The 268,349-nt window shown below is 50.5% G+C and overlaps 5 protein-coding genes and 1 long non-coding RNA gene across 54 annotated transcripts; 4 read left to right on the top strand and 2 right to left on the bottom strand.

Annotated features, from left to right (window-relative positions):
- Positions 1-4,214: 4,214 nt before the first annotated feature.
- Positions 4,215-11,681, bottom strand: LOC110261434 (proproteinase E). The gene is made up of 8 exons (XM_021097838.2): positions 11,615-11,681; positions 10,343-10,428; positions 8,079-8,176; positions 7,820-7,954; positions 6,207-6,343; positions 5,700-5,842; positions 4,930-5,082; positions 4,215-4,232 (listed from the first exon to the last, which is right to left on the bottom strand). The coding sequence occupies exons 1-8, from the start codon at positions 11,652-11,654 to the stop codon at positions 4,215-4,217; spliced, it is 810 nt and encodes a 269-aa protein (XP_020953497.2). The 5' UTR covers positions 11,655-11,681.
- Positions 11,682-34,419: 22,738 nt separating this feature from the next.
- On the top strand, positions 34,420-36,940 carry LOC100517477 (uncharacterized). Of its 4 annotated transcripts, none has more exons than XR_014808642.1 (3): positions 34,420-34,509; positions 34,788-34,852; positions 36,016-36,940. XR_014808642.1 is itself a non-coding variant. In XM_084965746.1 (2 exons), the coding sequence occupies exon 2, from the start codon at positions 36,020-36,022 to the stop codon at positions 36,863-36,865; it is 846 nt and encodes a 281-aa protein (XP_084821872.1). In that variant the 5' UTR covers positions 34,796-34,852; positions 36,016-36,019; the 3' UTR covers positions 36,866-36,940. The 4 variants fall into 4 exon arrangements, 1 of the variants encoding a protein (XP_084821872.1); XR_014808644.1 differs by having other exon boundaries at positions 34,440-34,509; positions 35,947-36,940; XR_014808643.1 differs by having other exon boundaries at positions 34,450-34,509; positions 36,098-36,940.
- An 11,583-nt stretch (positions 36,941-48,523) lies between these two features.
- On the top strand, positions 48,524-157,187 carry HSPG2 (heparan sulfate proteoglycan 2). Of its 23 annotated transcripts, none has more exons than XM_084963230.1 (102): positions 48,524-48,661; positions 82,611-82,746; positions 85,701-85,745; positions 91,754-91,863; positions 91,966-92,024; positions 92,330-92,490; positions 93,616-93,666; positions 94,079-94,207; positions 94,451-94,714; positions 94,792-94,911; positions 96,923-97,054; positions 97,195-97,339; positions 97,436-97,587; positions 97,686-97,832; positions 99,725-99,888; positions 100,405-100,584; positions 100,677-100,873; positions 100,976-101,123; positions 101,991-102,118; positions 102,410-102,496; positions 102,585-102,643; positions 102,808-102,875; positions 103,895-104,035; positions 104,153-104,329; positions 104,466-104,645; positions 104,752-104,870; positions 105,503-105,614; positions 105,790-105,903; positions 105,986-106,113; positions 106,454-106,540; positions 107,250-107,299; positions 107,615-107,712; positions 108,027-108,167; positions 108,525-108,716; positions 110,103-110,141; positions 110,685-110,786; positions 111,325-111,519; positions 112,496-112,579; positions 114,829-114,921; positions 115,240-115,320; positions 115,529-115,759; positions 118,609-118,722; positions 119,775-119,902; positions 120,042-120,128; positions 121,002-121,060; positions 121,228-121,395; positions 121,544-121,654; positions 123,833-123,933; positions 124,029-124,209; positions 124,973-125,098; positions 125,245-125,397; positions 125,476-125,618; positions 125,936-126,071; positions 126,152-126,309; positions 126,483-126,627; positions 127,345-127,514; positions 127,600-127,747; positions 128,167-128,312; positions 128,496-128,631; positions 128,723-128,871; positions 129,843-129,978; positions 130,115-130,266; positions 130,650-130,788; positions 130,880-131,031; positions 131,790-131,925; positions 132,052-132,203; positions 132,413-132,551; positions 133,428-133,579; positions 133,737-133,884; positions 135,095-135,246; positions 135,666-135,807; positions 136,130-136,281; positions 136,670-136,811; positions 136,919-137,059; positions 137,368-137,502; positions 137,732-137,913; positions 138,910-139,105; positions 139,355-139,534; positions 139,835-140,095; positions 141,880-142,084; positions 142,882-142,979; positions 143,407-143,673; positions 145,055-145,164; positions 145,361-145,508; positions 145,591-145,707; positions 146,346-146,457; positions 147,196-147,340; positions 147,434-147,533; positions 147,659-147,768; positions 147,915-148,023; positions 148,902-149,000; positions 149,383-149,604; positions 149,874-150,118; positions 150,481-150,652; positions 150,747-150,869; positions 150,956-151,012; positions 154,648-154,723; positions 154,814-154,892; positions 154,983-155,053; positions 155,248-155,331; positions 155,732-155,835; positions 155,948-157,187. In XM_084963230.1, exons 1-102 carry the CDS (start codon positions 48,599-48,601, stop codon positions 156,118-156,120), a joined length of 13,683 nt encoding a protein of 4,560 aa, XP_084819356.1. In that variant the 5' UTR covers positions 48,524-48,598; the 3' UTR covers positions 156,121-157,187. The 23 variants fall into 23 exon arrangements, with proteins under 23 accessions (XP_084819356.1, XP_020951141.2, XP_084819355.1 ...); XM_021095482.2 differs by having other exon boundaries at positions 103,874-104,035; XM_084963229.1 differs by having other exon boundaries at positions 102,784-102,875.
- LOC146402594 (uncharacterized) lies at positions 54,131-60,724 on the top strand. 2 transcript variants are annotated; one of them, XR_014807235.1, is made up of 2 exons: positions 54,131-54,214; positions 55,272-60,724. It is a non-coding gene; the product is annotated as an uncharacterized LOC146402594 (long non-coding RNA). The 2 variants fall into 2 exon arrangements; XR_014807233.1 differs by having other exon boundaries at positions 54,131-54,267.
- Positions 157,188-157,240: 53 nt separating the features above from the next.
- LDLRAD2 (low density lipoprotein receptor class A domain containing 2) lies at positions 157,241-169,151 on the bottom strand. Its single transcript, NM_001435393.1, is given in 4 exon segments — positions 157,241-158,056; positions 163,040-163,171; positions 166,143-166,571; positions 168,177-169,151. Coding segments are annotated over 4 exon segments (1,128 nt in total). The 5' UTR covers positions 168,259-169,151; the 3' UTR covers positions 157,241-157,571.
- A 26,570-nt stretch (positions 169,152-195,721) lies between these two features.
- USP48 (ubiquitin specific peptidase 48) lies at positions 195,722-261,282 on the top strand. Of its 23 annotated transcripts, none has more exons than XR_014807206.1 (28): positions 195,722-195,864; positions 196,154-196,363; positions 208,388-208,508; positions 209,439-209,595; positions 214,913-215,040; positions 215,482-215,606; positions 216,105-216,213; positions 217,504-217,637; positions 218,795-218,877; positions 223,604-223,783; positions 226,448-226,573; positions 227,279-227,428; positions 231,467-231,664; positions 232,298-232,412; positions 233,545-233,675; positions 234,338-234,409; positions 241,590-241,714; positions 241,865-241,987; positions 242,257-242,318; positions 242,569-242,679; positions 243,205-243,330; positions 243,669-243,775; positions 245,580-245,684; positions 252,482-252,637; positions 254,807-254,932; positions 256,789-256,837; positions 259,706-259,732; positions 260,737-261,282. XR_014807206.1 is itself a non-coding variant. In XM_084963250.1 (28 exons), exons 2-28 carry the CDS (start codon positions 196,230-196,232, stop codon positions 260,757-260,759), a joined length of 3,108 nt encoding a protein of 1,035 aa, XP_084819376.1. In that variant the 5' UTR covers positions 195,722-195,786; positions 196,154-196,229; the 3' UTR covers positions 260,760-261,282. The 23 variants fall into 23 exon arrangements, 19 of the variants coding, with proteins under 19 accessions (XP_084819376.1, XP_020953361.1, XP_084819374.1 ...); XM_084963250.1 differs by having other exon boundaries at positions 195,722-195,786; positions 243,200-243,330; XM_021097702.2 differs by having other exon boundaries at positions 195,722-195,786; positions 226,445-226,573; positions 233,548-233,675; positions 243,200-243,330.
- Positions 261,283-268,349: the final 7,067 nt, after the last annotated feature.

Raw genomic sequence — 268,349 nt, 5'->3', positions numbered from 1 at the left:
ACACCAAGGTCTTACTGTCTAGCATGGGGAACTGTATCTAACTGCCTGGGATAGACCATGTTAGAAAAGGATATATAAAAAAGTATGTATATGTGTATAACTGAGTCACTTTGCTGTACCGCAGAAATTGGCACAATGTTGGAAATCAACTACACTTTAATAAACACACAATTTTTTAAAAAGTGGGTTGTTCTTCACGATTTAGAAAAAAACCCCGGAGTTCCCATCATGGCTCAGTGGTTAACAAATCTGACTAGGAACCATGAGGTTGCAGGTTCGATCCCTGGCTTTGCTCAGTGGGTTAAGGATCCGGCATTGCCATGAGCTGTGGTGTAGGTCGCAGATGCGGCTCAGATCCCCCAGTTGCTGTGGCTGTGGTGTAGGCCGGCAGCGACAGCTCTGATTCGACCCCTAGCCTGGGAACTTCCATATGCCGCAGGAGCGGCCCAAGAAATGGCAAAAAGACAAAAAAAAAAAAAAAAAAAAAAAAAAAAAAGGGCAAAAAGACAAAAAACAAACAAACAAACAAAAACACCCCAAAATTGTTGGAGTTGGGATTCTAATCATTATTCAAAAATTAAATGACTATATGATTTTTAGATGATTTAAACTGTTGAGACTTGGAAAGTAAATTTAAAAATGAGAAGAAAAAAGAAAAGAAAATGGAATTATTCATCGAATTGTTGGCACATCGAGGCAAGATTTCCTAACTCTGTTGGCCATGGGTGAGAAGGGAGTCATAGCATTTCTCAGCCTCCCCCTGAAGCTGGGTGAAATTTTACACATTTGACTGTCCTTTATCTAAAACTACTTTGGGAAATTGTCCAAAGGCTCTTTTCTGACCCACTGGGAAGAAGTAGATACTTAGCTTTTATAACCTTGTAATGTCTTGGGAACACCTGACAGTTGCTTATATCATCTGGCCCTATCCGTCTGACTCAGTACAAATGATTAACACATCCTGGCTCCAGAATTTCCCCCATCCTCCCCCACTCCTTTCCCTCTCCCCTGCTTTGCACCTTCCTTGCCCTCATTCTGGCCTTGCCAGACCAGTTCTTGGGCTTTTCTAGGAGCTGGAGTGGAGGGTAAGAGCTGGAGGAGAGGGTTTAGGAGGAAAGGGTTTAGGGGGAAAGAGTTGAGATTCCAGAACTTGCTTTAGGAGAAAAATGTAGGACAGTTGTAATGTGTGGAGCCTCAGATGGGAAAAGAAAGAAAGGGGAATTTTAAGAGCTATTGTTGATACAGTCACTTTGGCGATTGGTAAAGTTGAAGCTGAGTGCTCTCACCCACTCAGCCATCCCATTTCTTGGAATATACCCTAGAGCCGCTCCCACATGTGCACCTGGAGATAAGTCCAGCAATGTTCATGGAAGCACTATTTGTAATCACAAAAATTGGCCCTGCTCTAAATGTTCCTTGTAGGAGGAAAGGCAAAATATCTGGCATTGTGGGGCAAATGGAAAGCTCTACCAAACCAGCAGCGATGAATTGGGAGATGGATGAATTAGCAGAGATAGACTGCAAAAACATAAGGCTGGGTGAAAGATGCAAGCTGCAGAATAATCCACATGGCAAGAAGCCATGCATGTATTTTTAAAAACCAAAACAATGCAACATATTGTTTATGGATATTTATATGTGCAATAAAAAAACAACATCATGGAGTGGCACGGTGGGTTAAGGATCCAGTGTCGTTTCTGCAGAACTTGGAGAGCTGCGGAGGCTTGGGTTCAATCCCTGGCTCAGTGCAGTGAGTTAAGGATCTGGTGTTGTTGCCACAACTGTGACATAGGTTGCAGCTGAGGCTTGGATTTGCTCCCTGGCCCAGGGACTTCCATATGCCACAGAAGCAGCAAAAAAACCCACAGATATATATACATACACGCACACACACACATACACACATATATAATACACATTTTATAATATATATACAATAAATATATAATATAATATATATAAAACAGCATGGAATGGAAGGATAAACACCAAACTCCTTTTATCAGAAAGGATAAGTTAGGTCTGTGCCACTGTACAAACAAACATTCAAATCTCAGCAGCTTTATACCAAGAATGTATTTCTTACTTGTGCTGCATGTCCATCAGGGGGCAGCAGAGAGGCTCTGCTGACCGGCAGCCACCGGTTACTATGGCAAAGGGAACGAGAATTTGGCAGATTGTCCTCTCTCCAATCTTCACCTTGGCCAAAGCAATCCACACGGGCAAACCCAGCTTCAAGAGGGCAAGCAACAGCTCTCCCAGTATGGGCCCCAAAGGAAAAGCAGTGATGTTGCGTGGACGATGCCACACTTGGCCTGATGAAGAACACTGGGAAGCAGGGGCCTCCACCTAAACTAGTTCTTTTTTTAGAAATGTGAGGCAAAAATGTGAAATTTGTTCGTTGTGGATGGAGGCTACATGGGTGTTTCCTCTTTTATTCTCCACGTGCTATTTTTTATACTTTTCAAAAGTAGAAGTGTAATTTTTATTTTACTTTGTGTCTTTTTGGGGCCGCAACCACTGTACATGGAGGTTCCCAGGCTAGGGGTCAAATCGGAGCTGCAGCCGGCCAGCCTATACCACAGCCACAGTAATGCCAGATCCAGATCTGCGACCTATACCACGGCTCACAGCAACGCCTGATCCTTAACCCACTGAGTGAGGCCAGGGATCGAACCTGCATCCTCATGGACGCTAGTCAGATTCGTTTCCACTGAGCTACGACAGGAACTCCATAGGAGTGTAATTTTTTTTTTTTTTTTTTTTTTTTGTCTTTTAGGGCCGCACTGGCAGCATGTGGAGGTTCCCAGGCTAGGGGTCTAATCGGAGCTATAGCCGCTGGCCTACACCACAGCCACAGCAACCCGGGATCCGAGCCACATCTGCCACCTACACCACAGCTCACGGCAACACTGGATCTTTAACCTACTGAGTGAGGCCGGGGATCCAACTCAAGTCCTCACAGATGCTAGTTGGGTTTGTTCACCACTGAGCCATGACAGGAACTCCATAGAAGTGTAATTTTTGAAGGAAGGGGGCCATGGAACAGTGTTCGTATTAAAAAGTGTGTCCTTGTGGGGACATGTCTACTGTCATGGTACTCAGGAGAAACGTGAGGAAAAGAACTCTGTTGTTTTTGTGTTGCCTTTGGTGGCACGGCAGCAGGTTTGGGACCTCAGCAATGGCCCACGGGGCTCCGACTTGGTCTCAGCATTATGTGTGCATCTGCTCTCCACTGCCCCCCCCCCCATATTGAGGACTCTCCCTGAGGTTTGTCCTACTTCCTCTGTCCTCCTGGCCCTAAACTTTCAACAAAGAAAGTGTCTAGTAATCGTTTAATGAATGACTCCCAGATACTCATTTCTATCTGAAGAATGAGCCATTTCAGGGCAGGAACCACATTGTCTTCCCCCTGTGAGAGCCGTCCTTGGGAAGAAGGAATGAATGCTTGTTGAATGAATGAATGACCACAGTCTTCCCTCCCCAGCCCATCAATGGAAGCAGAAAGGCACAGCCCTTCCCACTCCACCAGGAACCTCCCAAGGGATTGGCAAGCACAGTGTTTCTTTGGACTCTACCACTTTTTTGGCGGGGGTGGGGGGCGCTGCATTGTAAAGGCAGTGCTTGTGCGTGTGGCTATACAGGGTGACCAACTTCCACAGTTTCAACCACCCAAAATCCTGTGTCCTGTCCCCTCGGTCCCAGGTAAACTGGGTCAGCTGGTCATTTGACATCAACTCCCTTCTCTCTGGGCCTCAATTTTTTCTCTTATTTTCTTCTCTCATTTTCTTTTTTTTTTTTCTTTTTTTGTCTTTTTTTTTTTTTTTTGTCTTTTTGCCATTTCTTGGGCCACTGCCAGGGCATATGGAGGTTCCCAGGCTAGGGGTCGAATCGAAGCTGTAGCCGCCGGCCTATGCCACAGCTATAGCAATGTGGGATCTGAGCTGCGCCTGCGACCTACACCACAGCTCACGGCAACACCGGATCCTTAACCCATTGAGCAAGGCCCAGGATCGAACCCACAACCTCATGGTTCCTAGTCAGTGTCGTTAACCACTGAGCCACGATGGGAAATCCAACATCTAAGATTTTAGAAACAGACCGGAGAGGAAGAGGTAAATCAAAGAAGGAAGAAAGACTCAAGTTGGAATTTTCTGAGAGGGTTTTATTTTTTACAAAGAGCGTAGATGGGCACTGCCACCTCAGCCATGGTTCTAGTGGCTTGCAATGATCTGAAAAAAGAGAGGGGAAAACCAGAAGAGTCTAATCAGGAGCACAGCTTCTGAAACCATGTGGAACTGAGTACAACTCCCAGCCATGTCACTCATTGGCTGTGTGACCCTGGGAGAGTGACTTGCCCTCTCTGATTCTCAGTTTCCCCATCTGTATGCTGGGGTAATCACACTTATTAACTCACGGGACTTTTTTTGGGGGGGGCACACCCATGGCATATAGAAGTTCCCAGGCTTGGGGTCAAATTGGAGCTACCGCTGCATGGCCTATGCCACAGACACAGCAACACGGGATCTGAGCCAAGTCTGTGACCTACACCACAGCTCAGGGTAATGCTGGATCCTTAACCCACTGAGCGAGGCCAGGGATCAAACCCGCAACCTCATGGTTCCTAGTCCTGGATTCGTTAACCACTGAGTCATGACAGGAACTCCACTCTATCCTTCATGACAAGAAAAGACCTGGACCAGAGGAGGCACTTCATAAACACTTGTTGAAATAAGGAAACTCAGCAGCGGTTCAGAGCTCCCCCCAGAAGCCCTTAAGCTTCTCAGGACCATCCTGTAGTAGAAAACATCCTCAAGCCCCTCTGGGATGTCTCCAAGGGCCCCTCCCAGGACTGACGTCCTAGGATCAGCACCTGCTTTCCCCGCCCCAACCCCGGGGAACATGGAGCCCTGGCCCCGCCCTGCTCACCTCTTCAATCCAATCAATGAAGGCTGAGGTGCGCGTGAACACTGTGGGCTTCTTGAGGGTGTTACAGCCATAGGCAGAAACGAAGCTGGTCACGCCGTGGACCTGCCAGGAGCCATCTGCTGCCGGGCAGTTGAGGGGTCCTCCAGAGTCACCCTGGAAGGGTCAGAGGGCACCGAGGGGCTGAGCTTTAAGGACTTGGTTCTGACTTTGTGGATTTTGAGGAACCCCCACGTGACTCGACCTCTCTGAGCCTCAGTTTGCTCCTTTGTGAAGGGGAATGCTGTCCATATGATAGGATCTTTTGAGAATAAAATGAGAAGGTAAATATACGACCATAGCGCAATGCCTGGTAAAGAAGAAGCCATCCGTGAACGGCAGTTCCCATTATTAGTACCCCAGTTAGTTATTAATATTATTACTCCTATTCATTTATGCTGCGATGATAGTATTGCTTAATTATAAATTCAGAATCCCAGAGTTGAAGGTGACTGTAGAGGGCACAGTGTCAACATCCCTTGCTGTACTGATGGGGTGAGGAGCAGGGAGGGACGGTGACCTGCCCCAGATCAAGTTAGTGTGTGAGCTGGGACTCGAGCCCAGAGACCAGGGCTGTGTGTCTGGGTGGCACAGACTCCCTCCATGTCCTGCCTGGCCTGGAGGTGGAACGGATCCCTCCTCTGCCTTTCAGGCAGCTGGCAGCCTTACCCCGGGCCCTGCACACCCCGCAGAGTGGCTATAGCCCTGCCCTAGCTCAGCAAGAGCTGACTCACATTGCATCCAGAGCGGATGTCCCCGCCGGCACACACCATGGTCTGCTTCACGGTGCTGCCCCACCAGTCCCACTTGGAGCAGTGCTGGTAGTCCACCACGGGCAGCAGAGCCTGCTGCAGCTTGTCCGGGAGTGGCCCATTGGCTGCGGGAATAGAGAGCGCTGAGTCAGGGCTCGATCTGGGAGTCAGGGCTGGGAGCCCCAGAGTGGGGCGGGGGACTTCTAGTCTGATGGGAACTCTTCTCCCACCAGGGTATGTGGTCCTGCCTGCTTTGTCCATTAGAATGCTCCCAGAACCTGGCACACTGACGACACTAAAAAAACAGTCCATGGAACACATGTGTGTTTGGGAGGATGGGGGGGCGCGGGGCGGGTGGAGAAGGCTGGCGCTGGAGGAGGAATGAGAGAAAAATGCAAGGATGCTCCTGGTGTTGTCCTCAGCCCCTGAGCCCCAGGCTCTGTCTTCCCGCCCACTGTCCCTGCGGCTGCTGAAGGGGTCAGCACTTACTGTAGAGACGGCCCCAGCCGCTGATGTAGCAGGGGGTATCATTGGGCAGGATGTCACCGGCGGGAGGGAGACAGGCCAGCTGGACCTTGTCTCCCAGCTGGGCGCTGCGCGAGAGCTTGACGAGGGCAATGTCATTGCTGGGGAGGAGGGAAGAAGAATCACAGGTAGCCTGGTCCTCCAGCGAGGCCAAGCCCTACCCCCCAGCTTTGGTGGGGATATTTCACCTCCAGGGTGGGCTCACTGCCCCCCTCCCTCCAGATCCCATGCGTTTTTACTGCTGAGAAACTTTAGGAAGACCTCCTGGCCCCTTCCACCCATGCTGACCCTTAGTCTTCGTAACTGTCCTCAGCTTTTATACCTGTGGTTCTCACACGTCAGCTGAGTCCAAATCACTGGTGGGCTTGTTAAAACCCAGGTTGCTAGAGCCCATGCCAGAGTTTTCTGAGGCAGTGGGTCCAGAGGGACCCAGGGACTCATCTATCTTTCTTTCTTTCCTTCTTTCTTTTTTTCTTCCTTCTTTCCTTTCTTTCTTTTTTTTTTTTTTTTGCTTTTTTAGGGCTGCACCTGCGGCCTATGGAGGTTCCCAGGCTAGGGGTCTAATCGGAGCTGCAGCTGCCGGCCTACGCCTCAACCACAGCAATGTGGGATCCGAGCCGCATCTTCGACTTACACCACAGCTCATGGCAACACTGGATCCTCAACCCAGTGAGCAAGGCCAGGGATTGAACATGCAATCTCATGGTTACTAGTCTGACTCGTTTCAGCTGCTCCGCGACAGGAACTCTGGGACTCATATTTCTAATGAGTTCCCAGGCAATGCTGCTGCCGTGGAACCACATTTCGAGAACAACTGCTCTTTCTTCAGCTGCCTGTTTGTCATTGAAGTCATTGCATCAGGGCCAATTTTCTCTACACTGATCCCATGAGCCTCGTGAGGATGGGTCAAGGTCTTGGTCATGATGGTCCCTCACTCCTGCACTGCACTTTCAGGGATTCTGCCTCCTTTTCTGACCCCTCTCATCAAAAAAATGCCCAGCTACCCAGACACAATTTTGCATATGCTTGAGAGACTTAAGGAGCTCTATTTTGTGTTCTCAACCAACAAATGCCTCCTTGAGCTTCATTGCAACCCAGGAAGCCCAGAAGGTCACCCTTTATAAGTGGTCAAACTCAGGTCCAGAGAAGGGCAGTGACTTGCCCAAGCCACATAGCGACTTAGCGCTGGAGCCTGACTCTCAGTCCAGTGCTCCTCCTTTGGCCCAACAGTGCCAGGAGTCCAGGATGCTCTGGATGAATGTCTGTTGAACAGAGGAGCCCTTGGATTTGGGAGAAGAGGTACCAGAGGAGTCCTGGACTCTGAAGCCAACTAGCCAAGTGGACTTGGGGGAGTTCCTGACCCTCCCTGGGCCCTGCTGTCCCCTCTCTAGGGAGAGAGGTTTGGGAGGTTTAGTGTAGATGATCCTCAGAGGCACTGCTGCTTCTTCCCCTCAGCTTTGGGACCTCAGGTTGCTGGTCCAGCCCCACGGTCCCTGGGAGTCTTCTCTGAATCAGTACTGGGTCCCAGAGCGACCAGTAGAGGGACCCCTGGGTCCCAGGCTTGAGAGTTCACTCACCCACAGGACACGCAGTTGGAATTCCAGCGTGGGTGCACGAAGAGGTCCCCAGCATTGATGGGGATCACCTGTTCGAAGCCCTCATTCTCAGAGCGGTCATACTCGCCCAACACCACCTGGTAGGTCAGGGAGCTCCTGCCGGTGGAGGTGACATCAGTCTAGGCCTGACTAGCCTCCCACCGTCCCTTCCCTCAGTTCCCCACTGCCCCCCCCACCTGCCTGGTCTCACACAGGGACAGGGGCAAGTGAAAGAACTCACGAGATGCAGTGGCCTGCAGTTAGGACCCAGTCAGGGGCGATGAGGCTGCCTCCACAGGTATGCTGGAAGACTCCGTTCTTTTCATATTGCAGAGAGACCTGGTGGCAAGGGAGGGAGGACCACAAGGAGTGGTTGGGACCCCATATGAGTGTGGCTAGCCGTGGCTGTATAGGTTGGACACTGTTCAATTCTAGAGGGCATCATTCATGCAGAATGGCACCCTCTGGAAATGTGCAGTGCCCGACCTACACAACTGTACCATCTATGGCTACTTTCATGCTACAAAGGCAGAATTAAGAGATTTCAATAGAAACCACATGGCCAACAAAGGCCAAAATCTTTTCTCTCTCATCCTTTACACAAGTTAGCTGACCCCAGCTGTAGATCAGTGCCCTCCCATAGAACTTTCTGCAATGGTGGGAATGTTCTATATCTTGGCTGTCCAGGATGGTAGCCACTAGCCACATGCGACTACTGAGAATTTGAAGTGTGGTTAGCATTGAGCAACTGAATTTTGTAACATTATTGAATTTTATTTAATTAAATGAAATTTATTGTTATTGTTATTTCTTTTGTCTTTTGTCTTTTCAGGGCCGCACCCACGGCATATTGAGTTTCTCAGGCTAGGGGTCTAATCGGAGCTACAGCTGCGGGTCTGCACCAGAGCCACAGCAATGCCGGATCCGAGCCACATCTACAACCTACACCACAGCTCACGGCAACGCCGGATCCTTAACCCACTGATCGAGGCCAGGGATCAAACCCGCAACCTCAAGGTCCCTAGTTGGATTCGTTTCTGCTGTGCCACAACGGGAACTCCTAATTAAGTTAAATTTAAGTGGGCACTTATGGCTAGTGGCTACTGCATTAGTGCAATGAGTCAAGCCCTCTGTGCCTCTGTCCACTGAGCTCTCTAAACCCCTTTATCCCTTTATTACTCTCAGAGCTTATAGCCCTGCTGTATAACTGAGGAGTCTGGAAATGGGTCCCCCAAATCTCCCTTCTTAAACATAATAGTGCTGGGAATTGCCGTTGTGGCTCAGCGGATTAAGAACTTGATTAGTATCCATGAGAATGTGGGTTCGATCCCTGGCCTTGCTCAGTGGGTTAAGGATCTGGCGTTGCAGCAAGCCTCAGCATAGGTTGTGATGCGGCTCAGATCTGGCATTGCTGTGCCATAGACCATGGCTGATGGCTCTGATTTGACCCCTAACCTCGGAATTTCCATATGCCGTAGGCGTAGCCATAAAGAGAGAGGAAAAAAAAAAAAAAAAAAAGTAGTGCTGAAATTCCATTATGAATGCACCAACCCTTGGGTTAAACATTACCCTCTTCCCAGATTCCTTTTTTCTTTTTTTTTCTGGCCTCACCTGGGGCATGTGGAAGTTCCCTGATCACCGATCGAATCCCTGCCACAGCAGTGACCCAAGCTGCAGTGACAACACTTGATCCTTAACCCACTGTGCCACAAGGGAACTTCTCCCAGATTATATATATATATATATATATATATATATATATATATATATATGTATTTTTTTTTTTTTTGGTCTTTTTGCCTTTTCCAGGGCCACTCCTGCGGCATATGGAGGTTCCCAGGTTAGGGGTCCAACTGGAGCTGTAGCTGCTGTCCTACGCCAGAGCCACAGCAACGCTGGATCCGAGCTGCGTCTGCAACTACGCCACAGCTCACGGCAACACCGGATCCTTAACCCACTGATCGAGGCCAGATATCAAACCCGCAACCTCTTGGTTCCTAGTCAGAGTCGTTAAGCACTGTGCCACGACAGGAACTCCCTTTTTTGGTCTTTTTTTGGCCACACCCGTGGCATATGGAGGTTCCCAGGCTAGAGGGTGAATCAGAGCCACAGCTGCCAGCCTATGCTACAGCCAGAGCAACATCAGATCCAGGCCACATCTGAGATCTACACTGCAGCTTGTGACAACACCGGATCCTTTAACCAACTGAGCCAGGCCAGGGATCAAACCGGCATCCTCATGGATACTCGTCAGATTCTTAACCCACTGAGCCACAGTGGGAACTCCCCAGATTCTACTTTTAACTTGCAAACAGCCCATCGAGAGTTACAGATTGAATGGGCAAAACTTCATGTGAAGTAGACTGTCCAAGGATTTCCTGGCTTTTGGAAGCTGAAGTGGGTACTGGAAGCAAAGCAAGGGAGCCGACACCGGATATGCCTTGCAATCAGAGCATGGAGTGCGGAGCCCATGGTGGGAAATAGTACAGCTGGAATTGCTCTTACCTGCCAGGGCCAACTGTAGGGGACCGCGTCCTCCCCATTGACAACGCGGGAGGCGGGGTTGTAGGAAGGTCGGCCACAGCCCGAGGCTAGAGGGGAAAGGAGAAGTGTCATGCCAGAGAGTCCCCAAGAGCGAAGAAGAGGCCTGGTTCCCAGTCCTACCTAGTTGAGCCACAAACAAGCTGTGTGACCCATACAAACTCCTTTCACTCTCTGACCCCAGTAGACACATATGAACAGTGAGCATTTGGACTAGATCAGGGGTTTCCACATCGCTTCCTTCCATGGCAGGAATGAAGGGTTTGTGTTGATGCACTTAGAACGGTGCCCGGCACCCAATGAGTTCTTGAGAAATGACAACTATTGTCATGAAGATTGCGGCATTGGGGAGTTCCTGCTGTGGCTCAGCGGGTTATGAGCCCAACTAGTATCCATGAGGATGCAGGTTCAATCCTTGGTCCTGCTCGGTGAGTTAAGAATCCGGTGTTGCCAAGAGCTGAGCTGTGGTGTTGGCTGCAGACCCTACTCGGATTCTGTGTTGCTGTGGCTGTAGCATAGGCTGGCAGCTGCAGCTCTGATTCAAAGCCTAGTCTGGGAACTTCCATATGCTGCAGGGGCCGCCCTAAAAAGCAAAACAAAACCAAAAGAGTAGCAGCTTTGGAAGACCGCCTAGATTCAAAGTGCAGTTCTGCCCCCGGTTCTCGGATGGGCTACCTTACTCTTCTGAGGGCCAGTTTCTCTATTTGAAAATGGGGATAATAATAGTACTGTGGCTCGGATTACACAAGAAAATATAATAAAAAATCCTTAGCATTCTGCCTGGTATATGGTAAACTGTCAATAAACATTATCTGTGGCTGTCAATCACTATTCATCAAAGGATGCTGAGTGACAACTGCAATGTAATCTAACAGAGAGACCAGGAAAAGGCTAGAGCACAGGAGATGGAGCGCAGTAGAGGGATCGTGAGAAGAGAGTTGGAGGGTTAAGCAGAAAAACTGAAATTCCAACCTAAGCAGTCTACCCACAGAGCCTACACTCCTTTCTACGTGACTGTCTTCCGCCCCCAACAAGGACTCCCAGCCCAGAGCCTTGGGTCCCCCACTCTTCCTCCTGAGCTGGTACATTCTCCTCCATTCTCCTGCTCCAGCACCAAGCCGAAAGCCTCCACAGTCATACCCTAGAGATAAGCAGGGACCTCGCCTATGGAACCAGGTATTGGGTTCACTCAGGCTGGTAGACTCCACTGCAGTGCCGCACAGGCTGGGGTCTTACCAAGGGCCACAAATAGGAGAGAACTCAGCAGCCGGATCATCGTGAGTTTTAAGACGATAGGAAAAAGATCTATAGCCTGGGGCTCTAATATAGGGAAGGAAGCAGGTGGTGGGGGGCCAGACTGAGCCCCATTCCTGGAACAGGTGGCAGAACATCAGGTCTCCCATGGTCCAAGGCCGCAGCCCTAACCTACCGCAGATCAGGAAGTGATAGCAAACAACAGGACCCACGGTTCCCCGGATGTGTGGCTGCACAGGTGGCAATGAATGGTAAGCTGATAACGGGAGGGGAAGGCAGGTTCCTATCAGGACAAGCCAGGCTCTTCCAAGCAAGAACGTGGGCTCTGGGATTGTTCGAGGCACCTGAGTTCAAATTCCGACTCTGCCATCTCCAAGCTCTACATCCTTGGGCAGGCGACTTAACCTCTCTGAGCTTTAAGGTTCTTAACTCTCTCATAAGATTAATATAATATCCACCTCAATAAAAATGCTGTGTCATCGAGCACTTTCTCTATATTAGGATGTTCTTGGGGATGCAGTCATGAGCAAGGCATGGTCCCAGATTTTCTGGGAGCTTGTAGGGGAGACAATGACAAATCAGTAAAATTAAAGAAAAGCTATTTCCGACTGTGGTGAAAGCTGCTAAGAAATGTAGGTTCCTGGGGTGGGAATGGGAGCAACTCATTCAGATGAAGGACCAGAGAGAGTGACATTTGGGCTTAGGAGGTAGCGTGCGATTGAATCCTAAAGGGTAAATAAAAGCCAGCCTTGGGAAGCCTCCAGGTGGACAGGACAGCAAGTGCAAAGGTCTAGAGGCTGGAATGGGCTTGGCTTATCCAAGGAGAGGAAGTCAGTGAGGCTGAAGTATGGTTGTCAAAGTGGAGCGTAGTAGGGGATGAGCTCAAAGAAGAGGTGATGCCTGACACTGAATTCACACCTAGCAATTCCACTCCTAGGCATGGACCCTTCAGAAAATCATGCACACGTGCCCCTGGAGGCATGCACAAGAATGTTCCTGACAGCCTTGTCCTCAATCGTCAATAACAGGGAGTTCCCATTGTGGCTCAGTGGGGTAAGAACCTGACATAGTCTCTGTGAGGCTGCAGGTTCAATCCCTGGCCTCGCTCAGTGGATTAAGGATCTAGCATTGCCACAAGCCGTGGTGTAGGTCACAGATGTGGCTCAGATCCAGTGTGGCTGTGGCTGCGGCATAGGTGGGCAGCTGCAGCTCTGATTTGACCCCTAGCCTTAGAACATCCACATGCCACAGGTGCAGCCCTAAAAAGGAAAAAAAAAAAAGTCCTTAGTTACAAAAGCCTAGAAATAATACATATGTCCATGAAAGCAAAAGGCTGAATGTGTGTAGTATATTTATACAATAGGAAATTAATCCTCCCTGGGGTGGAGGCAAGGAGGATAGATTAGATGTTGCTAGAGGTTCTAGCTTTGTTTTGGTAGTTTTTGTTTTGGTTTTAGCATTTCTGAAGTTAGTGTACATACAATAAAATTCACCAGCTTTCACTGTAAACTTAATAACTTTTGACAAACACACCCAGTCATGTAATTACCACCACAGTCATGATAAGGAATATTTTCATCACCCAAGAAATTTTCTTCCCACCTCATCACATTCTATCCCACCCGCACACCTGGTCCCCTTGGCAACCCGTGATCTGCTTTCTGTCTCTTTAGTCTTGCTTTTTCTAGAATCTTTACAGACAAATGGAAGTATAGAGTGTATATCTTATGTTTCTGGGCATGCTTCTACTTAGCATAATGCTTTTGATGTTCATCTGTATCATTATGTTAGATGTGGCTTTACAGGTGGTAACCGCATTGTTTAAAATAACTGTATAGGCCCTAAAATAGGAAAAAAACCAAAACCGTATAGGAGTTCCTGTTGTGGCTCAGTGGGTTAAGAACCTGACACAGTATCCTGAGCCAATTATTCAAACTTTCCGTCTCTCTTCATCATCTAGACAAGCAGAGTAAAGCTAAGGGAGTTCCTGTTGTAGCTTAGCAGGTTAAGAACCCAACTAGGATCCATGAGGACGAAGGTTCTATCCCTGGCCTCGCTCAGTGAGTTAAGGATTTGGTGTTGCTGTGAGCTGTGGTGTAGGTCGCAGATGGGGCTTGGATCTGGTGTTGCTGTGGCTGTGGTGTAGGCTGGCAGCTGCAGCTCTGATTCAACCCCTAGCCTGGGAACTTCCATGTATCACAGATGCATTCTTAAAAAGAAAAATAAACAAATAAATAAATAATAAAATAAAGGAGTTCCTATTGTGGCTCAGTGGTAACAAACCCGACTAGTAACCACGAGGACTGGAGTTCAATCCCTGGCCTCACTTAGTGGGTTAAGGATCCGGTGTTGCAGTGAGCTGTGGTGTAGGTAGAAGACGTGGCTCGGATCCTGTGTTGCTGTAGCTGTGGCATAGGCTGGTGGCTACAGCTTCAACTCGATCCCTAGCTTGGGAACTTCCATGTGCTGCAGGTGCAGCCCAAAAAAGCAAGATAAATAAAATAAAATAAAGTAATTCTATAATAAAAGTGGCCCAAGAGTAAACTAATGATATCTGAACTAGTGATAGCATGTCAGGCACAGAGTATTATAATTAATGCAATTCTCTTAACCTACAGTCCAGGTTTAGAGAGAGAGAATAAGACAGAGAGAGAGAGAGAGGTGTTCTTGTGCGGTTGCAGTGGGTTAAGGTTCCGGTGTTGTCACCGTTGCTCACGTGAGGCAGGTTCGATCTCTGGCCTGGGAACTTCCACATGCTGTGATCATGGCCAAAAAAAGAAAAAAGAAGAGGGAATTCCCACTGTGGCTTAGCAGGTTAAGAACCCGATATAGTCTCTGTGAGAGAGGACACAGTTCCAACCCCTGGCCTAGCTCAATGGATTAATGATCCAGCATGGCTTTGGCTGTGGCATAGGTCAAAGATGCAGTTCCAATTTGACCTCTAGCCCGGGAACTTCCATGTGCTGCATGTGCAGTCATAAAAAAAAAAAAAAAAATAGCTTTTTGGAGTTTCTGTCGTGGCTCAATACTAACGAACCCATCTAGTATCCTCAAGGATGTGGGTTTTGGGGTTGTTTTTGTTTTGGGGTGGTTTTTTTTGTTTGTTTGGTTGGTTTTTTTTTTTTTTTTTTTTTTGGTCTTTTTAGGGCCACACCCATGGCATATGGAGGTTCCCAGGGTAGGGGTCGAATTGGAGCTGTAGCCACTGGCCTGAACCACAGCCACAGCAACCTGGGATCTGAGCCACATCTGTGACCTATACTACAGCTCACAGCAACGCCATATCCTTAACCCACTGAGCTGGGCCAGGAATCGAACCTTCATCCTCATAGATCCTAGTCAGATTAGTTTTCTGCTGAGCCAAGACAGGAACTCCGAGGATGTGGGTTTTATCCCTGGCCTCACTCAGTGGGTCAAGGATCCAGCATTGGATCCAGCATTGCCGTGAGCTGTGGTGTAAGTCATAGGCATGGCTCCGATCCCCAGTGACTGAGGCTGTGGCATAGGCCAGAGCTGCAGCTCCGATTTGACCCCTAGCCTGGGAACGTCCATATGCTGTGGGTGTGGCCCTAAAAAGACCCAAAAAAGAAACAGGTGGTTGAAGGCCAGACCCCAGACCCTGTGGATGTCTTTGCAGGTCCAGTTGCTAAATAGTTGGGTCTTTACGCTAAGCACATGGAGAAAAGCTTGAGGGAGGAGGGGATAGTGAGTAAGTAAGAGAAGGACTGGGCATTTCACATAAGACTTTCAAAACCTCTCTTCCTGGGTACCGTGTGAAGGATTGTGGGGTGAGAGCGAGAGAGACCAGCTGGAAATATTTCAGTCACTTGGGTAAAACAGGGGTAGGGTAGGGGCAGGGCGGGGCTTGACCTGGGGTGGGCAGAGACAGAAACGGAGAGATGGAGGGCCGGGATCAGGGCGTATTTTGGAGAGAGAGTGATAAGTGAGATCACCTCAGGGATGCCCAGTGCCTGGGGCTAAATCTCTGAACTTAATTCACTTAATTAGAAAAGTCTTTGCACCTCCCTGTTGGCCATCAGAAACCTCCTCCCAGCGCAGCCTGGGGCTGGCATTTTGCAAGGGGTTCAGTAAACATTTGCTGAATAAGACCGTTCTGCAGACTTTCTCCAGCGGTGCCTGTCTCACCTCAACACCCAGCGCTCCAGGGGCTGCCAGCCTTCTTCCTGCTAGTGTCAGACTCCCCTCCCACTCACAGCCACCCTTTGGGGGCTCCTACATTTTGGAAGCGTGGGAGGGGGGCAGGGCTTAGCCCCTTTAAATGGTGAAGTCCCAGGCATCAGCTGAGCTGGGTTTTTTTTGTGGTGGAGCCCCTTCTGAGCACACCCACCCCGGTGTCTGCTGTCCCAATAGCCTGGGCCTCTGGCGAGCATGTGGACACATCAGAAGCAGCTGTGAAAATCCTTCAAAGCGTGATAAAAATAGCCATGCCCTCCCTTACCCCCTGTCCCCTCTGGGCCTGGACATGTTTGTTTGCTCAGCTTTGAAGCTCAGAGCCATTTCCCAGACCCTGAGCCGAGGAAGAAAGAGGGAGGGGCCTGGGGGTGGCAGGAGAGCGGGAGGGGAGGGCAGACACTCCCAGATGCCCCGTGGAGTGTCAGAAAGAGCTAGAGCCTCAAAGAGGGTCTGATGAATCCCTTCTATCTGACAGATGGGACATTAAGGCCCAGAGAACAGTGAGGACAGGCTCAGGGGCCCCCAGTTTGTCACTGCCTGGGCCCCCCAGTGTCTCAGGATGGGGTACCCCAGACTTTGTCCAGGTAGCCTTGAGCAGGGTCCCAGCCTCTCCGCTGGCTCTGCAGACACACATGCGGTCACCCCGGCCCTCTGCTCTGTCCCAAGGGACTTCGGGACTCTCCCGTCACGACCCTGTCAGTGGTTTTACCCTCAAGGCCTGGTGGACACGCTGTCAGCTGTGCTGCTGATTAATCCTCTGGGAGTTTTCTGGCCTGGGAACAGCTGGAGCAAAATCTCTTTCCCCTGGGAAGAGGGAGCTGGCCAGGGAGGCTGGAGGGGCCAGGTCTCCAGTGGGTCTCAGCCTAAAGCAAAGCAAGCTGTGTCCCAAATGGGAGGGAAAGACCTGGGCGTGCGGGAGAGCACGGGGAACTGGGGAGCGGGTCCGGGGAACAGAGGGAGGCTGGGGCAGCTGGGAGACTTTTTCTTTTTCTTTTTTTTTTTTTTTTGTCTTTTTGCGTTTTCTAGGGCCGCTCCCGCTGCGTATGGAGGTTCCCACACCAGGGGTCTAATCGGAGCTGTAGCCACAGCAACGCAGGATCCGAGCTGCATCTGTAACCTACACCACAGCTCACGGCAATGCCGGATCTTTAACCCACTGAGCAAGGCCAGGGATCAAACCCACAACCTCATGGTTCCTATTCGGATTTGTTAACCACTGAGCCGCAGCAGGAACTCCCATGGGAGACTTTTTCTTAGGGGGGATCATTTTCATTATTTCTAGGTCCCACCTGGTGGGAAACTTCAGAAGGGCAAAACTATGTATCTTTGAATTTCCAGAGCCAGAGAGGGCCTGGCACACGGTATGTATGTACTCAACAATTTAAAAGAGGCAACGGGAGTTCCTGTCATGGCGCAGTGGTTAACGAATCTGACTAGGAACCATGAGGTTGTGGGTTCGGTCCCTGCCCTTGCTCAGTGGGTTGACGATCCGGCGTTGCCATGAGCTGTGGTGTAGGTTGCAGATGCGGCTCAGATCCTGCGTTGCTGTGGCCCTGGCATAGGCTGGCAGCTACAGCTCCGATTCAACCCCTAGCCTGGGAACCTCCATATGCTGTGGGAGCCGCCCAAGAAAAGGCAAAAAGACAAATAAATAAATAAGTAAATAAATAAAAGAGGCAACGAGGAATTCCCATTGTGGATCAGCAGGTCAAGAAAGCAACTTAGGAGTTCCCGTCGTGGCGCAGTGGTTAACGAATCCGACTAGGAACCATGAGGTTGCGGGTTCGGTCCCTGCCCTTGCTCAGTGGGTTAACGATCCGGCATTGCCGTGAGCTGTGGTGTAGGTTGCAGATGCGGCTCAGATCCCGCGTTGCTGTGGCTCTGGCGTAGGCTGGTGGCTACAGCTCCGATTCGACCCCTAGTCTGGGAACCTCCATATGCCGCGGGAGCGGCCCAAGAAATAGCAACAACAACAACAAAAAAGACAAAAGACAAAAAAAAAAAAAAAAAAAAAAAAAAAAAAGAAAGCAACTTAGTGTCCGTGAAGATGCAGGTTCAACCCCTGACCTCGCTCAGTCGGGTAAGGATCTGGCATTGCTGCAAGCTGCAGCACAGGTCGCAGAGGTGGCTCGGATCTGGCTGTGGCATAGGCTGGCAGCTGCAGCTCCAATTCAACCCCTAGCCTGGGAGCTTCCACATGCAGCATGTGTGGCCCTAAAAAGACCAAAAAAAAAGTGAAAGAGGTAACGCATCAACAAATGAAGTTAAACGACTCATCGGAGGCCTGACTCTTCCTAAACCAGCTCTCATAAAAGGCACATCTGGAGGCCGCCCCTCTGGGTGTCCCAGAGAAGCCAAGCAGCAGCATTTGAATGGTGATTCTGAAGAGCAGCATTCAGAGGATGTCAACTGATGTGCTATGACAAATGGGCAGCAAGAAAGGAGCCCCTGCTCTAATCACTGCTGGGGGCTCAGCTCCCTGCCATGGACCTGGGGGGAACTGAGTCAAGAATCAAAGGTCCTATAATAAAAAAAATTTTTTTTAATTAAAGGTCCAGTGGGATTGGGAAATACAGACTAAATGAAGTTCAAGTGACTCTTGTCTGCAGAACTTCTCAGAGCCTTTGAAATGCCAATGGTTTTTTGTTTGGTTGTTTGTTTTTTGTCTTTTTAGGGCCAAACTGGTGATATATGGAGGGTCCCAGGCTAGGGGTCCAATCAGAGCTGTACCTGCCGGCCTACACCACAGCCATAACACCACAAGATCCAAGGTGCATCTACGACCTACGCCACAGCTCATGGCAATACCAGATCCTTAACCCACTGAGCGAGGCCAGGGATCAAACCCATGTCCTCATGGATACTGGTCGGGTTCGTTAACCTCTGAGCCAGGACGGAAACTCAGTGACGTGCCAATGTTCTCTGTGAATCAGAAACAGTGATCTTAAGTCCCAAACTCTCTGGTGCCTCATTGCCCTGTAGTTCCCCAGCCACCAGCCCCATCCCTCTCAACTGGGATGGACCAGCCTCAGGGATGAAGCAGGTGCCCTGTCTACCCAGCAAAGTCACCAAGAAGCCACTAGGGAGACCGAGGGCTGGAAGGGCAGGCAGGTGGCTCTTGGGTCATGGCACTGGGGAGGGGTGGGGGCAGGGACAACTTTCTTCCCACAGCCTGTCTTCCTGGGGCTGAGCAGGGCTGGTGGGAGAAGCACCCCCTGCCTGCACTGCTCTGGGGGATGGTGGTGACAGAGGGACTGGAGATGTGGCGCCCCTCCTTCCCCAGCTCTCGCTCCACTGCTCTCCTGGCACATACACAGTCAACAAATATTTATTGAACACCCACTAAATTCCAAGCACAGAGCCGAGACCAGGCATCCTCCTGTGAAGGAGACAAAGCCTCCTGAGCCCACAGGCAGCAGGGGGATCGCAGCCACAGGAACTGGGTGTCAGTCTGCTGGATGCTCTCCACCTGCTCATCAGCCTCCACCTGGCCCTGTTGGACCACCTGATGGAAGCATCCGTGGGGTCCTTGGTCCTCTGGGTTTGATTCAGTCAGTGGAAGGTGCTAGCAGGTGACTGGAGGACCAGAAGAGGGAGCAGACGGGGCATCTATCACATCGCCTGCATCCCTCCACCAAAGGCCCTGGCTCCCATCAGGGGCCCTTCTCCTTTCCCCACAGCTGCTATATCAGGGTTCCATTTGCTGCATCCCTCCCTTGTCCCTTCAGGTCTTGGGATACTAAGGCTCCCCGCTGTTGCTAGCCTTGAGATTCCTCTCTATCCCAGGTTGATCTCTCCAACCCCATCTACTTTTTTTTTTTTTTTTTTTTGACTACCTTGTAGCATATGGAGTTCAGATCTAAGCCAAAGTTGTGCCCTATACTGCAGCTTCAGCGATGTCGGATCCTTTAATTGATTGTGCCAACTAGGGATCGAACTTGTGTCCTCCCTGATCCCGTTGTGCCACAGTGGGAACATGGCTATCTGCACTTTCATTAAGTATTTCTCAGTGACCCCTTGGGCTTGACATCTCTTCCCTTCCCAGGCCCTGACCTATATCACACATTTGGTTGAGTGTAACAGAGACCTCAAATAGAAGTGCATAAATAAGAGAGATATTAATTCTCCTAAATTCAAAATTCAGGCTGGGAGTTCCCGTTGCGGCTCAGTTGTAACAAACTCGACTTGTATCCACGAGGACTCAGGTTCAGTCCCTGGCCTTGCTCAGTGGGTCAAAGATCCAGTATTGCCGTGAGCTGTGGTGTAGGTTGAAGACATAGCTCAGATCCTGCGTTGCTGTGGCTGTGGCGTAGGCTGGCAGCTGCAGCTCCATTTTGACCCCTCACCTGGGAACTTCCATATGTCACGGGTGTGGCTCTAAAAAGGAAAAAAAAAAAAAAAAATCCAGGCTGGCATGGCAGCTTTGCTCTTTCTATTTCTCAGTTCCTCCATCCCTTGGGTGTGCCCTCACCCTCATAGCATGTGTTATGGGTTCAGTTTGTATCCCCTGATTCCTGAATTGAAGCCCTAACCCTCGTACCTCAGGATGTCACCTTATTTGGACACAGGGTTATTGCCAACGTCGTTAGATAAGATGAGATCCCTAGGGTGGGCCCTAATCCAATATGACCTGCATCTTGTCTTTTCTTTTCTTTTTCTTTTTCTTTTTTTTTTTTTTTTTTTTTTGCCATTTCTTGGGCCTAAGCCGGAGCCACAGCAATGCCAAATCCAAGCCGCATCTGTGACCTACACCACAGCTCAAGGCAATGCCGGATCCTTAACCCACTGAGCAAGGCCAGGGGTTGAACCCACAACCTCATGGTTCCTAATGGGATTCGTTTCTGCTGCACCACGACAGGAAATACATTTTTTTTTTCCGTCTTTTTCTTGCCGTCTTCTTGCTCTGCCAGCCTCAATAAGCTAGACTCTCCTCTTGGGCCTCCTCCTTCATTGTCCCAGAAGCAGACCTGGCGACAAGGATGTGAATGCAGGTAGTTTATTTTGTTTTTGTTTTTGTTTTTGTTTTTTGTCTTTTTGCCATTTCTTGGGCCACTCCCATGGCATATGGAGGTTCCTAGGCGAGGAGTCTAATTGGGGCTGCAGCCAACGGCCTACGCCAGAGCCACAGCAATGCGGGATCCAAGCCGAGTCTGCAACCTACACCACAGCTCATGGCAACAACGGATCGTTAACCCACTGAGCAAGGGCAGGGATCGAACCTGCAACCTCATGGTTCCTAGTCGGATTTGTTAACCACTGCACCACGACGGGAACTCCTAGGTAGTTTATTTTGAAGGTGATCCCAAGAAGCCTGTGTAGGGGAGCAGGGAAGGGAAGGAAACCAACACGGGATGAGTTAGTGGACCACTGGGGCACAGCCCTACTAGGAACTCTGGGAGCCAAGGCTCGGTGTGGTCCTGTCTGGTGTGAGGAGGCTGCAATGCATGTTGTCCCACACACGCTCCCTGAGGACTCCTGATGTGCACAGGTTAGGATCATGCACACGCACAGCTCCATCACGCCCGGGTCATGGCATGTGAGCACGTGCTCAGAATGTGCGATCCGGCTCCTTCGTGTACACAGACACTCACACACAACAGAGCACACACGTGCATGATTCACATACACACTGGGGAGCACACACTCCTCCCCTTTAAAACAAACATCCCTGAGTTCCCATCATGGCGCAGTGGTTAACGAATCTGATTAGGAACCATGAGGTTGCGGGTTTGATCCCTGGCCTCACTCAGTGGGTCAAGGATCCGGCGTTGCTGTGAGCTGTGGTGTAGGCCGGCGGCTACAGCTCTGATTAGACCCCTAGCCTGGGAACCTCCATATGCCATGGGAAGCAGCCCTAGAAAAGGCAAAAAGACAAAAAAATAAAAATAAAACTAAAACAAACATCTCTGTCTTAATCTTTTTGGATTGCTCTAACAAAATGTAATAGACCAAGTGGCTTAAACAAGTCATTTATTTTTCACGATTCTGGAGGCTGGGAAGTTCAAGATCAAGATGCCAGCAGATGTCATGGTTTGCAGATGGGCATCTTCTCATACCCTCATGTGGCAAAGAGCAGAGAGCCCGAAGAAAGTTCTCATGTCTCTTCTTATGACCTATTACGTCTCACAGGCCCCACCTTCTGTATCATCACACTGGGGGTTAGGTTTCAACATATGAATTTAGGGAGACAAATATTCAATCCACAACAATCTCGTACTGTTCTTAGTACTCAAAATAAACTACCTGCATTCACATCTTTATCTCTAGGTCTGCTCCTGGGCCTAGAAAATTCTAGGGAATTAAACATTTCTGATAATAACCCCACCGTGAGGAACCCCTAAGTAGAGCTGCCAGAAGAAGTTGCAGTGTAGGAGGAATGAAGTGGGGAATAAGGAGCAGCCCCGTCCTGAGTCACTTTGGAATTCTCCAGCCCAGGAGGTAATCTCTCAAGTTACCAGCAGGGGGTGCCCAAGAGCCATGTTAGTCTCCAGTTTTTTTTTTGTTTTTTTCTAGTAGATTTGTGTAAGGCTGTGTTTGGGTCTGTTTGAGGGAGAGGATGGCTCTTGGAGGTTCTTCATGGAAGTTCAGCTGAATGTGATGGATGTGCTCAGCACCAGTTCTAGGAATAGCATCGCCCAGGCTCCAGTGCCAAGACGCAGCATTGGTGCTCAGTTTATGTCAGATGAATAGATGAGTAAACAAATGCATAGGTGGATAGATGGATGGATGGATGGATGAGTGGATGGATTACTTGGAGAAGGAAGGTGGACAACATGACCCAAGGGAAAAAGAAAAGGACTAGAAAGAAGGATGGACCGCAGACAGATCACAGTAGAATCAGAGGAAAGTAGGGCATACAAGGAAGGCAGGTGTCAGTGACAGGTCAAGGGGAGGTGGGTGAAGGGGGCAGTGCTAAATCTTCCAGGCTTGGTGCCTGGGCCATGGTGTCCCTTTTCCCAGAGGCTACCCATTGCTGCCCCTGCAATGCTCTGCATCTTTCCAGGCCAGTTGGCACTGGTGCTTTCCTCAGGAAGGTCTCCCTGAGCCCCTGCTTGAGATCAGTCCCTCTTACCTTTATGTTGCCATATCCAGGGGCTGCGACTGGGGCTCCTCTCTGGTCTGTCTGGCTACCATATGGGCAGTGAGGGAGTTCCCGTTGTGGCTCAGTTGTTCATGAACCCGATTAGGATCCATGAGGACTCGGGTTTGATCCCTGGCCTTGCTCAGTGGATTAAGGATTCAGTGTTGCCGTGAGGTGTGGTGTAGATTGAAGCTGTGGCTCAGATCCTGCGTTGCTGTGGCTGTGGTGTAAGCAGGCAGCTATAGCTCTGATTCGAACCCTCGCCTGGGAACTTCCACATGCCGTGGGTGCGGTCCTGAAAAGACAAAAATAAAATAAAATAAAATATGAGCAGTGGAGTCATACAGTCCCAGGTTTGGTTTGAATTCAAGCTCAACCATTGTATGACCTTGGCCAAGAGGCCCCACATTTCTGCCTCTAGATCCCTTAGCTGGGATAACACCAGCAGCTCCCTCGGAGGGACTTTGTGAGAATTGGAGCAGGTAGAACACTTAGCCCTGGGCAAGGCCCATAGGGAGCACTGAAGAGAGGGTGACAGTTATTGTCCTTGCATTCCAGAACATCCCAACCTCAGAGTCTGTTCCATCAAGTTGTTTGCCTCGAGGTGGGTTGAGGAGATGGTGTCATCGAAATGAACGGTAAACATCATGGTCAATGCGTGTAAGCTCCCTGAGAACACTCATCTTTGCCTAAATCATTTTCATCATAAAAGAATTTTTTTTCTTTCTTTTTTTTTTTTTTTTTTTTTTTGTATTTTCTAGGGCTGCACCTGTGGCATATGGAGGTTCCCAGGCTAGGGGCCAAATTGGAGCTATAGCTACCGGCCTACACCACAGCCACAGCAACATGGGATCCGAACCATGTCTGTGACCTACACCACAGCTCACAGCAATGTCAGATCCTTAATCCACTGAGCGAGACCAGGGCTCAAACCTGCAACCTCATGGATGCTGGTCAGATTTGTTAACCACTGAGCTACGATGGGAACTCCTATGTAGTTGGTTTTTTTTTTTTTTTTTTTTTTTTTTTTTTTGGTCTTTTTGCCTTTTCTAGGGCCGCATCTGCGGCATATGGAGGTTCCCAGGCTAGGGGTCTAATTGGAGCTGTAGCCGCCAGCCTACGCCAGAGCCACAGCAACGCAGGATCCAAGCCACGTCTGTGACCTACACCACAGCTCACAGCAACGCCGGATCCTTAACCCACTGAGCGAGGCCAGGGATTGAACCCGAAACCTCATTGTTCCTAGTCGGATTCGTTAACCACTGCGCCATGATGGGAACTCCTCCTGTGTAGTATTTGAAAGCATCCAGATCAATATGCAATATCGCCATGTGTTGGAGCAGGATAAATACAATAGCAAAGATCATCAGCAATTAGGATGTCGACCTCCTCCAGGAAGGGAGGGGGTAGGGTTGGCGAGGGCTTCACGTGACTTCAACTGATTTTATCGCAATCTTGACTTATTTTTGAGTTCCTTGAATATGGCATGAGCGTCTCCACTTTGATCTCCACGACAACCCCGAGTATAAATACAACAAAGAAACAGGCTCGGGGAGGCAGGTAAAGTGCGCCCACTTCCCCAGATTCTGAGAGGTAGAGGCAGGAATTGAACCCTGCCCCCAGCTGCCCCCAGCACATGCAGGCTGCTCTGTGTTTACTGAACTGCTGCCAGGGGTCTCGGGGACTCAGCAGGAGAAGCTGCAGCAGAGCAGCTGGGCTCCATGGAACTGGGCAAGGAGGGTGGGCCTGCGGGACTCAGGGCTCAGCCCAGGCCTGGGAGCAGCGCGGGCCCAGGCCAAGCTCAGGGGAGGTTTCCTGCCTCCTGGCCTGTTTCCTGATGCTCTCCATCCCAGTATAGACACCCGAGGGGTACAGGCGAGAGGATAGACACCGAGTGAGCTCCGGTCCTGAGGAGACCCCAGGCTTCCCCACGGGGCACCCCAACCACAGACTCCAAATCCTTCAGAGGCAGAGGTGTTTCAGGACTCGGCCTGGCGGTCATGCATTCTGTCCTCGCTCCATTCACATAACTTGCTAAATACTGGGGTGTGCTGGGCTCTGGGGAGACAGGGCTGAGGAGGCAGCCCCTACCCTCCAAGGGCTCGGAGTCTGCCCAGGAGGTCAGACATGCAAATAAATAAGCACCTAAGAGACACTCAATAAATGTTCAGATTGAAGTAAGTGAAAGCTATTTAATAGGAGTGGTTTTCTCAGGGCTACCTGAGATGCTGTCTCCCAGGCTCAAGTCCTAATTTTGCCTCAAATAAAATTTAACTCTCAAAAGAAAGAAAGAAAACTATTTATTAAATATCAGCACTGGAAGGGCTGCTAGAGCCTGGCCCTTGTGGCCCAGACGATTGTGACTTGCTCAGGTCACTTGGTGATTCAATGGCATAACTGAAGCCAGGTTCCAGGGCTCCAGACTCCATGCAAGGCCTTTTCTTCTATATCTCATCCCATCCCTACCTTTTTTTTTTGGCTTATTAGGGCCATACCCATGGCACATGGAGCTTCTCAGGCCAAGGGTCTAATTGGAGCTGCAGCCGCCGGCCTACACCACAGCCACAGCAACGCCAGATCCGAGCCATGTCTGAGACCTACACCACAGCTCACAGCAACACTAGATCCTTAACCCACTGAACGAGGTCAGGGATCGAACCTGAAACCTCATGGTTTCTAGTTGGATTCGTTTTTGCTGCGCCACGACGGGAACGCTCTTACCTTTTTTTTTTTTTTTTTAAGTTAATGACTGTGAAATACTTCAAACATGTAGAAAAGGTTTTTTGCTGTTTTTGTCCAGGCTAGGGGTCGAATGGGAACTCTAGCCGCCTGCCTACTCCACAGTCACAGCAATGCCAGATCTGAGCACGTCTGTGACCTACACCAGGGACCGAACCCACGCCATAGCAGTGACAATGCCAGATTCTTAACCTGCCAAATTATCGGAGAAGTTTAAAGAATAGTACCGTGCCCCTTGGGAACCCACTACCAAGCTTTGTCACATCTTCCCAGGGGTCCCTGCCACCTCTCTTCCCAGCCCGAGCCAGATCCTCTCCTTGTCTTCTGGGGCATGTTTCTTTCATGGGCTGCACGTAAGAGCTTTTTAGAAAAGAGGCTCTGAGGTGTTTTCTGACACGAACCAATTCTCCACCTCTGACACCCACTGGGTACCCGACAATTGCATTCCCTTCTAGCACTATTGCCCTGGTGTCGGCAACGGATCCCCCAAGTTCCTGGGCTCGGTTCCACTTTGGACACCGTCACGGGTCACCCCGTACAGCCCACAATTCGGGGCTTCTCACAACCCCTTCCTCGGGTCTGACAATTTGCCAGAACAGCTGCCAGAACTCAGGAAAAGGCCGTACTCATGTTTGCCCATTTGCTGGAGGGGGTTCAAATGAACACTGAGATGAAGACATACACACAGGCCGAAGTCCAGAAGGGTCCAGAAGGGTCCAGAAGGGTCCTGAAGGGTCCTGAGCACACAAGGTAAAGACTCAGCGACACCATTCATGACAACAACAGGCCTGGGACAGGCTTCGGGGACCATTCCATCCCACCGTCTCCTTTCCAGTTGGGCAAACCAAGGCCCAGGTCATTCAGCACTTTCCTGACACAGCCGGGCCGAGAACCCCATCTCCTCATCTGTCAAATACCGAATAGCCAGTGTTTACTGGGCGTTTACAGCACACGCTGAGGGACCCACCTTGTGAGGCAGGTGAGCTTCTTGTCCCAGTTTCAAGATGAGGCCTTTCAAGATCAGATAAGGGTTCGTGTGTGTGTGTGTGTGTGTGTGTGTGTGTGTCCTCTTAGGGCCACACCCGCAGCATATGGAAGTTCCGGGGCTAGGGGTCGAATTGGAACTCTAACCGCCTGCCTACACCACAGTCACAGCAATGCCAGATCTGAGTACGTCTGTGACCTACACCATAGCTCATGGTAACACCAGATCCATAACCCACTGTGCAAGGTCAGGGATTGAACCTGCCTCTCCATGGATACTAGTTGGGTTTGTTACTTCTGAGCCACAACAGGAACTCCTTTTTTTAGGTTTGTGTCTTCTTTTTTTCTTTTTCTTTTTTTTTTTTTTTTTGGAGGCTCCAATAAGGGAAGTCACTTGCCTGCAATCTCCTGGCTGGTAGGACAACACAAACAGAACTTCAGGGCTAAGTCCTCTCTAGGAAGACAAAGGCTCTGCCTCAGCATATTATTGAAAGGATGCAGTCCTCAAAGGCCCGTTTCCAGGAAGGAAGACATTGTCACCAGGCGCTCATCGTCCTAGTAGGGCCCACAGGAGGAAAGCACCCCCCCCATGGAAGGTGACCTCCTCCCATCCCTCCCCAGGTGAGAATCCAGGGGAAAGCTTTGCTGGGTCAACTGAGAACCAGAAATGTTGACTTTGGTGCCAGCAGCTCCAGGGTGGGAGGCCCGTGGGGGGTGGGGGCCCCCGGAGGAGGCCGGAGAAGGAGGTGAGATGGAGAAGGGTCTCCTGGGAGCTTCAGGCGGGGAGGCCTGGGCCTGAGGTGCAAGGAGGCCCAGAGACAGAACTGAGCGATGTTCCCACGGACTCTGCGTTGGGCTGTTTTCCATCCTGTGCTGTGTGGTCACTCACAGTCGCACGGTGACTTCAGTCAAGTCTGTCGCACGCGGCAGCTGCAGGGCTGCAGTGGTTTGGGACACGGATGGGGAGGGCATTGGGGGTCACCGTGGTGGGGGAGGGGTGCAACTTTGCTGAGAGAAGATGACCATCACAGAAGAGGGGTGCTGAGCATTGGTCCAGAAGCAGGGATTCAGAGCAAGGGGTGACAAGAGGCCCTAACAGCAGCTGGGCATCCTCGGGAATGGGGAGGAAGGCTCCACATGTCCTGCAGCGCATGTAATTATCTGATTGTTAAAGGCAAAAGCACCCCCAGGGGACTGGAGGGCTTTGGGGTGCACTTGTTATATGTGGAAAACCCTTAGCAGAGTGTCTCTGCTCAGGAAACGCTTAATAAATGGCAACTGTGATGATGGTTTTTTTTGTTTTTTTTTTTTTTTGTCTTTTTCTAGGGCCACCTCCTGCAGCATATGGAGGTTCCCAAGCTAGGGGTCTAATCAGAGCTGTGGCCTCTGGCCTACATCACAGCCACAGCAACGCGGGATCCAAGCCGAGTCTGCGACCTACACCACAGCTCATGGCAACACCGGATCCTTAACCCACTGAGCAAGGTCAGGGATCGAACCCACAACCTCATGGTTCCTAGTCAGATTCACTAACCACTGTGCCACGATGGGAACTCCTGTGAGGATGGTCTTGGAGGCAGAAGGGGCAGTGGTGTGAGGGCCGACCTGAGCCAGATTGCCTGGGTTCCAATCTTAGCTGTGTTCCTTTAGGTAAGTTACTTCCCCTCTGCCCTTCAGACTCTCCCTTCCTTCCTCCCTTCCTTCCTCCCTTCCCGCTGCTCCCTGGCCAGGGATTGAACCCACAGCACAGCAGCAACCCAAGCTACAACAGTGGCAACACCAGATTCTTACCCTCCTGATCCTTCAGTTTCTTATCTAAAAACATGAGGATACAATTAACATCTACTTCATATGGTCGTAATGAGAAATAAATGAGCGAATGCACGTAAGGCATTTAGCATGTGTGGTAGTCGGGGTCCTGCCAAGAAACAGAAACAACAGGAAATATACACAGATGTCTTCATTCTGGCTGCCATGACAAAAATACCATCGACCCGGTAGCATGAGTAACATTAACTGTCACAGTTGTGGAGGCTGGGAAGTCCAAGAGCAAGGCACCGGCAGATTCGGCGTCCAATGAGAGCTCACTTCCTGAGTCAGAGATGGCTGAGTTATCACCGCATCCTCACATGGTGCAAGGGGACAAGGACGCTCTCTGGGGTCCCTTTTAGAAGAGTACTGATCCCTGTCATAAGGGCTTTACCCTCAATGGCCTAATCACTTTCCAGAGGCCCCACCTCCAAATTTCATCGCACTGGGGATTAGGGTTCAACATATACTTTTTTTGCAGGGGAAACACAAACTTTTATATATACATACACACACACATATGTACAGCAATATATATAATACTATGGTATATAATACTATGGTATATAATACTATATACCATAGTATATTGTGTATATATAAACTATGTTATATACACACACATATATTTATTTATAATTAGATATTGGCTCATGTGGTTACAAAGGCTTAAGTCACATGATCCCCGGCCTGCAAGCTGGAGAGGCAGGAAGAGGTGGTGGTATAGTTCAAAGGCCTAAGAACCAGATGGCTGATGGTGTAGATTCCAGCCCAGAGCTGATGTTCTGAGGACCAGGAACACCCATGGTGGAAGATGGATGTCCCAGCTCAATTAGTCAGGCGGAGAAGGAATTCAGCCTACTTCTGCCTCTCGGTTCTATTCAGGCCCTTGATAGATAGGCCGATGCCCATCCATACTGGGGGGGCCTTTCTGCTTTACTCAGTTCACAGATTCAAATGCTCATCTGACCCAGAGACACCCTCCCAGACACACCCAGAGGTAATGTTTGAGCAGGTATCTGGGCATCCCATGGCCCAGTCTGGTTGATATGTAAAGTTATACACAGCAACACATACAGCAGCTGGGAAGCAGTAAGCATTCAGTGCCTACAAATCATTACTATTACAGCTTTATGAGTAAGAAACAGATAAGGTTCAGTTTATTTGGTCATAGTCACATAGTTTCAGTGATGATGAACTGGAGCTTCAAAAAAGACCCCCCCCCAATTGGTCATATTTGTCCATTCCTGTGGTATAAATATTCCCACCAAGGCTGATTTCAAGCTACCAACGGTTTAACAACCAGCTCACCAGATTCCAGAATATTTCAGAATCGGCTTTTGTGGGCCAGTATGAGCTGGCTCCCACATACCCCTGCAGCTCCACTGGGCCTGCAACAGGGGGCCATCTCGTGAACATTAGCTGTTGTTGCCAGTCTGCTGAGCCAGCCATGATCACTGGGCACCTTCCTAACCCCCGTTCCACAGAACGGGAGATCGAGCTTTGGAGAGTTTCAATACTTACCTATCCGAAGTCACAGCACAAGCCAATTACTTGCTGTCCGATTTCCCATGTCTTATCTCAGCAAGGTGTATGTAAGGGAGTTCCTGCTGTGGCTCAGAGGGTTACAAACCCGACTAGCATCCTTGAGGATGTGGGTTCGATCCCTAGCCTGGCTCAGTGGGTTAAGGATCCACGTTGCTGTGAACTGGGGTCGCAGATGAGGCTCAGATCCCATATTGCCGCGGCCGTGGCATAGGTCGGCAGCTGGAGCTCCAATTGGACCTCTAGCCTGGGAACTTCCATATGCCGAGAGTGTAGCCCTAAAAAGCAAAAAAAAAAAAAAAAAAAAAGCGAGGTGTGTGTATGTAAGGACGTATATAAGCCTACACATGACCATCACCCCACCCCCTTAGAGGGAATTTCCCAGGCCCCATAAAGATGAGAGTCCTCTCCCCTCCCAGACTGGCCGCTCTACCTTAAAAGCCCTGAGGGGGCTTGGCAGCGGGGATGTTCTTGTTGGCTGGGGCTCCTGCCAAGCCACACCTGCCCCAGTGCTCCTGAGCTTAGATCTGTCCTAGCTTGTACCTGTCACATGTAGGCTTGGGCAAGTACTGTTTCGGCAGCTGGTGAGCAGAGGGCCCATATCCTTGAGCGTGTCACCCTAGGTGAGGTGACTCACGGTGCTTGGTGCTTGGGTGGATGGAAGGCTGCAGGTGGGGGAGGGCCAGAACCCAGCCCTGGAGAGATTTTCAGCCCTGCAGGCAGGCTGGCCCCAGGCCAGATAAGGGCCCAGGTGAGTCACCTGCCAAGAGGTGCTAGAGGCTGGGACAGATGTCTTCCAGGCAGGGTGGGACAATGACAATTTCATGGCTCTTGGCTCTAGCTGTCCCCTGAATTAAGATGGACTCACATGTATGGCTGCTGGGCTTGTTTCTTTTTCTTCTTTTCTTTTTTTAGCAGCATCCGAGGCACATGGATATTCCTGGGTCAAGGATGGAACCTGCATCATAGCAGCGACATAAGCTGCTACAGTGACAATGCCGGATCCTTAAAACCCTGTGCCACAAGAGAACTCCTGGATTTGCTTCTTATCTGTGATGCTTCCAAGAGCCATGGGGCTGAAAGGACACAGGGACACTCTTCCCAACATGTCAGGGCCAGGTTTGCCAGGGTGTGGTGGGGAGGGGAGGGTGGAACAGGGTAACTGCCCAGTGGCAGGAGAGGGGTTAATGAGCAGCTTATGCACTAATGGGGCAGGGTCCTGCAGTCTTGGTGCAGCGGGTATTTCCTTCCCTTCTTGGAGAGCTCAGGGGATTGAGATGCCTTTGAACACTGAGCCTGGGATGGGGAAAGGGCCCCTGGTGGTCTTAGTGGGGAGGAGACAGGGATGTGGGTAGGACTGCAGCAGTGCGGGGGAGGGGGGGTGTCGGATGTGAGGAGAGAGTGGGAGGGGCAAGGGCTGATGGAAAGCCCACACTTTGCTGCTGGTTTGGCAATGCAGAGAAGGAGCCAAGGTTGGAGGTGGCCCAGATGGGGCAAGGGTGGGGGCCACTGTGGCTGGAGGCCATGCAGGGAGGGGCACCCCACCAATCCAGGACGTTCTGAGACCCTGGCATCCATCCTGCTGTGCTAGGGAAGGAGAGGCAGCTGGCCTGGGCTGGCTGGTGGAGGATGGGAGCTCACTGAGAGACAGGGCTACAACTTCCCTCCAACCTGGAGAGACAGGCTAGACCCTTCCAAAGCGTCTCAGTTCACAGGGTCACTCACTGTGTTCTCACTGACTAAGTGGCCCACCCTCTTCCTTGCTTTAGTGCTTAGGTTCTGGAGCTAAAATGCTGGGTTTTATTTCTTTGTTTATTTTTATTTTTTTGTCTTCTTTAGGGCTGCACCTATGGCATAAGGAAGTTCCCAGGCTAGGGGGTCGAATCAGAGCTGCAGCCAGCCACCAGCCAACCCCATAGCCACGGTAACGCCAGATCCGAGGCGTGTCTGTGAGCTACACCACAACTCAGGGCAATGCTGGGTCCTTAACCCACTGAGCAAGGTCAGGGATCAAACCTGTATCCTCATGCATGCTAGTCGGGTTCATTACCGCTAAGCCACAGAGGGAACTCCAAAACACTGGGTTTTAATTCTGGCTGCTGGGTGAGCTTGGGTAAGTCTCTTACCCTCTCTGAGCCTCGGTGACTTCATCTAGAGAACAAAACACCTACCTCCCCGGGCCTTCGAGGACTAAATGAGAGGGTGGCTATGTGGCCTGGCACAGATCATGTCAGGTTCCTTGACACATAGTAGGTGCTCTGCCATGTCCGTTTCTCAGGGATGGGTCTAGGCTTATGGGGGGGGGGGGCGGGCAGGCAGCTTCCCCATACTCTCCCCCACCCGTGTCCTGGGGCTTGGAGTCAGCTGGACCCAGGCCGGCCAGGCCTGAGTCCAGGCTGGGCCCTGAAAGCCCAGGATCTAAGGGCAGAACCACCCTCCCCCCACCAGGGGAGGGGGCCCTCCGTCTCCACCCCATTCTGGCCTCCCAGCCTCTCCTGGCTCTGAAGGCCTCTGTGGCCCCCAGAGGACCTCAGAAGCCCCTGGAGTTGGGGATGCCAGAGAAGGACATTCCTGGTCTTATGGGACCCAGCCTGGCTTTCTGGGAAGATGAAGGAATAGCACATTCCTCCTGAAATAATTGTCCTGGAGCTATTTCCAGAGGCTCTTAATGCCCAGGCCAGAAATGGCCAGTGATCTCGGCGCCTGGGTACCTTCAGGGCAAACGGCACACAGGCCCAGCCCTCTCGCTGGCTGTCTGCCCGCCTGCCCAGCCCCCGGCCCGGAACAGAACCAGGCCTGGCTGAGGCCCCACAAGGAAACAGTTGCCATGGCTTCCCTGGCCCACTGAGTTGCCCTACACACCTCTTCCTCCTTCTCAGGGGGTCCCCCTGGTCCCTCCTCTTGGCTCCCTGTCTCAGTGGCTATAACCAGCCCATCCCAGGGCAAAAGGCCAGTCCCTCTCAGAGATCGTGGGCTGGGAAATGTCTAGTGGAGGCTTCCATGTAAACGTGCTTTGTGCTCCTGGAGCTGATCATTAAGAAACGTCAGATAAATCCAAAGTGGAAAAAATACTCCAAAACAATTGGCCTACATTCTTCAAACCCGTAAATGTCAGAAAAGACGAAGAAAGACTGAGGAGGAGTTCCCCTGTGGTGCAGCGGAAACAAATCTGACTAGTCTCCATGAGGATGTGGGTCCGATCCCTGGCCTTGCTCAGTGGGTTGGGGATCCAGCATTGCCATGAGCTGCGGAGTGGGTCACAGACTCGGCTCGGATCCCACGTTGCTGTGGTTGTGGTGTAGGCCAGCAGCTGCAGCTCTAAAAAAAGAAGAAAAGAGAAAGAAAGAAAAAAAGACAGACAGACAGACAGACAGACGAGGAACTTCCAGGCTGAGGGGGACCAAAGAGACCTGAAAACGGCAATGCTTGATCGGGAATTGGCTCGTGGGTTGAGGATATTGTTGCCATGGAGAACATCGGGGCGGGGGCGGGGGTGGGGGAGTAATTGGTCAAATTCAAATGTGGACTGTGTATTAGCTAATAGCTAAGAGCGCTCTCAGTGTTAACTGTCCTGTATTTGATAACTGAACAGGTAAGAAAAGGTTCTTGTTCTCCCAACACGTAGGAGAGTCACACTGAAGTAGTCAGGAGTAAAAGCTGCTGTTATCTGCAACTTACTCTCAAGATAACAACAATGAGTGTGTGTGTGTGTGTGTGTGTGTGTGTGTGTGGTTTGTGTGTGTGTGTTGATAAATGCAGCACTATGTTTCTAATTAGTAGATTCGAATAAAAAGTACATGCAAGTTCATTATCGCTTACATTTTCAGTAAGTTTGAAAATTTTTCAAAACAGAGAGCAAAAGTGTATTTTCAGTACTTGTGGGAATGAAATAATGGAGAGAAATGATGGAGGGCAAAAACCATGAGATTTCGAAGGGGAATCTTGTTCATTCATTCAAGAAACAGGACCTAGATGCCCCCTAAGGACCAGGCCCCAGTGAGAGAGGGACACAGGAGTCCTGAAAGGAATCCACGGGCTCTAGCCCACCGTAGCGTAAGTACCCAGCCCGGGATCACTGACAGTGAGGCAAGAAGAAAGGAAAGAAAGTGCCGTTATGCTGTGGATCACCCAAAGGGATAACCTTTTAGGGAGACTCAATAGATGTTGGCTGACCCAACGAGAAAAAAAAGGTAACTGATGCTGACCACAGCCACGACAAGAGTTATATTAGGCCGGGCATAGAACTTCCTGACTCTCAGCATAATTAAATACGAGAAAAACAACAGGGAACACTGGAAAACGTCCACCCCATCTTCACTTTAAAAATAGGGCCCATCTGTCCTGGAGAACTTTGTGTGCTGCTGACCCTGGGGCAGGGGCCTGGCCAGGGTGACCCCTGGAGGCATCTCCCAGCTCCAGGATTCCATGATTCTATGACATGGCCAGCAGTCTGGAGTGGGGGCATGAGGTTATTCCCCAGTAGAGAACCAGAGGAGGGCTAGGTCACCTACCTCCTGAAGGAAGAGTAAGAGTGGGGAAGGGCCCTTAGGGCAGGTGGGGCGCAGCCAGCCAGGAAGGGAAGGGAAGGGTGGGGACCGTGGGGGGTCAATCCTCAGTCACCTCCCATATTTCCGGAGGAGGAGATGGGGTGGGCTCAGGCCGGGATTGGAAGAGGCAAGAGTCTGGACATTCCATGCGATTCAGACCCAAAGGACAAGGGCAGCTGAGGGGCCTCGGGCTGGGAGGGGGCAGGCAGCTGTTTTCTGGGTGGGACAGGCTCAAATATTGCTCCATCCTCTCTAGGCAGAAGTGGAAAATTAGCATCGGACTGGCCGTAGTGGGAGAGAGAAATCAGAGCCTTCCTTCTGGTAAGGGGGAGTACTGGGGACCTAGGGGACAATGGGATTGGGGGTGGGGCCTAGGGACAGGAGGTGGGGATAAACGGAGCAGAGCCTGGTCAGGCCCTTGTCCCTGTAAAATGCCCACTTTGGGACCGAGAGGAGTAGGCATCCCAAAGCCCCCTTCTCTTGTGAGGGGGACGGGAAGATCCCCTACTGCCAGGAAGGATGAAGACCAAACATCCTAGAAGGTTCTGTCTCACAAGTCCAGCCCCATTCGTAGACTAAGAGCACCCCCTAGCCCCACCCCTCCCCCGTTTGAGGTTCCTAAAGTCAAGATCAGCTTAGTTACAGGCTTAGCAAGTCCCCTTCTCCATCTGGTTCTCCCCATCCGTGCCCCAATCCAGGCAGGCAGAACAACAGGTGTGGTGAGAATTCTTCCCTAGTGGATGGCAAGGGGGGGGGCAAAGTTACCCCGACAACATGGCGTTGTCTTTCAGCAATCATCAGACACACCCAAGATAGCACCTTGGTCCCTACCACTTACAAGGCAAGTCCCAGCATCTCTCTGAGCCTGTTTCCTCATCTGTCAACTAGGAATAGAATAGGAACGACCTCTTTCATTTGTAGTGAGACTTACAAGTAAGGCACAAGCAAAGGGCTGGGCAAAGAGAGAGGGCATGTATTGTTTTGTTTCTAAGACACTTTTTTAGAATCAGGGTGCACCGTGGAGTTGATGATTAACTAATGCCTGGAATTCCACCATTAGAGACTCAGTCCTTGGCCTTCGTGATCAGCTGGAGTCCCCGCTTAAAAGGTGGATGGGAATTTCAGACTGTAGGCTAGAGCTAAAGGGAAAAAAAGACCAGCCATTTTTTCTAGGGCGCCCTCTGGCCTCGGCTGTTCTCAGGGTCTTGCTTACCTCCCCTTCTCTTGGCCTTTGTGCTTTCTGATGAACAGGGTATCCACTTTGCAGTTTGAGAGTCCCTGGGCCTGGGGGGAGGGCCGGGGGAGGGAGAAGGGGTCGTGCTGGCCCTCTGGAGACAGAGGGGACACCTGGAGAGAAAGCCTGGTGGGAGGGGGCAGGGAGCCAAGGAGAGACAACACGACTCTCTCCTCGCCAGGCCCGGGAACCAGCCCCCAGGTGAGTTCTCAGCCAGTCTGTACCACGAAGCTTTGTCTGCCCCCACCAGGACGATGTCTGGACGCCACATGAGCCGTTCCAATACTTACAGCTGCTTGAAATATCCCAACAACGTGTCCTTTCTCACCCAGACTCCAGGCTGGTCCCACAGCCCCAACGTGACGGGGGATAACAACCTCAACTGCTCTCGTACCCCGAGTGGCTCGGAGGTGAGCAGCAGCCCTTCAGAGCAGTCCAAGAGCCCCGGATCCCCCAGACTCCCAGTGAGGAGAATCTGCACGGGCCGGCCTTACAACTCCAAGTGCATAGAGACAAGCCACTTGGCAAGCTGCCCCAAGGCGGCCAGAAAGCCTGCTTGTCTTGGCAGCTCCCACTGCCTGCTCTGTACAGATCGCCCCTCTGGTCCCTCGAGCCCCACCTTCCTGGACCAACTCATCAGAGGCATCAACTACCTCGACAGATCCACCAATGCCTTCTACAGCACCTGCCCCAAGTCATCACTGACCCTGCCGAGGCTCGCCGCCAGTTACCTGGAACGCGCCACCAACATCATCCACCTGGACGACCCGGACCCCTCCTTCCCCGGCAGTCATTCCAACCCCAGCACCAGAGTGGCCACCTCTGATGACTCCGGCACCTGCACCTGCATGGTGCCATCCACCAGGGGGGTCAATGCTTTGCAGTGTGTGGGTGACTCCGCCAACACCAGCTGCCCACGCCGGCTTCACAGCCAGAGCCTTGCTCCTATGCTGCCACTAAGGCCAGGGATCAAGTTGCCGGAGCTCCCTCTGTTTGGAAACGGGATCTTTTCCTTTGGGCGTCTGCCCAAGTTCTGGGAAACAATCCGCTCAAGCTGGAAAGCCCCCGAACCCATCTCCAAACCCTGTAGCTGGTGGTAAAGTCGACACCAATGGAGAAGTGGGCACACATGCATCAGGCTGCAGTTATGGAAAATAAACTGACTGTGGCAAATGCTCCTTCTGAGCCTCCACTGTGTGTGTGTGGGGGGGAACAGCCATTTAGATGGGGAGGTTATTAGCTTGAGGATCTATAGGTCAGGCAGGTAAGAGTAAATGGGTGAATGGGGCTGGGTGGGTGGTAGTAGGGAGTGGTGGAGACTGTGGCTGAGTGGCAAACGGGATAACTTGCCTAAACCCAGTTCTCAAATGGGTGTTGCTTTTTCAAGAGAAGCCAAGAATCGGATTTTCTACATGTTAGCAGCAAATTTAAAAATATCATGGTGCTTCGAGGGTGGAACAAAAAAATATTTGCAGGCTGAATGTGAGGCTCACAGATCTGAATCTAGACTCTCTGATTTATACCTTGAATGAATCACTGAGGAGCTTCGAGCGTCTCTTAGCCTCAGTTTCCCCTAGCTCATTCCCAATCCCTATTCATATTCTGCTTTTTGTTATAGATTTTAGCACAGCCCCATGTCAGCAGAAAAGTAGGACTAATAATGATGGGATGATAGTGATGACAGCTCACAGAGCACTTTCTATGTGGCAGGGTCTGTTCTGGATGCTTTATGTAGATTTGTTCTTTTTTTATTTTCTTTTTACAGCCATAGACACAGCAAATGGAAGTTCCCAGGCTAGGGGTCAAATCAGAGCTGCAGCTGCCGGCCTACACTACAGCCCCAGCAACGTGGGATCCGAGCCGCATCTGCAACCTACACCACAGCTCACAGCGACAACGAATCCTTAACCTGCTGAATGAGGCCAGGGACTGAACCCGCATCCTCATGGATACAAGAGCCCAGGGGACATAGAGAAAATCTTGAGGATGGCTTCTTCTTTTTTTTTTTTTTTTTTTTTGTCTTTTTGTCTTTTTGCCTTTTCTAGGGCCACACCTGCGGCATATGGAGGTTCCCAGGCTAGGGATCGAGTCGGAGCCATACCTGCCAGCGTATGCCAGAGCCACAGCACACGGGATCTGAGCCACGTTTGCAACCTACACCACAGCTCACGTCAACGCAAGATCCTTAGCCCACTGAGCGAGGCCAGGGATCGAACCCGCAAACTCATGGTTCCTAGTTGGATTCGTTAACCACTGAGCCACGATAAGAACTCCTTGAGGATGGCTTCTGTGGGACAGGTTGGAACAGGCAACTGGGGATGGTTGTAGGTGGAGGGAATGGTCCTTCCTGGGATAGGTCTGAAGAGGGCGGTGCTCTGCCCAGGCCAGGTGAGGGCTGAAAAGGTCAGAATGAGGTCACCCCGAACTTCTTGGTGGGAATGTCTGGGAAAGTGTTCCCTGGATCACTGAGGGCTTCAGAAACGCAACTGATTTGGGAACTGAGCAATCAGACCCCTGAAGGCATCCAGTTATTCACCAATCCTCTGCCAAAGGGACTCTGGAGACTGGGTTTCAGACTAGTTTTGCCACGAGCCTTCCCTGAGTCCTTGGGGACATCCCATCCCCTCTCCAGGCCTCTGTCTCCCCTTCTATAACGTGAGTGGGTCATTTCAAAGGCCCTCAGACTCAGATATTTCTGAACCTCTCCTCTTAGTCCCAAGCCAGGCCTGGAGCTTCCTGAGCTGAGAATTGAGAGTGATCCCACCTAAGAATTCAGGCTGCCTGAGTCCCAAGCCCTCTTCCTAGGCAGCCCAGGGACCAGTTCAGGCCTCAGGGCCCGTTTCTCTGTGGTTCTGAATCTCAGGCCCAGTCCCTTCTTGCTGGAGTTCTCCTGTTTCCTTGGAAATATGAGGACCAAGAGCAACTCAGAATGTGGAATGGAGCTGACCTTGAAATAATGCAGAACCCAGAGGTCTGCATGGTTCTGTGGCTCTTGGAGGAGGTGGCCTGCTGTGGCCTAGCCCTATGGCCAGGCAGAGAAGCTGGCAAGCCTGAATAGCCACGAGATCACTACGATGGTCGCAGGGCAAGGAGGAAGGAAGAAGGAATCACCGGAGCCCTAGCCCATTGAATTCGCCCCCACTGTTATTCCATCCCTGGAGGATGAGGAGGTCCTCCCAGGCCCAAAGCTCAACAGTGCAGCACACTCTTCTCTGGCTCTTGTGCCCCTTCCTTCTCAAGGGAGAAGACTTTGGCCTTGGTCTGATGGGTCCCCAGGCTCCCGGTGACACCTTCCCCAGGCAAACATTCACAGGAATGCAGCTCGTAGGGATCCATGTTGGCCCAGCTCAAGAGAGAGTTCAAGAGTATCCTGACTTCTAAAACCTCTCCCTGGCCACTCAAAGCCAACCCCTTCTTGCCCTCGGCCCACATATATGTCAGAGTCATTTCTGACTCTCCTGAAGATGCCCAGCTTTAAAATAGTCCACTTCCCCCTAATCAGAGGAGAAGCCCTCGCCTAGGACCCTGTTCTTGGGGTCTCCAGTATCTAGCTGGGCTCTGGCTCACCAGAGGGGCTCAATTATTATATCGGTATTGATTACAAGACTTTGTGCCCAATAGATGCTCTGTAACCTGAACTCCTGTTTTCTTAAGAGTAATTGCAGTGGGATTCCCATTGTGGCTCAGCAGGTGAAGAACCTGACAGTGTCTCCCTGAGGATTCAGGTTTGATCCCTGGCCTCCCTCTGTGGGTTAAGGATCCAACATTGCTGCAAGCTGCGGCATAAGTGGCTGATGCAGCTCAGATCTGTCATTGCTGTGGCTGTGGTGTAAGCCGGTAGCTGCAGCTCCTTCGATTCAACCCCTCGCCTGGGAACTTCCACAGGCTGCAGGTGCGGCCGCAAAAAAAGAAAAAAGAAAAAAAAAAAAGGAATAATTACAGTGTCTTGCCTATAATGGTTGTTCAATAGCTAATAATATTAATCATAATGGCCAACATTTATTAAGATCTTAAATATACACCAGGCATTGTTTTAAGCGCTTTGTGCATATAAATTCATTTAATCCTCTCATTAATCTTTTAAGGACGAATTGTCCTTATTATATAAATGTATAAAAGAGGAAACCAAGGCACAGAGAGGTCGGGTATAAATGATTAGGATGGTAATGGTTACAATCACAGAACACAGTGGCTCTTCCCAAAAAGGTTGACTTTTCATTGACAAGAACTATATGCTGAGGAGTTCCTGTTGTGGTGCAGTGGTTAACGAATCTGACTAGGAACCATGAGGTTGCAGGTTCGATCCCTGCCCTTGCTCAGTGGGTTAACGATCCAGCGTTGCCGTGAGCTGTGGTGTAGGTTGCAGACGCGGCTCGGATCCCGTGTTGCTGTGGCTCCGGCGTAGGCCGGTGGCTACAGCTCCGATTCAACCCCTAGCCTGGGAACCTCCATATGCCGCGGGAGTGGCCCAAGAAATAGCAACAACAACAACAACAAAAAAAGACAAAAGACAAAAAAAAAAAAAAAAGAATCCAACATTGCCATGAGCTGTGGTCTAGGTCATAGACGTGGCTCGGATCCCGCATTGCTGTGGCTGTGGTGTAAGCAGCAACAGCTCTGATTAGACCCTTAGCCTGGGAACCTCCATATGCTGTGGGAGCGGCCCTAGAAAAAGGCAAAAAGACAAAAAAAAAAAAAAAAAAGAACTATATGCTGAGTAGACATTCAATAATTATAATTGTCTTCATGATTACGATATCTTGCAAGTAGTAGGTGCTCAGCAAATCATACAGTGGGTGCTCAATGAATGGTAGAGGTCATTACAGAGTAAAGCACACAGTAGGTGCTCAAATGAAGTTTGAAGGTTGAGGACTAGATGGTACCTTTAAGGGATAGGCTCTTTGCACTTTGAATGGAAAGGGCTGAGGAGCAGAACCCTGAAGTGGAATCAGGTCTGTTACTCAGGGTAGGAACTTGCAGCTCAGGATTCTCTTCCACCAATTGCTCAGCACAAGCGCAGAGAAAATATGGCTCTTAGCTGGAGAAGGCCCTGTGCTCTGTGTGGCCATGCAGAGGCCACAGGAAGCCCCCCATGTCCACGGTTCAAGCCATGCATCTACAGACTCCACGTAAACAGGAAGCAGCATACCGGCTGCAGAACAATGCCACGGCCTGCTGCATTGTCCACCTGTTGTATAGAAGCAGCCTAGGTGTCCCTGTAGCTGAGGGTGGCTGGGGAAAGTCCTTCGTGCCTGCAGACGTATGTCAGCATTTACCGAGCACCCACACTGTGTGTTAGGCATGCTGCCAAGGCCTGAAACAGAGGCTAGCAGCCCTTCGCTCCTTGTGAAGCTAGGTTTACTCCCCCATTTTACAGAGCAGGAAACTGAGGCTCAGAGAGAGAAAGTGACACTCTCAAGCTCCTGCAGCTGCTAAGCAGCAGAGCTGGGATTCCACCCCAGAGCTCTGCCCCTCAGTCAATGCCCCTTCCATTGAGAATGCAGTTTTTTTTCCTTAGAATTCATTGAACAAACTCCAAGAGAAAGAGGGATAAACCTTGGCCTCCAAAATATGCAGAACTTTAGACAAAGCAAGAATGGTGTGTAACCCTGAAGGTTTGGGCGGCCCCCAGCACCGGCATTCTGAACAGGGCAGCATTAACCTGAAATATGCCCTTCCCAGAAACAGTCAACAAAGGGAGAAATTTTCTCATAAGCCACCAGTGGTCTCAACTGCCTGAGTCCACTGATCCCTGCTTCCTTTGGGAACACCGAGTATACGTACCTGATAGTAAAACCCCTTCTGTGTATTTAAAACCATCTGATGAGGCCCTTTTCAGACAGATAATTTGACATCATGAGTCTATGATTCTAGAAAATAAATGCAGCTCTTTGTATGGCCAAGGTGTGTGTTGAAGAGACACACTCCTTCTGTTCCCCTCCCTCAACCTTTTCTCATCTCTGAACCCTCTGGGCCTGAGCCCAAGCCCACCCCACCTCTTCATTCCTGAGACTCACTGTATCCATTCCTGTCTTTTCTGCCTACACGTGACTGGTCCTACCGCCTGTACATAGGACACAGAAAAGTAGGAGTGAGAGACACCTTCCCGCCAACCGCACCCACAGGGTTGTCTTTTCTTTCCTTTTCTTTTCTTTTCTTTTCTTTTCTTTTTTTGTCATTTTAGAGCCGCACCTGTGGCATATGGAGGTTCCCAGGCTTGGGGTCTAATCAGAGCTGTAGCTGCCAGCCCATGCCAGATTCACAGCAATGCCAGATCCGAGCCACGTCTTCGACCTACACCATAGCTCATGGCAATGCCAGATCCTTAACCCACTGAGCGAGGCCAGGGATCAAACCTGCAACCTCATAGTTCCTGGTCGGATTCGTTTCCTCTGAGCCACGTCGGGAACTCCAGAGCCCTCTTTTTAAGTTGAAATCTCAGGAGTTCCCTTCATGGCTCAGCAGAAATGAATCTGACTCATGTCCATGAGAATGCAAGTTCAGTCCCTGGCCTTGCCCAGTGGGTTAAGAATCCAATATTGCCATGAGCTGTGGTGTAGGTCACAGACCTGGCTCGGATCTGGCGTTGCTGTGACTGTGGCGTAGGCCGGCAGCTACGGCTTTGATTCGACCCCTAGCCTGGGAACCTCCATATGCCGCGGGTGCAGCCTTAGAAAGACAGAAAAAAAAAGTTGAAATCTCATCTCAGGAGAGGCAAGGAGCCTTAGCTATGTGCTATGTCCCACTTGGTACCACCATTTTTGGCAAACTCTTTAACAGCCTCCTGGGCCCCTCCCAACAGGGCAGGAATTTCTCCTGAACAATTGAACAAAGCCGGGAACTAGAGGGAGAAGGCACAGGACATTCCAAAAGGATTTCTCTCAAGCTCCAAAAGACAACATGTGGGAACACAGCAGAAGGCGCATAGCCCAGCAAAGAAAACCATGAAAGGGATGGGAAATCTACTCAGGAGGAAGGGCAGTGCAGGCTGGAGGAAGGAACAAGGGGCCGGGGGCAGGAGGCCGGAGTGGGAGGCCTGATTCACTCATGACCCTGCAGAGGCCACCCCACCTCTCTGGCCTCAGCTTTGTGGTCCTTAAAAACTAAGAGGACTGTAAAAATAAACACAGAGGTGCATTCGTGTCAGCTCATAGCGATGCTTTATGAATCCCAGAGACCCGGAGGCAGCCCAGATATCCAAGGATAGGATAGGGTTAATGAATGAAGGGTGTGGAGGAGACATGAGACCAAGCAGTTATTAGAGACGTTATGTGCAAAGTCAATTGGACTGCTATTCAAAGTCGCTGGCCCACACGACGCGAACAATCACCATCTGCAATAAAGAGCTTGTACCAGAATGTAAAGCCATGCGCTGCTTCCAAAACGGACCAAGTATTCCGAGAAAAACGAGTGTCAGCTGAGCTAAACAGAGTGCTGACTGACACAGTTGATTTACACCCTGAGCAAGCGTCTTATCTCGTCGCAGACTGGTAATACACAGTTCAGGGGCTGGCACTGGGCCACCGAGCCATTTTTAAGTGGCCCTGGTCTTGACTGACACACAGAATGGTGTTTATGAAAATGTGAAGTGAGGAGAGCGGGACGTGCAATCCCTAGCATATGCTGATCACAGGAGGGAAAGGGCCCATGTGTGCAGTGACAAAGGAAGGAAAAAAAAAAAAAGAGCATTTATGGAGCTCCGACAACGCCCCCCCCCCCCCAGCAGTCGTCTATAGCTGAAGCAGGGGCGTGTGGGAAGGAATGTGTGGGGGTGTATGGAGGCCCTAAGAATTCCAGCCTGACTGGAGGGGTGTGGTGGGGGTGCGGGGGCTCGAGTGATGAATTCAAATTACAGAGACCATTTATGGTCAGCTCAGGAGCCAGGCTCTGGGGCTGGATTTTCAGAGTGAGTGATGAGAAACACCAGTCTAGCGAGCTATTAAAAGGGTTTTCCAAAAATCAAGTGGGTTCCTTCTCAAATATGCTGCGGAGTGCTGGATGAAACAGAGGTGGACAGGCCACTTTACTGGAGGCCCGCTCAGAAACTTTCCTGCGCTGGTGTTCCTTGAGATGACCAAGTGTGGGGAAGAGGACAGGGTTCCCAAACTTCTTGGCCAGGGAACCCCCTTGCCAAGGAGCATCTTAGAGGACAGGTGACCCATGAGGCACAGCATGGGAACACTCCCCCGGGCCCAGGGCCCCAAGGTGGAAGCTCAGCCAAAAAGCAGTTGATGATGATGAGGGGTGGTGGGAATACTAGGAGGGCCAGAGGTCTCAAACCCAGGGCCATTTTCAGAAGACTCGCCCTTCTGGGCAGAGTTGAGAACAACCCAGCAGGAAGCAGAATTTGGGATGGTTGAGGATGTGGAGTCAGACAGACATGGACGTGAATCTGGGCTCTACCACGTACCAACTGTGTGATGTACACCACTCGTGTCATCCCCTGGGCCTCAGTTTCCTTGTCTGAAAAGGGTGATAATAAAATACACTCACTTACCTATTGCCTAGGACTGTGATCCATGGAGATTCTTTTTTTTTTTTTTTTTTTTTTTTGGTCTTCCATGGCATATGGAAGTTCCCAGGCTAGGGGTCAAATCAGAACTACAGCCGCCAGCTTATGCTAACGCTACAGCCATGTCAGATCCGAGCCGTGTCTGTGACCTATACCACAGCTCAAGACAACACCGCATCCTTAACCCACTGAGCGGGGCCAGGGATTGAACCTTCGTCCTCATGGATACTAACTGGGTTCGTTACCACTGAGCCATAACAGGAGCGCCATATGAGATTCAATGTTGATCAGACTGTGAGGGGAGTTTATCTTTGCCCCAGTGCAAATCAGACAGGGAACACTTATGCCTCACGTCGTGCTTGAACCAGCTTGCTCTTTCATTCGAGTAACATTACTCAAAAGTGCCACCTCTGCCAGGCACTGTGCTCTTCACCGAGGACACGGCTGGGAACAAGGCAGAAACCAGATAGTCACACTCTGGCCTTCATTAGGCCTCTTTATATGGAACGATCTTCAAAATTATTGCCACTGTCAAAACTGTCAAGAGAGAGAAGCACAGGGGAGAGAGAGTATGGGAAAGACAGGATCCAGCCCAGAGGGTCAGGGAGGCTTCTAGGGTGTCATGGGGTTTGAGCTGAATCTTAAAGACAGTGGGGTCGGTGTTGGGTGAGAACAGCACTTGAAAGGAACAGCATGTGCAAAGACCATGCTGGGGGAGGCATGTGGCTAGAGAGCTGGGCTGGATTGTACCCCCCCGGGCTTACGTGCTTCCCTCCCTCTCCATGAACTTTCAGGGCTGGCTGAGAATGGTCTCCTTCCTCCTCCTCTTCCTCGTCTCCACATCGTCTGTTTGTTCCCTCTCCTCCACCCTTACTCCCTTTCACACCAATTTCCTGTTCCACATTCTCACTCAAGTGCCTACCCTCACCCTGCTAGCATTTGTTTTCCCACGCAGGCATTGGAACCCTTGTGCGCAACAGATGTTTACTTTCATTACTGAATGAATGCAGGGTACAACTAGCCCCAATGGAGCCTTTGGTCATATTATCAAAAGGCATCCCCTCTCTGCAGATGTAGCACTACAGCAAGGCCCCCTTGGCTTCATACCCTTGTTCAGTGAACAACCTGCCCAACCGAGCACTGCAGCCATGAATGAAAGAATGGACAAAGGAGGTGCGTGAGATTCTCAGAGGCAGAGAGATTTGGAGCAGGAATGGAAGCCAGGTGACCCCGAGTCCTGTCAATTATGTAGTGGCAGACAGGTGACCCACCCAAACTCTGGATACTGGCTCCTGAAATCCGTCACCTCCTGTGTCTCAGAAGACAAATTATTTCGCTGCTCTTATCTATCCAAACCCTGGAAGTCTCCCTTTATCTAAGGAATCTTGTGCGAGACTTAAACTGCTTCTCTCCCAAAGAGCGTGACCAGCACCCTGAGCTATGAGTACGTACAGTGCCATCACAGGCGCCTCCCGGCTCAGCTGGAGTCTGGAAGGTCTGGCCTCTGCTCCTCTTCTAAGCCATATGAGGAGATAGCCAGTCCCTAGACAAAGCAACTTGAGAACATTTACTAAAGATATCAAGGACTGCAAAATAAAACAGAGCCGGCCAAATCCCTTAGTAGGAAGGAAAGGATGCAGAATAAATAGGGGGGTGACCAATCATCAGGGTAGGTGGAGTTCCTCTGGAACTTTCTCGACCGGCCATATTTCCTGCCCTCCACGTCAGCCCAGCTCCTTCCGGTCTCCAGTCAGCTTTCCCATCTCTTTCCCCAACCCCTTTTAGGAAGCAAGACTTATAGCTCAGATTTAGTCTTAACCAAACATCTACAAAGGGTTGCTTGTTCTCCGTTTCCTTTGCTTACGAGCGAATCATCCATGAAGCCAAGGCTCTGGGACTTAAAGAGCCCGAAGTTGGGAACAGACACCAAGGCAGCTCACAAAATGCGATTTGTCATGGATGCTGACCCTCCACAGATAGGCAAGGCCTTGGAAAAATCCTGCCACCAAGCTGGCCACCTGCCAGCTCTGAAGTCAGTAGAGTTTTGTAGCCTTCCTCATCAGACAGGGCGTTCCCAAGGGCAAGGTTGTACTCCCCCCATCAGACAGCGGATCCTTGGGGCTGGGGCTACCTCTGGCCTTCAAACAGAGAGCAACTTTGAAGGCAAAGTATGCTCCTCCAACTGCCTGAAGCCAGAGTTGTGTCTCTCTCTGCAGACTGGGAGCTCACCCCAAAACAGGAGTAAGAGAAATGGCTACTGCTTATTTAGTGCTTACCCATGTGCCCCGATTTGTGCTTTAAAAAAAATAAATGGATTAATTCATTTTCATCCTCATAACAATGCTGTGATGGAGGTCTTAGCATTACTCTGCTTGATGATGAATAGAGACAGGGGAGAGTGGAATAATTTGCTCCGGATTGCCCAACGAGGTGGGAGAGCCAGGATTCTCCATCAGATTGAGAACAGCATAAGAACGGAGACTAATCCTCCCCCTTCCCTCCATCAGATTAGGGGTTCACCAAGGGCCAAGAGCAGCATCCCTCCTCTGTCACCCCTGTCCTCCTGTCTGGAGCAGAAACAGACTTTATTCAGTCTGGCATGTGGATTGGGGCCAGGGAGTGGGCTGAACCACTGTGGAGGTAGTTCAAGCCCCTTTACAGCTCTGAGCTGGTTCTCTAGATACACCCCACAGGGTGGAGAAGAACCCGGTCTTTGGGAGATGGGGTGTTTATCTGGGATGGGAGTCAGGATTCCAGTATTTTCTTAATCCCTCAGGTGCCAGTCAAGCTGCCAGTGTTTTCATCTCCGAGATGGGAGGCTCCACAGTGCCTGGGAGTCTGCAGGCCCCTATCACAGGGAACATGCCTTCCGGAGCCGGGCCTGGTGCCGCCCAGTTAGCTGGGCATTTCCTTCTGTCCACAGCTCACCTCACTCCTGGCTGCAAACCCAGCCGTGAGTCTCTGGAACCTAGCAACTCTCATAGGAAACAATGGAAACTTCAGTTTTGATCCTTCCCCCTGTATCATTACTCAAAAGTTTTCTTCCAAGTGACACACACACACACACCAGTTTTCTCTCCACCCATCAGCCTGGGCTGCCCTGGAAACTTTCAGGCAGAAAGGAGACCACAACCCCAGGGAGGCCTGGTAGTGTGGCCGTGCATGCTGTTTCTGGGTCTGTGTCATCAGGGGTTGTGATTTACCGTCCAAGCATCTGTGACTGAGGCTTTGGCAGTGTCTGTGTCTGGGCCTAGGTGTGTGAGTCCGTGTGTCTCTAAGCAGTGGTGCTGTAACTTGTGTGAATCAAAGTTGGTCTATGGATTTGTGTGCATAGGGGGTAATTCAGCTCAGTATTGGGTCCCCAGTGTAAGGCAATGTGGTCAGTGTGTGAGAAAATGTAAAAAGGCAGGTGCTATGCTGGTAAGAATTGGCCTCTGTGTGAGCGGGGAGCGCCTGTAGGGAATCTGAGCATGAAAATGGCCTTATGCTTTGTATATTGGCATTCGTATAGGTTAGTGTGTGAAAATGTGATTATGAACATGAGCGGCAGAGTGTGTGTGTGCGCGTGTGTAAGTTGTGTCCACTGCATCACCTATAGAGGTAAAGGTGTACAAGGGATAGAATGATCTTTTGAGTCAATGAGGACTGTTAGTTTACGAAATTTGGGTGAAAGACTGCGAGCATGTGCAGAGCGTTCACGGGCAGTGGATGAGCGTTAGAGCGTGAAACTTGTGAATGTGCAGGTGATCTTGTGAGCCAAAGTTGGCATGAGCGTGTGTGACCGTGTCCGTGTGATCGCGTGCTATTCTGGAGGGACCTGGAGAAAGGCCCACGTGAGTCACGTCTGCGAAGTGTGAAAGGGTGTGAGAAAGGATTTAGGGGTCCACACATGGGTCGGGGGCGTGCGGGAGAGCCGTGAGCATGGAGGGAGGGAGGTCCCACGCGCAGGGACCCGGCCCCCCGTCCGATCCCACACTCCAGGCCGGGTTTGGCCGGGAACCGGGCTGGGCCGCGGCCCACACAGAGGGGGCCGATGGCCCAGACAAAGGCCGCCTTGGCTGTGCGGCAGGCTGGAGAGAGTGGAGCCCTCGGTCCGGGGGCGGGCCTGGGGGCGGGGCCTGGCGCCCGGGGCGGGGAGACCCGGGGGCGGGGTCTTGCCCTCGCGGGGGCGGGGCGGGAGGCCGCGGGGGCGGGGCGGGCAGCAGCAGGAGGGGCGGGGGGTGGCGGGAGCGGGCCGCGCCGTCCCGAGAAGTCCGCAGGCTGGCGAGCCGGCGGCTGCGGGCGGGCTCCGAGCGAGCGAGTGAGCGGAGCGGGCCGGGCCATGGGGCGGCGGGCGGCGGGCGCGCTGCTGCTGGCGCTGCTGCTACAAGGGCGGCTGCTCGCGGTGAGTGTGCGGGGCGGAGGGGCGGGAGGCACCCCGGGCCCCGCTCGCCGTGCCCGCCAACTTGGCGGGGGCGCCGAGGCTGCGCGGCCGGGAATCTGGCCCGGGACGGCGGCGCCCGCCAGCGACCCCGGGCTGCCAAGAGGCCAGCGCCACCCTCCGCCGTGGGGCTGTCCGGAGGGGCGCCCAGGGAACCCTGCGTGGGGCCGGGGGCGGGGCCGGCCCTCGTGGGAGCCCGTGGGTCGTCCGGCCACGTTGCTGGGTCTCCGAGTCGCGCTGGGCATGGCCTGGCCTGCCATTCCTGGGGGCCAGGCGGAGAAACTTCGAGCTGGGTGGGAACTTGGCAGGGAGAGGACACGCCTTTCTGTGCCAACTTGGAACAGGAGCGCTCGATGGTAATGGGGACCCTACCAGTCCTCACTGGAACTTTATGGAGAGGTCTGTCCCCTTGGGGAGCTGGTCACCAGGCAGGCATAAGTAAAGAACCATTCTGGATACAACTGAGTCTTGTGTGGAACACCCACGGGCCCTGGAGTCGCACAGCCCAGGAACTGAATCAATCCCTGCTCTTCACTGAGCAATTGTGTGACCTCGGGCAAGTTGTTAACTTCTCTGAGACCAGCCCACATGCCTGGGGGAAACTCAAAATGCGTAGCTTCAAAGTGCAGGACTGGGTGGAGTACTTGTAGAAGTGGCGGTGTGGACCCCTGTTTGTGGTGGACACTCAGTGGATCTGTTTCCCCAGAGTTCTTCTTCCCAGGTCCTCAGGGTGCAGGAGAGGCCTGCCCCTTACAGCCCAGTCCCCTGCTCTGAGCTTGGATGGGCCCATGCTGAGGGAAAGAGAACACTTGGCCAGGAGAGGCTCAGAAGACTCAGTGAACTCCAGAAGGGCAGGGCGGGGTCACTGGGCAGGGCACTTGGGGCACATGTGGATGGGGGCACATCTGGGGAGCTGGGCCTGTGTGGTGAACCACAGAGCCACCCCCAGCCTCTCTCAGGTGGTCCTGGGCTGTCCCTGCCCCTTGGTCTCAGAGCCAAGAGAGGGACTTTTCTAAGCTGGCCAGTGTTTGCGCAGTGACTGACTCCCTGTCCTCGCCTTGCCGGCTCCCTCTCACCTCTGGCCTCCTGAGTCAGATGTGACCCCTCACCTCTCTTGCCCCACCCACCCAGCACCTCTCCTCCCCCAGTCCCCATGGGGCAGTTTCCCTCCTTCTCTGTCTCAGCCTCTCACCCCAACACATCCAGCAGGGCCCATCTGGTTGCTCACCAGTCTTGACCTGCACTTGTAGCTCCCAATACTGATCTTTACTTTTCCAGAAAGTGGGGCACCAACTTAGCACCTGGAACGTCCTCCTTTTCTGACCCTGACCCAGCTCTGCCCCGATCAGGGGTTCTACCTCTACCTTGACAGGAGGGGGAAGGAGCTGTTTGCTGTGTGCGGGAGGAATTTCCACAGAAACTCCCGGATTGCAGCCAGTCCCCATTCATTCGTTCTTTCGCCACATCTTTGAGCAGCCTTCCATGACAGCGTGTGGGAGTTCAGGGTTCATTCATTCAGTAGATACTAGCTAAGCACCTACTGTGCACCGTGCACCCAGCCAGCACCGGGGGCTTATGAGTGAGGAGAACAGGCCCTGTCTGTGCTTGCCCAGCACCAAGATGGGAAAACAGAAAGCTCTGATCCTGTGGGATTCCGGGCTCCTCAGCAACCACATGGGTCTTCATGGTCCCGCTCATGGCTGAGAGTGGAAGGATTGGAAGGAGCTTGACTTCTGGAGTCTCAAGGACCGAAGTTTGAATCCCAGCTCTGCCTTTTCTTAGCTGGGGCAAGTTCCCTTCTCTGAACCTCAGTTTCCACATCTGTAAAATGGGCATGAGACGTTCGTGGGAAGTTTTCAGTGGCAGCAGGGTCCTAGCCCGGCGCCCTAGCCAGCCTTGGGCCCCTCCTTGCCTGCTGCCTTTGATCTCTTCTGCCCTCCAGTTCATGTCCATCAGCCCGTGGTGGGTATGTGAGGGTAGAACACCAGGGGAGGGTAAGATGGTCCTTAGGGAGCTCAAGACCTCAGCGGGGGCAGGAGACAGAGGGAACAGTGGTCTGTGATTGAGTGTGGGAGTAATTTCAGATCAGGGGAGGTGGGGGGAGGTTGTTGGGGGAGGGGGCCAGGCCTGGGTGACTCAGGGCCTGCTGTGGCCTGCTGACCCCTTTCTTCCTGCTGGGGCCTTGGGCTTCCTTTCGGGGGGCCAGCCCTGCCAAGAGACAGGATTCTTGAGGTTGATTAAGGTGTTTTCCAAGGCTGAGGAGGGAAGTCACCGAGATACCTGTTTCCTGCCTCGGCTGGATTTCCTTGCTGGGGAGGCTGTGGGCGGTTGCGGAGGCACCGCCCCTTCCCTCAGGGCAGTGTTAGCTCAGCCCTCCCCTTGACAAAACTGGCTGCCCAGTCCACCCCCCTGCTCCATACCTGTGCTAGGAGGGCATTCATTGTGAGTGCCCTGGGAATTTCCAGAAGGAAGGTGCGGGTCTGCAGAGGGAGGCGGAGGCTGGCAGGAGCAGAGCTGGATGCCCCCCACCCCCAGGCCCTAGCTGAGCTGCTTGTGTCTGGGGAACCCTGGCCCCCGATGGCTTGGCCTGGGCCTGTTCTCAGGCTCGGCGCAGGCAAGTTGGGATCTGCGGGCCTGACGCCTGGCCTGGGAGATGGGTGGTAGGAAGATGGCAGAAGGTGGACGGGGTTTAGGGCTTGGGGTGGTGGGGAGGGCAGTCTTGGGGTGTGGATGGTCCACATTTACCCACTGCCTGCTGTCTGCCAGGCGTGACATTTCTCATGAACCCTCGCGTGTCGTCCCCTCCCTCTGGACCTCCCTGCGTTTCTCCACCTTGCTCACAGTCAGACCCCAGCCCCTGATTTGGCCCACAAGGCCCTCCTGATCTGGCCTCCCCGGATCCCTCTCACGTCTCTCCTCCTGCCCCCGTGCCCCTTACTTGCTCGCTCCAGCCACACTGGTCTTTGTTTCTGAACGCTGCCAGGCACACTCCCACCTTAAGACCTTTGCATCTGCTGTTCCTTCCGCCTAGAACACTTGTCCCCCAGATACCTTGGTGATCCTCTCTCCCTTCCCTCAGGCCCCGACTACTCTGCCCAGCAGTTTCAGTGTTCCCCGTTTACGGCTTTGTTTTCTTCTTGTCCCTGTCACTCTGACATGTATTTATTCACTTCTTTATCTCCCACACCCCCTGCCCCTGTTTAAGCTCCATGCGAGCAGGACCTTTTGTGCTTCTGTTCACTGCCGCTGTATCCCTAACACCTGGCAGCTAGTACGTGCTCAGTAAATATGTCCATTGCATGAACTCAGCTATCGCTACTTGTATGGTCCCCATTCTCTAAGCAGAGTAGGTCGAGGCACAGAGAGATGGCAGAACTTGCCCAGCGACTCACATACACTGTTCGGTGGCACCATGAGCCAGGCTTTGAAGCCACACAAGCTTCTCCCCACTCTGCCTGCATCCTGTGTGCTTGTAGAAGGCAGGCGATAGATGTTGATAACTTGTCATCACTAACGCTGATAGATGGATTCAGGTCCTAGGTGGTTCAGGAGTGATCACAGGCAAGGAATAGCACGGGGTTTGCCTTTGGGACACTGACATTCAGGATAGGTGTGTTCGAGTGTCCACGAGGCCTCCTGGGGACACCTGCCCTGGTGGGAGCCTAGAAAAGCTTAACTCTAGGGCAGTCATGTGTAGGATTGATTACCTGTTTGTTTTGTAGGTTTGTTCATTAATTGCTCCATCAAGAGACCCTATAGACAACTGAATTAATAGGGTGGCTTTAAGGCCCCAGTGGGCCAGGCTGGGCCCTACCCTGGGTGGGGAGTGACTGGCAGAACAGCTTGCCATCCTGCATGGAGCCTTCTCTGGGTTCCCCTGGCTCTTCCCTGGGGGCTGAAGGTTTAGGGTGAGTCTGCAGAGGCTTTAGGGCTGCCTGGACTTAGGGCCGGTCTCGGGAGGGAGGGTGAGGGGGCCGCCCAAGATGTGGAAAGATCTGGAGCGATGATTCAGAAGCCGCTTGGAGGCCAGACATGTGGGTTCTGGACCCTCAGACCACTTGGGGTATATGCGGGAAGTACTCCCAGCTGTGAGGACTCAGGCTGGGGGCGGGGGCAGGGGCGAGCCCACTGTCCTTCCTTCCAGGGCCCACCCTGGCCTTCCCCCCATCTCACCCCTGCCAGGAAGGGGGAGGTTAGACGGAGGGTCCCCGCCCAGCTGGAATGTTGCCCCGACCCTTGGCCTCTGTGGCCCTGCTGCCCCCTCCTGTTTGCAGGGCCTGGCTGGGGCCTGCTGGCCGCCCCAGCTCCCAGAGCTGGCTGACTGAAACCCAGAAGAATGTGTGGAACTCGCTTCGCGGGGAGCCGCCAGCTTCACTGCCCAGCCTGGTGGTGTTGGGTCCATGTCAATAGCGGCCTTGAGAAGGGAGTGGCTCGTGGCTGCTGGGGGTGGATGGGCCAGGGGCACCGCCATGAAACTCCCAGGAACAAGGCGGCTCTTTGAGGCCCAGGAATGTGGGGCCTCAAGTCTCAGCCACCCCTAGTACCCCCCCTTTCTCCGATGCCCATCTGTGCCAGGACTGCAGGGACCTCAGGGCCTTGGCAGGGGGCGAGGGGGGAGAAACATGCACTGCAGAGTGTGCGTGGCATCCGTGAGATGTCCTTAAGACCAGCTCCTGGCTACCTACCAGAGCCCTGTCCCCAAGCCACAGGGGAGGGCGAGCTGTTTTTGAGTTGCTCTCGATTTTAGGGAGCTGTCCGGCACACAGATGGACAAATGATGAACTTGGTGACGTATTCTGTAAACCCAAAATCTCCAAAGTGTTAGACGAAAAATTTATTTAACCAATATTTATCGAGCATCTCTCACTGTGTCCTAGGTGCCAAGGTTGTGGCCGAGAACAAAAAAGTCAAATTCCCTCCCCTCAGGTAACTTACATCATAGCTGGTTCAGGGAGACAATAAATATGTCAGGTGGGGGTAAGTGTTTGGAAGAGAAAATAAAGCGGGGAAGAGGACGGACAGTGATCTGAAGGAAGGGAGGCAGCAGCCCTGCAGGTGCCTAGGGCAAGGGCACCCAGGCAGAGGGAAAGGCTAACACAAAGGCCCCTGGGCTGTGCAAAGGCCCCCGGGCTGTGTTCGGCGTATCTGCAGAAGGCAAGGGGCCTGCGTGGCTGGAGCAGCCTGAGTGAGGGTTGGTCGTGTGCCGGGGGGTTGGGGTGGGAAGGGAAGATGGAGCAGAGCCTCGGCCGGGGGAAGGACTTTACGTGTCTTTCTGAGTGAGATGAGAGATCATTCTAGTTGCTGTGTGGGGAAGACAGTGTGGAACAGTCAAGGGCAAAAGCAAGGAGGCTGTGACCCAGCCCCAAGATGTTGGGAGCTTGTACCAGGGCCCTGGAGGTGGGAAGAAGTGGGGGATCCTGAGTGTATTTTGGGTTTGTTTTTTTTTTTTTTTTTTTTGCATTTTATGGCTGCACCCCAGCATATGGAGGCTCCCAAGCTAGGGGTTGAATCAGAGCTGTAGCTGCCAGCCTGCACCACAGCCACAGCAATGCCAGATCCAAGCTGCGTCTGTGACCTACACCATAGCTCACGACACGCCGGATCCTTAACCCACCGAGCGAGGCCAGGGATCGAACCTGTGTCCTCGTGGATGTTAGATTTGTTAACCGCTGCACCACGACAGGATCTCCGCCTGAGCGTATTTTGAAGGGCCGCCAGGATTTGCTGAGGGGCTGGGGGGTCAGTGGGTCAGAAAGAGAGGAGCTGGGGATGTCTCCAGAATCTCTGGCACTGCCCCTGAGATGGGAGAACTCCAGCAGGAGCAGGCCTGGCAGGAAGGCAGCGGGGATGGCATGGGGGTGGGGACAGTGTTGGACCGACTCACAGCTAGAGCAGCCCCTCAGCCCCATGTTGGAGCCTCTGCCTTGACCTGTAGGGGTGAGGGTCTTGCTGCAGGTGCATTTGTGGAGCTGCAGACACTGGCCTCTGGGAACCCCACAGCCTAAGCTCATGGCTTGTATATTTATGTGTTTAATTGGAATTCACCACCTTCCCGCATCTAGAATGGAAGCTCCAGGAAGGCAGGCACTCAGTTTTGTTCGTTGCGGTTTGCCCGGTGCCAAGCTGCTGCGCTACAGTAGGTGCCCATTCACCGAGTGAATAAATGAATGTCCTTGAGGAAGCCAGCCACCCAATTCCTTGCTGAGAATTGGGAAGGGGCTGCTTCCGGCCACTGGACGCAGGGGAGCTGATCTTCGCAGCCACTGCTCACTGCTGAGACCTGGAGCACATGGGACAAGCCGGGATGCCCACCCTGCCGTCTTCATCTTGTCTGAGCCCTCACTGGCCTCAAAGCCCCTTTCTCTGGGCACTGTGGTCAAGGGAGATGTGTGGGCCCCCTTCAAGTCTTGGCTTGGCCCTGAGTGACTGTGTGACCTTGGGCAAGTTGCTTCATCTCTCTGAGCCTCAGGTCAGAAATGTGGATCATGGAGTTCCTGTCGTGGCTCAGTGGTTAAGGACGCAGGTTTGATCCCTGGCCTCGCTCAGTGGGTTAAGGATCCGGCGTTGCCGTGAGCTGTGGTGTAGGTCACAGATGCGGCTCGGATCCCATGTTGCTGTGGCTCTGGTGCAGGCCGGTGGCTACAGCTCCGATTGGACCCCTAGCTTGGCAACCTCCTTATGCTGAGGGTGTGGCCCCAAAAAAACAAGAAAAAAAAAAAAAGAAATGCGAATCACGATGCCTGTTTCCTGGGTGACTGTGAGACCAGTGGCTGCATCTCACAAACAGTATCTGGAACGTGAGAGGACTTTGACAGAGGTGGCTGCTGTTAGTCTTGTTCCTGCCAAGGCCAAGGCCAGAGTGATATTTGACCAGGGCCCAGCATGACGCACCTTCTCCTGATCACACTGGCTGCCGTCTACCAACCTAGGCTCTGCCCTGGGCTTGTTGAGTCAATGATCGAGTTAAGGGATCATCCTTGCTCCCTCTGCCTCTCTTGGTCAGTCTGTGAGCCCCTGATGTAACTGCGTCTGATCTGTCACTGGCCCCCCCTTCCCCCACTGAGGCTACAGCTGCAGGACAGAGTCCACCCTTCCACTCTGATTGCTCCTTCCTGGGGGGGAGAAGGGGGGGCACACCCCAGGGTGTGGCCTGGGAAAGGCTGGAGCCTGTGGACACACTGTCCCCTTCCCAGATGTGTGCAGTTGGTGGGCTCTGAGCAACGAGAGGTGGGGCCAAGTGGCTCCCATGGGTGCAGAGAGGATGTTCATGCATTGTAAGGGGAGGGGTGAGGGGGGGCTTCCTGGGACTGCATCCCAGCCCCATCCTCCCTCAGGCTCATGAGGAGGCAGGACCTTGCTCAGGGAGCCCTGGGGAAACGTGTAGCAGGTCCGTGGCCAGAGGAGGCGGCGTCACACAGCTTTAAATCAGGCCCCGTGGACTCGCGCTGAAGTCGCAGGACTAAAGGGAAAGAGGAGCACAGGTGCCTGGTGACCTCTCCCCGAGCCTGCACCCTGGCGTGGGGGGTGGGGGCTGGAGACATGCCCCCACGCCCCTTCCCCACCAGGGTGGGTCATGTCCAGGTGTTTGGTTTTTTAACCCTTGGCATCCTTCCCCCCAGCCCAGGCTCTGGGGAGGAGGAGGCAGCCTGGGGCTGGGCAGGGGGAGGACTTCAGAGGTGGCCTTAGGTGACCCCACAGATGCTTCTCCTGGGGTGGGGCTGGGAATTCCCAGCTGCCTCTGGCCCCTTCCCAGGCCACCTCCACGACTCTGCCCCCAGCGCTCTCTCTGTCCCGCCTCCCCATATTCACCCCCAAAGAGCCGCCCCCCCACCCCCACCCCAGCTGACTCATCCCTCTCCTTATTTGGTGGTTCCAATTTTCAAATAGTTGGGAACTGGGATCATGCCTCTTCTTGGATCCCTTTCGGGGCTGGATGCGCTGAAATCTGGCCTCATAAATCCTAGCCCCAGCAACCTCTTCTCCCTCCTGTCGTTTGTCTTCCTGTGACCCTTCAGCCAGAGGAGCAGAGACTCGGGAGTGTCCTGAGGACAGACCAGTGTCTTTGGTGCCCTGGGACTGCCAGGGTCTCCTCCCCAGTGACCTCAGTCACCCGGATCTTCGGCCAGCACTCAGTGAGCCCTCACACCTTCTAATTAAAGCCACCACCCTCTCTCAGCCAGGCCCCACCCAGGGCTCTCTCCTGCCATTATCGCATATGATCCGTACATATGGGGCATTATTTTGATGTGGGCATTCTTATCTTTTGATGTGGGCATCCTTATCTCCATTTTGCAGAAGGGGAACAGGAGGCAGGGAGAGGGGATGTGAGTGGTGCAAGTTATTCGTTCAGTCCGTGGCTCGGCTGGGAGCAGGGCCCAGGTCCTCTGACTCAAGGGCTTGTCATCCCTTCCCGAGTGGGTCCAACCTGTTGCGGGGAGAGAGAGGACCATCTGGGAGGACTGGTGTAGTCAGGGCTGGCTGCCTGGAGGAAGTGGACTGGGCTGGCCTTGGCAGGGGATACAGCAAGCTGCATATCTGCCACGTGGGCTTATCCAGCTCCTGCTTCTCAGACTTGGGTGCCTTTTGCCCTTGGCCTCCAGCTCAATCTAGTGATAATATTCCCCAGGGAGGTAGATTTAGCTTTCCCTGGCACGGAGACCTTTGGGAACCTGGAACCTTCTGTCAGGTCCCAAGCTCCCTTTGGGGCCTCTAGGTTTTTGCCTTGATTGGGTTTCAGTGGAGACTTTCGCGGAGTGGAGCCTGTTCTGAGCCAGCTGTGTGCCTGCCTCAGTAGCAGCCCAGCTGGGAGCAGAATCTAGATCCAAGACCCAAACTGTGTCATTTGAACACCTTTGTGCAGTGGAGGAATCCAGCCATTCGTTTATTCACCCATTCATTGCCTGAAGACCTACTGTGTGCCAGCCGTTGTGCTCGTGTTTTGTAGGCATTAACAACCTTCTGTAGTTGGGATTTATGCCTCCATTTCCCAGATGAGAAACAGCTCAGAGGAGAGCAGTGACTTGCCCCAAATCACACAGCCGGGTGCAGAGGAGGTGGCAGAGCTGACTCCAGCTCTGTCCGTCCTTCTGGAAGAGATCAGAGGCACAGCCCCTGCTCTCCAGAAGGTCTGGGTCTCGTTGGGCTCCCAAACCATAATTACCCAGCACAGCTCACAGTCTAGACAATAGCAGATTGTCAGGGAAGGAAAAGATCAATTTGGCGTGAATTGTCTGGACAGACTTTCTGGAGGAAGTGGGGCTTACAGAGCCAGGAGCATTTGGCTGGAGGAGGAGGAAGGCAGGGGCCCAGAAGTTGTCCCCATCGTCCCTAGATTCACATTGTTATCAAGTGTGTGAGCAGGAAGGCCCTGGCCTACTGTTGGAGTCATTAACCCTGGGAAAGAATGAGAGGAAGTAACCAAGATAGCTGAGGTGACATGCATTCCAGTCCCCTGCCCTGTAACTGGTCAGACCAGGAGGCAGGAGGTCAAGGCCTGGGCCTCCAGTGGGTTGCCAGTCAACTACTGCCCCTCTTCCCTGGACCTCGCTTCTCCTGCCCACAAAATGGGCTCCTTTCTTGTTCTTTGGCCACTTGGCAACTCTGAGGAAGGGAACATTGAGTTCTTGGAGAAATCTATCAGCTTGTCTTTAAGAGTGGGTGGTGCCACCATGCAAAGCCCACTGTCTCACCAATCTCATGCCTTCCTTCACTGATGCTCTCTGCCCACAAGGGCCAGGCCCTGGGCTAGGGAGGCGGATGAAGGAGCTGGCTCCCTGCTCCCTTAGACTTTGCTGAAACCTTGGCTCTCCTCCCGTGTGGGCCTGGGGTCACTCCTGCTGGGGTCTACCCACGTCCATTCACCTGTTGCTGAGCTAAGATCCAGGGGCTCTGTGAATGTCCATCTAGTGAGTAAGCACTAGACTAGGAGTCACAAGATTTCTGTGCTCCTGGCACTACCCCTGCCCCTGTGATCCAGAGCAAGTCGTTTAACTTCTCAGAGCAGAATTTTCCCCATTGCAAAATGGCATCATCCATTCATTCATTCAGCAACCATTTATGGAGTGCCAGCTCTCTTTCCAGCTCTGTGTGGGGTATAAACACCAGGCATGGGTCCAAGGAGCTTCTGGTCTGATGGGGAGACCAGTCAACAAGAGAAGGTCTCTCAATAAAAGGAGGCTGCCTTCAAGGAGGAGTCTTCCAAGAGCTGGAGAGTAGCTTTTGGGGGCTGCATAACCTGTGGGAGATGCCTGGAGTCTTTGTGGCTTTGTCCCAGCTCCTGTTTGTTATTCTGGTTACTGTCTGCTTCCCTCCAGATAGCTTATGGGGAGAGGGGTCTTGAGAGACAGCTCCCTACCCCCACCACAGGCTAGGGCAGGGGACAGACCCACAGGGGCAGAGAGGAGAGAAGGCGGGTTTTGCCATGAGTCTCAGATGAGCTGATGGATGAGAAAACAGCGAGGCTTATCTATACTGAGTCTGGGGGTTCCCCTTGTGGCTCAGCAGTAATGAACCCGACTAGTATCCATGAGGATGCAGGTTCAATCCCCGGCCTCACTCAGTGGGTCAAGGATCCAGTGTTGCCTTGAGCTGCGGTGTAGGTCGCAGCCACAGCTCAGATCCCATGTTGCTGAGGCTGTGGTGTAGGCCGGCAACTATAGCTCTGACTCTACCCCTAGCCTGGGAACTTCTATATGTTATGGGTGCGGCCCTAAAAAGACTAAATAAATAAATAAATATACTGAGTCTGGTTATTTTAATCTAGGAGCCAGAGCTCAGGTTGGGGTTCTGCGGCGCCAAGTTAAACAAGGGAGATTGGGCTGAACCACTTTCCTTTCCCCCTTTTCTCTCCCAACTCTTCTGGGGGAGCTAGAGGGATGGCAGAGATCAGCTCAAGCCTGGACTGGAGTTGAAGAAATGGGAAGAAAGGGTTAAGTTGTCCTGGCTTCCCACCTCCTGGGAGGGAGGGGTAGGGAGGGGACAGGGACCAGGAAGGCTGAGGCAGGAATGTGTGATAAGATCAAAGCTTCCAGCCTGCCTGGGCCTCACCTACGTTTCACCTGAGCGATTGAAGGGAATTCTCTAAGTGACCCGGGGTTGGGGGTGGGGGGGGGGGGGCTGCAGGTCCCACCCACCACCCTTCAGCATGTCAAGAGGCCTCACCTACCCCAAAGTGCTAGAAGCCTCGGGACCACCTTTACCTGGCACATGCAGATTGGGGGGAGCACTCTGCCTTCCACCCCCACCCCCAGCGGCTCTGTCACCCCTGGGGTTCCTGGCCAGGACTCAGAAGCCCTTTTATGAGGCCTCTTAGCACCCCCCACCAGTTAATTCCACGGATTGCACTTCGGGACAGTGTCATGGGCAGGAGACACAGCCCTGAGCCCTGTCCTAGCTCCATTACTTATTGCTGTGTGACCCTGGGCTGGTGACTCAACCTCTCTCAGCTTCATCTATCAGCGGGGAATGGTCATACCATCTTTGCAGGGTTTTGGTGAAGATTAGACACCATGGAAATCACATCCGGCCAGAATAGGCAGTTGATAAATAACAGGAACTGTTATTTTGTGAAGGTCCCCTTCGCCCTTCAAGACTGCCCCTGGTGCTTGGTCCTGGGTAAACCTTGGGGCTTGGTTTTGTTCTGCCTCCCCCTGCCCTTGGAGGAGGCCCCAAGCTCCAGGGTCCACCCTCTTGTCCAACACTCTTCATTCACTTCGTGAATCTTCCCAACTGTGGGAAGGGAGCAGGGCAGGAAGGGGTGTGAGTGCAGGGGCCCCCTGATGCTCCTAAGAGCCCTCCAGGTACCTGCTGGGCCACCTGCCCTAGTGATATCAGATTAGGCCTTCCTGCCAAACCACCCCACTCCCATACCAGGGACCTTAGGGTCCCAGCGGGGTGGCTGGGAAAGTGGCCCTAGAATTCCCCAGGTGGGAAGGGACCTGGAGCTGGCCCTGGGGGTGCGTGCTCTGCCCTGGTTAATGATTACTCTGCATTAAGTGAGCAGGGGAGTGGGAGGCCCACCCTCCCAGCTCCTTAACCACTGGTTGCACTTGAGGTATGTCAGCATTTGGGTGCTCCCTGCTTTAATGAGGCAGCCTTCCTCTGGGACACACGGGGTCAGGGAGGGAGCAGGGAGTAGGGGGCTTGGATCACAGATTGACAGGCGGCCTGCGCCCCCGGGGTCCTAAGGACAGATTTAAGGCTCAGAAAATCCGGGTGAAATGTGAGCGAGGACATAACAGACCCCTGCGGTTTGGTGCCAGCCACGTGAGCAGACCCTGCGGTGATACAGCAGGTGAGCAGGCTCCTTCTAGCACCCCCCACCCCCGTGCCTCCTCTCCTGGGCTCAGGCCCTGCAAGCGGCGCCCCAGCTAGCAGGTAGTAGATGGTTAGGGCTTTGGGGTACCTGGGCTTGGGTTCCAATCCCGCTTCTGCCACCTCAGGGCTTTGTAACCCTGGGCAAGTCACTGCACCTTTCTGAGCCCCCATTTCCTCATCTGAAACCAGAGAATATTCATCCCTACATTTTTCTGCTGTCAGTGAGCCAAGGGGTAGGAAGTGTTTAGCTCAGAATGAATACCTGGGGAAGGGTAGCAATTATTCCTACGATAGTTTCTGTTATTAGGAGAAGGTGAAAGCTGAATGCTAGTCTTGGGTAACCAGGGCAACCCTGGCCCCTGGGATGAGCTGGAGGATATGGGGGAAGGTATCTGTGAGAGCGCTGGAAGCATGGCGGGATCTCCGCCTCTAACCAGGCCCACCTTGGTCCTCCCAGCCCTCGTTCCTTCCTGGGCTGGGTCTGAGGCGGTGCTGGCCAAGAGTGGGGGAGGAGGGAGAATTGGTTATTTTAACATTAGGGCATTTTCCCCTACTGGCCGCTGCTATTTTGAGAGCCCTGGAGAGCAGGGGCTATGGTTAAATTAGGTAATGTTGCTCCAGAAGGAATGTGTGAAGCAGTCAGGCCCAGGCTGCAGGGAAAGGACAGTTGGTTCGCTCCATATAAATTTAAACTGCAGCTTGGAAAAGTGCAGCTCGGGGCGCTTTATAAGGTGATGGAGGTGGAAGCTGCTAGAGGCTGCTGCTGGGGGAGTGGAGGTGATGGCTCAAGGTTTTTCTTGGGGGAGCCTGGGCTTGCACCTGGAGGCCTGGCTGGCCCAGCAGGGGCCAGCAGTGGGACCGAGGGGCAAAGCTGCTCGTGTCCTCAGCTCCAAGCCTCTGGCTGCCACTGAAGCAGGTGGGGCTTGGGGTGGTGTGATGCCTGGAAAGGATGGATCTGCAGACTTGACCTTGAACCCTGCTTCTGCCCTGAATCCAAGCCTTCTGTGCTTGGGCAAATCACTCAGTTATGTCCAGAGGTGACATAACCATTCTAGTACCCTAGGGACAATTCTTAAGGATCAAATCGCTAGAAGAAAAAGTCTAGTGAGCTGACTTTTATTGAGGGCTGTTGTGTACAAGGTGCTATTCTAATCCCTCGTTGATGTCATGACCCGGAGGGCAGTCCATACACCAGCAGCTTGGGGCTCACCTGGGAACTTGTTAGAAATGCAGACTCTCAGGCCCCACCCAAACCTACTGAATCAGAATCTGGACACCGACAAGACCCCAAGCAAGATCTCCTGGTGATTCCTGGGTGTGCTAAAGATGGAGAAGCTCATTTTATCTCGAAACCACCCCTGTGATATAGGAACTGTCATTTGCCAGTTGAGAAAACGGGGGCTTGGAGAGATGGTCTCCATAGAGACTCCATCAGTATTGATGCTGTTCCCCATTCTGCTTTTCCTTCCCCTCTTTTGGTCTGGGCTGGGGTTGGGGAGAAGAATGGGGCGTCCGAGCTCCTGGCAGGACTGGAGAAGGTCAAGCATATCCCTTACCTCTGAGACTTAATCAGACTCTCTTATCACCATTCACCCAAGGGATCAGTACAGCTGGACCTGAGTCACCTCCCCAAAGTCATTCCACACTTCCCGTCCTTGGAGAAAGGTGGGAGCAGGGAAGGGCTTCTCTGCTGATGTGCTTGTGGTACCGACAGTAGATCAGATGGGGGAGGGAAGAGTCAGGGCGGGGGCTGCTTTGGGCTTAGTTAGGGCCACCCCTCCTGTCACTGGTATGCTTGGGGACTGAGTCACCCTAGCAGTGAATATTTTGAGGAGCATCCACTATGGACCCAGCCTTGGGAGAGTATCCTGAATTTCCTCCAATTCTGTAGACTCTTCATTATACAGAAAGGAAAAAAAAAAAAAAAAAGTGTTGCTACAGTTTATTTAGCACTTAGCGTGTGCCACACACTGATAAGCACCTGACTTGCATTATGTCTGTTATCTGTTTAATTTCACTGTCAGTTTCCTCTATAAAATGGGGAGAGTGATAGTATTCCCTGTCTCATGGGGTTGTTAAGAAAGTAATATTTGTCAAGTGTCTGGCACATAGTGTTTGTCAAATAAATATAATAAGTACAAATAATCTCCCAATAAGGTGGGCACTATCATTGCCCCCATTTTACAGATGTACACACTGAAGTCCAGAGTCCAGGGAAAGGACTTCCTGTTGGGATCAGAGGTGGTTAGGGGAGAGCCAGAAGAAACTGAGTCCCAAAACTTCTAAACCACTCTTATAATTCAACTCAGTTTATTATCCTTGGCTTTGGGAGGTATCTAAGGGTTAATATATGTATATTATATATATATATGCCATATATAAATATGATGAAAAAACCTCAACTTGGAGTTTGTCCCCAAGAACCTTTGTTTCCAGTGGGAGAGGAGAGACATTTACCTGAGAGGCTATAATTAAGACCAAATCTATAGTCTTCTAAGAGGTAGAAATTAAGTCCTATAGCTGTGTGGGGGAGAAAGATGTCTTTGTGGGGGGTCCAGGAAGACTTCAGAGTGGAGGTGGTAATTAAGCCAGACTTGAAGGATGGATGAGTGGAGGAGTAGATTCGATTGAGAGGCATAGGAACAGCATTCTGGGAGGAGGGAACAGCATACGTAAAGGCCAAGCAGCAGGAAAATATGCCTTGTGAGAATGTGGCACGCAAGCCGCCAGTTCTCAGGGGGCTGCTGGGCCTGGGGTGTTGAGGTGGGAAAGGCCAAGCCCAGCTTTGCTGTCATTGAAGATTCCCAGCGTTCTCAGGGACTTGGCTCGTCAACCAGCTGGGACTGTTCCGTCATCATTCTGCCTTTTCTTCATGTCAAGAAATCAAAGACTTTTATAAATGGCCCGTCTGGTCAGCGTGTGATAACCGGTGCAGCTGGCAGAATTCAGGCCAAAAGCAAAAGACTTGATGTCTTGATTAACGGGGCAGCCTTATCGCCCACGCATGTACAATTTCCTTTCGTCTTTGCCAGGGTTGACAATAACCCTGGGTGGGGAGCACAATGGAGGGGCCAGGCCTGGGTTCTGATTCCGTCTCTGCGGCTTACCGGCTGTGGCTTTGGGCGAGCCTCAACTTCCTCCTTTGTTAAGTGGAGAGAGCTCTTCCTCCACACTTGGGTGAAGGATTGGTGATGGCACAGCCTGCACTGTCCAATAGGGTGCCCAGCAGCCCATGCGACTGTTTATTTTTTTATTTTTATTTTTTTAAGTTTTTAATCCCCGTGTGACTTTAAATTTCAGATTCAGTTAAATAAAATTAAAGTTTCTCAGTTGTACCAGCCACACTTCAGGTGGCTACTTATCAGACAACGTAGATACAGACATTTCCCTCACTGCAGAAAGTTCTGCCGGATAGCACTGGTGCCACTCAGTAAGGAATAGCTATTGTCACTTTTCCTGGATCCCTGTCCCACTTGGGAAGCCCCAATCTATGGAGGCCTGAGAGACCCCAGGGCCTTGGTGAAGGCAGACAGGACTGCCCCTCTTGTCACACTGCCATCCCCACTTTCTCCTGGGCACTGAGGAGGTCTCACCCTCTGCCTTGCCTGACTCCACGCATAATGTGAAAAAGTCCGTGACTTGGCTCCATCCAGCCCACCCTTCCCCCCTTCGCATCCCACCCACTCCCCTGCGCTCTGTTCTGCTCCACCCGCCTGGGCGATTCCCACTGCCCCTTCCCTGGGTGGGGGTGGGGAGGCCTCCCCTGGCAGTCTCCAGCTCCCCACAGAGGTGCTGGCCGCCTGGGCTGCCTGGGCCCCTCTCGGCAGGGCGGAGATGATGGTTTGTTGTGACGGGGGCAGTGGGCAGCCTGCCCGCTCTAACGCGCCTGTATCTGGGCGCCAAGCATGCTGTTTGCACTTGGCTGCGCCTCAGGGTCTGGCCCCGTGCCCATGAGGGCTGGCCTGCTTTGGCACCCCTGCTTGCGAAGGCCAGTCACGGGCCTCTGCCGGGTTAGGAGCTGGGTGTGGGTTGGGTCCTGGGTGCTGAAGGTGAGGGACATGGCTGACACCTGGAGCTGGAGTTCAGGACAGATTCCTGGCTGTGGCTGGGCCCTGGGTGCTGAGTGCTGACAAGGCCCAGGCAGGCGTAGGTGGGGTGCAAACTCTCGGGGGGTCAGGCAGGAGGTCACTCTGGGCGCTTCAGGTTAGTCTGGTCAGTAGGTGGTATTCACATCTGTCTGGGATGAGCTTTTCTCTGGGATGATCAGAGAAGTTCAAGGTCACCTCCCAGCATCATGGTCTCCGCTCCCCCTTCTTCTGGCCCCTCCCTCATCAGCGGGGAGGTGGACCAACAGGCATCACTGGTCCACGAGTGCTGAGGACAGGGAGGCCCAGCAGGAGATGTGACCTGTCCAAAATCACACAGCCAGTCTGGAGGAGTCAAGTCTTTGATTGAACACCTTGCATACCTTTCTCCCGCTCTGTCCTTCCCCTTGGGACCTCTGCGGACAGTGGCCCCTGGACTCTTTGCTGACAAGGAGGCTTGGAATTCTGGTTCTGCCACTTACTTCTCTGTGATCCTGGCAAAGCCTCTCTGAGCCTCATGTCCCTCATCTGGGGAATGGGGATAATTATACCTCCCTCTCAGGGCAGTTATGAGGATTAGATAATATAACTGGCCTCCTGGCTGTTTCCAGAACATTCCAAGGGTACTCATGCCTCCAGGGCTTTATAGCTGCTCTTCCCTGCACTCAGAGAGCTCTTCTTCTGTACATGCACCAGCTTCTTTCGCACTGCAGTGCCACCTTCCCTGACCAGCCTGTGCAAAATAGCAACCTCCACCCAGCCACTCCCGGTCCCCCTCACCCTGCTATATTCTTCTTTTTAGTACTTCCACTGTTTAACAAGTACCAGTTTATGACCGGCCTGGCTCCAAGTAGAATGTCAGCCCCGTGAGGGCAGGGAACTCCGTGGCGAGGCCCCTACTCACAGGACAGTTACTGGTTATCTTCCCTTCCCCTTCTCAACACATCTCAGTACCTGATGGCGACTGTTTATTGAGCCCTTGCTGTGCACCAAGCCCTGTGCTAATGCAACTCACACTGGAGCTCAGTGAATGTTATAGAGTGCCCGTCATGGCCTTGTCATGTCCGTATCAAAGAGAGGGGGCATGGAGTTCCCGTTGTGGCGCAATGGGTAACGAATCTGACTAGGAATCATGAGGTTGCGGGTTCGATCCCTGGCCTTGCTCAGTGGTTAAGGATCCGGTGTTGTAGTGAGCTGTGGTGTAGGTTGCAGACGTAGCTTGGATCCTGCGTTGCTGTGGCTCTGGCATAGGCCAGTGGCTACGGATCCGATTGGACCCCTAGCCTGGGAATCTCCATATGCCTCGGGAGTGGCCCTAGAAAAGACAAAAAGACAAAAAAAAAAAAAAAAAAAAGTGGGGAGCAGAAGGTGCTGCCGTGACTTACCCAGCCTCCCAACTGATAAGCTGCTGAGCCAGGCCTCCAGCCAGGTTAATCCTACCCCAGAGCTTACACTGTGCCCTGTTGGGTTAACAAGACTAGAGCCTTCATCCAAACCTGGGGCTCAGAATCCGCATTTGATAGAATTAAGTGGGTCAGGTTTAGGGGTGCCAGTCAGTATTTGGGGGATTCCCCTTCCAGCCCTCTCTTCTTCTCCTAAGATTGGTCAGTTACAACCACTCCCCAAATGACAGGTGCCCTTTGGCTGGGGAGACCCCAGCACCAAGCTGAGGCCCCAGGAGTTGGGCAGGGAGCAGAGGGAGGGCCAGGTCCCGGCTGTCCCTGAGCTCTCCGGGGACAGGTGGACAGGATGTTCCCCCAGGCAGCCGACATTCCTGTTCCGAGGTGGCAGGCAGCGGGAGATTTATCATTTCCGGTAACCCGGTAACCCAAGTCCCTGGGAGGTGAATTCTCCCTGCCAAGGACATGCACCTCTGGCTTGCCAGCCCTTCCTGCCATTTCCTCTGCTGGGCCTGTCTGCCCGGGGCTTGGCACAGGCCAGAGGGGCCCATTCTCAATCCCAGACGTGGAGACCGGGGTCGCAGGCCTTGATGAGCCCACCACAAAGACCCAGCCTGATGCCACCTTCCCGGTGTCCTTATCGGTGCAGCGTGGACCCCAGCCTTGGGGAAGGATGGGAAGGAGGGGGCATCGTGGGAGGTGAAGGACCCTGTGTTAGGAGCCAGGACCCCTGAGGCCTGAGTCTGCCTCTGCCATCAGCTTGCAGGGAGACTTCCTCTCTTGCTCTGAGTACTCATGCTGCTCTGAGATCTTGACGTACACAAGGCAGCTTATCCTTGTAACAGTGCTGGTGGGGGGAGGGGGCAGCACTAAAACAGCTCCAAGAGGTAATGTCACCCAGCGAGCTGTCGGTCACGGATGGGGTGTGAGCTCAGTCTCTCCAGCACTGTGGGCCTCCTGGAGGTCCTTACTTCCCCTCTCCGGGCCTCAGTTTCCCCTTTTGATTTCCCCTTCTGATCAGTGAGGATACTGGGCTAGGCGATCACTTCCAGCCCAGGACCCAGTTGGTGCCTTTTGTCTTGGTTTGTCTTGAGCCCTCCCTAGCCTGTGATTGGGCAGAACAGGAATTCTTCTCCCCAGGGGTTTCTGAAGAGCTCACTCTTGCTGTGTCAGGTTTTGGGAAGAGAGAAAAGGCAAGAAGAGAGACTTAAATCCAGTAGATACCAGTCCCTGGGTTAAACCCTTGGATTGTCCTGCTGGATCTTCCCAGCAGCCTTGTGAGGTGACCATTTTTATTCCTGTTTTAGATGAGGCACCAGAGGCTCAGAGAGGTCGAGGGATTTGCTCAGGGCTGCACAGCTAGGAAGTTGCCAGGCTGGGTTGTCCTGTCAGCCTGAAGTGGCGTGAGGCGGCGTGTGGCCCACAAACGTTTCCGAGGATGGCTTTGATTAATGAATAAAATCATATAAAAATAGCCTTTCCAAAACACTCTGAACATGTCCTAGAATTTGCAACCCAAACTACGTCTCCCAGGCTGCCTCTGACACCCAGAAGCAGGCCGAGGATCCTTTGTTAAACTGTTCTCAGCATTTGCTTCGGAAAATATGGCCAGTGGTAATGATGGGTGTGCAAGAGTTCAGAGGAGCAGGAGCCGCGTGGGCTGCAGCGGACTGGAAAGGCTTGGCGCTGAGCTGGGAGTGCGCCGGAGGGGGTTGAGTGGGGCCCGGGGTGGGGCCGGGCAAGGCTGAGTTCACAGGCTCCAGAAAGGCCATCTTCCAGGAGAACCACAGGGCCTCTCCTCAGACCCCCTCCAACCCAGCCCTGCCCATCCACCTCCCCCAGGGTCTCTGGGGCAACCCAGGCTCCAGGCAGGGCATGTTCAGCCTGCAGACCTTTGCTCCAGCCCCTCCACCCCAGGAACTGGCGAAAGAGCCGTGGGGTGGGGCAGTGAGGCCCGTGTCCCAGCCAGTGGGCCCAGCGGGCCGGGCACCCTGGGATTTGAGCAGTTGGCAGCATCACGACTGAGGTGACCCCAGCCAGCCTGCCTCCACCCCCTCCTGCTGCAGGGCCCTTGGCCCTGAGCCCCCAGCAGCTGTCAGCAGGGAAGGGTGACAGAGAGCCAGAGGTGACCTCGCAGCCCGCCCCTTCTCCCCCTGCTTGGGCTAGGCCCAGAATTCGTACCAGCTGTTGTCAGCAGCTGCTGAGCTTTGTTCCAGAGTCAGCCCTGGGCACCCCGTCCTCTCCGGGACACCTTCCCGCCGTCCTTCATGGCTGCTGGTCCGGAGAGGGGTTGGGGCTGACATGGGGGGAGCCATGATCACATCCCTTAATTCCTTTGATTTTACAAATAACACAAAAAAAATAAGAAGAAATGCTCCTGTTTTTAGGGGAGAAAAAACCGTGTCAGGGAGGCCAAGTGACTCGCCTGAAGTCACATAGCTACCGAGTGGCTGAATTCAGGCTCCTGGCTCCCAGCTCAGGGCTCACCCTGCTGCCTTTTTTGGGATAGAGACCTAGGGGTTCCTGGGTGTAACTCCCGACTTGGCCACTGCGTCATTTTAGGACCCCCGGCAAGCTCCTTAACCCTTTGGAGTGGAACTCCCATTTTCTTGCTTGTAAAATAAAATAACAATAGTACCTCCCTCTTGGGAATGTTTGAGCAAATTAGATAATCAATGTAAAGTATTTAGCACAAGGCCTGGCATGGTCCAAGGGCCCAAAATGAGATCTGGCAATATTATCTGCAGAGTATTAGCCACCTGTGTACTCACCACTGTGGGTGGTTCTGCGAGGGTTCCAGACACATTCCACAAATATTTTTTATCAGTCAACAAATATTTGTTTGGCACCTACTATGTGCCAGGTGCTAGAGAAAGAGCAGTGACAAAACAGACAGACTTCCACCTTGCTTCCCTTCTCCCCCCCGTGACAGCTAGGAAGACACAACGTCATTTTAACCACGGAAGCCTCCAAGTACTTTTACACATGCTTGTATGATCCACATCGGCAGAGGAGAAACCTGGGGCTGAGATGAGTGGCAGAGCGGGGACCAGGACCTAGCTCCTCTGAGGGTCTTAGGCAGTGGCCTCGAGGGCTTCCTGGAGGAGGAGGCACTTGTGCAGGAGAGGCCTGGCTGGAGAGGTTGGGACCCAGCCCCCGCAGTCTGAGCAGCAACAATTTCAGGAAGGTCTTGCCAAGGTCAAGGCTTCTTGTTCCCCAGGAATGAGGCCCAGCCAAAGCTTTAAATACCCCCATGCAGCCCAGAATAGCCCCCATTGTCTTGGCCTGCAGCTGGGGGATCCTCAAGAATCCTGAGGGAGGCCGATCCTGGAGGTGGGGAGCGGGAGGAGGTCTTCCAGCACTTCCCTATATGGTACCGTGTTTCTGCGAAGACTTTTCCATTTGGCTCCTGCAGGAAGGCCTGCCTTGTGGACAGGGTGGAGCAGCTGCCTGGGCTCTGCGTGAGCAACGTGCAGCTGAGGGGGGAGCCTGGCGGATGGGGGACTCCCAGAGAGGGCCGTGTGCCCAGGTGAAGGTGCTCCTTTGTGCCCCAGGGATGTGTGTGCTTTGGCCCAGTGGGCCCTCCACTGTGGGCGGGCCCAGCCAGGTCCCCTGCCCCGGGCTTCCTGGCACCCTCTCCAGCTCTGGCTATTTTGGGCCCTGGCTGTGCTCAGGCACGGGGAGGGATGGGTAATCCTGCCCAGACCAAGGATGCTGGGGGCACTCCCTGGACCTCCATTCCAGCCTCTGACCACTGTAGCCTCTGCTCCTGGCCTCAGCCTCCAAAGGTCATGGTCAGTGGACACCGATGGGACACTGGCTCCACCAGCAAGGACAAAGAAGGGCACCAGATAAACCTTTCCCCTCAGGGCATTTGTGTTCTCAGTGTCAGGAATAGTTGTGCTCCTTCTAAGCAACGAGTTTGTTTTTACCTCCTGGGACCCAGAATCCAAGGACCGGTCAGGTTTCCTTCTTCGCACTGGCCACGGGAGAGCCCAGAACCAAATGCTTTGTTGCTTTCCCAGACATCCAGAACTGACCACATGCTTTCTGTCTATTTGCCTGGCTCCAGGCTCTGTCTGTCTGCTGTACTCGAGTTTCTCTTAGGTGTGTTTAGTTAATTTTCTCTGGCTGTTATGTGTACCTCTTTGTAAGCCACTTTGAGTCTTTCTAGAACAGGCTGGTGGGGAGGGATAAACAGGTGAGTGGTGGTGATGATGAAGGGAACCCATTGCTAGTTGGTTCCCTGAAGTCTGCTCCTCGTAATTCCCTCCTCGAGCCCCGCCCTCTGTGCTGGCAAGACTCACAGCCCAGACTGTTCGAATGGTAACATTCCAGGATTTCAAATGGCAGCGCCAGAAAGAACCTTTGGGATCATCTAAGCTTAAAACTTTCCAACTTATTAAGCTATCAAACCCTCGTTTCAATCACAAGTATAGTATTTTGATTAGTTATTATTATTATTATTATTTTTTTTAGGGTTGCAGGTGCGGCATGTGGAGGTTCCCAGGCTAGGGATCTAATCAGAGCCACAGCAAAGCGGGATCCAAGCCGTGTCTGCAACCTACACCACAGCTCACGGCAACACCAGATCCTTAACCCACTGCATGGGGCCAGGGGTCAAACCCGCATCTTTAAAGATACTAATCGGGTTTGTTACCACTGAACCACAACAGGAAATCCAATTAAATATTTTTTTTAATAATTATTTTTATTTTTTCCATTATAGCTGGTTTACAGTGTTCTGCCAGTTTTCTACTGTATAGCCTGGTGACCCGGTTATACATACATGTATAGAGTATATTCTTATAGTTTGATAAATAACAGCAAACACTTATAGAGCCTTCATCATGTGCTAGTGCCATTTTCCATCTTTCATTTAATTTTCACAACAGGCCTCTGGGGCAGATTCTATCAAGATAGATTATCATGCCCATTTTATAGATGAGGAAACTGAGGCACAGAGATGGGAAGTGACTTGCTTACAGCTAACCAGGGACTGAACCAGACGTATTTTATATAGAAGGTCAGACTATAAAATGGGAAAAGGTGGATTTGTTTTGATTGAAGCATGTATTTGGGACAGGGGGCCCAAACTCTACCTGTCCCCCCCCAACCCCTCACCCACTCTCTAAAGTGGTCCCTGAGGCTGCTGAGTTCAGGCTGGAAATTGGCGATCTAGGTCTAGTGCATGATTTGACAGGGAGCCTGAAGCCCTGTCTGAAGCCCAGAGAGGGGAAGGGACTTGCCCAAGACCGTGGGGTGAGCTGGAAGCACATCCTCCATCCCTCACGGCCCACCTGCTGCCTGGAGGACCACCAGCCCCTCCAATGCTCGGCTCCTTTTGTCTCCAGGCCTAAGAGACACACCTTCTCTGTGGTCCTAGGGCACCAGGAGTGATCAGGTGCTCGGCCAAGTGTCCTGTCCCCTCTGAGAGGACTCATCCCCTGTGAGGGCAGCTGACGGCCAGGGAGGGGAGGGGCAGCTCCTGTCTGTGTTTCTTCACCTCAGAAGAGAGCGTACCCTCCTGCCACCAGCTAGCTGTCCCTCAGCCTGCCTTTCCTTTGTCAGCACCTCAGCCCATGGGGCCTTGGAGCTTTTCTGTCTTCAGGAACAAGCTTTTCAAAACCCTTGTGGTGGTGGTGTTCTCAAAATGTGTTCAGCGGAACCCTTGTCTGCATGAAGAAAGGGTTCCGAATTAAGTAAGTTTGGGAAACCCTAAACAGCTGTCCTCCTTCTTTCGTCATAGTGTTTGGGACATTTAGAATGGAGGGAACCGACTCAGCTTTGTGGATCAGCCTTTCCCTGAGGTGTTTGTACAACCCTCCCCCATACCCATTCTTGTCCGGAGTTAGTTTGCCTGGACTGGACATTAGTCACGAGGAGAGGGGACGGGGGCCCTTCCAAAGGAAGAGCGCCCTTCCTCTTACTTCCAGCTTTGTTGCCCACAGGCCTGTCTTCAGCCACGGACTTGGCCTGCCTGCCCCTCCCGCCTCCAGGAAGCAGATGAGGAAAGCCCTGGGGGCAGGGGGAGCTGGCCTTTTTGGCCGCAGCTGTTGGACTGCCGTTCCAGCCTGTTTTTTCCTGTTGCTGATGCCCACGGGAGCAAGCAGGAGTGGAGTCACCGAGGCCCGGCTGTCTGGCTGCCTTGCAGAAGGCCCTGGACCTGGCGCTGTGGGCCTGCTCGCCTCCAAGACTCCCGCCCATGCCCTGGGATGCTGGTCTGGGCAGTGGACATGTCTGTCCCCAGTGACCAGCTTCTCGTCCTCCCAGAGATGGGCCTTCTGGCTGGAAAGCTCCAGACGTCAGAGATGGCAGGGGGTGGGCTCGGGTGGAACAGAGTTCCTGGTTTGGAACCAGGGGTCTGGCTTCAAGTCCTGGCTCTTCCAACTCTGTGGCCACGGGCAAGTCACCTTTCTGAGCCACAGCCTCTTCATGTGTAAACCCCACTCATTCATTAATTTAACAAATATTATTGAACATCTGCTGTGTGCCAGGGACTTTTAGAGGCTGAGATTCAGCAGTGAGCAAGGTGGACCAAGTCCCTGCCTTCCTGGAGCTGATGTTCTCCTTGGGGAGACAGATGATACACATAAATATAGGGGAGACAGTAGGTGGGGAGTTGCTCTGAAGTAAAAGTTAAGGGGGTAACAGAGAGCCAACCCCAATGGATCCTGGACCTGGGGTGTAGCCAGGGTGGGTCTCTCAAAAGGTGACATTTGAGCGGAAGCCAAAGGAAGAAGAGAATGTACAGCTAGGGGTCATGTCCCAGGCAGAGGGCACAGCAAGTGCAAAGGCCCTGGGGTGGGAGGTGGCTTGGCAGGTTTGAGGACTATGGAGACAAACGTGGGGACGGCTCAGTAGGAGAGGAGGTCCAGAGGTGTGTATAAGTGTCTGTGTGTGTGTCGGGTCACACAGGGCCAGGCTGGCCATAATAAGGGCTTGCTTTCGAGTCAAGAGCGGTGGAAAGCCCTAACCTAGTGCGTTCAGCTTCGCTGTTGTTAGTGGTGTCTCCTTTCATCAAAAATGTGAAACACGCCCCCCATCCTCCCATAGGACTGGCACTTTGCTAAGGACTTCATTCATGAAGTCGGGGGGTTGTGACCCCAGAAGGCACAGGCACAGCCGACCAGGTTGGCGCGGCCTCAAAGGCCCACAGACACGCCAGTGTTCCATGGCGACAGGGCCACCCACGAGCCAGAGAATCTGAGGATCAAGCCGGGCTGCGGGCAAGAGGCAGGCACGTGAACACCGCAGGCGCTGTTGGCACCAACAGTGCTCAGCGGATAATGTTCAACCCACAAGGGGACCTTCTGGCCGGGCTCCCGCCACACTGGCCCCACCTGGCACATGGGTGGGGCAGGGACATTTCCCTTTAGCTTCCTCCCTGTAAGCTGCAGGCAGCACGCTCAGCACCAGGAAGGCCCATACATGGGGCTTAGGAGCAGGCGGGAGTGTGGGGAGTCTGGGGGGACCGGGAGAACTGGGCTCTGTGACCAGCACCATGGCAACAGCACAGAAAGGGCACTGCTCTTGAAGTGGAAAAGCCCACTCAGGGCTGGTCTCCTTTGATCCTCTGCCACCTGGCACGCAGTGTCCCACTGCCGCACCTTCCTCCTGCCCAGTACATGCTCTCTCTCCGCTCTCCATCCTCCTTAGGAGAAATCACCTTCAAATCCAGCTGAATTGTCACTTCCCCTGAGAAACTTTCCGCAACCTCCCACCCAGCCTCACTAAATGGGGGGACCCTCCCCTGGGCTCTCCCAGCCCCATCCTTCCTCTGCAGAGTTCTCCGCACACCGTGTTATCATTACTCGGTTTAGTGGCCGGTCTCCCCTAGGAACACAGGGCTCTGGGTCCATCTACTTCATTTTCTCCCCAGGGCCGGCACCTGGTAGCTGCTCAGTAAATAGTGGTCACAGTGGCCCAAATTGAACCTAATGGGACAGGTCTGATTTGTGATCCTTTTTAACAGGTGAGGGAACTAAGACCACCCGGCTAGAAAGTGACCAAGACGGCCTGGAATCAGGAGTGTCTACCCTCTCTGCCCCACCAGCCACATGTCTCTGAGACTCACGATAATTGCTCTTGGTTGGCCATGGTAGTAGCAGCCCCTTTGGGGTGCCCACCCCAACTACATCAGAGGGGTCTTTGAGGCAGAGACAGGTCAAGTCCACCAGCAAAGGGCCAGATGGATTTAGGGCTCTTCAGCCCACTTTCCAAAGCAGCTCTCCCCTCGTTCTCCTTGCCTTTCCCAACAGCCCTGGGGAGGAAGCCAACAGAGCCGGGGGTTTTGCCCCCATCTTATCACCAAGGAAACTGAGGCCTGGAGGGATCAGAATCCAAGGGCAAGGCGTCCTAGGATGTGAGGTTTCGCTCCTTTCCTTGGGATGAGGTGTCACGGGCCTTGATTTTACCAATGGGGAAATGAAGCCCAGGGATGGTTCTGGCACGTGCTGGCTGTGAGATCTTGGGCGAATCCTCACTTTCTCTTTCTCAGCCTTTCTTTCTTCTGTCACATGGGCTAAAATCCTACCTCAGGGTTGTTGGGCAAGTTCATTCATTCATTCATTCATCATGCCAGTCAACAGATTTTTTTCTTTTTCTTTTTCTTTCTTTCTTTTTTTTTTTTTTTATCTTTTTAGGGCCACACCTGCAGCCTATGTAGGTTCCCAGGCTAGGGGTCCAATCGGAGCTGTAGATGCCAGCCTACGTCACAGCCACAGCCACACCAGAGCCAAGCTGTGTCTGTGATCTACACCACAGTTCACAGCAACGCTGTATCTTTAACCCTCTGAGCCAGGCCAGGGATCGAACCTGCATCCTCATGGATACTAGTCGGATTTGTTCCCGCTGAGCGACAGTGGGAACTCCTCAACAGATGTTAATTGAGCACCTATGATGTTATCTGTTCTAAAGATGCCACAGTGATCAAAACAGATACAGGTCATTGCCCTCCTGGTGTTTTTGTCCACATCGACTGAGATGGCTGTCATTTGCTAAAAGGGAAAGGTGTCACAGGGCTTGTCCGAGACTCCCTAGTGAGTTTAGGGTAGAGCTGGAATGAGAAACCCCAGGCCCAGCTTCCCACTCCCTTGGCCTCTCTTGAAGGCCCTGATTGGGCCTCAGTGCTCCTGTGGGGCCCTGGTTGGACTGCTGCCTGTCCAGGTTCCAGGCTGGGGTACAGAGGGCAGGGGTCAGAAAGAGAGACCTGCTGGCAGCTATGCCCTGAGCTAGCACAGGGCCCCTGCTTTCAAACTGGATTTCTTTGCCTTTGCTGTGTGACCTTGGGCAGGGGACTTCACTTCTCTGAACCTCTGTCTTAATCTCTAAAGTGGGGGAGCCACCTATATCTGCCTGATAAGGTTGCGGGTCTGCTCGAGATAAGCCTTGGAGCGCCCTTATCTCAGCACCTGCCCACGGGGAGCACTTGAGGAGCCTCGGCCATTCTCCTTGTTGGGGACCTGCTGTTCTTCCTGGCCACCTGGCTGGCAAAGGGCTGGCCGCCCTGGGAGCCCGAGTGTGGGAAGCTGCCAGGCCTCCCGAGTGGCACGGGCAGTGCAGGCATGCCAGAGGAGGCTGTGGCCACCTCCTTTCCGGCCCGGCGCCCCTCTCAGCCTGCCAGGGGATTAAAGGCCTTTTGGCCTTTGTGTCGGGCGCTCCCGCCCCTGGCAGTTTGCACAGCAAAGTGCTGTCCCGACAGATTCCTTCCCCTTTGCCGTCTACTGCCCCGTGGACAGGGTACCCAGTGGCCTGGGGGCGGGGCACGGCACCTTGACCCTATGTCTGGGGCCTGGGTTGTAACAGAGAGAGGGGAGCACTTGTGGGGTTACCTGGGAGCCTGCACAGTAGCAGAGTGGGAGGGGGAACTTGCCTGGGGTCTCAGGGGAGGGTCAGGTCCCTCCCTGGAGATTTGGGGGTGGGGCTTGGATCACAGCATCTGCTGGTTCCTCTGCCGAGGATGGGGGCAGGGCACTGAGGCAGAGCTGGTGCTGGCAGAAAGCAGGTGGGCAGGCAGCGGCTCGCTCGCCCCCACCCCCACGTAGTCTCTGGATTTGGATGGAGTGAGCTCACTCCAGCCCAGATGCCTGGAGCCTTGCCCTGGGCAGCTGCAGCCACCTTGGGAACTGCGGTGCTCAGACCCTCCTGGCCAGCTGTGGGGGTGGTGGGGGGCTCAGTCCCCAGCCTGGACCATGGGGAGTGGGGGTGGTGGGCTGGCTGCCCAAGACATGTGAAGAATGTCTCTGGAGAAGCCTGGAGTCCCCCAGGCTTTGCAGAGCCAACTTCAGAGCAGGCAGACAACTTGAGCCTTGAAACCGAGCTTCACCCCCAGCCAGGGCCCCGCCCAGCCCGCCTGCCCAGGGCCTAAGCATCAGAGCCAGACCCTTCATCCCAGACCTGAAGGCGACCCTAGGCCTGAGCCCACACGCATCACCTCCTCACCTCTCATCCCTTCACTTCTGCTCTGGGGCCCCTGCCTGGTACTAATGCTAAGTGCTTACCGAGCACTTACTATACACAGGGTGCCATGCTGAGGGTCTCAGAGTCTTATTCCCATTTACACAAATGACCCTCTCCGAGCCTTGGTTTCCTCCTCTGCAAAATGGAAATCACGGTATAAATCCACAGTCCCTTAACTGAGAGCCTTGGGATCAGACGTGTCTTGGAATTCAGCAGTTTCCAAACTTAAGAAAGGTGACATAGAGCGTGTGCCAGCTGTGATGCGACATCCACAGTAGAGTCTGGGGCAACACCTCGAAATCAAACACATGAATATTGCGGCAGCAAAACGTATGACTACTCCCCCCAAGTGGAGTGAATAAGCTACTAATAACTTCATGTCACTTTAGGTCAGGACTTGGCGCTGGATGAACTTGCTATAAACTTATTCAAAAACAAAACCAAACCCCTCTCGGTTTTCAGAGCTTTCTGGACTTCCCTTTTTGCAGATGAGGGATAGTGGCCCTGTGGCGCCAGCCCTCCTGCATTACTGTGAGAATTAACTGAGGTGGTCCAGGCAGTGTTTAGGACAGGGCCTGACATGGAGAAAGTGAACAATGACGTCATCATTGTCATCTGTTCACCTTGCCGCCACCTTCCTACGGTTTTGCTTTTAGCAGCACCAGAAACACATCTTAACCTGTACACGGAACCTCTATAAGACCCACAGTCCTCAAAAACTCCTTTTAAAACCCCACAGTCTGTGTCCTCGCTCTGTATTTCTGCCTCCCCCTGCACCCCAAGCCTCTGCCTTCTGTACCCCTCCATAAGGGCTTGACCTTTCACCCCTCCCAACACTTCTTCCCCGCCATCTTTGGCTCCGTCTGCATCCTCACTCAGGCCAGGAGAGGAGAGTCCAGCCTCTGTCCCTTGTCCCCAAGGGTCTTTGCCCAATTTGCACCTGGAGCTCCATGTGTCCTTGTCCCCACCAGGAGGGCCCAGATACAACCCAGCTTCAGGGAATCCCACTGTCGGATACCTGCCTCTCTGGTTCCCTCCACCAGCCTCACGCTGCCTGTGTTCAGGGAGTGCCTCACCACTGGGGGGCCACCCTACCTATACCTCCGCGCCAAGCAATTGTTCCCAGCATTCTGGAACAGTCCTTGGCATGTGTGAGTCAGCCGCCCCTCCCCTTTCCCCTACCAGGAACCTTCAGGGTCTGGAAAATCCCCCTCTCTGCTTGACTCCTTCCTCTCTGACCCAGCTCTGCCCTCTGGCCGCACCATCCGGCTCCAACGCCTGCCTTAAGTCCTGGGTTCCTCTGGGAGGAAGCAGGGCTCCCTCACAGCCGGAGACTGGCTGGAAGGCAGGAAACCTGGGTTCTATTCCTGCCTTTGACCTTGGAGCCACTGATGACCCTCCTTGGAATCTTAAGCACCCATTGCCTGGGTCCGGGCTCCTACCAGTGCAGGCATCCTGGGAGCTGGTCTGGTAAGGGATGGAGACTGACCAGCCCTGGGCTTCCTGGCTCTGCCTTCTGCTTAGGCCTGGAGGCCCAGCTCAGCCCCAGCTCCTTTCCTGGTGAGCCGGGGCCAGGGCTAAGGAGTTCAGAGGTTCTGGGTCAGTCCTGACTCTGTCGGCCAATGAGAGGGGCCATTCACAACCGCTCATCCCCCTCAGGGGGTCATGGTCAGGGTCAGATGACACTAAGGCTGAGGAAGTGCTCTGTAAACTGTGAATTGCATTGGAGCTAAGAGGCCCTTGCGGGAGCGACTCTCCGTGACCTCAGTCTGTTTGCTTCCTCCACAGTCTTGGTTATAGAGGTGGTGTGGCACAGTGGTAAGGGCTTAGATGTTGGAGCCAGACCACCAGGGTTCAAACCCCAGCTCTACCCTGGGCTAGATCATCAAGCAGGTTCCTGACTCACTTCCATTTCCCCATCTTTACAGTGGGGCTGCCTAACACCCAACCTGGGTTAACACCTATAAAATCCTTAAAGATAATCCATGCTCAAAAAATGCTGGTTCCTTCTATTCCCCAAGTAGACCCTGGACTTTCCACGTCTGAATCCAAGTTCCCTTCTATGGTCAAGTCTCAGGCTCCTTTGGACTCTTTCTGGAAGCTTCTTTCCGGTCTGGCTTCATCTCCCCTTCCTGATGTAAAATACAGCTGCTAAAACCTTTTGATCTTCAGCTTTTCACAAATGAAGTCTCTGCTCTCGCTGACTTGTCCCTTGCTTGATCTGACCCCAGAACCTCAGGGCCTAGGGTGGGGGCTGCCAGCCAGGGCAGGGTGGCATGTGGAGGGCCCCTTCCCTGGGGTCATGGGGTGGGGAGGCTTCAGTCCAGGACCTGACATGGTCTGGTTTCTCTCCTCTCACTGCAGATGTGTGTTCCTAGCATTTTTTCCAAATTGAATCTCCCTTTGCTATTTCCTGTCCAGTCCTAAGCCCCGGTGGCCTCTCCCTCCTTGGGAGAAGCTCTGGACCTTGCTTGCCACCAGGGTTTGCCTTCCCAGACAGCGGTCTGGCATCGGGGGGGTGCCAGAAATCTTTGTGCCCCATGCCTGCCCCCCTCCCACAGCCTTGCTTGCATGGGGAGGATGAGGGGTGGCAGTGACACAAAGAGAGCCCTCCTCAGGTGGGGGGATCCAAGCCCGGCCCCTCTAACTGCCTCTGCCCAGTGTCGGTGCCCCCATGCCAGCCCTAGCCTCATACTCCCCTTAGATCAGTCAGGGCTCAGGACCCACCCTGCACCCAGTGGGGACCCCTAGCCAGGGGAGGAGGGCGAGCCCCCTCCTGGTAGGGGGCTGGTCTTATGGTTTTTAACCAGTGAATGTCAGAAACCTCTGAGCATGTACAATTTTAACTCTCCCACATGGGGTGGGGAGAGTCTGACTCAGGAGCTCTGAGAAGGAGCCCGGAATCTATTTCTCACCAGTTCCTGGAGGTGCTAAAGCTTTCTCCTAGATGCAAACCTCATGGGCACAGCCCAGAAGTCCCCTGGCCACCCAAGGCCAGATGGGCACTGGTCCAGAGGGAAAGGGAGGGAAGAGGAAAAGGAACAGGCAGAGGGATTTGCCCATGGATTGTGGGGGAAGGGGCTCTAGGCCATGGTGGGCAGTGTAGACCTTACACAAGGCTTGGTAGCACGGCCAAGGCAAAGATGACCAAATATCCCCAGCCCCCACCCCCAGGGAGCTCCCAGATGCATATAGACTGCGTGGGGGTGGTTGGTACCTTCAAAGCAAGTCATCTTCAAGAAGCAGCTAGAATTAGCAGGTGATGGCACTCTGGTCCATTCATTCATTGGTATTTTTGAACACAGAGTGCTGAGAGGGCAGAGGGGACTTAATCGCAGTCCCTGCCTTCAGGGTGTGCCCATTCCAATGGAGGTACTGTAATGACAGTGTTCGCCCTGGAGAGCCCAGAATCCAGCCCCGGGGGCGGGGGCGGGGGCAGAGGAGCTGGGCAGGGCAAGGAGTCATGCCACAGCCTCCCAGAGGAGATTTTCTTTTATCATCTGGACTGGGGTGTAAATTACATACAATAGGAGTCTGCGTTGTGACGCAGGGGAAATGAATCCAACTAGTATCCACATGAGGATGTGGGTTCAATCCCTGGCCTCTCTCAGTGGGTTAAGGATCTGGTGGTGTTGTGAGCTGTGGTGTAGGTTGCAGATGCGACTCGGATCCCAAGTCACTGTGGCTGTGGGGTAAGCCCACAGCTGCAGTTCCCATTCTGCCCCTAACCTGGGAACTTCCATATGCCATGGGTGCGGCCCTAAAAAGCAAAAGAAAAAAAAATTACATGCAATAAAACATACTCGTTTGAAGGGTACAGTTCAATAATGAGAATGAGATATACACACCCAGGGGACCATTACTCCAAGAGGTTTCCTGGGCTCCTTCCAGCCATCCCTGGTCCCAGGCAACCACTGATCTTTCTGTCCTCATAGATTAGACATCCTCTCTGGAGTTCCCTACAAATGGGATCACATCGTGTGGAGTCTTTTGCATCTGATTGTGACGCATCTGTGTTTCCAGGCCTATGTGGAATTTGTTCCTTTTTGTTATTGAGTATTGGAGGAGGTGATGTCTAGCCGAGTTTTGGAGGAGGCATTGGAGTTAGCCAGATAAACAAAAGGAGGAAGGGCATTCCAGCAGAGGGACCAGCGTGAGAAAAGGCCAGAGGCTCCAGGGTGCATGGACTGTGTGGAACTGGGGGAGCGAGGAGGGAGAGACGGGCTGTCTCTTTGGCTTTTTTCTTCTCCTTGGGCCTCTGTCCTGCTGCCACCACCTTGTCTAGCCAGGGAGGGCTGGGTTTCATTTTCACCAGAGAGACCATTTCCTTCTGGCCCAGCTGGGCTCCCCAGATAGGGCCAAGGCCAGGGCAGGGCCTGAGACGCTCGCGCCAGGCCATCTGCGGCTGGACGCGTGAATCAGGACTCTTGTGTTTGGGGTTCCCTTGGGCTCTGCTGGGTTTGTTTTTCTCAAAGTTTTTCTCAAAGTTATCTCATAGAACTCCCTGAGCAACATCTCCATCTCATCTCAAGGGAAAGAGGCCTTCCATTGCCCACACCCACGCCTGAGAAAGGCAGGGGTCATGCCGGCAGGGACCCTTCTGCGCCAGCCTGCAGGTGCGGGGTCCAAGCAGCCCTTCTGGAATGGGAGCCTGAGGTGGCATGTGTGCTGGGCTCAGCAGCATCCAGAGGTCACAGGGAGTTGACACCAGGCCTGACCTGCCCCCCACCCCACCTCCACCGGCAGTCAGCCCAGCTGCTGGGCCCCGCGCCCTGCCTCTGGGTGCACAGCTGAGGCTGTCACTGTGACTGCAAGAGCCAGAGCGGGTCTCTGACATGGCTGGAATGTGTTCTCTGTGGCCTGGAGATTTAGAGGCCAAACCGAGGCAGAGTAGGGGCCAAGATGGTTGGGGTGGGGAGCTGCTGCCGGGGGCAACAACTTCAGTTGACTCACCCTCCGTTTCTGCCTCTGTACCCCCTCCCTGCTGGCCACACTTCCGCCTGCCCATGTCCATGGCCATCTTTGCTGGCCCTGTCACCCTTTATCTGCCTGTGACTCCCTGTCCACTAACTCATGTTCCAGAAGAAGAGTCATCACATACCAAAGTGATTTTAATTTTATTTTCTGTTTATTTAAGGATTCACTCAGACCCAGCAAACTTGCTGGGTCGGGCTCTGAGACCTCCAGGGGCTAATGGGATTTGGGGAAATTGAGTCACAAATAGTGGTACAGGAATTCCCATTGTGGCTCAGCAGGTTAAGAACCCAACAACTAGTATCCATGAGGATGCAGCTTTGATCCCTGGCCTGTATCTATGGGTTAAGGATCCAGCGTTGCCATGAGCTCTGGCATAGGTCACAGATGCAGCTCAGATCTGGCGTTGCCGTGGCTGTGGTGTAGGCTGGCAGCTGCAGCTCTGATTCGACCCCTAGCCCAGGAACTTCCATATGCCACAGGTGCAGCCCTAAAAAGATAACAAAAAAAAAAAAAATAGTGGTACAGCCCCAGCCTGTCTTTGCCAAACCACTTCTGACTTAACCACTGGAGGGCCTTGAGGAGGGACTCTGGGTTCCCCCCTGAAGTGAGATGAGGGGTCCTGGGCTTGGCAGGAACTGGAGAGTTTGACATAGTTGGTTGTGTTTTGTCCCACAGGTGAGCCACGGGCTAAGAGCATACGATGGCTTGTCCCTGCCAGAGGATGCAGAGACAATTAGCGCCGGCCGGGCTGGCTGGAGCTATTCAGACCTTTCTGATGACGAGGATTTCCTGGCTGATGAGGCCTCCGGAGGTGAGCACGGGCTTTTGGTGGCTGGGAGTGGAGGGGTGAGGGGTAAATTGGGGTTCCAGGAAGCTTGCCCAAGGTGCCACCTCAAGAAATGGGCTAAGAAACATGGGCAGACTCAGATATTATCATGCTAAATGGAAGTCAGTCAGAGAAAGACAAATATATGGAATCACTTATTTGTGGAATCTGAAATATGATACAAATGGATTTACAGACATAGAAAACAAACTTATGGTTACCAAATGGGAAAAGGGGGGAGAGATAAATTAGGAGTTTGAGATTAGCGGATACAAACTACTATGTATAAAATAGATACACAACAAGGCCCTACTATATAGCACAGGGAATTATATTCAATAGCTTGTAAGAACCTATAATATAGAAAAATGAAAAAGAATGTATGTGTGTACATATTCTATATAACTGAATCACTTTGCTGTGCACCGGAAACCAACACAGAATTTAAATCAACTATACTTCAATAAGAAGAAAAAAAGAAGGGATATATGAAAAAAAAAGTAAAGAAATGGGCTAAGAAAGATATGGAAGGAATCTAAATGTCTATCAGCAGGTGAATGGATAAAGATGTGGTGGACATATACAATGAAATACTACTCAGACATAAAAAAGAATGAGATTTTGCCATTTGCAACAACGTGGATGGACTTGGAAGGCATTATGCAAAGTGAAATAAGTCAGACAAAGACAAATGCTATATGATATCACTTATAGGTAGAATCTAAAAACTATGGAGTTCCCTGGTGACCTAGTGGTTAAAGGATCTAGTGTGGTCACTGCTGTGGCTTTGAGTCACAGCTGTGTGGTGGGTTTGATCCCTGTCCCGGGAACTTTTCCATGCCAGGGGCATGGCCAAAAAAAAAAAAAAGATACAACAGTCTCGTGAATATAACAAAAAAGAAGCAGACTCAGAGTTCCCATCATGGCTCAGTGGTTAACGAATCCGACTAGGGACCATGACGTTGTGGGTTCAATCCCTGGCCTCGCTCAGTGAGCTAAGGATCCATTGCTGCCATGAGCTGTGGTGTAGGTTGCAGATGTGGCTTGAATCTGGCGTTGCTGTGGCTGTGGTGTAGGCCGGTGCTACAGCTCTGATTAGACCCCTAGCCTGGGAACCTCCATAAGCCTCAAGTGCAGCCCTAGAAAAGGCAAAAAGACAAAAAAACAAAAAACAAAAAAACCCCAAAAAACGAAAAACAGACTCACAGATATAGAGAACAAACTAGTGATTACTGGTAGGGAGACAGAAGGAGGGGGAGCAATATGCCGGGGGGGAGTAAGCAGAACAAACTATTAGGTATAAAATAAGCTATAAGTGAGAAAAAGAAGGTAGATATATATATATATATATAACTGAGTCACTTTGCTGTGCAGCAGAAATTGACAGAACATTGTAAATTAACTATAATTTAAAAAATTTTAATGCAAAATAAAATTAAATTAAATAAGCTACAAGGTTATATTGTAGGAGTTCCCTGGTGGCCTAGAAGTTAAGGACTTGGCATGGTCACTGCCATGGCTCCAGTTACTGCTGTGGCTTGGGTTCAGTCCCTGGCCTGGGAACTTCTGCATGCCACAGGCATGACCAAATAAGTAAATAAAAATAAGAAAATACTTGAAGAATACCAAAAAGGAAATAACTGCATAGAATATAATGTGAAAAAAAAAGGATGTACTATACCACATGAGGAATATAGCCATATAGCCAATATTCTATGAAAACCACAAGTGGAGTATTACCTTTAAAAATTGTGAATCACTATATTATACACCTGTAACATATAATATTATGCAACAGTTACACTTCAATTAAAAACATAGGAGTTCCCATCGTGGTGCAGTGGTTAACAAATCCGACTAGGAACCATGAGGTTGCGGGTTGCCTTGCTCAGTGGATTAAGGATCCGGCATTGCCGTGAGCTATGGTGTAGGTTGCAGACTCGGCTCGGATCCTGCGTTGCTATGGCTCTGGTGTAGGCCGGTGGCTGTGGCTCCGATTCGACCCCTAGCCTGGGAACCTCCATATGCCGCGGGAGCGGCCCAAGAAATGGCAAGAAGACATAAATAAATAAATAAATAAATAAATAAATAAATAAATAAAAACATAAAGAGGAGTTCCCGTTGTGACTCAGTAGGTTAAGAACCCAACTAGTATCCATGAGGGTGCAGGTTCCATCCCCAGCCTCACTCAGTGGGTTAAGGATCCTTCACTGCCACAAGCTGCGGCCTATGTCACGGAGGGGCCTCGGATCTGGTGCTGCTATGGCTGTGGCTACGGCTCCAATTCGACCCCCAGCCTCAGAACTTCCATATGCCATGAATGTGACCCTAAAAAGACAAAACCAAAAACATAAAGAGTTCTTTGTTAGCTCAGCAGATTAAGGATCCAGTGTTGTCACTGTTACGGCTCAGGTCCCTGCCATGGCATGAGCTTGATCCCTGGCCTGGGAACTTTCATATGCTATGGGCACAGCCAAAAAAAAAAAAAAAAAAAAAGATTAAAAAAAGAGAGGTGGGTTCAGAGCTGTGTGCATCCTGAGTCCTGGTCCCACTGACCCCAAGATCCTCCTTACAGCATGCCTGACCCTGGGCTGGTGCTACTTCTTCTCCTGCCAGCCCAGCAGGAGCAGGACCTAAGGGGAAGGGGTGGGCAGCGGCCCATGGAGAATGGCTACCACCCCTACCCCACTTCCTCCTGTCTCTACCTAGAGGCCAGGCTGGCCTGGCCCTGGCCACCCCATCCATCCTGGTCCACACCCTCTCTGGGGGACGCTTCCAAGCTGGCTTTTACAGCCTGCCCTCTGTAGGTGTGGAGACGAGGCTACAGCTGTGTTTTCATGTCTTACCCCCATGTGCCAGGTGCCCAGAACTGTGCCTGACACCTAGTAGGTGCTCAACAAAGATTTGTTGTTGCTGAATAAGTCTCTTTTTGCTCGCAGATGGCGTGGGCAGCGGGGACCTGGGCAGCGGGGACTTCCAGATGGGTAAGTGTCTGGGGGACCTCCCACAGGCCCCCACCCTGCCCCCTGGGGAAGCCCCAGGAAGGTCTTCCCAACCACAGAGGCTCCATCTCCTGGGCTGAGGGCTTTGAGGTCTCTTTGGACCGGCCATGGGGTGGTCTCGTCCCCACTGAGTGACAGCTGGGTGTGTTGGTTGGCCGGTCCCTGAAAGGTTGGGGGTGGCCAGGTTCTGTGCCCGCCTGTGCTGGGAGGTGCCAGGTTCTGATGGAGACTGAAAGTCAGCCGTTCAGCATTCAAAGCCAGATTCTCACCTCCCCGGGTGGCTCAGCTGTGGGGTCCTTCCCCAGACCCCTCCTTGGGGGTGACCACTACGGAGCAGGAGACCCCAGGCAGGGGGCTCAGACAGAGGGGCTCTGTGTCAAGGCGTTCAGGCAAGACAAGAGCTGGCCCTGGGTGGGAACCTGCCTTAGGTTGGGTCACCTTGCTGGGAAGCTGGACTTCCTGAGTTGGGGAAAGAAGGCTGGGCTTCGTTCAGGGAAAGGAATCAGGCTTCTGTCCACTGCCTCCTGCCCTCCAAGTGCACAGCCAAGCAGGGGATGGCCCAGTGCTGAGACAGGGGCTCCAAGGCTCTGTTTCCTCCCACCCTGGGGTTCTGGGTAGAGAAGGAACCACCCCAGACAGGGCCCAGCAGCCCCACGTGGTTCCTGCTGCCCTCTCTGGGAGCTGGAGCCTGGTCACAACGTGATCAGGGACAAGGATGGAACTCGGTTCCAAGTCACCACCACCGGGCATCCCCACAATATCTAGTGCTGCCCACCCCGGCAGGCCTGGGGCGGGTCTGGCTGGGCCTCTCCCGAGGTAGGGTTGCCTCCCTTTGGCTGGCATGTCAGCGACACTCAAACGCATCCTACCTGGGTCAGGACAACAGGAGGAGGGTTGGTCCCCGGGTGGCCCGGTCCTGACTGTGACCTCCCAGCACCTGGGACTCAGACACTGCCTGAAGCTTTTCCACGCGTAGGTCTCTGCAGGGCTACGGATGCCTGGGACCTGGTTGGGGCCTGGGTGGGGGTGTCAGGTGGGACCCATGCGTGCAATCCACAGCCCAGAATGGCCTGTGCCGATGAGTCCTTGGGGCTGCCTCTTGCCAAGCCAAGCCTGCCCGCCGAGGGCCCTGGTCCAATCCCCCAGTCCATTCAGAAATGTCTAGGGCCCCTCCCAGGGGGCTGCTCACTGTGGCAGCTCCACCTGCTCTGAGGGGTCCTTGCTAGCCCACCTCCTCCCATGAAAGCAGCTGTGAGGGTAGGAGAAGCCAGCGGTGGGGAGGGGTGGGAATGGAGAACAGCAGGGATGGGCTGGAGGGGGGAAGGACAGGAGCTTTTCCTTCTGAGTGGGGCTGATCTCTGGGAAGATGTGAGGCCTTAGGCCCTCCAGGCCCAAACGCTGGCCCACTGCCCTTGGGGCAGGTCCAGGCAGTGGGGCTGAGTCTCAGCCCAGGAGGCAACAGATACATCTCCCTGATTCCCAGGGTCATTGTGCCTGTGTCAGCCTTGCCCAAGGGCAGTTCTCGCCTTACTCGAGTAAACTAGGGCCATCCTGACCATGAGGGGGCTGCCCCCGTCTGACCCAACCCCAGACCCTGGAATGCAGCCCCCGACATGGCTCCTCCCTCTCCTCTTCCCTCAGGCAGGGCTGTGGCTCCCCTTAGCTCTGTCCCAGCGCTGTCCCACCCCCCCATAGGCCAGTACCCCCCCACACACACACACAGCCCTGGCTCTGCCTCCCCTAGCTTGGGACCCCTGCCCACCACTCCTCCCCCATTTTCTTTCCATCTTCTGACTATCTCTTTGTTCTGCTCTTGTCTGTCCTGCTGACACCTGTCCCCATGCCTCTCCTGCTCCCCCCACCCCGCCCTCGCCTTAGGCTGTCTCTCTCCTGCTCCGCGTGTCTGTCCTCTCTGCGCCTCATCCTCCTGTCTTATTCTGCCTTTCTCCCTCTGTCTCTTGGACTCGCCATCTCTGCTTGCATGTCTCTCTTTCCCTCTCTCCCTATGCCTTTGTCTCGTCTTTTCTCTCTCACACTCTCCCCTCCACCTTCTCTCTGTGTCTCCATCCCTGTGTCTCTGTCTCCATCTCTGTGACTGTCTCCATCTCTCTGTGTCTCCGTCATTCCCCACCCTCCTCTGTCTCTCCCTGTGGTTCTCTCTACCTCCCTGCTGTCTCTGCTCCTCCCTGCCTCTCTCCCTGCTGCTCCACTCCGCAGACCCCCGGCCACCCCCGGGCTGCCCTCTCGTGGCTGGTGGGATGGTCTCGGAGCCCGATGAGGAGCCTCCTCTCAGTAAGTAGGGACTCGCTGTCCTCTCCCGCTCCGCACCCTCTCTCCCGGCTCTTCCTCTCCTTTCTCCTTCCTCTTCTGTTCCTCTCCAGTCTGCACTTGGCCACACTTGAGGTTCAGAGACACGTCCCTGCGGGATCTGGGGCCAGGCCAGCCCCCACCCTGCCCCAGCTGGCCCGCCCTCTCCTCCGCCCCAGCCCAGAGGCAGCCAGGCCCCATCTGAGCCCGCAGTCTAAGCATAGCGGGCTGCACCCCTGGTGTTCTCCCCCGGGGTGCTGGTTAGGCGGAAGGGGTGCAGCCCTCCCCTCGGGAAAAAGGCCTTGGAGTCTGGAGGTGACTTGTATCCACCTCGGGCCTGGCTGATCCTGAGCGTACCCAGGGGACATCGGGGGACTGGCTGGGGATCGGGGGCCCAGGTGTGTTGGGGAGGAATTCTGTCGCGCAGGGACGGTATCAAGAGTAGGTAGGGTAGCCAACTCACCGACTGGGGGTGATCAAGTGGGCGTCCCCACCCCATTCAGGGTGCCAGGCAGCTCAGGGCCTCCCGTCCCTGAAGCCTCTGGCTCCAAGTGAGCTCTCCAGATGGGGTCAGATGAGGGCCAGCCTGGAGAGGGCTGACCAGTCAGGCACCCAGGAGCACACCCGGCCCTGGTCCGTATTGCTCCCCTTCGGCACCCTCAGCTCTGGGGCTGGTTTCTGAAACAGACAAGGCCTCACCTTCTGCCCCAGCTCCGGGCAGAAGAGGGAGGGCGCTCACCCTGACCTGCCCCTGGTCTGGGAGAAGGGGCGTTGTGGGGGGGTATCAGGCTGGAGGGTCCGTGCCCTTCCCAGGCCCTAGTAGAAAGGGGCTTTGTGGGGCCCCTGCCCCCTGCCCTGGCAGCGGGCACATTCCTGGGCAGACGCCTGGCCTCCTCACTCGCGCTGGGCCATGGAGCTGAGGCCAGGGCCGGGGTGGGGGCCTCTCAATGGGCCTCTGTGCCGGCTCACAAGGGGCCTCTGTGGCCAGGCTCGCGGCCCTCATGCTCCAGCCCACACTACCCCGCCCGGCACCCAGGAGCCCAGCCCAGCACGGTTCCCACAGTTCAGAGCAGGCAGTGCTGCTCTCAAAAAGTACCCTCTCTCAGTGCAGGAGTTCACCCCGGCAGCTCTCTCCGCCGCCCTGTCCCGGCCCCCCCAGGGCTTGCCCACCGAGCCACAGAAGGGGAGGGCACTGGCTGGCAGGGCCTGTGCACCTGTAGGCCTGACAGAGTGAAGGGGAGGGAGGACAGGCCCAGCCAGTGCCACTCCCTGCTCCGGGACCAGCACGCTGGTCGTCTGTCACTTCTGCAAGCCCACTTCTCCCTCAGCGATTTTGCAGCTGCTGTTCCCTCTGCCTGCAGTGCTCTTGTCCCAGATGCCACCCAGTGCCTCACTGGGGCACTGGCTGCCTTCAAGCATCCCCTCAGGAGAAGCCTTCCTGGAAAAGCAGCCACCTCCCCCCACCCCAGCGGGCCCGCTCCCCCAGCCCTCTGTTCCCCGTCGTCCTTAGATTCCTTGCTCATTTGTCTTACTGCCTCTCTCCTCCCTCTAGAAAGTGATCTCCCTGAGACAGGAACGATCACTGATGGAGTTCACTGCCGTATCCCCTGCCCCTAGAACACCACCCAGCGCAGTAAAGACTTTCAATATAGATTTGTTAAAGCAATGAATGCCTCTCTCAGATGGGAAGAAATAAAACCAAATCCATCCCTCCAGTTTGTCTTAAAGACAAAAGATAATAACCACGGAGTTCCCTTCGTGGCTCAGTGGTCAATGAATCCGACTAGGAACCATGAGGTTGTGGGTTCAATCCCTGGCCTTGCTCAGTGGGTTAAGGATCCAGCGTTTCCGTGAGCTGTGATGTAGGTCACAGATGTGGCTCCGATATTGCATTGCTGTGTCTCTGGTGTAGGCCAGTGGCTACAGCCCCGATTTGACCCCTAGCCTGGGAACCTCCATGTGCCACAGGAGCAGCCCAAGAAATGGCAAAAAGACAAAAAAAAAAAAAAAAAAAAAAAAAAAAAAAGATAATACTTACGGTTAACTCATGCAGCCCCTAGTGTGCAGCAGCTACTGTTAAAAGCATTTTACATGCATTAGCTTCTTTCATGAGAAGGCTTGCAATAGCCCCTGGGTGAGCATTCCTCTTGTCCCCTTTTATTGATGAGGAAACAGACTCAGAGAGATTAGGTAACTTTCTTTAAGGTCACAAGGAAATTTTAAGTTATTTTAATTATAAGTGGCAGTTGTGCACCAGAGGCTGAGCTTGTACCCACTAATGTCTACTGCCTCTCATCTAGTAAGAGCTCATCTTATTTTGCTCCTCCTAGCTGCCAGGCTCTGTTCTAAGCACTTTGTACGCATTTTAAACTCATTTGTCACTCATTTTAACTCAGTATTTGTAATTTACACGTTAATTCATGAACATTCTAAGAATTAATGCATAAAAAAAATATTGTACATAATAGGTGCTCAAGAAATGCTTGGGGGTGTGTGTGGTGTGGCTTGATTCAGCATCTTCTATGTGGCAGACTCGGATCTAAGCACTGTGTATGTGTGTGTGTACATACATGTGATTCATTTGCAACTCATAGTAATTCATATTTTTAATTTCTATTATGAACTTATCAACATTATGAGATTTAATGTGCATAAAATGTATATAGTAGGTGCTTAGCAAACAATAGTTATAAGGGTATGCTCATACCAACCTGCTATGAATGTATTCCGCCACCACTTATTAGGCACCTACTGTGTGCCAGGCACTGTGCAAGCCCTTGGGGTTGAGGGGTGTAGGAGATCCAGGTTTCCCCACGTCAAGTTTATGGTCTAGCGGTAGAGAGAGAAAGATGCCAACAGCTTCCGACGGCCTAGCACTTGGTCCGCACCAGGCCTGCATCTTAGTGCACAGAGACATGGGCGTGTAAGCATGATATCATTTATTCCCACAGCACCCAGTGCTGTCAACGTAATTAATTTCCGCATTTCACCAAAAGGGAAACAGATGCTCGGAAAGGGGCGGTCCGTGTCCAAGGCGTGGCCGACCTCAGAACCCACGATATTTATGACGAGGTTTCATAGGCTATGTATAACCAGGCAGGATTTATGCCACATGGGGCAGAAGGTCCTCTTATGGGAGAAGCCAGGGCGCTGAAGGTGCCCAGAGGAGGAGTCTCTACCCAGCCAGGACTGGGAAAGGAGGGCAGTTCAGGCGGTCTTCTTAGAGGAGGTGATGGCTGAGCTGAGCCCTGAGTGATGGGTAGGAACGGGCACAAACAATGGGAAGCATGCCGCAGTCACTCTGGAGTAATTTCTGTGCTGGGCCCGCCTCCCCTGGAAACCACCCCTTCCTACTCAGCCTTCCTCTGAGCTGATGGGGGATCTCCCCTTCTGCACAATCACTTGGTGTCTGGATCGGGCTATTTTCCCTGTTCGTTGAAGCCTCTCACACAAGGGCGGGGCCTTGACTTTGACCCCTGGGCAGGCCTACCAGGACCAACTGCAGCCTGTGCTCCTACAGGCAGTGCTGGACATAGCTGAGGGCACACAGGTGTCAGCCGCAGTGCAAGGCCTCCGGGGCCCATCTCCCCGTTTCCACCCACTGGCCCACTGCCTAGGCCACCACCTGCCAGGCTGGGCCCCTCACCATGACAAACCCCCTCCTGCCTCCCCACTTTCTGCAGTTTATTTCCGAGCCCTGGTAAATTTCACTCACTCCATCGACTACAGCCCTCAGCTGGAGGATGCAGGCTCCGAGGCATTCCGAGAGGTGTCTGAGGCCGTGGTAGATACGGTGAGGTGAAGGGGCACTGGGGAATCCCTACCCGGGTGGCAGGGTGGGACTGAAGATCGGGCAAAGGGACCTGCAGGCTGATGGTGCTGTGTCCCTTTCCAGCTGGAGTCAGAGTACCTGAAGATTCCCGGAGACCAGGTTGTCAGCGTGGTGTTCATCAAGTGAGTAGAGCTCCCGAGCAGGGGCGGGGGTGGTGGGGGACGGACCAGGGTGGAAAGAAGCCCGGTGTCTGGGGTGGGAGGCAGGAGAGGCCTGACAGGCTGAACCTCTGTTGATGGAAATTCTTGGTAGGGGGACTCTTTGGACCTTAACTTGCCGTGTGTGGGGTACAGACTTGTCCAGGAGTCGGGGAGATGGGGAGAGTCAAGAGATCTGGCCTGAGCCTCAGGCAGGCAGGGGCCCCAGGGAGGAGATGAGACCACTGGTATTGTCCTTACCCTGCTGCCCGGCCCACGCCCATTCCTAGGGAGCTAGACAGCTGGGTCTTCGTGGAGCTGGACGTGGGCTCCGAAGGGAACGCCGATGGGGCTCAGATTCAGGAGGTGCTGCACGCTGTCATCTCCAGCGGCTCCATTGCCTCCTACGTCACCTCTCCCCAGGGGTTCCAGTTCCGACGCCTGGGCACAGGTGAGCCCATCCTGGAACTGGGGGTCACCTCCTCTAGTTTCTCAGACTCGTGTGGGGCCCCTTTCGGTGTCCCCATCATGGGCTCTCCCAGCTTGGCCTTGCACACCACTAGGGACAGGGAGCTCTCTACCCTACAAGTCTGCCCCATCAGTCTTTATGCAACTTGCTCGGGTGGAGTGTAATCTGTTTCCTCTCACATGTACCCATCAGACCCCATTTCTGCTCCTCTCTGTTGACCTCTCTCCATCACAGTAGGTAATCATTCCTTTCTTCACATGATGCTTTCGGGTCCCAAACACTTGTGTTAAGTAATAACCAGCCATTGTTTACTGAGTGCTGACTGGATGCAAGGCTTCAGTCTCCCGTTCAGTCTTCACAATAATTCCGAGGAAGTGGATATTATTTCTCCCTTTTTAGAGGTGAGGAGCCTAAGGCCCAGCGAGGCAAAATGACTTGTCCAAATCCACACACAGAGATAGCGGAAGAGCCAGAATTTAAACCAAACCCGGCATCTGTGCTGGTCTTGCCAGAACCTGTGACGGGATGAGGTGAGAAACACACCTCAGAGAGAATGTGAAACTGGCCCCAAGTCACACCCCGTTGGATGCACAGCCTTGGCCTTCATACTCTCAGTCGACCCAGCTTTCTTTTCACTGCACCCTCTGTCTCCTATTTCAACTCCCTGAGTGTTTTCTTCTCCAGACCAAACAGTCCCAGTTCATTCCTCCCAGGCTAGGTCCAGTTCCCAGCCTACCTCAGTCTCGTCTCAGTCCTCTCTCTCTAGGAAGGCTCCAGCATGTCACCATCCCTGACTCAGTGGAACCCAGAGCTGAACAAACTGCATCCCTACCGTGATGCAGCCCTATCAAAAATAATAATGATGATGATGAAACTCTCACCTCCCTTGTTTTGCACATAATGCCTTAATTAATGTGTCCAAAGATCAAATTTGTTCTTTGGCATCCCAGGCCCAGATCTAAAGATTGTTGAGTGTCCAGTCCTCTTTTCCCCACTTTCCAATGAGTCCTCCTGGCTAGGGATGGTGGGATGGGCCTGACTCAGCCCTGCAGCCCACAGCTCCCAGGTCCCAGGTGGGCCGGCTGCTGATCACACCTTCCTTTCCAGCACAGACACCCCCGCCCCCACTGGCCGCTGTGGCGGCTGCAGTGACACCAGGTGAGAGTGGAAGCCAGACCCAGGCTGAGCCTGATAACTTGAGAAGTTAATGGATGAAAGAGAAGGAAGGATGAGGGCAAGATGGCTGGGCCCAGCCCCAAGCCACCCCTCCTCCCCTTCCTCTTCATCCTTGCTCGGCCTAGTTGTGGCCTGCATGTGTGTGTTGCAGTGGTTGTGTAGTGTGTGGCATGTCAACTGTGTACGGAGTCTAATAAGGGCTGGGGAAGATCACTGCCACATGTCCCACGTGTGCTGTGGATGTGTCCTCCATTGCTCTCTGCCTTTGCTGAGTCTGCTAGAAACCACGCAGCCTGACACGGGACACCAAAGCCCCCTCCCAGCCCTGCCGTGCCTGTGCTGCCCGTGACATCTTCCTTCCGCCGGCGTCTCTGACTCCCTCCCACCCCCACAGTGCCCCAGTTCTCAAGAGTCTGCACTGAGGCCGAGTTCGCCTGCCACCGGTACAATGAGTGTGTGGCCCTGGAGTATCGATGTGACCGGAGGCCTGACTGCAGGGACATGTCTGATGAACTCGATTGTGGTGAGGGGCTGTGTGGGGACACGGCGGCCTCCAGAGGCCAGGGGAGGGCCGGAGTATGCCTGGACCTCCAAGTCAGCCTGGGCCTGGGAGGGTTTGCTGCAGGCAAAGGAGTCTGAAGGAGGTAGGCAGGGATACAGGAGGGGTGATAACAGGTCAGGCCCTGGGGAATGGGGGAAGGGGGGAAGGAGGAAAGGGGTGAGGAGCCACCCCTTCCTGCCAACACCAAGCGGGCTCTGTCCACAGAGGAGCCGGTCCCAGTGCTCAGCTCCCTGCCACCCACACTGGCAGAGACACCGCCGTTACCGCCATCACCACCTGAGCCGGAGGCAGCCACTGCTCGGCAGCTACCAGCCACCCCTGCTCCCCAGGCTCTGTTCCCCAGTCCAGACAAGGCTGCGCCCTGTGGGCCTCACGAGGCCACATGCCGCAGTGGGCACTGCATCCCCAAGGACTACGTCTGTGATGGGCAGGAGGACTGCAGGGACGGCAGTGATGAGCTGGATTGCGGTGAGGGCCGGGCAGGACCACGGGGGTGGGGGAGACCCACCGAGGGCCACTGGCTGAACCGTGCCCTGTCCCCCCAGGCCCCGCCCCGCCCTGTGAGCCCAATGAGTTCCCCTGTGGAAATGGACACTGTGCCCTCAAGCTGTGGCGCTGTGATGGCGACTTTGACTGTGAGGACCGCACCGATGAGGCTGACTGCCGTAAGTGTCCCCAGGTCCACCCAGGGCCCCGGCCTCACGCAGGCCTAGCTCTCCTAGCCCCCACCCTGCTCAGGCAGGTTTGTTTGCTGTCCCTGGCTGAGTGGGAGGACCCTGGGGGCAAACTTTAAGCGTCTCTTTGACTCGGAGCTGGCCTTTGCAGCAAGCAGTATAGCTAGACTCCTCATGGTTAATGACTCCTTACTTCTTCATTTTGTTACCATTGATCTTCTATTTGTTATTTATGCTTGTGTGGGTGTCATACAAGTGGGCTTGATACACCAGGGTCCCTTGATGACGGGGTCTTTGATATATGCCTGACTCAAAGCTTTCCCCTTATGGGCCTAGAAGTTTTTCATCTAGAGCTGGTTCTGAGTTATTTGTTCCTCCCTCTGCCTAGCTTTTATCCATGTAACCATTCAACCATTCATGTAACCATTCAACCATCCATGTAACCATTCAACCATCCATTGTCCATCTCTCCATCCATCCACCTGTCAAACATCCTTCCTCCCTTCCATCCATCTATCCACCCACCCATTCATCCAACTAGCCATCCATCCGTTGTTTATTTGCAAAGTTCTTCATTGGTCTATCTACCTGTCTATCCAGCATCCTTCCTCCAGTTCATCTCACCATCCATTCTATCATGAATCCCATCTGTTGTCCATCAATCCATTTGTCCACCATCCTTCCTCCCATCCATCTCTTCATCTACCCACTCATCATCCATCCATGCATTGTCCATCTTTCCAGTTCTCCAGCCAGCCGGCCATTCCTATAGCCAATATCTTTCTCACCTCCTATTCATCTGTCCAGCCATCCATCTACCCATTGCCCATCCATCCATCTGACCTCCATCCACCTAATTCCCATTACAGACAACGTGACAGTTAAGTGGGTGAGACTGGAGAGTCAGAGCCCACATCAGGTAGCATCTTGTGTGTCCTGTCCTATGTGACAAAGCCTGGGCCTTGTTAGTCCAAGACTGAGGATGATCCTTTAACCATTTCTCCGTGATCCTGGGTCACATGTCTGAGTGCAAGCTGACATTCCTGGTGTTTGCTACTCCAGCTTCTCCTCCTTGCCTTCCCTCACCTTCCCTGCTCTGCGGCAAACCCTGGAGAGAGGAGCGTTGTGCTGCAGACAGGCAGAGTTTGACGATGCCCTTCTGTGGCCCTAAGCTTGCCTGACAACACGGCCCCTTCAGCAGGAGAAGTAATTGATGGGTTTAGTTGAAAAGCCCTTCTCGGAGGCCTCTGTGGGGAATAGTCTAAGGAAGGCCAAGTGCTTGTGGACAGAGCAGAGAACAGAGAACGTGAAAGCTGAATGGCTTTGGAGGCTGGGAGGTGTTGGCACAGAAGCCCCTGGCGGGGGGTCAGTAGGTGGCTGCCTCCTGCCTGCCCTTGTCCCTTCTTGGTGGACGGGTGGCCTCTGCTCCTGCACCACTGTGCCCTTTCTTTCCCGCCTGTGTGTTTGTCTCAAGCTCAGTCTCCCTGAAGAATGTCAGTTACCATCCACTAGAGATGCCTGGCTGGGGCCCAGCCCTGGGGCCCGGCCAACTTCAAGCCTCTGGTCAGGTGCTACTCCTGGACCGTTTAGAAGGTCCTTGCAAGCCCTCTCCAGCAGAGAGAACTGCCTAGGTGTTACTTGGTGTCCAGAGATGCTGGCCACTCAGGCCATGCCTTTGACCAGGGGTCTTGTGCTTCTCTCATGGCTGAATGTGGGGGGAGCCGAGTGACCGACATGCCAGATATAACTCTGTTTTGGGAAACAGAGTGAGTGATGGCTTTTTGATGGCTGACTGGTGACCATGACATTGTGGGCAGTGTCACGGCAGCAGTGTCTGGGCCTGGTCCAGGCAGCTGTGTTGTCATGGGGATAAGATGAGAGAATGATGCTGGGGACACCTGGTGAAGATGGCCAGGGCAGGCTGTTGGGCATAGGTAGGCAATGGGGGTGGTCCTCCCTGAAGGCAGTGTCTGCTGCCCACACCACCTGGCTCTGTCCCCAGCCGTCAAGCGCCCCGAGGACGTATGCGGGCCCACGCAGTTCCGCTGTGTATCCACAAACACATGCATCCCGGCCAGCTTCCACTGTGATGAGGAGAGTGACTGCCCGGACCGCAGCGACGAGTTTGGCTGCAGTGAGCGGGGAGCTGGGGGGCGAGCTCTGGGCCCGGGCCCCTCCCCACAGTCTCTCCTCCCGCCTGGCTCCTCGGAGCTGCTCCCCTCCTCCCTCCCTTTGTGCCTCACGCCACCCCTCACTCCTGCTCCCGTCTCCCAGTGCCTCCCCAGGTGGTGACCCCTCCCCAGGAGTCAATCCAGGCTTCCCGGGGCCAAACAGTGACCTTCACCTGTGTGGCCATCGGCGTCCCCACCCCGATCATCAACTGGAGACTCAACTGGGGCCACATCCCCTCTCATCCCAGGTGCAGCTCTGGCCCGGGGTGGGGGCGAGGGATGTGGGAGAGGCGGCGGGGCCCGTGGCCCAGGCCTGACCTCACCTGTGTCTTGGGGCCCACCAGGGTGACAGTGACCAGTGAGGGAGGCAGGGGCACACTGATCATTCGTGACGTGAAGGAGGCAGACCAAGGGGCCTACACCTGTGAGGCCATGAACGCCCGCGGCATGGTGTTCGGCATCCCCGATGGGGTCCTGGAGCTCATCCCGCAGCGAGGTACGGCTGACGGGCGAGTGGGCCCCAGGGGTGGCGTTGGAGCCAAGGCTACCTGGCTGGGACCCGCTGCTGCAGCCCACTCCCATGCCGCCCAGCAGGTCCCTGCCCTGATGGGCACTTCTACCTGGAGCAAAGTGCCTCCTGCCTGCCCTGCTTCTGCTTTGGTGTCACCAACGTGTGCCAGAGCAGCCGCCGCTTCCGAGACAAGATCCGGCTGCGCTTTGACCAGCCCAATGACTTCAAGGGTGAGTCGGTGGATGGGAGGCAGGCTTCAGGCTCCAGTGGGCTTAGAGGGCAGATACGGGAGAGCAGCACGCCCTGGACAGGCAGGGCCAGGTTCAAGGAGGGACGTAGGGCAGCTAAAGAAAGGCTGAGCTCTGTAAGAAGAGCATTTCGGGGGAAAATAAACTTTTTAAGGAAAAGCCACCGTCTCTATTTGCCCGAATTAGGTGATGATGAGAATGGGCTCTGGAGCCAGTTTCTGGATTCAAATCCTGATTCAGAACCTTACTGCTTGTGTGCTCTTGGTCAAGTTACTGTCTTGTGTCTCATTTTTCTCATCTACAAAATGGGGATGCAATAATAACTACCTGGGTTGTGATAAGGACTTAATGGATTAGTACGCATAAGCCACTCAGAATAGTCCTTGGGGAGTTCCCGTTGTGGCTCAACGGGATCAGCGGCTTCTTGGGTGCACTGGGATGCAGGTTTGATCCCTGGCCCAGCATGGTGGGTTACAGATCCGGCATCATCACAGCTGTGGCTTCAGTCCAAACTGTGGCTTAGATCTGGTTCCTGGCTTGGGAGCTCCATATGCCTCAGGGTGGCCAAAAAGAACAATATATAAATAAATAAAAGAATAATGCTTGGTCTGTTGTAAGTGCCCGGTAAATACTCCGTAACGTCATCCTCCCCCTCCTCACCTGTCCCCGTCATCCTCATCCTGAGAGACAGAGAGGTACCAGGGACCCCAGATCGTAAGAACCCAGGCTTTGGCATCTGCTTAGCATGAAGCTGACCATTGCACCAATTGCTGCCTGTGTGGCTTCAAGACTCTTGGCTTCTCTGGGCCTTTTTTCCTGAACACAGAGGCAGACAGTTGGGCTCGGTTCTCCCCTCTGAGAGGCAGAACCTCATGAACCCAGATGTCAGGTGGACCTGACTTCAAGAACCTTTCCATCATCACAGAAAGTTCTCTTGGATGGTTGGTGCTGCCCTTGAGATTTGGGAGGAGGCCGTAGAGAGAATTCCCATATGCGTGAACAGCTAACCAATTTCCGAGCACTTCCTTTGCGCCACACTCTGGTTGGTTTTTATTGTCATTGTTGTTCTTAGGGCCACCCTTGGGCATGTGAAAGTTCCCAGGCTAGCGGTCGAATCAGAGCTACAGCTGCCGGCCTATGCCCCAGCCACAGCAATGCCACGCTCTGTTTTAAGCATTTGATATCAGTTTGCTAATTTTAGCTTCCTAGTAGCCCTGTGAGGCAAGCCACTATTAGCCCCATTTTACAGATAAAGAGTTCTCATGTGGCACAGCAGCTTAAGAATCAGGCATTGTCACTGCAGCAGCTTGGGTCACTGCTCTGACGTGGGTTTGATCCCTGGCCAAGAAAATTCTGTATGCCACAGGCACAGCCAAAAAAAGAGAGAGAACGTGTACAGAGGCTTTGTCCAGACTCACACATCTGGAGGGTGGTGGAACCAGATTTTGGGCACCCATTCTTCAGCCCTCTGTAGCTCTCTGCTGCCCCATGAGGGCTGTTCCAACCCTGACAATCCATGGATCTATTGGTAAAGCAAAGGCTCTGAGAAGTCCTGCTGCATAGAATCCCCTTGACCTTTCTTTGACCTTGGGGATTCCAAATGGTTCCCAACCAGTCATTCTGCAGCATTGCCTTTTCCCAGAGCATGCTTTGGGAACTGCTGCTGCAGAACTTCAGGAGGAAAGACTTTTGCTTGACTTTGGGAGAGAGACTGACAATCTCTCTAAATCACATTTCTCCCAGAACTTTCCCATGTCTCTGGGTTGCTGCCCCTCAAGGTGGCTGCCCCTCAAGGTGGCTGCTGCCCCTCAAGGTGGCTGCCCCTCAAGGTGGCAGGCACGCACATGCCCTCACCCTTCCCCCTTGCCACCCAGGCGTGAACGTGACGATGCCCTCGCAGCCCGGCATGCCGCCGCTCTCCTCCACCCAGCTGCAGATCGACGCTGCCCTGCAGGAGTTCCAACTGGTCGACCTGTCCCGACGCTTCCTGGTCCACGACTCCTTCTGGGCTTTGCCTGAACAGTTCCTGGGCAACAAGGTGAGGGGCTGGGCTGCCACCCTGGATGGGGAGGGGGCGAGCCCCTCCGCACATGCCCAGAACCTCCCTCTAATGCTGGAGGGCAACAGGGCCGTCTCTGCTTTGGGAGAGGGGTCATCATACCCCAGGGCAGCCCCCGTGGCAGCGCCTCATTCATTCAGGGCAGGGTCTCTGCCCACCAGAATCAAGGCAGGAGGAATGCCCACTCAGCCTTTGGGAAGCCCTCCCTGGCAACTCCCCCCTCCCAACCCCACGCCTGAGTGGAGTCAGTGCCCCTCCTCTGGCTGCCCTGGGCACCTTCGAACAGCATTATCAGACTCCTCCCCTGTATCAGACTGAGCACCCCCAAGCAGAGCCCAAGTCCCACCCATTTCTACTTCCCTGTGCCCAGTTCTGTGCCAGGCACACAGTGAACACCAGCTGCACAGAGTGACAGAGAAGAGGGACGGCTGGTCACACGGTGGGTGACAAGCGTGCCCATGGCTGCCCAGCCCTAATCTGCCCTGTCTCGGCCAGGTGGACTCCTACGGTGGCTTCCTGCACTACAAGGTGCGCTATGAGCTGGCGCGTGGCACGCTGGAGCCGGTGCAGCGGCCGGACGTGGTCCTTGTGGGCGCCGGGCATCGCCTGCTCTCCCGAGGCCACACACCCACACAGCCTGGTACTCTGAACCAGCGCCAGGTCCAGTTCTCTGAGGTGTGTGGGGCCTGAGTCCTTGGGGCTGGGGGTGCAGGGGGTACAGGCTGGGCAAGCGCTGACACATGACCCCTGCCTTTGTCCACACCCAGGAGCACTGGGTCCATGAGTCTGGCCGGCCCGTACAGCGGGCAGAGATGCTGCAGGTGCTTCAGAGCCTGGAAGCTGTGCTCATCCAGACAGTGTACAATGCCAAGATGGCCAGTGTGGGGCTGAGTGACATCTCCATGGATACCACTGTCACCTACGCCACCAGCCACGGCCGTGCCCACAGCGTAGAGGAGTGCAGGTGCCTGACCCGGCAGGGCTACGTACCACAGAGACCCTGGCAAAGATAGGGGAGAGACAGCAAGGCCTCATGGTTCCTGCAGCCACTGTCCTGTCCCCACAGATGCCCCATTGGCTATTCCGGCTTATCCTGTGAGAGCTGTGATGCCCACTTCACCCGGGTGCCTGGTGGGCCCTACCTGGGCACCTGCTCTGGCTGCAGCTGCAATGGCCACGCCAGTTCTTGTGACCCTGTGTATGGCCACTGCTTGGTGAGTCATGCCAACTGACACTTGGACACTGGCTAAGGGCCAGGGGCAGGGTAGGAGGTCCAGGCTGAGGCTTCCTTGCACCCACAAGCTTAACATAAGCCTTCAGAATGACCGCCATGGCTGCCACACAAACGATCATGACCTCTGGATGCATTAATAGAGACATTATGTCTAGATGAGGGAGGTGAAGCTCTTACTTTCTTCCACCCTGGTGAGACCATTCCTGGAGAGTATTGTATAAAGCATAGCCCTTAGCAGAGCTGCCATAAGGGGAAGGATCCTATAAATCATACACTGCTTTTTAGGAATGGTGAAGGGGGCTGAGATTGTGGAGCTGACAGGAGAGAAGGATCAAGCAGGGAGAACTATTACCTCCAGATTCCTGAAGTGCTGTCAGGGGGTAGAAGGAATGGCCTGCAGAGGGCAGAACTGGCCAGTGGGTGCAGACTGGAAAGGAATATGGGTTTAGGTCAATACAAAGCAGGCCTTTGGAACCTTCTATGGGAGGGGCTACCATATAAGATGATGAATTCCCCGTCAGGATGGAGCTGGATGTTCCCTTCTCTGCCGAGCAGTGGGCTGAGTGTTCCCTGGTGGTCTAAGGGTTAGGATTTGGCACTGTCACCACTGTGGCCTGAGTTCAGTTCCTGGTGTGGGAACTATGGGCCCACATCGAGCCACTGCATGCCATGGCCAAAAAAATAAAACAAAACAAAACAACTGTGAGGTAATTCCAGCACGATAGGGAGGCTGGTCTAGACAGCCTCAAAGGCCCACCCTCAAGGAATCCATCTGGTCTGGTGTGCCCTATGCTGGGGGAGAGGGCTGCTCCTTAGAACCTGAACCACTCCCTCCCCTTCCTCCCAGAATTGCCAGCACAACACAGAGGGGCCACAGTGCAACAAATGCAAGGCCGGCTTCTTTGGCGATGCCACCAAGGGCACGGCCACGGCCTGCCGGCCCTGCCCTTGCCCATACATCGACGCTTCCCGCAGGTCAGACCCAGCTCAGGATGGGGCAGACAGGGCTGGGGAGGGGGCGGTGCAGCGGGCCCAGGGCACGCTCTGGGCAGGGAGGTGGGAGAGCTGGGTTCACATCTTCTCCTGGTCATGAAATCATTCCAGGCCCCTTGACCTCCAGGGCCTGTTTCCTTTTCCATACAATGGGCCCATCTGCCTTCCTAGTGTTGCTGTGGGGCAGCAGGTCATGAGCAGGTGGAACTGTAAGTCCTGGCCTGGCCCATCTTCGCAGCCCTGCCCCATGTCCTGTCCACTTGATACCCCCAGATTCTCAGACACCTGCTTCCTGGACACGGATGGCCAAGCCACGTGTGATGCATGTGCCCCAGGCTACACGGGCCGCCGCTGTGAGAGGTGAGGGCGAGCGGGCAGGAGCCAGGGAAAAGGGGCCCTCATGGGTGGGGGCACCGGAGCGCGGCTGACAACCTTCTCCCTCCCCCAGCTGTGCCCCCGGATACGAGGGCAACCCCATCCAGCCAGGCGGAAAGTGCAGGCCCACCAGTGAGTATTGCAGCCACCATCCCCTGGCACGTCCCCAGGCTGCCCGTGGGGCGCCAATCCCCAAGCCCAGCACAAACCGCATGACCCCTGGGGAGCCGCCCTCTCGGTCCTGATCATGTCCACCATTCCCGCCTTCCCAGCCAACACCCTCTTTGTGTCTCCAGACCAGCAGATTGTGCGCTGTGATGAGCGAGGCAGCACGGGGACCTCTGGGGAGGCCTGCCGCTGTAAGGTTCGTGCCCTCCCCTCCCCGACCCCGGGGGCCTTGGGTCCCAGAACACAGCCCCGAGAGGAAGGAAGAAGGCTTCATCTCCATCCTCTCCGTAGCTCTTTCGCCAGTGACTGGTGGCCTGGCTGCAGGCTGATGGGCCTGGCCGACTAGTCTTCCCCCTCATGAGAGGCGGCCTGGCAGCAGGGAGCTTGGGGAGGCAGGTGACCTTACACTAGTCATTCTTTGTGCAACCGTTGTATCTTTCTGTACCTTCGCTTCAACCGTGCTTTCATTCTCGCATTGACACAATGCTGTAGCTGTTAGCAGCTCCAGCCAAGAGGTGAGGAGATGGGGCTCAGAGGAGGGAAATCATTTGCATTGAGGATGGGACCAGCAGGTATCTGCAGAAGAAAGAGCTGATGAGCCGAGTAACCTGGTGTAAATCATTTTCCATCCCGAGCTTCAGTTTCCTCGAGTGAAGCATGGAACCATCATAGACCTCTCAAGGGACTCAGAGGAGTTACTAGATTGGAGTAGAGTGGTTGAATAGAAACCAGGACAGTGCATGAAACACTCCATAAATAGTACCAGTAATTACTTTAACCAAGTAATAGCTTTCAAACCTAAATTTATTTGTGAGCCCCCTAGCAGCCAAAGAGAAAAGAGCAAAAGATTTGGTTGTATAAAATCCCATTAATATGGGAGTTCCTGCTGTGGTGCAATGGGATCAGCAGCATCTCTGCAGCGCCAGGGCACAGGTTCGATCCCTGGCCCTGCACAGTGGGTTAAGAATCCTGCATTGCTGCAACTGTGGCTCAGAATGATCTCTGGCCCGGGAACTCCATATGCCACAGAGCAGCCAAAAAACCCTCCCATTAATTGGGAATTCTGTTCACACGGTGGCCACCCCTCCTACCTGCGCCCTTTCCCCGGCTCCCTCTAACCTTGGGTTCCCATCTAGAATATGGGTGGATTAGACCGGAAGCTCCAGGCAGCCCCTCCCATGGGCCACCCTGCAGCTCCCAGCTCTGTGCCTGCAGAACAACGTGGTGGGGCGCCTGTGCAACGAGTGTGTCGCCGGCTCTTTCCACCTGAGCGCCCGCAACCCCGACGGCTGCCTCAAGTGCTTCTGCATGGGCGTCAGTCGCCAGTGCACCAGCTCCTCCTGGAGCCGCGCTCAGGTACCCATGCGAGGCGGGGTTGGGGCAGACTGGCAGGACCACCAAGCCCAGGGCTGAGTGGACCACTGGCCAGTCTCAGGCCATGGCCCACATCCTGGCTTCTTCTCCCCGTCCCAGGTGCTTGGGGCCTCTGAAGAGCCCGCTCAGTTCAGCCTGACCAACGCCGCGGGCACCCACACCACCAGCGAGGGCATCTCATCACCCACGCCCGGGGAGCTGGCCTTCTCCTCCTTTCACAGCCTCCTGTCGGGACCCTACTTCTGGAGCCTCCCTTCACGCTTCCTGGGGGACAAGGTGGGCAGGGGGTGGGAAGAGAAAGGAGGTCCAGGCAGCCTGGTGCCTTTGGAGAAGAGGCAGAGGAGACGGCCAGAGCAGTGGCAGGGCCCGTCCATGGGGGCCCCAGCTGAGCGCCTGTCCACCTGTGTCCCAGGTGACCTCCTATGGCGGAGAGCTGCGCTTCACAGTGACCCAGCGGCCCCAGCCTGGCTCTGTGCCCCTGCACGGGCAGCCGTTGGTGGTCCTGCAGGGCAATAACATCATCTTAGAGCATCATACCTCCCAGGAGCCGAGCCCCGGCCAGCCCAGCACCTTCACCGTGCCCTTCCGGGAGGTGAGCAACACTGTCCTGGGAGACCTCTGGGGGAAGGCAGGCAGGCCCCCTGCTCCAGAGTGTCAGGATGACAGGGATGGCAGCCCACATGTCCTCTCCTTGGCAGCAAGCTTGGCAACGGCCTGATGGGCAGCCGGCCACGCGGGAGCACCTGCTGATGGCACTGGCGGGCATCGACACGCTCCTGATCCAGGCATCCTACACCCAGCGGCCAGCTGAGAGCAGGTGTCTGGGGCTGGGGCAGGACTGGAGGGGGTTTGGGGGCAGCTCCAGGCTAAGCCATGTGATGTGGTGCTGCCAGACCGCCAGCTCTGCCACTTACCTACCAGCTCTGCAGCTTTTGGGGGCCTCCTTTTCCACATCTGTAAGGTGGAGATTATGACAGTTGGTCCCTCACAGCGCTTGTCTCAGGTTGGGTTCCCTAGAAGCAAAGCCTAAGACGGGGTTTGGGTGCGCAGGGCTCACAAGGAGAACCTGGGAGAGAGGGAGGGTCACAGGAGGGGGAGGACCAGGCAAGGAAGTGTAAGTTTCCAGGTAAAGACCAGCCTCGGTATCATCCCCACGGAGCCCCACAGAGTCATCCGACTTGAGGCAGAGGGGCCTTTGTACCCTGAGTGAGCCTGTCATTGGTCACCCCAAGGGAGTGGGGTGGTGTGACGTCTCCTGGCCAGGAAGGCTGGTTCTCTGGAAAAAGGTGCAGGAATAAGCCACTCGCCACAGTCCTGGTAGCAGCTGAAGGGTGGACACCCGAACAAGGGGCTGGATGGGGCCCCAGCATCGCAGCAAGACAGTGTGGGTCTCCGGAATGCCTGGCATGGTGCAAATACCCGTTCGTAATGGGGTCTTGCCACACCCAGGGTCTCTGGCATCAGCATGGACGTGGCTGTGCCCGAGGACACCGGCCAGGACCCTGCACTGGAAGTGGAGCAGTGTACCTGCCCACCTGGGTACCGTGGCCCATCCTGCCAGGTGAGCCCTGGGCTCCACCCACCTGTCCTGCCAGCTCCCTCCATGGAGCTCCCTGGCTCCTCCTTGTTTAGGTGTCCCAGCTCCCCAGGCCCACCCCCGCCCCGCCATCCAGTGGTCCCTACCCAGAAGGGGCCCTGCTGAGGAAGCCCTTCCCACCGCGTCTTCCTGCCCCCAGGACTGTGATACCGGCTACACACGGATGCCCAGTGGCCTCTACCTGGGCACCTGCGAACGCTGCAGCTGCCATGGCCACACAGAGGTCTGTGAGCCCGAAACAGGTGCCTGCCAGGTGAGTCCCACCCTCCTTCCTTCCTACTCCCAGGATCCGTGGTCTCCAGAGGCCCAGCCTCAACCCATGATCTCCCTTCCAGGGCTGCCAGCACCACACGGAGGGCCCCCGGTGTGAGCAGTGCCAGCCAGGATATTACGGGGACGCTCAGCGTGGGACGCCACAGGACTGCCAGCCATGCCCATGCCACGGAGCCCCTGCTGCTGGCCAGTGCGTCCAGTCCCTGCCTAAACCTGCCCTTTCCTGAAACATCCACTCTCCTGTCCGAGGTTCCCTTCCTCCCAGGCCCTTTGGAGAGGCAGTGGTTAAATCCTGGCCTCACCCCTTCCCCGGTGTGTCACCCTGTATAAGAGACACTTCCCTCTCTGGGCCTCCACTTTCTCATCTGTGAAATGGGGTTGATGTTATTCCCCACTTGGCCCCTGTGTGAGAATGAGTCGATGCCGTGGAGCTCTCAGTTCATCACGTTCAATCCCATGATGCCCCTCTTCTCCCTCTTCCCCGGTCCTGAAGGGCTGCTGACCCTCCAATTTGCTCCTCCCACCCACAGAGCCACCCACACTTGCTTTCTGGACACAGACGGCCACCCCACCTGCGATGCGTGTTCCCCAGGCCACAGTGGGCGACACTGTGAGAGGTGAGGCGGGGGCGGGCCAGGTGGGGAGCGTGCAGGAGGGGCCCAGCCCTCCCGACCAAGTGCGACCAGAGGCCTCCCCCTCTCCCTTACACAGCATCCCAGAAACAATCAGCTCCCCTCCCTGAGAGCCTAAATCTTTAGCCTGGAGTCAGGAATCTAGGCCTGGAGTTCCCTTCGTGACTCAGTGGTTAACGAACCTGACAAGATCCATGAGGATGCAGGTTCGATCCCTAGCCTCGTTCGGTGTGTTGGGGATTCGGCATTGCCATGAGCTGTGATGTAGGTCACAGACTCAGCTTGGATCCTGCATTGCTCTGGCTGTGGTGTAGGCCAATTCGACCCCTAGCCTGGGAACTTTCATAGGCCACGGGTGCAGCCCTAAAAAAGCACAAAAAAAAAGTCTAGGCCTGTAGTTCACTTCCAGCCCCCAACACCTCCTGCCCTGGCCAAGCCAGTCTTGCCAGAAAACCCCTCATCCTTGCTGAAAGTCCTAGGTTCAAGGCCTGACTGGCCTGACTCACTGACTTTCTGGCCTAGGGCATGTGCCTGCCCTTCTTCTCCCACCTGTTTTCCCATCTGTGAAATGGGTGAGTGAGGCTGATTGGTTCCTTCCAACACTCTGAGGTCATCGAGTCCACTATGGGGCCCCCAGCACAATCCAGGATTCTGCGGTTCTGGCCCCATCATCCCGTGCTTTCTCTCACCGCAGGTGTGCCCCAGGTTACCATGGCAACCCCAGCCAGGGCCAGCCCTGCCGCAGTGAGTAGGCTTGGGGAGGCTTTTGGGATCTGGCTACCCCAGGGGTGAAGCTAGGACAGAGCCTTTGTTCTCCTTCAGCCTGGGGCAAGTGACTTTACCTTTCTGAGCCTCAGCTTCTTTATTTGTAAAATGGGGCGAGTAAAAGGCCTACCCACCCAAGGGCTGCTAGGAGTGTGTATCATGCCCACACCTGGTAGGGGTTCGGGAACAAGCACTTCCTCTCTCAGGGGGCCAGTTAAATGCCCAGAGGGTGGTGGAAATGGGGATGATGGGTGGCAGGTTTGGGGTTCCATCTGTGGTGTCCCTCTACCTCAGGAGACGACGGCCAAGTGCCAGAGCCGATCAGCTGTAGCTGTGACCCCCAGGGCAGCATCAGCAACCAGTGCGACGCTGCTGGACAATGTCAGTGCAAGGTCAGTCCAAACCCCTGCCCTCCACACCACCCTGAATTGCGGCCCCAGTGGTTGCCTGGCCTTGCCTCTCACCACACCCTCAGAGCTGCCCCTATGCCCCCGCCACCCTTCCTCTCGGGCCTCACCCCCGTCTCACTGCTCGGGGGCCTTGTGGGAATTCTGGCAGCATCTGATGGGAGCTGGGGCCTAAGCATGGGGACGGCAGGACCTCCCCAGAACTGCTGGAAGAGGCCTCAAGGCTGGCTTCAAAGGCTGCTGGAGGTGCAAGAGACCCATCCAAGCTCCCTGCACCCACCTTTCTATCCATCCTTCAGGCCCAGGTGGAGGGCCTCACCTGCAGCCATTGCCGGCCCCACCACTTCTATCTGAGTGCCAGCAACCCGGATGGCTGCCTGCCCTGCTTCTGCATGGGCGTCACCCAGCAGTGCTCCAGCTCCTCCTACACGCGCCACCTGGTAAGATCCCAGGTCCCACCCCCACCCCCACCCCCGCCTCTCCTAAGTCATCACAGGGGTCATCACAGAGGCAAGTGAGAAGCCTGGCCCAGCGGCGTCCCCTTGCTTAAGGGGACACACATCCCTATGCCTCCGTTACTGCCCGTGGAAGCACAGATCCCAGCAACCCTCACCCTCCTACCCTAATGCCCTCCCGTGACCCCAGCCCCCCCACGTCCTCTCCATTCACCCATTATTTCTGTCCTAGCCCTGATCTTGCAGCCCCCCATCACCCACTCTAATGCCCTCCCGTGCCCCTCCCCCACCAAGGCGCATGCCCAGCGCCCAGACTGACCCCCCTCCTCCTTCTGCTGCCAGATCTCCACCCGCTTTGCGCCTGGGGACTTCCAAGGCTTTGCCCTGGTGAACCCACAGCGGAACAGCCGCCTGACAGGAGGCTTCACCGTGGAACCTGTGCCCGAGGGTGCCCAGCTTTCTTTTGGCAACTTCGCCAACCTTGGCCATGAGTCCTTCTACTGGCAGCTGCCGGAGACATACCAGGGAGACAAGGTGTGACACGCAGCAGGGCCTGCCAGGCCCTCCCTGAGCGCCAGCTCTGAGCCAGGCCCCTGCTGAGCCCTGGGGCCAGTGGGGACTCAAACATGAGTTGACCCGAGATCGTCAGCTGTGTCATGGTTAAGCACGCAGCCTTTGGGTCAGATGGGCCTTGATCTAAACCCAGCTGTGTCGCTTCCCAGCAAGTTTCCCTTGGATAAACCTCAGCTCCAGGGCTGCTCGGAGGATTAGAGCCCAAGCCTGGCGTCTAACAAGTGCTCACCTGTTCACGTCCATGATTATTAGCTTTCATGCAGGTGGTCAGGTCCTGGCCGAGTCCTGGGAAGCACAGGACACGTGAGACAGTTTCAGTTGCCTTCATTTGCTCACTCAGAATTCACTCCTCTCTGCCATCCGCCCTGTGCACGGTGTCAGGCCAATAATCATTCTGATTATAGGAGTTCCCGTGGTGGCGCAGCGGAAACGAATCCAACTAGGAACCATGAGATCGTGGGTTTGATCCCTGGCCTTGTTCAGTGGGTTGAGGATCCGGCTTTGCCATGAGCTGTGGTGTAGGTCGCAGACGTGCCTCGGATCCTGCGTTGCTGTGGCTGTGGTGTGGGCCGGCAGCTGTAGCTCCAATTAGACCCCTAGCCTGGGAACCTCCATATGCCACATGTGCGGCCCTAAAAAGACAAAAGACCAAAAAAATATCATTCTGATTATAGATCATATTTATTGAGCTCTTAACGCTGCACTAGGCACGGTTCCAAGCGCTTTTGTGTGTCATAAATCACAACCACGGCTGTATTTCTGAAGTGAGGAAACAGGTGAAAGAGCTTAGGTAACTTGCCTGGGCTCCACAGCCTGAAGGTGGCAAGGCTGGGATTCAAATCCGGGTCAGAGGCTACCCTTAAATATTGCACTAGTCAGAGCTGGACACGTCTTTGTTCCTCCAGAGTCATGGTCTAGGGCAGAGGTGATGGAGCGATGGTGATGGTGTGTTGTGGTGGTGTCCTTGGGTGGACTCCAGGCGACCACCCACATGTGTCCCATGAGCCGTCGAGGCCCAGCTGGCAGCACCCAGGGATAGTGGGTCGTAGTCCAGCAGTCCCCTACTGGCCGAGGCCGGTGTTCAGACAGATGTGTCCCCATGCCCATGGCCCCAGGGAGGTCAGGGACACCTAGGAGGGGGATCTCCAAGGCTGCCCTGTCCCTGCTCCTGGGCAGACCCAAGTATCCCAGCTTCCTCCCAGGGCAGGCTGCCTTCTGCTGCCTTCTCCCTTCTCGGGTTCCTCTTTCCCTGTTTGCTGTGTCCGCCTCCCCCCTGCCCTGCAGCTCCCAGACCGCTCTCTCTCTCTCTGCCTCCCCCCTACCCCGGCATTTCCCTGTACCCTGCAGAGGAAGGCCTATTTTACGCGGATGCGACGGGCTCACCAGGTAGGCGTGCCATCTGAGTGCTGTGAAACTGACATGGCATGGGCACGGTGTGTTCTTGGATGCCCTCAGTCCACATGGGGAGATGCCCAGCGTCCCAGGCAGTGTGGGTCTGCACGGCCTCAGGTTGGGCCTGATGGCCTATGCTCAGGACACTGCTGTGCCCACGCCCTGTGATGGCCAGAGTTAAAGCCAGTGGCGGTATGTGCCTCATCTGCTGTGTGGTCTGGTCCCTGTGCCAACCGGCTGTGCCAGAGGGCTGGTCCAGGCAGCAGGAAAACTAACTTGATGCTAAACCACATGACTGTACCTGGCCCACCAGGTTACCCCTGCGCTGCCTCCCAAGCAGCCCTGTTAACCTTCTGTGTGTGTATCACCCCCCGTGGCGGGAGTTAACACCTGCGTGCCAGCCTGGAGAGGGGAGCATGCATCTTTCTCCCCACACAGTGTGGGCCTTTCTGGCCACCGTATCCATGGGGAGGGGGACACTCTCCAGGGCTCTAGCCTTGGGGGGGTCTGAGCCGCCCTGTGCCCTCTGCCCATCAGAACCGCACATCCCTCTCAGAGGAGCAATTGCGGGCAGCTGTGGCAGCTGGGAGGATCCCGGGGCCCCCACGGGGCAAGGGCCGGGTACAGCGGCTATCACAGGTAACTCAAGGCCCGGCCAGGGACAGGCTGGGTCTAGAGCCCAAGGGAGGAAACCAGAGAGCAGAGTCCACAGAGCTTTGAGCTGAGGCCCTGGCCTTGCTGGGTCATTTTCCCGGAGGTCAGGCCCCAGCCTGATGGCCACACCACTCCAGTGTTGCCCTTGGGAAACATTCCAGAAACATGAATGGCCTGGGCTGGTACCATGGGCATGCTTGGAGCATGAAGCCCAAGGAGTGGTCTTCCCATCCCAATGCCCCCGGGGCTGCCCGAGCTGGGCAGAGCCATCTGCCCCTCTCTTGCCAGGGGCACCCACTGTATGAGTTTCTCCCCGGAGTCTGGGCCCCTTCCAGGTAGCTCCTCCAGGCCCCCAAGGAGCCAGGTACAAGGACCGGAGCACTGGGCATTGGCACTTGTGAACCGAGGGCAGGGAAGTGGGCAGCTGGCTGGGCCTGGTGTCGCCTGGGAGCAGGCTAAGCTTCATGGTGTCCTTTCTGTCCCTTTGCTCGTTTTCTCCATCCTCCCTCTCCCGGTCCCCCAGGTGGATGAGGCCCAGAGGCGGATGGATGCGGAGATCTGGCAGCTTCTTTCCAGCTTTGCTGCCCACTCCCACCCCCGGCCCCAGGGGCTCTCGCCCCATCCCCAGCCTGCAGCTGCTCTGCAAGCAGCTCGGACCTCCTCCCCCTCCTCCTCCTCCTCCTCCTCTGTTTCTCTCTCTTCCTCTGCAGGCTCTCAGGTATGTGCCAAGACCCCCACCAAGGGACCCCCCACCCCCTGTGTTTTCTAGACTTTAGTTTCTCACCCAGCTTTACAAATTCTGCCTTTTCAGCCCATGATTTAGACTATTATGTACTCCAGTTTTTTCTTTAAACCAACCATTTGCCAACTCAATTATGCTGGTTATACATTTTTAAATATACATTAAAACAGCCACGGAGTTCCTGTTGTGGTGCAGTGGAAACGAATCCGACTAGGAATCATGAGGTTGCAGGTTTGATCCCTGGCCTCGCTCAGTGGGTTAAGGATCCAGCGTGGCTGTGAGCTGTGGTGTAAGCTGGCAGCTGTAGCTCCGATTAGACCCCTAGCCTTGGAACCTCCATATGCTGTGGCTGCAGCCCTCAAAAGCAAAACAAAACAGCTACTAAATTTGTAACTGTTCTCTGGTGCGCCCCATAAATCCTCTTGGGGTCCATGAAGAGCACAGCACCAGATATGGGGAGATACTGACCAAACCATGGCCAGTGAGAGCCTTTGGGATGTCTGGGCCCAGACAGGGGGAGCAAGTTGTCCAAAGAGCAGGGCCGGGGCATTCCTGTTGTGGCTCGGTGGAAATAAACCTGGCTAGTACCCGTGAGGACGCAGGTTCAATCCCCGGCCTCACTCAGTACATTGAGGATCTGGCAATGCCGTGAGCTGTGGTGCAGGTTGCAGATGAAGCTTAGATGTGCCATTGCTGTGGCTGTGGTGTAGGCCGGAAGCTTTGACCCCTAGCCTGAGAACTTCCATATGTCGTGGGTGTGGCCCTAAAAAGACCAAAAAAAAAGAAAGAGCAGGGCCAGGACCTGAGCTCCAGGGCTGGGGGTGGGGTTCCTGTCCCTCTGCCCCTCCGAGGTCTCCCTCCAGGGCCTCTGCTCACCCCTGCCAAGACCACCTCTGCCCTCTCAGCAGCCCCGCCTGCTCCCTCCTCTCTCACGGCCTGTCCTTCTTTCTAGTTCTCTCTCTCCTACAAAGGCTTCTCTCTGCTTCCTGGAAGCCTCTATTATTGGCAGCTGCCCAAAGCCTTCCTGGGGAACAAGGTAACCAGGATGGGGCGGGGGGACGGGGAGGAACAAGGATGTCATCAAATCCTAAAATATCAGGCCGCCCCTTTTCAAAACCATTTATGAGGGAGTTCCCATTGTGACTCAGCAGTAACAAATCTGACTAGTATCCATGAGGACACGAGTTCAATCCCTGGCCTCACTCAGTGGGTTAAGGATCCAGCGTTGCCACCATCTGTGGTGTAGATCGCAGATGCAGCTTGGATCTGGCGTTGCTGTGGCTCTGGTGTAGGCCAGCAGCTACAGCTCTGATAAGACCCCTAGCCTGGGAACCTCCATATGCCGTGGGTGCAGTCCTAAAAAGACAAGGAAAAAAAAAAAAAAAAAAAAAAAGAATACACACAAGCAGGAATTCCCTGGTGGCCTAGCAGTTAAGGATTTGGTGTTGTCACTGCTGTGATTTAGGTTCGATCCCTGGTCCAGGAACTTCCATATGCCTCAGATGTGGCCAAAAAAAAAAAAAAAAGAATATACACGATATGCAGTACAGTAACATTCAGAGAAGCAGACAGGAAGGTCTGGTCCAGGAGGAAACGAAGACAGAAAAGACCTGTTGGAGCCAAGGGTGGAACTGGGCACAATGAGCTGTTAGCAAGCATTGAGGCTGTATACTCCCCAGGCCCTATGCTGAGTGCAGGATTTTATGTGGTCTGTATTACTTAATCCTCATATTACCTTTTAAGGTAGTTTTATTCCCATTTCCATATGAGGAAAGTTGAACTCAGGGAAGTTAAGTGACTTGTCCAAGGCCATCCAGCCAGGAGAGCTGAACTTGACCCCCAGTCTTAGACTGCAGAATCTGCTCTGTTAGCCACCCTGCTACATTCACCTGCAGCTTGGTCCTAGACATGGCGATGAACTTGCTGGCATCCAGTTGGGGAACCAGCTGTGTCATGTTATCTAGTTATGCCCCTGGATCCCTTACCTCACCCTGATCTTATAGAGAACATCTCAGAGCGTGTGTAGTCCAGGACCTGACATGTAGTCAGTAGACGTTTAATAAATGCTCACCAGCAGAATGGGCCAGACCTGACGCAGTGTAGTATTGATCTGAACATTTGCCCTGGTGGCAGAGAGAAAGGAAGGTCCTGTGGGGCAGAGCCGGGGCCTTGGCTGCCCCCATGGAAGCCCCCAGCAGCAAATATAAGGACCCTTCCAGTTGTGAGCAATAAAAAACCCATGCCATCTGTCTTGTCTACAGTGAAGAAACTACTAGCTCATGCAACTACAAAGGCCAAGAATAACTGGTGTCAGGCATGGCTGGATCCAGGGCCTCATAAGGACTTGATCTCAGCTGGCACCGTTCTCCAGCTTCCAGTCTGACTAGTAAAGGAGATTTCTCTGTTCCAGTAGAAAGTGCAGAAGTGCCAGGCTCACATGTTCGTGAACCTGATGGACCAGAGAGGGGGGATGGTGGAATGTGCACATCCACAGGCCTGGCTCATGTCTCCACTGCAGAGGAGGGGATGGGCCCTCAAACCCCACCTTCTGCATGTACAACCGTTTCCTTCAAAGGAAACCAGGACTGGAGTGCCCATGGCTCAGTGGGTTAAGAACCTGACATCTCTGTGAGGATCGGGTTCGATCCCTGGCCTCGCTCAGTAAGTTAAGGATCTGGCATTGCCACAAGCTGTGGTGTAGGTCACAGACGTGGCTCAGATCGGCTGTGGCTGTGGCTGTGGTGTAGGGCGGCAGCTGCAGCTCCAATTGGACCCCTAGCCTGGGAACCTCCGTATGCCACGGGTACAGCTCTAAAAAGGCAAAAAACAAAGGAAACCAAGACTGCAGTTTGCAAAACAGGGAAATGGATTCTGAGCAAATAAATAAAAACCACCTACCCTGGAGGCAAGAGTTCTGAGGGGCTACCCTCCACACCCCCGTGTCCCTGCCATGGCTGAGAACTTTGGAGCCTCCTGCTACCTCCCCATGGTGGTCCCTGTCATTACCCCCCGTCTGCTTATGGAAAGTTCCTTTCATGGAAGGGACTTGGGGCTTGTTTGCTGGGATTGTGAGACAGTGGGAAAGGGGGTTACTGCCACTAGATCTCAGACAGAAGGAACTGAGAGATGTCCTGTCACTTAGGCAACCACCGGCCTCTGATTGGGTGCCAGGGACCACACGGGTACAAAAAGGCCTCCAGAGGCTCTGCCCCCTCCCCTGTATGGTCACCCCCCCCCCAGAGGAGGACTGAGTCAGGTTGTGACCACAGGGCTTGCCTCTTGCAGGTGGCAGCCTACGGTGGAAAGCTGCGATACTCTCTCTCCTACACGGCGGGGGCCCAGGGCAGCCCGCTTTCTGACCCTGACGTCCAGATCACGGTGAGCACGTGGGTTCCACACCAGGCAGACAGAAGGGAGAGGCAGAGGCAGGGGACACCCTCAGTGTTTCTGTCCTCTCGGTCCAGCACTCAGCTGACCCGGCACCCACCCACTGGTCGGGCCCATGCCCCAACCCCACCATTTGGACACTACCCAGGCAGAGGCCCGGCTGGCAGGCAATGGGGGCAGTGGGCACCCACCTGATTCCTTTGGGCACATAAGCTTGGGAGATTGGAGAGGTGGGAGGCTGGGATTGGAGGATCCCACTGTCCCCAGAGCCCCTTAATTCCCCTCCCGATCCCCCTGGTGTCTCCCTAGGGCAACAACATCATGCTGGTGGCCTCCCAGCCAGCGCTGCAAGGCCCAGAGAGGAGGAGCTACGAGATCATTTTCCGAGAGGTGAGAGGCGTCACACCACGTCTGACCCCTCTCACTGTCCACCCTGCTTTGAGGCCTGGTTTTGATTCTAGCCACCCTTGCCTCTCACTCCCCCATCCTCAGCTCACAGCCCAGGAAGGCAGGAGCTGGGGGCGGGGGTGCTGCGGGAGAAGCACCCACAATCCAACACCCCTCACCTGCAATTGCTGTCACTACCCCCCTACCCCAGGAATTCTGGCGCAGGCCTGATGGGCAGCCGGCCACACGTGAGCACCTCCTGATGGCGCTGGCAGACCTGGACGAGCTCCTGGTCCGGGCCACGTTCTCCTCGATGCCACTAGCAGCCAGCATCAGCGCAGTCAGCCTGGAGGTCGCCCAGCCCGGGCCTTCGGAGGGACCCCGGGCCCCCGAGGTGGAGGAGTGCCGCTGCCCCCCGGGCTATGTCGGCTCATCCTGCCAGGTGAGTGTGGCCAGCCCAGGTGTCTGCGCTAACACAGCTGGGTCAGCCAGCAGTTGCCTGGGAGTTCCATCATGACTTGCACGTACTCGGCCACGTCTCATTTATTCTTCATGACAGCGCTGCGAGATGTGTGATCATCCCCTTTTAACAGACTTTTTTTAATGAGACGCTAAAGGTGGGTGACATACCCAAGGGCACAGAGCTACACTCAGCCGAGGTTAAGACCCAGCTTGTGCTCCCAGGGCGCCCGCCAGAGACAGGAGACAATACCAAGACACAGAGCAGAGCGGGAAAGAGTCTCCGAATGGCATTTCCCAACAACATGAAGATTCTAGAGGAAGATTCTAGGCAGGAGGGCAGAGTAAGCAGAAGTTCAGAAAGAGGAATGTGTGGGGACATAGCCTGCGAGGCAGGAGGTCTCCTCTGGGAAGCGGGGTGGGGGGCGGTTCTTTAGCCCTGGAGCAAGGCTAGTCCAGCAGGGACTGCCAAGCCGCCCAGGGAGTGCTGGGATCAGCACTGGGCCCAAGGAAAATTCCTCTGCCCGTAGTGAGTGAGATGGATGCGGGGGAGATGGCCCTCTTGGGAGGGGAGGGCAGCGGGGGGTGTGGAACAGCAGGCTGTCCTCTGGAGAGACTCCAGAACATCTGCAGGGTTTGGCGGGAGACTGAACCCAAGGGCAGGGCCCGAGCTGACTCTTCATTACTGAATCCCCAGGCACATGGCAGGCGACCAGCCAACTTCTCATGCGTGAACAGGGAACTGGGGAAGGGGGATCACGGGAGACAAGGGACAGGGCTGCGATGCCAGGTGGGCAGCAGGGAGGTTGAGTGTGAGAATAGTGCCCCCCAGTTCAGGAACTCCCAGTGCGAGGTCCACATCTCTGCAGTTGTACATCTCTGCACCTTTGCTGTGGCCACAAAAGCTTTCAAATCCAAATAGGAATTCCCATCGTGGCGCAGCGGAATGAATCCAGCTAGGAGCCATGAGGTTGCGAGTTTGATCCCTGGCCTCGCTCATGGCGTTGCCATGAGCTGTGGTGTAGGTCACAGATGCGGCTGGGATCTGGTGTTGCCGTGGCTGTGGTGTAGGCCGGTGGCAAAAGCTCCGATTGGACCCCTAGCCTGGGAACCTCCATATGCTGTGGGGTGTGGGCCTAAAAAGACAAAAAAAAAAAAAAAAAAAATCAAATCCAGATAGATGAACTTGGCATCCCATGAAGTTATAAATTTTTACACATTTTGAAGGAGAACCCCTAGGCAAAGCAGAATCCTTGGTGCACATTTTCTGCAGTGAAATAAAACAGGTTTATAAACATCCCTTTGAAATGGTCAGGGAGGGAGGCCCTGGAGAGATTTCAAAGAAGAGGCCGCGAATAGCAATTCATTGTTCTCAGAACCCATGGTGACTCACTGGGGATGTGTAAAAACATCCTTGGCTGTAGGAGTGCTACCTCTTTCCCTTCGCTGAGTGAATTTAATCACAGTCGTAAAGATCTTCCAGGACTCATCCCAAATCCAGGTCTCCTGAACCCCTTTTTTCCATCTAGAGGTTGTTTTTCTTTTTTTTTTCTTTTTTTTTTTTTTTTTTATTTTCCCACTGTACAGCAAGGAGGTCAGGTTATCCTTAGATGTATACATTGCAGTTACAGTTTTTTCCCCCACCCTTTCTTCTGTTGCAACATGAGTATCTAGACATAGTTCTCAATGCTATTCAGCAGGATCTCCTTGTAAATCTAAGTTGTGTCTGATAAGCCCAAGCTCCCGATCCCTCCCACTCCCTCCCCCTCCCATCAGGCAACCACAAGTCTCTTCTCCAAGTCCATGATTTTCTTTTCTGAGGAGATGTTCCTTTGTGCTGGATATTAGATTCCAGTTATAAGTGATATCATATGGTATTTGTCTTTGTCTTTCTGGCTCATTTCACTCAGTATGAGATTCTCTAGTTCCATCCATGTTGCTGCAAATGGCATTATGTCATCCTTTTTTATGGCTGAGTAGTATTCCATTGTGTATATATACCACATCTTCCGAATCCAATCATCTGTCGATGGACATTTGGATTGTTTCCATGTCCTGGCTATTGTGAATAGTGCTGCAGTGAACATGCGGGTGCATGTGTCTCTTTTAAGTAGAGCTTTGTCCGGATAGATGCCCAAGAGTGGGATTGCAGGGTCATATGGAAGTTCTATGTATAGATTTCTAAGGTATCTCCAAACTGTTCTCCATAGTGGCTGTACCAGTTTACATTCCCACCAGCAGTGCAGGAGGGTTCCCTTTTCTCCACAGCTAGAGGTTGTTTTTCTATAAGGACTCTGCCGGAAGAGTTTTCAGCAACAAAGCCCTAGGGATGGAGAAGGGTTCTCCATTAAGGATGAACTGTTAGGAATTCCCATTGTGGTTCAGCCAGTTAAGAACCTGGCATAGTGTCTATGAGGATACGGGTTTCATCCCTGGCCTCACGCCATGGGTTAAGGATCTGGCGTGGCTGCAAGCTGTGGCATAGACCAGCAGCTGCAGCTCTGATTCGACCCCTAGCCTGGGAACTTCCATGTGCTGCATGTGGTGCCATAAAAAGAAAAGCAAAAGATTAAGATTGAACTATTATTTCAGTATATTGAGTGACTGAAGATGCCAGGCAGAATGGGGGCAGATACTGTCCCAGCTCTGGAGTGTTGGGAAAATGAAGATGGGGAACGAGGGCTCCTGAGGGGAAGGGGGGTCTGGGCTGGAGAACTAGGAGCCAGTTAGGAACCTTGATGGTGGAGGGGGATGGAGGAGAGGGGTTCTGGGCTGCTGGCTTTGGGTGGGACCACATTGGAGATAGAGGCCAGCTCTCCGCTCTACCCCCAGGATTGTGCCCCAGGCTACACGCGCACTGGGAGTGGACTCTACCTCGGCCACTGTGAGCTCTGCGAATGCAATGGCCACTCAGACCTGTGCCACCCAGAGACCGGGGCCTGCTCGGTAAGATGCAAGCAGGGCCAGGGCAGGGGTCAGCTCGGCTGGGCCTGGGTGGGGTCTCAGGGATGGATGTGGGGTACAGAGGGATACATTTGGTAAGGTCAGCTTCGGTCTGGGGCAAGGTCACAGGACACAGTCTACGGGGCAAAGCATCTAGACCAGCAGGTCTGGTCCTCAAGGGGTTTCGGGCATGGTGGCCAGGACTGTGGAATAACGTCCTTCTCGATGAAGAAAACCTTGGTCCCTGCTATTTCTTAACACCACAGTGACACATGTTTTCCGAAGAAGAATCAGAATATAGAGATAACTTAACAAGAAAGTAAAAAGTCCCAGTAATCCTACCATCTGGAAATAATTATTGTCAACATTGGACTGTGGAGCGCTTTTGCTCTTTTTTCTGGGGAGTTATTTATACAGATTACTATACCTTTCGTTGTTTACAAATAAAAATAGGATCATCATGTTTGATGACTGACTTTTTTCCCGTACAAGTTCATGGACATCTTTCAATATTTGAATACTTTTTTTATACCTGAACTTTTCAGAGGGGTGCATGTACAGCCCTCCAGCCTTATGTAGCCAAGGACTGGGTGGTGGACAGAGCCACAAACTAAAAGTGGAGTGAAGAACGTGCTGTATTAAAAGAAACATGCCTCTCTTTGGAGAACATAAAACCCACAGGCATTTTTACAATGAGGTGCTTCTTTCCAAAACTCTGCCCTGACATCCCCAGGTGCAACCTTCACCTTCCTCTTCTATTGCAGGGGTTGAAGGAGAACAATGTAAGAAATGCAATCAGTATCTGACTCTTTGATAGCTATTTGAGTGGATGTGCTTTCATTTTCCCAGGTCTTTGTTCAAGGGTCTTTCCAGCATTTTGCTTTTGTAAAGACCCCTGAGAGGAGCATCCTGTAGTGAACTCTTTGTGCCCCTCTGCAATTATTTCTTTAAGATAAGCTTGCACACATGGGATTTCCAAGTCAAGGAATTACAATTGTATGTTTTTTGGTAAATGGTGCCAAACAGCAAGTGGCTAACATCCTTACACCTCACAGCAATGCCAGCACAACGCCGCTGGGGAGTTCTGCGAGCTGTGCGCACCTGGCTACTATGGAGATGCCACGGCTGGAACACCTGAGGACTGCCAGCCCTGTGCCTGCCCACTGACCAACCCAGAGAACATGTGGGTGCCTTCACTCAAGGCCCAAGGAAGAACTCCCACTGGGGAGTGGAGGACACTGCACCAACTTGGGGGCAGAAGTGGAGGGAACGGGTTGGGGAGTGGGTGTCGCATGGCCTGACCTTTGCCTCTCTGATTCCAGGTTCTCCCGCACCTGTGAAAGCCTGGGAGCTGGTGGGTACCGCTGCACAGCCTGCGAACCTGGCTACACTGGCCAGTACTGTGAGCAGTAAGTTTACAAATAGGCGGGATGGAGGGGGTGGGCGGCCTATAGTAGATTCCTAGGTGAGAGTCCCGGATGGTGTTGCTCAGAAACGTACCTACCAGGATCGTGCCTAAAACCCTTCCAAGATTCTCCATTGCCCTTGGGACCAGCCCAAGCTCTTTTATCAGTCTTCGTCTTATCCCACTTCTGACACCCAACTCTGTGCTCTAGCTGGCTTAACTTCTTGACTTGTTCATGTTTCCCTCTACGTGGAACTTTCTTCACCCTCAAAGCCCTACCTCCCCTGTTCCTAACTCCTGCCTAGCCTTCAAGGTTCAGCTTCATTCTCTCATTCAGCACATTTTTTTATTGAACATCTACTGCATGCCATGCAGTGTGCCAATGTGTTGGTGATAAAGTGATGAGCAAGACAGATTCAGTCCCAGCTCTTCTGGAGTCTACCACCTGTAATGGTAGGAAGCCCTGGGAGGCCTCCGGATTCTCAGGGCTGGATTAGTGCCCACCCCCGCCACCACCACTACTGTGCCCTCACATGTCCCTCATTCTCATTTATATAGTTTCCATGTTGAGTTCCCAACATGTGAGTTCCATAAGAGCAGGGACTTCATCATGTTCACTGTTGTGTTTCCAGAACCTAGCATAGGAGTTGCTTAATAAACGTTTGTTGAATGAATGAACCTGCTGTTTCCTCCCACTCCCCTTTCCCAGCTCACAGAGGCCTTGTGCTGGGGCTTTTTTGGTCTATGAAGTCCTTCTAGAGCTTTGAGCCTCCTCACCCAACACTGGAGAAAGAGCTGAGCTTCTGGGTCCCCAGGTCCTCTATGAGACACTGATCCCCCGGGGTCTGACAGAGATGGTCTTTGTCCCTCCTTCCAGGTGTGCCCCAGGATACGTGGGTAACCCCAATGTGCGAGGGGGCCGGTGCCTGCCACAGGGTAAGTGGGACCATGGTCTTGGGTTGGGGTGATGGGCAAGGCGGGGGGCCTAGGGGCTTGGGGAGTAAGGTGAAGGGTGGGGCATGTCAGTCTTTGGGAGGGCAGACAATGCTACATGCTGGGGGCCTCCTGCCTGAATGGCCTCTCCTGTTCCCCACCACCACCAGCAGACCAAGCCCCTCTGGTGGTTCAGGTCCAACCACCTCGGAGCGTAGTACCCCAGGGTGGTCCCCACTCCCTGCGGTGCCAGGTCAGTGGGAGCCCACCCCACTACTTCTACTGGTCCCGTGAAGATGGACGGCCCTTGCCCAGCAGCACCCAGCAGCGACATCAAGGTACACATGGCCCCAGGCCCCTCAGCCACCCCCATGGGAGAGGAGGCACAGGCCTGTCCCTGCCCTACTGAGGTCCTATCCTTACACTCGGGGCTGGGTGGGGCAAGGGTGCATCTCTAGTGACAAGCTCCCATCTCCTTGCTGCCAGGCTCTGAGCTCCACTTCCCCAGCGTCCAGCCCTCAGATGCTGGGGTCTACATTTGCACCTGTCGCAATCTCCATCATGCCAATACCAGCCGGGCAGAGTTGCTGGTCACTGGTGAGTTCCTATCACCTCCCACCCCTAAGACTGCCTGTCCTGGGCTGGGCTGCAGACCACAGACCCAGGCCACAGGTGCATCATGTACCAGAGGGATGATGGTGAAGATGGAAGGAGACGATGGGGTCAAGACTGGTTTTAGAGGTGCAACTGGCAGGACTTGATTGTGGTCATTGAGGGAGAGAGAAAAGTCTAGGAAGATGCCCAGGGGTTGGGCAGACAGGGTGGCATTTACTGAGCTAAGGGAGGCTCCAGTAGGAGGGCATTTTCATTGGGGCTCCCCCAAAAGCAGAGGCTGAGACAAGGATTTGTGTGTACGTAGTTTATTTGGGAAGTAACGTGAAACAAGAAAGAGAAGGTATCCAGTAAACGGTGTGTTGTTGAGCATATTACCACCTAGAGCAGTCGTTGCTAAATGTAGCCGGGTCATTTCTGGGAAACTCCAGAGTAAAACACGCTCCTTGGCATCCCCCAACCCAAGGTCAAGGGAGCTGGGGATGTATACACCAGCTCCTATCAGCCATGGGTTGGGGCCTATTCCAGAAATATCAGTTCCCCTGAATTCTGTCCCATTCTGTGGGCAGGCACCATGGCCACCCGTGGCCTGAGAAAGCTCTCGTGCAAAGAAATGCAGTGGCTGCAATAGTCAGGCAGGTGGATTCTAAAGTGACAGGGCAAGGAGTTCCTGTCGTGGCTCAGTGGTTAACAAATCCGACTAGGAACCATGAGGTTGCTGGTTCCATCCCTGGCCTTGCTCAGTGGGTTAACGATCCAGCATTGCTGTGAGCTATGGTGTAGGTCACAGATGCGGCTCAGATCCCGCATTGCTCTGGTTGTGGCATAGGCTGGCGGCTACAGCTCCGATTCGACCCCTAGCCTGAGAACCTCCATATGCTGTGGGAGCGGCCCAAGAAATGGCAGAAAGAAAAAAATAAATAAAAATAAAGTGACAGGGTGAGGGGACATGAACGTGGCAGCAGTTGCTACCAAAAAGTTAGAGGGAACCCCAAGTTTGGTTTTGAACTTGATCAAACTTGAGATGTTTGGGGAAAATATGGACGTGGATCCATCAAGTGGGCATTTGGATCTGTGAGCCTAGAACTCAGGAAAGGGGCCCTGGCTGGAGAAATGAACTTGGGAGCTATTGGCATAAGGAGGGGCCAGGATGAAATTACCCCAGAGAGTGTGGCTCAAGGACAAGACCCAGGACAGAGCCCAAGGGGCTCCAACTCGAATGTGTCACTTAGAGGAGGGAGGGCAGCAAGGGAGTCTGAGCAGGGAGCACAGCCAGTAGCCAGGAGGAGGCCGGGAAGTGAAGTGTTGAAGATCGAGAGGCGAAAGGGCTTCCGGGAGAGAGTGGCCAGCCTCACCAGAGGCCCCCAGGAAGCCAGCTGAGGCAGAGAAATAACCTTGGAGGTGGTGCTTTGGCAGGAGCGGTTCTCAGTGGCGAGAAGGGGTAGAAACCAGATTGGAGTGAGGTGAAGAGTGGATGGGAAGGCAGAGTGTAGACAGCTTTTACAAGATTCTTGGCACTGAGGGAGGCCACGAAATGGAGCAGTAGCTGGCGGATAGAAGAGGTCAAGGGGGCGTTTTCAGAGATGGAAGATTCTAGAACACACTTGTCTGTGGAGCGGAGTGATCCCATGGGGAGGGAGAAATGAGGCTGATGTTGCAGGAGAGGCCCCCCCAACCACCCCCCGGGAGGAAGTCCCTGTGGTTGGGGTGGTGGGCTCCAGCGCTCAGGAGGGGGAGTAGGGGGCTGGAGAGGGGAGAAGTCTCATCCTTCAGGGACCAGGAAGGAGGGAGATGGGTAGATTTGGGGACACGGAAAATTCATGACTCATGGTTTCGCTTCTCTTGAGAAGCATGAGTTGAAGCCATCAGCCATGGAAGTGGAAGGGGTGGGGGGTTCGGGAGGGTGGAGAGGTTGAGAGGAGGTTGAGAGGAGCTCGTTTGTGGTCTGCGATCATGAATCGGAGTCACGTGGATGGTTGTGTGATGCTCTGATCACAGCCTGCCGGGCGCACAGGGGGGTTCGGCCGGGATGAGGGATGGGATGGAATCAAGTCAGACGGGAAAGGAGCTGACATCTGGAGAGGGTGAGGGAGAGAGAGCAAGTGGCCACGGGACAGGGGCCTGGCCAGCACACAGCTCACGGGGGACCTCCCATCCCTGCAGAGGCTCCCAGCAAACCCATCACAGTGACTGTGGAAGAGCAGCGGAGCCAGAGTGTTCGCCCTGGAACCGATGTCACCTTCATCTGTACAGCCAAGAGCAAGGTGGGAGGGGCAGGGAGTGACATCGGGTGAGGATCTGTCTTCCCAGGTCTTCGGCCTCCACCCTGACCCCCGACCCCCGACTCCCCCCCCCACAGTCTCCTGCTTACACCCTGGTGTGGACCCGCCTACACAATGGGAAACTGCCAACCCGAGCCATGGATTTCAACGGTATCCTGACCATTCGCAATGTACAGCCGAGTGACGCAGGCACCTACGTGTGCACTGGCTCCAACATGTTCGCCATGGACCAGGGCACAGCCACGCTGCACGTACAAGGTACGTTGTTCATTTCCAATCGGACTCCTAGCCTGGGAACCTCCATATGCTGCGGGTGCAGCCCTAAAAAGCAAAAATAAAATAAAAGTAAAAGCCACAGACAGGAGTTCCTATAGTGGCACAATGGGACTGATGGCATCTTGGGAGCACTGGGATGCAGGTTCAATCGCCTGGCCCAGCCTAGTGGGTTAAGGATCTGGTGTTGCCACAGCTTCGATGTAGGTCACAACTATGGCTTGGATCTGATCCCTGGCCCAGGAAATTCATAGCCATGGGACAGCCAAAATACATACATACATACACACAAGGCCATGGACAGGCCTGAAGGAGGAAAGTAACAAGATCCCCCTGGTACTTTAAAAGCTCCCTCTGGGAGTTCCCTTCATGGCTCAGCTGAAACAAATCTGACTAGTATCCATGAGGACGCGGGTTGGATCCCTGGCCTCATTCAGTGGGTTATGGATCCAGCATTGCCATGAACTGCAGCATAGGTCGCAGATGTGGCTCAGATCCAGCATTGCTGTGGCTGTGGTGTAGGCCGGCAGCTACAGCTCTGATTCGACCCCTAGTCTGGGAACTTTCATATGCCAAGGGTATGGCCCTAAAAAGCAAAAAAAATAAATAAATGAATAAAACCTCCCTTTGGCTGCTCTGTGGACAAATAGCCACAAGAGGCCAGAGTGGAAGCAAAGAGAGCAGCAAGGAGACTGCTACCGTGGGTCACTCCCTGCCCTGACCACCTAGTCCTCTTCTCCCTCTTCAGCCTCAGGCACCCCATCTGCCCCCATGGCCTCCATCCACCCGCCGCAGCTCACAGTGCAGCCTGGGCAGCTGGCCGAGTTCCGCTGCAGCGCCACGGGGAACCCCACACCCACCCTCGAGTGGACAGGTGAGGCTGTGGCAAGAATGACAGTCAGGGCCTGGCTGTCCTGGATGTGGGGGACCAAGGGCAGGACTCTAGGATGTAGACTGCAACCTCCGGGGGGACTGGCAATGCCAATCCCAGTGGGTGCTAACCCTGCTTCTGCACGTCAGGGGGCCCCGGTGGCCAGCTCCCTCAGAAGGCCCAAATCCTTGGCGGCATCCTGCGCCTGCCAGCCGTCGAGCCCTCGGATCAAGCCCAGTATCTGTGCCATGCCCACAGCAGCGCCGGGCAGCATGTGGCCAGGGCTGTGCTCCACGTGCACGGTGAGAGGGCAGGGCTGAGGGTCGGGTGGGGAGCGCGCAGCAGCCCAGAGAGGTGTCCTTACAGGGATCTGTCTGCAGGGGGCAACGGGCCCAGGGTCCAGGTGAGTCCAGAGAGGACCCAGGTCCACGAGGGCCGCACTGTCAGGCTGTACTGCAGGGCTGCAGGTGTGCCCAGCGCCACCATCACCTGGAGGAAGGAAGGGGGCAGCCTCCCCCCACAGGTGAGGATGCCTGACCAGGCCGGGCCCATGGGCTCAGCGGAATCCCAGCACTTGCCACCAGCCCCGACCTCTTCTGCTTCCCTTCACTTCCAAGATGGGGGCCTATTCAGATGCCCTGTTCCCTGCATCCTGGCAGGTGGCTGCTGTCAGCCTCTTGCTTTGATGGCTGGTTCTGCCCTCCTTGGTGCCCAGCTGGGGCCCTGATCTTGGCTCTGAGCTGGCCTCTACTCTTTAGGCTCCCCCCTGCCTGCCCTCCCCACTGGCCCTTGCCAGCCTGCCTCGGCCCTCGGGCGGCTGACTCATTTGCTGTGTGGCAGGCCCGGTCTGAACGCACCGACATCGCCACACTGCTCATCCCAGCCATCACAACCGCCGACGCCGGCTTCTACCTCTGCGTGGCCACCAGCCCTGCGGGCACCGCCCAGGCCCGGATCCAAGTGGTGGTCCTTCCAGGTGCGGGGCCTTGGGGGCTGAGGAGTGGGAGGGCCGGCCAGGGCTTCTCTGAGGCCCACTCACGCTTCCTCTGGCCCCAGCTTCAGGTGCCAGCTCCCCGCCGCCAGTCAGGATTGAGTCCTCGTCGCCTTCTGTGACCGAAGGGCAGACCCTGGACCTCAACTGTGTGGTGACGGGGCTGGCCTACACCCAGGTCACGTGGTACAAGCGAGGGGGCAGCCTGCCTCCCCACGCCCAGGTACGAGGGTCCCTGAGCCGGGTCCTTCACGCAGCCCGGCCCTCTGCAGGGCCTGCCCTTCTTTCCTCCCTCTCCAGCTTCTGGCCTGGGCCGGCTCTGCGTGGAGCCAGGCCCGGAGGCTCAGCGGGAGTGGTAACCCCATTGTCACTTACCTCTATCCTCACCTGGCCCAGGTGCATGGCCCCCGGCTGCGGCTGTCCCACGTATCACCGGCTGATTCTGGAGAATATGTGTGCAGAGTGGAGAATGAGTCAGGCCCCAAGGAGGCCTCCATCATCGTCTCTGTCCTCCACAGCACCCATTCAGCCTACACGCCAGGTGAGGAGCCGCCGGGGCTGGCTGGGGGCCAAGCCCTCCGACCTCCCGTCTGTTCCCAAGGATAGCGCCTGTGGTCTCTTCGGTGACATCTGGACAAGAAGAGGCCCTCGAGGCAGGCTTTGACCCTCTACTCCCTGCAAGGGGAGATGCAGGGACTGACGATGGGGATAAGGTTGACCTGACTTTCCTGGGACCCCGTGGTGGGGGGACTGTTTGCAGAATTGGTCTGAAAGCAGCAGAGTCAGGGTTGAACCCTGAGTTGGGAGTCAGGCTGATCTGTGTTGAGATGCTGTCTCTACTCCTTATCAGCCTTGAACTGATTTTACCATTGAGGCCTTAGTTTCCTCGTGTGTGAAATGGAACAGCACCACGGCCCTGTGATGTGAGCACACAGCAGGCACTCTGAAAGAAGTTGTGGCACCATTGTCTTCATCCTTTGGCCCAAGCTGGGTGCTGTAGGACTCTATGTCCCTGCAAGCCAGAGCAGCTTGTCACAGACCCAGGAGTCCTGGGTGGGCGGATGGGCCTTGACCACCAAGGTGAAGGTTGAGGAGGGAAGGAGGGGTCTGGCTGGCCCTGCCCAGGCAGGAAAGTGTGGTCCCAGCCCCAGAAAGGCCTCTCGGCTGCCCTCCCAAGCTAGGGCCTGGTCCTATTCCAGGGCCCAGGTCAAGGCTTCTCCTGAGCCCCCAGCCTCTGACCAGCCCCTCTGTGCCCCAGCTCCTGGTGGAGCCCCAGCTCCAGGCAGTACCCACCCCATCCGCATCGAGTCTTCCTCATCTCACGTGGCCGAAGGGCAGACGCTGGATCTGAACTGTGTGGTGCCCGGACAGGCCCACGCCCAGGTCACGTGGCACAGGCGTGGGGGCAGCCTCCCTGCCCGGCACCAGGTACAGCAGACCCCCAGGGCCAGCCTGCTGGAGGGGTTGGTTAGGGCTGCCTCGGCCCCCTCCTAACCCTCCCTTTTGCACTCAGACCCATGGCTCGAGGCTGCGGCTGCACCAGGTGTCCCCAGCCGACTCAGGCGAGTACGTGTGCCGCGTAGTCCTTGGCTCTGGGCCCCTGGAGAGCTCCGTCCTGGTCACCATTGAGGCGTCTGACTCTGGCACTGGCTCCATCCCCAGTAAGTGACTGCTGGTGACCAGGTGAGCTGGAGGAGGCTGAGAGCCTTCCCAGGTGCTGAGGTCCTGGTGACTTCCTGTTGGTGACATGAGGAAGAGGGTGGCAGGAAGCCCACGCTGGGACTGGCCACAGGGCCTGGCCCGGACAGACGCCGCTTCTCTGATGCCATCTTCCCATCACTTCTCTGTGGCCACGTCTCTCGTGTTTCTGCTCCTGCCTCCTCTTCCTCCTTCCCAGCCTAATTTTCAATTACCCTCATCTCTCCCGCTTCCTCATGCCCTGGGCAAGCCTTGGCTCCCGCCCCAGCCGCCCCTCAGGGTTGCTCAGGACCCCAAGCCCAGGCCACTACAGCCACAAGGCTGAGCTGCCTTCTCTTCTGGGGGGCACCTACTACCCTCGCCCCTCTCCCGACTGCCCCAGGACCCATCCCGCCTGTCAGGATCGAGTCCTCATCCCCCACCGTGGCTGAAGGGCAGACGCTGGATCTGAACTGTGTGGTGGCAGGGCAGGCCCACGCCCAGGTCACGTGGTACAAACGCGGAGGCAGCCTCCCTGCCCGGCACCAGGTACACGGCGGCAGGAAGGTGGGAGGGGGCCAGCTGGCCGAGCTGTGGACAGTGGGTGGGGATGGGAGCAGCAGACAGCCCCTGAGCTAAGGGACCCAGTTCCCAGCTCAGAGGAACGGGGTAGGGGGCGCCTGCTGGACTCTGGGAAGCCCCCTTCTCACACTGCTGCCCCTGGCTGTCTAGGTCCGCGGCTCCCGGCTCTACATCTTCCAGGCCTCACCAGCGGATGCAGGCGAGTATGTTTGCCGGGCCAGCAATGGTGTGGAGGCCACCATCACAGTCACGGTAACCAGGACCCAGGGAGCCAACTTCGCCTACCGTGAGTGGGACCACAGAGCTGGTCAGAAAAGGGGAAGGGGGGCGGGCAGCTGCAGAGAACTGGCCTGATCGGTGACCATCTTCTCCCCCAGCTCCTGGCAGCACACCCATCCGGATCGAGCCCTCCTCCTCCCACGTGGCCGAAGGGCAGACCCTGGATCTGAACTGCGTGGTGCCCGGGCAGGCCCACGCCCAGGTCACATGGCACAAGCGCGGGGGCAGCCTCCCCGCCCGGCACCAGGTACAGGACGGGTGGATGGACAGGCCAAGAAGGGGGCGGGAAAGAGGCCACTGGGGAACGGAGCTCAGGGTGGGGAGGCCTGAGGCTCCTCTGTGACGGGGAGGCCTTCACCCCGCTGCAGTGTATGGTTGGAACCCGGACTCTAGAACCAGCCAGCCTAGGTGCGAATACTGCTTACTGGCTTGTCACTTCGGGCAAATTACTTAACCTCCCTGTACCGTATTTTCAGCATCCGAAAATGGTAATAATAGTACCTATCTTACGGAATTAAGGATGAAGTGAATTAATTTATACGCAAAGTGCTTAGAGCTCTGGCTCATAGAAAGTTCTATGAGCCGTTATTACTGCAATATCATGAGCCTTTATTATTGCTCTAGTTTCTAGAATTTAGGAAGCCACTGATTGCAGCATGTACCATTATTTTATGTGCCTCCAAGAAAAACAAAAAACAACCTGTCATTTGTAACTGCAGTTCACTGTAAGATGCTTCTTGAGTCCAGAGACATTAAAAAGTATGTCTAAGGAATTCCCATTGCGGCGTAGCGGATTTAGAACCTGACTGGTATCTGTAGGATGTGAGTTCGATCCCTGACCTCGCTCAGTCGGTTAAGGATCTGGCATTGCTGCAAGCTTCGATGTAGGTCACAGACATGGCTTATATCTGGTGTTGCTGTGGCTGTGGCGTAGGACAGCAGCTGTAGCTTCAATTCGACCCCTAGCCTGGGAACTTCCATATGTTGCAAAAAAATAAAAAATTAAAAAGAGGTCTGTCTGAGATCTGATGGAGTGTGATATTAGTATTTGCCCCGTTCCCCGTGGCTCCTCTTGGCCACCCCCTACTCCTGCTTCTCCATCCCTAAGCAGTGGGGAGCAGCTAAAAGCCAGTTCCAGGCTCAGAGGGAGGCAGGGGTGCAGGTTATGGTGCCAGGGTCCTGAGAGGCCCCCTCTGACCTCACCTTCATCCCGGCCAGACCCACGGCTCACTGCTGAGACTCTACCAGGTGTCCCCGGCTGACTCGGGAGAGTATGTGTGCCGCATAGTGGGTGGCTCGGTGCCCCTGGAGGCCTCTGTCCTGGTCACCATTGAGCCTGCAGACTCTGTGCCTGGTAAGTGGTGCTGGAGGGAGGCTCCCCACTCCAGCAATCGCAGGACCCCAGAGACCAGTAATCCCTGACTTCACTCACACCTTCCTCTCCCCCACTCCTCCCAGCTGGGGACTGACCCTCTGCCCTCTGTCCCCAGCTCTGGGAGTCACCCCTCCAGTCCGGATCGAGTCGTCCTCCTCACATGTGGCTGAAGGGCAGACCCTGGATCTGAACTGCCTGGTTTCTGGGCAAGCCCACGCCCAGGTCACATGGCATAAGCGTGGGGGCAGCCTCCCCGCCCGGCACCAGGTAGGAGGCGGGGAGCTAAGGGGGGCCTGAAGGACACTCGAGAACACAGAGTAAGGAGCTTTGAGTTCAGACACTGCTCTGCCACTTGCCTGGCCAGTCCTTTGACTGGCCTCAGTGTCCTCAGCTGTCAAGTGGGCTGGCTCACACTGCCCCCCTCACCTGCCCCGTGGGACATCGACAAATGCTGGTCCTCCACTTCTTCCCACTGGACCCTGGCCCATCCTCAGGCAAGGGGATCGAAGGGCATGAATGACCCTGGGAGAGCTTTCCTCCAGCTCCATCTGGTTGGGTCAGGCTGGGAGGGGGACCGGGGAAGGGAGCTAGAGTCTGGCTGTGAGCCCCTGTGCCCGGCTCTGAACTTGCCTCCCTCCTGCCCCTCTTAGGTGCATGGCTCAAGGCTGCGGCTGCCCCAGGTGACTCCAGCTGACTCCGGGGAGTACGTGTGCCGTGTGGTCAGCAGCTCAGGCACCCAGGAAGCCTCAGTCCTTGTCACCATCCAGCAGCGCCTCGGCCCCTCCCGCCGTGAGTGCCCCAGGGGTCATAACAAGCAGGCTGGGAGGGTTGCTGCACCCTCAGGGGCTCCCACACCCTGTCTCCCATCTCATCCTCCCAGCCCAGAGCGTGGTGTACCCCGTCCGCATTGAGTCTTCCTCAGACTCCCTGGCCAATGGACATACCCTGGACCTCAACTGCCTGGTGGCCAGTCAAGCGCCCCACACCATCACCTGGTATAAGCGTGGAGGCAGCCTACCCAGCCGGCACCAGGTATGGAACTAGCAGGCAGGAAGAGCAAAAGCTCAGGTCACTGATCCTGATGGGAATCAGGAGGGGCTCTCAGCAACCCCTGTGTGCTCATTCAGTCATTCAACAAACATCGAGTGCTCTTGCTAGATGGGCCCTGGATAGACCAGTGCTGAGGACCCAGAGACCTCAGTCGGATCCTGGGGGTTTTCTGACCTCCTCATGGCATGTGGAAGTTCTCAGGCCAGGAATGGAATCCAAGCCACAGCTGTGACCCGAACCACAGTGGTAACAACACCAGATCCTTAACCTGCTGTGCCACTAGGGAACTCCCAGATCCTGTATTTTAACCAAACATTCTTTTATTCATTCACTCTCTGCATTTCCTAGAGAACCTGCTCTAGGCCAAGTCCTGCTCCTGCCACTAAGGATTCAAATGGAATGAGCCCGGGGTCTGTCCTCAGGGAGCTCACAGGCTAAAGGGCGAGGCAGACATGCCATGTGACAGCAGTGTGATAGGAGCCACAGCAGGGTGCTATGGAGTCACCAGGGAGGGCCTCTGTGGGCTTTCTGCGGGGGTGATGGGTGAGAACAGTACTAAAGCTAGAGGCATTGTCTACCCAGCGCAGAGCCTCAGGAAGGCCACTGGGGGGAGTCCTGAGGGCAGCCAGGGCTGGGGGACCCAGGCAAGGCAGGAAGGCCCCTGGAGTCCAGGGGTGGCGGCATCAGTACCTGAGACGTGGAGGTGCTGCCCTCACCTACTGACACCTGCTCCCCCTCAGATCGTGGGCTCCCGGCTACGGATCCCCCAGGTGACACCCGCGGACTCAGGTGAGTACGTGTGTCACGTCAGTAACGGTGCTGGCTCCCAGGAGACCTCACTCATCGTCACCATCCAGGGCGGCGGCTCCTCCCACGGTGAGAACTCACAGGGCGGGGGAGGGGAGGGTCTAGACCAGTGGGGGCAGGGGAGGCAGTGAGGTCCCTGGCACCATCACTGTTGTCTGACTTCCGGCTGGGCGGTCTGTTCCTCTCTGTCCCCAGTGCCCAGTGTCTCCCCACCAATCAGGATCGAGTCCTCATCCCCCACAGTGGTCGAGGGGCAGACCTTGGATCTGACCTGTGTGGTCGCTGGGCAGCCCCAGGCCACCATCACGTGGTACAAGCGTGGGGGCAGCCTTCCCGCCCGACACCAGGTACGGGGTGGAGCCTGGCAGGGGGGTGGGCAGTGCAGGGACAGCCTCTGGGCAAAGAACCTGAAGCATTAGCTGGCAATCTTAGGGCAGTCCTCTCTCCCGCCCTGGGTAGACAGCAGGTAGCCTCAGCCAGTCTGACAGAGGAGGCCTGAGCCAGCCAGTGACCCCTGGGCCCCTCGACTCCCTCCTTCCCTCTCCACTTCCCCCAGGCCCACGGCTCCCACCTGCGGCTGCACCAGATGTCCGTGGCAGACTCGGGCGAGTACGTGTGCCGGGCTAACAACAACATCGATGCCCAGGAGGCCTCCATTGTGGTCTCAGTCTCCCCCAGCACCCGCAGCCCCGCCGGTGAGTCTAATGAAGGTCCAGGAAGGGACTGGCAGATGCAGGGAGCAGGGCTGCCTGGGGAGGAAGGCCTCTGCCGTCCGAGCCCTCACACGAGCATGGGTGCCCTCGCCCAGGGCCAGCAGAAAGATGCCAGGTTTCGAGTCCTGCCTACACCACAAAGGGCTTGAGAGTTACTCTCCTCGCTCAGCTCCAGGATCCTCTCCAGTGAAATGGGGATATTGATTGTGTCAACCCCGCAGAGGCGTCAGGTACAGTGACCACTAGCCACGGGTGGTCATTAAAATTAGTTAAATGTTTAAATTAACATCCTCATGTTTCCCAAAAAAGCGCTCAGTAGCCACACGTAGCTGGTGGCCACTGCATTCAGGAGTGCAGGTCATAGAACATTTCCATTATCGCAGAAAGTCTGCAAATTTTGTGAGGATTAAATGAGTTAATGCACATAAAGTGCTTAGAACAGTGCCAGGCATACTGTAAGTGTTTACTAAGTGTTAGCTTTTTTTTTTTTTTTTTTGCTTTTTAGGGCCACACCCACAGCACATGGAGGTTCCCAGGCTAGGGGTCTAATCGAAGCTACAGCTGCCAGCCTACGCCAGAGCCACAGCAACATCAGATCCAAGCCACGTTTGTGACCTACAACACAGTTCATGGCAACGCCGAATCTTTAACCCACTGAGCAAGGCCAGGGATCGAACCTGCAAGCTCATAGGGTTCCTAGTCAGATTTGTTTCCACTGCACCACAGCGGGAGCTCCAGTGTTTGCTATTATCATTACCTTGGGGGAAAGGGGTTTCTACAGTTGAGGCTCCCACCAACCCAGTTGTTCCTGAACCTGACCCTGGCCAAAGCCCCAACTTGCTGTTTCTGTGCCCGCAGTTCCTGGCGGGGCCATGCCCATCAGAATTGAGTCGTCATCCTCCCACGTGGCCGAAGGGCAGACCCTGGATCTGAACTGCGTGGTCCCTGGACAGGCCCATGCCCAGGTCACATGGCACAAGCGTGGAGGCAGCCTCCCCGCTCACCACCAGGTATGGGAATCGGGGACAGGACGTAGTGGGAGGGTTGCTGGATGTGGGGGCGCCAGGGAGGGGCCCGGGTCAGAGGTGGAACCCTGGCCCCAGGCCTTCAAGGATCCCAAGGGCCATCTCATTCCGCTTCTCTGTCTCCCATCCTGCCCCTGCTCAGGCCCACGGCTCGCGGCTGCGGCTGTACCAGCTGTCCCCGGCTGACTCGGGCGAGTACGTGTGCCGCGTGGTGAGCAGCTCTGGTCCCCTGGAGGCCTCAGTCCTGGTCACCATCGAGGCCTCTGGCTCTGGCACTGTTCTCGTCCCTGGTAAGGATCCCTATGGTGGGGCTGGGCGGCTGGAGGAGGGAGGAAAGGAGGGGACCAGCAGGCCGAGGTCGGAAGCCAGCTCTTCATCTCTCAGGCCCGAGAGCATGGACTCCGGAGTTTGACATGTGTGCACTGAGTCCAGCTCCTCTGTCCATGAGGGATGCTCTCCATGTTTCGCTTACCTCATCTGTAAAGTGGGGCAGGTAGCGCTCTTGCAGCAGTAAGAGTTCCCTGCAGGCTGGAACTGCACCTCTGGAGCCTGAGAGGATGTTTTTAGGTGGTGCCCTTTTTTTTTTTTTTTTTTTTTTTTTTTTTTTTTTTTTTTTTAGTCTTTTTGCCTTTTCTAAGGCCGCTCCCGCGGCATATGGAGGTTCCCAGGCTAGGGGTTGAATCGGAGCCGTAGCCACCGGCCTACGCCAGAGCCACAGCAATGCCAGATCCGAGCCACGTCTGCAACCTACACCACAGCTCTCGGCAACGCCAGGTCCTCAACCCACTGAGCAAGGCCAGGGATTGAACCCTCAACCTCATGGTTCCTGGTCGGATTCGTTAACCACTGCACCACGACGGGAACTCCTAGGTGGTGCCCTTTTAAGTGAATAGTATGATATTAGAGAAAAAAGAGCAGCTCGTCAAACCATCACAATTGCATGGAAACCATTACCTACAATGGGGCTGTGTATTTAAGGGATTTCTTTTTTTCTTTTGCTTTTGCTTTTCAGGGCTGCACGTGTGGCATATGGAGGTTCCCAGGCTAGGGGTCCAATTGGAGCTGCAGCTGCTGGCCTACACCACAGCCACAGCAATGTGAGATCCGAGCCGCATCTGCAGCCTACACCACAGCTCATGGCAAAGCCAGATCCTAAAACCCACTGAGCTGCGTGTTCTGGCCCAAGTCTAGGTTCTTAGCCAGAGCTACTCAAGTTTGGGAAACATTAGTGATCTGTGTAGAGGTGCCTGGTCCTGAGCCCTGGCTACCAACAGTGCTGGGAGCACAAGAGGAGGTGGAGAGGCCATTGTCTGAGGCAGGACTGGGAGTATGAGGTGCCTCTATACCCCAGGCTAACCCAGCTGCTCCAGACCTTGAGGGATGGGAAGGGAGGAATCAGGGCCAGCTCCCCATGGCCTCTGGTCTGAACATCTGGGCACCCCGGGGGCAGGGGCTAGGACACAGGGAGTCCCGGCTCACTGACTTCTTCCTGTGCCCCAGCCGCAGGTGGAACCCCACCCATCCGCATCGAGACCTCCTCCTCCCATGTGGCCGAAGGGCAGACCCTGGATCTGAAATGCGTGGTGCCTGGCCAGGCCCACGCCCAGGTCACGTGGCACAGGCGCGGGGGCAGTCTTCCCGCCCGACACCAGGTATGGAGGCCAGAGATAGCAGGATGTGGGTGCCCCCTCCCCATCCATTCCCTCCCCAGGAGGAAAAATACCCCACATCCAGGGCTTCGGGAAATTTATAGCAGGAGATCACTGGGAGTCAGGTAATCAAAACCAGGCTGGGCATGGCAGGGCCATCAGTGGCTGCCCAGCCCCTGAGTGTGAATTAGAAAAAAAAAAAAAAAAAAAAAAAACACCTTTTACTCAAGACCCTGGACATTCTCCTACCAGGAAAAACAATAGTAAACACATGCCAGGATGTCTCCTGTCCAAGGAGGACGCCTCTGGTGGGAGGCAGCCTCCGCCATGGTACAGGTGGGGTACAGGTGTGAGCGGGCTGTGGCGGCCTTGGCCACAGGCCCCCAGCTCACCCTCTCCCCACCCCGCCCCACCCTGGCCAGGTCCACGGCCCCCTGCTGAGGCTGAACCAGGTGTCCCCTGCCGACTCTGGCGAGTACTCGTGCCGAGTGACTGGCAGCTCGGGCACCCTGGAGGCTTCTGTGCTGGTCACGATCGAGGCTTCCAGCCCAAGCCCCATTCCTGGTGAGTGACAGGAGCAGTGGGCAGTGCTGGGCACAGGTGTGGGGGCCCCTTCCCGACCTTGCTTCTCCTGCTCTCTAGCAGGGCTCTAGTGCTCAGCTCCATGAAGGTCCTGCAATCCCTCCCCTAATGTGGGGACCAATGCTCACCATGGCATCTTGGCCCCCCGGGGACAGAGACCCTTCTTAGGTCAATGGCTCTCAGCCAAGTTAGTTGCTCTTAAGCCACTGCACCTCCAGGAGGACCAGCTGGCATCACTTCCCCTCCTTGGGTCTGGGCCTGCACCCCAGAGCCTCACCTTTCTCACCCACCATTGTGCCCACAGCCCCAGGACTGGCCCAGCCCATCTACATTGAGGCCTCCTCCTCCCACGTGACCGAAGGGCAGACCCTGGACCTGAACTGCGTGGTACCTGGGCAGGCCCACGCCCAAGTCACGTGGCACAAGCGTGGCGGCAGCCTCCCTGCCCGGCATCAGGTATAGGAGCCAGGGATGGGGAGGGTTTCAGGGCAGGCGAGGTTGGACCTGCAGTTGCTCTCTGCGTCCCAAACCTTCTTCATATAAACCCCAGCCTGCTTGGGGACCCCAAGGATAAAATACTTTGTGAGGAGGATTTCACCAGCCTGGGAATCGAGAGACCCGGGTTTTTCTTCGGGCCCTGCTGCTGAATCATTTCCTGAGCCAATTTCCTCCTCCGTCAAGGGGATGGGTTGGACACGTAGGATTCTATGCATGAAGTTTCCTCGTCCCCACCAGCTGGAGCCCTGAGCTCCTGAGAACTGGGCACTGGCACAGCCGGGCTTGGGGACTTGCCTGTCGTGAGTGCTTTGATGCAATGACTACTACCCCCTCCTCGCTCCAACAGACCCATGGCTCCCGGCTGCGGCTCCACCAAGTCTCGCAGGCCGACTCTGGAGAATACGTGTGCCGCGTAGTTGGCATCTCAGGCCCTGAGCTAGAGGCCTCTTTCACGGTCACTGTCCCACCCAGTGCAGGGTCCTCCTACCGTGAGTGAGGCCACCAGTGGGGGGGAGGTGGGGAGACCCTGGAGCCAAGGCAGGGGGATGAGCCCACCCAGCCCTGCCGAGCCCAGCCCTCTACCCCCCTCCCCCAGGCCTTAGGAGCCCTGTCATCTCTATCGACCCGCCCAGCAGCACCGTGCAGCAGGGCCAGGATGCCAGCTTCAAGTGCCTCATCCATGACGGGGCAGCCCCCATCAGCCTTGAGTGGAAGACTCGGAACCAGGAGCTAGAGGGTGAGCCAGGCGGCTGGGTGGGCTGGAGGCAGATATGAAAGTTCCGTGACCACCGCAGGTGGCTGGGCAGAGGTGACAATGGCACCAAGCTCACCGTGTGGCCCTGGGGAAGGCCCTCCCTCTCTGGATGGTGAGGGATCTGGACCCAGGAGTCTCCCAGGACTCATTCATCAGCCATCTGTGACCCATGAGCTGGGCACACCCAGACTGGAGGGTTCGGTGGCACAGGGCACCAGTGTGCCTACTAGCAGCACCAAGGCATGAGGACATGCTCTCTGACCGTACCCTCCCCAATGTCAACCCCACAGACAACGTCCACATCAGCCCCAACGGCTCCATCATCACCATTGTGGGCACCCGGCCCAGCAACCATGGTGCCTACCGCTGCGTGGCCTCTAATGCCTATGGTGTGGCCCAGAGCGTCGTGACCCTCAGTGTGCACGGTGAGGGCTTTCAACCCCATGGGCTCCGGCTTCCTGTTCCAGCCCTGATTCTGAGTCCGAACCTCCAGGCTTTAATCCCACCTCTGCCACTGCGTCCTTCTGGGCATTCTCCTGCCCTGAGCAGTGGGGAGACCAGTGCCCACTAGCGGTTACTGACAAGGGGTTGGCAACAGCACACAGTGCCAGCAGAGCCCTGTGTTTGTATCAGTGGTGTCATTCCTCTGGGCAGGGCCCCCTACGGTGTCGGTGCTCCCCGAGGGCCCTGTGCGGGTGAAAGAAGGAAAGGCCATCACCCTGGAGTGTGTCAGTGCTGGGGAGCCCCGCTCTTCTGCTCGCTGGACCCGGATTGGCGCCCCGACCAACTTGGAGCAGCGGCCGCATGGGCTTCTGGACAGCCACACGCTGCTGCAGGTGAGGAGTGGCTCCCCCCGGCCAGAGGCCAGGGCATCTCCTCTGGGTCTGAGGCTGGTCAGGGCCCATCCTTGAGCAGATGCTTGGAGGAGTGGGTGGTGGATAGGCAGCTGGGCACTGAATGGATGGAGAGAGAAAGGGAGGACAGGCGTAGTTGGATTAGGGGTGGATTGGAGAATGGTCAGGAAGAAAGAAGGAAGGTGGAAGGCAGGAAGAAGGGATACGGAGAAAGAAGGTGGTTGGGTGGGTAGGTTGGTGGGCGGATGGATGGATGGGTAGATGGGTAGATAGACGGATGGGTGGATGGATGGGGGATGGGTTGACGGACAAGTGGATGAATGGACTAAAGGGACATCTTGAGTGTGAACCTTCAAGCAGCCAGTCAAAAAGAAAAGCCAAGGAATTCCTGTCGTGGCTCAGTGGTTAACGAACCCGACTAGGAACCATGAGGTTGCAAGTTCGATCCCTGGCCTTGCTCAGTGGGTTAAGGATCTGGCGTTGCTGTGAACTGTGGTGTAGGTTGCAGACGCAGCTTGGATCCTGCGTTGCTGTGGCTGTGGCGGAGGCCGGCAGCAACAGCTCCAATCAGACCCCTAGCCTGGGAACCTCCACATGCCATGGGAGCAGCCCAAGAAATGGCAAAAAGACAAAAAAAAGAAAAGAAAAGCCAAAGGAATTTCTCTGGTGGCTCAGTGGGTTAAGGATCCAGTGTTGACACTGCAGTGGCTCAGGTCACTGCTGTGATGCAGGTTTGATCCATGGCCTGGGAACTTCCACATGCCGCATGTGCAGCCAAAAAAAAAACCCCAAAAAAGAACAACAAAAAAAGGAAAGCTAAAAACAAAGGGACAATGATGGTTGTACAACTAGAAATATAACCAAAAAAGTTTTTAAAGGGATGAATAGAGGAAAGGTAAAACCAAGCCAGAGCTGGGGACTGATGCCAAGGTCCCCCCACCCCCTGCCTCCATAGCCAACATCCTTGCTTTCCTCCAGATATCTTCAGCTAAGCCATCAGATGCAGGCATCTATGTATGCCTAGCTCAGAATGCACTGGGCACAGCACAGAAGCGTGTGGAAGTGATCGTAGACACGGGCATCATGGCCCCGGGGGCCCCCCAAGTCCAAGTAGAAGAAGCCGAACTGACTGTGGAAGCTGGACACACAGCCACCCTGCGCTGCTCAGCCACAGGTGTGGATGGGGGCTGGCACACGGGGCGGGCAGGCTAATGGTGCCCTGGGGCCTGAATTTAGACACAAGAGAATTGAAGATGTCAAAGCCAGGGAGGGGGCTTTGCTGCTGGTCATCTCCCAGTGATGGCCGAAGTGCCCACTTTGTGCCCCCCACGAAGGAGCATGCTCACCCAGGTCCCTTCCTGACTGTCCCCACCCCCAGCTAGTCCTGGGGCAGCCCGCCAACCTGTGCCACTCCACCCCACAGGCAGCCCCACGCCCACCATCCACTGGTCCAAGCTGCGCTCCCCACTGCCCTGGCAGCATCAGCTGGAAGGTGACACGCTGATCATCCCGCGGGTAGCCCAGCAGGACTCGGGCCAGTACATCTGCAACGCCACTAGCCCTGCTGGGCATGCTGAGGCCACCATCGCCCTGCATGTAGAGAGTAAGGCACTCGTCCACCCTCCTTGAGCCACCATCTCTGCACTGCATGGAGGTCTAAGCCCCCCAACCAGGCTATGCCCTGAACAGAACCCAAGGCACCCCACCTGGAGGGCCCCATGCAGGGCCCCAGAGCCTGCCCCAACCTGAAAACCACCTCCCTTCCTGGGACCTTGGCTTCCCTCATCCCCGGTCCTCTGGCTCACCACTCAGCTTCCCTGGTCCTTTGGCACGTCCCAACACCTGCTCCCATCCTGACCTCTGCTCTTCACTGCCCTGACTTCTGTGTCCCCCCCTATCCCAGGCCCACCATATGCCACCACGGTCCCAGAGCACGCCTCAGTGCGGGCAGGGGAGACGGTGCACCTCCAGTGCCTGGCTCACGGGACGCCCCCACTCACCTTCCAGTGGAGCCGAGTGGGTGGCAGCCTCCCCAGTAGGGTGACCGCCAGGAAGGAGATGCTGCTCTTTGAGCCTGCGGCTCCTGAGGACTCGGGCCGCTACCGCTGCCGCGTCACCAACAAGGTGGGCTCGGCTGAGGCCTTCGCCCAGGTGCTTGTCCAAGGTGAGCAGTCACAGCTCAGGCTGGGCACATGGGGGTCAGCTTTCCTTCAGGCCGTCTGAACCCTTCACTTACCCCACAATGGGTGCCCGGGGACCCTCACTTGGGACAGGAAGACCTCTCTCCATTTCCCTGGCTGGACTGTCTTCCTTTCCCCTGTTCTCCAAGGCCCCGGGCAGGCCTGCCTCCTCCAGGAAGACCCCTGTCACTGTGTTCCCAGCAGCTCTAACTCTCATTGCTGCATCCCTCCTTTGGCATTGACCTCACCCTCCCGGGGGCTATGTTTACATCAGTACCCCTGCCTGTCTCATCCCCCAGCCTGAGGACACTTTAGGGCAGAGCCTGGACCCAGATGTCTTGGTGGCCCTGGGTCTTTCCACCATGGGACCCAGAGTGGGCTGCGTAAAACCTGGAGAGTGAGGACAATGAACGAGTTAGGGCAGCACCCACCTCCTGAAGCCCAGGGCTTCTGTGGATCTGCAAAGAATCCAGCAACTCCATGGTCTCCTCAAGAGCTCAGGCTGCATGGAGTTCCCGTTTTAGCACAGTGGAAACGAATCCGACTAGGAGCCATGAGGTTGCCGGTTCGATACGCTGTGGGTTAAGAATCTGGTATTGTCGAGAGCTGTGGTGTAGGTAGCAGATTCGGCTCAGATCTGGTGTTGCTGTGACTGTGGCATAGGCCGTCAGCTGTAGCTCCAACTGGACCCCTAGCCTGGGAACCTCCACATGCTGCGGGCGCGACCCTAAAAAGAGAAGAAAAAAAAAAAAAAAAAGAGCTTAGGCTGCAGTGAGCCCAAGTGCAGGCTTAGCCACTTGATAGATCTGTGGGTCAGTGAACCCCAAGCCTCAGAGAGAACAATGCCAGCACATAGGCTGACTTAGACACACGTATGTAGAGCCCATGGCAAATAGTAGGTACTTGGTAAATGGTGATAATATGCCTTTGACCCACCTGCCCATCCATCCCCTGCCCCATGACATGTAGGTGCCTTCCCCTGGGATCCTCCTCTCTTAGGCCAGAGCCGGAATAGGCTTTGCTGTCTTTCCTTAAAATGTCTAAATCCGGAGTTCCCGTTGTGGCTCAGTGGTAATGAATCTGACCAGTATCCATGCAGGTTCAATCCCTGGCCTTGCTCAGTGAGTTAAGGATCCGGTGTTGCCATGAGCTGTGGTGTAGATCAGACACAGCTCGGATCTGTCATCGCTGTGGCTGTAGCCTAGGTTGACAGCTATAGCTCTGATTCGACCCCTAGCCTGGGAACCTCCATGTGCCATAGGAATGGCCCTAATAAAAAGCCAAAAAAATAAAAATAAATAAAAATTTTAAAAATGTCTGAATCTGGAGTTCCCTAGTGGCCTAGTGGTTAAAGATCAGGCGTTGTCAGTGCTGTGGCTTGGGTCACTGCAGTGGCTTGGGTTGGATCCCTGGCCCAGAAACTTGCATGCTGTGGGCACAGCCAAAAATGAAATGTCTGAATCTTTCCAAGACTGACCCCTCCCGCTCTTACCTTGAACTACCCTCCCCTCCCAAAGGCCAGGAGCTTATGGAAGCCCAGCCCAGCACTCCACAGACTCTTATTTGTGTTGATTGAATGACTGCATGAGTGAGCAAATGAATGAATCCGCCCCTGAAAGGTCTTTTTTCCCTGGTCATAGAGGCAAACAGGAGAAGAACGTCCCTTGGATGTTAGGAGGGGGGTTTGCTGGGTCCTGAGGCGGGGGGGGGGCATCAGGAACATCCCAGGCACACACATACACACAGAACCTCACACCTGTTCCCACAGGCCCCTCCGGCTCTCTCCCCGCCACCCCCCACCCAGCAGGAGCCACACCTGCTGTTCAGGTCACCCCTCAGCTGGAGACAAAGAGCATAGGGGCCAGCGTCGAGTTCCACTGCATCGTACCCAGCGACCAGGGCACTCAGCTTCGTTGGGTCAAGGAAGGCGGCCAGCTGCCTCCTGGCCACAGTGTGCACGATGGAGTGCTCCGGTAAGTGGGTGGGGCAGGACTACACCTGGGCACCCCGGCTCAAGGCTCACGGCGGGGCTGTTAGAATACCTGCGGGGCTTAGCATGAAGCAATGGCCTTCGCCTCCCTGAGCCTCAGTGTTCCTAGCTGTACAGTGGGTTAAATGAGACAAAAACGAGATTACCTATAGCACTAAACACAGCACTTAGTATCCGGGAGACCTTCAGTAATCAGTAGCACATATTCATATTGTCATTTAAGGGAAGGGAACAGGCTCGAGGCCAGATATATACTTGTGAGCCACATCTCAGCTCTGCTGCTTGATAGCTGTGTGACCTTGAGTGCAAAACCAGAAGGTCTGGGTCTAAAAGCCGTGTGCGGATGCTCACCCTGCCTACCTACCGACCTCCCATGGTTTGGGGGAGACTAGAAGTTTATACCACAGAGTTTGCATCATGGCTCAGTGGTTAACGGATCCAACTAGGAACCATGAGGTTGCGGGTTCGAACCCTGGCCTTTCTCAATGTGTTAAGGATCCGGCATTGCCGTGAGCTGTGGTGTAGGTTGCAGACGAGGCTCAGACCTGGTGTTGCTGTGGCTGGCACTGCTGTGGCTGTGGCATAGGCCGGCGGCTACAGCTTCAATTAGACCCCTAGCCTGGGAACCTCCATATGCCATGGGTGCGGCCCTAGAAAAGGCAAAAAAACAAAACAAAAAAAAAAGAAGTTTACAACACGTGCAGATTTCTGATGGCTTTTAGCTCCCATGCAATCGCCAAGTATTTTCACCAATTGTATTTATTAATTTTTTCTTTCCAGAATCCAGAATTTGGACCAGAGCTGCCAAGGGACATATGTTTGCCAGGCCTATGGCCCATGGGGACAGGCACAGGCCAGTGCTCAGCTGGTTGTCCAAGGTAAGAGGGTGGCTTCAGGCTTCTGCTAAGAGCAGAGGGCAGAGTTGAAAGGCACAGGGACCATGTTCTCCAAGAAGCCCCTTAAATGTGCGCAAATCAAGAAAATTATTCAAGTGTACCTTGTTGCATCTAGCTTATCGGAAGGGGGCTTGACCGATGTTGCAAGGGAGGGAGGAAGAAGGGAGATGGGCAGAGTGGGCGGGCACTCAGACGAACCAATGAACATGACGGTGGATGCACACGTGAGGACACGAGTAAAAAAGGAGCACACAAGTGAGTGTGCTGATGTGAGAAGGCCTGCAAAAGCCAGTGCAATGATGAGGGCCTGGGCTCCACAGCTCCCCTTTTCCGGGCCAGTCTGTGGCCTCTCCAAGCCCAGGCCTGCAGCGGGCGGGCCTCACTCTGCTCTGCCTCCATCCTCCCGCAGCCCTGCCCTCCGTGCTCATCAACATCCGGACCTCCGTGCAGACCGTGGTGGTTGGTCACTCTGTGGAGTTTGAGTGCCTGGCCCTGGGTGACCCCAAGCCTCAGGTGACATGGAGCAAAGTTGGAGGGCCCCTACGGCCTGGCATCGTGCAGACCGGAGGCATCGTCAGGATCGCCCACGTGGAGCTGGCCGATGCTGGCCAGTACCGCTGCACTGCCACCAATGCCGCTGGCACCACCCAGTCCCACGTGCTGCTGCTGGTGCAAGGTGAAGCCTGGCGGGGACCTCTTGGGGACAGGGAGCAGGGCAGGGGCTGCTCACGTCGCCATCACCTGCCTTCCCTCCTGTACTCTTCCTTCCTGCTCTCTTGAGAATTCTCAGTTTTGTGTATTTAAGGGGCATATTTCTTTTTTTTTTTTTTTCTTTTTTGGCTGCCCTGTGGCATATGGAGTTCCCAGGCCACGGATCAGATCTGAGCCGCAGTTGCAACTATGCCACAGCTGCAGCAACACAGGATCCTCACCCCACTGAGCCGGGCCAGGGATCGAACCAGCTCCAGAGATGCTGCCAATCCCATTGTGCAACAGTGGGAACTCTCGGGGACATGTTTCTTTTACTTTTTTTTTTTTTAATTTTTATTTTTTGGCTGTACCTGTGGCATGTGGACATTCCCAGGCCAGGGATCGAACCCACACCACAGCAGCAACCCAAGCCACAACACTCACAACACTGGGTCCTTAACCCACTGAGCCACAGAGAAACGCCTAAGGGGCAGGTTTCATAAGAGCAGGGGCAGCAGGGGATAGAAGGGAGCGTTCCTCTGGGGCAGTTGGGACTTGCAGGGAAAAGCTGTGCCCTGAAGCATCAAGAGGAAATGGGATCCAGAGCGCCTGCGCTGATGAGGGAGACCTCCAGCCCAGTCTGATGGCAGAGATAACGCAAACACAAAACAGACGCAAAACAGTAAAACATGAGCGATGGATGATGCCAGGAAGACACCGTCAGTGTGTCCTTCAAAGGCTATTCCTTTTGGAGTTCCCGTCGTGGTTCAGTGGTTAACGAATCCGACTAGGAACCATAAGGTTGCGGGTTCGATCCTTGGCCTTGCTCAGTGGGTTAAGGATCTGGCATTGCCATAAGCTATGGTGTAGGTCAAAGATGCGGCTCGGATCCCATGTTGCTGTGGCTGTGGCTTAGGCCGGCGGCTACAGCTCCGATTCGACCCCTAGCCTGGGAACATTCATATGCCGCGGCAGCGGCCCAAGAAATGGCAAAAAGACCAAAAAAAAAGGCTATTCCTCTTCGCCCCAAGCCCTATGACTTGCCCCCCACTTACCCACACTGCTGTGGTAGCCCCTTTTCAGGTCCCCAGGGGGCTACACAATTTTCCACCTAGGTGTATTGAAGAGTCTCAAGCTGTGGAATCAACTGGACCTGTCCCTGAGCCCTGCCTCTGCCCGGTTCCACCTGCACAACCGGAAGTGAACACTTTTTCCCTCTAAACCACAAGCGTCCTAATCTGTGAAATGGGGACATAGTGCCTCCCTTCCAGGGATGATGTGAAGATTCAGTAGGTCAGGGCAGAGGCTGGACTCACAGATGGCAGTGTCGTCAGCCTGATGGCCTGTGTCTCCTTTTCCGCTCTCAGCCTTGCCGCAGATCTCCACACCCCCAGAGGTCCGTGTGCCCGCTGGTTCTGCAGCCGTCTTCCCCTGCATGGCCTCTGGCTATCCCACTCCTGACATCAGCTGGAGCAAGGTAAATGCTGAGCAGAGGACCAGCGGGTGTGCCAGAGGGGCAGGGGCCAGGTCTTCACCATCTCGGTGCCCCTAGAACCTGGCCCGGGCTTGGCACAGAGCACGCGCTCCATTTGAGGGCGGCCCCAGGTGGAGATGGGAGACAGGCCCGTGGAGGCACGGGCCAAGGCCAGGGTTCAAAGCATGGGTGTTTGCAGCTGGATGGAAACCTGCCACCTGACAGCCGCCTGGAGAACAATATGCTGCTGCTGCCCTCGGTCCGGCCCCAGGACGCAGGCACGTACGTCTGCACCGCCACCAACCGCCAGGGCAAGGTCAAAGCCTTTGCCCATTTGCAAGTGCCAGGTGAGACCACACTCCCCAGGATCGGCAGCGGCCTGCCCGCAGCCTGGTGGGCATCCTCTTGAACCGTGCTTTCTGCCCACAGAGCGGGTGGTACCCTACTTCACACAGACCCCCCACTCCTTCCTGCCACTGCCCACCATCAAGGATGCCTACAGGAAGTTCGAGATCAAGATCACCTTCCGGCCCGACTCAGCTGATGGTGAGCAGGAGAGGAGCTGACTGGGGGGCCCGGGGCTGGGGGGTCTCCAAAGTAACTGCCATTTCGGTATGAGCCCTGGCAGCCCCCAGTCCTCAGCCCTTCCTGTCCCAGAGCCCCTGTGGTTCCAGGCCACCCCTGTGGTTCCATCATGCCTCCTCTCTTCTCCATCCCCACCTGTGACAGCTCCGCCTGAGCCTCCCCCTCTGCCACTGGTGCAGCAACTCCCAGGCCTCCTGTCCCATCTCCCTATTCCCGCCTCTGCTCCCTCCTCCCCCTTTTCCTCCATCTCTCACCCTTTCCTCCTCTCTCTCTCTCTCTCTCTCATCTGTCTCCTCCCGCCTCTTATGGGTCTCTGACTTTCACTGTCCAGGCCTCCTTCTCTACTCGGGTGAGTCTCTGCCTCCCTCTCCTCATTCATGTGTTCCCTACAGTGTAAGAAAAGCCAATTCAGTTTCTTTCTAGGGGCTCTCAGCAAGGCCCTTCTATTTAGAGCACCATCCCAAGAGGGAGACGGCCCTGGCCATGTGCGGTGTGCCAGAGGGAGGGGCAGGACTTAGTGAGGGTCGCTCGTTCTGGGGCCGGGCAGACAGGGAGCCCGGAGCCGGGCAGGAGCCCCTAATGCAGCCGTGCCTGCCCAGGGATGCTGCTGTACAATGGGCAGAAGCGGATCCCAGGGAGCCCCACCAACCTGGCCAACAGGCAGCCCGACTTCATCTCCTTTGGCCTTGTGGGCGGAAGACCTGAGTTCCGGTGAGACCCTCTCCCACCCTGTTTATGTGGAAAACGAGGCTGGGGGACTAGATTGCAGGATTTTAGTCAGGCACATGCCACCCTGGGCTGAGTTGTACAAAGGAGGTTCTGGAGAAGCAGGAGATGTGGTCCTTTCCCTCGGCGACCACCCATTCTGCTGGGATCAGCACAGATCTCCGGCCAGGTGTCAGGGAAGCAGCCTCAGACTTGCACAAAACTGCAGCAGAAACTGGCTATGATGTTGAGTGCGTCCTTCCAGGCTGTACAGGCCAGAATTCACTCAAGCATGCATGCATGCATGCATGCAACAGCTATTTGCTGAACACCTACTATGTGCCAGGCACCGGCACAGAGGTAAAAAAACAGGTCAAGTCCTCGTGGGGATGCATATACTAGTTGGGGAAGACCAGCCATACATAAAGAAGGAAAGAAATAGGGTGCTCCCGGAGGGAAGGGTGCTCAGGGGAACAGTGAGGGGTGCCAGGCTGCAGGGAAGGGAGATCCAGGGCTGCTCTGGACAAGCTCCCGGGGAAAGGGTGTGGGGTGAGAAGACCTGGGGAGGGTGGGGACGGGGTAAGTGGGGGTGGTGGTGGCACGAGAGGACAAGGCAAGGATGGAACTGGAGCAGGACTGCAGGGAGTGGTGACCACACCTTTGCCCAGCCCGGGCCCCCTGCCCAGCCCTTCCTTCAAATCTGTTCTCTCCTGCCCCGGCCCCCACTCCCACCCGATGGTGTAGGTTTGATGCAGGCTCAGGCATGGCCACCATCCGCCACCCCACACCCCTGGCACTGGGCCAGTTCCACACCGTGACTCTGCTGCGCAGCCTCACCCAGGGCTCCCTGATTGTGGGCAGCCTGACCCCGGTCAATGGGACCTCCCAGGTGAGACCCAGCCCTGTTTCCCCCATTTCCAGCCCCTCCCCACCTCTGCCCAGCCTCTGTCCGGCCATTCCTGACATCCCCCTTCCTCCCCAGGGCAAGTTCCAGGGCCTGGACCTGAACGAGGAGCTCTACCTGGGCGGCTACCCCGACTATGGTGCCATCCCCAAGGCGGGACTGAGCAGCGGCTTCGTAGGTGAGCCCCCTCCCCACATTCAGCCCTGGGCACCTGGGGTGGGGGGACTGCAGGGCATGGGCTGGGGCTGTTCCCAACACCCCCCACACCCCTGCCTTGACTCATCCTGGTTGCCTGCCCCCCAGGCTGTGTCCGGGAGCTGCGTATCCAGGGCGAGGAGATCGTCTTCCATGACCTCAACCTTACAGCACATGGCATCTCCCACTGCCCCACCTGTCGGGACCGACCCTGCCAGGTACCCCCCTGCCACACCCTCCTCCTGGCTGCCCGGCCACTGCCCTCAGCCGTGACAGGCCCCGGGGGGGAGTGGCGTCGGGGGGTGGGGGGGTGGGGGGGAGGGCCAGAGTGTTCCCAGCCTGACTTTCAGGGGCTGCTTTGCAGAACGGGGGCCACTGCCAGGACTCGGAGAGCAGCAGCTATGTGTGTATGTGCCCAGCTGGCTTCACCGGGAGCCGCTGTGAGCACTCACAGGCCCTGCACTGCCACCCAGGTGGGTACCCCACCCTCCCAAGCCCTGTCACCCCAGGTACTTCCCTCTGCCCATTGCTGTGCCTTCTTATCCACCTCTACCCCAACCACTCCGTCTTTCCCAAGTAAGTAGCAGTCTTCCAGGATGCTGACTTCATCACTGCCACCCTCACCCCCACTCTGCCTCCCATCTCTGCTCCTCAAGCACTCACCCCCCATCACTCCCAGGGCTCTCCCCCAGCTCCAGTCACTGCTCCCCTGTACCTACCACCTCCCGCCCTGTTACCAAGGTGCTCACCCTTTCCCTGCCCCCAGGTATTCATCGCCCCAACAGTTATCCGGGTGCATTCTTTTTTTTTTGTCTTTTTGTCTTTTTGCCATTTCTTGGGCCACTCCCACAGCATATGGAGGTTCCCCGGCTAGGGGTCTAATCAGAGCTGTAGTCACCAGCCTACACCAGAGCCACAGCAACTCGGGATCCGAGCTGCATCTGCAACCTACACCACAGCTCACGGCAACGCCGGATCCTTAACCCACTGAGCAAGGACAGGGACCGAACCCACAACCTCATGGTTCCTAGTTGGATTCATTAACCACTGTGCTACGACGGGAACTGTTCTTTTAAGAACCACAGAGTCACTCGTTCACTTCTCCGCATGCTGCCCCCTGCCTGGCCTCTTGCAGCCCCACCCTTGCCCGAATCCTCTCCTTCTCCCCTGTCTTCTGAGCAGCCCTTGTCCTCCCAGAGCCCTGCCTCCCGGCTCCTGACGCATCCTTCACAGGCTGGCCTGGCCCTCACTGGCCAAGGCCCCCAGGGGCAATAGGTAGGGCTGTGACATCGGGACCTCACCCTCTCCAGTCCATCTCAATGTTCTCCTCACTTTCCCATGTGTCCCCCAGAGGCCTGTGGGCCCGACGCCACCTGTGTGAATCGGCCTGATGGCCGAGGCTACACCTGCCGCTGCCACCTGGGCCGCTCAGGGAGGAGGTGTGAGGAAGGTGAGCAGAGTGGGCCCTGAGCCCGTCAGGGATCCAGTAAGGATGGGGGAGCTGGACGGGGCACGCCAAGGCCAGGACGGGCCCTGTGAATGATAAAATTATTCTGGAGCCAGAGGGCCTCAAAGTCACCTGGCCAAGCTTCTGCGCAGCCCAGATCCCTTATGTGAGGGTCCCAAAGGGGAACCCCATCTTATTGGAGATCCAGCCTGGTCTGCAGTGCCAGGGGACAGGGTGCTCCTAGGCTGCTGCCGAAGCCATGGCCCAGCTGGTCCCAAGCCTCTGGGACTAGAGGGGTGGACAGCGATCCTAGAGGAAGGCTGGGAGCTGGAGCCCTCCAGGGCACCAGAACCTCCCTGCCCTGGCTGAGCTGTGGCTGCTGCAGGTGTGACCGTGACCACCCCCTCCATGTCGGGTACGGGCTCCTACCTGGCGCTGCCTGCTCTCACCAACACACACCACGAGCTACGCCTGGATGTCGAATTTAAGCCGCTGGCGCCCGACGGGATCCTGGTGTTCAGCGGAGGCCAGAGTGGGCCTGTGGAGGACTTTGTGTCCCTGGCGATGGTTGGCGGCCATCTGGAGTTCCGTTACGAGTTGGGATCAGGTGAGCACTGCCGCCAAATGCAGATGGGCATAGGCACTAAGCCCTGTGCCCCAAGGAGGCGCGAAGGAGTGAATTCTGAAGTCAGACCAACTGGAGTCCCCGTTCTTCGTTGCTTCTCTCTGTGTGACTGGAAGCAAGTCCCTGGATCTCTCAGGTTCCTCTGGGACACCCTAGACAGGAAGGAAGTTCCCCATCTGCTCAAGTTCCAGGAGGGGGTGGGACAGGGCAGTGACCATCCCTGTGCCAACCCTGCCGGGCATCCTCCCCAGGGCTGGCCATTCTGCGGAGCTCCGAGCCACTGGCCCTGGGCCGCTGGCACCACGTGTCCGCAGAGCGTTTCAACAAGGACGGCAGCCTGCGGGTGAACGGCGGGCGCCCCGTGCTGCGCTCCTCGCCCGGCAAGAGCCAGGGCCTCAACCTGCATACCCTGCTCTACCTCGGTGGTGTAGAGCCGTCCGTGCAGCTGCCCCCGGCCACCAACGTGAGCGCTCACTTCCACGGCTGCATAGGCGAGGTGAGGAGAAGCCTCCAGACAACAGGCAGGCAGGGCAGGGTGATTTCCTTCCACCTGCAGCCAGCCCAGGGCACCTGGGACCAAACGCTTCACCTCTGAGCCTCATTTGTCCTCCTCTGTAAAGTGGGGATAATTACACCTGCTTCGAAGGGTTGTACTGAGGATGGACCGCACTGGTGGGTGTTCCTGGCACACAGTAGACACTCGGCTTTGTCCCCCCCGCCACCCCTAGAATCCCATGTTACTGCCCAAGCTCCGACTTGGGTTCCCAGCTACCCTCTGCTGCAGTCTTCTCTCTGTTGGTATACCTGTGCCTCTGCCTCCTGCATCCTTAACGTCCTTCGGTGTCCCTATGCCCACAGGTGTCAGTGAATGGAAAGCGGCTGGACCTCACCTACAGCTTCCTGGGCAGCCGGGGCATCGGGCAGTGCTATGACAGCTCCCCGTGTGAGCGCCAGCCCTGCCAGAATGGCGCCACATGCATGCCCGCGGGCGAGTACGAGTTCCAGTGCCTATGCCGGGATGGCTTCAAAGGCGAGTGAGCTGGCCCAGGCCCTGGGAGGAAGGGGCACCGAGCGGTCAGTGGCTGCTCCAGCCCGTGCCCACTCACCTCTGCCCTGGCCCACAGGAGACCTCTGTGAACACGAGGAGAACCCCTGCCAGCTCCACGAGCCCTGTCTGCACGGGGGCACCTGCCAGGGCACCCGCTGCCTCTGTCCCCCCGGCTTCTCTGGCCCACGCTGCCAACAAGGTAACCATTGCGGTTTCTCTCCACCTCCCCCTTGGGGCCCTGGGGCTGGACATAGCCCACCGCCTGGACCTTGCCTTTCCCCACAGGCTCTGTACATGGCATCGCAGAGTCCGACTGGCATCTTGAAGGCAGTGGGGGCAACGGTACGTACTTGCTGTGACCAGCCAGGGAGGTGAGCAGGCTCGTCCCTCCCAGACTGTGGGTCTCTCAGCCCCTCTTCCAGGGACCCCACACCCTCCATCCTAACCCCTAAACCAAACTGGCCCATGTGAGAGGCTCCCTGGACACAGAGAGATAGAACAAGAGAGTCAGGAGTTCCCCATTGTGACTCAGCAGGTTAAGAACAGGCTGGTATCCATGAGGATTCGAGTTCGATCTCTGGCCCCGCTCAGTGTGTTAAGGATCCAGTGTTGCTGTGAGCTGTGGTGTAGGTTGCAGACACAGATGTGATCTGGCACTGCTGTGGCTGTGGTGTAGGCCAGCAGCTACAGCTCTGATTCAGACCCTAGCCTGGGAACTTCCATGTGCCGTAGGTATGGCCCTAATAAAAAAGAAACAAAAATAGTTATTGAACATTTACAGGCCCTGTGCTAACTGCTTTATAGATACATCTTATTATTTATCACTAATATAAGAGAAGTAGTGGTATAGTGGATTAGAGCCTGGATTCAAATCCTAGCCCTGCCACTTACCAGCTGTGTGACTCTGGACGAGTCACTTAACCTCTCAGTGCCTCAGTTTTCTCATGTATAAAATAGAAAGAAGTAACATCCTTCCACAAGGCTTTTAATAAGTAAGAGTAAAATTCTTTTATGTATTTAAGGGAGTTCCCGTCGTGGCGCAGTGGTTAACGAATCCGACTAGGAACCATGAGGTTGCGGGTTCGATCCCTGCCCTTGCTCAGTGGGTTAACGATCCGGCGTTGCCATGAGCTGTGGTGTAGGTTGCAGACGCGGCTCGGATCCAGCGTTGCTGTGGCCCTGGTGTAGGCCAGCGGCTTCAGCTCCGATTCGACCCCTAGCCTGGGAACCTCCATATGCCGCGGGAGCGGCCCAAGAAATGGCAAATAGACAAAAACAACAACAACAACAACAACAAAATTCTTTTTTGTATTTAAAATGCTTAGAAAATGTCTGGTCCAGAGTTGGTACAGAATGTTAGCTTTTGTTAATATTACGGCTAAGCCATAGGGTTGTTATAAGAATCTAGTTAAAAATTTTGTTTGTAGGACGAGTTCCCATCATGGCTCAGCGGAAACAAATCTGACTGTATCCATGAGGACACAGGTTCAGTCCCTGGCCTCGCTCAGTGTGTTAAGGATCCGGCGCTGCCATGAGCTATGGTGTAGGTGGCAAACTCGGCTTGGATCCCACGTGGCTGTGGCTGTGATGTAGGCCAGCGGTTATAGCTCCAATTGGACCCCTAGCCTGGGAACCCCCATATGCCATGACTTCGGACCTAAAAAGACAAAAAAATGTATGTTTGTAGGAAGTTCCTTAGCGGTGCAGCTGGTTAAGGATCTAGCACTGTCACTGCTGTGAGAGGGGTTCCGTCCCCGGCCTGGGAACTCGTGCATGCTGCAGGCACAGCCAACAACAACAACAAAACTTATGTTTGTAGCTAGATGTGAAACTTCCTGCACAGTGACTGGCATAGAGTAGGTGCTTAATAACTGTTAGCTGTTAATTTCGTCATTTGGTGGAAGGTAACACAGTGTCCCCTATGCTGCTAGCTGCCAGGCCCCAGGGGCCAGTGTCGGTGTGGAATGGGTTTGAGCAGGTAGGGTTGGAGTGTTAGACACAGTATGGACGGTGGAGCTGAAAGGTCCAGGTGCCATCTCGGCTTTCCACTTTCCCAGCACGTCACTGACCCCTGAACCTGTTTTCCCATCCATAAGATGGAGAGAACCAAGGATTCAGAACCATTTATGTGCCACCAACCTAAGTAACCAGCCAGCCCAGTTTGTTCAGGACTGGAGGGTTTCTGGGGATGTGGGACTTTCAAAGCTAAAACCAGGACAGGACCTGGCAAATAAGGATGGTTGATCACCCTACCTGGACTCTATTGACTCCACAGAATGAAAATACATAGGATTTCAAAGAAAACCAATTATACCAAAGTAAAGTTTTTCAAAAAAATTTTTTTCTTTTTTCTTAGGGCCACACCTGAAGCACACGGAAGTTCCCAGGCTAGGGGTTGAGTTGGAGCTGCAGCTGCCGGTCTACGCCACAGCCACAGCAACACCAGATCCAAGCTGCATCTGTGACCTGCACCATAGCAACATATGGAAGTTCCCAGGCTAAGGGCTGAATTGGAGCTGCAGCGGCTGGCCAATGCCACAGCCACAGCAACACAGGATCTGAGGCAGATCCCTGACCCTCTGAGTGAGGCCAGGAATAGAACCCCAGTCCTCATGGATACTAGTCGGGTTCTTAACTCCTGTATCAAAATATTTTTTAAAAATTTTTGGCTGTGCCCATGGCATGTGGAAATTCCCAGGCCAGGGATCAAATCCAAGCCATAGCAATGATAATTCCAGGTCCTTAACCACTAGGCTGCCAAGGAACTCCTAAAATGTTTTGTTTTTGGCGAGCTGCAACATATGAAAGTTCCCAAGCCAGGGATTGAATCCAAGCTGCAGCTGCAGCCTGTGCCACAGCTGCGGCAATGGCGGATCCTTAACCGACAGCGCCAGGCCAGGGATCAAACCCTTGCCACCATAGACACAACGCCAGATCCTTAACCCGATACCCCACAGCAGGAAGTCCTTGCTTCTTTGTTAACACATTAAATAACAAGATCTAGGAGTTCCCATCGTGGTGCAGTGGTTAACGAATCCGACTAGGAACCATGAGGTTGCAGGTTCGGTCCCTGCCCTTGCTCAGTGGGTTAATGATCCGGCATTGCCGTGAGCTGTGGTGTGGGTTGCAGACGAGGCTCGGATCCCACGTTGCTGTGGCTCTGGCGTAGGCCAGAGGCTACAGCTCCGATCTGACCCCTAGCCTGGGAATCTCCATATGCTGCGGGAGCAGCCCAAGAAATAGCAAAAAAACAAAAAAAATAAAAATAAAAAAATAACAAGATCTAGTGTTAGTCCCAAAGGCTACCACAATAGCAATAAGCATAAACAGTGTTTTGTTTTTTGTGGTTTTTTTCGGGGGTGGGGGGGTTGTCTTTTTGCCTTTTCTACAGCTGCTCGCACGGCATATGGAGGTTCCCAGGCTAGGGGTCGAATCGGAGCTGTAGCCACCAGCCTACACCAGAGCCACAGCAACGCCAGATCCGAGCCGCGTCTGCAATCTACACCACAGCTCACGGCAACACCAGATCCTTAACCCACTGAGCAAGGCCAGGGATGGAACCCACAGCCTCATGGTTCCTAGTCGGATTCGTTGACCAATGCGCCACGATGGGAACTCCATAAACAGTGTTTTGAAATATTTGCAACTACCAACCGTAACCCAATGAGGAAATCCTCTATTGCTGACTGGGTCACAGGCCCTGCTGCTCTGTGAGTGTGTGGTCCACCTGCCCTGATTGAAAGAACTGCTAACCTTCTGGGAGAAGTGAGTGAAACTAGCACTGCTGTGTTTTCCCAGCCAAGTTCACAGGCCCCTGAATTCCGCTAGTGGCCCCCTTGGGTCTCCAGGGACTGGGGGTTCAGAGCCCTGCAAGGGCACCCTGCAAGGTTGGGGTGGAGGTGAGGGTCGGGCCATGCAGGTGAGCAGGTGTCCCAGCTCCTCCCACTCTCCCCCCGCCCCACCCTTGCCCCCTGCAGATGCCCCCGGGCAGTACGGAGCCTATTTCTACGATGACGGCTTCCTCGCTCTGCCTGGCCGCGTCTTCTCCAGGAGGTGAGACGGGTGTCAGGAGAGTCTGTGGGCCTGGGGTAGGGAACAGCCGTCTGGAACTTCTGCCTCCTCACCCACTTCCCTGCCCTGTAGCCTCCCTGAGGTGCCCGAGACCATTGAGCTGGAGGTTCGAACCAGCACAGCCAGCGGCCTCCTGCTCTGGCAGGGCGTGGTAAGTGTGGGCACCCAGCTTGGGATCCAGCTGTTGGGGGGCTGAGCACTCCAGGCCGGGGCCCCCAGAGACCCTGTGCTTCCCTGGCAGGAAGTGGGAGAGTCTGGCCGAGGCAAGGACTTCATCAGTCTTGGGCTTCAGGATGGGCACCTTGTCTTCAGGTGGGTCCGGGCACCCCAGCCTTCCTCTCCCCTCCCTTCCCCACTCCCTGTTCCGTGGCTTCCCCTCTGGTCAGCCCCATGCTCCTCCCACAAGAAGCTGCAGCTCCCACTGCCCCAGCCACACCCCTACCAGCATGCCCCACCGCCCCAGTCGTGCCCCATGCTCATGCCTTCTTGGGCCTGTGTGACTGCAGCTACCAGCTAGGCAGTGGGGAGGCCCGCCTTGTCTCCGAGGACCCCATCAATGACGGGGAGTGGCATCGGGTGACGGCACTGCGGTAAGGGAGCCCACCCGGGCACCGGCGTGAGGGGCCTGGAGTTCTGGAATGGGACAGGATGCCCCCAACCACCAGGCACAGGGGGGCAGGCGTTGAGCTCTGGGGAGACAGAACTTGAGGCCAGGCTCACGGAGAGCCCACCCTCCAGAGCCCAGACTTCCCGGGCAGGGCACAACTCCATGGGGGTGGGCACAAGCCCCCTAGGGGATGGGTGAAACCTGGGTGGGGTGCTAGGAATGGATTTGTGGGGCCGGATCTCTCCTCCAGCCGGGGGAGGAGGGAAGAACTCAGGGAGCAGGGGCCAGACTTCTCCATCCAGAGTCTCTGTAGCAAAGGGAGGGGACTCTCCCTGGGTTGGGAAGGACCGGGAATCAGTGGTGCTGACCCAGCTCCCCCGCAGAGAGGGCCGGAGAGGCTCCATCCAGGTGGACGGTGAGGAGCTGGTCAGCGGCCAGTCCCCAGGCCCCAACGTGGCGGTCAACACCAAGGGCAGCGTCTACATCGGTAAGTCTGGAGCTCGGGCCTCAGCCCCGGCCGGGGAGGAAGGGCACGGGGCTCCCCCAGAGCTAGAGCCCGTGGCCTCCTGGAGCTGACAGGCCCCGCCCCCTCCCTGCAGGCGGAGCCCCCGACGTGGCTGCATTGACCGGGGGCAGGTTCTCCTCGGGCATCACGGGCTGTATCAAGAATCTGGTGCTACACTCTGCCCGGCCTGGCGCCCCGCCCCCACAGCCCCTGGATCTGCAGCACCGCGCCCAGGCAGGGGCCAACATGCGCCCCTGCCCCTCATAGGCACTGCCTGCCCCCACACGGACTCTCGGGCAGCGCCCCGGCCCCACAACATCGACTATATTATTATTAATATTATTATTATGAATATTTTGTAAGAAACTGAGGCGATGCCACGCTTTGCTGCTACTGCCCTGGGCTGGACTGGAGGGTGGGCACGCCACCCCCCAACACACAAATACACCTGGGCAAAGCCACAGTCTGCTGGGCAGGGCAGGTGGGATGGGAGCAGGTGCCTTAGAGGGCAGCATTTGAGAGCCCCAGGACTTGAGGTCAGGCATCGTGGCTGAGTGGGCTCAGAACTGGCCCCACCAATAAAGCCCCCCCAAGGGAATGCTGGGCTGCCTATTTCTTCTGCCCTTGGGCAGCCCTCGTTTCTGCGGGAGCCAACCTCGGCTTACAGCCTAGAGCCTCACCACCTACCTGGAGCAAAGGGCATCGCAGTGGCCTTTGCCAGCCTCCTCTGTGTTGGGAAAGCTCTTTAGTGCCAACTCTGGAGCAAAAGGCAGCTCACCCCTGGGCAGGCAGCCCCCACCCTGCCAGCCCATGTCCCACCCCCACCTCCACTTCTACCTAGCCAGCTGGGCCACCTGCCCCTGGCAGCCTCCCCATCCCACCAAGCCTTCCTGGCCTGCATCCCCTCAACCCGACACCTAGTCCAGGGCCCCTGCCCTCAGGGGCTGCAAGGGAAACTCCACCCCAGCTCTTACCAGGAGCTGCTACAGGCAGAGCCCAGCACTGAGAGGGTCTCCCTGCCCGTACCAGGCCACGTCCCCCCCACTGATCTGGAAGTGAAGGCCCAGGGGACATGGGGGAGAAGGGCATTGGTGGTTGGAAAGAGTTAGTGCCTTGGGTGGGGAGAACCAGGACTCATGCCTGGGAGGGACAGGAAGGGGACATGACAGCCCTGCCCCATCTGTGGGAGCCTGAGGGCTCAAATGGGGGCAAGCAGCCTCCCCACCAGCAGCCCCCAGATGTGGGGTCGGGGCGCCTGGCCTCTGTGTCCTAGAAGGGACCCTCCTGTGGTTTTTGTCTTGATCTTTCTTAATAAACGGTGCTATCCCTGCCAAGACCATCTCCTGTGTCTCTGATGAGGGCTGGATGCCTGGTACCTGAGGGCGGGATGGGGTGGGCAGAGCAGGGCAGGTGAGGTCTGGGAGCAAAGCAAGGCAGCTTCAGGTGAGCAAAGTCAGCTCCCCGCTGTGCCAGCCGCCATGCGAGTTGCAGGGTCAGCTCTCTTCTGTGGCCTTCCCCACGACCCTGCGAGATGGAAATCATCCCACATTCCAGAGGAGTAGACTGAGTCCCAGAGGATTATATGACCTGCCCAGATTCGACAGCCCTGTGGGAGGTGGGAGCAGAACCCAGGGACTGTCTGACCGCAGAGCCCACCCTCCTTCCTCCGAGGCCCGCAGCCTCTCTGGAGCTGACCCCCTCGACCTTGGAAGGCTGGCTCACTCAGTCACGGCCCCCCCAGGGGCCACCTGGCCAGGACACGTATAACAGATGGTGCAGCTGAGGCAGAGGCCACGGGCACCCGCCCTCCAGGCCAGCCCGCTGGAGGAGCAGCAGCACCAGAGGAGACCCAGCAGGAGGCCAGCAGAGGCCAGGAGCAGTGAGGAGGCCAGGGCCACGCCCCGCAGCCGGGGACCTGCAGAAGGAACAAGAGTCCACTCAGGCCTGAGCCTAGGCCTGCCACCCCCACCCATCACTGAAGAGGGACAGTTGTGACCTTGGTGGGAGGCGCCAGAGCAGGTGGTAACCAAAAGCCATCTACCTTCCAGAGCTGCATCCTGTCGTTCATGGTCCCAGCCTGCAGGGGGACTCCTCTCAGCTGCAGTCCCCAGGGTCCCCAAAGACCCAAGAGCCAGGGAAAGGGTCAAGGGCTGGGAGGTACCAGCATCCGTACCCGCTGCCTTGCTGGGCGCCAGAGAGGGACCTGCGTGAGAAATAACAGAGCTAGCACACGGAGAACTCCCCCTTCCAGACCATGACTATGTCTCGTTTAATCATCCCCAAACCACTTAGAGAGTGTTAGTACTTTCATTTTACAGATAAGAGAAGTGAGGCACAGAGAGGTTAAGTCACTTGCCCAGGTCGCACAGCTAGAAGTGACAGGGGTGGACTCGAACTCACAGTCTAGCTCCAGGAGCTGGGATTGATGAGTGGAGCTACTTCTCAAGAAGTATATACCTGGGAGTTCCCTTTGTGGCTCAGCAGAAATGAATCCAACTAGTATCCATGAGGATGTGGGTTCAATCCCTGGCCTCGCTCAGTGGGTTTAGGATCTGGTGTTGCCCTGAGCTATGGTGTAGGTCGCAGACACGACTCGGACGCTACGTTGCTGTGGCTGTGGCATAGGCCGGCCGCTGTAGCTCCAATTCAACCCCTGGCCTGGGAATTTCCATATGCCATGGGTATAGCCCTAAAAAGAGTGTATATATATATATACCCACACTGAGCATTTTCCATGCACCAAGCATCATGCTCTGCACTGGGCACTTTGCCCAAAAGATTTCCCTTAAAGTTCATGATATATTGAAAGGTTAGGTTTATCATCCTCAGTTTACAGGTAAGGAAACGGAGGCATAGGAAGAGGTTCATTGGTCCACCCAGCTGAGTGTTTTTCAGTCGCATCTCCTACTGCACCCTGGGCATTGCTCTAGGGACTGGGGGATATGACAGTGAGCAACAGACAAAAATGTCTTCACAGAGATGGCATTTCAGTGTAAGGAGGCACAAAACAAACTCTATCATATGTCAAATGGAGATGGGTGCTATGGGGGAAAATTATACAGGAAAAGGAACAGGACACATTGGCTGGGGCAGGGTTGCTATTTTATTTTATTTTATTTTGTTTTGTTTTGTTTTGTTTTATTTTATTTTATCTTATTTTATTTTATTTTATTGTCTTTTGTCTTTTTAGGGCCACATCCACAGCATATGGAGGTTCCTAGGCTAGGGGTCGTATAGGAGCTATATAGCTGCCAGCCTACACCACAGCCACAGCCACAAGGAATCTGAGCCACATCTGTGACCTACACCACAACTCACGGCAACACCAGATCCTTAACCCACTGAACAAGGCCAGGGATCAAACCCGAGTCCTCATGGTTACTAGCCAGGTTCATCAACCACTGAGCCATGACGGGAAACTCCAGGGTTACTATTTTAATAGAGGTAAACTATACAACACAAAACTTGCCACTTTAACCTTTTTTTTTTTTTCTTCCCACAGCATATGGAATTTCTGGGCCAGGGAGCAGATCCCAGCTGCAGTTGTGAACTACCTACAGCACAGTTGCAGCAACCCCCAATCCTTTAATCCACTGTGCCAGGCCAGGGATCAAACCTGCATGCTGGCACTGCAGAGATGTCACCGGTTCTGTTGTGCCACAGTGGGAACTCCATTTTAACCATTTTTAAGTACTCATTTTGTTGTGCAACCATCAACACCATCCATTCTCAGGATTGTCTTTGTCTTATAAAACTGAAACTCCATACCCATTATCAGTAATTCCCCATTCCCCCCTCCCCAGCCCCTGGCATCCACCACTCCATTTTCCTGTCCTTATGATTTTGAGTACTCTAGGTATCTCATTTAAGTGGAATCATACAGTATTTGTCTTTTTTTTTGGGGGGGGTTGTCTTTTTAGGGCCGCACCTGCGGTGTGTGGAAGTTCCCCGGCTAGAGGTCGAATCAGAGATGCAGCTGTCAGCTTGCATCATAGCCACAGCAATGCCCAGATCCAAGCCACATTCTTGACCTATGCTGCAGCCTGCAGCAACACCAGATCCTTAACTTACTAGGCAAAGCCAGGTGTTGAACTTATATCCTAGGTGGTAGGATGGAAACTAGTCAAGTTCTTAACGCCCTAAGCCACAATAGAAACTCCAGCATTTGTCCTTTAGTGACTGGTTTATTTTACATTTCCTAATCTCCTCCAGGTTCATCTATGTTGTAGCGTTGTCTAAATTTCCTTCCTTTTCAGGGCTGAATAATAATCCATTGTGTGGTAGTTTCTACTATGATGCACTGGGATCAGTGGCATCTTGGGAGCCCTGGGACACTGGTTTGATCCCTGGCACAGGATCTGGCTTTGCCACAGCTGCCACTTAGACTGAAACTTTGGCTTGGATCAGATCCCCTGGCCCAGAAATTCCATATGCCACGGGCCAAAAAAGAGAAAAAAAAATTCATTGTGTGGACAGGCCACATTTTGTTTACCTGTTTTTCTTTTGATGGACACAGGGTTGCTATTTTTTTGTGGCCACACCCATGGCATGTGGAAGTTCCAGGGCCAGGGATCAAACCCACTCCATAGCAGCAACCCGAGCCACAGGTGTGACTGAAAAAATTTTTTTTAATTAATTTTTTTTACTTAAAAAATAAAATAGGAGTTCCCATTGCGGCGCAGCAGAAATGAATCCGACTAGGAACCATGAGGTTGTGGGTTTGATCCCTGGCCTTGCTCAGTGGGTTAAGGATTCCGCATTGCCGTGAGCTGTGGTGTAGGTCTCAGATGCAGCTCGGATCCCGCGTTGCTGTGGCTGTGGTGTAGGCCAGCGGTTACAGCTCCGATTCGACCCCTAGCCTGGGAACCTCCATATGCCATGGGTGCAGCCCTAAAAAAGATAGAAAAGACCAAAAAAATAAAATAAAATAAAATAAAAATATTTATTTATTTATTTATTGGACTTTTTGCCATTTCTTGGGCCACTCCTGTGGCATATGGAGGTTCCCAGGCTAGGGGTCTAATCGGAGCTGAGCTGCCAGCCTACGCCAGAGCCACAGCAACGTGGGATCCGAGCCGCGTCTGTGACCCACACCACAGCTCATGGCAACACCGGATCTTTAACCCACTGAGCAAGGGCAGGGATCGAACCCGCAACCTCATGGTTCCTTGTCGGATTCGTTAACCACTGTGCCACAACGGGAACTCCAAAAATATTTATTTTTAAATAAATAGAATAGCTGCTCTGGCAGGGGAGCTTAACTCCCCATCCATGTGTGGGCTGCACATAGCGACTTCCTTCCAAAGAGGACTGTGTGGAGAGAGGAGGCAGGGAGAGTAACAGCAGAGAAACCTGACAAACACAACCTCAGCCCTGCGATCAAGGCCAACACCAACATCCATCAATCGTGCTGGGAGTGATCTCGTTGGCTGGGCCTGATGTGATGAAAACGGTGCTTTATCTCTGTGTTCTTCCTCCTAAAAACCCCTGACTCCAGTCTTATGAGGAAAACATCAGACCAGGAGGTCCTATTATGGCTCAGTGGAAATGAACCCAATTAGTATCCATGAGAACACAGTTTCAATCCCTGGCCCCGCTCAGTGGGTTAAGGATCCCTCATTGTCATGAGCCGTAGTGTAGGTCACAGACGCAGCTTGGATCAGGTGTTGCTGTGGCTGTGGTGTAGGCTGGCAACTGCAGCTCTGATTTGACCCCTAGCCTGAGAACCTCCATATGCCGCAGGTGCAACCCTTAAAAAAAAAGACAAAGACAAAGAAAACATCAGACTAACGCTGATTTCACTGCTGGCTTGGCTGTGGGCTGAGAGGAGAAAAGGGGTAAAGGAAGACTCAACAGTTTGGATCTGAGCAATCAGAGTTCGAAGCTGCCACTTAGTAAGAAGGGGACATTGCGGAGTTCTCGTTGTGGTTCAGTGGTAACAAACCCGACTAGTATCCATGAGGACTCAGGTTCAATCCCTGGCCTCACTCAGGATCTGGCATTGAGCCGTGGTGTAGGTCGCAGATGAGGCTCGGATCCAGTGTGGCTGTGGCTGTGGTGAAGGCCGGGAGCTACAGCTGCAATTCGACCCCTAGCCTGGGAACTTCCATATGCTGTGGGCATGGCCCTAAAAAAAAAAGAAGGGGACACGGGTGAGGAGCAGGATGCAGGGAAGGCTGTGGATCATGAGTTCAGTTTGGTGCAATTTGTCAGATCTGTCTCCACATCCACATGGAGATGCTGAGTAGGCAGGTGGTTATGTAACTAGAGCTGGAAGAGGAGTCAGCTGGTGAAACTTATAAAGGAGATCTTGGAGGGAATGGATGCAGCGGAGTGGAGGAGACGATGAAGGGCCTGGGCCTCTTGGCACAGGGCACAGTGTGAGGGAGATAATGAAGAGCCTGCCATGGAGCCCGAGGAGTGGCTTGGAGGTAAGCGCATGGCGTCCTGGGAAGCTGGATTTCACCCCTCAGCCAGGTGCTTTTTTGCAATGAACAACCTGACTGACAGGACAGGGCATCCCTGACGGGGGGTGGGGCATCTCGAGAATTCTAGGAAGGATGATCAAGGGTGACCTAGTCTTGTCCCCTCTGTCCATCCATAGTGGTCATTCCTGATTATGGCGCTCACTGACTCTGACTGGGCATTTCTCCTCCCTAGGCCTCAGCTTCTACAACTACAAAATGTGGGAGGCAGACTGGAGCAATGATTTTCAAAGTCTTGAGGGTCAAACAGATCTCTCAGTGGGACATCAGTCAGCCAGGGTCCAGGTCCCCCTCCCCCATCCAGTTAAATAGAGCATTTCTTGGAGTTCCCTGGTGGCCTGGTGGGTTAAGGATCCAGTGTTGTCACTGCAGTGGCTCAGGTTGCTGCCGTGGCTCAGGTTGACTCCCTGGCCTGGGAATTTCCGCATGCTGAGGGTGAGGCCCCCCCACAAAATATTGAGCATCTCTCTTCATGATGACTGGGGCCTCTGTTTAAGGCTCCATTTAGGCAAAGCTTCATCTCTGAAACATCTCTTGGAAGCAGCTGGATTATATCACCTCTAGCATCACTCTAGCTTTCGAGTCTAAACCAATTCCCCACTACGGTGCTTCACTTTATCCCCTCCTGCTGCACCCCAGCCTCCGGCCTCCAGCTTCTGTCCTAGCTGCTCAGCAGGGCCCAGGTCACACCCATCACTGACCTCTGCAGTTGGCTGGGGGCCAGGAAGCCTGGTCACTGCCGTCACCACAGTTGTCCATGTCCCAGTGATCGCACACCAGACTCGGCGGGATGCACCTGCCATTCCGACATGGGAAGTAGGCGCCACAGGATCCTGGGGCTGAGAGGGGAGGCGAGAGATGAGGGACCTGGTCCCTACGGGATGTGTGGCCCTCAAAGGGTGGGGGGGGGGGGTGGGAGGTGTGAGCCGGAGAGGCTGTTTCCATGCTATTCAGGTGAGAGAATAGCGTGTTCCACTGGAAGCAGGTGTATGATCTTAAGGACGGGATGGTGGTGGTGATGGCATTTGTTGAGTTCCTATTCCATGCCACTCATGGTTCACATCCCAGTTCTCACAATAAACCTGTGGGGTCAATACTGTTATCAACTCCATTTATCAATTGACTGATTTAGGCCCTATCTGTGGCATACGGAAGTTCACAGGCCAGGGATCAAATCTGAGCCCCAGCAGGGTCCTATGCCACAGCAGCAATAATACTAGATCCTTAACCCACTGTGCCAGGCCAGAGATGGAACCCATGCCACAACAAACGTAACACCGGGTCCTTAACCCACTGTGCCACAGCTGGAACTCTAGCTCCATTTTAGAGATGAGAAGGGGTACAGGGAGGTTAAGTCACTAGACCAAGGCCATACAGCTTGTATATAAGCAGCAGGGTAGGAATTCAGTCCTATGTTCACAAGAATGTGGCACCCAGTGTATGTATATCCACACGTGTGTGTGCACGCAGCCTGTGGTAGCCCAGTGACCTGACCACTGCAAGCAAATCCTTGCTCATGGCACTGCGCCTGTCATCAGTCCCACTTGACAGTCTCTGCCTGGCTCGCTCCCTTCAGCTCTCCACTCAGATGTCATCTTGTCAAAGGTCTTCCCTCACGTCTGCAGGAGAACACGCACCAACCCTCCCCCACAACCTCTTTCTCCTGATGTAGGTTCCTTGCAGCCCTTACCACCTCTGCAGAGTATGGATTTACTTGATTCTTTGTTTTTGGGTCTGTCTTCCCCACTAGAATGTCAGCTCAAATGGGGCAGGGGTGTCTATTTTGTACATTGCTGCGTGTATCCACGGAGCCTAGAACAGCACCTGGCCATGGCAGGGACTCAGTATTTGTTAAAGGAATGAATTTGTACACAGGTGAAAGAATGGTATGACTTGGAGCACAGGGTATGGCAGGCAAGTTGGCTTACTCCATTCTGTGGAGTAAAGCTGGTTTCAGGTGGAACCAACCAACAGTATGGCTCTCAGGTGGGCATGAGAACCAAAACACTCCATTTCCTGGCCCCAGCAATGGACATATGGCCCATTTGGCCCCAAGGACTTGTGCTGGGAACCATAAGATCCTTGCTCTTTATTTTATTGACTTTAGCATTGTAGGGATTATAGGAATTGTAGATTTAGAGCTGCAAGGTCACTTTGCTGTCAAGTACAAAAAGGAGCTGCCTGAGATGGAAGCCAAACAGACCCACATAATGTGAAGGGAGAGAAGAAAGAGACAGAGCCCAGGTGACATTACTTGAACTCCTGAACCCACGCCTTAGTATCCCACTTATAGGATCCCCTCAAATTCTCCTTTGGCTTAAGGCAACTTCAGTTGAGTTTCTTTCATGTGCAAATGAAAGTGAATGCTCTGATATATAGAAAGTGTGTAGGTATAAGAGTGAATATCTATGAGAAAGAAAATATATCAACGTGGTAAAAACTGATCCAAGGAACCCAGAGGTGTGATAGGGCTTCAGGACTGCCACCTGATTTCCGGAGTCCAATCCTGCTAAACACAGAGTATCTGCGACATGCTTGGCCTGTGCCTCGAAGGAGGGCAAGAGATAAACAGAGGTAGAAACAGAGGCAAGGAAGGAAGTTGAAAGGGAGGGGTTGATTTCCAATTAGCCAGTGAGATCTGCCTGCAAAACGATATAATAGAACTCTTCGGAGTTCCCCTTGAAGTTCTTATGGTTAAGAACCCAACCAGGATCCATGAGGATGCAGGTTCAATCTCTGGCCTCGCTCAGAGGGTTAATGATCCAGTGTTGCCATGGGCTGTGATGTAGGTCATAGACATGGCTTGGATCTGGCGTTGCTGTGGCTCTGGTGTAGGCCAGTGGCTACAGCTCCTATTCGACCCCTAGCCTGGGATCTTCCATATGCCTCAGGTGCAGCCCTAAAAAGACAAATAAATAAATAAATAAGAGTTCCCGTCATGGCGCAGTGGTTAACGAATCCGACTAGGAACCATAAGGTTGCAGGTTCGGTCCCTGCCCTTGCTCAGTGGGTTAACGATCCGTGTTGCTGTGAGCTGTGGTGTAGGTTGCAGACGCGGCTCGGATCCCGAGTTGCTGTGGCTCTGGCATAGGCCAGTGGCTACAGTTCTGATTCGACCCCTAGCCTGGGGACCTCTATATGCTGTGGGAGCAGCCCTAGAAAAGGCAAAAAGATTAAAAAAAGGGGGGGGCCAAAGGCAAGGCTCGATAAGGGATTATTATTATTATCAGTTTTTTTTCTTGCCTAAGTGGGTTTCTGTCACCTACAATCACAGGGGTCCTAACTCTCTGCCCCTCTGCAGTCATCTGAAGGGCAGACCCAGGACAGAGAAGTCAGTGCGTGAGAGTCTGTGAGGGAGTTGTGTGGAAGTGTGAAAAGCGGCAGTGTGTGTAGGCAGCGTATGTGATGTGTGAACTGTGTGTGCAGATGAGTGTGCAATATGTAAGTCATACGGGGTGTGTGTTGCCATGTGTGTGAGGCAGGCGGGGTGTGCATGGTGTGGCTTTGTGTGTTTGAGGTGTGAGTTGTGCACATGCACAGTTCAAGTGAGTGGGTAGGCAGAGTGTGAGGTGTGCAAGTGGCTGGGAATTGCGTGGAAGTTGCATGTCACCAGGCGAGGGACACACCCGCATCCACGGAAGGCAGATTATGGGGTTGGCTCTTTGGGTGGAACACTCTTACCAGCATCGCCTAAGGCGACCAGCAGGCACCACCCCTGTGTGCTCTTAGGACCAACCCCCTCCGTCTCCTAGGGTCTCCAGAGCCCAAGGGAGGACAGGGTCCAGGCCCACAGCCCCAACCCACCCAACCGGAAAGAGGTGACTTCTCCCACGAAGTCCACGCGCGGCTGGCGGCCTCTGGTGACCAGGCGCAGGGCCAGGAAGTCTCCAGAAGACACCACCGGAGCAGGGATGGTCAGGCCGCAGAGCGGGGCCCCAAGTGGTCGGGGCGCCCCTGGCGGGCCCTCGTAGAACTGCAGGTAGGACCCAGGGGCGCAGGGGTCGGCTGGGGAGGAGGCATTGGGTGCCGGGGGCGGCGGGGACGCCGGGGTCAGGCTGTAGACCAGAAAGAAGCGGAACTGGAAGCGGATCCTGTCCCCTGGGGCCGCCGCCCGCAACCAGAGTCGGCAGTCGGTGTGCGGAGCCACGAAGTAGAAGCGGCGGGATGTGGGGTGCGAGCGCAGCAGCAGCCCGGCCCCCTGCCACGTCTGGCCGCACAGGTCCACCAGGTCGCCTGCAGCAAGAAACACAGAGCTTGGAACCACGCGGCCCGGTTCCAAGCCTGGCCCTGCCCCCTCTCTGCTGTGTGACCCCGGGTGAGTCGCTCACCCTCTGAGCCTCAGTTTTCTTGAGAATTTTTGTGAGGATTAAAAAATGTAAGTCCTCGATCTCTTATTTAAAAACCCTAGGTTGTGTTTCAGAATTTTCCAAATTTTAGAAAGATAATATGATGCAGGCCCAAGGACAGTCTACCACAGCCCTCTATCTTCAAATGCATTTTCTAGAACTATTGTACAAAACATTTACTCTACTAAGTAGGATAGATAAAGACAATAAGCAGCCTTCTGACAGCTCAGGACAGGTATTACCAGTTAGCTAAGAAGAAATTTTGGTTTTCTAGAGCAGCAGAAACAAATCCAACTCATATCCATGAGGATAAGGGTTTGATTCCTGGCCTCACTCAGTGGGTGGGGGATCCGGCGTTGCCGTGAGCTGTGGTGTAGGCTGACAGCTGTAGCTTCAATTCGACGTCTAGCCTGGGAACTTCCATATGCCTCAGGTGCAGCCCTAAAAAGCAGGAAAAAAAAAAAAGGTGGGCGAGCTCTGTGATGAGGGGCCCTATTTTCGTCCTACATTTGAGAGCTGGGTGCAATGCCCAGAGTTGCAGCAGCCACCTTGCAGGAATGAAGTCATCAGAATTATGGAGACGCCTGACACAGTTGAGCTGCGGAATTAACCATTTCTGGAATCACCTATGGCCATTCTTCTTAAGTGAAATAATATAATAAGTGTCCTTATAGTTTAAGCTCCATTTAGTTTGTTATCTGTTACTTCCAGCCCCAAACATCCTTACTGGTACAGAGCGTTTGTGAGGACTGATGAGATAACATGTAAGTATTCAAACCAGCTCTGATGTCTGTGAGGATAGAGTGAACTGGAGGTGGCTTTGCCGGTGCATGCTAGGGGCACCACCAGTGCTCGAGGACAGGCCAAGATGTGGGTCTTCGGGGGTCTCTGGGGAGAAAGTCTCCCTCAGAGCTCGGGATGTGGGAGCATCTTCTCCCATCTGTGCAGACCTGCTAAAGCCAGAACCTACCCTGGAGGCATCCAGGACTTGGGGAGGTTTAGAGAAGGAATGAGCTAGCACCTTCTATGTGCCAGGCACTGGGCATGGTTTATCTCACTTTAAATGCACAATAATAATAGTCCCTTAAGGAGCAAGGGGCTATTATTCCCATTTTACTTCTGGAAAAAGAAAAACAAAAACAAAAACCTGAAACTTCAGCAGAAACAGTGATGTTGGGGGAGAAACATAGGAAGAGGCAGGGTGAGGGTGTGAACACAGGACTGTCAAACTCCAAAGCCCGTAGTATTTCCGATGCCAGACCGGAGAACTGCCCCACCGCCCCCAGACCCCCGCTTGTGTGACTTGGAGCTGTAGCCACCCAGAGGGGGTGGGGTGGACTTGGGGGGCCAGGCAAGACCAGACAGTTTTCCAGCTTCCCCTGACTCATGGGATCCGAGACCATCTGGGCAAGTGTGATCTGGGAAACGTAATCTCTAAGAGTGGTAGGGCCCGAATCTCCTGCCTGCCCGAACCAAGCCCCCTCATACTCACCTGTGTGTGGAACAGGTGCAGCCAGGGCAGCCACCCCTAGCAGGAGCAGCCTTTGGGGCAGGTGCAGAGGACAGGCTTCCATCCAGGCCCCTGTGTGCCTGGCAGTGGGGCAGACCTGCGGAATCTTCGGTGTGGGTTCTTTGGGGAGACTGGGGTGTAGGGGTCCTGGCTGGGTCACCGGAGAGGTTATCAGGACACACGGAGCAGGGAGAGGCAAGTGCACCTGCCGCTCTGGTCTCTCCAGTGATGTTTGTGCTCCCCCTCCCAGATCCTCCTTCAGGTCAGGATTGTGTCTAGGGTTGCCATGGAGATTTGGGGCTGGGGCTAGAGCCTGGGGAGAGAAGGCGGGAGGATGTCTGCTCATCCTCTGCCAGACAGGAACCAGGAAACTCAGATCCGGTTCAGCCACAGGGACCCACAGCCTCAGAGAGAAGTTGGCATCTTAGGGCTGAGTTGAAGGGAGGCCCAGGACACCAAAGGGGCCTCTCTGAGCACCCAGGGAGGCAGCACATGGTAAAGGAGCACTGGACCAGGAGTCAGCTCTGGTATAAAGCTTTCCTGCCTCAGGGCCTTTGCCCTGGCATTTCCTCCGCCTGGAATCTTCTTCCCTTGTGGCGTTGCATGGCTGGCTTCCCCAGGGCGTTCAGATTTCAAGCTCACGTGTCCCTCCTCAGACCACATTTCCCTGACCACGTCCCACCCTGAATTAGCGCTCTCCCTCCTTGTCACTCTGTCATACCTCCCTGAATTTTTCTCACCATTCACTGCAATTATTTTGCTTATTTAGATCTAATTGTATGTATTGTCCAATAGTCCTCACTAAAATTGTCTTCTGTGAGTGTCTTGTTGCTCCCTGAAGCCCTAGGTCACAGAGGAGTGCCTGGCACAGAGCAGGCATCCAGGAAATGAGTAAATGTGTGGCAGTTTAGGAGTTCCCATTGTGGCTCAGCAGGTTAAGAACCTGACATAATCTTGGTAAGGATATGGTTTTGATCCCTGGCCTCGATCAGTGGGTTAAGAACCTGGTGTTGCCATGAGCTGTGGTATCGGTTTCAGATTCAGCTCTGATCAGGTGAGGCTGTGGCTGTGGCTGTGGCACAGGCTGGCAGCTGCAGCTCTGATTCGACCCCTAGCCTGGAAACTTCCATATACTGCAGGTGCAATTGTAAAAAGAAAAGGGGAAAAAAAACGAATAAATGTGTGGCAGTTTAAAACTGAGCAATAGGAGTTCCTGTTTTGGTGCAGCGGAAACAAATCTGACTAGGAACCATGAGGTTGCAGGTTTGGTTCCTGGCCTCGCTCAATGAGTTAAGGATCTGGCATTGCCATGAGCTGTGGTGTAGGATGCAGACGTGGCTCAGATCCCGAGTTACTGTGGCTGTGGTATAGGCCGGCGGCTACAGCTCTGATTAGACCCCTAGCCTGGGAACCTCCATATGCCATAGGTGTGGCCCTAGAAAAGACAAAAACACACACACACAAAGAAGAGAATCCAGCATTGCTGTGGGCTGCGGTGTAGGTCGCAGATGCAGCTCGGATCTGGTGTAGGCTGGCAGCTGTAGCTCCAATTGCACCCCTAGCTTAGGAACCTCCATGTGCCATGGGTGCGGCCCTAAAAGGACAAAAATAAAAAATAAAAAAATAAAACAAAACTGAGCAATAGGAGTTCCCATCGTGGCTCAGCGGAAACGAATCTGACTAGTATCCATGAGGACGCAGGTTCGATCCCTGGCCTCACTCAGTGGGTTAAGGATCCCTCATTGCTGTGAGCTGTGGTGTAGATCGCAGACTCAGCTCAGATCCCACCTTGTGTGGCTGTGGTGTAGGCCGAAGCTCCAATTGGGCCCCTAACCTGGGAACCTCCACCTGTGACCTACAAGTTAAAGAAGGCAAATTCCAGTAGGACCCTAGCAGGACCCTGTGGGGCAACCCCAAAGCAGACCCCTCTCCCTGCCCCCCTTGTCCTCTGCCTTTAGCTTCCTAGGCCTTCCCTGAGATCCAAAGAATAAATTTAATCAGAGAGGTCAGAAAATACCGAAACAAAGGAAAACAGTTAAACAAGACAAAACAATGATAGTTTAGCCACTAAACAAAGTCAAGGACCTTTAGTTCCTCCTCAAGGGCTATAGATAATATCCGGAACCATGTCCTTTGAGCTGTTCTGCAGATACTGAAACCCCACCAGATGGACGAAATTAACTGTAAGCTGCCCACAAGCACACGGTACCCAGACCATTTGGAACTTACACTGCAGCTTGTGGCAAAACCAGATCCTTAACCCACTTAACACCTGTGGCATATAGAGGTTCCTAAGGGTCAGATCAGAGCTGTAGCTGCCAGCCTACACCACGGCCACAGCAACATGGGATCCAGGCCAAGTCTGCAACCTACACCACAGCTCATAACAATGCTGGATCCTTAACCCACTGAGCAAGGCCAGGGATCGAACCCAAGTCCTCCTGGGTACCAGTCGAGTTCGTTAACCACTGAGCCACGATGGAACTCCCAGGAACTCCTACTCTTGTCTTTAAAACCTTCCCCTAAAAGTCATCAGGGAGTTCCGGCCTTTTGAGCACTAGCCACCTGGACTCCTTGCTTGGCGCCCTGCAATAAACACTGCATTTTCCTTTACCACAACCTGGTATCAGTAGATTGGCTTTACTGTGCACAGGTGAGGACACGTTTGGTTTGGTAACACTGGGGCTTGCCTGCAAATCCTGTTCAGATGGGATATATGCAACCTTCCCTTAAGACCTGGCTCTGTGGAAGTTCCCATCATGGCACAGCAGAAAGGAATCTGACTAGCATCCATGCGGATGTAGGTTCTATCCCTGGCCTTGCTCAATGGATTAAGAATCTGATGTTGCCACAAGTTGTGGTGTAGGTCACTGACACGGCTCGGATCCTGCATTGCTGTGGCTGTGGTGTAGGCCGGCAGCTGTAGCTCTGATTCTGCCCCTAGCCTGGGAAACTCCATAAGCCACGGGTGCAGCCCTAAAAAGCAAAAAAAAAAAAAAAAAAAAAAAAAAAGATCTGGCTCTGTGGACATTACTGTAACGGCATGCCCTATTGGATAAGGATGGTCTCCAAGAAGAGAAACTGGTACCTTTACCCAGCTTGCTTCTGGGAGATGAGTCATGTTTGTGGACTGGGGACAGGCCAAGCTGTACTACATGCTCAGGACAGGAGACGCTTCACCAAGGCATTACCCGGAATGGGGTGTGTGTGGTGTGGATGGTGGAAGGTGCCAAGTGTCTGGGTGAACCTAGGGGGTTTTCTTGCTTTGGATTATCTTCTGAAACATATACCTCAAACTTTTGTTCATCCTTCAGAACAAGATGTAGAAAATCTTTTTTTTTTTTTTTTTTTTTTTTTTTTTTTTGTCTTTTCTAGGGCTGTACTCGTGGCATATGGAGGTTCCCAGGCTAGGGGTTGAATCCGAGCTGTAGCTGCAAGCCTGCACCACAGCCACAGCAACGCAGGATGCTTAACCCACTGAGCAAGGCAGGGGATCGAACCCGTAACCTCATGGTTCCTAGTCGGATTTGTTTCCACTGCGCCACAACAGGAACTCCAAAAAATTTTGTTAATTTTTAAAAAGAATTCAACATGAAATAAAAGTTTAATTTCTACCAGCAAAAAAAAAAAAAAAAAAAAAAGAAAGAAAAGAAAAAAAAACCACCACCAGGAGTTCCCTGGCAGTGCAATGAGTTAAGGATCTAGCATTCTCACTCCTGTAGTTCTGGTTACAGCTGTGGCATAAGTTCAGTGTCTGCTCTGGGAACTTCTGCATGCCGTGGGCGCAGCCAAAATAAAAAATCAGAGTTCCCACTGTGGCATAAGTGGGTTAAGGATCCAGCACTGCCGCAGCTGTGGCATAGGTTGCAGCTGCAGCTTGGATTCTATCCCTGGCCCAGGAATTTCCACATACTGTAAGTGCAGCCAAAAAAAAAATCAATCTTAAAAAAGTTTTTTTTTAGATAAAAAACAATAAAACCAACCTCAAAAAAAAAAGAGAGAGAAAAAATTATAGTTTGGTCTAAAGCTCTTCACCCTAGTTAGCAAAAGGTGCGAATGGAATGAGTCTTATGAAAAAGCAGAGCTTTGGAGTTCCCACTGATCTTGCAGATACCTACACCGCAGCTGCAGCAACACTAGATCCTTTATCCCACTGTGCCGGGCCAGGGATCAAACATGTGTCCTGGTGCTGCAGAGACACAGCCAATCTTGTTGCACCACAGCAGGAACTCCTAATTCCATATTTTAAAGAGGGCCCTCAAACTGTCTGTGCTTCAGGACCCCCCCAAAAAAACTAGTTCTCAGAGTTCCTGCTATGGCCCAGTGGGTTAAGGATCTGGCATTGGTGCAGCCATGGCGTAGGTCAAAGCTGTGACTCAGATTCAATCCCTGGCCCAGGAACTTCCATATGCCGTGGGTGCCACCAAAAAAACCCACCACCAACAACAACAAAAAACTGGTCCTCCGGAGCTCATAGCCTGGTAGGGACTTCAAATTAAAACAGATAAAGAAATGAACAAAACCGTTATATAATTTCCAACCTTAACAGAAACGTGAGGTACACTGGGATGTCAGGAAAGTCTTCCCAGAGAAGAGCATTTCTGACTTGGGCCCTGAAGAATACGTAAGAGTTTCCATGCAGAAATTATATTAAATGCAATGATATATATTAAATCAGTGCCTGAAATGTTCCTACTTCTTATGAACTCCTTGTAGACCTTTTCATATTGCTTGCAATCACTTTTTTTTCTTTTTAGGGCCACACCTGCAGCATATGGAAGTTCTCAGGCTAGAGGTCAAATCAGAGCTGCAGCTGCCAGACTTAGCCACAGCCAGATCCAAGCCTGGTCTATGACCCACACCACAGCTCAGGGCAACACCAGATCCTTAACCCACAAAGCGATGCCAAGGATCGAACCCACATCCTCATGGATACTAGTCTGGTTCTTAACCCCTGAGCCACAACAGGAACTCCAGTAATCACTTCTTAAGTGTTTGCAACACTCCAGTCACTGGCTGTGAGCTTGTCACATGCTTTATCACACATAATCCTCACAATGAATCTACAAAGAGAGCACTGTTTGGGAGTTCCTGTCGTGGCTCAGTGGTTAACAAATCCAACTAGGAACCATGAGGTTGTAGGTTCGATCCCTGGCCTCACTCAGTGGGTTAAGGATCCGGCGTTGCCGTGAGCTGTGGTGTAGGCTGCAGACGGGGCTCAGATCCTGAATTGCTGTGGCTCTGGCGTAGGCTGGCAGCTGTAGCTCTGATTAGACCCCCAGCCTGGGAACCTCCATATGCCATGGATGCAGCCCTAAAAAAAAAAAAAAATGATGAGAAATCTGAATACCAATAATGATAATAAATAAGACTGGTAGGTAAGGGGGTTAGAATATTCCCCCGGGTCCCTCTTCCCTGCTGTGTGACCCTTAAGCAAGTGACAACCTCTCTGTGGCTCAGTTTTCTCATCTATAAAATGGAGACGAGTTCCCATTGTGGTGCAGTGGAAACGAATCTGACTAGGAACCATGAGGCTGTGGGTTTGATCCCTGGCCTCACTCAGTGGATTAAGGATCCGGCGTTGCCACGAGCTGTGGTGTAGGTCGCAGACGTGGCTCAGATCTTGTGTTGCTGTGGCTGTGGTGTAAGCAGGCAGCTATAGCTCCAATTTGACCTCTAGCCTGGGAACCTCCACATGTCTTGGGCGAGGCCTTAAAAAGCAAAAATAAAATAAAATGGAGACAATACTAAAGTATCCTATCGGATTGTTGGGAGAGTTAAATTAAAGGAAGTATGTAGGAGTCCCGTCATGGCGCAGTGGTTAACGAGTCCGACTAGGAACAATGAGGTTTCGGGTTTGATCCCTGGCCTTGCTCAGTGGGTTAAGGATCCGGTGTTGCCGTGAGCTGTGGTGTAGGTCGAAGACACGGCTTAGATCCCATGTTGCTGTGGCTGTGGTGTAGGCCGGTAGCTACAGCTCTGATTAGACCCCTAGCCTGGGAACCTCCATATGCCGAGGGTGCGACCCTAGAAAAAGACAAAAAAATAGATCAATAAAGGAAGGATGTAAATTCACTTTCAAATATCGCTCACTTTCAAATATCGCTGACCTCTGTTTAGGTATTAAGATACTTTAGAGAACAAAATAAATGAAACTCTACCCTGTGGAACTTACATTCCAGAGAAGGATAAAGGAGTAAAATGTATGGGGTATTTAAGAGCAAAAAATATTAAGAGGGAAAAACAGGGAGTTCCCGTCGTGGCGCAGTGGTTAACGAATCCGACTAGGAACCATGAGGTTGCGGGTTCGATCCCTGCCCTTGCTCAGTGGGTTAACGATCCGGCGTTGCAGTGAGCTGTGGTGTAGGCTGCAGACGCGGCTCGGATCCTGCGTTGCTGTGGCTCTGGTGTAGGCCGGCGGCTACAGCTCCAATTCGACCCCTAGCCTGGGAACCTCCCATATGCCGTGGGAGTGGCCCAAGAAATGGAAAAAAGACCAAAAAAAAAAAAAAAAAAGAGGGAAAAACAAGCATGGCCGGAGATGTTTAATGTCAGAGCCATGCTGACATTTTGATAAGACAGCTCGGGAAGGCCTCACGAGGAAGGGTCTTTGAGTAAAGATCTGAAGAAAGCAAGGGAGCCAGCCATGCAGTTCTCTGAAGAATGTACTAGGCAGAGGGGACAGCAGGTGCAGTGGCCCTGAGGCAGGAACACGCCTGGCACAAGCAACCACAGTGTGTTGTGAATGCAGCAATGCGGAAAGTGACGGGAGGTAAGTCCGATTATGTGGAGCCCTAGAGATCATTGTAAGGACTTCGCTTTTTCTCTGAGATGAGAACCACTGAGCAAGGCCAGATACTGCAGGGCCAGATAGGAGACAATTTTATTTTCTTTTATTTTTTTGTCTTTTGTCCTTCTTAGGGCCACACCCGTGGCATATGGAGGTTCCCAGGCTAGGGGTCTAATCAGAGCTGTAGCCACCGGCCTACACCACAGCCACAGCAATGCCAGATCTGAGCCATGTCTGCGAACCACACCACAGCTCATGGCAACACTAGATCCTTAATCCACTGAGCAAGGCCAGGGATCGAACCCACAACCTCATGGTTCCCAGTTGGATTCGTCTCTGCTGCGCCACAATGGGAACTCCAGGAGGCAATTTTAATAAAAGTCTAGAAATATTGTAAGATAGCAAGAAGTAGTCATTTGCTGGACATGTTTTGAAGGTACTCTCCATAGGATTTGTTGACAGATTGGACATGGGGTGTGAATAAAAAAGATGAGGATTTCCCGTCGTGGCTCACAGGTAACAAACCTGACTAGTATCCATGAGGACGTGGGTTCAATCCCTGGCCTTGCTCAGTGGGTTAAGGATCCAGCGTTGCCGTGATCTGTGGTGTAGCTTGCAGACTCGGCTCGGATCCTGCGTTGCTGTGGCTCTGGCGTAGGCTGGTGGCTACAGCTCTGATTCAACCCCTAGCCTGGGAACTTTCGTAAGCCGCGAGTGTGGCCCTAAAAAGCCAAAAAAGAAGAAAAGAGATGAGTCAATGAGTCAAGGTCAAGGAGGGCTCCCTGCAGTTTAACCTGAGCAACTGGAAGGATGGAGCTGCCACAGTGGGATGGGGAGGACTGTGGGAGGAGCAAAGTTGGAAGAGGATGAGGAGCTCCGTTTTGGAGACATTCAGACTGAGACTCCCATTAAATATTCCAATGGAGAGGACAGGTGGAGGCTGGATCTTCAAGTCTGGATTTCAGGGCTGGGGATGTCATTTTGGGAGCACGTGGAAAACGTGTAAAGTCACAAGATAGAGCCAAACTGCCACGGGAGAGCGAGGACGCACGGCCCAAAGGGTTGGCCAGGGTCCAACCCTTTTGGGGAATTCAGCTGGTACCCCCTGTTGTGTAGACGATGACCACTAGGGGGCAGTCAATGCCAAGATGAGGATGAGGAAACATGTATCCTAGAAACTGCCCCTGAAGGCTGTAGGACCCTGCTTGCTAGACAGCTTAGCAACCGGGCATGGTGGCAGCTCACAGAGAAGCCAAGTGCTCAGCATCTGGGAATGAGGCTTCAATCTGTTTCCTCTGTGTTCCTGTTCTGGTAACCCTAGAGAAGGAGAATTGTTTGCCAAGGGCTCTCTCCCCCAGACCTTCTTTGAGTCCTGGATATGGGCTGATGTTCCCGCATCGAGGCTGTCGCATCTCATCTGTCACGTTCTTTCATGCAACTTACAGTTTGATAAGTTGCTAGTAAATAACTATTCATCGATCCCAACTCCAAAGCCAGGTGCTTTGAATGCCTTCAGTCCAGAAAAGCCCTGAGGCAGGTACAAACTTTTCCTTCTATAGATGAGGAGGCCAAGTCCAGAGAGATGAGGGGCCTTGTTCAAAGTAGTCACGGAGATTGTAGGCAAAGTTAGGTGCTCATTTCCAGTGAGTTCCAAACCCCATTCTCTTTCTATTATATTATTCCACTTTGACCTCGAGTCCAAAAGTGCCTGGTCTCACATTAGGAACTGAGCAGCCCCCAAAATAGAAAGGAGAAACAAGGTCCTGCTGTATAGCACAGGGAACTACATCCAACCTTCTAGGATAGACCATGATGGAAAATTTTTTTTAAATGTGAGAGTATGTGTGTGTGTGTGTGTGTGTGTGTGTGTAACTGAGTCACTTTGCTGTACAGTGGAAACTGGCACAGTATTATAAATCAATTAAAATTAATAATTTAAAAAAAGAGTTCCCTTGTCACAGCAGGTTAAAGATTGATCAGTGTTGTCATTGCAGCAGCTCAGGTCACTGCTGTGGGGCAGGTTCGATCCCTGGCCCAGGAACTTCCACATGCCATGGGCACACCCCTCTCACCCCCCAAAAAAAGAAAAGGCCATGGGAACAGAGAGGAGGGAACACAGCCTCTTTTGGAGCAGAAAAGCTGAAGAATACTAAGATAACAAGTATTAGGAAAATAAATAATAATTACTAACAATATTATTAGTAATGATAAGTTAATCATAATTTATTAAGTGCTTTCTATTTGCCAGGGACCCTTGTTTTGTATTGGCTCATATCCTCTTCACAATAGTGCCATGAAGTAGCATCTCATTCTACAGATGAAGTTGAGGCATATGGCTGTTAAGCCCAACTAGCAAGTGGGGAAGCCATCTGACTCCCCAGAGGAGGAATCATTGGAGCTGAAATCTGAAGTCTGCATAGAACCCAGCCAGCTGAGGAGAGGGTCAGCCTCCCGGCAGGAGAAGTGTGCACAAAGTTGAGAAGGCATGGGAGAGCTCACGTTTGTAGTTTCTATCTGCAACCTGAGAGAGTGCCCCCTTCTGGTCACGGCGAACTCACACAGCCAAGCATGGCATTGAGATTGAATTCACAGACAGAATAGGCAGAGCCAGATGTCTTTCTGACTTCTAGATTCATGCTCTTTCCATGACAACAATGTTAAGCAAGGTTTTTTGTTTTTTGTTTTTTGTTTTGTCTTTTTGCCTTTTTTAGGGCCGTTCCTGCAGCATATGGAGGTTCCCAGGCTAGGGGTCAAACTGGAGCCACAGCCGCCGGCCTACACCAGAGCCATAGCAATGCAGGATCCAAGCCGCATCTGCAACCTACACCACAGCTCACGGCAACACCGGATTCTTAACCCACTGAGCAAGGCCAGGGATAGAACCCACAACCTCATGGTTCCTAGTCAGATTCGTTAACCACTGAACCACAACAGGAACTCCAAGCAAGGTTTGTCAATACCGAGTCCTGTGGGGAAATGGCTCTTCCACTCCCATCATCCATATATCAGCAAAGGTTGTTAATAGCCCACAATACAAAAGTCAAGAATGAGATAATGGGGAGTTCCCGTGGTGGCGCAGTGGTTAACGAATCCGACTAGGAACCATGAGGTTGCGGGTTCGGTCCCTGCCCTTGCTCAGTGGGTTAACGATCCGGCATTGCCGTGAGCTGTGGTGTAGGTTGCAGACACGGCTCGGATCCCGAGTTGCTGTGGCTCTGGCGTAGGCCAGTGGCTACAGCTCCGATTCAACCCCTAGCCTGGGAACCTCCATATGCCGCGGGAGCGGCCCAAGAAATAGCAACAACAACAACAAAAGACAAACGACAAAAAAAAAAAAAAAAAAAAGAATGAGATAATGAACACACAGTCACTTTTACTGAACTTGAGAAAGAAGCTATCAGTAGGTGAACCCAAGCCCTTACAAGTCATCAGACTGGCCAGAAACAAAATGAAGATTGACAAGAGACAGAGGAGTTCTCCTCAGATTTGGCTCCAAGAAAATTTTTTATTTTTTTCTTAGTTGGACTGATTAATTTTTCGTTGACAAAGGAATCACTAGCAGGTGGCAGGACAGACAAGCCAGCTCAATCAGATGAATTCAAATCAGTACTGTTGCCAAGAAGAGTTTACAGGAAGGACATCCTGAAGTTGTCTTGAATTCCTGATCCACAGGCAAGTAGCCAATGGGCTGATAATTTGGTGCCCCAAATGGAAAACAAATAATTGTCTAATAAACAGATAACCAGTAGAGAAAACCACTATGAGAAACTATACACTAGGTTTGACAATCTTAACCATGTCTCAGCACCCAGAGAGGTAAAACTCAGAAAGACAATATAAATAGGAAGTAGATCAATTAACTGGAATTATAACATCAAAAATAATTAAAACACTAGGGAATAAAATTGGATTGTGATGATCATTGTACAACCATAAATGTAATAAATTCATTGAGTAGTAAAAAAAGATTAACTTTTCCATAATCAATAAAATTCTATCAACCACAAAAAAATAAAAAAACACTAGAGAGTTTATTCCCCAAACAGATAGATATTTGGGCACAAACTTACCAATTAAATATTCAAGGGAGAGAGATATTCCTAAAACAGCACATGCTAAAACATTGTCAAATCTGCCAATCTTTTCAATGTCACTTGACAGCCAAAAAAGGGGAAGGCAAGTAGTCTGGAAGAGCAGAGGATAAATCAGATAGATAGACCGTGTCAAAGCCATGACCAAGTCACAAGAGAAACAGAAATGCCTGTGGGGCAAATCCTTTTTTTTTCTTTTTTTTAAATGGCCATACCTGAGGCATATGGAAGTTCCCAGGCCAGGGATCGAACCCCAGCCTCCTCAGCGACAGAGCCACTGCAGTTGGGGATTCTTAACCCACTGTGCCTACAGCAGGAACTCCAAGGATGCTTAAGACTGGGATTTGCATAAATGCTAAACCCACAATACCCGACATATAGATACTTTTTAGCGCTTATGGAACTCCCCAGATCAAGAATCAAACCAGAGGAGTTCCTGTTGTGGCTCAGTGGTTAACAAATCCGACTAGGAACCATGAGGTTGTGGGTTCGATCCTTGGCCTCGCTCAGTGGGTTAAGGATCCAGCATTGCTATGAGCTGTGGTATAGATCACAGATGCAGCTCAGATCTGGCGTTGCTGTGGCTGTGGCATAGGCCAGAGGCTACGGCTCCGATTCGACCCCTAGCCTGGGAATCTCCACATGCCGCGGGTGAGGCCCCTCAGGAAAAAAAAAAAAAAAAAAAAATCAAACCAGAGGGAGTTCCCATTGTGGCGCAGTGGGAACAAATCCAATTAGTATCCATGAGGATGAGGGTTCGATACTTGGCCTTGCTCAGTGGGGTCGGGGATCTGGCATTGCCATGAGCTGCGGTATGTATTGCAGAGGCAGCTCGGATCCTGTGTAGCTCCCGCTGTGGTGTAGGCCAGCTCTGATTACACCCCTAGCCTGGGACCTGACAGCCTAGAGTTAGCCCAACAAAATAACCCTATGGAAACCCAGCAGGACCCTGTGCAGCCCATCCAGGTATAAAAGCTTTGTTTCTAGCTTGTAAACCTTCAGAGGGAAGGGAGGAGAGGCAGAAACAAAGGAGCGGCCTTGGGGCGGTGTCCCAGTTTCTCCTCAAAGGAGTACACATATATATTGGAATTCTTCGGTAGAAACTAGGGCTCCCGCCCAGGTGGAGGATGGTAACTTCTGGCTAAGCACCAGATTCCTGGAATGTTAACCTGTCACCTCGCCACCAACCAATCAGAAGAGAGTCACACACCTTGCAGCCCTTCGACCCCAAATTTTGCCTTTAAAAACTCTTCCCCAGAAAACCCTGGGAAGTGTGGGGGTTTTGAACACAAGCTGCCTGTTTTCCTCCCTTGGCCCTTGCAATAACCCTTTCTCAGCTCCAGTCCAACTTTTTCAGTTTGTGTATTCTCACCGTGCCTGTGCGTGGGGCACATGAACTTGGGTTTGACACTAAAATCAAACTTAAACACATTAAATTTACAGATTATGGGAGAATAAGGAATTCCCTGGTGGTACAGCAGGTTCACTGTTGTGGCTTCGGTCACTGTTGTGGTGTGGGTTCAATCCCTGGCCCAGCTACTTTTGCCTCATTATAACTATCACAACAACATGCCCAGTTTTCCTATAAATAAACTGACCATAACCTAACAGGTCTGTTGGCAGGAAGGGGGACTCTTCCAGGGTCTTGTCTCACACTTGGAAATGAACGGTCAGAGGAGGCACATATGCCAACAAAGCAAGAGTTTATTGGGAAGGGGCATCCGGGCAGAAAGCAGCTAGTAGCAGAGTGAGGAAACCCAGAACTGCTCTGCCACGTGACTCACAGCCTCAGGTTTTATGGGAACTCACAGCCTCTGGCTTGTCTCTGGCACTGAATATGGTGGCCCATGTTTAGTCTGACTCAGGGTCCCTCCTGGTGGCACGTGCATCTCTCAGCCAAGATGGATTCTAGCGCCCAAGATTTTGGGCAGTTGGTTGTCTCCCTCCCTCTTTCTGGCCCCTCCCAAACTCTCTGGGTTTGTTTTTCAGGTGGCACCGTGTTCCTTGCTGGGGCCTCTGTTGTGAGATAACTCATGCAAGCTGAGGTTATCCGGCCCAGCTGAGGGAGGTAGGATGACACTTGCATGGCACTTCATGGATGAGGCAGCTCTGGCTCCAGCTACCCTCCTCCTCCTCCTCAGGTGGTAAGATGCTCTAACCCTTCACTTCCATCTTTGGCTTGGGATTTTCTCCTTTCTCCCCCACTGGGTCTTGGAAAAATGAATGATGGTGTTAAAAAAATGTTTTGTGCTTTATACGTATTTGTGAGCCGGCATAGGTTTTTTGTTTTTGGTTTTTTTTTTTTTTTGTCTTTTCTCTTTTTGCTATTTCTTTGGGCCGCTCCCATGGCATGTGGAGGTTCCCAGGCTAGGGGTTCAATCGGAGCTGTAGCCACTGGCCTACGCCAGAGCCACAGCAACTTGGGATCTGAGCCACATCTGCGACCTACACCACAGCTCACGACAACGCCGGATCATTAACCCACTGAGCAAGGCCAGGGATCGAACCCACAACCTCATGGTTCCTAGTCGGATTCGTTAACCACTGCGCCACAACGGGAACTCCCGGCATAGGTTTAAGCCTCTCACATAGGAAAAAGAATCTACTTCTAGGCACAGCTCTGGAATGGGAGGGAACATTAATCCTTAGGAAGACTGACGCACATTCATTCAGCAAGCTTTTTTTTTTTATTTTCAGGAAGTTTTTGTTTGTTTCTTTTTTTTTTTTTTTTTGGTATTTTTAGGGCCACATCCGCAGCATATGGAGGTTCCCAGTCTAGGGGTCGAATCGGAGCTGTAGCCGCCAACCTACATCACAGCCACAGCAACGCCAGATCCGAGCCGTGTCTGCAACCTACACCACAGCTCACAGCAACGCTGGATCCTTAACCCACTGAGCGAGGCCAGGGATCAAACCTGCAACCTCATGGTTCCTAGTCGGATTCGTTAACCACTGAGCCATGATGGGTACTCCTTGTTTGTCTTTTTAGGGCTCCATCCACAGCATATGGAAGTTCCCAGGCTAGGGGCCTACACCACAGACACAGCAACTCGGGATTCAAGCCTCGTTTTTGACCTACCCAGCAGTTCACATCAATGCCGGATCCTTAACTCACCGAGTGAGGCCAGGGATTGAGCCCATGTCTTCATGGATACCAGTCTGGTTCATTACCACTGAGCCGTAATGGGAACACCAGAAAGATATTTTTATTTAGGAATTTTTTTTTTTCTTTCTTTCTTTTTTTTTTTTTTTTTTTTGCTTTTTAGGGCCTCACCTGCAGCATATGGAGGTTCCCAGGCTAGGGGTGGAATCAGAGCTACAGCTGCCAGCCTACACCACAGCTCACAGCAACACTGAATCCTTAACCTACTGAGTGAGGCCAGAGATCAAACCTGTGTCTTCATGGATACTAGCCAGATTGGTTTCTGCTGCGCCGCAAGAAGAACTCCTAGCAAGCATTTCTTAAGCACCTAGTGTGTGCCAGGCACTGTTCTGTGTGCCAGGAACACAGCAAAGAGCGAGGCAGCAAATTTCCAACTCTCCAGGAACTGGCAATTTCGAGAGAAAAGAGATAATGAACAAATAAACAAGAATCCCTTCAGATGTGATAAATGTTAGGAGAGAAACAGGGATGTGACAGCTGGGGACTGAATTAGGTCTTATGGGCCCCACTTGGGCAGTAGCCTGAATGAGGTCCCAGGCCTTGGCAGGGACTGTTCTTCCTCTGCTAGGTTTCACACAGCCAAAGATGGAACTGAAGCTGAGGTTGAAGCCATGCATTTATTCAATGGCCAGAGAATGGAGAACTTGGAACTTCCTTCACAAATTAACTTTTCCCCTGGGGGATGATTAAAGTAAGACTTTATAGGCAGGGTTAACAAGAGGGAGGCATAAGCCCTGGTGTTCTGGGAATAGGCAGGGCTTTTCCTGGAACTGGGGACCACCTTTTTATCGCCCTTGGATGGTCCTTTGACATCTGAGTGGCAAGCGGGTTTAACCATCATGGCGCAAACAGGTCGAGATCCTGCTCAGCCTGAGTGGTTGGTGGTGTGGAAAGTAACATAATGTCTTTCCTATCAGAGGAAGTCTTGGTGACTCCATTTTGCTTTGGTTTCAGCTGAAATGCCTTCCTGCGATCCCCCCCCCCCCACCCCGCCTCTTCTCCCAGTAACAATTTGTTTCAAATTAGCCAACCGAGAAGAATGTGCACCCTGACCTGACCCATGGGAAGGGGACAGGTACATCCCCTGTGTTAGGGATAAATAGGGAGGGTCTTTTCCTCTTTGCACATGCTTTTTGAGCACCCGTGCCCTTCTGCAGAACTAAAGAGCCTTGTCAAGATCTCCCCATGTTCATGTGTCTCATTTTTTGACACTGACAATCTGAGCCACATCCCCAACAGTGGTGACCTAGTTGGGAATCAGCATCAGCCTCTGGCTCCAAGGATCGGGGTTCTATGTGCTTGTGGGCAGCTACAGTTAACTGCTCCCACCAGGTGGGGGTTTTAGTATCTGCAAAACAGCTCAAAGGACAAGGGTCCGAGAATATTATCTATAGCCCTTGAGGAGGAGGAACTAAATATCCTTGACTTTGTTTAATGCCTAAACTATTATTATTTTGTCTTGTTTGACTGTTTTCCTTTGTTTCTACATTTTCTCACTTCTCTGATTATTTTTGGAACTCAGGAAAGGCCTAGGGGGCTAAAACTTTTCTACAAGCAAGAGGCTGGTGGAGGACATGAGTGGGTCTGTCCAGAAAGGCCCATAGGATTGTTGATTGGTTACGAGAGGGATGTCTGCTTTTAACAGGCTGGTCAGGGAGGCTTTCTCTATGGGGGTGACATTTGAGCTGAGATATGGAGGAAGCAGACATGTAAGAGCTGGGGAAAGCCATTATTAGCAGGGGGACTAGCACGCACAAAGACTCTGGGGCAGGAAAGGACTCGATACTGAGGCTAAAGCAAGCTAAGTGAGGGGAGAGCAATAGGTTAGAGTTAGGAGGGCCACATCATAAAGGGTCCTTATCCTGCTGCAACAAATCATGACAAATTTAGTACCTTAAGGATGTTGTCCCTTATGTCTTAGTGGATTAAGGATCTGGCATTGTCACTGCTGTTGCTCTGGTTATAGCTGTGACATGGGTTCAGTCCCTAGCCGAGGAATTTCTACATGCTACAGGTGCAGCCAAAAAAAAAAAAAAAAAAAAACCTAAAATTTTCTCAAGACAATTTATAATTCTGGAGGTCAGATGTCTGAAATGGGTTCACGGAGTTAAAATCAAAGTGTTGGCAGGACTTCCCTTCAGAAGCTCTAGGGGAGAATCCATTTCCTTGCTTTCATCAAGAATCCATTCCTTGGGAGTTCCTGTTGTGGCGCAGTGGAAACAAATCCAACTAGTGTCCATGAGGTTGTGGGTTCAGTCCCTGGTCTCGCTCAGTGGGTTAAGGATCCGACATTGTTGTGAGCTGTGGTGTGGGTCAGAGACATGGCTCAGTTCCCATGTTACTGTGGCTATGGTGTAGGCCAGCAGCTACAGCTCCTGTTTGACCCCGACCTGGGGAGCTCCAAATGCTGCCTTTATGGCCCTAAAAGGTGAAGGGGGGGGGAAGAATCCATTCCTTGGCTTGTGGTTCCTTCTGTCAGCAGTGTAACACCTACTCTGACTCTGACCCTCCTGCCCTGCTCTTATAAAGATCCTTGTGATTACACTGGGCCCATTCAGGTAATCCAGGATAATCTCCCTATTTTAAGCTCTTTAACCTAATTCATCTGTAAAGTCCCTTTTGCCACATAAGGTAAGATTCACAGGTTTTGGGAATTAGGACCTGGGCATCTGTCCCACTCCATTTGGGCTCTGTCAACAAAAATACCACAGACTGGGTAGCTTATAAACCACAGAAATTTACTTCTCACAGCTCTGGAGCGTGGGAAGTTCAAGATCAAGGCACTGTTGGCGTGTGTGAGTGAGAGTTCATTTCGTGTAGTTGGAAGGCTATCTTCTCACTGTGTCCTCCCCGGGTGGAAGGGGCAAGGGAGCTCCCTGGAGTCTCTTTCATAAGGGCACTAACCCCATTTATGGGGGTCCCACCCTCATGAACTACTCACCTCCCAAAGGCACCACCTCTAAATACCATCACTTTGGGGGTTAGGTTTCAATGTAAGAATTTTAGAGGGACAAAAATATTCAGTCTATGGCAACCTTTTGGGGGATTCATTATTCTGCCTACTACAGCCCTATAAGTCATGAAAAGGAAGTTCAATTCTTGTTAAAGTGCAAAAGGACGTCGAAATGGAGTGACATCTGACTTTGTTTAATCATCTTTGTCTCTTTTTTTATAGACTGATACAGAAGAAGGGCCAGGACAAAAGCTAGAAGAACTCCAGCTGTGATATTGTTTATAAGAAATGTATATTTGGTTTTCCTCTGGAATCCTTGGAATTTCCACAGTGATTAGAATGATCAAGGTGTCTTTTGTTATTCAAAACAAGCTCCTTTCAGTCATACCTGAGTTGATGTTAATACAGTGACTTTTGGAAAGCCCTTAGGCAACCTAACCATGGGGGCTGGTTGCCAGGGGAACAAACTACCTTTAAATGAGCTTTCAACCCTGTAACTCCTACCCTCCACTCCTACCTCCCAGGAGATGAGATTGACAACCTGAAGATAAGAATTCAATCACCAATTGCTGGTAATTTAATCAACTATACCTGCTTGGTGAAGCCTCCACAAAACCCCAAAAGACAGGGTTTGGAGAGCTTCCTGGTGGACTATGGAGGTGCTGGGAGGGGGCTATGCACCAAGGGCATGGGAGTTCTGTGCCTTGCCCTACACATCTCTTCCATCCGACTGTTCTCCAGTTAGATCCTTTTATAATGAACTGGTGAATAGACATTAAAATGTTTTCCTGGAGTTCCCGATGTGGTGCAGTGGTTAACGAATCCGACTAGGAACCATGAGGTTGCGGGTTCGGTCCCTGCCCTTGCTCAGTGGGTTAACGATCCGGCGTTGCCGTGAGCTGTGGTGTAGGTTGCAGACGCGGCTCGGATCCCACGTTGCTGTGGCTCTGGCGTAGGCCGGTGGCTACAGCTCCGATTCAACCCCTAGCCTGGGAACCTCCATATGCCGCGGGAGCGGCCCAAGAAATAGCAACAACAACAACAACAACAACAACAACAAAAATGTTTTCCTAAGGATTTCCCTCTGTGTCACAGGGGATTAAGGATCTGCCATTATAGGAAAAAATGTCCCATAAAAAGCTAGAAAGGAGAGACCCCAGCCATGATGACTAAGCAAAGTCCAGCCAACTGCCCCTAATCACACCTCCCCCACACATCCACTTCTGTAAGCTTGCTTCCATATCTACCTTGCCTGACCTCACTCCTGTCTGCCAAGCATGGACCCGGAAGAGGTAGCCCATAAAAGCCTTGTGAAACCCTTCTTCAAGGCTCAGACTCTGGAGAGCGATCTCCTCTGAGCCCGCCAGTGTGATAAACCCAAGTTCTCCAACTCTCCGACTGCTCGCTTGGTTTCTCGCCAGGTAAAAGAGCTGATCCACTGCAGCCACAGAGTTGCTGGAGCTGGTACACTACAGCCACAGGGCTGTCGCTAGAGCGGATATGCTGCAGCGAAGGGCTGCTGGGCAGCTGCTGTAACAGCATTGTCTCTGCAGAGGCTTGGGTTGCTAAGGCAGGGGCCCATCCTCAGCCCAGTGCAGTGGGTTAAGGATCCACAGCTGTGCCTTAGGCTGCAGCTGCAGCTTGGATTTGATCCCTGGCCCGAAAGTGATGTCACAGAATTGCTCCATGTGGGGAAGGCCCACATATTTGACATCAGACGTGAAGAAGTGTGGTATTGGAGTACTGAGAATAGAGGAGATACATGGGAATGAGTTGGTTTTTTTTTTTTTTGTCTTTTTTTTTGTTGTTGTTGCTGTTATTGTTGTTGTTGTTGCTATTTCTTGGGCCGCTCCCGCGGCATATGGAGGTTCCCAGGCTAGGGGTTGAATCGGAGCTGTAGCCACCGGCCTACGCCAGAGCCACAGCAACGCGGGATCCGAGCCGCGTCTGCAACCTACACCACAGCTCACGGCAACACCGGATCCTTAACCCACTGAGCAAGGGCAGGGACCAAACCCGCAACCTCATGGTTCCTAGTCGGATTCATTAACCACTGCGCCACGACGGGAACTCCGGAATGAGTTTTTTTCCTTTACACCAGCAGTTAGAAAGCCAGTAGTGGGGGAAAAAATGTAATTGTAATGTATACATGTAAGGATAACCTGACCCCCTTGCTGTACAGTGGGAAAATAAAAAAAAAAAAAAAAAAAAAAAAAAGAAAGCCAGTAGAGGAGGAGGTGGCAAAGAAGACTGAGGAAGGAGCAGTTTTTTGGGTTTTTTTTAATGTCTTTTGTCTTTTCTTAGGGCCACACCCACAGCATATGGAGGTTCTCAGGCTAGGGGTCTAATCAGAGCTGCAGCTGCCGGCCTATACCACAGCCACAGCAACTCGGGATCCGAGCCACATCTGTGACCTACACCACAGTTCATGGCAACACTGGATCCTTAACCCACTGAGCGAGGCCAGGGATCGAACCCGAAACCTCATGCTTCCTAGTTGGATTGTTTCCTCTGTGCCATGACGGGAACTCCAGGAGCAGTTTCTAAGGCAGGTTGAAAACCTGGAGATGATACTGCCCGGAAACGAAGAGGACACTGCAAGATGGTGGGGTGATCGTTTGTGTGGGTAATTGTAGAGAGCTGAGGACAAGAAAGCACTGGATTTGGTAACATGGATGTTTTGGTAACCCAGATGAAAGCAGCTGTCAGAGTTCCCATCGTGGCTCAGCGGTTAATGAACCCGAATATCCATGAGGACTCGGGTTGGATCCTTGGCCTCGCTCAGTGGATTAAGGATCTGGTGTTGCCGTGAGCTGTGGTGTAGGATGAAGATGCGGCTCGGATCCCACGTTTCTGTGGCTGTGGTGGAGGCTGGCAACTATAGCTCTGATTTAATCCCTAGCCTGGGGACTGCAAGGTTTGCCAAGGGAGGAGCGTGCAAGTCCTAGTTGGTAAAGCAAAAGAGATTTATTAAGGCATCAGAGCAGCATGGGCTGAGCTCAGGATGGCACCAGCACTGTGAGCAGGTGCTAAGCTTATAAGGGATTTGTGGTGGGAGTTCCCATTGTGTCGAAGTGGAAACAAATCCAAATCCGACTAGGAACCATGAGGTTGCGGGTTCAGTCCCTGGCCTTGCTCAGTGGGTTAAGGATCCGCTGTTGCCGTGAGCTGTGGCGTAGGCTGGCAGTTACAGCTCCTATTGGAACCCTAGCCTGGGAACCTCCATGTGCTGCAGGTGCAGCCCTAAGAGGCAAAAAAAAAAAAAAAAAAAAAAAAGGATCTGTGGGGGGAATCTGGCTAGAGTTCATGACGGAAACATGTGGCAGGAATGACGAAGGAGGAGGAGGGGAAGGCCAAGGGAGGGCTAGGTGGTGGAGTCCCGTGACAGAGGGCAGTTAATCCATGTAGGTGGTTAATCTCTGCTCCACAATACGGGAAGGGGTGTAGATCTTGTGCTGGCCGTGCCCATGTCCGCAGCAGGTCTCCAAGGTGAACAGTCACATTCAGGGGGGTCGGGGTCTGTCTCCACCCTCCTGGGAACCTACCAGGAATTTTCATATGCCTCGAGTGCAGCCCTGGAGAAAAAAAAAAAGGACACACACACACACACACACACACACACACACAAGCAGCTATAGAGGAGCGATAAGGTGATAGGCCAGATTGGAGGTGGCTGAAGAGTGAACAGTGTTACCCAAAACCTGGGTTCCCTTCTTGGTAGACTTCAAGCCAAAAGACAATCAAGGCAAAGAGGGGAGAAGAAAGGGTTTTTGCAGCAAATAAGGAGAACACTGGCCATCTGTCCCAAAGCAGTGTCTCCCTGAACAGCAAAATTGGGGGATTTTTTTTTTTTCTATACACAGTGCATGTGGAAGTTTCCAGGCCAGGGATTACCACAGCAGCCACTCAAGTCCCGCAGTGACAAGCCATATGCCTAACCCACTGCTCCACAAGACGACTCCCAGAATTTTTTTTTTTTTTTTTTTTTTTGGTCTTTTTGCCTTTTCTAGGACCACTACTGTGGCACATGGAGGTTCCCAGGCTATGGGTCTAATTGGAGCAATAGCCGCCGGCCTATGCCAGAGTCACAGCAATGCCAGATCTGAGCCATGTCTGCGACCTACACTACAGCTCATGGCAATGCCAGATCCTTAACCCACTGAGCAAGGCCAGGGATCGAACCCGCAACCGCATGGTTCCTAGTCAGATTCATTTCTACTGTGCCACAACAGGAACTCCAACTCCCAGAATTTTTAAGCTAAAGGTACATGCACATTTATGAAGGGCCTTAAGGAGAGGGAATTCAGCATAGAATTGGGGCAAAGGCTGACAGAGTCCAAGCTTCAGCTGATTGAAGTCACAAGGGTCAAAAAACCTCATCATAGTCATTTCTTAGGTGCTGAGGTCTCAGCATGTACTCACCATCCTTCACTTGGGTGGGGGGCCTTAGTTCTGGCAAAACTCAGATTGTTATACATACCCTTGGAGGAAGAACTGGGACTCTATTTTATTTATTTATTTATTTATTTATTTATTTATTTTTGTCTTTTTAGGGTCGCTCCTGTGGCATATGGAGGTTCCCAGGCTAGAGGTCTAATCGGAGCTGTAGCCACTGGCCTACACCAGAGCCACAGCAACGCGGGGTCCAAGCCACATCTGCGACGTACACCACAGCTCACGGCAATGCCAGATCCTTAACCCACTGAGCGAGGCCAGGGATTGAACCCGCAACCTCATGGTTCCTAGTCGGATTCGTTAACCACTGCGCCACAACGGGAACTCCAAGGACTCTATTTTATTACCAAACTAAAGTTTCTTTTTGTGGCTCAGTGGTAACAAACCTGACTAGTATCCATGAGGATGCAGGTGGTATGGGTTGCAGATGTGGCTTGAATCTGGTGTTGATGTGGCTTTGGTGTGGGCCAGCAGCTGCTGCTCTGATTTGACCCCTGGCCCAGGAACTTTCATATGCCACGGGGGCAGCCCTAAAAAGTTTCCCGGCCAGGGATCACGTCACAGCAGTGACAACATTGATCCTTAACCCATGGAGCCACCAGGAACTTCTCTTTTTACGTTTTCAGATGTGGTTACCAGGCTACTAGAATGTTGCTCATATTTCTATTGAACAGTGCTGGGGTAGCTAATTCTTTTTTTCCCCTCCCTTTTGGCCATAGATCAAATCTGCGCCACATCTGAGACCTACACCACAGCTGTGGCACTGCTGGGTCCTTAACCCACTTGCTGGGCTGGGATCAAACCAGCCATGCCACAGAGACAAGCCAGATCATTAACCTGCTGCGCCACAGTAGGAACTCCTAGGTAATTGTTTCAATAATTTTACTGCAAAGGGAGCCAACAAATTAGAAGGGAAATAGTAACAGGACTGACCATTCCCATCTTGCAACTTTCCTCCCTAAGATTCTGAGGGAGTCAATTCTAACAACTGCTCATTTGTACCTTTTTCCTAGGGTTGTCCCCCTGTTCCCAAAACAACAGGTGAAGGAGCAGGCTATGCAGCTGTTCTGGGGAAAAAAAGTTCCAGGTACAGGGAACAGCAAATGTAAAGGCCCTGAGGCAGGAGGCTGCTTGGGTAGCTATGGAACAGGGGGGAAGGCAGTGTTGTTGGAGCAAAGTTCGGAGGGAAAGGAGAGTGGTAGGAAGTGAGGTCTGGGCAATAAGGTGTACAGGGGGCGGGCCTTTGTCATTGACTTTGAATGAGATGGTAAATTTTTGGAGGTTTTTAAGCAAAGCAATGTTCACCTGGTTTACATGCCAAGAACAAACTATAAAGACATGCTGGGGAGGGGAAAATTCCCCCCTCTACTCCTCTTGAGTTCTTATGGCTGGACTAGTTATAAAATTGACAAAAGACAGATTAACAGGATAAAAATAAACATTTTTTTTTTTTTTTTTTTTTTTGTCTTTTGGCTATTTCTTGGGCCGCTCCCGCGGCATATGGAGATTCCCAGGCTAGGGGTCGAATCGGAGCTGTAGCCACCGGCCTACGCCAGAGCCACAGCAATGCGGGATCCGAGCCGAGTCTGCAACCTACACCACAGCTCACGGCAACGCCGGATCGTTAACCCACTGAGCAAGGGCAAGGACCGAACCCGCAACCTCATGGTTCCTAGTCGGATTCATTAACCACTGCGCCACAAAGGGAACTCCAAAATAAACAAATTTTAATTCATGCCCATGGAATCTCGCAGAAATGGGACCTAAAAAATGGCCAGAGAAGGCAGCATTTATATTTTTTAGACAAAGAATCAATAAATTTGTGAGCAATTGACAGGAGAAAGAAATTAAGGTTTTGGGTGCCCAATCAGCGAAGAATCTAAACAGAGTTTGGGCTTGGGGCAGTAAATTTAAAAAGTAACAAGTTTGTTTATAGAGGCTTCTCAACCCGATTTCCCTGTCTTTGGCCATCAGGATGTCCTTCTATCTCCAGGGGCAGAGAGTGTACCTTTCACAGGAGAAATGCTTCCTGCTTTCAGGGAGACAGAAAGGAGGGTTAGGATGTATTCCTCTTACACTGGCCATTTCTTAAGTAACTGCAACTCAAAATAATAAACCGGGAGTTCCCGTCGTGGCGCAGTGGTTAACGAATCCGACTAGGAACCATGAGGTTGTGGGTTCGGTCCCTGCCCTTGCTCAGTGGGTTAAGGATCCGGCGTTGCCGTGAGCTGTGGTGTAGGTTGCAGACGCGGCTCGGATCCCGAGTTGCTGTGGCTCTGGCGTAGGCCGGTGGCTACAGCTCCGATTCAACCCCTAGCCTGGGAACCTCCATATGCCGCGGGAGCGGCCCAAGAAATAGCAACAACAACAACAACAACAAGACAAAAGACAAAAAAAAAAAAAAAAAGTCAAAATAATAAACCACTGAGGCACATTTTGGGGTGGCCTACTCTGGGCCCCAACAGAGGCAAGGTTGAAAACAGGGAGATTAGGAGTTTCCTGGTAGCTCAGCAGGTTAAAGATCCAGTGCTGTCACTGATGTGTCTCTGGTGGCTGCTGTGGCACAGGTTCTATCCCTGGCCCAGGAACCTCCACATACTGCAGCATGAGGCCAATCCCCCAACCCACCCTACACCCACCCCTCCAAAAAAGAAAAGGAGATCAGTTTGGAAGCTTTTACAATAAAACAGGTGAAAGGCTAGGTGGTAATGGTCCCTTTACAGTGGGTGCCTTCTGTATATACTTTGCAGGCATGGTTGACAGGATTTATGGAAGTTGTGCATGGGGATATGAGAGCAGGGGCATAAGAGAAAGAGGTTAAAGCTACAGCTCAGATTTCTGGAAGGATGCAGTTGCAACCTGCTGAGATAGGAAAGATTATAGAAGAACACTTGGGGGTGTCATAGGCTTCAAGTCCCCTTCAAGGAGATTAAACCCCAAAGCTTCCGGCCATGTCTCATTGTAATGCCCCTCCCCACACCTTGACCATCCTGGGCTGCTCACTGCCTGCTAGAGAAGGAATGTTGCCCATTCCTCACCCAGCCACCATGTAACCTCTTCCCCGTGTAAATAAGTTATCCTGCTTAAGACCAATCAGAAGATCAAACTGGGTCTGCACTCAGGTGGCATTTTGAGGTATAAAGACTATTGCAGAGGAGTTCCCGTCATGGTGCAGAGGAACCAAATCCAACTAGGAACCATGAGGTTTCGGGTTCAATCCCTGGCCTCACTGAGTGGGTTAAGGATCCGGCATTGCTGTGAGCTATGGTGTAGGTTGCAGATGTGGCTCGGATCTGGCATGGCTGTGGCTCTGGTGTAGGCCGGCAGCTGTAGCTCCAACCGGACCCCCTAGCTGGGGAACCTCCACATGCCACAGGTGCAGCCCTAAAAATGAGAACAAACAAAAAAAACTATTGCAGAGTCAGTCACGCCCTCTTTTTTAACCTTCGTGCACATGAGTTCTATCCCTCTCTGAAAATGCACTTTCACTTTAATAAACCCTTAAAATATCTGCTATTTCAATGCTTTGTTATGGTGAGACAGGGACCAAGGAAACTCGCGGTATCAGGGGTGGCTGGAAGTAGAACATGTTAAAGACCCATAAAGTGCAAAATACCTTTTGTACACTAGAAATATCAGGTAAGCAGTAGGATATGTAAGTCTCATATTTTAGGAGTTCCCATCATGGTTCAGCAGAAAGAAACCTAACTGGTACACATGAGGATGCAGGTTCGATGCCTGGCCTCACTCAGTGGTTAAGGATCTGGTGTTGCCGTGAGCTGTGGTGTATGTTGGTCACAGACCTGGCTCAGATCTGGCATTGCTGTGGCTATGGCATAGGCAGCTGTCTACAGCTCCAATTCCACCCCTAGCCTGGGAATCTCCATATGCTGCAGGTGCAGACCTAAAAAGGCCAAAAAAAAAAAAAAAGAAAAAAAAAGTCTTGCATTTTAGGAGCAAGGTCAGGTCTGGAAATAGTGGGATTTGGGAGTCATTAATTCACATCACTCAGGGAATAAGTGTAGTTAGAGACGAGGTTCAAGGACAACTCCAGGACCCTGAAGTTTATAGGTGAGTGATATGAGAAAGCAGAGGCATTTGGTGACCTTCATGAAGGTGGTTTTGGGGGTGATAGAAGCAAGAGCCTGATTTAGAATGGGCTTAAGGGGGCTAAGAAGAAGGGAATTGGAGAAGAGTATAGACCACTCTTCACGAGTTTTGCTATAGAGCAGATAAGTGGAATGGTACGTGGCAGGGGATGTGGGAGTTAAGAGGGTTTGTTAGATATGGGAGAAATTACAGCATATTTGAATGCTGATGAGACTGAAAAATCCGTGATGCAGGGCAATATTTCCTGCAAGACTCAGACTCGTGTCTGCTATCCCTACATAGATGTCCCTGATGTACCCCAGATGCAATGTATTAAACACTGAAATCATCATGGAGTTCTCTTGTGGTGCAGGGGTTTAAGGATCTGGTGTGGTCACTGCTGTGGCCTGGGTCACTGCTGTGAGGCAGGTTCGATCCCTGATCTGGAAACTTTCATGTGCTGTGGGCACCGCCAGGAAAAAAAAATTGAAATAATCATCTCCCTTCTAAAGCTTTTTGTTCTTCTGTACTTTTAATCTCACTTGGTAGAAATTCTGTTTGTTTATAGGATCCCCTTGTGGCTCAGTGGGTTAAGGCCCCGGTGTTGTCACTCCAGCGGCTTGTGGCCTAGGAAGTTCTGCATACCTTGGGCATGGCCAAAAAAAAAAAAATTCTATTCCTTTAATTACTCAAGTTAGAAAATTGGCATATAGCAGTGACAGCATGGAGAGTAATAGTCACAATTTCTATATGTGCTAGGTGAAGCGATGAATGACACAGGGAGCTGTAAGCACCTAGGAAAGGGCTATGACCTAGACCTGAAGGTCAAATAACAGAAAGGTAAACAGTTTGATTAGACAAACTTGAAAGATAGGGAGTTTAACAATTCCCTATCTTTCAAGTTTGTCTCCACAATTCCACACCTACTACACTGCCCCATTTAGGCTTTCATTATCTCCGGCTTGTATTAGTTCTATAGTTTTCTACACTTCTGACCTTGACCTAGACTGAGGAAACCATACAAAATGTACAACTCCCATTATTTCACGTATCAGCTTTAAACCTTTCAATGAGTCCTCAGATAAAAGCAAAGCCTTGGCCATCCTTCCTCTCAAGTCTGACCTCCCTGTCTCATACCAAGAAGTTTCTCTCTTCTATCCTTTAACTTCTTGTGGTTCCCTTTGTCTGGAATGGTGCTTTTCTTCTCACCTGGGTAAACTCTATTTTATACAGGCGGGTTTAGGAGTGTTCCTCTTTGGGAAGCCTTATCCCAAGTACTCCAAACTTTACCACTCTCACCCACCCTCAAGTGCCGGACCACGTCTTATTTTCATAATTCCTTCATTGAACGTTTGTCTAGTGAATTACACACAATAAGCATCCAGTCCAAGGTTACCCAACTGGCAAACTATTGATTCAGAAATTGGTGCTTAGACCGCCCTAGGGCTCTCATTCAAATATAAACCTCTCAAATCCTCACTCAACCAAGGCCCTTTACAATTTGCAAAACATTCTGATAAGGCTCCTCTTTATAACCTGAGGCAGGGGCCGCAAAAAAGGAAACGTCTTCAAACCCTGGAGCTAAAGAAGGAAGAAATCAGCATATGGAGATAGCGGTAAGTGAGGAGGGTCCGTCACCAGCTAGGGCGACCTTTCAGGTCAGAGAAACCCCGCCCAGGTACCAGCTGGCGTTCCGGCACAATCCTTGGCACAACAAGTCGGCTACTTCGAGGAATACAAATCCCAGCATGCCTCGCATCCAGCGAGTGGCAGCACGCAATGCACGCCGGGATACGTAGTCCAGTTGCTGCTCAGGAAAAGGCCAAACATCCCGTGACGTCAGAAGGGCCCGGGAAGGAGTCCGAAACCGTCCAGGCTCAAGTTAAATCTTCCAGAGAGTCGACTCTGGTTTCTTTCGTGACCCAAGTTTCAGACCCCACCCCCACATTCCAGCGGACCTATGGTGTGCGTTGAGTAGCCTCTCGCGTGAATCCTTCACGGTTAAAGGGAAAGTACCACCGGGCAAGAGTAGGCAGCCTTCGGTCCTCGAGGTACCGGCTTGTAAGAGTAGTGTTGCGCAGGACGCTATTCTGTACAGGGGCTGAGACACTGCAGCCACATTAGCGCTGGTGAGGACGTGGCAGAAGTCTCCAACAGTGGCTTCCCCTTCCTCCGCCTGTCAGGCCACAGGCGCGGGAGGCGCAAAGGCTACTGGGGACGCGCATGCGCCCGCCACGGCGGGGAGTACACCTCCAACGTCTGAGGGCGCGGGGGGTGTCGGGTATCCGCGGCGGTGCTTTGCGGCCGGTCGTACGGGTCGGGCGCGGGCGGGCGGCGGGCGGGCGCAGAGTCAGAGGCGCGCACAGGTGATTGACTGGCCAGCTGGCTGAGGGAGCGTCTGGTCCTCATCGCTGGCAGGTGGCGGAGCCCATTTGGGCAGCAGTGGAGGAGGCGGCGGCGGCCGGGCTCAGGAGGCACTCCTCGGGCCAAGGCCATGGCCCCGCGGCTGCAGCTGGAGAAGGCGGCCTGGCGCTGGGCGGAGACGGTGCGGCCCGAGGAGGTGTCGCAGGAGCACATCGAGACCGCCTACCGCATCTGGCTGGAGCCCTGCATCCGTGGCGTGTGCAGGTGAGGCCCGCGCAACATGCCTCGCGCCCCTTTCGCGTCGGACCTTGGACAGCCAGGCGGGGAGCAGGGGGTCGGGTTTGGGGAAGGAAAACGGCGGCTGGTGGCGTGCATGTAGCAGGCATGGGGAGAACAAGGTGAAGGCTTCCTCCTTTCCGCGGTCTGGGCGACCTGGGAAACGTAGCCTTCTCGGGCTCTGCACGAAGCCATGCAGAAAGGTTCTGCTGAAAGCCCTTCAGAAAAGGTTTGGTTCTTATCTAGAAGATGGCGGTGGAGGTGGTTGAATGCAGAAGAGAGCTTAGCAAATGTTGGTACTTGGTATATCTTGGCCACGGCTCGGCTTTTGGTTTGTAAAACGGGAACTTCGAAGTGAGCTTCATCACTGTGTATCCTGTACTGGTGTTGACGCTCAAGGCGTGATCATCTTTATTTTTGGGTAGGGCGGCTTTAGGAAAACGTATGGTTAGCCTGAGTCATCTATACCCTTCATCCTCAGTTGACCTCCGCACTCTCGTTAATCTAGTATTTTTTAGCCTTTTTCGGGGGGGCGGGGTTGTGGCTCAACGCGGCTCTACTAAGTACAAAGTTTGAGCTGTGTTAAGTGCTGTCCTTTACTTCAACTTAGTCGTTGAACCTTGCGTTTCTTTTAGATAGAATCCTTAGCTGTTTTTCCACCTTTTAACGCGGGAACTATAGTTTTTGTTTCGGAATGTTGAATTGATTTGGCCAAGCCGGGCATGCTCAGTAGCCTTCTTGGAGCAAACATTTTGTAAAGACTTTCTGGAGTTTTTGCATTCCATGCCGGGATCTGGAAGGGAGGGAAGTCCTGGTCTCAGATTTGGAGCTTTAAGTTTAATATGGGAAGCAAAACAAGTTAGGAAGCTTCCATAAAGCAAAAGTAATTCCAGGCTCTGCGAGGCGGCTCACAAGGAGAGCAACAACAGTCAGTACTGGAATGACATAATACAAGAGCTTCAGTTTATCCACATTATTAGGTTCTAGAGTAACCAAAAAAATGAACTTCCTATTTAAGTGCTGATTATAACAGAAGTAAAGGAGTAGAAATTGGCTGAGATCGCTGTAAGGGGAACGTCATAGGTGAGCTTTGAGCTGCAGTTGCAAAGTTTACATTCTAGCAGGTTTGGCTGTGTCCTGGGCCAGGGATCGAACCCATACCACAGCAGTGACAATGCCATGGCTTAGGCCACCAGGGAACTCATACATCATATGGTTCAGGCATTTAAAATGTACAACCCAGTGTTTTTATTGCTTGTGTATTCACAGGGTTTTTTAGCCCTCACCAAAATCTAACTTTAGACTTAGCCCCCCCCAAAGAAGCTCTGTTCCCATTAGTTTGACGCTTGGTCCTCCCCCTGTAAACTCATCCCCCCTCACCAAGCTCCAGGCATCCATGGATCTACTTTCTGCCTCTAAATTTGCCTATTCTGGATGTTTCATGTATATGTAATCATACACTATGTGAACTTTTGTGACTGGCTTCATTGACAGCATAATGTTTTCAAGGATCCACCCATGTTGTAGCATATATCAGCATGCATTTCATTAAAAAAAAATTGCCAGGAGTTCCTGTTGTGGTTCAGCGGCTCAGAACCCAACTAGTATCCATGAGGATGCAAGTTTGATCCAGGGACTTGCTCATTGGTTTAGGATCCAGTGTTGCCCCAAGCTGTGATGTAGGCAAAGATGCTACCTGGATCCAGTGTGGCTGTGGTGCAGGCTGGCCATTGTGGATCTGATTTGACCCCTAGCCCTGGAACTTCATATGCCACAGGTTCGGCCCTAAAATAGAATATAATGTAATATAATATAAAATAATATAATACAATACAATATAATATAATATAACATAACATATCATAATATATATCATCCTGTAGGAGTTACCTGGTTGCTCAGTTGGTTAAGCATCCAGCAGTAGGTGGCTGGGGTTTGATCCCCGACTTGGGAACATCCACATACCACAGGCTCGGCCAAAAAAAAACTTTGCTGTTTAAAAGCTATATAAAATGGACAATGAAATGTGAAATTTTTTTTGGGGGGGTGTCTTTTTTTGTTGTTTTAGGGCCACACCTGAGGCATATGGAGGTTCCCAGGCTAGGGGTCTAAATGGAGCTGCAGCTGCCAGCCTACACCACAGCGACAGCATTGTGGATCTGAGCCATGTCTGCTACCTACACCACAGCTCACAGCAATGCTGGATCCTTAACCCACTGAGTGAAGCTAGGGATCTAATCTGCAACTTCATGGTTTCTAGTTGGATTCGTTTCTACTGCACCACAATGAGAACTCCGCAATTTTTGTTTTCATAAGTTTGCTTTTTATGTTTGTAGTTTGTTTTTCAGGTTTCTTTTTTGTATTTTTAGGGCTGCACCCTTGGCATATGAAAGTTCCCAGGCTAGGGGTCAAATCAGAGCTGTAGCTGCTGGCCTACACCACAACCACAGTAATGCCGAATCCTAGGCCAGGGATCAAACCTGAGTCCTCTTGGATACCAGTCGGGTTTGTTAACTCCTGAGCCACGATAGGAATTCCAAAATGTGGAATTTTAATTTTGTTTATTTATTTATTTATTTATTTGTCTTTTTGCCATTTCTGGGGCCGCTCCCGCGGCATATGGAGATTCCCAGGCTAGGGGTCAAATCGGAGCCATAGCCACTGGCCTACGCCAGAGCCATAGCAACTTGGGATCCGAGCCACGTCTTCGACCTACACCACAGCTCACGGCAATGCCGGATCCTTAACTCACTCAGCAAGGCCAGGGATTGAACCCAAAACCTCATGGTTCCTAGTCGGATTCGTTAACCACTGAGCCACGATGGGAACTCCTTAATTTTATTTTTTATGGAAATGCCAGAATGTTAACCCATTGAGCAAGGCCATGGATCAGACCTACATCCTCATGGATACTAGTCGGATTCTTAACCAGCTGAGCCACAGCAGGAACTCCCTACAGTTTTTAAAATATACAATTCCTCAACATTCAGTAAATTTACAAGACTGTAAAAACATCACCATCATCTAGTTCCAGAACTTTTTCCATCACCCTAAAAGGAAACTCCATATCCATTAAGCAGTATCTACTCATCTCCCCCTCTCCAACCCCCGGCAATCACTAATCTTTTTGTCTCCATAGATTTCTTTCTTTATTTCTTTTCCATTTTTGATTGCCCTGCAGGAGTTTCTGGGTCAGAGATCAGATTGAAGCCACAATTGCAACCTATGCTGTGGCTGCAGCAATGCGGGATCCTTTAACCCACTGTGCCCACTGTGCCGGGCCATGGATTGAACTCATCCTGGTGTTACAGAGACGCTGCTGATTTGTTTTGGATATTTCATATAAGTGGAATCATACAATATGTGGCCTTTTTTATTTGGCTTTCACTTACTATAGTGTTTTCAAAGATCATGTAATAGCATGTCTCAGTATTTTATTCTCTTTTTATGGTTCAATAATATTCCACTTTGGAATATACCACATTTTATCTTTTCATCAACTGATGGACTTAAAAATTTTCCCCCGGAGTTCCCGTCGTGGCGCAGTGGTTAATGAATCCGACTAGGAACCATGAGGTTGCAGGTTTGGTCCCTGCCCTTGCTCAGTGGGTTAACGATCCGGCGTTGCCGTGAGCTGTGGTGTAGGTTGCAGACGCGGCTCGGATCCCGCGTTGCTGTGGCTCTGGCGTAGGCCGGTAGCTACAGCTCCGATTCAACCCCTAGCCTGGGAACCTCCATATGCCGCGGGAGCAGCCCAAGAAATAGCAACAACAACAAAAACAACAACAACAAAAAAAGACAAAAGACAAAAAAAAAAAAATTTTCCCCCCAAGATTATTGAGGAATAGTTGACAAATAGAGTTGTATATATTTAAAGTTACAACATGACAATTTTATATACAATGTGGAATGATTACCAAGATCAAAGTAACTAAAACATTCATCACCTTACATAAGTGAAGCTGATGGACATTGTTATTATTTGCACTATTTGGCTGTTGTGAGTAGTGTTGCCATGAACTTTATTAGTTAGAGGTTTTTGTTAGAACACCTACTTTCAGTTCTTTGGGGTGTATACCTAGGAGCGGAGTTGCTGGGTCCTGGGAACTCTGCTTAACATTTTGAGGAACTGACAAATTGTTTTCCAAAGAGGCTGCACTATTTCACAAACTCAGACAGTATGGGAACACCAATTTCTCCTTGTTCTTAGACTGTTTTTGTCCTGCTTTTTTCTTATAGCCATCCTAATGGGTGTGAAGTGGTATCTCTAGTTTTGTTTTTGGGTTTTTTTTGTCTTTTTTTGCTATTTCTTTGGGCCGCTCCCGTGGCATATGGAGGTTCCCAGATGAGGGGTTGAATCCGAGCTGTAGCCACTGGCCTACACCAGAGCCACAGCAACGCGGGATCCGAGCCGCGTCTGCAACCTACACCACAGCTCACGGCAACACGGGATCATTAACCCACTGAGCAAGGGCAGGGACCGAACCCGCAACCTCATGGTTCCTAGTCGGATTCGTTAACCACTGCGCCACGACGGGAACTCCAGTATCTCTCTAGTTTTAATTTGCATTTCCCTGATGACTAATAAGCTTGAATGTGTTTATTGGCCATTTATATATCTTTGGAGTGATATTTTCACATCCTTTGCCCATTTTAAAGTTAGATTGCCATTTTATTACTGATTTGTAAGAGTTCTTTGTATATTCTGGGTACAAATCCCCTATATTTGCAAATACTTTTTCATTCTATGGGTTGTCTTTCTTTCTGAATAAGTTAATATATTCATCAATATCTTTTTTTTAACCCACTGAGTGAAGCCAAGGATCGAACTGGCATCCTCATGGATCCTAGAGGGGTGTGTTAACCACTGAGCCACAACGGGAACTCCATCTAGTCTTTAATATGGCTAAACACTTTGGCTCTGTCATGCCTTAAATTGTTCTGTGAAGTATTTTTAAAAGATATCGATGGCACAAAATTGTAAATCAACTGAACTTTAATAAAAAACAAAATAAAAGGATATTGATGATATATTAACTTATATAATCTCTTGCTAAAGGTCAGAAAGAAATGTTTAAACAAAGGGTGGGAAAAGCTGCTCTGGTTTTTTGGTTTTTTTTTTTTTGTTTTTTTTTTTTTTTTTTTGCTTTTTAGGGCTGCAGTCAGGCACATGGAAGTTCCCAGGATGGGGGTCTAATCAGAGCCACTGCTACTGGCCTGTGCCAGAGCCACAGCAACGCAGGATCCGAGCCATGTCTGCGATCCACACCACAGCTCACCGCAACGTCAGATCCTCAACCCACTGAGCGAGGCCAGGGATCAAACCCGAAATCCCATGGTTCCTAGTCAGATTCATTTCTGCTGCTCCACAATGGGGACTCCCAATACCCTGGCCTTGCTCAGTGGGTTAAGGATCCTACATTGCCATGAGCTGTGGTGTAGGTTGTAGACGCGGCTCGGATCCCACGTTGCTGTGGCTCTGGAACAGGCTGGCGGCTGTGGCTCCAATTCGACCCCTAGCCTGGGAACCTCCATATGCCGCAGAAGCAGCCCAAGAAATGGCAAAAAAAAAAAAAAAAAAAAAAAAGACAGAATTTTCAGAGTTTGGACTTATTTTACCTTTAGTTACGTATAGGAATATAATGTCTTGTTTTCATTACAAACATAGTACACGGAATTCCCTTCATGGCTCAGCAGAAACGAATCTGACTGTTATCCAAGAGGATGCAGGTTTGATCCCTGGCCTTATTCAGTGGGTTAAAGACCCGGCATTGCCGCAAGCTGTGGTATAAGTAGTGTAACAGACATGGCTCAGAGGATCTGGCGTTGCTGTGGCTGTGACAGTGGCTACAATTCTGATTCTACCCCAGCCTGGGAACCTCCATATGCCACAGGTGGGGCCCTAAAAAGATTAAAAAAAAGAAGAAGAAGAAAAATAGTACATGACTATCAAAAATAAAAACATTACAGAAATATAACGCGTTCTGGAAAGTCATTGTTACCCTAGCTTGAAAAACACTTCAGCAACCTCTAGCTCTAGTCCAAAACCCTAATGAGGACACGGGGCCTCACTCTGAAGTTGTGTGGGTTTCTTTAAGTGGGGACCCAGGGATCAGACCCACTTCATAGCAGTGGTGCAAGTCTCTGCAGTGACAAAGCCAGATCCTTAACCCACTGCACCACAGGGAAACTCCAGAATTTCTTAGGTACAGAAAAGTACATAAATCATGAGATTTACACTGGATGAATTATCGCCCAGCGTTCCAGGATGGTGCATAGTATATTTTTCTTGTGGCTCATTCACCTAATACATTCACCCATGTGCACTACAATTTGAGAAGCAGGGATAAGCTAAAATGAAATATGTGTATATTTATAAGGTTATTTATATTACCTTTGGGGGTGGGGAGGCTGTGCTTATCGCATACAGAAGTTCCCAGGCTAGGGATCCCATTGATTTGATGAATTCATTTCAAGTAAAAGCTACCTCCTGGAGAACAAGGTTATAATTTGAATAATTCCTTTGTCCTTTTCTATATGTACATTAAAACATAAGTTTAGTGTTGAATTTTATTGACTTTGTTTTGTCAGTTGCTTCTTAAACTTTTTTTGCACAGATTTCTCTGTATATGGCAGAAGTCCTAGAGAATAGGGATATAAGTGCTAAGGGACTGGTTTATTGTTTTGCCCTTTTAAAATTGTTTATTGTTTGTTTTGTTTTTTATTTAGTTGATTTACAATGTTGTGCTTCTGCTGTACAACAAAGTGATTCAGTTATACATACATATATGAATATATATATATATGCACACACATATATGTACACATTCTTTTTTTAAACATGTTCTTTTCCATTATGGTCTGTCATAGGATATTCACTGTAGTTCCCTGTGCTCTACAGTAGGATCTTATTTATCCATTCTGTATATAATAGCTTACTTTTGCTAACCCCAGCCTCCTACTCCATCCCTGCTCCAACCCCCTTCTTGGCAGCCACAAGACAGTTCTCAATGTCCATGAGTCTGTTTCTGTTTCGTAGATAGGTTTATAAGTAATATGCAGTATTTGTCTCTTTCTGACCTCACTTAGCATGATAATCTCTAGTTGATGACATTTTGCCCTTTTGCATGTATCTTGCATATCTAGTATCTGAAACTTTGATAAAATAATGCTGAGGAAAAACAGTAAGTTTTTCAGTGTCTAGAACCTAGAGCTTAGATGATAATTGTTCTTTATTTTCACTATGTTTCAGGAAAATAGGTGCTTTAGTAATTTAAGCAATTTTAATGCCTTTTCATTTAAAGTATAAAGCAAAATAATTTTATGTGAATAGCTAATTCTATCATTAAGTTTAGATATGGTAATGATTTTTAAAAGTACATACTAAGCGTCAAGTCCACATCTGTCCCCATCATCCCATTCTTTCAGATCCTCTGTAAGAAACAACTTTTATTACTTCTGGTTATTCACTCAGTGTTTCTTTATGTAATCAGCAAACACAAACATTTTCTTCTCCCCATTCTCAGACAAATTAAGCATACTACATTCAGTGTTTTATACCTAAATTCTATATCAGTCCTAGAAGTTTCCTAGTTTTTTTGGGGTTTTGGGTTGAGGGGTTTTGGCTGCACTTATGACATGCGTAAGTTCTCTGGGCCAGGGATCAAACCCATGCCACAGCAGTGACCTGAGCCACTGCAGTGACAACATTGGATCCTTAACCCACTGAGCCACTAGGGAACTCCGACCGACCCAATTTCTCCTTTTTTCCCCTCACTTCCACAAAAATAATCTGTAACAAGTAGTGTTGATTTGGACTCTTAAATCTACTGTTATCTTGGAGTTCCCATCATGGCTCAGTAGTGGTTAACGAATCTGACTAGGAACCATGAGGTTGCGGATTGGATCCCTAGCCTGGGAACCTCCATATGCCACGAGTGTGGCCCTAGAAAAGACAAAGAAAAAGAAAAAAAAACACACAAACACACACACCAAAATCTACTGTTATCTTACATTTCAGGTTCTTGTTTCTCTTCTCTTATTAGCAGCATGTGTTAAATCTATTTCACTGCTCCCCATCCCCCCACTTGGAGAAGAGCCAAGATTTATATTTTGAAAACCTCCCATTGAGAAAAAAATACTTGGAAGCTTGAAACTTGTCTTTTTGAAAACAGGAGCTATATAAGAATGGCATCGATTTTTTTTTTTTTTTTTTTTTGAGGGCCACACCCATGGCATATGGAGGTTCCCAGGCTAGGGATCTAATCGGAGCTGTAGCCGCCAGCCACAGCCACACCAGATCCGAGCCGCATATGTGACCCACACCACAGTTCATGGCAACGCCGGATCCTTAACCCACTGAGCAAGGCCAGGGATCGAACCTGCAACCTTATGGATCCTCGTTGGATTGTTTCCGTTGCGCCATGACGGGAACTCCAAGAATGGCATTGATTGAAAAAGCAAAACTTGGAGTTCCCGTCGTGGCGCAGTGGTTAACGAATCCGACTAGGAACCATGAGGTTGCGGGTTCGGTCCCTGCCCTTGCTCAGTGGGTTAACGATCCGGCGTTATCCGGCGTTGCCGTGAGCTGTGGTGTAGGTTGCAGACTTGGCTCGGATCCCTCGTTGTTGTGGCTCTGGTGTAGGCCGGTGGCTACAGCTCTGATTCAACCCCTAGCCTGGGAACCTCCATATGCCGCGGGAGCGGCCCAAGAAATAGCAACAACAAAAAGACAAAAGACAAAAAAAAAAAAAAAAGAAAAAGCAAAACTTCTAGAACCTTCAGGTGATTCTGATAAGACACCTTGGTTAAGAAGCATAACTAGAGGATCTTTCTAAAATGCAACTTCCAAGTATTTTTCTTTTTTTTTTTTTTTTGTCTTTTGTCTTTTGTTGTTGTTGCTATTTCTTGGGCCGCTCCCGCGGCATATGGAGGTTCCCAGGCTAGGGGTTGAATCGGAGCTGTAGCCACCGGCCTACGCCAGAGCCACAGCAACGCGGGATCCGAGCCGCGTCTGCAACCTACACCACAGCTCACGGCAACGCCGGATCCTTAACCCACTGAGCAAGGGCAGGGACCGAACCCGCAACCTCATGGTTCCTAGTCGGATTCGTTAACCACTGCGCCACGACGGGAACTCCCTATTGATAGCAATTTGAAACTGTCCCTGCAGTAGCCCTCTGAGCATAAATCATCACCCAGACTGATCACAGTCTGGTTCTTACCCAGCACTGCTTCTACCCTTGTTTTCATCATCTTCTGTTCTTGCTAGAGGTTGAAAAAGCAGAATAGCCTCATGTATTCAAGTGGGTTTCCAAGGGGATAGAAAGAAAAAAATTAGAAGATTTTAGTGTTACCTAACTCTGTTCCCCCCGCCCTTTTAAATCTTTTTTAAAGGCTGCACCCATGGCATATGGAAGTTCCTAGGTTAGGGGTCGAATCGCTACTGCCACACCAGATCTGAGCCGTATCTTCAACAAGTGGTAATTATTTTTCTTATTCTGTCCTTACTTGCGCATTGATAGTTGGCTTTCTTCTTTAAGGAAACGATTTCTCATTCATCCATCCATTTTCTTTCGTCTCACTGGAGTCTTACATTATTGAGCAGGTTGTAATCCAGTCATCATTTATTTGCTCAGGTTGTTCCAAATTTGGCCACTGGGAGCCCCCTTCAAGCTCGTCCTTTTTTTTTTTTTTTTTTTTCTTTTTTGGCCACCCTGCAGCATATGGACAGGGATCAGATCCAAGCTGCTGTTGTGCCAAGGCCAGATCCTTAACCTATGTCCCAGCGCTCCAGAGATCCCTTTGCACCATAGTGGGAACTCAAGCTCTTTTTTTTTTTTTGTCTTTTTTGTCTTTTTGCCTTTTCTAGGGCTACTTCCCACAGCATATGGAGGTTCCCAGGCTGGGGGTCTAATCGGAGCTGTAGCTACCGGCCTACACCTGAGCCACAGCAACATGGGATCTGAGCTGTGTCTGTGACCTATACACCACAGCTCACGGCAACGCCAGATCCTTAACCCACTGAGCAAGGCCAGGGATCAAACCCACAACCTCATAGTTCCTAGTCAGATTTGTTAACCACTGAGCCACAACGGGAACTCCCTCAAGCTCTTCCTTTTAGCACATGCCCCTTATTCTTTGAGTACATCCTTACTTTGTGGGTACAGCAAGATGTTCTGTGTACATCTTGTACTTTCCCTTCCCAGCCTTCAACTTGGCCATCTCTCCAAGGAGCCCTTGATTCTTAGAGTGGGGAATATTTAGAAATCAACATCTGGTTGAGAACCCTTTCCTCTGCGATGACGGTAAAGCCTGTCTTTGGGGAAAAAAGAGAAAGAAAGATCAAGATCTGGTTGCTAGGTGAGCGCATGTTATTGCTCTAAGGCCCTCAGCTGACAAAAAGCTGTCTAGTTTAGGCTGCCCAGTTAAATATAAATTTCAGATAGACAAATAGTTTTTTCTTCTTTTTGGCTGCACTTTTGGCATATGGAAGTTCCCAGGTCAGGGACTGAATCCAGCTCCAGCTCCAGCTGCCGGGAATCGAACCCGCCCCTCTGAAGTGATCCCAGCCACTGCAGTCGGATTCTTCTTCTTCTTTTTTTTTTTTTTTGTCTTTTTACAGCCATACCCACAGCATATGGAGGTTCCCAGGCTACGGGTCAAATTGGAGCTGTAGCCACTGGCCTTCACCACAGCCACGCCAGATCCAAGCTGCATCTATGACCTACACCACAGCTCACGGCAACACCAGATCCTTAACCCATTGAGTGAGACTATGGATTGAACCTGCGTCCTCAAGGATACTAGTCAGATTTGTTTCCGCTGAGCGATGATGGGAACTCCTCTGCAGGGTTAATTTTATTCTTACTGTCTTAATTTATAACTTTCCTCTCCAAAACCTGATTCCCTTTATCCCCAATATATTTATTCAATTTCAGATCGGGTGCAGAAAGTTTCAGAATTGTTGACCCATGTATGTGTGAAAAAGAAGCTATTAAGGTTTGGTATTTGTTCCTTTTGTCTTTATTGCTAATCACTGAGTTCAAGTCACTTGGGTCAGAGCCTCACCCTCTTCCTCTCAGTATAAGTATGTTATCTATTGAAATTTGTTCAATGTGGGGTTCCCTCCATCCTTACTCATTTGCGTATGACATTCATGTGGCCTCAATTCAGCAGGTTATTGGAACAGTGTATTCAGAAAAGTGTCACGAATCTGGGGTTTTTTTTTTCTTTTTTTAAAATTTTAATCCTAATCCTCCTCAGACTCTAGGTAACCAGTTTTCACTAGTCTCTGATTTATCCTTTGTGGGTCTTTGGGCGCAGATGAGCAGATCCATGCGTATTTTACATCCCCAGCTTTTACCCACTCAAAGAGTAGCATGCTGTAGATTGTCGTTGACATTTTGCTTTTGATTTCCTAATCCGGAAATTACTCTTCCTCAGTTTATAGAGATTGTCATGTGTTTTTCCTGCCACAGTTGTATAGTACTCCATTGTATGGAAGTACCAGATTCCCTGTGTTTGGTCATATGGGTAGTTTCCTATATTTTGCATACAATGCTGTAATGAATAACCTAGTATATATGTTTTTGTGTTGTTGGAGGTATATCTTCAGGGTGAGTTCTTAGAAATGAAATGGTTAGGTCAAAATATAGCTAAATATGTGGGTTTTTTTAGCAACTGCAAAATTCCTTTCTATAAGAGTTTTAACAAATTTGCATTCTCATCAGCAGTAAAAGAGTTATTTCCCCACAGCCTCACAAACTGGTTGTTTCTATAGTCTAATAGATGAGAGATAAATTTTTAAAAATAGTATCATTTGGGAGTTCCCTGGGGGCTCAGTAGTTTAAGAATCCAGTATTGTCACTGCTGTGTCACAGATTCTATCCCTGCCCCAGGAACTTCCACGTGCTGTAGGCATAGCCAAAAAAAATGGTATCATTATAGTTTTAATTTACATGTTTCTTATGGAACTATGGTGTTTTTTAATTACACAATATTTTTTCGTAGACGAAACTGCAAAGGAAATCCGAATTGCTTGGTTGGGATTGGCGAACATATTTGGTTAGGAGAGATAGATGAAAATAGTTTTCATAACATTGATGACCCCAACTGTGAGAGGAGAAAAAAGGTAAGCCATCATTTTTTTTTTTTTTTTTTTTAAGCCATCATTTTTAAGGAGATTTCTACACAGCATTCTTTTGTGTTTTGTTCTGTGCCTTTGGTCAGAAATAATTCCTGATTTCAGGTAACCTATGAAGCTTTAAGATCAGTAGTGGAATTTAAGACTCTAAACCATTTGAATTGGAACAGTTCTTAATGATATGCTTTAAAACAGGTAGCTGTGTAATCCAGTAAGTCAATAATTTGGTTAAACGGTGCTTCTATGTTTGCTTTAACATCGCATGCTTTATTTTGAACTCTTTTTAAGTCTCTTTAAAGCAACAGGCTCCCATAACGATATGACTTTGCTTTTGGGGGTTTATCTTTTTACATATTATGCATACAACTGATAGGTTTACTTTTTTTCCTTTGGTAATACACATTAATACTTTAACCATGAAGCCTGGCGTTCACAAAAGAGCGGCGTGGTTTTCTCTTAAAAGGAGTGATGCTTTGGTAAGTTCAGGAATTCTCAGCCTCTGGAAAAAGCTGTAATCAACGCCCTGTGCGCCCCATCTCCCACATCTGTAGGATAAACAGGAACTCTCAAGAAGATATATAGCAAATGAAAAACCTGTATGCACATGTTGAAAACTGATCTTTGCTAGAGGCCACTGTTCTCTATGTTTAGATTTAAACGGATGGAGTAGAAGATGACGCGAAGACTCGAGATGTGGTGCTGTCCGAAGTCTCTCCTACCGCCCGTGGTTAACCCCAGTGGGGATGTCATGACAATAGGCCCTAAGCTTTTCCAGGACAGGCTTATGGGGATGTATTGGTTGAAACAACTTAGCACATTCTTACTCAATTAAAAAAAATGTTTCTTAAGAGTTTTTTTTTTTTTTTTTTAATTTAAAAGGAAATTGGTGCTATAACTGTAAATTTTATATTTTTGTAGAACTCATTTGTGGGCCTCACTAACCTTGGAGCTACTTGTTATGTCAACACGTTTCTTCAAGTGTGGTTTCTCAACCTGGAGCTTCGGCAGGCACTCTACTTATGTCCAAGTACCTGTAGTGACTACATGATGGGAGATGGTGTCCAGGAAGAGAAAGGTTAGTGGGCAAGGCCTTGGGGAGGGCTTGCTTGTGAGCATATTGCCGGCTAAACCACTTTGAACCAACCATACAGAGGAAACTTCAACCACAGTTTCTCTGTGTAATACATTGTGATTGCAGTGGTTGATAAAAATCTGTCAGTAGGAGTTGTCTTGTGGCGCAGCTGGTTAAGGATACCGTGTTGTCACTACAGTAGCTTGGGCCACTCTTGTGCCTCTGGTTCCACATTCTCTTTGAGCGCAGCTAGAAAACAAAAGCAACAGTCAGTAAAGCAGGAGAGCTTTTTACTGTTCTAACTAGTTTGAGAGACTTAATACTTTCATGTAACCAATCTTTTGTCGTTTTCGGCCACACTTACAGCATTTAGAAGTTCTTGGGCCAGGGCTTGAACCCAAGCCCACTGCAGTGATGCCAGCTCCTTAACCTGCTGCGCCACAAGAAAACTCCCACCAGTCTTTTGTCTGATTTCTAAATAGGTGGTTTTAACAAAAATACCCTCCAAAATGAAGTTAACCAACCTTGGCAAAATAAGCTACTAATAAGCAACTACACTCTTGGCAAATTTAGAAGTCAGTTTCAAACTGTTCCTACTGGAATTATTTACTTTTCTTCAGGCATATGTGAATTGTTACTCCTAATTGATATTTCTAATTAGATATTATTCTCTTTGAGATGAAACTAACATGAGATGAACCAGCCTTTTTTCCCTCAAAGCTGGGGGGTAGAGGAAGTGAGTATTTTAAGATTATATACAGGTCTGCGAGATCCAGGTTTGGAACCCTTGACTCTTTTGTCTTTTTTTTTGTCTTTTGTCTTTTTAGGGCCACATCTGCGGCATATGGAGGTTCCCAGGCTAGGGGTCTAATCGGAGCAGTAGCTGCCAGCCTATGCCAGATCTGAGCCACGTCTGTGACCTGTACCACAGCTCACAGCAAAGCCAGATCCTTTAACCCACTGAGCAAGACCAGGGATCGAACCCGCAACCTCATGGTTCCTAGTCAGATTTGTTTCCACTGCACCACGACAAACTCCAGTAGTAGCTATTTAAAGAATTAGTGTGTGTAAAGGATGAATAATGAAAAACAGATCATTTTTAATTTCTAGTCTTTTTTTTTTTTTTTTTTTTTACTGAATTATAAATTCACCGATGAGAAGACAGCTAAATAATAAGTGAAACTAAATTTCTGTTTTGTGAAACGCTGTACCATGGCCTTCTTTGGGTGTTACAGTTTTAATATGTATCTTCCAGAAGTGTTGGAAGCGTCCATGCACAGCAGGTTAAGGATCTGCTGTTGCCGTTGCCCTATCTGTGGCACAGGTTGCAACTGTAAAAAAATAATTAAAAAATTTTTTTTCTGGGAGTTCCCGTCATGGCTTAGTGGTTAACGAACCCAACTTGTACCCATGAGGACACAGGTTCAATCCCTGGCTTCACTCGGTGTGTTAAGGATCCGGCATTGTTATGAGCTGTGGTGTAGGTTGTAGACATGGCTCGGATCCAGCATCACTGTGGCTGTGGCGTGGGCAGGCAGCTACAGCTCCGATTCGATCCCTAGCCTGGGAACCTCCATATGCCACGGGTGCAGCCCTAAAAAAAAGACAAAATAAAAATAAAAATTTCTAAACACTTAGACTCTCATATTTCACCAATCCTTCACCTTGATCTCTGATAAGATTGTGCATTTCGGAGTTCCTGTCGTGGCGCAGTGGTTAACGAATCTGACTAGGAACCATGAGGTTGCGGGTTCGGTCCCTGCGATTGCTCAGTGGGTTAATGATCCGGCGTTGCCGTGAGCTGTGGTGTAGGTTGCAGACGCTGCTCGGATCCCGAGTTGCTGTGGCTCTGTTGTAGGCCAGTGGCTACAGCTCCGATTTGACCCCTAGTCTGGGAATCTCCATATGCCGAGGGAGCGGCCCAAGAAATAGCAAAAAGACCAAAAAAAAAAAAAAAAGAATGTGCATTTCTGGTGCTATTAATAGGCACAGTGCAGTGAAAAGGGTTTATGCTAGAAATGGTGGGATCTGAGCTCTGGTTCTAGCTCCACTACTCTGTTATTTTACAGTTAAGAAAACCAGTAGAGGATAAGTTATCTAACCTGTGAAATAAGAAAGTTGGAGTAGATGCAAACCTAACTTGAACAGCTTTTAACATCCTGTATAGCCCTTGCACCCCAGGAAGTAAGATTTTTATCTTTATTTTACAAATGAAATACTGACTTCCTTTCAGAATAGGTAGCAAAGAGATAAAGCACTCAGACAATCAGGAGGCAAGCTACACAATGATTTGAACAGAGAAAGAATTTTTAACAGGAATTTAGAGTAATGGGGGAATTGGTTAGTAAGAATTTCAAAGGACTTGAAAAAACACTCTCTAAAAAATCTGTCAAGCCAGAGTTCCCGTCGTGGTTCAGTGGTTAATAAATCCGACTAGGAACCATGAGGTTGCGGGTTTGGTCCCTGACCTTGCTCAGTGGCTTAAGGATCCGTGTTGCCGTGAGCTGTGGTGTAGGTTACAGGCTAAAAAAAAATCGGTCAAGCAGATGTGGGGGCCAGCTACTACCCCTAGGACTGAAAAAGATCATGCAAGGAACAGTCCCCCACCCCCACTGACCAGGACTGAGATGAGACCTCACTGGAGAAAGCACTGCCCGTGCTCACCGGATGGCCCAAAAGGGGCTGGGGTGCCTCAGTGGGTTTCCTCGCTGGAAACTGGCCTCAGGGAGATTGGGGGGGTGCCTAAGAGAGTGTCCAGGAGGTCGTTCACAAGGTGGTTATTCAGGAGGAAGTGCCTCACCAGAGGCAGCGAACTGAAGATACTAGAGGAGGTGCTGGGAAAGCTGCTGTCTGAAAGAACCTGGAGCCCTGAGAGCTTTGGCCCTCAGAGCCTGATGAGAGGCACTACTGAACCCCCCAGCGCCCTCTGCTGACAAGGCTTAACCTTGCACTAGATGGCAAGGAGTTCATCTCAGCACAAAGCTGGCAAAGAAGGGTAGATTTGGAGCTAAAAAGCAATGAAATGAAGTCTTTTATTTTTTTATTTTTTTTTTCTTTTTTTTTTGTCTTTTGTTGTTGTTGTTGTTGTTGCTATTTCTTGGGCCGCTCCCGCGGCATATGGAGGTTCCCTGGCTAGGGGTCAAATCGGAGCTGGAGCTGCCAGCCTACGCCAGAGCCACAGCAACGCAGGATCCGAGCCGCGTCTGCAACCTACACCACAGCTCACGGCAACGCCGGATCGTTAACCCACTGAGCAAGGGCAGGGACCGAACCCGCAACCTCATGGTTCCTAGTCGGATTCGTTAACCACTGCGCCACGACGGGAACTCCTGAAATGAAGTCTTTTAGATCCGTGCTTACTATTGACATACCTTTCCCCTACTCATAGAAACTGGAAGTGAAATTTTAGGTTTTGTAAAAAAAATTTTTTTCTTTTTTTGGTCTTTTTGCCTTTTCTAGGGCCACTTCTCGTGGCATATGGAGGTTCCCAGGCTAGGGGTCTAATCGGAGCTGTAGACGCCGGCCTATGCCAGAGCCACAGCAATGCAGGATCCGAGCCTCATCTACAACCTACACCACAAATCATGACAACGCCAGATCCTTAACCCACTGGGCAAGGCCAGGGATCGAACCCACAACCTCATGGTTCCTAGTCGGATTCGTTAACCACTGCGCTACGATGGGAACTCCTAGGTTTTTTAAATTTTAAAAAATTTATTTGTTTTTTTAATGGCCACAACTGCAGCGTATGTTTCCAGGCTAGGGGGTCGAATCAGAGCTGCAGCTGCTGGCCTCTGCCACCGCCACAGCCACAGCAATGCCAGATCTGAGCTGAGTCTGCGACCTACGTCACAGCTCACAGCAAAGCTGGATCCCCAACCCACTGAGCAAGGCCAGGGATCAAACCCACATCCTTATGTGTACTAGTTGGGTTTGTTAACACTGTGCCACAATGGGAACTCTTACCTTTTTTAGGATTTTTAAACTAAAATCATTACGTTCTTCAGGTTTAAACCACTGTTCCCTGAGATTGCAGTCATTTGCTCTGGTTGTGGCAGGTTCACATTAATGAGATTATATTAAAAGTATTTGGGGAGTTCCTGTTGTGGCTCAGTGGTAATGGGCCTAACTAGTATCCATGAAGAGGTGTGTTTGATCCCTGGGCTTACTCAGTGGGTTATGGATCCAGCATTGCTGTGAGCCATGGTGTAGGTCGCAGATGTAGCTCGGATCCTATGTTGCTGTGGTTGTGGAGTAGGCCAGCAGCTGTGGCTCTGACTCGACCCCTAACCTGGGAACTTCCATATGCTGCAGATGTAGCCCTAAAAAGGATACAAAACGATTGGCTATTTCATGCAAGTGGTAAATATAGTATAGTTTTTATTATAGGACTGAGCATTTCAGTGCGATTCAACACTCTGTAAACTATAGTCAGGATTGCTATTGTTGTAACATGTATAGCCCCTTGCTTTTGGGAGGTATAGATAGACAGCCACGGCTGTTTCACTGTTTCAGAAAGACATGATTACAAATTTGTTTCTTTAAAAGTTTAAAAACGAAAATAAGTACAAATATAGTTTGGAAGAAGGGTGTTTTTTTTTTAATTTTTTTATCACATCTGTAGTCATATAATGATCGTAACAATCTGATTTCACAGGATTTCCATCCCACAGCCCAAGCACATCCCCCCCCCCAAACTAAGAAGGGTGTTTAATTGTGTTTTCATATGAGGAGGAATCCATTTTTTAAAAAAGTAACATTTTAAGAGTTCCTGTTGTGCTCAGTGGTGACGATCCTGATTAGTATCCATGAGGATGCACGTTCGATCCCTGGCTTCATGCAGTGGGTTAAGGATCTGGAATTGTGTGAGCTGTGGTACAGGTCCCAGACTTGGCTCAGATCCACCATTGCTGCGGCTGTGGTGTAGGCTGGCAGCTGCAGCTCCGATTCAACCCCTAGCTTGGGAGTTTTCCATATGCCTTGGGTGCAGCCCTAAAAAAATTTAATAATAGTCAGATTTCCCATCGTTTCTTAGCAGAAACGAATCTGACTAGTATCCATGAGGATGCAAGTTCAATCTCTGGCCTTGCTCTGGGTTAAGGATCTGGTGTAGCTGAGAGCTGTGGTGTAAGTGGCAGATGAAGCTTGGCTGTGGCGTAGGCTGGTGGCTATAGCTCCGATTTGACCCCCAGCCTGGGAAACTCCATATGCCACAGTGTGGCCCTTTAAAAAAAAAAAAAAAAAAAAAAAAAAAAAAGGCAAAACAATTTTTTTTAATTAAAATAAAAAGTAACAGATTTAAAAAACATTTCTTTAATAGACTATGAGCCTCAGACGATTTGTGAGCATCTCCAGTACTTATTTGCCTTGTTGCAAAACAGTAATAGGCGATACATTGATCCATCGGGATTTGTAAAAGCCTTGGGTTTGGACACAGGGCAGCAACAGGTAAGAGCCTTTTATTTTTTTAATATAAAAAGTATTCCTTATAATGTTTATAGAAGGAAATGAGGAAATTTTTTTTAAATTAGTTTTTTTCTGTTTTTGAACAGGAGCATTTATTCTTCTGTATATTACACATTTTCCTTGATCCCATTTCTGAAAATACCTATGTAGGCACAAGCTGATTCAGCACAGCTCTAGTCCTTGTTCAAAAATGGTAATTAAAAGTTCACTTGTGGCGCAGTGGGCTAAGGATCTGGCATTATCACTGCAGTGGCTTGGGTTGCTGCTGTGGCCTGTGAACTTCCACATGCTTTGGGCACTGCCAAGAAATATGCTAATTTCAAAGTCCAGATAGTTTCTGGGTTATTTAACATACTACTGTTTGTAACAGAAGTAGAAAAGCAATATGATTTTTTTCTTTTTCTTATAAACCCAAACTTGAAGGATGCACAAGAATTTTCAAAGCTCTTTATGTCTCTCCTGGAAGATACTTTGTCTAAACAAAAGAATCCAGATGTTCGAAACATTGTCCAACAACAGTTTTGTGGGGAGTATGCTTATGTAACTGTGTAAGTATGTTTCTGCTTTTCATGATACATTTTATTCTAAGTCCGGTTGCTCCTATGTCTTCTCATTTTTAGTTCAGTTCCAGGTTTTGGCTTTAGTGGCTTATCATGGGACCTGAAGTATTTATAGTAATACATTTCCATGGGAACATGTAAACAACTGACTTGATAATTGCAGTTGAACCCATCCAGGTGTTGGGAACTGTTTCTGGCTAAGCTCTTGCTGTTTATTTTATGGCTGGTATAGGCTGAAAGCCTAAGATTGGATCCAACTGGAATATTAAGAGCAGGAATAAATAACGCTGAAACATTATTGTAATCATAAAAGATGTGGCCTCACCAATCAATTTGTTTTTATATAGTTTTTGAATACACGTAGCACAAATGATTGCTATGAAAGAACTAAGGTAATAAATGCTTATTTCTGTATTTCCAGGATGTGATACAGTAGAACCTTAACGCTTTTCCTATTCTGATCTTTATCACTCTCTTTTATTATAGTTGTAATCAGTGTGGCAGAGAATCTAAGCTTTTATCAAAGTTTTATGAACTGGAGTTAAATATCCAAGGCCACAAACAGTTGACAGATTGTATCTCGGAATTTTTGAAGGTATATTCTAATTTTGGTGTGTGCATTGTTTCTGTTAGTAACACTTAAATACTGTTCTGATTTTTTTTGTTAATTTAATGGATAAATTCATTTCAGTTTTTTTAATATGTGAGTTATCTGTAATGATCTAGAAGCAACTTTGTAAGCTATACAGTATTGAAGTAGGCTGCATCTTAAAGTAATTTTTGGCTGTTTCAGGTTATTTTATGTATAGAGTTATGTATGTGGGAAGTCTTGTGTGACTGGAGGTTAAGAGAATAAGAAAATGTAATTAAACTGTAGGTTAATTTACTTTTTCATTTAATGAGAACTATAACATGTTGAATACAAATTTTTTTTACATCAAAAAGTGGTTGCACTAACATCTTAGAGTAATCTGAACCAAAAAGCTGTTATAAAAACATAAAGGAAGAATTTAAAAAGAAACTACCATTAGCTCTAATACTGAATTTTTCTGCACACTTTATGTCATGTACATGTTTCAGTAATTTTAACTGTGTGTGTGTATGAATTTGTATATAATTTTGTATTGCGATGCCCATGTGTAGTTTCCACTTGTAGTTTTCAATATTTTAAAATTTATTTTCACACCATATACAAAAATAAACTCAAAATGGATTAAAGGCCTAAATATAAGACTGGAATCATAAAACTCCTAGAAGAAAATATAGGTAGAACCCTCTTTAACATAAATTGTAGCAATATTTTTTGGATCAGACTCTAAGGCAAAGGAAACAAGCAAAATTAAAAAATGGGACCTAATTAAACCTAAAAGCTTTTGCATAGCAAAGGTGATCACCAACAAAATGAAAAGACAGCTTCCTGGGTGGGAAAAAATATTTGCAAATTATGTGACCAGTGAAAGGTTAATATCCAAAATATATAAACAGCTAAAAGAAAAACTAATTTAGAAAACTAAATTAATTTTGCTGCATCAAAGTGGGAATGATCTCTTTTTTATATCTACTTCCTTAAAATTCCCAGAAATGGGATTATCAGGAAAAAGAACCTAAAACAAGTATTCTAAAAATCACACATTTTGGAAAGAGAAATGTCAGTTATAAATCATTGTATTCAAATCAGTAATGTCACTGCTAAGCTCATAATCTTGTGTGTTGTTCATTATTTATAACTTGATCTTAAATAGCTTGAATAGACTATTGAATAAAATGAAATTATAATTTGCATCAGAGATTTGATCACTTAAACATCTTTCCATCTTGGTTTTTTTTTTTTTTTTTTTTTTTTTTTTTTTTTTTTTTTTAACTAATACATCTTATTCCTGATCAGGAAGAAAAACTAGAAGGAGACAATCGATACTTTTGTGAAAACTGTCAAAGCAAACAGAATGCAACAAGGAAGATCCGACTCCTTAGTCTTCCTTGTACTCTGAACTTACAGCTAATGCGTTTTGTCTTTGACAGGTAAATTGTGCAACTCATAGTGTTTGTTGATCACTGTGGACTTATATGTACAGATTTTACTACAGATAGATAAGGCAGTGCAATACTTCAGATTTGAAATTCAAGATTTGGGGATGGAGGAGTTCCTGTTGTGGCGTAATGGGATCAGTGTCTTCTCTGCAGCACCAGGATGCAGGTTCGATCCCCGGCCAAGAACAGTGGGTTAAAGAATCCAGCATTGCTGAATAGGTTACAACTGTGGCTCGGATCTGATCCCTGGCCCAGGAACTCAAAAACACACGGGGTGGCCAAAAGAGGGAAAAAAAAAAAAAGAGAATTTGGGGATGAAAGTTAATAGATGGAGCCTACATTTTGAAATGCCAGTATTTTGTGATTTTTCCTAATATTCTTAAAGAGCCAGTCATATATAATTAAGAACTAGAGGAGTTCCCATCATGGTGCAGCAGAAACGAACCCGACTAGGAACCATGAGGTTGTGGGTTCAATCCCTGGCCTCGCTCAGTGGGTTAAGGATCAGGCGGTGCCATGATCTGTGGTGTAGGTCACAGATCCCAAGTTGCTGTGGCTGTGGGGCGTAGGCCGGCAGCTGTAGCTCCCATCAGATCCCTAACCTGAAAACCTCCATATGCTGCTGGTGCAGCCCTAAAAGGACAAAAGGACAAAACAAACAAAAAGAACTAGAAAAATAGATTTTTTTTTTCTGAAAAAATCACTAAAAACTTCAAAGGAAAAGCAAACATTTAGGTAGGAACTGAGTTACCTTGACTTTCTTTATTATCATATAAGAACTCAAGTAAATTTTCTGCTCACTACAGTATTACTCAACCACCACCCTGCACTGTTCCCATGAGGATATGTCTTTCATTTTTATAAGTCAGGCAATGTTTTTACATGTGCATTTCTTCTGTAAGGCAGGAACATCTGGTTTCTTTTGTAATAAAACCTCTGGAAATGTGCTGTCTGGAATTAGCACTTTAAAATCATACTTTTTAGCTTTTTGGTTGTTTATTGCCCAATTCTAAGGCAGTATTAATGTTTTGAACAAGATTGCTAAGTGAAATCTACCTAGCTGCTATTTTAATAAATAGCTGATAGAGCTTATACATTGTTTTATGGTTGTTTTACATATAAATACAATTAGCTTTCTTTTTGGTTAGGCAAACTGGACATAAGAAAAAGCTGAATACCTACATTGGCTTCTCAGAAATTTTGGATATGGAGCCTTATGTGGAACACAAAGGTAATATTTATACCAAGCAGCGGTAATTATGCTCAGAGACTGTGACTAGTGATCTACTTGTATTGACTACAGAATAGCAGTTTACTACTAAAGTTTATATTCATCTGTGGGAAGAAGGGCATTTTAGGCAAGCTGAGATGTTACTTCCATTTTACGTGAGTGACTACATAATAAAGATTAGATGGTTCATCAATACCTATATAATTAAGGGTGTAAAAGAATAAAAAAATGAAAAATATATTTTGCTCTTCCTGAACTCACTCTTGATACTTTAGCCTCAACACTCTATAATTCCTCCCCAAATCAAGGATCTCCTGGCTGCCACCACTCACTTGTTTGTTTTTGCCTGCCCCCCATGGCATGTGGAAATTCCTGTTCCAGGGATCTGAGTCCAGCCACAGCAGTGCCAATGACGGATCCTTAACCTGCTGCACCTTGAGAACTCCATCTTTCTCAAAAAGTTTTTTTGTCAGAGACATTAGGCGGCCTAGTTCCAATATTTATGCTGTCATTATTCATATCTACGACCACTGATAAGTTGTAGGATGCTTTGGTATAGTCGCTAATAATGTACTACTTTTGGAAGGCTTCACCTTACCAAACAGGATGATTTTTCTTTTTCTTTTTTTTTTGATTGAGGTAGAATTGATTTACAGTGTTGTGTTAGTTTCAGGTATACAACAAAGTGATTCGGTTTGTGTGTGTGTTTGTGTGTTTTCCGATTCCTTTTCCATGTAGGTTATATAGAACATATTTATTTTTCAAATCCTTTTCCAAGTAGGTCATTGCTGTTGATGTATTTTATGTATAGTAGTGTGTATATGTTCTCCCAACTGCTAATTTATCCCTCCCCCACACCTTGGCCCTTTGTGAGTCTCAAACAGGATTGCCCTTGGTTTCTGCTCCTCATGGTGGAGAAATCATTTTACTTTTCCTAAGATTGTACAGATTTAATGTACAATTTAATACAGAAATTATTTCAAACTTTATCCATAAAATGTTTCTGGTGGCAGCTTATAGAAACAAGCCATAGGAGTTCCCATTGTGGAACTCGGACATATTGCTCGGATCCCGTGTTGCTGTGGCTCTGGCGTAGGCCTGCAGCTACAGCTCTGATTAGACCCCTAGCCTGGGAACCTCCATATGTCACGGGAGCAGCCCTAGAAAGGAAAAGACAAAAAAAAAACCAAAAATGAAAAAAACAAACAAGCCATAAAGTAAAACCTTCAAAGAAATGATTGGGGAGGTTGAGGAAGTTATGTATATATTTAAGCCTTAAAATGTATGATACTCTAATCAGTACTTTGGTTTAAAATTGACATGTCTGGAAGAAATAAACTACTGTAGACATTGCTGCTGGACTTTGTTGCTGTTCTCTTTAGCTTAATGAATAAATTTAGCTGCAGTTTTATATGGTAGTTTGCTTCCTTCTTCCTTTGTTTAGGTAGTTATTTCAAATTAGAGAAGCTTGATAGTTTAGTGGTTTCTTGGGGTCACAAACGTAAGAGATGTAGAATTATTATTTTCCTTGACGCCAGCCTGTGGTTTTGAATAGTTACTGTTACTAAATTTATTATATTTGTCCAATTTATGCTGTAAAGTAAACTTTTAACTTTAACAGGTCAAAAAAAACCCATATTTATGTTTACTTTTAGTTCGCTGGCTTACTAAGTGTAACTTTTTTAAATGGCATAGCAGCTAAGGATCCTTTGTTGTCTTTGTGGTGGTGAATGTTTGATCCCTGGCCTAATGCAGTGAGTTAAGCATCTAACATTGCCACAGCTGTGGCTTGGATTCCATCCCTGACTTAGGAACTTCCATGTGCCCTGGGTGCAGCCAAAAAAAAACTCTTTTTTTTTTTTTTTTTTTTTTTCTTTATAGAGCCACACCTGCAGCTAGGGGTCAAATCAGAGCTGTAGCTGCCTGCCCATGCCACAGTCACAGCAATGCCAGATCTGAGCCATGTCTGCAGTCTACACCACAGCTGGATCCTTAACCCAATGAGCAAGGCCAGGGATCAAACCCGCATCTTCACGGATACTAGTTGGGTTCACTACTGCTGAGCCACAATGGAAACTCCTCCCCCCAAAATTCTTATTTTAGAATTATAACCTATGACTGGTAAAATTAATTCAGTAGTTTGTAAGTATAGGCCTGTCTTTCACAGGCTGTTGTTTTAATGTTTGCCATACAAATGGATTACTTCGTAAGTAGAACACTAGAAACAAATTAACCTTTTACAGTTGCACAGATTTTATAGTAGGTAATAGGAAAATTCAGAAATCATAGGGAAGAGTTATAAATAAAAAGCTCTTGTAATTCAGTCTCCCAGATAACCAGTATTTATATTTTTTTATATTCTTATTTATATGTGTCCATACACATGTAACCACACAAATGGAAAAGATCTAAAAGATAAAGATGTTTTGTTTGTTTTGTTTTTGTTTGTTTTTTTGTTTTGTTTTTTGGCCATGCGTGGCATGTGGAAGTTCCTGGGCTGGGGATTGAGCCTGTGTCACAGTGGTAACAAGAGCTACAGCTGTTACAATGCCAGATCTTTACTTCATTGCACCACAGGAGAACTGTCAATAATGTGACTCTTAATAGCAGTCACTCCTTTTTTATTTTTTTTGCTTTAGCGTTTCACTATCTGAGCTTGCACCCTTAAACATGATGTTTTAGTTTACGCTTTGCCTCATGGGATATTGCCAGGGAAAACCTAACCCATGGTGAAGTCTTAATCTGTCTCCTCTGCTCCTTCAACTGGGCCAGTAACCCTGGAGAAAAACACCTTAGGTGTGACTGTATTCTCAACCTTTTTATTTTGGAGAATTTCAAATTTGTACCAATAAAATTAACAATTTTGATTATTAATTGGATTCGTTCATCAAATATGTGAAATGACATTCCTAATTACTTAAATTCAAATTTGCGGAGTTTCCATCGTGGCTCAGGGATTAATGAACCCAACTAGTATCCATGAATTCTTGGGTTCAGTCCCTGGCTTTGCTCAGTGGGTTAAGGATCGGTGTTGGTGTGAACTGTGGTGTAAGTTGCAGAGGTGGCTTGGATCTAGCATTGCTGCGGCTGTGGCATAGGCCAATGGCTACAGCTCCATTTGGACCCCTGGCCTGGGAACCTCCACATGCCACAAAAAAGGTAAAAAGACAAAAAACCCCAAACAAAACAAATTTGCATCAGCTTCTTTTTTGGCCACACAAGAGCATATGGAAGTTCCCCAGCTAAGAATTGAATCTGAGCCTCAGCTATAACCTATGCTGACCTACACTCCAGCCACTACAGTAGGGTTCCTAACCCACTGGGCCATAGAGGGAACTCCCCTATTTGTCTTGTCTACATGTTTGTGTTTTTTTTGTGTGTGGCTCCCCTGAGGCATATGGAGTTCCCCAGCCAGGTGTGAGCTGCAGTTGTGACCTATGCCACAGCTTTGGCAACACCAAATCCTTAACCTCCTATGCTGGGTCAGGGATCAAACCTGTGTTCCAATGCTTCAGAGACACCATCAATCCCGTTGTGACATAGTGGGAATTCCTGTCTCTACCTATTTTGAAAGCAGTTAAACTTAATGACATATGTCCATATGTCCTGGCCAGGGATTGAACCCACACCACAGCAGCAACCCAAGCCACTGCAGGGACAAGGCTGGATCCTTAACCCACTAAGCCACAAGAGGATTCCTATTTTTTTTTTTTTTTTTTTTTTTTTTGGCTTTTTAGGGCTGAACCTGCATCATAGGAAGTTCCCAGGCTATAAATTCCCAGGGGTTGAATCAGAGCTACAGCCGCTGGCCTATGCCAGAGCCACAGCAAGGCATGATCTGAGCCGTGTCTGTAACCTACACTGCAGCTCGTGGCAACACCAGATCCTTAACCCATTGAGTGAGGCCAGAAATGGAACCTGCATCCTCATGGATTCTAGTCAGGTTCATTAACTGCTGAGCCACAAAGGGAACTCCCTCTAATTTTTTAAAAACATGCTTCCTTTTTTCATTTTTTTTTCTATTATAGTTGATTTTCAATGTTCTGTCAATTTCTGCTGTACAGCAAAGACATGTTTTCTTTATTCTGGAAACAATAGCCTTTTAGATTTGCAATTACTAGTTTGTATCATTAATTTTTGTAACAAATTGATCAGCCAATTCTTTTTGTTTTGTTTTTTGGTTTTTGGTTTTTTAGGGCCACACCCACGGCATATGGAGGTTCCCCGGGTAGGGGTGGAATCAGAGCTGTAGCTGCTGGCCCATGCCACAGCCACAGCAACGCAGGAGCCAGTCGACCTACACCATAGCTCACGGTAATGCCAGATCCTTAACCCACAGAGCAAGGCCAGTAATCAAACCCCAGACCTCTTGGATGCTAGTCCAATCCATTTCTGATAAGCCATGATGGAAACTCCGTGATCAGGCGAATCTTTGTAGGCATACGGCTCCTTCAGTTTATGCATAAAGGCAACATATCCTGCAGAGTAGCTTCCTAACCCCAAGTGCCCAGAATGCCATAGCTTTCCTTCCGTACGTTTTGCATCTACAGTGGGCTGCTTAAGATGATCACTGCATTACTTTATAAGACTAAATTTTTAAATTCTTAGGTGATGTATTTTGAATAATATCAGATGCATAAATAAATGCAGTCATTGTAATTCAGGCTATAAGAAGAAAAAATGTTATCCATAATTTCCCTCATGTTCTCCCTTTCTCCTCCCCTAGGTGGGTCCTATGTGTATGAACTCAGTGCAGTCCTCATACACAGAGGCGTGAGCGCTTACTCTGGTCACTACATCGCCCACGTGAAGGATCCGCAGTCCGGCGAATGGTACAAGTTTAATGACGAAGACATAGAAAAGATGGAGGGCAAGAAATTACAACTAGGGATTGAGGAAGATCTAGGTAAAACCTTTAAGTTGTGAGTGCCCTTTTAAAATACAATTTTTTTTAACCAGAATTGTTTATGATCATTTATTATGGCCCACAATTGTTACGGACTCTTCAAGGCTATTTTCATTTCTTAAACATATGACGTCCCTGAATATCTTTTATATCAATGTTTGAATTTTTAAAAAATGATTTTGTGCTAGAAATGATTTCCATAATGTCTTCAGGACAGTTTTGAAGGCCTATGTGTAATTTTCAATTACCAAGTTGATTGTGGGCAGCTAAGCATAGAAGTTGGTCAGTATTAAGCTAAAAATAATAAGTAGTCAATTTAATATAGCAGGCTTTACATAGTCCTTTTCTTTGGGTCAGGACATTGATTTGGGGGAAGTAGAGTATGGCAGGGGAACATCATTTCCAGGACAAGGTCTGCTTCTTCCTATGAGGTATCTTAGTCTTACCCCATTTCTAAAGTGCGGAGCAGGTGCCTCTGCGGAATAAGCTGCTTTCTGTTGGGTAGCAATGAGGTCTGCTGTAAAAGATACTTGAATAATATTCTAGTGTGTAGCTCTTTTCGCAGTTTTCTTGGGCCAAAATTCCCATATATTACCTAATGGAGTGGACAGGTCTTCCATTAGGAGCAATCTTGTTTGAGTCATCACTGTCATTTTAGGGTGAGGCTCGAGGTATGGGATGCAAAAAAGAGAAAAGGAATGGGCATAGGTATGTGTCCTGCAAGGGTTCTTTTTTTTTTTTTTTTTGGTCTTTTTACAACCATACCCACAGCACATGGAGGTTCCCAGGCTACGGGTCAAATTGGAGCTGTAGCCACTGGCCTACACCACAGCCACAGCATAGGGGGTTCTGAGCCATGTCTGTGGCCTACACCACAGCTCAAAGTAATGTCGGATCCTTAACCCACTGAGTGAGGCCAGGGACCGAACCTGGGTCCTCATGGATGCTAGTCAGATTTATTTCTGCTGAGCCATGACAGGAACTCCCTTGCAACGGTTCTTAAAGGATCAGAACCACTTTCCCAAGGTGGAGGTATAGGCAGTTGGGGTGACTTTCAAGGCATGGGTAATCTTTGCAGGTATTCATGTGGTAGCTCTCTTCTTGTAATTTGAAGTGTTCTTTATTTTTTATGTATACCATTTTTATTGATTAGACCTCAGTGAAGCTGGAAAAGAGAAAGTGGGAGGTGTGCTGGGCTTTCATGCTCTTTGTGGTGCTCAAGCCAGACTTTCACATTAGAAGTTCTCCTATAGGAGATCCCGTTGTGGCTCAGTGGAAATGAATCTGACTAACCAGTATCCATGAGGATGTGGATTCCATCCCTGGCCTCAATCACTGGGTTAAGGGTCCGGCATTGCCATGGGCAGTGGTATAGGTCACAGATGCCGCTCAGATCCCACTTTGCGGATGGTTTCCCATACCAGTGTTTCAATTATACTGACCCTGCAGAATGTTTTTCTAATGAAATATACTAAGTTTTCTCTAACTTAAAGCTCCAAATAGTTAGAAATTTCCTTTGGATTGAGGTTTTTTTCTCTCTCTCTCTCTCTCTCTTTTTTTTTTTGCCTTTTCTAGGACCGCTCCTGTGGCACATGCAGGTTCCCACCCAGGCTAGGGGTTGAATTGGAGCTGTAGCTGCCGGCCTACGCCAGAGCCACAGCAACTCCAGATCTGAGGCACATCTGCGACCTACACTACAGCTCACGGCAATGCCAGATCCTTAACCCACTGATCAAGGCCAGGAATCAAACCCACAACCTCACGGTTCTTAGTCTGATTTGTTAACCACTGAGCCACGACGGGAACTCCTTTCTTTTTTTTTTTAATTATCACTACATAATTGATCAAACCAATATGTTATATATTTTATTAAACACAGCAAAATTTAACTCTAAATATATCTTTTTATGAGATGGGTCTTTTTTTGTCACAAAGTAAGAATTAATTTGTGTCTTTCTTTTGTAAAGTGGGAGACTGAAAGATAAGGAGGAAACCATCAGTGGGACCTCAACTTTGAGACAGATGAATTTTAGAAAAGTACATAGTGAAGTGAGGGTCTGGTCATTGATTTCCTCCAAGATGTCCTGGCCTCATATTCCTTGGAAGGTTGACCTGGGATAAATCAAACTCAATTTGAAGATGTTGTTTTCTATTTGCCACCGAATTCACTGGCAAATGGAATGCTTATGGGCGAATGCTTATTGGCTAATCTTGGTATTTCATTTCATTGTGGGGGGAACATTCCGTTTTGTTTCTTTGGGCAATTAAGTATTTTGGTTCAGATAGGTCATCGGGAAAAATAGTTTCAGTTTTTAAAAATGGAATATGCAGGCAAGATGGATTAACAACAGGTTTAAACATTGAGAAACTTAATTGAGCCTACTTAATTTATATTGTTTTGGATTTTTTGGTTGTTTTTTTTTTGGGTTTTTTTAGCCACCTGGAAGTTCCAAGGCCAGGGATTGAACCAGCACCACAGTTAGCGACCCAGGCTGCTGCAGTGACAGTGCCAAATCCTTAACCTGCTCTGCTTTTCAAAGTATCTTGAGTTTGTATTATAGGAATTGTTTTTTATGACCCTCCCCATCCCCCTTCCATGCAAAATAATGAACAAACGATAGGCGTTCTAATTTTGTCATCCTTTCATTTCTCTTATCTCAGCAGAACCTTCTAAGTCCCAGACACGTAAACCCAAGTGTGGCAAAGGAACTCACTGCTCTCGAAATGCTTACATGTTGGTTTATAGGCTACAAACTCAAGAAAAGCCCAACACCACTATTCAGGTACCAGGTAAGCAATTTTCTAGGAGTACATGAGGCAATTAATTTAGAATACTGTGCATTAAGTTCAATGACAAGAATGCATTACTTTCATCTATTATGATAGGTTGCTTGGTTGCATATGGTAAATAGTGAAAGTGTATATAATCACATACTTGCTTTAAAGTGGTTTTAAAACTAAAGGAGCCTTTAGCAGAATTATTCCACTGGCTTCCTAAAGAACTGCAAAAGCAATTAAAGTCCTAGAGCTAATCAAGACGAGTTTAAAGAGCAGTTGGTTTTTTTTTTTTGTTTGCTTTTGTTTTTTTTGTCTTTTGTCTTTTGAGGGCTGCACCTATGGCATATGGAGGTTCCCAGGCTAGGGGTTTGATCGGAGCTGTTGCTGGCAGCCTGAGCCACATCTGCAACCTACACCACAGCTCACGGCAACACCGGATCCTTAACCCACTGAGCAGACAGTCTTTAGTTGTCATTTTACCTTATGTTGTGCTGTGTTGTGGCATCATCTATTTTGAATGGTGTTTCTGAGCCATTTGATGGTTGCAAGTTGGATGTCTAACAGAAAGGGAGACCACGGTAGGAATTTGCCACCAAAATCTTCACCAATCAATATTTGCTGTAATTGAGAAATCAACATCGTTCTGTTTCTTTGAAAACAGGCTAAAGTCTTTTTGTTTTGGGTTTTTGTTTGTTTTTGTCTTTCTGTTCTGATCAGCCTTTCTTCAAGAGCTGGTAGATCGGGATAATTCCAAATTTGAGGAGTGGTGTATTGAAATGGCCGAGATGCGTAAGCAAAGTGTGGATAAAGGAAAAGCAAAGCATGAAGAAGTTAAGGAGCTGTACCAAAGGTTACCTGCTGGAGCTGGTCTGTAAGATATTCTGGGACAGCACTGTTGTCATTAAGTGCCTTGTTTCTTTTTTGTTTACAAATGTATATGAACAGACTTTTCCCTGCCCTTCCTTACAATCCATTAATGCCAGCTTATGCACTATACAATTACTCTGTAAACCAGCAGTAACTTAATGTGTAGCAGTCCATATAATTTTCATTATCATGTACGTTTATAATGGGAAGCTCTTAATAAATTATGAGGTTTAGGTCAGCACTCTGCATATATAACTCTTGGAGGTATTTCTCATTTATGAGACATTAACTTGTTTTTATGAGAAAAATCTTGGCTACCCATTGAAGCAGTTTGCGTAGTTCCTTACGTACTTTTTGCCCTAACAGTATTAACAGGCATTCCTTTATATAGCTGTACTATGTTTAATGATATTATTAGATTATTTTGAAGTTTAATGTCAAATATTCTAAAAACAGGGAAGCTTTCTGCTGACCCCTAATTTCTTAAGAATTATCCCACATAGTGCAACTCATTCCTTTACTGTGTATGTTTATTCAAGTTTATCTAATGCCTCAAAAAGGAAACCTCAACTTTTTAAGGCTGGTATGCCATTTGTAATGTTTTCTGTCATTTCATAGGCATGAATTTCCCATACACAACTCCTCCTTTAAAAAGAGGCAATTTTAGTAATTTTAGAAAATAAATACTCAAGCATAATTATACTTGTGGTTTTTGTCTTTTTGATATCTCAGTTTTCCATTACTGATATAATTTTAAGCAAAAGGTGAATATGCATTGCTACATCTGTAAGAGTATCTCTCAAAAGTTTTTTCTAAACTATATCTTAATTTGATTCTGACCTTTCTTTGTAACCTGTTATTCTCACTCTGTTTCAGGAGTGGGAATTATCCTAAAGAATTAGACCAATTGTGATTTTACTGGAAATGATTTCAAAATGAACATAATTCAGATCTCTAAATTTATTCAAAGGAGTTGGGACCTAGAAACCTATTTTCTGATCGTTATTCATAGTTTCCCATATTCACTGGATAAGAGAAAGGGACTTACTATGTGTAAAGTAAATGGCTGTTTTGAATCATTCTTTAAAACCGGATGGTCCAAAAATGTTATGTGTCAAGTTAACACTGCAATCCTTTTGCCTGTTTTCATTCCATCTAGAAGAACTTGGGCGTATGTTCTTCAGATATGAATATATGTTATCAGTACTTTTACAAGTTATGAGCTTTATAAATTTTTTCCGTTTTCAGTAAGCTTACATGGTGGAAAGTCCATGTCCTAAAATATTGTCAGATCTCAAAGCCAATGACCATGTTTTTGTGCTGCCAGTCAAGTCTTCTGTAATGCTTTTTCTAAAGCTCATCTTTCTTTGTGAACATATTAAAAAGCAGGGTCATTTATCCTAGAATATAAACCTGAGCCCCTTTAGCCTGTTTTAAGTTGAAATAAATTGTCTCTGAATAATCAGATTATCTGTAGGTAAGTTGTGTCAAATATTGTTGATGCCACGATCTTTCTAAACTTCGTAACGTTCCAAAAGAAAATTCTAGTTCAAAAATCAGCATTGAAGAAATATATAACTTTGAACTAATAGAATACGTCTCCCTTTGACTATTTTAACAATTGCTTTCCTGCTTCATCCGATGCTAAGACTTTGTGTAGTTTGTTATCTCCAACTGATAATTAGTTCACATTCCCATTCGTTAGTTGATTATCCAGGCTTTTGGAATCACAGTAGTAGAGAACATCTTTGAGAACCTGCCAGGGGTCTTTCTCTAGTGCAGAAACTTTGCCCAAGCAGAATCTGCCTTAATTATTGAGACCAGTGCTAGATCCCAATAGTTGGGGAAGCTCTTGGTATTGATACAACTCTTTACATTGAAAGTGGAAAGACCCCTGTGACCACTGTTGCTCTTTTTCCAAGGATTCTCCAGCCACTTACACCTGGCATCTGAAGTCTAGAAAAGTGGGGAGTTAATAAGTATGGTGTTACTTCAAGTTAGATCCTGTCTCAGCTCTATTTCGGTTTCTTTCTGTAAAGTTGTATGTGCTTTTTTTCTCATCTTCATGTATTACATAGAATTTGTGTTAAACCTACTCAAAACCGAAACAGTATAAAGTTTTCTGTAGGACTTGGGTGGAATTGGAAAAGGTCTTGAACTAACTGCCTTTGAGTCTCATTGTTGCTGTCGGGTCATCATTGTGACGGTCACCATGGGCTTTGAATTCCAGTGGACACCCCTGGGCAGGGAATGTATTTTTCCTGGATTCCCTCCCTTTGTAAAGAGTCAGGACTCATAGTTATTCTTTCAGTTGGCAATAGCACATGTTGTCCTCATCCCACCCCTCCCCACCTGTTAGTGAGAGAAGACCTGGTGAATTGTTCTTGACTGTTGTTTTTTGTCATGTCCTGTTATCCCTTCATCGATAGTCTCTTGAGAATTACTAAAAATTTTAACCTATGTGACTCTCCTTGGGAAAAGATTAGGTATTGTAAGACTTTGATTTTGCTTTCTTGAATAGAGATCGTTTATTTTGTCTTGTTAAAATGCCTAGAGCACTCTATTCCTGACAGATTAAATTGTAAATCGCAGTAAAATTGTCAGTAATTTTGAATTTAACCATCCCGTTACGTATTGTAAAGTGCCACAACCATGCTATCTGTCCTGCGTCTTAAGGTCTCTACTTTTATATATTGAATGAATGTACAGTTAACTTTTCTGTTACACTGTTCTTCCAGAAATGCTCCAAATGCTTTGTATATCTTTTAGATTTAGCCATACCCTACGAAGTAGGTAGAAGGCAGGTATTATTACCTTCATTTTACAAATAAAAGACCTGAAGCATAGAGAGTTCAAGTGACTTGCTCAAGTTCAATTTCTCGGGGGCAGAACTTGAATTAGACTTTGTCTCAACTTACAGTCCCTAGTTCTTCCTCTGCAGCTGCACCAGTTGGGAGGCTTGCAGTTTATGATGTACAGTTTTAGCACAAATAAGAGATCCAACAAGTCTGAATTTTGTTTTTGTAAAAATCAAAATGTCTTCCACTAAACTTAAAATAGAAGTTAGTTTTTAGATTCGTGACTCTGAGGGAAGTGTGAAGTTGGTCGAATGGGCTTTGGGTTGAGTTGTCTAAGCCTCAGATGGCATCAGAAGTAGTACCATAATACACATTTATAAATTCAACCTCTGTATGTTTTCTTCTATGTTTTATGCTGGGACTCACTGGAGATCTTTGTAAGTAATCAAAGTTGGCCCCTTTAATCTTTAATTTTGGCTTTTACGGAACTCTGGGTCTCTCGTTTTCCCAAATTAAAACTCATACTGATGTGTTTGGTCTGTCTTAATTTTTGCAGGTTCAAAATTGATAATGATTCATTTCTAATGCACTTCATCCTGGAAGTTGTTTAAAATAGCTTTAGTTCTTGAAATACATAAAAATGTAATGAAGCGATCATGATACGCATTTGGGTGGGGAAATTAAATAGTTGTTAATTCATCTTGGATGAAGAAAAGGTCAGTGGTTGAAATGGACTTGTATAGCTGATGAGGTTCATTTTTAATATAGAACTTAGACTTCTCATTTTAACGTTCAGTCATATCACACATTGGTGGCAAATGTTTTTGAAAATCATTTCTGATAGAAGCATAGCTGGGGGTGAGCTTATGTGATTTGAGCCGGCTTCGACTGTTGCTTGTAGTCAGCAAGCCGTGATGTCCTGATCAGAGCTCTGCTGTGCTGTCAAGCAAGACACTTGTCTCTGTGGAAGCCTCTTTTGTAGAATGTGGTTAATAATACCAGCCAACCTTACAGGGCACCGTGCAGACGCCTTCCTCCCTGCACAGCTCCTTGAACTCAGATGAATGGTAGTTAAATGGAGCTCTGGGCTGTCCTCATCCCACGTCTCCCCTCAACAATGATTCTCCTGATTCTGCTAACTTTGGAAAGAGCTTGCATTGTCTTTTGAGGAAAATGAATATGTCATTTAGTCCAAAAGCTGTAAAAGTACATAGACTCTTTCCCTTGCTTTCGTCTTCAGAGCCCTATGAATTTGTCTCTCTTGAGTGGCTGCAGAAGTGGCTGGATGAATCGACACCCACCAAGCCTATCGATAATCACGCTTGCCTATGTTCCCACGACAAGCTCCATCCTGATAAAATATCGATTATGAAGAGAATATCTGAATACGCAGCTGACATTTTCTACAGTAGATATGGAGGAGGACCAAGACTAACTGGTAATTCCAGATGCCTGCTTAAGAAAGAGCAATGCATGAAGTCTTCATCATAGCGTCTTGATGATCATTTGACCCAGACTGCACTTTCAAAAAGGACTTGCTAAATCAACTAGAATTAATACACAGCTTTATACATGGTATATTTATAATGTTAGGAAAGAAAGAATGGTTTTTCAGTTTTGTTGTTCCCCTGCCACACACACCGCCCCCCCCAGAAAACGGACAAAATAGGATACATTTGAGAATGGCATCTAGCGGTATTTTGTTACTTTATAGAAATCGCTTCAAAATATTGGCCTGGTTGATACCCACAGGAAGCTCTTAAACAATTAACATTACCAGTTGTCAGATGAATTAACCTCACTTATTTGATTGTGGTCTTGTAAAACATTATACTTTGTGGCATAGATAGTTTTAGATACATTGTATGAGTTTGTATCCTGTTGTTCCTTCTTTATACAGAGTAATACTCTTGCTGTCTTGATATTTATGGTAGCAAAATCATTGAGGATGTAGACCAATTGGCTATATTGTCAAAATGTATGACTTTCTCTTAGAAGTGTTAAAAACATTTTCTTAGCAGGAAGTCTGTACGTGAAGCCAACCTCTTCCCTTTTGTTCTCTCTGTCTCAGTGAAAGCCCTGTGTAAGGAATGTGTGGTAGAACGCTGTCGTGTGTTGCGGCTGAAGAACCAACTAAACGAAGATTATAAAACTGTAAATAATCTGCTTAAAGCAACAGTAAAGGGGTATGTCACACAGAAAATGTTGATGGATAAGGTAGAAAACTAAATAGCTTATTTATGGAGAACAGAGAATTGGGATCTTTGGGAGAAAGAAAAGTTTTAAAGTGGATGGCAACTTCAGATTAAATTTTGCAGCAATCACCACTGTGGCAAAGATAAAGCTGAGTCACAGCCTTTGTGGCAGTATTCCATCCAACAGAAAGGTGGAAGCAGAGACGTAGGTATGAGGTCTTAACAAACCAAGGGAGTAATAACCTGTGTTCTGACTTGGAATTGTGAAATGCTGATGTTGGAAAACTATTCTAGCAGGCCTGGGGGAACCTCTTTCGCCCCCCCCCCTTATTTTGTCTTTTTTAGGGCCGTACCCACAGCATATGGAGGTTCCCGGGTTAGGTTAGGTTAGGGGTTAGGGGTTGGAGCTACGGCTGTTAGCTAGCCTACACCACAGCCAGAGCAGCGTGGGGATCCGAGCTACATCTATGACCCACAGCGCAGCTTACAGCAATGCGCGCTCTCTCATCTTCAGAGAGGGTAAAGTAAGTGTGTTAACAAATGGTACCCAGTTCTGCACCCTTGTCCAAAACATTGAGACTACTTGGGGTTTGTCTATCCCCCCCCTGCAGAGTGCCTTTGGATTCAGGTGGCGTTATATTTTGTCTGGTTTAACTTGAACTGTATTTCTCAAAGATCAATCAGATTTACCATTTTTGGACATTCCACAAACAGGCTACCAATGCCCTCTTTCTGTATAGACATGGATGTATACATATGTAAGTGCATATATTGAAGGCACAACTATATGTTGTTCCAGGTAGTATTCCAATGAAGCAAGTGGACTCTTGATTGGTGTGATTGGATTAAATTATTATTTTTGGCCCAGTCCATGGCAGTGGAACTTCCCACACCAGGAACTGAACCTAGGCACAGCAGTGACAATGCCAGATTTAGGATGGAAACAAAATATTTTCTATACCTTCAGTTTGATATGGAGGGAAGAAATGGGTTAAGAAATTGTGTGCACAGCAGCAGATAGTAAGCATTTTAGTTCTCATTATTTGTGGCCACTACTAGCAACAAGAGGAGAAGGACAATAGGAAATGTCACTTGCGTAACTTCACATTCCCTCTCTCCACAGCAGTGATGGATTTTGGGTGGGAAAATCCTCTTTGCGCAGTTGGCGCCAGCTGGCTCTTGAACAGCTAGATGAGCAAGATGCTGAAGCAGACCAAAGCAATGGAAAAATGAATGGCAACACCTTGAATAAAGGTAATATTTAAAACCTCTATGTAGACGGTTGTGACTCAGAAGTGTCAGCATTTGTTTTTAGGAAAGTTGTTTTAGTTTCAAGGATAATTTTTCGACACCTGAAGCTTTCAAGAATGTCTGCAAAGAAATAAAAGGTTTTTAAGTTGTTGGACGTGAGCAACACGATTGCTCAGCAATTCGCAAGAGGCGTTCCTGATAATGTAGCCTGCTTTGGGCTTGAGTTAATCCCAAGCAAAATTACTTCTAGTTGTATTCCAGCTAAAAGTTGTTTTTTGTTTTTTGTTTTTCCTTTTCAGGGAGGCCTCCACGGCCTGTGGAAGTTTCCAGGCTAGGGGTCAATGCGATGTGCGTGTAGATGATTAACCTGGTTATGACGCAGTGTTATACCTTGACTAGAATGAATGGAAAGATATGTAAATTGTTTTTTTATTTGAAAATATGCACTTTTTTTGCATAATATAAATCTTTTAAACTGCCATTCAGAAATTTTTCTATCCTTTTGACGAAACTTTTTAGCGGAATTGTGAAGAAATCATTTGGGTCTAATTTTTAAAATGTTTTAAAGTTTTCTGTGTTCAAAATTGTGTAGCGTAGTATCTTTGCTACTTTGAACTTTAAATACAATAGCTAGAGTAGTTTTTATCTGTATTTCTTTTGATTAGATGAATCAAAAGAAGAAAGAAAAGAAGAGGAGGAAGAATTAAATTTTAATGAAGACATTCTGTGCCCACATGGTAAGCCAAAGTGTAAAACTTCTGTTAGTCTTACTTCAGCATGTCATATTTTTTTTGTCTTTTGGCCTTTTCTAGGGCCACTTCCCACGGCATATGGAGGTTCCCAGGTTAGGGGTCAAATCGGAGCTACAGCCATCAGCCTACTCCAGAGCCACAGCAACTCGGGATCCGAGCCGCGTCTGCAACCTACACCACAGCTCATGGCAAGGCCGGATCCTTAACCCACTGAGCAAGGCCAGGGACTGAACCCGCAACCTCAAGGTTCCTAGTCGGATTCGTTAACCACTGCGCCACGACGGGAACTCCCTCATGAATATTTTGTTAAATGTTTTACACTCAGAGATCAGGCATGAAGGGCAGCTGTGGTGGAGTAACTGGTATTCTAAACTGTAATGACCTCAATGCTTATGTTACCCTTTCCAACTCTTAGTTTGTTTGGCCTCTTAGCCCAGTGCCTCTCACACCTTTTCTCTCCTTGCAGAAAATAATTAATGAAATAGGATATTTTCCATATTTTAGAGAAGAAACTTTGTCACTTTGCTACAGTGAAAGGCTTTCTGAGCTTGGAGAATAATTTCAGTTATTTCCCACATCTGTATCTTTGTCCAAATATGAAGAGTTTGAGGACAGTATTTGCACATTTCTTCTTCTTAAGGCCCTTTCTAGTTTAGTTTCTTTCTTTTTTTATCTTTTTGCCATTTCTTGGGCTGCTACCGCAGCATATGGAGTTTGCCAGGCTAGGGGTCTAATCGGAGCTGTAGCTGCCAGCCTATGCCAGAGCTTCAGCAATACAGGATCCAAGCCATGTCTGCAACCTACACCACAGCTCACAGCAACGCCAGATCCTTAACCTACTGAGCAAGGCCAGGGATCGAACCCGCAACCTCATGGTTCCTAATGGATTCGTTAACCACTGTGCCACGACGGGAACTCCTAGTTTAGTTTCTTAAGACATTTATTTGACTAGCTACTGGGTACTATATAACTCTTAATAAAACTTCCAAATCCTCATATATTTGTTTAGGTATTTATTTTATTTTAATGAGTGCTCACTTGTTGTGTGTGTGTGTGTGTGTGTGTGTGTGTGTGTGTGTGTGTAATAATTTTATGATGGGGAGTCCTCATACATGACACATGGTTAGCAGTCTGAAAGTCAGTGTCTCCTTCTCAAAGCCTTGTATATAAATCCCCCCTCAGTCATTTCTTTTTCACTCCACCTTGAGAAAAATTGCACCCAGAGAGGTTGGAATGTCCATGGTGAATCTAATCTGTTGACTCATGTTTGCATTTCTTAGTTGTTAATGCACCATTGATCCTCAGAATTCTTATTTCCACTCCTAATAAATTCCTTATTTCTTACTTGATCACCTCATTTTGAACCACTTCCCTTCTTTCCCACTAGCGCTTTTTTATCAAGAGCCCTTGGTGATACTCGTGATAGTAGTTGTCATATGAGTGGTACTTGCGAGCCTGTCTCTCAGGACACATCTCACTGAGAATGTTCTCATTTACTTGCCACACAACTAGGAAGTGCGGGTAAAGGGTCACCCTGGGATGTGGCTTTGGATCTCTGGGTCCCAAGCCCATCCATCCATCCTTCCTGCCTCCCAGTTTGTAACCCTTACACTCTTAGTGCACAGTGGGGGCACAAATGTGAGAGTAGATGGGACCCCCGAGGGGTAGACAGATTGTGTGATATGAAATGAAGGTCACATGAGCAGCCAAAGGGAGATGAGTTTTTCTCTTGATGCTTCTTATTTTTATTTTTATTTTTCTTGTCTTTTTGCCTTTTCTAGGGCTGCACCCACAGCATATGGAGGTTCCCAGGCTAGGGGTCTAAGCGGAGCTATAGCTGCCAGCCTACACCACAGCCACTGCAACACCAGATTCGAACTGAGTCTGTGATCTGCACCACAGCTCACAGCAATGCCAGATTATTAACCCACTGAGTGAGGCCAGGGATTGAACCCTCAACCTCATGGTTCCTAATGGATTCGTTAACCACTGAGCCACATTGGGAACTCCTGATGCTTCTTACTAGTTCTTTTTTTTTTTTTTTTTTTTTTTTTTGGTATCATTATTTATTAGCATCCACATGTAGGTGATATCATATGATGTTTGTCTTTGTCTTCGCTTCTTATTAATTCTTATTCACCTTTATAGCACAGACGTGGATATAGCAGAAGTGCCCCCATTTTGAGAGTGGCAGAACCTGCAGTAAAATACTAAGTTTTTGTGCTTGGTGCTGCTTAAGCAGGGTGAGACGGTGCCAGAATTCTTCCTCCTCAGATCGCTGACATTTGCTCCCAGCCCGCCTCTCATCTTGTCATTTCAGTTTTACAGTTTTGACTAGAAAGCTTGGCAGAGCTGAATGTGATTTCAGGACTCAGGTTGCTCCCCTCAGCTTGTCAGAAGTTGTACGTTAGCTGTTTTTCAGATCTTCTATTTGCAACTCGGTGGCATTTTTGTTGCTGTACCTTTTTATTAAGCATGGTAAGAGGATGGTTCTCAACTGTTGTATTTGCGTATGCATGTCACCTGTGCATGGAATTTGGGATTTTAGGTGCAGGGTAGGAGTGAGTTGTTCCTGAGACGTGATGATGGTCGTCACTGTAGAGCTCATTTGGACATTCACTTAATGTTTCTCTTGGGCCTGTAGTTTTCTAAGTGTATAGATACTAATTCATTTAATCTACACAACAACCTGAGAGGTCAGTATTGCTCCCATATTGACTGTATAGGTGAAGGGAAACTGAGGCATAGAGAGGAGGTGAGAGTCATTGGCTAAAGGTTACTACACTTGGTGGGTAGTTTTCCCTTGATATAATTGTCTGAAATTATTTTTCTTTGAAAATTTGAAGGACTTGCATATCTATCAGTGTAGCATTTGTCCAAAGTCATTTTTCTTAGGCATTTTTTTCCCCTTCTATTTTTGGAAGCCACATCTAAGATCTCTATCCACGGCACTGTGACATCTCCTCCTTCTGCAGGTCCTAACGCAGATAATGGATCTTGCATTCTCTTACCTGGAAAATGCAGATCTGGCTGTCACTTCCCAGAGGTGTAGAGAGGAGGGCTTGGGGGTCTCTCCCTTCTATATGGAAACATTGACTTCTCTATACCTCCATGTACGACCCTCACTCCTCTCTCTGCTTTGCATCTCCCAGTGCAGAGGCTTTAGGTTCTATGTCCTCAGAGAAGCCTGTGTCTTCTTTTGTGGGCAGACGGGGGAGGTAGAGTGTCTAGAAGGGGCACTGAGAATTTTAACCTTGGAAGTTCCCTTGCCAGGGATCAAGCCCTCCGCACAGCAGTAACCAGAGCCACAGCAGTGACAACACTGGAGCCACCAGGGAGCTTCTTTAACTGCCTCTTCAATAGACTTTTAATCCGTTCTCTTCTGATACCCCAGTTTCTATCTAGATGTGTGGGGATAGTTTTGTGAGTGTAGTAAATCTAGGTTCCTTTGTCAATTGAGAATTGAGTTTTCCTGTGTCTCATCTACCTTTAAGCTTCTAAAATATTCGTGGTTGTCGTTCCCTCTCTTTTCTTTTTAGCCATCGTTATGATTTTATATCCTTAAGAAAGAAAGATCCCCGTGCTGTAGTCTAATGGTGTTTCAGGGAGCACTGAAAGTAAATGGCATTTTAGAACATCATTTTTATCTGGAAGTCCTTGTTTGAATTTCCATATCCTAAAGCCTGTATATTTATCTCAGATTTTATGTGACGTAATCATGGATTATATTCCATTAGATGATTTACTGCTATTTTAGAGTTTAGCACTTACTGCAGATAGTCCATACCCATCAGGCTTATCCATTTTGTTTTATGTTCATTTAACTGATAAACTTCTGTTTTAAATTTTTTTTTTTTCTTTTTAGGACTGCACCCTTGGCATATAGAGGTTCCCAGGCTAGGGGTCAAATCGAAGCCATAGATGAATCTGAGCTGTGTCTACTACCTACACCAGAGCTCATGGCAATGCCAGATCCTCAACTCACTGAGCAAGGCCGGGGATTGAACCTGCAACCTCATGGTTCCTAGTTTGATTTGTTAACCACTGAGCCCGGACAGGAACTCCCTAAACTTCCTTTAACTTAGCTTTTTGATTACACCTAGGTTTACTTAGCAGTTGAGCAGGGTTTTTTTAATAAGTTCTTCAGATGTTTTGTGGCCCAGATTGCTGGAGTTTTAACTAGAGGGGAGGGGATTTATCCAGAATCTAAACTCATTGTTTACTAGATTTCATTTTTTATTTTTTTTTTTTGTCTTTTTGCTATTCCTTGGGCCGCTCCTGCGGCATATGGAGATTCCCAGGCTAGGGGTCCAGTCGGAGCTGTAGCCACTGGCCTACACCAGAGCCACAGCAACGCAGGATCCGAGCCGCGTCTGCAACCTACACCACAGCTCACGGCAACGCTGCATCCTTAACCCACTGAGCAAGGGCAGGGACCGAACCCGCAACATCATGGTTCCTAGTTGGATTCGTTAACCACTGCGCCACGACGGGAACTCCTGTTTACTAGATTTCAGTTTTTACCAGAAGAATCTTTGGGGGTTAGGTTATCCAATTATGTTTGATGAATTAAATCATGGCTAGTTTGATCTTCTGTTGGGAGATGTTGCTCTCCAGGTGAATTTAGTCGATTGCCATTCTTTTCAGATTTAAGAAACAATTTTACATATTGCAGACACTAGTGTAACTTCTAAAAATTCTTGTCACAAGTAAAAGTGCATTATGTGGGGTAGCACTGTTTAGGTATATTAAATCATGGTAGTTATTTCAATCATGTGAAATTAAATTTAGAAAAATGGCTAAGAGTCAAGTGGAGGACTTTTTTTTCTTCTTCTCCTTTTTCTTTTGTCTTTTTAGGGCCATACCTGTGGCATATGGAGGTTCCCAGGCTACAGGTCTAATAGTAGCTGTAGGCCTACACCACAGCAATGTCAGATCTGAGCCCTGTCTGCAACCTACACCACAGTTCAGGGCAACACTGGATCCACAACCCACTGAGTGAGGCCGGGGATCGAACCTGGATCCTCAAGGATGCTAATTAGATTTGTTGCCAGTGAGCCAAGATGGGAACTCAGGGTGAAGGACTTTTTATTACCAATTTTTTTTTTTTTCCTCTTTTCTTTTTTAAAGGGCCACTCCCATGGCATGTGGAAGTTCCTAGGCTAGGGGTTGAATAAGAGACAAGTTGCTGGCCTATGCCACAGCATCGCCAGATCCAAGCTGGGTCTTCGACCTATACCACATCTTGTGGCAATGATGTATCGTTAACCCACCGAGGGAGGCCAGGGATTGAACCTGCATCCTCATGGATACTAGTCGTGTTCTTAACCCACTGAACCACGACGGGAACTCCCTATTACCAAGTTCTGCTTTCTGTCAGATGACTTATTGAAGTACTTTGGTAATTGCAGGCATAAATTTGAGTTGTTCTTTTCTAATCACCTGAGTGATCATCCGGCATTACACCAAGTCATAAAGTAAAAGTGCCCTTCTGTCAGAACAGGAGGCAGTGTGTCCAGAGAGTCTGTGGGGGGAGAGAGAGAGAGAGAGAGAGAGAGAGAGAGAGAGAGAGAGAGAGAGAGTGAGAGAGAGAGAGAGTGTGTGTGTGTGTGTGTGTGTGTGTGTGTGTGTGTGCTTGTACTATTGTTGCCTTCGCTCTCCCTTTCTGAAGCAGATTGGGCAGTACTACATATGTACAGAGGAAGGAACCCTTAAACAAAGAGGAAAACACTTGAAAAGCATAATTACCTTGCTGTTATTTCTAAATTAGTTATAGAAATCTACCTTCATCTTTTTTTATGGCTGCCTCATGTGTCACCATAAAGATGTACTTAATCTTCGTCTGATAATTTAATCAACCTTTAAAAAATAGTATATTTCCTAATTGTGTCTGAGGATAAGCATTTTGGAGTAAGTTTTCATAACCTCAGAGAATATTTGTTAACAGCACACTCAGAAATAAAGTTAATTTTTACATCGTGACCTAGTTTCTCTGGTAATAAGTACATTAAAGCAAAGTAATCTTTTCTTGGGATTAGTCAAAGCTCAATAAGAGGTAAAGGGTGCAGGTTAAGAAGATGCATTTTGAGGTCTAGGAAATTAATGGGGTTTGGATGAGACAGATCTGGTTTCATATCCCAGCTTCTGGGTGTATTAATTTCTCTGATTCTTGGTTTATTTGTCATTTGTTACGTAAAAAAGCATAGAGTCATGCTCCTATGTTTAGAAAGTCCCTGGCTATATTAACCTGCAGAGGGGCTGCTGAGATTGAGGGGTGCCGCCATCTGGGTGTTCTTGGGATTTTGTGAGGTAAAGAAGAGTGATGACGACTGGGGGATTCTGCTTATTCTTTCTTGTGAAGGGCCACAGGGTTCAGGGTGCCTGCAGGCAATTGGGTTGACTGGAGATGGTTTTGTTTGTTTTTTTTTTTTCTTTTAGGGCCACTCCTGTGGCATATGGAGGTTCCCAGGCTAGGGCTCAAACCAGGGCCATGGCTGCCTGCCTACACCACAGCCCCAGCAACGTCAAATCCAAGCCACATCAGCGACCTCTGCCATAGTTTGCAGCAACACTGGATCCTTGCACCCATTGAATGAGGCCAGGGATCGAACCTGTATTCTCATGGTTACTAGTTTAGTTCTTAACCTGATGAACCACAGTGGGAACTCCCTGGAGGTGGTTTTCCAATTGAACATTAGATTGCTTTTACTATTTAACTGTGAGTCTCACACAACCTTAAAAATACCCTTTCAGGTAAGGATGATTTTAGTGAAGTAATAAGAGAAAATATAGCCTACAGGAAAGTGTGGCATTTGAATGCAGGTGTATATGAGATGCTGGTAAACATCCCCAGCGGACACGCAGGGACTGCAGGATCCCTGGAAGCACCCTTAACTGCTTTTCTTCACTGCCAGGAAGGAAGCCCTAGATTGAGGTGGAAGAAATGTTTATCTCCTTTAGAATTTGATGATATTTAAAATTTAGAGATTTTGAAACTAAAGAAAGGAGAAAGAATTACTGCACTTTAGAACAGAAGGAAAAGCAGCCCTCCAAAATTTTCTTAAGTTTAAGAAATAGAATTTTGGAGAGAATATTGATTTTTTTTTTTTTTTTTTCAAAACTTTTTCTCTTCCTCCCCCCGCCCCCCCAATTTTTTTTGACTTAGGGGAGTTATGCATATCTGAAAATGAAAGAAGGCTTGTTTCTAAAGAGGCTTGGAGCAAGCTGCAGCAGTACTTTCCAAAGGCTCCTGAGTTTCCAAGTTTCAAAGAATGCTGTTCCCAGTGCAAGGTACTGCACGTTGTAATGACATCTGTGAGGATTACATGCCACCTCCCGGGAGAATTGACATTGTGCTATTAATGGGGGTGTCAGGGAGGAGGCAGGTCCTGTGCTGTCAGCAGGAGGTGGTTGATTGCTTCCTGCTTCATTCTCTTTCAGATTTTAGAAAGAGAAGGGGAAGAAAATGAAGCCTTACATAAGATGATTGCAAACGAGCAAAAAACTTCTCTTCCAAATTTGTTCCAGGACAAAAACAGACCTTGTCTCAGTAACTGGCCAGAGGTATAATGATTGATTCTCACATCACACCTTCTTAAGGCCCTTGCCAAATTCCTGATGAACTGTTTCAGAATAACCCAAGAGCGTCTCAATTCTCCTGTATATTGTTTTCTAATCTTAGTGATTCTTGGTAGAGAGCTGCATTTCTCTTATATTTATGAAACTTGAAAAGGAAAACCATAGCATATGGAAATGTTTTCCGCTGGGGGGATATAGGCTAAGAATGCCATGAACTAATGGCTACTTGTATCTCATTTTTTTTCCTCTTCTAGGACACGGATGTCCTCTACATTGTGTCCCAGTTCTTTGTAGAAGAATGGCGGAAATTTGTTAGGTAGAAACCAAACATTTTCTATCTCCTTCTTTTATTGTTGATTCACATATTTTATGGTATATTACTTTTACTAGCATACACTGAAAGTTTAGTTTTCTGATAATTCAAATGAATGATCCTGAGAAACACATTCACTGACTAATACCCTTTTAAATATATCTATGATTTTAAAATAATCGTCTTAAAAAAAATTTTCTCTTTAGTCGTGCAGTAGTGAAGTGTATTGATCTTCCTTGTCTCATTTGAGTAGAAAACCTACAAGATGTAGCCCCGTGTCATCGGTTGGAAACAGTGCCCTTCTGTGTCCCCACGGGGGCCTCATGTTTACATTCGCTTCCATGACCAAAGAAGATTCTAAACTGTGAGTTTCTTCTCTTCATGCGATTTTCGTTCCTAGTGATTAATAAAACGTGTTGAGGAAATTTCTCGTTTGACATAAAGGGTCTCTTAGGTCTCTTATTGAATGTGTGGGGGAATTTCCTCTGGTCTGCGCTAGTAGGTTGAATTCTTGTCTTTTCTCTTTTTTTTTTTTTTTTTGAAGACTGCTTCTCCGTAAAAAGAGGCTGCCCGAGGCAACCTTGCTCTTGTTTCCTCCTTCTCCTTCCAAGCGCTGGTAACCAGGGCTGTGTCTCTAGGGTGCATCATCCAGTATTTATCCCTCTGCAGCTAACTTCTTTACCCATGATTCATGTAATTGCAGTCCATTTAGGTTTCCTGCTGTTAGGTAGCATTCTGTTGTATGAAAAACAACCATTTTCTATTGTGAAGTATCTTTTCCTTCTTAATTTCTTTGTATTGAATATTGGTTTCGATGATTGTATTTTAGGGAACGAATGGATTATGTCCATGTGTCTTAAAGCATGTTGTGTTCTTTTGCACAGTATAGCTCTCATATGGCCCAGTGAGTGGCAAATGATTCAAAAGCTCTTTGTTGTGGACCATGTAATTAAAATCACGAGAACTGAAGTGGGAGACACAGACCCTCCAGAAACACAGTATATTTCTGAGCCTAGTAAGTTTTCATACTGTTCTTGGTTTGGGTTGTTAAAAGCTGACATTTTTAAGGGGGAATGAAACGGCATTTGTATTCCCTATTTAAAATTAAAGATCCTATGGCAGACCAAAAGAGTACTCCCCTAGGGGCAAGTATGATATAATTACCTCATTACTTGTATATCTGTTGACAGCAAATGGATGTCTTTATATTTGCATACAATAGAATACAGTATTTAAGAGAAAATATGACAGTTTAATGAATACTCTCTGGTAACTTTGATCTGTGGTTTTAGATATTTCATTCTTTGACAGTAATTTCTGTCCCTGCTATTGTACTTTTTTTTCCCCCCCAAGAACTCTGTCCAGAATGTAGAGAAGGCTTATTGTGTCAACAGCAGAGGGACCTGCGTGAATACACTCAAGCCACCATCTATGTTCATAAAGTCGTGGATAATAAGAAGGTACCAGCCCCTCTTCTGGCCAGGACTAGAAACGCTCAAGCTTGCTTTTTGACTTGCTGTTGGATTTTCACTGAGGACTGCCTAGAGTCGCCCTGCGGTTCTCTGTTTTATTTTAGTTTGTTTTGTATTGGGGAGCCATTGGGTCAGAATTCAAAAGGAATACTTACACGTGATGTATGTGGACTTACTCACTTGATACACAAACATTAATTGAACGTCAGCTGTGAGCCGGGAGTGGTCTCTGTGCTGGGGATACTGTTGGTGTGGAAAACAGAGAAGGCACCTTTCCTCAAGAATATTTGTACTTTGTGAGGCAGATCAAGAATAAGCCCATAAATCCATAGGATGATTTCAGATAAGAACAGGTATTTTGAAGGAAATATAGCAGGGTAAGTTGAGAGACCAATAGAGTCAGGGTGCACTGTTGGATAGGGAGTGGTTAGGAAGGGTGCCTCCAGGGAAGAGCTGTTTTATTATCCGAGACCCAGCCTTTGGCATGTGGTCCAAGCAAAAGCATAAGCCTAATGTGCTCAAGCAATAGTTACTGTGTCTAGAGCATCAGTGCCCAATGGAACTTTCCGCAGTGATGGAAATGTTCCAGATCTACACTATTCGCATGGGAGCCACTTGCCACATTTGACTGTGGAACACATAGAGTGTGGTTGGGGTGACTAAAGATCTGAAATTTTTCTCTTCATTTAAGTTTAAATAGCCACATGGGTCCTCTGGCTACTGTAGTGGACAGCACTGGTCTAGAGTTTCTTCCCAGGAGGTTTAGCGATGTGATGAGGGCTCAGGTTTTGTTGGATTTTATATACATCAAGGCGAGGATATGGAATCTCTAAGTGTAGATGCAAGCCACTGGAGAGTTTCAGGGGAGGTCATGGTGTGGTCTCATTTTTACTTTCAAGTCCACCCATACCATTGTGTGTGGATGTGGTGAGGACATTATGGGAAATAAGGAAGCCAGTTTAGAGCCTCTTACACTGATATAAAGGATAGGTGTGATGTAGACAGATTTGGGTATATTTAGGGGGCCAGGGATGTTACTATGGATTGGTTTTGTTTGTTTGTTTTTTAAACTATATTAGGGATGGCTCTTAGGTAGATCCTTAGCCAGATTTCTAGACATCTCATTTGGTTCCAAGGTTTTTTGGAAGTAAAAACAGAATACATTTTATTTAATGGTAGTTATCAAACATTATTTGAAGATAACTTAAAAATTATGCTCTGATGGTCTAGGGTTTTGCTTTTACAAGTTGAAATGATGGCTTAATTTCCTAATTTGGTGAGAAAATGAAGTTTCCCCTAGAATTTTCTGATATTTTGTACCTATCAGTGCATGTATATATTGGTATCTAGTATAAAATAGTATCCAATTTAGGTAAAGTTTCATTATTATTATTATTTATTGCTTTGACAGCAGTATTTATCCATAGTTCATTTTCTCAGTCTTAAGGAACATTGGGACTCCAGCCCATACTTGAAAAGGCTTGACAGATCAGTGTCACGGGAAAATGTAGAGCACCTTCGAACTTGTGCAAAATAACATCATTGTAAAATCTGATAACTGCTCTGCAGAGACTGTTTACATTTATGGGGAACACATTAAATACAAGAATAGATCAGAAAGTAAAAACCAGCGTATTAAAGAGCAGAGGTTACAGAAAGGCCTTGAATCTTGATCCTCTGTCTGGTCTATTATCCCACCATTGGTAAAGGTGGCCAGTCCAAGCCCCACAGCCACCATAGCTCACCTTCCTGGTGGCTGACCTACTTCTCTCTCTTTTCCTCTCACATTCAGGTGATGAAGGATTCAGCTCCGGAACTAAATGTGAGTAGTTCTGAAACAGAGGAGGACAAGGAAGAAGCTAAGCCAGACGGAGAAAAAGATCCAGATTTTAATCAAGTACGTGCTGAACCTACTCTTCATTGTTACACCTTCTGATGTTCTGAAAGTAGTCACTAAAAGTCCCTGGACATCCCCATAGCCTTGGAGGATATTGGTTTTCCTGTTTTTCTTCTCCCCTTAATTGGATAGCCTGCTATAGCTGTCCTGATTTTCTCATGAAACGCAATGGACTACATTATTCCAGCATAAATACATTTCTTGCGCTTAAGGCTAAATACTCTGTAATGATAAAATTTTTATCTGGAAGGAAGACTTAAGACCCATATCTTGGTCTGTTGATTAATCACGGACTCTTTATATATTAAACTCATTTTCCCTCATTACAAACAAAATAAGACAATAGCTTTGATAATGGAGTGTATAGGAGTTCCTGTCATGCCACAGCAGACACGAATTGACTAGCATCCATGAGCATGAGATCCCTGGCCTTTGCTCAGTGGGTTAAGGATCCAGCATTGCTGTGAGCTGTGGTGTAGGTCTCAGACTCGAATCCTGCCTAGCTGTGGCTGTGGTGTAGGCTGGCAGCCATAGCTCCAATTGGACCCCTAGCCTGGGAACCTTCTGGGAAGAGTTAGGGCTGTGCTGGATCTGATCTCTGTACCTAAAAGCAAAAAGAAAAAAAAAAAAAAAAAGAGGAGTTTATAGAAGAGATTTTTGGGTCTCTTAATGTATTAGTCAAATCACTAGATCAGCATTAGTTTGTTTTTTTGTTTTTTTTTTTTTGTTTTTTTTTTTTTTTGTCTTTTGTCTGTTGTTGTTGTTGTTGCTATTTCTTGGGCCGCTCCCGCGGCATACGGAGGTTCCCAGGCTAGGGGTCTAATCGGAGCTGTAGCCACCAGCCTACGCCAGAGCCACAGCAACGCAGGATCCGAGCCGCATCTGCAACCTACACCACAGCTCACGGCAACGCCGGATCATTAACCCACTGAGCAAGGGCAGGGACCGAACCTGCAACCTCATGGTTCCTAGTTGGATTCGTTAACCACTGCGCCACGACGGGAACTCCCAGCATTAGTTTTTCATTCTTCATGGTGATGATATTAAATTCCAAATATTTAATAACTAAAATGTCCTGTTTTCTGTGTATATTGTTATATTTCTACCTCTCTTATTTGGTTGTTTGTTTATATTCTACATTTTCATAGTGATTGGAGGAAATTGTCAAAAACAGGAAACACTGAGAATATGGCTGTTAATATTGTGTAAATAAGTTTCAGCTTCTCAAGATGTCTGTTATTCACCAGGGCAGTATAGATTTACCTTAAATTTATAGGATTTCTACTGCAGAGTTTAGTTTTATGAGTTCCCTTGTGGTGCATCATCAAGTTAAGGATCTGGTGTTGTCATTGGGTCAGCTTGGGTCTTTGCTGCGGCATAGGTTGGATCCCTGGCCTGAGCATTTCCTGGTACAACAGGTGCTGCTAAAAAGACCTGATTGCTTAGCTGTTTGTTTGCTTTCTCTTCTTTTGGCCACACCCAAAACATAGGAAGTTTCTGGTCTGGGGACTAAATTTGAGCCACAGCTGCAACCACAGCCATTTGTATTCCATCACCTGTTGAATTTCATAAAATGTTAACTTTAAAATACCCATGAGAGGGAGTTCCCGTTGTCACTCAGTGGTTGACGAACCCAAGTAGGAACGATGAGGTTGCAGGTTCGGTCCCTGGCCTTGCTCAGTGGGTTAAGGATCTGGCGTTGCCGAGAGCTGGGGTGTAGATTGCAGACGCTGCTCGGATCCCACGTTGCTGTAGCTCTGGCGTAGGCTGGCGGCTACAGCTCCGATGCGCCCCCTAGCCTGGGATCCTCCATATGCCACAGGAGTGGACCTAGAAAAGGCAAAAAGACAAAATAAAATAAATAAATAAATAAGATACCTGTAAGGAGTACAACAGGATTGGCAGCATCTTAGGAGCCCTGGAATGCAGGTTCAATTCCAGCCTGGCACAGTGAGTTAAGGATTCAGCACCGGTGAAGTTGTGGCTTAGGTCACAACTATGGATCAGATCTGATCCCTGGCCTGCAAACTCCATATGCCACAGAGTGGCCAAAAAAGGAAAAAGGGGGGGGGAAAATCTGGGAAAGAACAAAGTCAGGCACTTTGTTCTGCTGGCATTGATTGTTCACTCACTGCTACCAAATTTTTGTTCTGGGCCCCTTTGCCTCAGTGCTAACCACTAAATCTATACATTTTATAGGATGTAGATTTTCAGTTTAATGGGGCTATGTTCCTATAATATCTATGTCCTTATTAAAATCTACGTTTATGTATGCCTTCTTTTCCTTAGGGTGGTTTTGGAGATGATTGAGTCAAGTAATATGTCTCTCTTTTTTGCAAATTAATTTTTATAATGATTTTTAGTTTTTTCATTATAATTGTTTCACAAAAGTCTAGTAATATGTGTCTTGATAGGAGTTTGCAAACATCTTTCCTGCCTTCTAAGTTGTCTTTTGTCAACTTTGCTCATGTCCACTTATCTTCTCTACAATCCATTTTTCAATTCAAGTCTACAGGCTTGTTGATTTGATTTTTCACTCAACATACTAAAAATAAAAGGGGTGTGTGTGTGTGTCTGTCTTGTCCATCCGGACTTAGGACCCCCTCCTCTGTCAATTATGCTTGGCTGGCAGTACCATATTGTTTTAGTTATCTCTTGGGAATATGGTTTAATAATCACTTAAGAATCTCTATTTTTCTGGTAAACTTTGTAAATTAGTGTTAAGCTAGGTATATGTTCTTATTTCTGTCATTTTAAGCCTTACTTTTCAGCCTCATATTTAGAAAAGTCTTAAACCTTTTCAAGTGATAATACATTTATCTAACTAAAGCTAACTTTTTTGAATGTCTAGTTTTACCCATTGCAATTTTTTTTGAATGTCTGGGTTTTTTTTAAAATTTTGAATGTCAGTTTTTTTGTTTCTGTCTTTTTGCCATTTCTTGGGCCGCTCCCACGGCATATGGAGGTTCCCAGGCTAGGGGTTGAATCGGAGCAGTAGCCGCTTGCCTACACCACAGCCACAACACGAGATCCGAGCCGCATCTGCAACCTACACCACAGCTCACGGCAACGCCGCATTGTTAACCCACTGAGCAAGGGCAGGGATCAAACCCACAACCTCATGGTTCCTAGTCAGATTTGTTAACCACTGAGCCACGACGGGAACTCCAAATGTCAATGTTTTTGAATGTCTAGTTTTACCCACAGCGATTTTTTTTTTTTTTTTTTTTTTTGGTCTTTTTGTCTTTTTTGTTGTTGTTGTTGTTGCCATTTCTTGGGCCGCTCCCGCGGCATATGGAGGTTCCCAGGCTAGGGGTCGAATTGGAGCTGTAGCCACTGGCCTACGCCAGAGCCACAGCAACTCGGGATCCGAGCCACATCTGCAACCTACACCACAGCTCACGGCAACGCCGGATCGTTAACCCACTGAGCAAGGGCAGGGACCGAACCTGCAACCTCATGGTTCCTAGTCGGATTCGTTAACCACTGCGCCACGATGGGAACTCCGCCCACAGCAATTTTTAAAAAGGAGATGTGGTATTGCTTTCCTCAGTTATGTATGACAACAGATAACTCTTGTTTTTTCCACACCTGCAGCATGCAGAAATTCCTGGGCCAGGGCTTGAACCCAAGCCTCAGCAGTGACAATGATGAATCCTTAACCTACTAGGCCACCAGAACTCTGACAGCAGAGTTCACATCCACAAATTTGACAGGAATATTTGTGGGGGAACATTGTTTTTTGTTTGTTTTTGTCACATGCTCATTGTTACTTCCCAGACCAGTGATTAAACCTGGGATGCAGCTGTAAAAGTGCCGAATCCTAGCCACTGGATCACCAGGAACATTGGTTTTTATGCCATAATTTTTTTTTTTTTTTTTTTGTCTTTTTTGTCTTTTGTTGTTGTTGTTGTTGTTGTTGCTATTTCTTGGGCCGCTCCTGCGGCATATGGAGGTTCCCAGGCCAGGGGTTGAATCGGAGCTGTAGCCACTGGCCTACACCAGAGCCACAGCAACGCGGGATCCGAGCCGCGTCTGCAACCTACACCACAGCTCACGGCAACGCCAGATCGTTAACCCTCTGAGCAAGGGCAGGGACCGAACCCGCCACCTCATGGTTCCTAGTCGGATTCGTTAACCACTGCGCCACGACGGGAACTCCTAATTTTTTTTTTTTTAATACTTATTTTCTTCTGCCTTCCTTGTCACTGTTTGGATGTTAAAGTATTCTAGAATATTTAATGTATTTTTGTCCTGCTAAGAAAGTGTAACCTTTTTTGAAGAGAGTAGATAGTTCCACAGTAATGTCAAGTGCTTTCAGAATATCCTCAAGCATTTTCCTTTTCCTCTTTTTTTGCCTTTTTAGGGCCACACCTGTGGCATATGGAGCTTCCCAGGCTAGGGGTCAAATCAGAGCTGTAGCCACTGGCGTATACCACAGTCACAGCAACACCAGATCCGAGCTGCATCTGGTACCTTCATCACAGCTCATGGCAACACCAGATCTTTAAGCCACTGAGTGAAGCCAGGGATCGAACCTGCATTCTCATGGGTGCTAGTCAGGTTCATTTCCGCTGAGCCACGACGGGAACTCCCTCAAACATTTGCTTTGTAGTATATTACAGTATCTCAATACATAGCTTCTGTAATTGCTCTTTCAAATCCCTGTAATATGAAATGATGCGTTTCTGTTTGTCCTTAATGGAGAGGAACAAATCCCCTTTCCTCTTTGCTCTAAGCTAGATCAACACAGTTCCTTTGACTTTGACCTTATCTACAATTTAGGTTAATAATGCACCCAGAGTTGGATATTACTTAGGTAATTGAAAGCCTTCTAAAAGCAGTGGACTGGTTTTTGTTAGATAAGTTGGATTTAAATTCTGTGGATTTTTTTGAAAAAATAATTCTGGGAAAAGCTTTTAGACCTAAACCCATTTAAAATCAGTCATTAAAAAATATATCTTGCTTAGTGCTCAGAACTTTCTTTTTTTTTTTTTTTTTTTTTTTTTTGTCTTTTTGTCTTTTTCTAGAGTTGCACTCACGGCATATGGAGGTTCCCAGGCTAGGGATCGAATCGGAGCTGTAGCCACCGGCCACAGCCACAGCAAGGCGGGATCCAAGCCGCGTCCGCAACCTACACCACAGCTCACGGCAACGCCGGATCGTTAACCCACTGAGCAAGGCCAGGGATGGAACCTGTGAACCTCATGGTTCCTAGTCAGATTCGTTAACCACTGCACCACGATGGGAACTCCTCACCTTTTTTTTATGTTAGAGGCACACGCCTCTTTATTCTCCCAGCTAGAGCTGAATCATTCCGTGTACAGCACCTAGCCAGTGGAACATCATCCCGAACAAATGGCTTTTCTGTGTTTACCTCCTGATCCTCTCCGCTTTGTAAATCTCTGAGCTCCATTGATGATGAGTATGTGGCATCTGTGTCCATAATGCCCCCTAAACCGCTCTGCTTATGCACAGCTGCCACTCAGTGACAACTACGAAAGCCAGAGCCAGAGCCTGGCCGCTCATCCAGATTTAATTAAACCAAAGGAAAAGATTATTTTCAAAATGTTGCTTCATTCATTCCCTGGCCTGGTTCACAAAAGAACCTTCAGTGTTAATTTTTTTTTTTTTTTTTTTTTTTTTTTTTTTTTTTTTTTGTGACTACACCCACGGGATGTGAAAGCTCCCCTGCCAGGAATCAAACTAAAGCCGCTGCTGGGTCCATAACCCACCATAAGGGAACTCTGACTTTTAACCTCTTGATGAGGCATTTATTGTTGTTTTATAAAAAGACACTAGTATTTTCTGTAAATTGGAAGTTACTTCTAAATATTAGATTACATTTGGGTCAAACATTTTTTGCAAGAATATTTCAGAGGTGAAGTTACATACTTTGTGATCATGTCAAGAGGCACAAAGTCATGTCCTGTTTAAATTTAAACTAAGTTTGATGTCTTGATTAAGTACTATCTTTCATATTACAGTTCTCAGCAGTTTATGGTTAGCCTCCATGTCAGTAACAAAAAGAAAGTGTTGGGAGTTCCCCCTCGTGGCGCAGTGGTTAACAAATCCGACTAGGAACCATGAGGTGGCGGGTTCGGTCCCTGCCCTTGCTCAGTGGGTTAACGATCTGGCGTTGCCGTGAGCTGTGGTGTAGGTTGCAGACACGGCTCGGATCCCGCGTTGCTGTGGCTCTGGCGTAGGCCGGTGGCTACAGCTCCGATTCAACCCCTAGCCTGGGAACCTCCATATGCCGTGGGAGTGGCCCAAGAAATGGCAAAAAGACGAAAAGACCAAAAAAAAAAAAAAGTTTACTACATATAAATTAGGATTCAGGTTCCTTACAAATTAATTTTAGTGAGCTCAAACTTTTTCACTTATCACAATTGTTTTTCTGATTTAAGGTCACATTTCTTGTTTTACTCTCAACTTTTTTTTTTTTAAAGGCTGTCCCTGGGGCATATGGAGGGTTCCCAGGCTAGGGGTCAAATCAGAGCTGTAGCCCCTGGCCTAAGCCACAGCCACAGCAACGCCAGATCTGAGCTGTGTCTGCAACTTATGCACAGCTCACAGCAACGCTGGACCCTTAACCCATTGAGTATTGAACCTGCAACCTTCATGGTCATGGATACTAGTCAGATTCGTTTCCGCTGAGCCACAACGGGAACTGCCCTACTCATTGTTAGCTAACACTGAATTTCAAATGACTAGCAGTCAAACCCCCTTTTGCTTTATATGCACTGTTGCAGTGTGGATAATTTCAGTGCTTTCTGTTTTTCGTATCTTTATTATAGAGCAACGGAGGAACAAAGCGGCAGAAGATATCTCATCAAAATTATATAGCCTATCAAAAGCAAGTTATTCGGCGGAGTATGCGACATAGAAAAGTTCGTGGTGAAAAGGCACTTCTTGTTTCTGCTAATCAAACATTAAAAGAACTGAAAATTCAGGTGAAGGAAATGTCGCATCTGTTTCAGTATGCTCTGGTCTCAGCACCTTGACTCCTTCCTGCTTTGCACCTAAGTTTGAATATGTATCTGGGCCTTCTTTCAGGGTTGTCCCTTTAAAGTTGTCTGTTCAACAGAGTTGGGCCATTGAGAGAGGGCTTTTTTCATTTTACAAGAATGACGGCAGGGTCCTCATAAAGTCATCTTCTGTTTCAGAGTATTCAGAATTAGCCAAGAATCTTTTTGTGAAGATGGAAAATGTTTCAGGGATTCTGAAAACTTGTGCAAGTTCTGAGCAACCAGTAATAATGAGAAATAATCAGAGCCGTTTAGTTCCTTACACGTCGAGGTGGTTGTTGGTGAGGGTTTATTTTAAAAACCCCAGCCCCCAGCCCCACCCCAGACTGCCTTCGCACATCACCTCAGTGTGCACAACGCAGGCAATTGTGAAATGCCTCCTGATACTGTTGTTTCTTGGTAGCAGTAGTGAAATACTGTAAATGAGGGTGCCAGTGGCACATCACAAAACCCAGGAAAAAGAGGCTGATAAGTTCAAGATGTCCATGAAAAAAAACTGGACCCTTATCTGTTTTAGTCTTTGCTACAGATCCCAAAAGTTGACCACTTTTCCCTCTTTGCTACTTTCATGTGGAATAGTTTACTGGTTATGCATTTTTCCTTGTTGCTGATATTTATCGTTGTAATTGAGGCAAAAGTATAGGCTTCCTTTGAGGGTGCTATGTGTTCCAGAATGTCCTGAGAACGGTATTTCCCGTGGTTGAAGCCCCGGCTCTGAAAATAAATGTGTTGGCGTAATATCTTTGCTCTGTTACTGTAGCTTTTACATCCGAGAAAGCTTGTTTCTATTGCCAGCTTTTTGCCTGTCAGTGGTAAACCTCGAACATTCAAAACCTTTAAATTAGAAAAAGAGCCCCTGTGGATAAAGATATTTTCAAAGCCCATGCTGCTTTTATTGTGGTGTGCCATTTTTAAAGAATAAATCAAAAGTGAGCCGAAGTAACCTCTGTCTCAGGCATGTTACCTGCATGAATGAGGTGTTAGCAGGCTGTAGCTATTCCCAGGAAACCCCCCCAAATGAGCTCTTGGATGTCTCCTGCAGTGGCCTTTTTCTCTTCTATCCTTGCTTCAAGGACCTCTGATCGAAACAGGCCAAAGAATGAGCAGTGAAACGTGCTTTCCCCTCATTGCTCTGAGGTGAGAGCTTTGAAAGCTGCCACCAGACAAGACCTTTTTGCCCAACCACCCAGGCACGGTCAGAGCTGGTGTGGGATGCATGTGATCCTCAGCTGGTGGTGGTGGGTGACTTTTTAAACATAGCAAGGCATTTTTTTATGTTTCATAGAATCTTTTCTCTGAAAAGGTAGAGCTAGTATGTTTGCTTAAAACCTTGATTAGATGGAGTTCCAGTTGTGGCTCAGTGGTAAGGAACCTGACTAGTATCCAGCAGGACTTGGGTTCTATCCCTGACCTCGATCAGTGGGTCAGGATCCCACGTTGCCATGAGCTGTGGTGTAGGTCACAGACACAGCTCAGATTTGACATTGCTGTGGCTGTGGTGTAGGCCAGCAGCTGAAGCTCCAATTTGACCCCTGGCCTGGGAGCCTCCATATGCCACAGTTGTGGTCCTATTTAAAAAAAAAAAAGAAAAGAAAAAAGGAAGAAAGAAAGACCAAACCTTGTTTAGGCAGAATTCATCCACCTGTGAGGCCATAAAGTAAATGTAGTACAATTTGTTCATCTCTTGGTTAAAGATAGTCTTACGAAAGGATTTGGCATGGACTCAATTACTAAAAGGATGTGGAACCTGGATATGATAGGAGCAGCCCTGAGAGCCTTTCCAGAGCCTTGTACCCCAAGTTGTCAGCCCGTCCCTTCCTTCTGCTCCTTTGATTTCTGCACACACCCACTTGCGGGTATAATTGCCTCCTTCCTCATTCTCAACCAAGCCTCCTAAGCAAGGTCCCAGATATATTGGGATTATAGTCTCAATAGGAATGTAGCATATGGGCTGACTGCAAACCATAGTGTATCTTTTGTTATTCTGAAGTCTTTTATTTCTTCTTTAGAAATTGTGCATTTTCTTACTCAAATAGGCTGTAAGTCTCAGCATTTTGCTTCCTACAAACTTTGTCTCTTTTTCTCTTGGCCCAGATCATGCATGCATTTTCAGTTGCTCCTTTTGACCAGAACCTGTCCATTGACGGAAAGATTTTAAGTGATGACTGTGCCACCCTCGGAACCCTTGGCGTCATTCCTGAATCTGTCATTTTGTTAAAGGTAGGCAACACTCTCTCCTGGAGGGATTTAGATGGTTGGAGTATGCGTATGCTGTGTGTAGTGGTTGTTAAGGGTGCCTCAGGTCCTTGGCAGCATGTGGTAGTCAGCTCCTGCGGTGAGTTTTGCTGCCTCTACATACAGTCTCCACCTCTGGCTGAGCCCTGGGAGACTTAGAGGAGGTCATGACCTCATTGGGCCTTGTGGGGATTTAATCATTCCTTTTAATCAAGGTTTAACCTCCTCCCTGACTTCTGGAACAGCATATTACTTAACCATACACCCTTCTAATATTAAAGCATTTCCGCCTTTCCTCTCAAAATTACCAGCCAGTCAGGCTAGGCGATGAGCATAATACAGGAGGCTTGGCAACTCTGGGTCGCCTTAGTGGAATTCTTATTCAAGGTATGGAATCTGGCTTTGAGTGGAATGGATTTAGGAGAGGTAGCTGGATGGTAGGGCCTTCTGACACTTTGTCAGTTTGTCCCAGAACCAGCCTCTAATGAGGCTGAGGACCTGGTTTTTTGTCACTTTCCTTTGCCTCCTTTGGTTCTTGGTGGTTGGAAGCATCCCCCGTGCATCATGTGGTAGAAGAATTGTCAGAGTTCTGAGCTGTGAAATATGCTTTTCGCCCCCTAGGGCCTCAGTTCTGGTCAGATAAGAGTTAGGCCTGGAAACAATGGTGCAGACCCATATCTACCTCACCACACACACACACACACACACACACACACACACACTCACTCCCTCTCTCTCTCTCTCTCTCTCTCTCTCTCTCTCTCTCTCTCTCTCGTCCTGCTACTGCCCCCCGCCCCGCACACACACACACACACAAACACACACACTCCGCCTCTCTCCCTCTCTCTCTCTCTCTCCCTCCCCCCCGCCCTCTCTCTCTCTCTCTCTCTCTCTCTCTCTCTCTCTCTCTCTCTCTCTCTCTCTCGTCCTGCTACTGCCCCCCGCCCCGCCTTGCTTTTCTTGGAACTGTAGGTTCTGTGGAATTGTTTTGAAAACCTGTTTGTTTTACTCCTGAGGACCTGGTCCTGAATCCTAGAAACGGCCTGTTTTTACCTCAGATGGGCAATTAGAGTCCATTCTGGCCACTCTCCTCTTTGCCCGTGCAGCTCACCCCACCCCACGCTCAGACTTGCCACTGGTTCTGCCTCCAAAAGGACATGATCTTGGTGGTGAGGAAGGATTAAAATACGTACATTTTTCAACCTAACTGGCATTTTAGCAGGACCGTTCTGACTTTTTTATTTCTACCAACTCACAATGCTGTCACCACTGAAACCTTAACTCATATCAATTAAATCAGCATTTTGTAACCACAGACAGTTCAGACATTTCCCCATCTAAAGACGTTTGAGGAGTTGCCGTTGTTGCTCAGCGGGTTAAGAATCTGACTAGTATCCATGAGGATGCAGGTTCAGGCCCTGACTTTGCTCAGTGGGTTAAGGATCCGGCATTGCCATGAGCTGTGGTGTTGGCTGTGGCTGTGGCTGTAGCTCCAATTCGACCCCTAGCCTGGGAACTTCCATATGCCCAGGCTTCCAGATGCAGCCCTAAAATGAGGAAAAAGGAGCACCCCATTGTAAATCAGCTGTGCTTCAATTTTTAAGAAAAGGCTTTTGAGGGGCAGGAAGACAACGCCACTTCCATTGTGCTATCCGGGGTTTATGGGGATGGTGAGTCAGGGCATCCTTGTTAATCCCGGACATGGCCAGCCGTGGCTTGGGCCCTGGGCACCATTTGTATTTGTGTCTTGGAGGAGGGATCCACTGGTCAACTCCTGGGGAATGCTCCCTTCCTGACTCCCACTCCCTCATGGTTTTGAATTGTCTTCATTTGTTTTCTAGGCTGATGAACCAATTGCAGATTATGCTGCAATGGATGATGTCATGCAAGGTAAAGACCAATTTGTATCAGGAATTTGTTGGTGAACTTGTTAGAGGAGGGTGGGATTATAGTTATTAAAAGTTTAGTTTACAGCTTACTTTTTTTTTTTATTTTATTTTCCCACTGTACAGCAAGGGGGTCAGGTTATCCTTAGATGTATACATTGCAGTTACAGTTTTTTCCCCCACCCTTTCTTCTGGTGCGACATGAGTATCTAGATACAGCTTACTTTTAACTTTGAAAAAAGCTTCTTCATGTTAAAGTAGAATCTTACATTATTGCTCTTAAAAGATCATAGAGGAGTTTCCGTTGTGGGTCCGCAGGTTAAGAACCCAGTATGGTGTCCATGAGGATGCAGTTCAATCCCTGGCCTCACTCAGTGGGTTAAGGATCCCAAGTTGCCACAAGCTGTGGCGTAGGTCACAGATGCTGCTCAGAGATCTGTTGTTGCTATGGCTGCGGTGTAGGCAGACAGCTGCTCCTCTGATTCGACCCCTAGTCTGGAAACTTCCATATACCACAGGTGCAGCTATAAAAAGGAAAAAAAAAGATCACAGAAAGAGAGAATGGTTTGCCTCTTTTCGACCTGTTGTAGAGTTCGTGTTTCAGTTCTTTGAAGAAGTTAAAGTAGAAAAGTGAGAATGAAGTCCTGTTATATAGGCAAACCTCTTTGTTCAAATACTAGCGGCCCATCCCTTACCTCCCACAGTGGAGGGAAGAGATTCTGCTCTGGGGAAACTGGGGCAATTTAAGAAAATAGTCCTTTACGCTTAAAAAGGTGGAAATGGACAGCCAGAGGGCACCAGAGTTGAGCAAAGAGCATTGGACCCAAAGATGTCAATCAACAGACTTGAGAAAAGGAACCCAGAGGAAATAAGAGGACTTAGGAAGTAAAAGAACGCTTGAGAATTACCTTAGGGTCTGTATGTAAGGAACACTCAGAGGACAGAAATCATGAAAATAAAAAACAATGTTTACAGAGGCCCAGTACAATAAGTGGAAATCTAGGGATAAGATCACAAAAGTATCTAAAGGTCACTGTTGTGGTGCTAGGCCAAGGAACTTCTACATGCCACAGGTGCAGCAAAAAAAAAAAAGAAAGAAAGAAAAGAAAAAAGACAGACTGGAACAGTACCCAAAGTATTCTGAGGAAATGTGAATTCCAGTCTAGAATTAATTGTAATTAGACACACTTTAGTCTAACCTCACACTGGATGGCTCCTTGAACACATTTCTCACCATTGCATTGAGATACTCTGGCAAACAAGAGAGTTAATTTAACATAAAAGAAAGAAGTCAACAGTGGAACCCGAAAACAGGGATCCAGTATAGGGATAGCTGCCCGAGGAGATGGTGGTGGGAAATTCCAGGAGAGAAGCCTGTGTCGGGCCGTGAGCACATCTGATCTAGATGGGAACGGTGGGTGCAGGCTTTCTCCCTAGGGAAAACGGGAAAGAATAGATGAGTCTTGAGGTTTATAAGGCTTTAAGAGTTTACACTTCAGGAGTTCCCATCGTGGCACAGTGGTTAACGAATCCAACTAGGAACCATGAGGTTGCGGGTTCGGTCCCTGCCCTTGCTCAGTGGGTTAACGATCTGGCGTTGCCGTGAGCTGTGGTGTAGGTTGCAGATGCGGCTTGGATCCCGCGTTGCTGTGGCTCTGGCGTAGGCCAGTTGCTACAGCTCCAATTAGACCCCTAGCCTGGGAACCTCCATATGCCACGGAAACGGCCCAAAGAAATAGCAAAAAAAGACAAAAAAAAAAAAAAAAAAAAAGAAGAGTTTACACTTCAGTTCGAAGTAGTGCAAAGAAAATGAAACAGGAGTTCCCGTCATGGCTCAGTGGTTAACGAATCCGACTACGAGCCTCATGTTGGTTCGATCCCTGGCCTTGCTCAGTGGGTTAAGGATCTGGCATTGCTGTGACCTGTGGTGTAGGTCACAGATGCAGCTCGAATTCAGCGTTGCTGTGGTCTGGTGGCTCTGGCGTAGGCCAGTGGCTATAGCTCCGATGAGACTCCTGGTCTGCGAACCTTCATGTGCTGCAGGTGCAGCCCTGGAAAAGACAAAGAGACAAAAAAGAATATGAAACACAAATAATGCAGCATTTAATAACCCCAGAAAGGCTTAATTCATACCAGATAAGAACTATAACCAAGGTACACCAAGGAGCAGTATTAATGGAGTAAAAAGCTAATGTTAAATTCTGGAGATCAGCTTGACAAAAAAAATGCCACCATGTCAGGAGGATGGTAAGGGGGCAGGTGGTAGAAGAATTAAATTTTTGGAGTTCCTGTCACGTGTGGCTCAGCATAAATGAATCAGACTAGTATTCCATGAGAGCAGGTTCTAGATATTTTCTCAGATTATGTATTAGCAATGCAAGCAAGTTGTTTAGAAATACTGAGTTTAAATACCAGAAGAAATGGCTGCAAGGACCAAAAGTGGTTCCTTTCTCCAGGCCACACCCCTCCAACTACCCCTGTCATATACCATTTTAGCTCCAGTTACCACCCTTGTTCTCCCAGCTTTTGTCTTTTATTTATTTATTTTTTTGAATGGTCATATGTATTGCTTTGATCAGAAATAAAAACAGAGAAAGATTGTCACTTGATTATTATCCGTAACTTCAATGGTAATTGTTGCAGACGAGTGAGGGAGTTCTTTTGTGACGCACCCAGTTAAGGATCTGGTGTTGTCACCTAAGGGTTTGGGTCGCTGCTGTCATGTGGGTACCATCCCTGGCCCAGGAACTTCCACATTCCATGGGCTTGGCCCCCAAAATTATTTTAACCTTTTCATCTGTAGGTATTGAAGTGAACTTATAACTATCTGTAGCAACAATCTTTTCAATTTGGACTTTTTTTTTTCTCCTAGTGTGTATGCCAGAAGAAGGGTTTAAAGGTGAGTTACATTTGTCATGTTTTGTTCATGAATGTCAAAGTCATACTGTAATTTTCTATTAAAGTGAAGCCTATAATTTGATTTTAAAATTTAATTCAATCTGAGTCTCATGACTGAAATTAATTTTAGTTAAGTGCATTTTTTATTCAAGCTTCTTCATTATCTGTTTCAGCACTCAGGCCTCTGATAGGGCTTGTGTGTTAGACATATCTACTGCCAGATGTCCATTCTGCTTTTCCTTTCTCATTTCAGGGGGAAGTTGGGGAATTAGCTAGTGGCATTTCGATCTTTATAGTTAATCTTTTCCCAGTTCCTCCTATTAGAGTAAAACAGTTTGCATGTTACTGATAAGAATTAGAGAAGAAATTGCTGAACTGTATTAGGTTCAGTGAAAAAATTTCATATATCTACTTAGAATTAAGGCCTTTCTTAGATGAGTACTTTATTTAGGTGGATAAATGGCAGGGCCTCGTACTGCATCTTGGCCACTGTAGCCATGCACACAGCTGAATCCAGACCTTTGGCATTGACAGATTTAACTTTTGATTCTTTGTGGCCGAGTGCAGAGGTCCCAGCGGGTTGTGATTTTTGCCAGAGAATGAGTTTGAATCAAATACCAGGGGTTCTTTGCTAAAGCGAAGAAGTGAGCCAAGCTACTGGCCTAAATAAAGCCTCTCTCTCAGTGCGGCTTTTTGTCTCTCCATTCCCACTACAAAGAAATTCCTGATGTGGTTAAAACAAAGTAAAAGCAAAAAAAAAAAAGTTCTTTATGAAAATGGCCATCAAATGAAAGCATCAATAAAATCTGATTAACTTGTGTAAAGATAACGCCACGGGAGCCACATGGCTTTCAACAACAGAAATGTGCTTTAGCTGAAGCCTGGAATCTGCGGATGTCAGTGAGTTGGATATTTCCTGTTGGTGACGCAGCCTTGGCAGATGGGGTACATGAACTCTGACCCTGTAGTTCATCACCGCACCTCCACTTGTGTTTCTTTTCCCAGGTACTGGTCTGCTTGGACATTAATGTTTTGAACACTTGCTGACTGCTAAGAAATGACCAGAAGGGAAGAGGAGTTTGACATGTTAGGGCACAGAAAAAGTGGATCTAAGGATTAAAGCGTTACAGGACTCTTCCAAAAGGCAGAAAACCATTCAAAAGTGACTGTCCCACAATGCCTTATGTCAAATAAAGCAGATTGCACTGAAGGCCATCAGACTTGAAGGAAATGTTTCAAATTTTATATTTAAGGGGGGTGGTGGGAGGGAGAAGGGCAAGTAAAGACTGAGAAGGTTTAGTAGCAGCATCCGTAAATCATGTTTACATATGAGATTTATAGTCACAGGAGGCAATACAGTTCTGTTCTGTTTCCTTGCTCGAGTTTCATACCAGATGCACTGGTCCATAACAGACTTATATCACCGTAGATGGGACGACAGTCTGCTCTGAACTAAAAGTCCTTCTTTAGAGACATAACCTGCTTACCAATACCTGTCTTTGATTCATATTTTACTTTCAATAAAGCATGAAAGTGAAGAACTTGCCAAAATTGTGAAGTAGTGTCTTCAGACATCCTACTCTCCGTGTCGGCCCCTGCGTGTCTCCTGAGCCTGCGGGTTGTGTCTCATTCTTGCCTAAAATGGCTTTTTACTTTCATTCCTTTCAGAAGGGACGGCGCGTGTTTTTTGCATGGGGTAGAGTCTCCTCCAGTTTCACTATTATTAAAAAGTGGGAGATCAGGTAATCCTTGCCCTTCTGAGAAATCAGACCAGCCTATCAGAAGAGTAAAATGCCTGAAATACGCTATAATAACACAAGGTTTTTGTATCAAGTTTCTTCTTCTCATCCCCCAAGTCTGCCGTTTCTTGTATCACCCTCTGTTCTGAGATGCCCAGAGAGAATCAAAAAGGAAAAAAGCGGGGATGGAGTGTGCCCTGTTATCCACCTCAGGACCATTGTTGACTAGCAACACATAAAACCAAAGCAATAGTAAGAATATTGCAGGATTTTCAAATGGAATTTAAGACTGGAGTGTGTTTCACGGTACCGTGCAAGTTTAGGGTATGTATAGGCCTCTCCTGCTAACACTTTATTTAGCCTGGGGTTTTTGCTGGTTTCTTTTTTTTTAACCGCCCCCCCCCTTCTGAAAATTGAAATTGAAATACTGGATGGGGGAGGCAGTAACTTTGAGGACCTGTGACCTTGGCAGCATCCCTTTTGCATCTCTTTTTATCAGAATAATTATGGCTGTTTGGTAAAATTACAACTTCTTGCTTGTGTTTGCCCACTGTTTGCATTGTCTTTCAGTCGGTGCCCCCCAAGGCGTCAGGGGGTGTTTAGTGAGTCCCTGTGAGCCTGAGGTGCCCACAGGACTCAGACCATCCTAGGAACTTGGGTCCCACCTTGAGGTCGGCACAGGGAGAGAAAGGACTCAGATCTTGAATAGCTAAACGTGATTTTTAGATCTTAGCAGCTGTGCCACCCTCCTCTCCCACCCCCCCCACACTCCAACCCCCATGAAGCTGGCACATAAAATAACATCTCAAGCAACTACTGTTTTCCCAGGGCAAAGGCTTTCTGCGAGTTGGCTTAGTGCTTAATGCAGCTGCCCCCCCTCCGCTGAAGAAGCTGTTTGACTGGAGAAGGTTCTTTCTGGGGATTGACATGACATGTCAGTAGCCCCCAGAAATCTTTTTCCCCCAGTTTCCTGTTAATAAGTTTTTAAATGTGTTACTTGAGTCTTTTTTCCCTCATGCAATAGTACAAAATAATAACCCAGTACTGGTTCCTTTGTCCATGAGGTGGGAGCGGGGTGGGTCCCGTGTTAGTTAGCAGGTGGTTTTCCTCCTGCCCCCACAGCTTCACCCTGGGCACTAACTACTCAGAATACTGTCTGTGGCCCCATAGCACCAGCCGAGCTGTGAAACTTTATTAGAAATGTAGGCTTGGAGTTCCCATGGTGGCTCAGTGGTTAACGAATCCGACTAGGAACCATGAAGTTGTGTGTTGGATCCCTGGTCTTGTTCAGTGGGTTAAGAATCCGGCATTGCCGTGAGCTGTAGTGTAGGTCGCAGATGTGCCTCGGATCCTGCATTGCTATGGCTCTGGCGTAGGCCAGCGGCTGTAGCTCCAATTAGACCCCGCAGCTTGGGAACCTCCATTTGCTGTGGGAGCAGCCCAAGAAATGGCAAAAAAGACTAAATAAATAAATAAATAAATAAATAAATAAATAAATGCAGGCTCAGGGAGGTCCTGTCATGGCTTAGTGGAAATGAATCCAACTAGTATCCGTGAGAATGTGGGTTCGATCCCTGGCCCCACTCAGTGGCTTAAGGATCCAGCAGTGCCATGAGCTGTGGTGTAGGTCACAGATGTGGCTCAGATCCCACGTTGCTATGGCTGTGGTATAGGTTGGCAGCCGTAGCTCCTATTCAACCCCTGGCCTGGGAACTTCCATAGTCCATGGGTGGGGCCCGAAAGAGCAAAAAATAAATACAAGAAATGCCAGCTCAGAAAAGGTCGTTCTGTGTAGTACATTCAATATCCTGTGGCAAACCCATAATGGAAAAGATGTCTTTCTAAAACTTGAGTCGCTCTGCTGTACAGCAGAAAGTAACACCATTTTGTAAATCAACTATACTTCAGTAACTTCAGGTGCTCAGGCCCCAGACCCACTGGATCTGCACCTAAGCCCTCCTCAACCCCCCTGCCTTGGCTTTGGCCTTCTTTACCCCCCACAGTCAGCAGAACTGTATAATTACATCTTTTAGGGGTCTGTATCACCACCCTCGTCACCACTTAATACAGGGAAGACGGGTACAACGTGTAATCTAAAATCGGGTCTTAATTTATCTCTATTTACAAACAGATCAGTCGTCTTCTGGGGTGTGACCACACATAGACTTTCTAGCCAGTTTTTATATCATGCATGTGTAATATTCCATGTTACCTGTGGAAGGTAAGATGAAGTCACCACCCACATGCGCCACTCCTGGTCATATTCTGTCCCTTCCTCAATCCCAGTCTAATTAATGTGTGCCACATGCCATTCTGGTGCAAGTTGTTGTCACTATCTGAAATATAGGTCACCATTTGATTTTTTTTTTTTTTTTTTTTCTGTCTTTTTGCTATTTCTTGGGCCGCTCCCGCAGCATATGGAGGTTCCCAGGCTAGGGGTCGAATCGGAGCCAATAGCCACCAGCCTACACCAGAGCCACAGCAACGTGGGATCCGAGCCGCGTCTGCAACCTACACCACAGCTCACGGCAACGCCGGATCGTTAACCCACTGAGCAAGGGCAGGGACCAAACCTGCAACCTCATGGTTCCTAGTCAGATTCATTAACCACTGCGCCACGACGGGAACTCCCTAGGTCACCATTTGAATGTCTTCCTTGGGTAAATAAGAATCTGTGTATTAATGAACTTTATTTAGAATTGTTACCATTCTGCCCAATTAAAAAGAAATGAACATCTCTGTGTTTCTGTGGAGTCATAATCCAGAGCGAATTTTTTAATTTAAATGCCCAGTTGGTTGATCTGTGTGGCTGTGGACTTCTTGACCAGACCCTGGTTAATATTTAAAGCAAATGCAGGGACTGAAAAACTTCCTTTAAATACTCAAGGGATCCTTTATCCCTGTCTAAACACACTGCTGAGGTGAAATGAGCATCGGAGCCTGTCTTGCCTGTTACAGAATCATGCAGGAGTGTCACATCCGTTCTCTCTGGCATTTGAATGTTCAGCTTGTTCAGTGTTACAGGGGACTGTGAACAGAGTTCAATCCAATAAACAACCAGCATTTTAAGTTTCTCACCCCTTTGCCAACAGCCTGTGCCCCTCTACCCCAGGTGTAAGGTTTTGAGATGAGCTGCATTTCTGATTCTGAAGGCTAGCAAATTTACCACCCCAAAACCAGGCAATGCATGGATATCCATATTAGATAGGGATTTCATTATCAACCTGAGTGGAATCCTTGATTCATAAAAATATAAATTACAGACATTTGTAATCTGGTACCACTTTATTTGACATTTCATAATGTGTCCTGAGGGCCAAAGAGTTTAGTAGGGTGGGGAGACAGAAAACAACCTTATGGGTTTGTTTTTTTTTTTCCCTAGTCTGGCTGTTGAGTTAATTGGGCTGAGGAGTCTGCTAGCTGTTCAGGGAGCACAATATGTGTGCAGGTGAGTGTTGAAAGGACAGGTGTAAAAAGTTTGCCCTGTGCCTAAGAACTTTGCTTTGTCTTAGTTTCCGTATTATGTCTTAGAACAGAGCAGTATTTGCTGCTCATTCACCCTCCCACACCGAGGATCAAGCAATATGAATATTGTTGGGGTAAAACGCTTCGTATGATTCTTTGTAATTAGACTCTTACTGCCTTTGTGAAGACATGCTGCGGAATCTTCAAAAAAAAAAAAAAAAAGTCCAGTAACCACATAGCCAAGCTTCATAGAACCCCTCTCTGAGAATATGAGGATGTACCTTCCGCTGGAAGCTCTTAGAGTTAAAATGATGGCTGGACAGGTGGTGTTTGATCATCCTGTTAGATAAATATTTCCTCTTGGCCCTCAAGGAGAAGGGAAAGCTAATGGCCAGATAGTAAGCCACTTTGATTCTGTGTTTATTTGCAGGGTCGTGTGGAAAGAATTTGAACCATGTTTAGAATGCTTGTTGAAGATTTATGTCTTTGTGACAGACAGGTCCTGCCCCAGAGGGCAGCTTCCGGTGTTTTGATTGTCATTGCCGAGAGCATCAGGAACAGGTGCTTGTGAGCCTTGGAGGCAGAGCTGTGCACCGGGCATCACAAAGCAAAGCAGGGGACACTGGCCAACGCTCTGGGCCATTTTGTGATCTGAGACTCATATTTTTCATTCTTTATTTACCTCCTGAGACTTGGTAATATTTTTCAAAAGTAGAATACAAGGAACAGGTATTTCTTCGGCTTCCCCTTCCCCAACAAATAAACCACAGGACCAGTTTTATCCAATGAATGCAGTGTACTGCTAACCCTAGCACATTCAGCACTTCTTAGAAATGCATGTATCTCAGACCAGTTGGTGACATTTCTTCATATGGTAAGAATGAAGTCACTTTTCTGCGCCTCATTAGATTTTGAGATGAAGGAGGTTGCAGCATTGATCCTGTGAATCAAGTCACCTTTGTAACTTTTGCCAGGAGTTATCTGGCCTTCTCTAGGAAACACTGCTCTGCCTTTAGAATTGGGACCTGCACCAGCTTGTTACTGGATCAGGCCCTGGCTGTGCGCCTCCCCCCCATCCCCCAGCAGAGGTGAGACCGTCATCCCTGAAGAAGTGGATCCCGCTGCCAGACAGGCTCCATCCACAAGCATGGATGATACATTGACTCTTCCTGGGCTGTGTTTTCACACTTTCCCATTCATGAGGCTGTCTGAATTCCCCCTGAAATTAGTTCTGAGAGCTGATCCAACGTTATGACTGGGTTGATCTCAAGTAGAGGGCATCATATTCATATTCCACCCCCCCTCCCCCCACCACACACACATGCTTAAAGGAAGAAAGAAAAAAATGCTTTCAAGGATTTGGCCGAGGCTACATAGGCCAGGGCCTTTGGAGTGAAACTGCCGTTGGTCAGGGAGGGAACCAGCCTCATAGCAGCAGCTGGAACGGCAGCTTGGGTTCCGGATCTGCATTAGCGCTGCTAGGGGAGGCAGGCCCTGGGCCACAGGAAGTGGGGGACACACCCCAAGAAAACCAGAAGGCCTGGGCAGCCTCTGCCTGGGTTGAATTTTTGCAGGCGGGCACCTAGGCCTCTTTGCTGGGCTTGGATCTTGGTCTCCCCTCCCCCCATTCTCTGGTGTATTTGTATCTGTAATGGAGAGGACACTAAACTGCTGCCAGTTCTTTTTATGATCCTGGATAAGTGTGTTCCCCTTTGCGCCTCAGTGTGTGTAGAGTGTGTAGAAATGGTTGTGCACAAATTTAGTGGAAGGGAGGCACTAGGGCTTTACCTCTGGCTCCACTCCTGCACCTTCCCACTCAGCTAGTTTCAGGGAGTGTGTTTGGAACATCGCCAGCCTGGACCACCTCTCAAAGCGTCTCTTGTTTTATCGGTGCGTGAGTCACTTCTTTGGTTTGTGTTTGTATCATTGGTTTAGCTGCATCTTCTCTCCCATCTGTAGCAGGCACTGGCTCTCGGTGAAGGAGGCTTCAAGCCGTGCTAGACTGTCTAGAATTCTGAAACTAGAGTGAATTGCTTATTTTTGTTTTAACTGGGAGCCAGAGTTAGGGCTGTGCTGGATCTTACGTCTGTACCTAAAACCACTCCAAATCCCAGAAAATGAATCAACCTAATTAGTCTAGACTGTTCGAGCTCCCCGAGGGCAGAGGCTCTCGCCATCTTACTCATCTGTATCCCACAGCGCGTCACATGTTCTCAGCAAGCAAAAACGGATGAACGCTTCAGGATCCACCAGTAGCTCTTACCCAGAGACAGCAGGACCCCTGGGAGAGAGTTTTCTGCTGCTTTGGTGTGACCAGTGCAGTCTCCACCATTGGACTTATCTCCTTTGTCCTCAAAATGGGTACTTCCTAGCGTTGCCCACAGTTGTGAGCCGCCCCCCAAGGGTGGCATCCTGTGCTGTGTCTCCCACATCAGCATGGCAGCCCACCGAGACACTGAGACCTCTGAACCCTTCTTGATGTGCCCTGGAGCTGACCTTCAGTCCTCACCCAGCCTTGTTCCCGCTAGAGGGGAACCCTCCTCCCTTCCCGCCATCCCTGCAGCCCACCTGCATCTTCGTCACCAGCCCCTCCTAGACCTGACCCGGTGCTCTGTGGATAACACACCTGGGGGGACCCACCACTTGGGGTTTTTCTCCCTCTGCCTTTTCGACTGGGTGGTCCCCATCCCCATCTTTCTCCCCACTGAGCCGACCTGGGACGGGTGGTGGAGAAAGGAGAGTTACTGCCGTGCCCATTTTTGGACCCCCTCACGCGTTCCGAGTTTAACTGCTGTGCCACCCACAATTTCCCTCTCCAGCCTTCGTAGATGTCAGAATTTTTGAAGGCAGCTTTCATTTCTTCAGTTGGGAGGGAGGGCAGGGGTGGTGGCTGGCTCACAATGTATTAAGTGTTTGGAAAAGAAAGGACATGCCTAGAGGCAGCCATGCGTGAGTGGTCCGTCTTGAGTGGTTTGGATTGAAGTAGGGCAGGGAAAGCAAAGCTCTGGGGCCTTCGTCCAATCTTCCCTTCAGTACCCAGGCTCTGTGCCCAACCCCCCCATGGCACGGGCTTGCTGCCTTCTCCCCAGGGTCCCTGACCGTCTCAGCATGCTGCCCCCCAGGACACATGAGAGATTATAAGCTTCTTGCACTGAGGTTTTCTGTAAAGAGGAAAGTGCTGTAATTGAAGAGCTCCTTGGTTATAAAGGAGAAAGAGAGGCCTGGCACAGAAGAGCCTTCATTCTTTGACTCAGCCAGGATCGGGTACATTCAGTCCCTCAGTGCCAGTGGGACCTTGGGGACCTTGGGGTTGCTGGTCCAGACCATGAGGGATCACAGCTGCAACTCCTCTGCTTCCATCGGGCCCCTTGCTGAGGCTCACGTGAGCCTCCACTCTGGAACGCTACCGTGAGC

Source organism: Sus scrofa, chromosome 6 (assembly GCF_054392235.1).
Source record: "Sus scrofa isolate SSC_HxYL_T2T_F1_AM1 chromosome 6, Sscrofa_HxYL_maternal_Yorkshire_Landrace_v2.0, whole genome shotgun sequence".
Classification (NCBI taxonomy): domain Eukaryota; kingdom Metazoa; phylum Chordata; class Mammalia; order Artiodactyla; family Suidae; genus Sus; species Sus scrofa.
Note: the sequence above shows the minus strand (reverse complement) of the source record. Positions and strands in the feature narration are given on the sequence as shown.

Coding starts and splice junctions, on each gene's coding strand:
- LOC110261434 (XM_021097838.2), bottom strand. CDS start 11,654: ATGATCCGGCTGCTGAGTTCTCTCCTATTTGTGGCCCTTG. Junction 10,429..11,614: donor TCTCCTATTTGTGGCCCTTG/GTAAGACCCCAG, acceptor TTTCCCCTCTAG/CCTCGGGCTGTGGCCGACCT. Junction 8,177..10,342: donor CCTACAGTTGGCCCTGGCAG/GTAAGAGCAATT, acceptor CCTTGCCACCAG/GTCTCTCTGCAATATGAAAA.
- HSPG2 (XM_084963226.1), top strand. CDS start 48,599: ATGGGGCGGCGGGCGGCGGGCGCGCTGCTGCTGGCGCTGCTGCTACAA. Junction 92,491..93,615: donor GTTCCGACGCCTGGGCACAG/GTGAGCCCATCC, acceptor CTTCCTTTCCAG/CACAGACACCCCCGCCCCCA. Junction 107,713..108,026: donor CTGGACAATGTCAGTGCAAG/GTCAGTCCAAAC, acceptor TCCATCCTTCAG/GCCCAGGTGGAGGGCCTCAC.
- USP48 (XM_084963248.1), top strand. CDS start 196,230: ATGGCCCCGCGGCTGCAGCTGGAGAAGGCGGCCTGGCGCTGGGCGGAG. Junction 215,607..216,104: donor GAGTATGCTTATGTAACTGT/GTAAGTATGTTT, acceptor CTTTTATTATAG/TTGTAATCAGTGTGGCAGAG. Junction 241,715..241,864: donor AATGCTGTTCCCAGTGCAAG/GTACTGCACGTT, acceptor ATTCTCTTTCAG/ATTTTAGAAAGAGAAGGGGA.
- LOC100517477 (XM_084965746.1), top strand. CDS start 36,020: ATGTCTGGACGCCACATGAGCCGTTCCAATACTTACAGCTGCTTGAAA.